The sequence below is a fragment of the Orbicella faveolata genome, unplaced genomic scaffold (genome assembly GCF_042242905.1).
Source record: "Orbicella faveolata isolate gen_17 unplaced genomic scaffold, um_ofav_v1 contig_14, whole genome shotgun sequence".
In the NCBI taxonomy this organism is placed as follows: domain Eukaryota; kingdom Metazoa; phylum Cnidaria; class Anthozoa; order Scleractinia; family Merulinidae; genus Orbicella; species Orbicella faveolata.
Genome location: NW_028301541.1, coordinates 18,870,001 through 19,080,000, shown reverse-complemented (window position 1 = coordinate 19,080,000; position 210,000 = coordinate 18,870,001). Strand labels below are relative to the sequence as shown.

Genomic DNA, 210,000 nt, shown 5'->3' with positions numbered 1-210,000 from the left:
TGTCTTATGGCCCGCCCTTGGGACGCAGCATTTTGTCTTCCCGGTTCGCCAGCGAATACCATAGGCATCCCTGTGCTTTGGACAGACCGTCATGTGCTGCTGGCATTCTTGGGCTATGAATATCCCTAGATATACAAATTGGTGAGTTTGCATGTATCAATTTCATGATACAAGAAACCACTGTTGCTCCTTCATTAGAAAGAAATGCCACACTTCTACTTACCTGCATGGGCTAGTAAAAGTTTACTTTCGCTATTGACGCTTTCAACATCCGTCAAAATGTTACAAAATTTTAAGTGTGCTTTCACATCACGATCACAATTTTTTAAATCAACAAAGTGAACTACATTTGGGTTTTCTGGACTTGGACCACACGTTCCACCAACAAGAGACGCAAAACTGCAAAACGCCATTATAACACAGGAAGCTATAAACAAGGAAGTCCCGTGCTTTAATTGAAACGCTTGCGGGAATGACGCCTTGTATGCACGTGCCTCAGTATCATCAGAGTTATTGAAAGGAATGATTGTGATGTTCTTTAAAAAAAGAGTAGTGTTTTGGTGGCAATGTAAAATGGAGCTTCTGTGAAACCAAACAATAAATGCTGTTGTGATCAATAATCCCACTTAGCTGTTTTTATTGCTTGCAAATTGAACTACAGTTTAAGTTGCGTGACATTGTTTACAAGTTCAATGGCTATTTTTGTGTTTTATCTGTGCCAGTATCTTATACTGTAGACCGAGCTCGAGAGAGCCACGGAAATCAAGCCAGTATAAGCCGTGAATAACTTTTGAAGGTGGATTTCAACTATAAAACAACGATTTAACACTTTCTGGAAGAATCTTGAAATTAAAATGATTGTTTAATACGTAAGCGTGTTTGCTGGTGTTAATTATATTGACAACTCGAAACACGCGGTTTGAGTGTCACTTAACCATTGATTTTCCTTATTTCTTTATTATTTGGAACTACGAAGGTTAACTAATTGAAGAAAACAATACAAACGACAAATTAATCCCAGAATTAGTCCATCGAAACGTACCTGGAGTACCACTTTTAGAAATATGCCGAGTAGTCATTCTATAAATAGACTTTTTGTTTTCGTAAATTATGCAAATAAGTCATCACCTACCTTAAAAAACTTTTGTGTTTGCTAGCGCGCGTTCAGACTGCCCAGATTTTTTATTTCAAATATCGATAGAAGAAGGCCAAAGGTTTATCTCAATATTAATTTCGACTCGATATCGGGCATACCAAGATGCGTTTTAAGCTCGTAAAAATATGCAACTTTTTCCGTTTCCATAGGAGCTTGAAAAGGCAATGCTTTGACAGTCGACGGAACCCTTCAAAATACTTGAAAAAATTAAATTTTCCTATCATTAGATAGAAGAAAGATGAAGCTCTTATGCTAAGTTTATCGCGTGTTCTAGAATTGTAAATGGTTTCATTGCGAATACCGAGAACTTTGTCAATTTTCCCGATATTTTTTGCATATTTAATGAGGTAAAAAGGTGTATTTTCGTTTTTTGCGAATTTCTTGAAGACGTTAAATTCTTAGAAAATCGGAATAAGATTTTCGCAAATAGTTCCCTGAAAGCGTTCTTGAGGCAAAGTTTCAGGGTTTTCGATTTTTCGAATCTGGCCAGCGATTCTCGATATTAAGAGTCAGTGACTCTTAATACTGTCAATGCTCTAAATGCATTTCCTAGTTGGTTTTATTTTATTCACAAATAAAACATATTTATAGTTCCTCGCGAGTTTTTGAAATTTTGGCAAACATACTGTTGAAACAAGACAATATAAAATACCCGTTTAGAATAGCCGCCATAAACGTCCGTTATCCTTTCGACGTTTCAAGTGGATTTCACCAAATTATTTTCATTCAGGTAATTTTAGAGGATAGAGAATAATTTCCCAAGAATTACTTGCTTTAATAGTGGGCTTTCCCTTGAACTTGTCGGTGCGCAAAATTGTAAATTAAATATTAGCGGCGAGGTTCTTCTACAATTGTTAGGCTACGGTGTTTTTAAGAGATTTCATTATGCCTGGTGGGCTCCATTTCAACCGCCGCTCTCTCGTCTGGTCACTGGTATTAAGCCCAGATCCCTCGCCGCGGCTTAAAATTACTACGCACTCTGAGAAAAATATTATTTTCGCATAATCAAAGCAAAAGATATATCGGCAGAAAGCGTGTCTTGTACTCTTTTCATATTTTAAAGGGTGGTGTGAATCTACTTATTACCGAAAAATTCAGAACAGCAGAAACGGGGAAAGTGAGGTTCATTGAAAACGAAATAGCGCTCAATTTGCCTGGAGTGAGAAGACAGACTGAGCCAGTGAAACATAGTGGACGTCAAAGTCACAATCTTATTGGTAAAGAACATAGTGAAAAACAACCTTTTATAAGATCCCTAGTATAGTTTCGCCAAGCTTGATTTTATACATGTAGCAACAACTGACTGCAAATGATTTCAGTCAATGAGTGATAACAATTAAAATCACAACTGTTTGAATAAGAAAATAAACCGCTCGCGTCGAAAACGATTTACGAAAAAATGACAAATTTTGAATTGCTGATAATTTTCTTAATAACCGTTTCCAAAAAAAATGTCATTAAAAAGGAATTATCGAAAATTGTATCGAGATATTTTGAAAAATAAGAACCCCTAAACTTCCGGCGCATCTAAACCAAAAACGATGAGAGCACGTCTGTAGAATGCATTACGGAAATTATATTTTACTATGCTCACACTGGCATCCTTCTTGTTAACAAAAAATAGTTTCCACTTTTTAAACTACATTGGCAAAGCATTTTCTTGCTGATTATTAAATAAACTTGAATCTTCCATGGGGATACCAAACACTCTCCTCATAACGTCAGCCTCGGCCTAAGGCACCCCCTCTTCATGATGTTAACCTCCGCCCGTGCCACGCCAGCCGTCTAAAACACCCCCTCCTCATGACGTCACCTGAACAAAAAAGACTTCTTTAAACATGAACGCTTGAGTTTTTTACTTATTTTGGTACCATGTCACGCGGGGATTGCAGCGACACCCTCTTGAATATGCAATCTGAATGGTCGAGAGCCTGTCACGTGATTTTTTTTGCTGTTAGGAGGCGCCCCCTCCTCAGCCGCTCCCCCTCAATTCTGAGGCACCCTTTCCTCTCCATGACCTCACGTCACGTATCTTTCTCGACCTATATAAATCTCCCACAAAACCATCCATCTATTTATCTGGTGCTGTATCGGAACAGATCACGTCGCAGAAGAACCCACTTTTTCGACTATGAATACGCATAAAAAGGTAGGTCAAACTTGTCAAGACAGGATGCGCTCCCGCGCCCAGGAATCATAACCCTGTCTCTCCAGACCTCACATTCTCCTGTCATTTAAATTCATCGGCATTGTATATGAATCGGACCGAGTTTTTCCCTTCATTGTGGTATTTTCTATTTTCAGACACTAAAATCCCTGGCCGGCAAAATAACTCTAAACGAACTACCACACCCTCAGGAGGGCGTCATGTTCATAATCCTACGAAAGCAGTTCCCCCACACAGAAGTTCGACATGACCTGTTCGACTGCTGGCCCTACGAACGCATTTTCGTTACCACTTCAGGGTTCCACAGGGAGTTAACACCCGAGGCACGGCGGAAAAATCGCGGCTATACACAGTAGATTTCGGTTCGTCTTTCGGCCTTTCCACTTTCAAAATGGCGAACGACGAATCAAAAACGAACAAGTCATTGTCATGGCTCTTGGCAACATTTCTCTCGCTCAAGGCATTGATAAATAACTCGGCTACTTTTGGGCAATCACCCGTGCAGATGTTTTGACTGTGATCGAGAGGATCGAAACGGTGTTTTCAGTTTTATCAGGCGATAACGACAGCTCCTCCGAGAGGAAACTTTCAGCTTTTCCAAAGTCACCCGAGGAACCGGTCTTCCTTTTCGTAAGATCGTTTTCCTTTTCGTAAGGTTTTGAACCGCAATTTCTTGTAGCTTGTTTAATTTTACGGAACATATGAAATATTAATTTTTTTTTTTTTTTTTGTTTGGTGCTGATAAAAATTTTTAAATGCTATTGGTTCATGGACTTCTGTATCGTTGCCTGAAGAATGAAAAGTGGAGGACGAATTCGTAGGTAGTACAATTTTTTTTTTGCCGTTTCAGTGCATGCCATGTACTGCCATCAGCTGAAAACCTGTAGTAAGCTTAAAGAGGTTAATATGGCCTTGTAGAAAGTTGTATTGTACATGTTATACAGCTTGAAGGATAAAATAAATTGCTCTTTGTTTATCTTAGCCCTTGTTTAATATTTTAAGACTTATGCCACTTCGCACTTATTACCATTCTTGTTCCTTGGCTACGCAGCTTTCCCCGCAGCTGCGGGCTTCGTTATTGCAAACATTTCTCCAGTTTTGCGAACGAAAAAAAGCAATCCGTTAAAAGAGGTTCTTGTTCTACTAGTGGGGGAACGTTCGTTTATGTGGAGGCTTGTAGGTACATCGGAATTCGGTCAGTGTAAAACGCAGACTATGGACTGCAGACTGAACACGGAGTGTAAAATACACACTGCAGACATTGTTACGACTGAATCGTGTTTCATCGAGAGCTAACCTTAAACAGGCAATCTGAAGAATATATTCAACCCCGGGGCAGATACAGAGAAGGGGTTTCGAGCCGGTTACGGACTGCCAAAGGCGGTCCCCTGCAGAGGAACCGGTGGCATTCTCCCCTAAAAAATTTTGAAATCGTGGTCCTTGGAAATGAGATTTCCGTTATTCTGAGGCTAAGTTAGCATATTATGCTTTATTATTATTATTATTATTATTATTATTATTATTATTATTATTATTATTATTTTAATTTTGGGGGTTCGACCGAACCAGCCAAATCCTCCTAGGTCCTTCCCAGCTAGCCCGACTTATATTCAGTCTAACCCTAGAGCTATTCAGGTTAAACCAGGGTGCAGACTCTCACTTTTTTTAGCCTGAATAAGGTTGGTCTGTTTACTGTTGACACACGGTAACACTATAAAAAGTCTACAATCTGCATTTTACCCCCAGTCTGCATTTTAACACCTGGCCTGCAGTCTAAAGTCAAATATAGTATGCCTTTTTACAAAAAGCACCATTGTGAGAAAACACATGAAAACTGCATCATCCCTCCTCCCCCAACAGAAAGTTTAAGTCTTGTTCCAAGCAAATACTGCATGCCATCTCTCCTAGACACTTTTAAGGAGGAGGTTCAGTAGCCTACACCGCAACAAAATTCTACTGTTTCATATTGTGTTATTAATGGATTGGGCAAAAATTCGGTGTTTGGTCACAAATTACATAATAGTGATTTTCTTAATCAACTTAATAGCAGTGATATTTCCATAATGTCAGAAATCTGGGGCTCGGATGTGAATGAATTGCCCGGTTTTGACATAACTGCACTTAGTGCACCCAGAAAACTCAACACGAAGAGATCTGGTAGATTTTCTGGTGGGATTTTAGTAGTTGTGAAAAAATTCCTCACGCCCCATTTCTCACTTGTCAAACTGACCCCTGAGTATATATGGCTAAAAATAACTAAAAACATTCTTCAGTTAGACAAAGATATTTTATTTTGTTCATGTTACATTCCTCCAAAACACTCTCCTTATTTTAATCCGGATACACTTTTAAATTTAGAAAATGACATCAATCTTTTCAAAAGAAATAGTTATATAGTTCTAGCGGGTGATTTCAATGCTCGCACGGGAATAGAAAATGATTTCATCAGCAACGACAATTATAAATTTGTACCAGGGAGTGACTCCCCTTTACCAACTGTGGTAACGCCCAGGAAAAGTTTTGATAATAATGTAAAGATCTAGGAAAACATCTCCTAGAAATGTGTAAATCTTTAGATTTAAGAATATTGAATGGAAGATGCAAGGGTGACTCGCTCGGAAAAATTACTTTTCACGGAAATCAAGGTTTCAGTACGGTTGATTATATAGTTGTTAGTCATGAAATTCTGCACCTTTTCCAAACGTTTGTTGTTCGAGAACCATCACCTTTTTTCAGACCATTGCCAGCTACTAAGTCGGATAAAAATTGACTCATTATTGTTAAATAACAAAGATACAAGTAACGAAGGTGAATTCTTCAACCTTCATAGACAATTTAAGTGGACAGAAGATTCTAAAGACTCATTCACTTCTGCGCAACAATCCGATGTAATTAACAAGTTGATTCATGACTTTGAAATTTTAAACTTTGATCATGTAAGAGACGTTAACGAAATAGTAGATAAATTCATAAAAATATTAGAAACTGCTGCCAAACATTCGTTACCATTGGTAAAAGTGAACGAGAACTCCGAAAAAAGGCACTCTCAAATTTGTTTTGATAGTGACTGCAGTAATGTAAGAAAACTTTTAAGCCGCCTTTCACATAAAACCCATAAAAATCCTTTCCACGAGCAATCTCGACTAAAATATCTGTCTGTAAGAAGACAGTGCAAACAGTTATTACGACATAAAAAACTCAAATATCGGGATAACAAAATTGATGAACTCATTAAAACTAGAACCTCAACCGAGTTTTGGACCAATTTAAGATCTTTATCGACTCAGAAGAAAGCTTCACCTGACTCGAATGTTCCTTTGCGCAAGCTATACAATCATTTTCAACAATTACATTCGGCACCAAATGCCGATAATCTCTGTGAGAAGCAAGATGAAATAATCAAAGAGTTAAAAGACAGAGAAACAATCCTGTCACAATTTGCTGACCTAGATCTACCTTTTTCTGAGGATGAAGTTAAACATTCTATAAAAATGCTCAAAAATAAGAAAACTGCTGGTCTTGACCGAATAAGGAGTAAAATGTTAAAATGTGGAATTCCTTATCTGACTACCTCTTTAACAAAATTATTTAATTTCCTACTCAATAAAGGAATCTATCCAGATAATTGGTCTACTGGACTAATAAGTCCTATTTTCAAATCAGGGGATAAGTCTAATCCATCGAATTATAGAGGCATTTGTGTCACTAGCTATTTGGGAAAGTTATTCTCGGCTGTCTTAAAAGATTACTCACCTATCTTAAAAATCAAAATTTATTACATTCCTCTCAAATTGGTTTCCTTAACGGTTTCAGAAACGACTACATCTTTTCCCTAAGAACACTAATTGACAAACATGTAAAACATACAAACAAAGGCAAATTATTTTGCTGCTTCATAGATTTTCAAAAAGCATTTGACTCTATCCGGCATAATGGGTTATTACACAAGTTATGATACAATAAAATAGGAGGACAGTTTTATCGTTTAATCACTGGTACGTATTCAAAAACTAAATGCGCTATAAAAAACGGAAACAAAAGAAGCTCCTTCTTTAATTACAACAGAGGAGTGCGACAAGGATGTATTCTTTCACCATTGCTATTTAATTTATATCTAGATGAATTTCCACGCATACTAGAATCCTCAACTGGTACAGATCCAATTATTTTTACCAAATGGGTCTCCTCTCAATTGTTTATTTTATGCAGATGATCTCATATTAATATCAAGCAGTGCTGCTGGTCTTCAAAACTAACTTAATACCCTGCAAAATTATGGCGAGAAATGGTTTTAAAAAGTAATCTAAAAAAGACGCAAACCCTAATTTTCCAGAAACAAAATCGTAAATCAACATTACATTATACATTAGGCCATCTTCGCTCCTAAAGGGGAGCATAGGGCGTCAACCATGGATCTCCACCTAACTCTATTACTGGCAGTTCGCTTTGCCTCTATCCACGTGAACTTATTCTTGGCGAGCTCAGCTATCACACTTCGCCTCCAGGATTGCTTTGGTCGACCTCTTCTTCTAGACCCCTGAGGGTTCCACTCGAGAGCGCAACGGGTGTTATTATTCTCAGGCTTCCGTAGCGTATGCCCGATCCATTTCCATTTTCTTCTCATAAAGCTTTCTTCTATACGTATTTGTTGTGTCCTTTCCCATAGTTCTTCATTTGAAATGACCTCTGGTCAGCGGATGTTCAGGATCTTCCTTAAACACTTGTTGACAAAGGTTTGCAATTTCTTGGTCAGTAGTTTCGTTAGCGTTAATTCTGGCTGTAATAATGCTATCATCAATCGGTTCCCATTCCATCAAGCACTTTTTCGCGTGCCCTGATAACACGATACCGACCCCTCTCTCATGGACATCATCTTTGTTCCCTTTCCCCGAGTATATGAAAAGCTCGCCTGTTACCAACTCAGTTTCCCCGAATTGGTTCCACCTAGCTTCGCTGACTCCCAAGATTTCCAGTCTATAACGTCTCATCTCTGCGGCCAGGTGAGCTACCTTTCCAGACTCGTATAGAGTTCGCACATTCCATTGTCCTATCCAGGTTCTGAATTTCGGAGAGAACAACTTCATCCGCGGGCTTCGCTTTATTCTCGTTCTCACCTTATGGTCATAATTCGGTTTTAACGATCCCTGCTCGATCTCTACTGGTAATAGAGACCCGGCAAAGTTTTCCATAGTTTCGGTTTCAGTAACCAAATTTTCCTTCTTTCTAAATGGAACTCCAATTGCCAAGGCTTCACAGTACACCTACCTTGGAGTTACTTTTAGCACTAATGAAAGCTTCTCAAATTCTAAAAAGGCTTTAGTTGAGAAGGCTAAAAGATCTATTTTCGCATCCAAACGTTATCTTGATTTCAATAAACTTCCTATCAATATGTGTAATAAACTATTTGATACTCTATTTCAACCCATACTTTTATACGGATCCGAAATCTGGGGAGCATATGATAGCATAAACCTCAAAAAATGGGAAAAGGACCCTGTGGAAAGACTTCATACACAGTTTTACAAACATTACCTCGGCCGGGCCTCAACAGAAGAGCACCAAATATTGTTGCTCGAAACGAAACAGGACGGTTGTCATTAAAATTTAATATTCCTCCAAGAATTATTAAATTTTGGCTACATCTTGTCTCTCTCCCAGAAGATAGCTTTGCCAAACAATGCCTCAATATTTCCAATCAACTGGCAAATGTAGCAAAGTCCTCTTTCATGTTAACAGTCAATGAAATCATCAAAAATTATTTAGATGACCAAAACCATCCGCATAATACAAACACACACAATTACAATGAACAAATCATCAAACATAATTTACAAAAACTAAAATGTCACATCTCAAATGATATGAAAAGACACCAAATGGAGATAATTCGGTCTAACAGAAAGTTGAATTTCTACTCAAGTTTCAAAAGAGATGTAAGCAAATCTGAGTACCTAGAACAAGTAAAGAACCTCAAACATAGACAAGCTTTGGCAAAACTCCGATCTGGTAATCATAATCTTAGAATCGAATCTGGGCGACACTGTACTCCTAAATTACCCAAAACCCTTAGAATTTGTCAATACTGCTGTTCAAACCAAATTGAGAATGAAATGCATTTCTTATTTCATTGTGACCGATACAAATAATATTAGACAACAAGTCACGAATGACATCATCAAGAAATATCCAAAATTTGATTCCTCTAATAACACAGAGAAAACAATATTTCTATTTAACAATGCTGACATTTTTATTTGTAAAAAACTAGATTACTTTACATATGAAGCACTACAAATAAGAGAACTTCGTAACCCTAGAACTTAAAATGAAGAATCTTGTAACTAACTATGTTTATTTTTTCTTTCTGGTTGTTGTTGTAATTTGTTTCGTTTTTTGAATTTTTATTTAGTGATTCTGTATTTAGGTAACACCATCTATATGGGAATACCAATAAATTGTTGTTGTTGTTGTTGATAAAATCCATACCATTGCAGACCCTGCCACCAATAATTTTTTACTCCCCCCCCCCCCCCCCCCCCCACTTCCAACTATCCTAAAGGGTTACCACCTCATGGCGGAGGCATGGTTTTTGTATCCCTGACCCTATGGGCTATGTCAGCTGGAGTCTTGCAATTCTGCTAGGATGAAGGATATGGACCAGACAAATTGTGATCACCTGGCCCTCCAGGTTGGGTGTTTGGCTGAGGGCTGATAGCCCACTCCTGTAAAAAATAAGAGTATAGCAGATACAGAAGACATTCAAATCTCTATCAACATCAGTAAAGTAACAAGGGCTCATATCATAGCATGATGATGCATTTGCAGGGTTCATACAGGTCATGGAAAACCCGGCAGGTCATGGAATTTATTATTCAATTTCCAGGCCTGGAAAGTCATGGAATTTAACTGAGGATCAAGGAAAGTCGTGGTAAAGCAATATACTTTCAGCAAAAATGAAAAGGCGAGACGATGAAAAACTGAAAAAATAGCAGACAAGTCGGAAACACTTTAATTTCAGCAGAAATAGACACAAGCAGGCATTTTATCCAGGTTAATGTTTCGAACACGTGACTTAATTTGGCCCCGTGACTAAAGTTGTCACGCGAGCTTTGAAATCACCCGAACACGTAGCAAGAGAACAAGACACGTAGCAAGAGTCAATGACGTTGCATCCCAAAATTTCCATTGGGTCTCTTTGATTTATTTTTCTTTCCTACTTGCTGTTTTAATAAACGATGCAGTCAAAATTTTTTTTTTTCAATTATCCAGCTTTTATTTGTCCTCTTGTTTCAACAAGTTTCTTTTGTTAATTGCCCACATTTACCCATTTAATTAGCCACCTTTACTCTTTACTCGCGTGTATTGAATAGCTTCAAAAGCCCTTATTTTACCAGCTAATCGTTTTGTTACTAAGTTAAGGCTGTGATTCCATCGAGGAGACATCATTACCGCCATCATTTGCTGGAAAAAGAAAAGAGAACTTGTAATTATCCAGGGTTATACACCAACGTGATGTAACTCTACCTAACCAAGGATCCACGTTATGTTGGAATTAATTCACTGGCGTCCTAATGCGCATAACAAACAATTTGCGTGGCAACATGAGCACGAGGCTATTAGAAATTCAGCCCTATTTTCACTTTTTCGTGACTTGTTGAATACGTTTTCTACGCCAACTGGGCGAAAGGTAACCGATCATCTTAAAAGCATTATGTATTTTTATTTTTTTCATGAGGATGCTTCCAAGTGGGGATCATTGTATCCTAGTGACGGTACGTTGATCAGTGAGCGGTGTAGATCACCAAAATTTAACAGTTTCTTGTGAATCATATAAATTGATTCTTGGGTCCATATACATTTAATACGTTTTTTAATGTTACAACAAAAATGGCAACGTAGTTAATTAAAGGTTGTCTCGTGCCACTTTTTGGTTTTGCAATATATTTTATTACACTCGAGGGTGGGGGTGCGGAGAGCTTTGTAAAGTATTTAGCAAACGTTTTGGGTCGCCGATGCACACCATTCCAACCGAAAAAAAAAAGAGTATAAAAAAAGAGAGCGAAAATTTTACTGACGATTTATAATTACATCAACGTCAGTGCTAACTAGATATATTTACTAAACTCAGACCTAATCCACGGTAGCAACACCCAGCGCCGCATGGAAACATTGGAATGTGACACGGCGACATAGATCTCTCGCCAACATCCTTACGGGCTGTAAACAAGAAAAGATTGTTCGTTTGTAAGCCATCAAGGTGTCGATCCCACACACAGACTAAGAATTGTATTTCGTTGAATTGCCATGTCCAACTAATCAGTTAAAGAAAGAAATGATAAATACTAACAGTCGTCATCATCAATAGATTATGAAGGAACACTCACGCGAGTCAGGTCGCCTGGCGTACACTTCCAAGGGGTTCTTCCTCTTGTTTTTTGGGATTCCTCCTTGTACGGCAAGGGTCCCCAAAATAACCAACATAAGGACCAAACAAAACTTCGCCCCCATAGCTTTCTTTATTACAACAGCAGAACTGGACTTAGGTAAGAAAAACAAATTGAGAAAATTTTTATGATTTGATCCCTGGGAATCAAAACCGTACCGGAGAACATTTGGTTTTTGATGTCCTACCTTTCCTTGGAGCTTGCGACGACGGATCCGAGCGAAGTATCGCAGTGATATTATTTCATCTAGATCAAAACTGACGAAGACTGCAGGCCGGCGCTCTTATTTATTCCTTGTAGATAGTTCACGTGTAATTCAGGCGTTTCCGTGAGGCCAGCGCCTTTTGCATAATGAATGACAGTGCGCACTAACAGCATTCCTGAATGGTTTCATTGACTACCAAACAATTTACTGTCAGGCGCGCTAATATCTTCCTGTCTCCCTCGGGTCTCGTGCATATTTTAAGTTACATCTCTTAACAGAAAAGACCTTACTAAATTCCCACGTCAATATTTCAATTGTTTTCTTATATATTTTTATTTGACAGAATATCCTTCTTCTGAAAACTGCCAATTGTAACAAAGATTTCGCATGGTGAAAATCGTCTTTATTAATAATTTTAAGACAGTGAACGCTAATTGGATCGCCGTGCGTAATTGTCTTAACAATATTGATTATTTTATCCTGAGAGGGTTCTCGAAATGTTTAAATTAGTTTTGAACAGGTTTCGACATCTACATTTTAATTATTTTAGGTTGGAAACAACTTTAAATCGTAGGAAAGAAAATAAAAAGCAGGTCGAAAGCTGACTGCTATGAGACGCGCGTATTAAATTTACTTTTAAGACCGTCGGTAATATAAAAAAAGACAAGCTATTCTCCATTGAACGCTGATTTCAATGATAGCAGTAAAGTTGGCCTTCGCGGACATGTCCATGTCGATGCATATCGAGTTTTCTTCAATTCCAACCGAAAGAATGTTTATTACTCCAGATGCATATGCAGCAGACAGCTAAAGCTTTGGGAGGAAATCAAGGGCTTAAGTTGAGGACGAAAATACCTGCTCAGAAAAAAAATAAACGATCGGTTAGCGGGGGAAGGAATTGGTATGATGTTTTCATTTCAGTCTATCATATTTCAAATCATGGCCAGGAATAAAACAAATTGTAAAAATCGGCCTCTTCGCTACGGTTCAATGCTAAAATTTCTCTTAAAATTAAGATTGGAAGGAGGGAAGAGAGAAGTGAGAAGTGTGTTTTGAAATTTCTCCGGTTTGAAAAGCGTATTCGAAAAAGCTCCGTTTTCGTAACGGATTAGTTGTGGACAATAGGCCCTTACGGGGTTTTACTGTAGAAATAAGGCTGCGCTTTCAAATTTCTCCGGCTTAGTGTGAACGGGGCCTCATTTGACAAAAATTTTTGAACATTGTCTGTTTAGTTTTTACGAGCCGACGACCAAAGCTTTGTTAGTCAAAGCAATTACCATATTAAAAGCAACGTATTTTTAAATGGCTGGTTTTCGAGAAAATAAAATCACTATCTTGGATTTGTTTCCTTACTGATAACTGCGTTGAGCGAAAGCGAACGAGCATAGAGCATCTACGTAACATTAGATTGCAAAACAGTCGTATTTTTTGCGAATGCTGGCGACGATCAATATTCGAACGAAAGGTCTGAAGCGGATGTAAAAATGGCGAGGGAGAATGGGGAGAGACGCTAAAAAATTTTCTTTGCTTACACGCCCTACGAGCGTGTGAGGTTCGCGTGCTTCACACGCGGGGATCGCTCTTACGGCGCTTCGCGCCTTCCGAAAACGTCCAAAAACGACTGTTTTGCAGTCTAACGTAACATAGAGCATCTACAGTAACATCTACGGCTTTAATTTCCTGTGACGTTTTCAGAATTATAAAACTAAACATGATGATCGCTGAAAGCTGTTCTAGTTGTTCTCGGAATCAAAATAAACCCCCATCGATCAGTGGCGCTTAGTGTAAATCGCAACAGATTTATATCAAGCTAGATGTTTGTTCTAGCAGTAAAGAAATGTTCATATTGAAATTGTTCGCTTTGATGTGTAAGTCCAGGTTTACCCAAACCCTGGATAATCGCTCAGGAGATTTGAGTAGTTAGATGTAAAACACATTTAAATCACCTGTTGTCCCATGCGAAGAACTGAGACGCATGTGCCGATTAGCGGAGAATATGCGACTGGTAAAAATCGCTTCTTACTTACGCCGTTTTAAGAGGCACAACGTTTAATATCCATTGGTTCAAGCTAACAGTTAAATATTAAGTACGCATTTAAAACCGCTTCTACTAAACGGAGAGCAAGCTTGGTTTCAAAGGCGAGGACAAACTAGTCTTCTTTGCGTTTTGCTTCGTTTCTGATAAGAAACTTGATTGCTTCCTTTTATTCCAGTTTACTCTCCCTGACCCAAAACCTTCAAACAAAACGTATTTAGAAATAGTGGGATAACAGAAAATAACGACGGTTGCTATGAAATGAAGCGGGCACTAACCTTTGCATAATTACCTTTGGAAGATAAGCATGTTAAAAATGCTTATTAGCTTGTTTTTACTGCCAAAGCTTTGTGTTACGAGATTCCTATCCCCAGGACCTTTTTTATTGATAATGGAGAAAGTTTAGTCACAGCTCACGTAGGGCTACTCACGATAAATTGTTAAAATTGATGTTATTTAAAATATTGTGAGTTCAAACTCTGAAAAGTACAGACCAGCTTAAGGTGGCCGAACACAGTTTTCGTGCGTGCTTTTGCTGATGCAATTCAGCGCGCGCACAAGGATTGAAAAACAAACATGCCTTCAATAGAGCGATCATTTTATTTACTCACCACCCACACTATATGCGCTATTTTTCTCCATTATTGAACGCAGTGTATTGATGCCTTTAGTCTTATATTACAAAGCTATGTTAGAAAAGGTAACGACGCAAAGAACCCAGCAATTCTCAGCTTTTTCTTTGTTACCGAAAGAACCCAGTTAAATGCAGCGCATGCGCAGTTGCTCGAAAAATTGAGACCGATTGCTTTTGCAGAAACTTGCCGATTTCTAACGATCCAGTCGATAGAATTTCAAGAAATTTGACAAAAAAATAATTCAGAAACCACGCGAATGATCTATCGCAAAAAATCTGAATTTTGACATAGGGAATTTTTAATAATACAGAACATGCAGTGAAAACGATTTACGGCGAATTACGAAAGTCGCCTATGTCAAAATTTTATTAGAACAGTGTTGACAGAAGGGATTTAATGTCAATTCATAGTGGGCAAATGATGAAAAAAATCTAACGACTGAATTTTTTTTAAATAAATGAAAACCATTTTTTAAGCCTTGTTTTTAACCAGCCCCGTTGCCATGGCAAAAGCACTCACCTTAGCCAAAATGTGAGAATAAACCCTTCTGTGGTTAACCTTGACTCTTGCAAAAAACGGGCGCCAAAGCATAAATAGCTTTAAAGTAATGGTGAATTAGGCAGAGGCTCTTGAAAACTGTGTTCGGCCACCTTAACTTCCCTTGTGCGAAACATAAACGAAGTGAAGAAAACATTTAACTGTTAACATTACTAATTATTCAGGAATTGGTCATGACTGAATATTGAATATTTTATAGAAAAGGCGCAATACAAATAATAAATGTTATTGTTATTGAATTGTTAATAATTTTCTTAAAACCTGTTTACAAAGGCACTGTTTTAGAAAATTTCCAACATTAAGCTGTATTGAATTATTTCAGAAAGAAAGCTACTTTTTATCATCTTGAGTAGTAATAAGAAGATCATGTTATTAGAGGACAGAGGATAATTTCCCAAGAATTACTTGCTTTGATAGTGGACTTTTACTTGAACTTATCTGTGCGCAAAATTATAAATTAGATATTGGGGCGAGGTTCTTCTACAATTGTTAGGCTCGATTTCAGCCGCCGCTCTCTCGTCTGGTCACTGGTATTAAGCCCAGATCCCTCGCCGCGGCTTAAAATTACTACGCACTCTGAAAAACATATTATTTTCGTGTAATCAAAGCAAAAGATATACCGACAGAAAGCGCCTCTTGTACTCTTTTCATATTTTAAAGGGTGGTGTGAATCTACTTATTACCGAAAAATTCAGAACAGCAGAAACGGGGAAAGTGAGGTTCATTGAAAACGAAATAGCGCTCAATTTGCCTGGAGTGAGAAGACAGACTGAGCCAGTGAAACATAGTGGACGTCAAAGTCACAATCTTATTGGTAAAGAACATAGTGAAAAACAACCTTTTATAAGATCCATAGTATAGTTTCGCCAAGCTTGATTTTATACATGTAGCAACAACCGACTAATCAGCTTTCTAATTGTGACCAACTGAAATAACTGAATTCTAGTGTACTTAATGATTATATATTTTTTATTGTTTCCTTTTTCTGTCAGGTGGTGGCAAGAATGACCAGGACGGCAGCGAGTGATCGCATGAGAAATAAAATATGTCATGACCTCGGCGGACAGTTTTAGTGCATGTGCCAAGTTGTATATAGATTAAATCGATGGTCGACTTTTGTTCATCATCTGCCCAAAACACTACCTCGGCAGAAATACAAAACGGAAAATTTTTAATTTTGGTTAAATATCTACTTTTTTTCTACAATAAGCCATTTTTTTCTCCTTCAAATATATGTTATATATATTATCCATCCACATATCGCGCGAAACGAGTAAAAATATACAGCGATATTGTACAGTTATTTGTACAGTAGAAAACCTGTTTGCCGGACAGTTCGGCGCGCACAAGAAAAATTGTCACACTCTCCCTCTTTCCCTGATAAATTTACTGACTAACAGCAGTTGGATAATAAGTCTCTTATTAGATGTTTTGTTGTGTAGTATCGCTGTATATTTTTACTCGTTGTTTGCATTTTGACTTGCCCTACGGGCTCGTCAAATTACAGCACAACTCGTAAAAATATACGATGCTACACACCAAAACATCTAATAAGATATATGCATTTTTAACGAACGACTTGAAACTTCGTCGGAGTTTAGGACTCAAATAACTGCTTATTAATAAACTAGAAAAACCTTAATAAATAAAGCAATTTTTAATATCGGTCTTTCAGATAATGATAGCCATCGTGCTGAATCTTCGCCGCGAATGCAGTACCAAACCTCGGGGGTCGGGGGGGGGGGGGTAACTCCCTTATTAGAAGGACGGGGGTGTTCATCGAACCTTTTAGGGGTTAAAATAGTGGGTTTGGTATCTCTTAGGGTATTCAGCCTCAAAGGTCCACAGCGAGAGCTTTTGCGGTACCTTTGAGGGCATTGAGCTGAAATAAAGTCAGTGTCAGTTCAGGTGTTGTTTTAGAATTGGTACAAATTAGGGGTGAAAAAAATTTGAAGCCACGCCCAGATAACAAGACCTTGCTTTCTCTTAGGGATCTTTTCGAAATTTCTGTTGAGCACTCCTGCTCTGGGAGACCCCCCTCGCGGTACCAAGCCGAGGTGTAGCTGAAGAAAACAAATAAGTCCCGTTACTTGCACTCTTTGGTATCATGTTATTGCAGTTTCGTGTTCGCTCAGCTTGATTTCGAGTGACGTGTTTGTTCTATACTCTACTATTAAGTTTGTTCCACTAACCCTCCCACCCCGGGTAATTTCAACTGTTGTCACGAGGGTGGTAAAGAGGTCTGCGAAGGATATCACTGGTTGTTGTTGCCTTATACAGTGATCCGAAGTTTTCGAACCTTCTACTTTAATTTTGCAACCAATGTCTTTGTCTGCTCTCCCGTCAAAATTTTTCTCGATTTTCCGAACCATCCCATATTTCGAACTAATTTTCGTGCCCCTAGGTGCTTCTAAAATAGTTTTTGAGATAAATAGACTATAACCTTCATTTGGCTAAAAGTCTGCAGTAATACTTGTCTACAAATATAGTCTATTCAGAGAAGTAAACTGTTTTACCAAAGCGAAGTCAGGCGCGGGTTTGGTCGCATCACGTGACTTACTAAGAACACTTACGGGCGAGAAAACAAAGGAACATTAATGGACTCTAACTTCTACATTACGAAGGTTTTCAAAATTGCGATAACTTTCTCCGTAGCAAAAGTGCACGCTTAAATTTACGATTATAGGGTCGACAGCTTTTAAGTACTTTCTATTATATATATATTCCATGATTATATTTTGGTTAACGTTTTATAATGTGGTTGAATGAACAACTAACAACCACCTTAAGATTTTGCGGGTTGTCTCTATGATGTTTTGAGTCTCTGTCACAAGTCAACCACCAGTTGATGTCACCGTAAATGCAAATTTCAAATCTCCATTGAGTCTCTTTTTTGTCGAATATTCCTGTCAAGAGATTAACATTGCTAAGGAGAGACCCTGTACCAAGCTCGCGCCAATCATAATATTCCAAAGTTTCAAAGATGATTGAATATCCAAAATCCACGCATGGCAGTCGACACTTGTGATATTTTAAACAAACCTTGTAAGTATTTCACTGTAAATCGATGATTTTTTTTTTTTCATTTGAATAACTTTATCTCGCTCTCCAATCTCATACGGCTTTGATGTTTTGTAAATTAAAGTTTCGCTAGGATCCTTTCGGACGAGGAAGAATGAAATTCTTGATGACTACCATTAATACGAGTTAGCTGGTGTAAGGGCACTAGAGCAGGTCCTAGAGTGATGATCTGGTGAATTTTCACAACGTATTTTTGCGGACTGATCACTGATCACCGAGGTATGCGGTAAGCCATATTTTATACTTATTTCATCTTTCACCATGAATATGTACAAATGGTTATATACTTTCCTTTCCTATCTTCTCTTTAACAAAGGCATTGCCCTGAATAGATACTACACTCAAGATCGATGTTGTTTATAATTCCTTCGCTTAGTTGCCTCACTGGTAGAATACATCAGTGTGACACGCTATTTACTATAAAGTGCTTAAGAGAAGCTTATTTTAAGAGGTTGGTTTTATCTCGATCTCAATCAGTGCGAGCAGTCGTTAGGAAATGTTTACAATACGGTTTAAGCATTAGAGCACTTTTTCCGTGTTCACATAGCCTCATCTAAACACGAGGTAGGTTCGGATCGAGAATTCGAGACAGTTTGCGTCTGGGGTTTCATAACCTCGAGAATTTTCCCAGCCTCCCAAGTGCTTGTCTGAGGCTATAGTTAAACACGGAAAAAACTACTCTATTGCTATTATAAAATATTTCACAAAAATGCGTGCAATCTAAAACGGCACAACCGTGTTTACATACTCTTATCTAAACACACCTATCGACCAATGGGAGAGCTCCTAATATCTCACGTATATTGTAACGTGATACAGTAGCCGATGCTGCGATAATGATGTTTACATTCAGACTGAGAGAAAATACGGTAATAAGAGTCTAGACCACTCACTATCTACAACAGGATAGATAGTGAGTAGCGTAGCCAATAAGAAAACGATATTTAATTTGTGATAGAACACCTACCTAGTAGATTTATACTAAAACTTTAAGTCTGCTAGCGTTGTATCACGATTACCGTTCTCTGATTGGTTACGCTACTCACTATATTGTTGTATATAGTGAGTAGTCTTCGACCTCATCAACTATCACGTGATAGAAATCTCGAGCTCGTAACCTAATTCTTAAGTAGAAGCATTATTGGCAAAGTTTGGGAAAACTGGAAAAAAAGGTGAAACACTCGTTTGCAGCTCGTATTCCGACAGCAATTTCTAAGATATCGCAAATAATGTTTTATATACAGCATTTACATCGTAATCGCATTGTTTTGTTATTTCAGATCTTTGAAGAAGGAATTGCAGTAGTCGATAGATTATGAAATTTCGATGAAACTTATTTTCATATTTGTGCTGGTGGAGTTCTGCATATTTTTGCAAGCCCAGAAAGGTACATACGTTTCTGACAGTAATCTGCGAAAGGGCTAACTCGCACATTCAGAAATTTAAGGTAGGAACGTTTGAAACTAAATAGATCTGGACTTTTGAGTCCCAGAGACTTGCGTTGGGTGGCCAAACGGACTCGCAAGTTTCCTCGCAAGTTTACGCAAGTTGCAAAAAAAAAAACCAAATAATCAGACATAAGGCAGACATATCCTATATTTCATTAGCTGATAGTTTGCTATAAAAACGAATGGATGTCACTCAACTTGCGTTGACTTGGGTTGGGTGACCAAGCAGTGAAAAACTTACGTCGACTTGCATGCAAATTGATCCCGACCAAAGTGAGCGCAAGTCATCACAAGTCAACGCAAGAACACACAAAGCCTTTCCAAACGGAGTCGCAAGTAGACCCATGTTTTCAACTTGCGTCTACTTGCGAATTCGTTTGGCCAGGGCTTAGGGAAAAGAAAATTGGTTTAAAACCTGGTAGTGAAATCGATAAATCGGGGGTAGAATTATGGTGTTTGACTGAGGGGAAGAAAACGACTTCGAGTTCTGAGAGGTTCGAAAACTCGAGGGTTTAACAAATCGACCGAAAAGGTTTCTGTACGCGAAATTAAGAACGTGTTCTAACAGTTTCATTTTCGTTCTTGCAGTTTATGATTACCTAGGTTGTTGGCAAAACCATGGTAACAGTTTTCTCCCGGAGATACCATTGTTGCATCCAAAAGATCACGAGGCTTCACTATTGCGTCGATGCGCAAATGCTGCCCTTTTGAGTGGTATCCCTGTGTTTGGAATAAGGAATAACTCGGTGTGTGTTGGTAGCGTTCATGCAGCGCTGATCTACATGCGACATGGACCTTCGACCGCGTGTTATAATGGCACCCGAAGCCCAAACGTAATGGACGTGTATGGCTTGGACGGTATGAACATTTCAGAGTAAACGGCTTCATAAAGTGGTTTTCAACTGAGTGTTGTAAAACCAAACCCAAACCAGTTCCTTATCAATTAGACTACCCAACAAATCTCAAACCGTGGTAAAACCAAACCCAAAACAAAAGTAATTGCCTGATTACTTTCAACACTCAATCATGAATAGCCCCTCAAAAATTTCCGTTGATATCACATCAAAATAAAAAGACTCTGTCAACAGCTGCATTTAAGGTGGCTCCCTATAGTTTTACGATCCCGCGAGCGCTGAGAAGGAAAACGTCAGTGTTTTTCGATATTTTATTACGTCAACATGAGCACGAAAAGCAAAACTGACAGTGAAATTTCTCGCGTTTCCTTCGGTGAAATTCCGTAAAATTTGGCAGATTGGTAGTAAATATTTTACTTTAGTCGGAGCTCGTTTTTCAGGGAAATCCATGAGACCAGATTTTTTGCAGCGGCAAAAGACATAAATTTGAAAATATTAAAAAAACTACCTTTACAACCCTACTTTCCTCGTATTTAAAATTCGTATCCCGCTGGAAGCGATGTGATGAAAAAATTTTGGAAGATTTCACCGAAGGGAATTCATGAAAATCACAAATAAAGCCATAAAAACAGTAAAAAACACAGTTGTTTGGGCATTTATAATTTAAGACTAGATCCCAAAATTTTAACCGAGATGATAGCAAAACACTATTTAATCATTGCTTATTACATGTAATAAGTTTGAGAGGACTAGGTGTGAAAGCGAATGCAAAAACAGCATTCAAAACATAGCACTTGCGCGCGCAACGCCATAAATGATTAACCTATGGAGCCACCTCAAGCTGAATATCCACATTGAAAAGATATTATGAAAGACTTTATTTAATGAGGGTGACCCGTGACAGTAACTTAAGTTACTGATAAACTTGGGGTCCTCAGCTTAAAATCCCGCATCTCTTTTCAAACTTTGCCCTAAGCCAATTTGCTGGGCTTGGTGACCATGCCAGCTTAGTGTGTTGGGCAAGGCACATTATTCTAAACCAGGCTTCTCTCCATCATCCGCCCAGGAGTATGTCAAATATTTTCTGACCTCTTGCATATTCTCAAGCTTGTTTCGTAATGATTGATTTAGACCGATACAGTCCAAGACCATTGCCAAGTATACACTCGGGTTAACCCTATGCTAGTTATCGTTCGATATCGAGATTAGATTTCCTTTCACACTTGCGATGCAAATATTTAAAATTACAGCAATAATGAAAACGTCATTTTCTTCTTTAAGGTGCATCTGGTGACAATCTTCTGTCTCAGACAGAAGAGCAAGAGAAGAGAAATTTCATTAACGATTTATACAGCTCTTCATACGGAGATCGTGTAACTAATAACATCATGGCTGCATTGAACAATGCACTTGTTCAAAATGGGGCAATGCCGAGAAATGCTGCGAGACACCCTTTGGTGAAAACTGGCCGCGTGAGCCCGCTTATGTTACAACCTCTCTTCAAGGAAATTGACGAACTGGACTACGGAGGTAAGAAATTGTCTTCTTCTCGTGTAAGTATACAATGAGATGGAAACATAATTGAATTATCTCCCCCCCCCCCCCCCCCTGTTTGCATTTCTGACAATCCTAGTTCTAAGTTAAGAATTTGAAGTAATATCACAAACATATCAGGTTTGTTTCAAATCTACCGATCAGTTTTTCTCGCATGTGACTGGCCTAAGCATGTCACGTGACCTTACCACTGACCTGGGGAATATCCGATGATATTAAGTTGAATAAGAAAATTTTCTGGCGTTATAACGTGGGATTTCAAGTATAATTGTAAAATATGTAACTTCTACCGTAACCCAAACTTGCAATTAGCCAATCACAAGCCGAAGCCACTGCCACTGTATCTTGCGATAGCAAGTCACTAACCTAATATCGCCGGATTTTTGGCAAGGTTAATACCTCGTTGGTTTAGCCATTGATATTTTACCTCGAAATGCGTCCCGTCAAGATAAAAGCCATGGCTCGACCAAACCCACCTACTGTAATAAACCGCCAAAGCGTGCTGAAATATTTACAGTCCAACCCCTGTTAAGCGGGCACCTGTTAAACGGAGACCCCTATTAGGCGGCCAGTAATCAAAGTCCCGATGAGTGCTTTTCTATGATTTTTACCTCTATTAGATGCCATCGCCTTGTGAGCGGGCACTATCCATTTCCCAGAGGGTGGCCTTTTAATAGGGGTTGAACTGTAATAAAGGCGCGATTAGTTTAAAAAATTGCCTCGTTTATGACGAACATTTGTCATTTTCAGTTTACAGACCTCCGACGAGTGGCATCAACATTTTAACCAATCCTGGCTTTGAACAGCCACTCGTGAATGATCCAGTGAAAGGATGGAGCTGCCAAGGGGAGACTGATGATCCGCGGGGAGGGGTTATCGCTCGGTATACCCGTCATCAAGCAAAGGAGGGACAGCATAGTGGTATTTGCTTGGCGCGTCTCTCTGAATGGGCAGGTCCCGGGCAGTACATAGGTAAAGTCCCGTGCGGGGAACCGTGATTAATTCTATCAAGAAGCTCCTTTTTTGACTAGAATCATTCTATAAGTAAGGAATATTACAGCACGGGAAACAAATGTATAAATATTTCTAATGTAAAAATGATAATGCCTTGGGCTATCCATTAAAAATGAATTTAAAAAATAATAAAAAACTTTATTTAAGTATAAGAAATACTGCAAAGGTCGATCAGACAACGTAAGAGGAGGTGAATACAATATTTTTGCAGTACCAAAAGTTTTATTTAAGTATTAAATGTATTTAGCACTGTTGTGCTAATTGGGGATACTGTAAATAAAAATATATATTTATATATATATTTCAGCAAGAACATAAACTATTAAGCATCCCAACTTGTGGGAGGCTGACAAGTTGGCTATTTACACAACGCAGTCGGGAAGTTGAACTCGGGACTAGCGAGAACAAATTCAGATAGCGGTAAGGTGGAGGATTTGAACTAGGGACCTCCAGTATCTTCAAACGATAGTTTGGATTGATCTAGTCCAAGAGAGAATAAAGAGTAAGAGAGTTACTTTGCCATAAAGGAATTATACTCAAGGTGATCCCTTTCAGGCTATTTTTAGACATGGTACCCAGGTCTTTCGTGGATAATGTTACCACGCTTGATGCGAAATGTTTTCGTGGAGGACGAAATACGCGTAAAGTGGCATGGGCTGCTACCTGAGCAAAGTCTATATCTAAGGGTTGGCTAATTCTAGACCATGCTGAGATGTCTGAAACCGGGAATAATTGCGTTCGACGAAGTGGAACGCAAACCTAATTTTGACTTGTGGCTTTTCAGAGTTGGTCTCCCTGTGCACGGTTCTAGGCTGAAAAAAAACACATTCCTGTAAGGACACCAAAATGGCCACCCCGCTTGATTTTTGCAGGGGCATGTCACGGCCGGTAAACTGGTACCGTTTAATGCTAAGACATGTGATAAGACATGTGGCGAACATGTGAGTATGTGAGCAGGCCATGTGAGCTCGTCTTTCCGATGGATCTTTTTTTGACTTCTTTCCATTCAGTCGCCGTACGCCTCGCTATTATGTGCTCTCAGCGTTAGATTTTGGCGAATTTAAACACTTCGACGGCAGCATTTATCGCAATCTGAGGGAATTGTCCGTGTTTGTTAACACAACTTGGCTTTGGGATGATAGCCGTGGGAACAGCTACATTTTGATTGCATTTGTTGATTAGTTCCAGTCTTTATCCGGTCGAAATTTCATTGTTTGGAATCGGTGGAAAAGTACTCGGAAGGCAAGATCCATAAGACTACTTTATTCATCAGGGGAAATACTCGAATAAGTCGCGAAACGAGCACGCGACTGCAAATGCTAGCTTAGAATAATGTACGTAATTTAAATATTCTATGAAACTTGAGAGACTAAACTGGCAGCGTCACGCAACGTATTAACAAATCGTGACCTCTTCACTAGCGTGGACTTTGACACTATGTATATCTGACTGTAAAACCTCGGTTGCTGCTGAAAAATGTTGCTTTTAGCAATAGACAAAGGTTAAAAGTCAGCTAGTGAAATCATTTATTTACGATATAATATTATATATTAAAGTGAGAGCGTCGAACGCACTCTCATAATTTCTGATTACTACTAGTCTAAAAATATTTGAGACGGATTACCTTGGCAATAAGGCCTATCCTTGCATACGGCTGGCGCGCCTGAAATTTAAATTGACCAATCAGGATTCAGCATGCGGGAAAAACTTTACTGTCCTGAATTCAATGTAAGTTAACAGAAAAGACTTTGAAATCGGGCAACTCAATGGAGATGGCATTAAATATTCACGAAAAGGGAATTTACAATTTCCAAAACCATATCAGAATGTAAGAAGTGAAAAATATGAAACGTTTTGTGCCTCGAAGCTTCTAATTTCGCGCCAAAAATGGGTCACCGGCAACTCACTCGTCGTTCGTTAAGTGTCGCCAGGTAGGATAATAGTTGTCTTATTTTGAACAAAATGTGCTGTTCCTCGTCAAATTAAACCCGGAATTCTCAAGTTAACTATTAGAAGAGGCCAAAGCAACTTTAGCATTGTCTTTATTTTTGTTGGCTGCAAAGAAAAAGGCTATTATCGTGTCGTTTCAGTAGGACAGCTCAGTTTTGACTGCCGCTCGTACAGCTGGCGCGGCCGCCGTATGCAAGGTTGTGAGTAATTGACTCCCTTGACCTTTTTCTTCCCTTGTCTAATCTGAGCTGGGGTCAAAAAATTGTAGGTAGTGAAGAACATTGACTTCGAAAATTGCATCACCGATACCGAATAAATCCAAGCAATTCCAAGATTCTTCATCACATAACCGATGAGCAATCAATTTGTTTTTGACACAGGGAGCCGAGTTCTGTCAGGTCGCGTGTACAATTTTATGGGATGGACGAAGCTTATCGATCGCAAAAGGACTGGAGATGTTCACAGTCTTGAACTTTGGATACGATTCAAGAAAAGAGGAGAAAAGGCACAGAAAAAGAAAAGACTTGCTCGCAGGACAAAATATTCTCAAGGTAGGTGGAAGATTTGAATAGAAAATATGGCAGCTTTGGTTCAGATCTTCTACTAAATTGTCAAAAATAAGATATTATTATTTATGGTAAAAGTTAAAGTGAGCATTGTCCAAAGAGCGTTCATATTACCAGCTCGGGTCGTTAATAACTGAAGATACTTACCATTTATGCAACGCTTTCAATATACAATGGAACATTCCTCGAGTCACTTGGTATACATACAAGCCTTTAGGTGATATTCCATGGCATACCATGCCATAGAAAATAGAGTGACCAACATACAACATACGCGCGGCGCATGATGGGAATATTGGGTGTAACACCATAGAATATACAACGGCTTTTCTGTATTCTGATTGGCTGTATTTTCTATGGTATAGTATAAATGGTGGTAACCTCAGCTTTAACGTTCTCTCAAGGTTTAATCATATTGTTATTCTTGAATTTTGATTTCATCGGCGCAATTGTAAATAACAATAGACGGTTCAGCCAAGAAAGATCAAGAAATAGGTTACGTTCTTGAGATACCGATACAACAAAACGAGTAACAGAAACAATATTAGTGGTGTTTCCTGTCTTCATTAAATTCTGGGGTTTCCCTGGCAGATGAAAATAACGCGTTTCTAACCAAGAGCTGCAAACTTTTTTGATAGCTGGAAAGTGGACTGAAATTTAAATTAATATCAGAGAAGTCGCTGAAAATTTAGCTGATATCTGATATTCTAGCATCCCCTCCCAGATCCTACTCATTTTTCCTTTCATTCTTTTTGTATCGAGTCATGTGTAACATTTGAAAATTGATTTCTCCAGACTTTGGCTGGGTTCGTTGGCACACGGCGTTTGAAATGCCAGTGGCGAGGTCTGGGTTCCAGTACATGTTCATCTATTTCAAAGGTCCTAAACCAACAGTTGACATTGAACTGGATGATTTCTATCTTGGAGAAGTCCTACAAAGACCTGACTGGAAAGAGAACACTGATGTACTTATCAATAAGTACAGAAAAAGAAATGCGCGATTAAGGTTTGAGAGAATGTTACATTAATTGGGTTTGATCAAGAGTGGATGAAGGGTTAAATAGTTAAAGAAGAAGGCTACTCGAAAGAAACGTATATTTTTTGTCATCGCTAATAAAAATCTCGCACTAAGTTTAGCCACTCACCGAAGATTCGGCCTCTAAAGTGCAGGTTTTCCTTATGAAATTTGTCTCCAAAGAAGCTCAAAATTATTTGAACAATATTCAACAGCCAAGGTGGCATTTACGTGACGTCATTCCGTCCAAAAGATTTTGTCCAAATATGGCTTCCGACAAGCCTTTTAACTACCACTCTGGGTTGTGGCTGCTCTTGAGCTGTGTTATTTTGAGCCAAACATACTCCAAACTCCGAAAATGATAGTAGTGATGATAGTAAAGTGGATAATCCCTTGGAAAAATACCCTTGCTTACCTTGTGAAGGATGCAAAGTCAGTTGCCGGATTTTCTCCTCCCGCCAATTTCGAGTCGGACGGAATGACGTCACATAAACACAGTTTGGCTGCCAAGTACAGTTTAGAAATCGTGGCCTCCGAAGTCGAATTTTGGGCTTCTTTCGAGACAAATTTCTTCAAGATAGCAGGCACTTTAGAGGCTGAAATTTCGGTGAGTGGAAAAACTGAATGTTCACTTGCTATAGGTGACCTTCCCTCTTAATTAATGCTCCATAAAAGAGTCATCCCTCTCAAGTTATTTATAAATATCTTATCAGTGCTAGTGTTATAAACACGCACTTTCCGTTTTCTGAGAGGTTGAAAATGAGTATAAATCAGCTTGGGCTGTCCATGTGAGCAAATTCTTCTTCACAGGATTGGCTATTTCTAGACCCAGCTGGGATTTCTAAGGCCGGAATAAGGCTAAAAATAACTTAAGAGGGATTACCTTAGGAATAAATGTTACATGAGGGATTGCCTTTGTTACCCTTCATCCACTCTTGGTTTGATGAATTGGTGGAGCAGATCTATTCCAATGCCATTTCCACTAAATTCTTCCTTCAAGTTGCTGTTTTGTTGTGTTAGCATTATTCCACATGCACTGAATTCAGATCACACTGAGAGACTTAATATGAAGTCCTGCTACTAACACGTTTAGGTACATTTCCTCCATAACCGTAAAATTTCGATTTGATGTTACACAATGGCGCACAATGACAGGCAAGCCGTTGTACAGTATTTTTTTGTGACACACCTTCGTATTCTTGGCTTTATTTTACGAAAGAAATACACCAGAGCTGCTTGTTGTTTGCATAGCCTGATGAAACACCTAACAAAATAAGTTTCTATCGAGTAAGAATTTTGGAAGTACACAAGAAACATTTGAGATTTATAAGTAGAGACTACGATTTTATATTCAAATGGCTGCGCTCTAAAAAGTGACAGCGAGTTTACAGAGGAACGAAGTATCGATCAAATTGAAGTTACTAAGTACAGTTTTTGAAATATTTAATGTTGAGCTTAACGTTTTACTTTTGTATGTCCAGAGTGAACATGAAAGGCTCGCGGTACACAGAGGATATTCTGGCCAATTTAAAAATGACAGTAAGTGATACAAACATTGTTGTTATATAGTTGTTATATTGTTGTTACAGCTTCCAACTCAAATGCGTTTTCCGATTGGACGAGAGCGTGTCACGCGTCGTTGGTCAAAACCTGCTAAGTCGAACAAAACTCACTAACTCCCCAGGGAAAAAACAACTTGAACTTTCGACTCATGCTCGTGCAGATCGTGCTCATCGAAACCGCGGCAATTTGTGAGCCAGCCTGCGTCAAGCAAACGATTTCTTCGCAGTTTTTTTTTTTTTTTTCCATTTTTGAGTTGGGAGGTATAACAAAACACTTCTCCTTGGGGAACATTGAGGGTTTCGGGGAAACAAAACTCACTGTTTCCCTTAAGGCCAGTCATTAAATGAGTATTGTTTTATTAGCCAAGCAGAGCAGCATACTTTAGATCACTATATATTCCTAACAATGGCCTTTAGTTTTTCTGCTCAGTAAGCTGCTTGCGTCAAATGTAATCACAACAGAAATGTCGAGAATTGGGTGTCTTTAAACTGAAATGTTACTTTATCACTATTTTTTCTCACTTACAAAAAAGCTTGTCGTGGCACATTGTTTCAATGTCTGTCAGCAAACGTAAGTATTTACAGTACAGTTGTTTTGCATTTCCCTCCGAATGCAAAGATTTAAGTTGATTAATCAAACTGCTTTCATGTGAATGGCCGCGTGGCCTAATGGATAAGGCGTCCGACTTCGAATCGGAAGATTGAGGGTTAGAGTCCCTTCGTGGTCGTTTTTTTTTTTTTTTCGTCATTAAACAAACTAAATGCTCAGCAGGAAAACATTTTCAGAGACTTTTGGAGGAACTTCTTAGTGTAACCTCCTGAGAGTATCCTATGTCAGTTTAGAAGAGCCAAATACTTTCAAAACTCATTTTGGTTTTTTACTTGACCAATTTCCTGACGTTGCTGATTCTATAAAATTGCCCTGATCTCGACAAATTTACGGCTAGACTCACGAGCGTAAACACTGGTTTTCAGAATCTTAAGGAAAAGGTCAGACTGAGTGATGTCTATCTTGCTATCGAGGCTCGCTTTTCTTAATGAACATAACTATATTGGTTCACTGTTGATAGAAGGATAATGAACGTTCTCCTACCTTGTTGTTGTAACGCATGTAAACCTCAGGCCCAGGGGGGGGGGGGGGGGTTGCTTTTGGAATTTCTGGGTGAGGATGTGCCGCTGGGACACTGGGACCCTGGAACCCTAAGCCTATACCAGAGCTAGTTCAGCTAAATTTTGCTACCCTATACTAGACTAAACTCCCCAAATAATCCCATCTATCGACACTGTTGAGGCTGATTTGCGTAAAGTAAACTTGCCGATTTGACTTTTTTATATTTGTGAGTGGCAATTCCTGGTTTCCTTAGTCTAGATAAAATCTTCAACCAACTAGTCGGTTTTGTGAAAAATTATGCTCTATTCCAGACCCAAACACTGTGATTTATGTACCCTATCCTAGAGTAAACTGCTTGAAAACCATACCCTTCACAGCGGCACATACCTATATAGCCCATATATGGCAGTGCCCCCCCCCCCCCTCCCCCCGACCTCAGGTAAGTAAAGATATACTGCTGCATCACTGCCCATAATTCCTTTCGGAATTGTTTAGAACCTGTTCGCTTTTACGAGTTTGTGCGACAACCTTTGTCGAAAAATCTGTTCACGTGCTCTTGAAATGAATGATAGCTGCGGAAACGTCGAAAACGGTGTCTTTAAAATGAAATGTTACCTTATCACTATTTTTTTCCCTTACCAAAAAAGCTTGTTGTGTTACGTTGTTCAATGTCTGTCAGCAAACATGAATATTTACAATACAATTGCTTTAATTTTTCCCCGAATGCAAAGCATTAAAGATCTTTTCCTTCATGTAACTGGCCGCGTGGCCTAATGGATAAGGCGTCCGACTTCGGATCGGAAGATTGAGGGTTCGAGTCCCTTCGTGGTCGCTTTCTTTTTCGTCATTAAACAAACTAAATGCCCTGCAGTCAGATATTTTCACGAATTTTTGGCGGAAATTCCTGTAATTTAACCTGTTGAGATTATCCTTCAAACGGAGGCCATGTTGGTGTACCGAACCAATTCTAGCTGTGGGAGTTGATCTCTCTTCTTATATAAACGTTCTCTTGTTTCAGTAAATTTGTTTGTGTGCTAACCACGTGAGCGAAAACGCTCTATCACCGCATGTTTTTGACATTGGAAAAATGCATTATGAAACTAAACCTGTGATCTCAAATACACTAACTGCCCGGTAGTAAACGCTGGCTCGGAGAACTTTATTTTAAAAAAAGATCAGGCTTCAAGTGATGTCTATCTTGCTATCGAGGTAACGTTTGCATTTCTTAACGAACATAAAATATTGGCAGGAGGTTTGGATAAGCTTTTCCGTCGAAATTCTGCCTTCTTTTTGGAAGGGCCGGGGCGCAATTTTATTGGAAGGAAGACAATAATCGTTATATTATTTCAGTTTGTCTCAGTTGGTGTCATAAATATAATGTAAATTAAGTTTCAAAGACAGCTTTATGTAGCTAAATTAAACACAAACGAATCAAAAGTTTCTTTTGGTTTACAAAGCAATGCCCCAAGGCTGAAGAGCATAGGTGGCAAGATGCAAGGCATTAAAGATCTTTGCGTTCACGTGACTGGCCGCGTGGCCTAATGGATAAGGCGTCCGACTTCGGATCGGAAGATCGAGGGTTCGAGTCCCTTCGTGGTCGCTTTCTTTTTCGCCATAAACAAAGTAAATGGCGGACCGGCAGTCATATATTTTTACGAATTTTTTGGCGAAAATTCTTATAAGGTATGGGTCGCTCTTGGGAAATCTTTGCCAGAATTTGTTCACTTTGCGGTGGAAATCTGTCATCGCGCGCCTTTGCCTAGTGCGACCGCAGGTTTTTCGCTTTAGCAAAAACTTTGCGAATCGGCAAAAAATCAAAGACGCCGTAGTGCTTGGGTGGGGCAGGCAGATTTTCGAAAAGTCGAGCCAAACAATGGGAATCACAGCGGTAACTGTCAACGCTTGCCAGCGTAACATGAAAAACGATACGCGCGGGAAGTTCAGTTCTAGTTCGCGGTCTTTCATCATGAACGGACGAGGCTATTATTGTAATCCCGCACAATTTCAAGGTTTTCAAGGTTTTTACGGCGATAGCATGGAATGCCCGCAGTATGTTCCCGTCTACCATTATATGACTAGAAGGGGAACGCAACCGAGCACCTCACATGCGAGCATTGCGCAGGAAAACACTCTACCGGACAGGTCCATGCAAGCAAGCGCTTCACAAGCGTCGTCGTCTTCGTCTTCCCAATCGTCTCCTGATCATGAACCCGTTGATACTGGAAAACGATCTTATGAAAGATGGTCAGATAACGAAGAAAAAAGGCCAATCAACCTGTGGACCGAGAATTTCGATCGCATCAACAGCAGTCAAGCCCGCAAAGCTTTGGATGACATCGCCAAGCAAATAAATTTGAAATTTGGTACTGACAACTATCTCCCACTAGTGCGACCCTCCGTTTCTGTCTAAATGTTTTCCTTTCCGGTTGCGGTTTCAAATTTTTGTCTTTTTTTAACCGGCAAAGATGAAAACTTTTTCCAAGTGCGACCCACACCTTATATCACCTTTTGTCTTTTGGTGTCATAACTAATATGCAAATGATTTTTGAAAGACAGCTATCGAGTTCAATTAGACATAAACGAATCAAAAGGTTCTGTTCGTATACAAGGCATCGCTATAAGGTTGATCTCAAAAGCCGCCTGTTTGGTACAGACGTGCGCAGCAATACCGAGAGGTATACGTATTGCATGTAATAGTGGTTCACCGTTGAAAGAGGCAATATTTGCAAAAAAAGTTATTTAATTTATCCAAGATGCAAAGCATTAAAGATTTTTGCCTTCGTGTGACTGGCCGCGTGGCCTAATGGATAAGGCGTCCGACTTCGGATCGGAAGATTGAGGGTTCGAGTCCCTTCGTGGTCGCTTTCTTTTTCGTTATTAAACAAACTAACTGACCTGCATGGAGATATTTTCACGAATTTTTGGCGGAAATTCCTGTAATTTAACCTGTTGAGATTGTCCTATGTATGTTTGGAAAAGCAAAGCGATTCCGAAAAAAGACATTTTGATGTTTTATCTGACGGATTTCCTGACGTTGAGCATATCCTCTCGACAAATTTACGACTAGACTCACACGCAGTCAGAAAAAACAGCGCGTTTTCACATGACGTCACGGCACGGTTCCAAAAATATCAAGCGGAGGCCATGTTGGTGTACCGAACCAATTCTAGCTGTGGGAGTTGATCTCTCTCCTTATGTAAACACTTTCTTTTGTTTCAATAAATTTGCTTGTGTGCTAACCACGTAAGCTAAAACGCTCTATCACCGCATGTTTTCGACATTAGGAAAATTCATTATGAAACTGAACCTGTGATCTCAAATACACTAACTGCCCCGCAGTCAACGCTTGTTCGGAGAACTTTATTTTAAAAAAAGATCAGGCTTCAAGTGATGTCTATCTTGCTATCGAGGAAACGTTCGCATTTCTTAACGAACATAAAATACTCCCAGGAGGTTTCGATGAGCTTTTCCGTCAAAATTTGAGCTCTTTTTGGAAGAGCCGGGGCGCAATTTTATTGGAAGGAAGACAATAATCGTTATATTATTTCAATTTGTCTCAGTTGGTGTCATAAATATTATGTAAATTAATTTTGAGAGATAGCTTTATATAGCTAAATCAAACACAAACGAATCAAACGTTTCTGTTGGTTTACAAAGCAATGCCCTAAGGCTGAAGGGCATGGGTGGCCAAAGCTTGTCCTGCAAAGAAAATGGCCACTTAAACTGACCAAAAGGCCTCTTTCTGCGACCCACCCCACCCTTCTGGGGCTAGGCCCTGAGGACCCCGCTTGGAATCAGCTGGTAGCCATAGACCTGGTTTGTCTCCCCCAACCCTCCTTGCAGGCAGGCAGGCGGGAAAGTTTTTCCCCAAATTCGACACGGTTTTCATAAACTCAACATAAATATTTAACGGAAATTGTTTTAATTTACCCGAAATGCCAGGCATTAAAGATCTTCGCCTTCCTGTGACTGGCCGCGTGGCCTAATGGATAAGGCGTCCGACTTCGGATCGGAAGATTGAGTCGAGTCCCTTCGTGGTCGCTTTCTTTTTCGCCATAAAACAAAGTAAATGCCCGGCAGTCACATATTTTCACGAAGTTTTTGACGAAAATTCTCATAATATAACCTTTTGTTTTTTTGGAGTCATAACTATTATGTAAATGATTTTTGAAAGATAGCTATCGAGTTAAAATTGAACATGAACGAATCAAAAAGTTCTGTTGGTTTACAAAGCATCGTTATAAGGTTGACCTCAAAAGCCGCGTGTTCGGTACAGACGTGGGCAGCAATACCGAGAGGTATACGTATTGTGGGTAATACTGGTTCACCGTTAATATAAGAAGACTACATGTTTCCTTTCTAGTTGTTGTAACAGTATTAACCTCAAGTTAGTAACAATATACCGTCTGTATCACTACCCATAATTCCTTTCGTAAGTGTTTCGCACTGTATGCTTTTTATTACGCTTTTGTGAGACAAACTTTGTCGGAAAAGCCGTTTACCTGCTTTTGAACTGAATGATTGCTGCCGAAATGCCGAGGACGAGGTCTTTAAAATGTCATGTTGCCTGATCACTAAACCAAAAAAAGCTTGAGCAAACATAAATGTTTACTAGAGAATGGTTAGAAGTTTCCCCCGAATGCAAAGCATTAAAGATCTCTGCTTTCATGTGACTGGCCGCGTGGCCTAATGGATAAGGCGTCCGACTTCGGATCGGAAGATTGAGGTTCGAATCCCTTCGTGGTCGCTTTCTTTTTTCGCCATAAAACAAACCAAATGCCCGGCAGTCAGATATTTTTACGAATTTTTTGCGGAAATTCTTATAGTATAACCAGGAGCCATAATCGGGGACGGAGACCGAAAGTCTTGGGATCCGCGCGCACCTATGATATGGGACAATTTTTCTATTTTAGAACAAATTGCGCCATGCTGACGTCATATATCCGCGCGGATCCACGCACATGTCGGGGGCTCTCGCGTGGATGTTGTCACGTTGCCTGATCAAATGATGAGAGTTGCGAGATTCTCTTGCAGATTTTTCACAGCGATGGCAAGGAATAAGGCAGGGAATAAGAACCAGAGTTCTTATATGTAGTTTTACGCTCTGAGCTAATGGAAAAGGTGAGTTTTCAGGGTCGAAAACAAGACTTCAATTTCGCGCTGTGAATGAAGATTTTGCGTTTGTTCTGTAAAGAAGTTATGTAAGAAAACTTTACCCTGGTATCGAGATAATTTGTGAATTTTCCAAACAATGCTTAGTCATAACCAAACCCTGATAATTTCTTATTGTTTCTGTTTATTTGGCGAGTTTGCAAAAGTTTTTGAAAGGAAAGTCTGACGCGTACATTAAGTAGCTCATTTGCATAGTGCAGTGTGCGCACGTTCAAATCCGAGTCGGTGTTTTCAATTGTCAAGAAATATTGACAAAGATTTCTTTCGTTGTCTTTTGTGCTGAGATGCTACAGCAATTTTCACCAACGCCAAAAGGCTACTAACATCATGTGTGTTTCTTTAACATAGTGAAATTTTACACTGCGAAAATAAAATAGACAAGGAGTTTTGATAACTCAACCAACGAAATCGAAATCGTTATTCGAGTTGATTAGGCCCGGTTCATACGTCGCATTTCTGCCGTGTCGAATTCAATTCAACGAATTAAATTCGACAGAAATTCGACGTCTGAATCGGCTGCCGCATTTCTACCGCACGTTCGACTGGTCTTGTCGCATTATCCGACAGAAATGCGACACCGATTCAGACGTCGAATTTCTGCCGTGTCGAATCTAATGCATACATTATGTTAATGTTTGAGCATGCGTAAATGAGTTCCCGCCAAAGAAAAAGAAGAAACTTGGCCATTCTCGACCCAGTGCAACCTGAACATATTGCAACACATACTGCTCCGTTGTCAGCCTTCTCCTTCTCGTTCCTTTAGCGGACAATTTTTAGCAAAATTTAAGTCCTTTTGCGCTCAGTATTTTCGTCCGCCATATTGAATAGTCTACGTTTAAAACGTTTTCCGCTGACCGACATACCCGACAGTATAAATTCTGAATTAAGTGTGACACAAGTGCGACGTATGAATCCACAGTCGCATTTCTGGCGCACTTAATTGAATTGAATTCGGCACGGCAGAAATGCGACGTATGAACTGGGCCTTAAAGAAAGCGTCATTGTTGCTGATTATTTCCGTTGTATTCACATATTTTCAGCTAAACTTTTAATATTTTCTCAAACATTTATCAACCTTAAACATATTTAAAAATTAGACTGATATTATATGAGTTCGATCCATGTTTTCACACGAAAGTGCGGGAGTCCAATTCGTCATGTTTTACTGACTGTACAAAACACGCATCGGCGGGCGCTCTTATTCATCGACAACCAACAATTTATTGGATTTTTACACGAACAAAACTGAGCAGCATCTACAGACATAAACTTTATTGTCACTTATTGGGCCTTGATAAAACAAGCGTTGCTTACAATTTAGGCGAAACTCAAACTTGCAATTATTTTTTTTTTTTTTACTTTCCGGTCGAGATAGGCTCTCAGGCTGGCGAAATCCTCGCAAGCGTGTGGTAAGAGGAGGGAAACTTTGAAGTCCTGAAACGCTGCTATATCCAAATATATCCAACTAGTTTTTTGCTGTGTCACGGAAAAGCTGTTAATCATCAACATATGGGAAACTTAGAGTGGAGTAATGTGGAGCTCTTGTAAAAGAAGTGAGCGGAACACAACTTGGTCAGTGATATAAAGCGGGACATAACTTAGTTCGACACTGTCTTACTTCACCCAAACTGGAGCAGCTTACGACGAAAATACTGAAGTAAAATTCCAACAGACATGAAGGTATTGAGTTGTGGGCCAAAAGCATCAAACATTCCGGGAATTTCGGAAGCCATCAGTTTCCCCGCGCCACATCCGCAAAAATCCTCGCAGCATGTACGCGCGTGTACCGCACATGATGGCGCAATTTGTTCGAAAAATAGAAAAATTGTCCCATATCATAGGGACAGCCCCAATACTAGAAATGGCGCGCACTTACGGTCTCCGTCCCCGATTATGGCTCCTGGTATAACCTTTTGAGAGTATTCTATGTTTGTTTGGAAAAGCCAAACAATTCCAAAAGTCATTTTCGTTTTTTACTTGACCAATTCCCTGAGGTTGCTCATTCGACCCATAAAATTGCCATGTTCTGCACAAATTTAAGGCTAGACTCACGCGCGTAAACGCTTTCTTTTGTTTCAATAGATTTGCACGTGCCAGCCACGTGAGTAAAAGCGCTTTATCATTGCATGTTTTTGAGGAAAAACTTAATTATGAACCTCAACTTACTATATGGTCTAAACACACTTAATGACCAGCAGCCATGCAACGCTGGTTCTCAGAATTTTAAGGAAAAGGTCGAATTGAGTGATGTTTATCTTGCTATCGAGGCTCTCTTTTCTTAACGAACATAAAATACTCCTTGGAGGTTTAAATAAGCTTTTCCGTCGAAATTCTGCCTCCTTATTGGAAGGGCCGCGGAGCTAATTGGAAGGAGGGCAATAATCGTTATAGTATTTCAGTTTGTCTCAGTTGGTGTCATAACTGATATGTAAATAAATTTTGAAAGATAACTTTATCTACCAGAATTAAACATAAACCAATCAAAAGTTTCTGTTGCCAGTTTACAAAGCATCGCTATAAGGTTGATCTCAAAACCGTATAGGCGTGCGCGCAGCAATACCGAGAGGTATTTAAGGTAATAGTAGTTCACTGTTGATAGAAGGAGACAGCACGTTCTCTTTCTTGTTGTTGTAACACTGTCAACCTCAAGTAAGTAACCATATCGGCTACTCTATCACTGCCCATAATTCCTTTCGATATTTTTTCGCACTGTATGCTTTTAATTACGACGGTTTTGTGCGACAAACGTTACCGAAAAAGCTGTTCGCGTGATTTTAAATTGAATGATTGCTGCGGAAATGTCGAGAACAGTGTCTTTAAAATGCAATGTTACCTTATTACTAAACCAAAAAAGCTTGAGCAAACATAAATATTTACAAGAGAATTGTTAGAATTTTTCCCCGAATGCAAAGCAATAAATTCTTTGCCTTCATGTGACTGGCCGCGTGGCCTAATGGATAAGGCATCCGACTTCGGATCGGAAGATTGAGGGTTTGAGTCCCTTCGTGGTCGCTTTCTTTTTCGTTATTAAATAAACTAAATGCCCTGAAGGCAGATAATTTTACGAATTTTTGACGGAAATTCCTGTAATTTAAGCTCTTGAGATTATCCTATATATGTTTGGAAAAGCCAAGCGATTTCGAAAAAAGACATTTTTATATTTTATTGTACATACAGCGAGAATTTTAGGCAATAAACCTTGCAAATAGAATTCTATATGTGCTATATTTCTACATGTGAAAAAAGCGATACGTCCAATCAGCTTCGAGTATAGCGTTCTTCCCATGTGAAAATATAACCAATCACCGTTCAGATTGAATCACTTAGCCAATCAGAGTTAAGCACTCAAATGGCTTCCGAGAAGCGCGGTCTTGAAATCAGCGCCCGCTTGAAGTTTGTGTTTTGAGAACATGGTTTCGGCTTCCCGTTTTAATTCACTTTCGGAAAAACAGCAGCGGAATATATCCAACATCTTGAGCGCTAGAACTTCAGTTTGAGAATCAATGGCCATTTAAGAAACGGCAGTCAAGGCTGGTTCGGTGATGTCTATCTCACTATCGAGGTAACGTTCGCATTTCTTAACGAACATAAAATGTTCCCACGAGATTTGGATTACTAGCCTTTTCCGTCGAAATTATGCCTTCTTTTCGGAAAGGCCGGTGTGCAACTTTATTGGAAGGAAGACAATAATCGTTATATTACTTCGATTTATCTCAGTTGGTGTCATAAATATTATGTAAATGATTTTTCAAAGACAGCTTTATATAGCTGAATTAAACACGATTGAATAAAAAGTTTCTGTCGGTTTACAAAACAATGCCCTAAGGCTGAAGGGCATGGCTGGCCAAAGCTTGTCCTGCAAAGAAAATTGCCAGTTTAACTGACCAAAAGGCCTCTCTCTGCGACCCACCCCACCCTCCTGGGGCTATGCCCTGAGGAACCAGATTGGCCGGAATCAGCTGGTAGCCATAGACTTGGCCTGTCTGCCGCAACCCTCCTTCACGGAAGACCTTCCTTTCCCCCCCCCCCCCCCCCTCCCTCCCCCCTTAACCACCCCAGGCTTTCAAGCCCAGTATAAGCCTGCCTGCATGCAGGAGGGAAAGTTTTGCCCCAAATTTGACACGGTTTTCATACATTCAGATATCAATATTTACAAGAACATTTATTTAATTTATCCAAGATGCAATCATTAAAGGTCTTTAATTTGTCTTCGTGTGACTGGCTGCGTGGCCTAATGGATAAGGCGTCCGACTTCGGATCGGAAGATTGAGGGTTCGAGTCCCTTCGTGGTCGCTTTCCTTTTTGCCATAAAACAAACTAAATACCCTGCAGTCAGGTATTTTTACGAATTTGCGATGGAAATTCTTCTCATGTAACCTTTTGAGAGTATTCTGTGTTTCTTTGGAAAAGCCAAACAATTCCAAAAGTCATTTTGGTTTTGCACTTGACCAATTTCCTGATCTTGCTGATTCTATAAAATTGCCATGTTCTTGACAAATTTCAGGCTAGACTCACGTGCGTAAACACTTTCTTTGGTTTCAATCAATTTGCATATGCCAGCCATGTGAGTAAAGACTCTATCATTGCATCTTTTTGACGAAAAATTCATTATGAAACTCAACTTACTCGAAAATAATGTACTAAATGACCAACAGCCATGAAACGATAGTTCTCAGAATTTTAAAGAAACAAAGGGTCAGACTGAGTGATGTCTATCTTGCTATCGAGGCTCGCTTTTGTTAACGAACATAAAATACTCTTTGAAGGTTTGAATAAGCTTTTCCGTCAAATTTCTGCCTCCCTATTCAAAGGGCTGGGCGCAATTTTATTGGAAGGAAGCCATTTATCGTTAGAGTATTTCAATTTGTCTTTTGGTATAATAACTATTATGTAAATGATTTTTGAAAGACATCTATCGAGTTGAATTCAATATAAAGGAATCAAAAGTTTCTGTCGGTTTACAAAGTATCGTTATAAGGTTGATCTCAAAAGCGAACAGATATGTGCAGCAATACCGAAAGGTATTGTGGGTAACAGTGGTTCACCGTTGATAGGAGACAGCACGTTCTCCTTTCTTGTTGTTGTAACGCATATGAACCTCAGCTAAGTAAAGCTATACCACTGTATCACTGCCCATAACTAATTTCGCAATTGCTTCGTACATGTACGCTTTTATGCCAACCTTTGTGAAAAAAAGTTGTCCACATGGTTTTGAATTAAATGATAGCTGCGGAAATGTCGAGAACGGTGTCTTTAAAATGAAATGTTACTTTATGACTACTTTTTCTCATTTACCAGAAAAGCTCCTCGTGTTACATTGTTCAATGTCTGTCAGCAAACATAAATATTTGCCCGTGAATTGTTTTAACTTTCCCCCGAATGCAAAGCAATAAATTCTTTGCCTTCACGGGATTGGCCGCGTGGCCTAATGGATAAGGCGTCCGACTTCGGATCGGAAGATTGAGGGTTCGAGTCCCTTCGTGGTCGCTTTCTTTTTCATTATTAAACAAACTAAATGCCCTCCAGTCAGATATTTTCACGAATTTTTAGCGGAAATTCCTGTAATTTAACCTCTTGAGATTTTCCGATGTACGTTTGGAAAAAGCAAACGATTCCGAAAAAGACATTTTTATATTGTACCTGACGGATTTCCTGACGTTGGGCATATTATGAAATCGCTACTCGAAAAATTTGTGACTAGACTCAAGTGAAGTCAAAAACTATAATATAAACGCATGTTTTTGACATTTGAAAAATTCCATATATAATTTTACTTATATATGGCGTAAAATACACTGAATCCCCAGCAGTCAAGGCTGGTTCTGTGATGTCTATCTCACTATCGAGGTAACGTTTGCATTTCTTAACGAACGTAAAATATGGCCAGGAGGTTTGGATAAGCTTTTCCGTCGAAATTATGCCTTCTTTTCGGAAAGACCGGTGCGCAATTTTATTGGGAGGAAGGCAATAATCGTTATATTATTTCCATTTGTCTCAGTTGGTGCCATAAATATTATGTAAATGAATTTTCAAAGACAGCTTTATATAGCTAAATTAAACACAAACGAATCAAAACGTTCTGTTGGTTTACATAGCAATGCCCTAAAGCTGAAGGGCTTAGGTGGCCAAAGCTTGTCCTGCAGAGAAAATTGCCAGTTTAACTGGCCAAAAGGCCTCTCTCTGCGAATCACCCCACCCTCCTGGGGCTAAACCCTGGGGACCCAGATTGGAATCAGCTGGTAGCCATAGACCTGGCCTGTCTGCGGCAACCCTCCTTGACGGAACCTCCCCCCCCCCCCCCCCCTCCCACAACCACCCCACGCTTTGAAGTGCACCAAAGGCCTACCTCCATGCAGGAGGGAAAGTTTTGCCCAAAATTTGACACGGTTTTCATAAATTCGGACATAAATGTTTACAAAAAAATTTACTTAATTTATCCAAGATGCAAGTCATTAAAGATCTTTGCCTTCATGTGACTTGCCGGGTGGCTTAATCGATAAGGCGTCCGACTTCGGATCGGAAGATTGAAGGTTCGAGTCCCTTCGTGGTCGCTTTCTTTTTTGCCATAAACAAAGTAAATGCCCGGTAGTCTGATATTCACACGAATCTTTTGGCGAAAATTCTTATAATATAACCTTTTGTCTTTTGGTGTCATAACTATTATGTAAATGATTTTTGAAGACAGCTATCGAGTTCAATTAAACATAAACGAATCAAAAGGTTCTGTTCGTATACACGGCATCGTTATAAGGTTGATCTCAAAAGCAGCCCAGGGTTTGGTACAGACGCGCGCAGCAATACCGGGAGGTATTCGTATTGTAGGTAATGGTGGTTCACCGTTTATAGAAGCAATATTTGCAAGAAAATTTATTTAATTTATCCAAGATGCAAGTCATTAAAGATCTTTGCTTTCATGTGACTGGCTGCGTGGCCTAATGGATAAGGCGTCCGACTTCGGATCGGAAGATTGAGGGTTCGAGTCCCTTCGTGGTCGCTTTCCTTTATGCCATAAAACAAACTAAATACCCTGCAGTCAGACAATTTCACGAATTTGCGATGGAAATTCTTCTAATGTAACCTTTTGAGAGTATTCTGTGTTTCTTTGGAAAAGCCAAACAATTCCAAAAGTCATTTTGGTTTTTTACCTGACCAATTTCCTGACCTTGCTGATTTTATAAAATTGCCATGTTCTCGACAAATTTCAGGCTAGACTCGTGCGCGTAAACACTTTCTTTTGTTTCAATCAATTTGCATGTGCCAAGCTTCTGAGTAAAGACTCTATCATTGCATCTTTTTGACGAAAAATTCATTATGAAACTCAACTTACTTTATATTTTGGTCGAAAATAATGTACTAAATGACCAACAGCCATGCAACGCTGGTTCTCAGAATTTTAAAGAAAGGGTCAGACTGAGTGATGTTTACCTTGCTATCGATGCTCGCTTTTTTTAAAGAACGTAAAATACTCCTTGAAGGTTTGAATAAGCTTTTCCGTCAAATTTCTGCCTCCCTATTTAAAGGGCTGGGCGCAATTTTATTGGAAGAGGGCCATGATCGTTATAGTATTTCAATTTGTCTTTTGGTATAATAACTATTATGTAAAATGATTTTTGAAAGACATCTATCGAGTTGAATTAAACATAAAGGAATCAAACGTTTCTGTCGGTTTACAAAGTATCGTTATAAGGTTGATCTCAAAAGCGAACAGATATGTGCAGCAATACCGAAAGGTATTGTGGGTAACAGTGGTTCACCGTTGATAGGAGACAGCACGTTCTCCTTTCTTGTTGTTGTAACGCATATGAACCTCAGCTAAGTAAAGCTATACCACTGTATCACTGCCCATAACTAATTTCGCAATTGCTTCGTACATGTACGCTTTTATGCCAACCTTTGTGAAAAAAAGTTGTCCACATGGTTTTGAATTAAATGATAGCTGCGGAAATGTCGAGAACGGTGTCTTTAAAATGAAATGTTACTTTATGACTACTTTTTCTCACTTACCAGAAAAGCTCTTCGTGTTAGATTGTTCAATGTCTGTCAGCAAACATAAATATTTGCCCGCGAATTGTTTTAACTTTCCCCCGAATGCAAAGCAATAAATTCTTTGCCTTCACGGGATTGGCCGCGTGGCCTAATGGATAAGGCGTCCGACTTCGGATCGGAAGATTGAGGGTTCGAGTCCCTTCGTGGTCGCTTTCTTTTTCGTTATTAAACAAACTAAATGCCCTCCAGTCAGATATTTTCACGAATTTTTAGCGGAAATTCCTGTAATTTAACCTCTTGGGATTATCCTGTGTACGTTTGCAAAAAGCAAACGATTCCGAAAAAGACATTTTTATATTGTACCTGACGGATTTCCTGACGTTGGGCATATTATGAAATCGCTACTCGAAAAATTTGTGACTAGACTCAAGTGAAGTCAAAAACTATAATGTAAACGCATGTTTTTGACATTTGAAAAATTCCATATATAATTTTACATATATATGGTGTAAAATACACTGAATCCCCAGCAGTCAAGGCTGGTTCTGTGATGTCTATCTCGCTATCGAGGTAACGTTTGCATTTCTTAACGAACGTAAAATATGGCCAGGAGGTTTGGATAAGCTTTTCCGTCGAAATTATGCCTTCTTTTCGGATAGGCCGGTGTGCAATTTTATTGGAAGGAAGACAATAATCGTTATATTACTTCAATTTATCTCAGTTGGTGTCATAGATATTGTGTAAATGAATTTTCAAAGACAGCTTTATATAGCTGAATTAAACACAATTGAAGAAAAAGTTTGTTGGTTTACAAAACAGTACCCTAAAGCTGAAGGGCTTAGGTGGCCAAAGCTTGTCTTGCAAAGAAAATTGCTAGTTTAACTGACCAAAAAGCCTCTCTCTGCGAATCACCCCACCCTCCTGGGGCTAAACTCTGGGGACCCAGATTGGAATCAGCTGGTAGCCATAGACCTGGCCTGTCTGCGGCAACCCTCCTTGACGGAACCTCCCCCCCCCCCCCCTCCCACAACCACCCCACGCTTTGAAGTGCACCAAAGGCCTACCTCCATGCAGGAGGGAAAGTTTTGCCCAAAATTTGACACGGTTTTCATAAATTCGGACATTACTGTTTACAAAAAAATTTATTTAATTTATCCAAGATGCAAGTCATTAAAGATCTTTGCCTTCATGTGACTTGCCGGGTGGCTTAATCGATAAGGCGTCCGACTTCGGATCGGAAGATTGAGGGTTCGAGTCCCTTCGTGGTCGCTTTCTTTTTTGCCATAAACAAAGTAAATGCCCGGTAGTCTGATATTCACACGAATCTTTTGGCGAAAATTCTTATAATATAACCTTTTGTCTTTTGGTGTCATAACTATTATGTAAATGATTTTTGAAGACAGCTATCGAGTTCAATTAAACATAAACGAATCAAAAGGTTCTGTTCGTATACACGGCATCGTTATAAGGTTGATCTCAAAAGCAGCCCAGGGTTTGGTACAGACGCGCGCAGCAATACCGGGAGGTATTCGTATTGTAGGTAATGGTGGTTCACCGTTTACAGAAACAATATTTGCAAGAAAATTTATTTAATTTATCCAAGATGCAGGTCATTAAAGATCTTTGCTTTCATGTGACTGGCTGCGTGGCCTAATGGATAAGGCGTCCGACTTCGGATCGGAAGATTGAGGGTTCGAGTCCCTTCGTGGTCGCTTTCCTTTTTGTCATAAAACAAACTAAATACCCTGCAGTCAGATAATTTCACGAATTTGCGATGGAAATTCTTCTAATGTAACCTTTTGAGAGTATTCTGTGTTTGTTTGGAAAAGCTAAACAATTCCAAAAGTCATTTTCGGTTTTGCACTTGACCAATTTCCTGACCTTGCTGATTTTATAAAATTGCCATGTTCTCTTGGCCGAGACGAAACGCCGCGTCAGACTTTCCCCCAAATGCAAAGCAATAAATTCTATGCCTTCATGTGACTGGCCGCGTGGCCTAATGGATAAGGCGTCCGACTTCGGATCGGAAGATTGAGGGTTCGAGTCCCTTCGTGGTCGCTTTCTTTTTCATCATTAAACAAACTAAATGCCCTCCAGTCAGATATTTTCACGAATTTTTAGCGGAAATTCCTGTAATTTAACCTCTTGAAATTATCCTATATATGTTTGGAAAAGTCAAGCGATTCCGAAAAAAGACATTTTGATGTTTTATCTGACAGATTTCCTGACGTTGAGCATATTATGAAATTGCCATCGTCTTGACAAATTTACGACTAGAGTCACACGCAGTCAGAAACTGCAGAGCGTTTTCACATGACGTCAGGGCATAGTTCCAAAAATATCAAACGGAGGCCATGTTGGTGTACCGAACTAATTCTAGCTGTGGGAGTTGATCTCTCTCCTTATAAACACTTTCTTTTGTTTCAATAAATAATTTGCTTGTGTGCTAGCCACGTGAGCGAAAACGCTCTATCACCGCATGTTTCCGACATCAGAAAAATTCATTATGAAACTGAACCTGTGGTCTCAAATACACTAACTGCCCCGCAGTCAGCACTGGTTCGGAGAACTTTATTTTAAAAAAAGATCAGGCTTCAAGTGATGTCTATCTTGCTATCTTGGTACCGTTCGCGTTTCTTTACGAACATAAAATATTTCTAGGAGGTTTGGATTTTCCGTCGAAATTCTGCCTTCTTTTTGAATGGGCCGGGGCGCAATTTTATTGGAAGGAAGACAATAATCGTTATGTTATTTCAGTTTGTCTCAGTTGGTGTCATAAACATTATGTAAATGATTTTTCAAAGACAGCTATATATAGCTGAATTAAACACAAGCGAATCAAAAGTTTCTGTTGATTTACAAAGCAATGCCCTAAGGCTGAAGGGCATGGGTGGCCAAAGCTTGCCCTGCAAAGAAAATGGCCAGTTTAACTGACCAAAAGGCCTCTCTTTGCGACCGACCCAGCTCTTCTGGGGCTAGGCCCTGGGGACCCCGCTTGGAATCAGCTGCTAGCTATAGACCTGGATTGTCTGCCCCAACCCTCCTTGTAGGCAGGCAGGCGGGAACGTTTTGCCCCAAATTTGACACGGTTTTCATAAATTAAGACAGAAATATTTACAAGAAAATTGTTTTAACTTGCCCGAAATGCGAGGCATTAAAGATCTTTTGCCTTCATGCGACTGGCCGCGTGGCCTAATGGATAAGGCGTCCGACTTCGGATCGGAAGATTGAGGGTTCGAATCCCTTCGTGGTCGTTTTATTTTTCGCCATAAAAAAGTAAATGCCCGGTAGTCAGATATTTTCACGAATTTTTAGGCAAAAATTCTTATAATATAACCTTTTATCTTCTGGTATCATAACTATTATGTAAATGATTTTTGAAAGACAGCTGTTGAGTTCAATTGAACATAAACGAATTAAAGGGTTCTGTTGGTTTACAAAGCATCGTTATAAGGTTGATCTCAAAAGCCGCCTGTACGGTTCAGACGTGCGCAGCAATACCGAGAGGTATTCTGGGTAATAGTGGTTTACCGTTGATACAAGGGGACTACACGTTCTCTTTCTTGTTGTTGTAACACTGTTAATCTCAAGTTAATAACAATATACTACTGTATCACTCCCCATAATTCCTTTCGTAATTGTTTCGCACTGTGTGCTTTTAATTACGCTTTTGTGCGATAAACTTTGTCGGGAAAACTGTTTACCTGCTTTTGAATTGAATGATTGCTGCGGAAATGCCGAGAACGATGTCTTTAAAAAGTCATGTTGCCTTATCACCATACCAAAAAAACCTTGAGGAATCATAAATATTTACAAGAGAATGGTTAGAACTTTCCTTCGAATGCAAAGCATTAAAGATCTCTGTCTTTACGTGACTGGCCGCGTGGCCTAATGGATAAGGCGTCCGACTTCGAATCGGAAGATTGAGGGCTCGAATCCCTTCGTGGTCGCTTTCTTTTGTTGCCATAAAACAAACTAAATATACGGCAGTCAGATATTTTTACGAATTTTTGGCGGAAATTTTTATAATATAACCTTTTGAGAGTATTCTATGTTTGTTTGGAAAAGCCAAACAATTCCAAAAGTCATTTTGGTCTTTTACCTGACCAATTTCCTGAGGTTGCTGATTCGACCCATAAAATTGCCATGTTCTCGACATATTTAAGGCTAGACTCACGCGCGTAAACGCTTTCTTTTGTTTCAATAGATTTGCATGTGCCAGCCACGTGAGTAAAAACGCTTTATCATTGCATGTGTTTGACGAAAAATTCGTTATCAAGCTCAACTTACTGTATGGTCTAAACACACTTAATGGCAAGCAGCCATGCAACGCTGGTTCTCAGAATTTTAAGGAAAAGGTCGAATTGAGTGATGTTTATCTTGTTATCGACGCTCGCTTTTCTTAACGAACATAAAATACTTCTTGGAGGTTTAAATAAGCTTTTCTGTCGAAATTCTGCCTCCTTATTGGAAAGGCCGCGGATCTAATTGGAAGGAGGGCAGTAATCGTTATAGTATTTCAGTTTGTCTCAGTTGGTGTCATAACTGATATGTAAAGGAATTTTCAAAGATAACTTTACATACCAGAATTAAACATAAACCAATCAAAACTTTCTTTTGCCAGTTTACAAAGCATCGCTATAAGGTTGGGGCGCAGCAATACCGAAAGGTATTGTAGGTAATAGTGGTTCACCGCTAATAGAAGGAGACAGTACGTTCTCTTTCTTGTTGTTGTAACCTCAAGTTAGTAACAGTATACTACTGTATCACTGCCCATAATTACTTTCGGAATGGTTTCGCACTGTATGCTTTTACGCTTTTGTGCGACAAACTTTGTCGGAAAAGCTATTTACCTGGTTTTGAAATGAATGATAGCGGCTAAAGTTTCGAAAACGGTGTCTTTAAAATGACATGTCACCTTATCACTATTTTTTCTCATTTACCTAAAAGCTTGTAGTGTTACATTGTTCGATGTCTGTCAGCAAACACAAATATTTACAAGACAATTGTTTTAATTTTACCCCGATTGCAAAGCAATAAAGATCTTCGCCTTCATGTGACTGGCCGCGTGGCCTAATGGATAAGGCGTCCGACTTCGGATCGGAAGATTGAGGGTTCGAATCCCTTCGTGGTCGCTTTCTTTTTCGCCATAAAACAAAATTAATACCCGGCATTTTTGGCTGAAATTCTTATAATATAACCTTTTGAGATTATCCTATGTCTGTTTGGAGAAGCCAAGCGATTCCAAAACTCCATTTGGTTTTCTACTTGACGAATTTACTGAGGTTGAGGATTTTTTAAAACTGCCATCGTCTCGACAAATTTACGACTAGAATCACGTGCGGTCAGAATCTACAGAGCGTTTTCACATGACGTCACAACACGGTTCCAAAACAATCAAACGGCGGCCACATTAGCATACCAGACCAATCCTGCGGAAGTTTTAGAACTCCTTTTTTATGGCAACACTTTCTTTGGTTTCAATAAATTTCCATGTGTGCTGGCCGGGTGAGTGAACTCACGTTTTCGACATTTGGAAAATTCATTATGAACGTCAACCTATGGTCTCAAATACACTAAATGCCCGGCAGAATATACTATATACTTCTGCCCAGAATATCTTTCGGCGCTGTCGCGTATTCTTCAGTTTTAAGGTTTTACGAGGCAACCTTTCTCAAAAAAACTCGGTTGTGACGTGCTTTTGAATTACAGCTCTGGTTATTGCTCACTGAATTCATTTTCATTGCAGGTAAGGCAAAAATCTCACCTCTTTGCATTTGGAGCTGCTGTTAACAGCAATCTACTTCTAAGAAAGCCTGAATATCGCGATTTCTACCTGAAGAACTTCCAGTGGGCTGTGCTAGAGAGTGCGCTGAAATGGTGTAACATTGAACCCACTCCAGTAAGTTATGAAATATCGATTTATTTTAGAAACGTTTGGTTATGGTCTTTTTTCATTTCTTAATCTTGAGACGATCATACGTTACTCTCCATTCTGTATGTGATGTATTAAGCCATGCGCTCGGTACAATATCAGCCTGAGGGCTGGGCTGGTCACCACATCTAAAAATAACTCGAGAGGGTTTATCTCAGAAACAAAGCCTATATGGGGAAACTCTGTTACCCTTCTTCCGCTCTTCACGAGATTTTGAACGAGTCCGGGGGAGTTAAAGGGGGAAAATGGCTTTAAAATGTTTCGAGAAGCTAAATTTACCTTCTGGTCCTCTAAGTTGCGCTTCTGCGCTAAATTTATTTAGAATGAATATGGTGAAGTTTGCGTCGGAACAAGTAGTACATAGGGGCGCAGTTTATCCCGGTTTCTGTAGCATCACATTTATCCCCAGATGGCCGTGGCATGCTAGTCAATCGCAGGGTTACCCCTCAAAGCGTTAAATTTGCTGGTACCCGTTTATACACCTGGGTAGAGAGAGGCACTGTGAGAGTAAAGTGTCTTGCCTAAGACTCCACGATGACCCCATCCAGGGCTCGAGCCCGGGCTTATTGATCCGCAGGCCACCTCGCCTCTGCCTTATTGAGCAAAAGACATATCTTTTTTCAAAAGAGCATTTACCCTGTCATCCCTTCATCCCAGAACTTTCAGTCTTTCAAACAACGTTTATAAAGCACCTTCTAACACATACACAATATGTAACTGACGCGCCGTTTGCGTTTTGAACTCATTGTAGGTACGTTTCACTTCAGGGCCATATCAATTACGACACAGCAGACAAGGTGGTAGATTTTCTACAAATACACAAGTAAGCCCTCTCCTTCATTACTCAATGCAAAGATCAGACTTTACGTTAACCAAATAGGCTATTTCTGAGTCACCTTTTGCCTCTGTTTCAAAATGATTCCCCGTGATTTGCATGAAAATGAACCTGTATGTGGAACACATTTTCAGTTCATATGAATGGTTTCGCACGGAGATTCGCTTTGACACAGAGACAAAAGGCAACTCGGACATGACCTATTGCACGCCCATCCTAGCTAACAGATGCATTCGATTCAAGGATAGGGGGTCGAAAATTCAGTATCTTCTTCGTGTTGTCTTGCCCAATTTTTTTCTGGGGGGGGGGGGGGGGGAAGGCGGGGCGGCTGATGACGTTGGGATGTTTCTTCCAGATGGTTTTGATGATAAAGTTTCATTTTGTTGTATTTATCGTGAGTTGAGAACACGTATATTCTGTTGTGAGGGGCTAATAAAAGTGTAGTGTACTCAAAGATAACGAGGGTACCATAGCTACAAAAGCTAGTGTTATACAAATAACTCGTTTTTCTCGTCTTTTAGTTATAGCGCTCATTAATTCTAAGAAATTTATCATTGTCTTGCAGCAAGCTGATCCGCGGCCATTGTGTTTTCTGGGCAGTTGACACAGAAGTTCCTGATTGGGTTAAGAATATTCCAAACTACGAACTCAAAGCAAAACTAAGAGAAAGATTGAAAAATCTACTCGGAAGATATCGAGGACGGTTAGTTTACATTTATCAACTATTTTGTTGTTGTTGTTGTTGTTGTTGTTGTTGTTGTTTTTGTTGATAATGATAATGATGATGATGATGATGACGACGATTATGACATTGCCTAGGTGGTTTCGTTAATGATGTTCTGTTACTGTTGTTTGTGATAATTATGTTACTGTTGTTAGTGACCGGTGGTATTTTTGATGACCAAATGATGATGATGATGATCATCATCATCATCATCATCATGGTTATGTTGTTCTGTTGTTGTTTTTGTTCAAACAATCGACCAACTCAATCGCTCTTTGTTGCCCACTTTTTCTGCAACGAGATGCTCTAGTCAGTTTCCCTCTTGCCTCCGCTCTGCGGACAGTTCAAATGTATACTTTAAAAATAATATACAAACAAATTTTTAGCGTGCCGTTTTCCGGAAAGCACGTCAATTACTCCTAAACAATGCATAAAGTTGAAATTAAGTCAGTTGCATGTATAATATTAACAGGTAATCAGATTATTTTATCCTGCCCTTTCGAATGAATAGGCACTCCTAAATCTTTCAAAGACTATGAAATCATGCTAATTTCTTTAGTCTCTGAAAATTTTACATGTGCTTATTTATTCCAAATTGCACTGGAAATCAATTGATTTTCAGTTGTGTGTATATTTTTTTTGTTCAGCTTTATGCAGTGGGATATCAACAATGAAATGTTACACGGATCATTTTTTGCGGATCGTGAAGGCGTCGCCATTCGTGACTGGATGTATCAGGCAGCGGCCCAAGCAGACCCGGATGTTGACTTGTTTATCAATGATTTCGATATTGTAGAAAACGGACAACTAACTCAGGTGAACATATATACTAATATCATGGGAAGACGAAGGGTAGACTTGTCACAAGTCGACCTTCGCTTCATCCTTAGCTTAATTGTCACCCAAAACCAACACGTCAGGGAAGTATTATTGGAAGGGACTTTAGAAAGTCTAGATAAGGAGTAAGAGAGTTAATCTCCCTTATAGGCCTTCTTCTCAAGGTGATCCCTGTGGTACTATTTTTAGATGTGGTATCGAGTTCTCGAGTTCTCGAGTTCTCGAGTTCACGGTTACGTGGACGCCTTCGTGGAGGATGAAAATGTGTTAAGGCGCTTGCGCTGTTCACGTGATTAAAGTTGGGGTCATAGCAAAGTCCACCTCACCGCCTGGGATTTCTGAAGCCCGGAGTGTTCTAAAAATAACTTGAGAGGTATTACCTTGGGAATAACGCCTAAATAGGGGATTAACTCCTTTACTCTTCATCTACTCTTTAACAATTATTCCAGGAGCGCGTGTTGGATTTGAGAAGGTAGATAGCCAACGAATCGCGTAGCGCCTAGTGGGCTATAATCATCTCATATCCAACAAGCGCGAGTGGAATAATTGTTTTATTGTAAACGTCCCCAAAATATAGAAAACTAAACTAAAAAAAAAATAAAAACGTCCTAAGAAATCACGCGTAGGCTTATCGGATTTGTAGAGCATGGTATAATGGCCCAAAACCCATGATGGCTAAGCCAATGAAAACTCTCGAATTGCATTACCCAATGATCCAGTTTTTAATAATGATTAAGATATATTTCAGATATTATCGCTAAGCTACAGTACAAGTGATTTTGCTCAGTGAGCGCTGGATAATTTTAACCACCAACCGTTATTGCTTTTCAGTTATCTACATTGAATTCTCTGAAGATACCCGATCACTGACAAGTTATGTTTTTCTCCTCTAGGCATTTCTCGAGGAAGCTAAGGATTTGCTGTTACGAGGCATTCCACTGGACGGGATCGGAGTTCAAGGCCACTTCACTGGTCACGTGAATCCAACGCTACTCCAGGTGATCATAAGAGCATCTGGAAAAGGCCAGTTCTTGGAACAAGCCCAAGACCAGGCAAAAAAGTAGCTGACAGCTAGTTCAAGCCCGACTTACTCGTTGGGTGGGAGGGTGGGTCGCTAGCCTCTTCGCTTTCGCGGCCTCGAGCAGAGTGATGGGGTGGATAACGTGTAAATTATTTTATACTGTCACTTGCATAATCCCCAGGATATCAATACGATGAGTTTGAATAATGTTTACAACAGTTCCTTGGAATTGTGTTAATCTCTCAATGCTTTATTTTGGATTTTTTTACTTTTTTGTGGTCTTTATAGTATCGTTTGAAAATGCTCAGCGACATCAAGATTCCTCTTTGGCTGACGGAAGTCGATGTTCTTGAGCAGGACCTCGTGAAACGAGCAGATAACCTTGAAACTGTCATGCGATCTGCATTCAGCACTCCAAGCGTACAAGGACTGATTCTGTGGAGTTTCTGGAACTATAGTTCTTGGCGAGGACCCTACACTTCTCTTGTTGATGGTAACGATTGGGAGGTAAGAAAAAATTGCAGCATATGTGTAACTCAACATTTATTGGGAGAGGTTGAGCAAAATATGGTGCTTTGCCAGTGGCGAGCAGATCAATTATTTCCAGAAGTTGAAGGCTGACGCAAATAATTGCTCTGTGAGACACTGACAAATCACAATATTTTGCAATAACTGAGTGCAATAACTGTTTTACCATTTGATCACCAAGTTTGTTTTCATACTTAAATAAGTCTCTGACTGTTCAAGGAAGCGATCTACCATTATTCGCAAAAGAGCGTGGTTACAATTACACATGAGCTGAATATTATTTGCAGCAAAGCACATGTAGACAGAATTACGCACTAGCAGACCATTATTTGTGACCAGTTATTTGCAGGTCACGTGGTGGACTCTCGACCAATAAAAAAGGATGAAAATGCATCTAATGATAGCAGTTATTGTTTTGTTAAATTCGGCGTGTTTACAGTGATGTAAAAATGCGTAAAAAGAGTTTTACCTCCATTTTGTTTGAACCTTACGTCCAGAGTTAAAAATCTTCTTTGCGCGCATTATTAGATTACGATGAACTGAACACGAATGCTACACGGACATGGTTTGATAACACGGCTTTGCTGGTTATAGATATTATAATTTTTGATGTTCGTCTCAATGATTTGAGTGAAGGGGACGTTGGCTGCCGGGGAAAATGTAGGACACACATTTGTGAATTGGTAGAATTTGTTTCGTATGAAGACATGATTGATTATCGCAGTTATATACACAACATAAGCAGTTGTTACAAGGTAAAGTAAACAGAAGCAAAGTTTTCAGGTCAATTTTGTTGGTAATTACCCTGTTGCCAGCTAAATTTATCAATTCCAGTCCCCGTGTAACATCCTTCATCCTTATTGGCTCATTTGTAATCTCTCTCATTGTAACGTCCAGATTAATTCCGCTGGTCTACGTTATCGCAGCCTTTTGAAGCAGTGGACTACGCATGTCACATTAACACCGTCCTTCGTTATCCAATCCGACGCCTATTTTGACGTACGTGGTTTCTATGGAGACTATGACGTGATTCTACAGCTGCCTAACGGCATAAACAGCACGCACTCCTTTACATTAGATCCAGGAAATGGCCCACTTAACATTGAAATCAATTTGCCAGGTATTTGTTCCTTTAAATCAACCCATTTATAAGATCGCATGAAATGGACACATTTAGATTAGAACTAGGCTGTCTTGTAGTCCATGCAGTGCTGAACATTCGCTCAACCCCGTATCTTCCCGGCTGGGACATAAGGCTGTTACGACGTTAGTCCTCGGCCTTTTCAGCCTCCGCCCAGACCAAGCCAGGCTCTTTGAGGCTAGTGGTCGGCAAGTTTTGCCTTTCTGGGAAACTTTTGAGTAAGATATAGGTTTAGGGCAGATATCAAGCACGAAAAAGCCAACGATTTCATAGAAAACTTCAATTTGTGCGAATTTCTTGAATGTTTATCAACCTTTTGAGGTTTATCGTTCGGCAAGACGTAAAATGAACCATGTGTTTTGTTCCGTTAGACTTAATCTGAGTATCCATAAATTTCCCACATATTTGCGAGCAACTCTTTAAAGCTAAGTTTCAAGCTATTATTCTTGACTGATGTTAGAAATTATTATGAAGAACGAAAATGAAAGCTTTTAATTAACGTTTGTACAAAAATATCAAGAAATTTAGGAGCAACGGTTTGGATTTTGGGCAATGTTTTAGCCACTTTTTGGCATTCTGATGAGCAACCTTCCAGCATTTTACGAGCACAATCGGGAGAGACGCAGTCACAGCAGTTGTCCGCCAGGTTGTCTTTGACCATCCTCTGCACCGCTTGCCTTGAGGGGTCCACTTGAGGGCAACATGTAGTACTGAAGCAGGAACGTAAAGCTTAATCAAACAAGTATTCGGCGCTCATATGCAACACGCTTGTTTCATAGGAGATGATTTTCTCCAAATCTGCACTAACCCGCCTGGTGACGTGGTCATTCACCACACTGAACGCAGACTTAAGCATATGGCATACAATCAACGCATAAAAGTATCACAAAACCAAAATCAAGCTAGAACCTGAGCGGAGTAACGCAAAACCATAGAAACTAATGCACTAATTATATTCGACACTCAAGTGAAAACCGCTTCCTCGACAAATGCAGTCTTTAGAGTTATTTCATTTTCCTTATTTCTCTGAAAATAACAAAAGCCATCACGCTCCAACACTTTCAGAAAATCTTTTTTGAATTTTAAATTGGAAACCAATTGTGGATTTGGAGTAAAAATGAAAAAAAAAAATGCTTAAACGGCTGAACATCAGTTGGATCCACAAGGAGCAAAGTACAGCATAGTTTCAAGGGCCCAACATAGGTTTGGCGGGATGCAAGGCCGAGAGTAAAATCTGAAGGCAGGTTGCGGGATGACAAGAATGTTAATGACGAGATGCGGAATAAAAATACTTCTGGGGAGCGGAATTTTCTCATTTAAAATTGACGGTGGGATTCGGAATGAAAAGCATCCCGCGAGATGGCGGGATTGACCCAAAGTTAGTGGCGGAATGCGGGATTGAAGAAAAAGCTATGTTCGACCCTCTTAGTTGTCCTTAGTTTTCTTAAGGTAACCTTTTTTAAGTGTGCCGCTGGCGACCTTAAATTTCTTGAGTGCCTTAAAACAATATATTTCTACGTTTACTTTAAAGGTTCTCCTACCGTCACGGAAAACAGTCAGTTTGCCGCTCCCAAACGCCCGAAAATTCCACCATTAAAGGCAAAAACGCCAAAAGTTCTACTCGGTGAAATGCAGCAAGATGCTGAAGATGACGGGCAAGACACCGACAATGAGTTTCCAGAATCCGACGAAATGAATCAAACCGGATTTTCAGGTGAAAAAAAGTCAATCAATTAACATCTACATGTACTGAGGCAGCGTGGCCGAGTGGTTAGGGCGCCGGATTTGAAATTCGGAGGTCAGGGGTTCAAGCTCCGCTCTGATTACTTTATAGCTGGGGATGTTTCTCGGTAGACCCCAGTTCAACTCTTCGGTCATGCTGGTATATAGCCAACTGGTCTGCCTCCCGCCAGTTGGGATTTTTAAGCCTATTAATTGTGTTTAGTTAAAATATTTGTTTCTTTCAGTTTAAGCGGCATGCCTGTGAACTAGCTAGCTGTTACTAAACGCATTTACCACTATAAGCAACAACATTTTGAATGTTTTTTTTTTTTTTTTCAACTACGCTCACCCGTTCGTTCGATTTTTCAGTCTCGATGTCTCTTTCTATGACATTTTTTTAACTGCAATCAAAAGTACAATTGGTCAAGTTAACCGTTTTCATTTACTGGTGCTTTCGTCTAGAGAGAATTAACAATCCCTTTCTCGCTAGCTGTTACTTGTTTCCTCGGCTTCAAACAGTTTCATAAACACAGTCAACGAAAAAATATATGCTGGAATATGTTATCACTTTTAATCTCTTCTTTTGTTGAACAAACGACAAAACGCTTGCTAGTGACAAGCAAGTAAGAAAAAGCTTAACTTTTAACTAAGCAAAGTTATCAGGTAGAACTCTTGCTTTGGCTTTCACCCTGCTAGCCCTTTGTGGGTTACCTTAAAATACTATTACAGCCGGACAGTTAAAAAAGAACCGAAAAACCTATTTACTACGTACTTCCCTGGGTATTATCCTTTCTCTGACATCACCGCAAAGTGTAAGCTTTCCCTTTCTTCCCCAGTCCCACCCATCAGGAGGGATTTTGCTAAGGGTGTTTGACGTTTTTCTTCAGACCACTGTACTTGTACTATTTCAAAAAATCGCATTTTTCAAAACAGTGACTTTACGTAACTTGAATTAAATTACTTAAGTGAAGCGACTTTCTGTTAATTAGCAACAGCGAATTTAAGGTTTCTCTGTACCCCCATATAACCCCCATTCCTTCCCACGCATGCGCAATACTGTGATAAATTAATCAACCATGGTTTTATATACACATAGGAAGTAACATTTTCTTCCCAATACGTTTTTGTCTATTTACCACAGATTCTTTTACGTCTTCAAGTGGGACGTTTGTCGGTTGTTATGACAATACAAACCCACTCAGACAGCTCAAGTATAGATATGAAGGACACCCCGCCATGACACCGGATATTTGTGTTGACCATTGCGCCTCCAAAAGCTTCTCCTTTGCTGGTCTACTGATGGCGTCTGAATGTTTTTGTGGAGCTTACTTTAATGACGATTCGAAGGTCAAGGACGAGGAGTGCAAGCTACCATGTCAAGGAGATCGTCAACGAAGTTGCGGTGGACAGAAATATATTGCCATTTATTCCACAGCTTGAATTAGTTGGGAAATCAAGTAATGACAAAAGAAAATAGGAACAATTTCACGCGTGTTTTGTCAGAATTCTAAAAACTTTCCAAGCTTTTAGGCGAGTGAAATTATCAGAATTCTGACAAAACGCAATTGCAAATGAAATTATTTCTTAATTTCACACGCACCATTTGAATACTTGTTTATTGTATCGAGAAATTTCGCGCCAAACGTTGCCATGGCAATTTTGTAAGTTCACATGTGAAATTAGAAATTAACGCTGAAATTTCGTGCCAAAAGTAAGGACTAATTTGTCACCTATGTTATTAATCTACTCGATTGGCAACTGTGACGTCAAATAGTCCACTTCCGGTACAAATGATGCTGGAAGCTTGTACAAATGTCCCTCGACTTCTTAGAAGAAGTCAACATGATCATAAGAACCCAGTACGTCAATTACATTTGCTGACGAAAAACTAAAAAGCTTGTACATTTCCTGAGCATTTATCCAGACATTTTAGCCCATTTTTGACTGCTCTAAAAATGGCCATTTTTGACATGATTATGTTAAAAACGACCAGCTTATGTTATATGCAACCAATTTTGTTATGCTATATGTAATTTTAAAGCTAAATTTTTGAGGGTTTGGGTGGGATTAACTAAGCTGACAATTGGTGAAAATGCTGACTGTTAGCTGCCGGAAATGTTTCGTTTGTTTTTTTGTTTTTGATTTTTTTTTTTCTTTTTAACTAACTGCTGAGATTTCACATCATAACAGCTTACTGCATGGTAGCTGAGGAATGGTACCTTATCCTCCATTTTGGTGGAATAACCGCTGACACATATGCACATGTACATACCTCACTCTTTCACTGACAAAACAGCAAATCCTGGGAGAAAACTGAGTTCGTTTTAAGTACACTTATTCTACTTATTATAGCCTGTTACGCTGAAAACAAACATTACACGTTTGTCGGATTCAATACGGCAATATTTCCATCTGGAGACTATGTTACCACAATAGGTGTGAGTAGTAGGTACTTGTGGCTACTGGACCACTGTAAGGACAGAACTAAACTTCAATAAGCTTATGTACCGCACTGTTCCATTTAAGGTGGATTATAACCACTAGCCAGGTTTTTTAATTATTTTTCAAAAACTATTTAAAAATGTAAATAAATTATTGTTACAATATTAACATTGCATTACATTACATGCATCTTATTCCTAAGTAGAGTAATTGATTTATTAGATGTCTCTGCATGGGCTATTGATAAATAAACAATTAACTTGTCTTTTGCTAAACAATTAATGGTCATTGCCTTGGGAAATCCCGCAACGCACAATTCAAATACATCGCTATAGGACCCTTAAGAACCTTAAGATGCTATCTTCACCATCATTTGTCACTCGATCGTGGTCGACATCTTTTTCGTCGCCTGATGTTTGTGTAAGTTGTTGACCAGGACATAAATCCCCGCAATATATTCTAGAATGTTTCCTTTATGAAATTCAGGAAAAGCTGTGCTTTCATCATGTTTATACCCATTCCAAAATGTGTACCATCAATACTCCGAACACCGCGAGTCAAATTAAAAGTATCAAACACTGGAATACCAAATGCTGAGAGATATTTCTCCATGTCTAAGTTAAAACTTGCTATTCGGTCGTTATGGGATGGAATATTGTAATATGTATCCTTAAGGCTTCCGTGGGCGTGCACTGAAATCAATAATATATACGGCCATATTGAGCCAGAAGATTTCTTAATTTCTAGTACAGGTTCTATAATATACTTTTGCACTTTCTCTGCGTTTAAATCTATATGAAGTCCCACCCCGATAGCAATGATTGTTTTCTCTTTGTTAAGATTTTGACGAACGGTTGCCAAAATATCTGGTGCTTTGTCCATGTTATAGTACTCTTTGAAATAGATATCAAATTTGTTTTGTCCTCTACAAAATGATCTTTGGGTATCCAAAGGAATACTTGTCACTGTTTTTGTGTGACATGAGGTGGATCCGCCATCGACAAATTGCATAACACCCTCGCAGTTCTCTATCCCATGATCCACGTGATGATCACGGGTTAAGTTGAGGCTTCCTCGTTGGTGATCGTTTGTAAATAAAATCATCAATGCATTGAAGAGGTGTCTAACTAAAGAGTCACCTATCAAAACCAATCTTGAGATCCTGTCCGACATGAGCCTGCAAGCTTCTTCACTGCTGAAATTGGTAAATTTGCAGCCATTAAGTATCGGAATCCAGTCAAACAGCTCGGCTGAAATTTCTTTCCTGAAGTCAGTGCATTGATCGCAGTTACAGTGGTCTCGGTCGATTCCGCACGACCTCGTCACGTGATTGCAGCAAGGCGCCGATCCGTTTATGTCACAGAGGGCGGGAAGTTGATAACCAAACCGAGGTGAATGTAGAAAAAACGGCGCGCCGCCACATCGCAAGTCGCTCCTGTGTAGTATTATCGGTATCCCACGTTTTTTTCGAATCTGAACCTCTGTAAGACTTTGCTGAATTTCATCAACTGAAGTAAGGTTTCGACGTTTGATCCATTTAGCATTTCTCATCAGATTTAATACATTGTGGCATTTGCCTGATCGATTGCTGTTTCCCCTGTATTTGTACAACAGTCGATTTGCATCGGTAAATCGTATATAATGATATTGCACATCGAGAGAACAGCTTTTCCAGTAAAATATCACGGCTAAAAGGCTTAAAATGATAGCTGTGGAAACAATTATCCTCATATAGTCTTTCAGCGCTGTTTGGAAACAAAATAAAAAGAGACTTCAGTCTTATAAAATGTAATGGAAGTTTCTTTTTTAAGCACCTTTTTGTACATCAATGCATCAAAATGTCTACTAACGGGCAGATATCCAAAACCTGCCGGCAATATGTAGCATGACGTTTTCTCTTACGACCTTTAATCTAAAACATTTTTCCTCTCAGTCATAGCTTCTTGCAAGAGAAGATGAAGAACAAGAGAGTTAATCCCCCATACAGAGTCGTTATTTTCTAACGGCAATCCCTCTAACGTTATTTATTTCAGATCACTCCCGGTTTTGGAAATTCTAAGGAAGGTTTAGAAATAGCCAATCATAGCTGCGATGAAAGTTTTAATAATGCAGAAAGCCTAAGCGGCTTATTATACACAAAGTTTCATCCGCTAGGGAAACATTTACACTCTACGCTTGGTTACATCATCGGCGGAAGGACTTGGTACGATCTCTAAAAATAACTTGAGAGGAACTTCCCAGGGAATGCCTCGTTATGGGGATTAATTCTGTTACTCTTCATCCTCTCTTGCTTTCTCAATATTATAAGCATTTAAACTAAAACATGTAACAGACAGCTCGTATCTGACAATTCAGGGTCAGTTTTCCCATTCAGTCGCCCTTAGTCTTTCAAGCTGTAAGGAACTTAACGATTTTAAGCGTATAAAACAAATTACGTGTACCCACTACGTTTCATTGTCCAAACTTGATTCCATTTCGTGGCCATGGAAAGGAAGTGTCCTTGAGCTTATTTAGCATCTGATGAAAATTCATGCACCAGTCGCCTTTGTTCACTCCTGAAGAATTATCAACCAGTCAGAAATTCAATATTGAATTAAAAGCTCGTTAACATTTTGTGTTTTGACTTACGGTGGTATTTTGTTCATAAAATGTCACATTGCTGCTAGAGTTCTCTCGAGCTAGATAATTACACTCTCCCTCTGAAAGGACAACAAGAGATAAGGCTATACAAACATATACCATTTTTACCAGGAGTTAGAGATACTTTACACGAAGAACCTGTTGAGCAACTCATGGCCAAGAAGTTGCTTTCAATGCAGTGTTTGGTCTCTCGTGGTCTATCAATTACGAACATATTTATCTTTAAATCAAATCGAATTCTTATATTTACCTGAGTAAATTGTCAGCAATATTCCCTACCACGTACCAGATCATTTGTCAAGGAATCGTCAAACATCACTGGTTTAACAACGCTATATGGCCACGCGCTGTTGTAAACGGATGTCTATTGTTGTCCAACGCAACCTGCTTATCATAAAGCCAGACCACATCGCGTCTAAAATGCAAAAAGTAACATCAAGAATTGGTTCACCCTGCGCATCATCGTTTGTACGCTGAAATCCCTTTGTTCTGAGTAAGCGACAATCAAGCCTTAATCCATGTTAGCTGTCGAGAAAGAATAAAAATGTAGAATTTAACCTGCCATCAGACCTTTTGCGGGTGTTTTGGTGTTAAGAGCACAAAGCATTCTGCTATTGTCCCAAGAAGTGCATTCTTGCGTATTAAAATTCTGGCAATTGGCTGTGTAGGAAATAAAGAGAAGGCATGGAGGCGTAACAGGGAAGGGGGAGGCTTGTATAAGTATCTTCATCCAAAAGGCTTTTTGAAAAGAGGGAGGCTTAGACACCGTCCACACTGCGCCCAAGAAATTTGAAAACGCGGTTTTATTTCTACGGTTCAGCCGATTGACCACACTAACTAACGGAGCATTTCGAAAATGCTCTTCAAACCGGAGGAATTTGCAAACGCCGGCCTTTCGTTTTCGTGTGCGCGGAAAACAATGAAAAAAACGGAGCTTTTCCAAAACGATTGTATGACGCTTATCATGTGATTTCCCTGACCGAGTTTTCCTCAAGCTCAAATCCAAACTGACCGGTGATTGTCGAATTTTAAATTCCTCGGGGGAGTGGGGACGAAAACATATTTGATAAGTTACGTTTTCAGAGTGAAAACACCGTTTTCCAATTTCTCCTGCAAAGTGTGGACAGCGCCTTACTCTAGAAGGGCATCAGTTCAAAGAGAATTTCCAGTAGCTTACACGCATGTAGCCTGCACGCAGAATAGTGTAAAACAAAGTTCATAGTGGACGGCTACACGCAGGCTTTTTTTATTTTAGTGCTAATCAAACAGAGCGGATTGAATGAGGTCGGGCAACCATTACTCTGTTCTATCCAGTAAACCTTAAAATGAGTTTGCATTAAAACAGAAAAAAACAGAATGTCAAAATAATGTCAATCCTTCCTCTCCAAATCATGTCACATCATGCGTTCCTCTTCTTATGGGAAAGGAACGCGTGACGAGTCAAAAGAACGTCTGCGACGATAACTTTTCGGGGTAGGAATAAACCAAATTAACATTATATACATTTAATTTTGCGTCTTAGAGCGGATGTCATAATCGACTTCGCTAATGTTCCTCTGCTTTGTGACCAGAATATGAATTGTCGGAATAATTCCAGGAACCAATTTTGCACAGGTTCCAAACACAAAAATTATTCACTCATATTCCTTCTCAAATACTAATGAAATTTAAATATCTCGCACTTATTACAATGAGAAGACGAACCAATCAAACGAATGCATTTAATTAGCCGTGCGGTGCGTGGTCGCAAAACGTGTGCAAATTTGAATTGCTAATTACACATCGCTGAAACTTTGCTGCGTCGGGTTCCTTGGTCGTACATCTACCATTCTATTCAAAATTCAACCCACGGAAATTTAACTTGGCTCTTCGCCACTTCTGTGAACAAGAACCAAGCTTTCATTTTGGACTGTCCTTTCGTTTGGAGCCGTTACGAAACACAAACACTTCCACGAAAAGTTAATTCACTTCAAGCAAACCTTGCATGGACGTGCCTCGAATAAAACGTTCTTTACGTCTTGACAAGGTAAGAACTGTACACAAAACGGCGGGTCTAAACTACAGGTCGCATTCAACAGATCAGGGTACAGGTCACTGTGCTACAGATTAATAAACAGCACCAAGATTCAGTGTCCTAGCCCTAATTAGCCCTAGCACTCGGCGGAAATGTTGTTTTAGATCGAGAGCAAACTTTTGGCATAGTTATTCATCAGTAGAGTAGGGATTTCTATTGTTAACCTGTGGAATGTGACCTGTATTTTAGACCCGGCTTACACAAAACCAGTGTATTTAATAAGGGTAACTTGGTCTTTTTCTCCTTCGAACGTTGTCCATGAACAGTTAGTAAACATTTCGAAACAATTAGCACTCCATAAATATCAGTTAAGCCTTGTCCACTCAGCAATGAACGTCGACATTTGGAGCTTCTGACAAGGGGGTTAATTCATTCGACCAACCGTGATTGGAAACTTATTGAGTTTCTGTGTGAAGTTTGTTTTCGTTCCAGTTTTGCATTGTGCGTTCATTGCGTTTACTTGTTTCAACGCAACGAAATGACATGTTCCAAGTATCAGCAAGGCGAGCTTAATAATTGCAGAAGGCCGAATGCTCACGTATCATGAACAAAATACGTAAATCGCGACTTACACGATTGCCTAGAGAGGGTTTTTATTGGAGAGTGGAGGGAATTGTAACTTGATAATCAGGTCTTCTTTCAGTAATCCCCATTAGACCACAAATATAAAATCAGATCTTTAAATTTCTATTTTATATTTCTTCAGGGACAAATGAAGAACACAGTATTGGATGGAAAGATCGAAGAATTGGAGGAAAAGATGGCGTTAACCGGATGATGAAAATTATGGGTAGATTTGATTGCTTTGTTTAGTTCAATGCAGTGGAGTAGTTAAAATAGTGTCAACAACAACAACAACAACAACCTTTACTTTCCTTCATTTTAAAATTGCATGTTATTTGGCCGCGGATGGCGAGTGTTAATCTAGGCGGACCATTATCGCTTATGCATATAACTAGATTAAATAAATAACAATAAGTGTCTGGAAGGGCGTGCTGATATCCAAGTTATCGGTTAAAATTTTAACCACATTGTATAGTGACGCAGTTGCGTGAATTTTATCATGATCATGATCAGAGACCAATGTCGCCAGGAAGTTCACAATACATTTAGTACTTCCGGCTGTCTGAGGAAGAACAATGACTATGTGATTATTTACAAGAAAGACAAAGCAAGCTAGTTTAGCCGTGCTTTAATAAAGCCTCATGATTGTTTTTTTCTGTAGGATAAAATTTGTTAATCGGCTAAGGGTTTTGAAATTTTGAGATCGTCTTTGTTAACATTTAACACAATTTTGAGAGCTGAAGTAATCTGTATGCGGCTTATACACTTTTCGTGAAAACTTCTGAGACGCCTTTTGAATTTTGAAGGCGCGTATTTGAAATGCGTAGATGCGTTTCTCTTTGTTTTGCTGACACAATTCTAAAACCTGTAACTAGGCCTGCTTGAAATTTGTAGACGTCGTTTTGAAAATCTGTTGTCATCATTTCGAAGTTGGTAGAAGTCTTTGCGAAATATTGCAGTCGCCCTCTGGAATTTTAGGCGTGGGTTTTAAACTTTATTCGTGGATTTTCGAGTAAGCTTTGTAGAAGCCTGATTGAAATTTTGACTTCGCCTATTTGTGCTCTTGTTAAAAAGAAAAAAACATGTGCGGATACCTTTTTTGGAAATTTTTGCATGTACCGCCTTTTAGAAACTTGAAGATGCCTTTTGATGCAGAGCTATTCACATTTTGTGAGCTACCTTTTGAAATTGAAAGTTGCCCTTTCTGAAAAAATGATGTTAATTAAGGTCTTTTTAAACGGATGGTTAACAAGGAAGTAAGGGAACTGCCTTTTAAACAAATATCGGCTTTTCGAAAACCGAGTGAAATAAAGTTGAGCGATTCAGAAAGAAAAATGGGGCGCCTGGCTCAAGCAGTAACATTGTCTTATTAGCTCTTTCTGAAACATGCAAACGTTCTTCGTGCTTGTTTCCAAATCGTGATTAGAGTATAGCTTCACGGAAGGAAATATTTGATTTTCTAATAATTAGCAATTCATTTACTTGCTTGTGATATCGCTTTTGATATTTAACGAAAAATTAATCGGGTGCCGTCTTGTTAGGATTATGTATGTACTAAAAGACTGATTCGTGGCTGTGCGGAAATTGTCGACCTTTGGTTCAGATAAGATTGATGTCTTCTAATATAAACACTATTTCGAGCTTTACAAATGGTGGATTTATGAAAAATTTTTTAGACCTCTTTTGAAATGTTTCAGACGATGCTTTGAAATTTAACTGTGAATTATCTCTGTTCCTTGACAGTTTTATAAATGAAAAATTTATATTGATGACTCCTTTATCAACAAAAAAATGATTTATTCACATGACCAGCATCAGAAATCTTAAAGGTTATAGAGCAGGGGAAAAGAAACGTTTGAATTAGAGCTTTGTACTGTTTTTCAAAATCAAGTCTTTACAACATGAAGAGTATAAAATGAGAAGCGAGAAGTAACGAATGTCACTTTATTTGTTACCTCTGAAACTGGCACAATAATATTCGTTTTCTATGACAGCTCAGAGACATTGTTATCCAGGAAATTATAAATTTTTATGCTCTTTATTTGCTAACCGAAGAACTAAATTGATTCACCAAATTTCTCTAACTGTCCATTGATATGGACACCTGTCAAAATAATTTGTCTGAAGGAGTGAAAAAGAACTGCATCTTAGATGGCGTGTCTTAAAAAGTCTTGTAAAATTTTGTGCTTTTACACCCGTGTCGCACAAAACTTTTTCAATTCATCGGGCTCAAATTCCTTGGGCCAGTTAATCTTGCTGTTCCATTTCAATATTAAGAACTTATGTTTTTGTAGCTCCATCAGAAACTGTATCGCTTATGCTAATAACGCAAATATTGTAAACAAAGATTCTCCTATACGTCCTTGTTCGTAATTTACCGATTTACCAATTGGTTGAGATCTATGCGGTGATAGCTGATTAAGCCCATAATTGCAGATTGTTTATAGCTGTTTATGATTTAGTTTTACGACCATATTACTGTTCAGCATCTTACTAACTAGGAAACCTAAAGAGAACACCAATAAAATGGACTTAAAATTTCTCGCAGTTATCTGGATGTGTTTCATTGATGTGTCTATTCTATCCTACAAAAGATAGCGTTTAATTCCGCCAAAATTAAAACACGAAAAAAAAATCGCATGTTGTTGTTTTGCATGTCAGAAAGAATGTGCGAAAAAGTGTAATAATGAATTCAAGGCTATTGTTCTGCTTATCAAACCGTTTGTTTAGCGATATTTTTGTTCTTTTAATTTTTAGGCGGAAATAAAGGTAATTTTTGTAACGTTTTTGTCCAGAAGCGAACTTTTATTTGAATATTGCTCTACCAAAATACTAAAGAACTGAACGAATGGGAATGCGAAGTGACAAAAAGTAGGATTTATTTTTATAAATATTTTAATTTGTACTGTCCCACCTTAGGCACGTGAACTCGATGTGCTACTAGTATCAACAACTGATGCGGTGAGAAGAAAAACAAAAACCAAAAAAAATACTCGAATTCTGCTTGTGTAAAAGGCGGAAAAATTTATCAGAAAGAATTCAAATTGAACTCATGAAAATTCTCTTCGTTTAGTATTTACCAGAAGTCTTGTAGCTAATTTTCTTGCCTTGTAAGTTATACCTTGTAAGTTATACCTTTTTTTAAAAATTCAAAATAATTTACATATTACGGCCGACAAGGCTGCGCTATTTTTCGTTCGGTCAGATTCGCTCAGTTTTTCGCGCTAATCTAGTGCTTTCTAATTCGAAATTAAGATATATCTTGTAGCAAAATGTGACATTAGGGATGCAAATTTCCTCGGGGAAGGAGAGCGCGTTTTGAAATAGTAAATCATTAAGTCTGCACGAACATCGAAATGTTCACTTTATTATATTTAGAAAGTAGTCGTCAACAGTAAACAAGCACAACTCGGAAATGGAAATTATTATTTTGTCTGACAGTGTGGAATTGTTTTGATGTTTTCTACATTTCACACCATCGCTAGAGTTCTGTTATGACCTTAATTAAAGGGAAGCCAAAGCACAAGCACAAGAATAAGCATAATCATCAGCATAGTAAAAATTCTTTTTTTACCCTTGATTGTAGCTTTGAATGTTCATGTTTTCTCTTTCGCGTAGCTAAACCGCTTTTTGTACAACTTCTATGATGTAGCCTACGCGTTCTAATCACTCTAATCATTCTTTGTTTATTTCTTTCAGAGTGCTTGGGTTTCTCTTCAGCGCCATCAAGCCAGAATTAATCGAAGACGGACAAGCAAAGACAAACTATTAATATTTCCGAAAGGTAGTTAAATTAGTTGAAACCCGCTGTCGCTAGGAAGAATTTGCTAATTCCTCATCAGACTGTTGAAAATTACGCTTTGAGAGAATTTCTGCAAGATTAAATGCAAACTACAGAGAACTTCCTGTAAGAATTTTATTTGGACAAAAACTTCAGACGAATAAATACTAAGCTTTTTTAACAGTTGTAGTTTATCGATTGCTAAGTCTGAGATAATTTTTTTTTTCGGCCAAGTTCTTTCACTTGATAAACTAGGTTTAAAAATTTTCAATTTTCCCGCCAAAAGACTTAGAAAAAATACGGGCGCTTAAAATACGCATGCGCCAATTTTTTAAAAAAATTACTTCTTACTAACATCTGTTTAGAAATTTTTAATTTTCCCGCCGAAAGACTTAGAAAAAATACGGGCGCTTAAAATACGCATGCGCCATTTTTTTTTTAAAAAAGATATAAACTACTTAGTTATCACTTACACTTAACTCTAGCCAATAAATGCAACATCTTATTCAGGTGTGCATTTCTTTTGTAATCTTTATTAAGTCAATAAAATATTTCAAACAGTGAATTACTCGCAACAAGTGTTTTATTTCAAATGTTTTATTCATCTTTAATTTTTTACTTACAATAATTAATTATTTTATTGAAATTAAATTAAATTAATTACAAAGGTGTGACCAAAAAAATTTGCCCTATATATACTAAGACTTTTGGCGGGAAAATTGGAAAAGATTTGCACAGCGTTTCCCCTGACAACTTTTTTGACAAAAATTTTAAGGGGGTAACCCCTTCAATTTTTCCTGCCAAAAAAATTCAACATATACCATCTTGAACACAAACTAACGGGAAAAATTGATTCCAAACATAGGAGTTTTTTGTCCATAAAACTAAGATTTTGAATCCAATAGATGTCTGTTTGTGTTGAAGATGGTATATTCCATGATGATATCTGGTTAAATAGCCTGCCGTAAAACGACAAGCAGCTAGAAAACTATTTACAAAAGTGAGAAGAGCAAGTTAAAATTTCCGCAAATGAAATGTTTATGGATAACACTGAGAGGATGAAAACATTTCTAAATCGAAATATTTAAGAAAGTCTGTACATATAGCCGGGTAACTTGCGCCCCAACTATATGAACTCTCTTAACTATAGCGATTCCAAAATGTCGCCATCCTCTCAATGTTGTGCAAAAACATTGTAGATGTTTTAAGTTGCTCGTCACATTTCGGTAAATAAATTTCCAGCGGCCCCTCATTCACAGCTAAACTATTTAACGTGATATCATCATCCAATTTATTTCAAGAAGATAGCAAAGGCATGCCATGAACCCAATTACTCATACGAGATGAAATTTAATAACACTTCAATGTAGTCTTAGTGTTTAGTATCTTTTAGAACTTCCGTCACTTTTAACCGAGATAAAAAGTCAAAACCCGACAAATTATAGGCCAATTTAAAGAAAACCCGTTCATGGCTTGCTTCTTTATCTTCTAGAAATTACTTCCAGCGAGGTATTAAAGGTTAATGTCTCGTTATCAAGCTTCAAAATGTATAGCTTCTCTTAGATTCTTGTAGTAAAACTTTGTCATATGCGAACAAAAGTAATAGCACGTTAGAAGAATCAGACAATCGAATAAATATAAACATCCTTGAAAAGCAATAGACCCAATAGCAAATGTTCAAAAAATTGTCCGTAGAAAACGATCGCCATATCATTTTAGAAGAATCACACAATCGAAACTACATAATGGCTCACAATTTTTTGTTCATGACAAACGATAGCGATAACATTTTCAACGAATCAGAGCATTGGAGCTAAGTCTTCAAAATCAAAGATGTGATAGTAAATGCTTTTATTGAAAATAGCTGTCAGTTGCGGACGAAAGCAATAACATCTTTGAATAATCAAACAGTTGCAGCTACATTTTTGAAAAGGAGCAAATCTAGAAATTAGATCTCGAATTAAAAATGTTCGGCAGACCAAATGATAGCTTTAGAATAGTCACAAAATTGAAGCCACTTTAAAGCTTAAAATACAAATGACAGTCGGGAAAATTTGGAAAATCAGACAATTAGACCTACATTTTTGAAAAGCAGTTTTGAAAACAATTGCTTGACAACAGACAGAATTTGCCTCGCTGGAAGTTAAGCAAGAGGATATATTTGGTTTCTGAAGGATTTTCAAGTCCCCTTCCGAAGAAACAATTTAAACCAATCGTTTTCCGTACGGAAATGTATAAAAGAATATCTTCCCGTAACCTACCCACTACCTTCAAAACACCAAGATCAATCCAGAAACCCAATATCCTCTTCTAGAATCATTTATTTCAAGGTGGCTCTGCATGCCCAGTGCACACTGAACTGGAATATTAAAAAATTCAACAAAAGAAATGTTTGCGCGTGTTACTATGGTGCATAAAACCGCCAGAAAAGTACGAATGAAACATCAAAGGAAACGTTCAATAATACGCTGTGATCATGTCAACAAAATGTTTCAAATATTCAGGATTTAACTTGAATGAGGTTGCTAACAAATTCAAGTTTACTAAGAAATCATTAACGGTTCTGGAATAAGTCAAAGTGTTTCGAAATTTCAATTGACGTAGAAAGAAACGATAAAAATCGTTTGAGAGTTGTACTACATGAGCACCTTTAATTAACTTCAAGTTGCATGATTTTCAGACACGTTTGGTCTTTAATAAATTTTGAGCAATAAAATTGCTCTTTTAACATACACATTTCATATCATAAACGAATGAGAACACGCTACTTTTGTAGAAGCTCGGTGACCTTTATGAACAAAAAAGAGAAATTTTGAAATGTTTTCGTGTATTTGACTGTAAATGGAGTAATCGATCTAGAGACTTTTTAATTTCATATCTGAAAATTTTAAAATTTGAAAAGTAGAAAAGATCTTTAACAACGGTGTTTGATAACTAAACCGAGTACGATAAGCTTGCAAAGTTAAACAATATCCACGAACAGATATTTACTTTTGTTTTTGTGCAAGGGCACTCTCCAACAGACAATTCACGTAATAAATTGAAACTGGACCTTTGTAAAATGTCACTGCGTAGTGCGATTTTGGAGAACAAGGCCAATTAAAATGTTCAACGCTGAAATGTTTGCCCAGTTTATATTCTCACAGAATTTGCTATGACTGACATGATCAGAGTAACCAGTAGGCCAATTGTTATCACGGTTTGATTTCAACATGCAGAGCCACCTCACAATATTCTGTAAAGGTCATCTCTTAGTAACCTGTTTTCAAACGTAGGAGAGTTGAGCGAATGTTCTTACGCCAATTTGAAAAAAAAATTGTCGACTTTGACAAGATACGTTTAGTAAAGCATGCGAATGCCAACCGATAAACTTAAATTCAATCAAGTTGATGATCGCTCGATCAAAGAAATAAAACTCTCCACAATTTGAAAACATGTACTAAATGATAACTCGAAAGTGGTTGAAACCTTTCCGGCAAAAATGGCAGAGATAGTTAGCATTCACTATAGAATTGAAATGTTTTTCGTGCTGAAATGTCACTCAAATGCAAGTATTTCAGTCAAGAAAAAAAACAAACAATTTTAACAACCAAACTGATTTTAGACTATAAAATTTTGAACTCGAATATGTCTTCCCTATTTGCTAAACTGCCATTTCTTATCGGAAAGATTTCAATTTAACGAAAGTCTCAAATGATATTTCTTAACTTTGTCTTCATCATCCCTGCTTAAATCCCGAATCTGCTTGAATCTCCTCGCGGTTTCCTGACTTTCCTGTCTTCAGGCGTTTACTCTCTGAAATTAGAATGGATAAAAATTCGGTGAGGAAAAACTCCAAGTCGGGAAACAAACGAGTAAAGGAGAAGTAAAAGAATTCACAATGAACTGTTAAACACGAGTGTGCGCTGGACAAGTAAAAGACAACTTTTGACCGACAAACGTCGTCATTTTCATGAAGAAACCCAAACTCTCATTGAAATAACCCGTTATGAACTTGAAAGATCTCGAATGATTCCTAAACTAGCTTCTTCCGTAAGTTTTTCTCCTTTACTAAAAGAATGAGGTCGTTCTAAGTTCAACACGAAACGTAAACAGAGTCTGTCAAGCGCGCGTGGTAGGACTTGGCGACGGTATTTCTGATAGATATATCACTTACAAAGTTAGAGTGCAAAGAAGTTGATACTAACCATTGACAGAAATGGGTGTCAATCGACTGTCCTTCCCCAAACGTGGTCGCCATTTCTTCTTCAAAGTAAGAATTTGCTTCTCGTGTAGAAGGGAACAGTACACATCTTATTCAGACAGGAAACATTTCAAAATGACAAACAACCACTCCACGTCAGCAATATTCATCATGAATATGGAAAATACGATTAGACCAATCAGCTAACAAATACCTCACAATCTTGACGACAACACGCTTTGCACGCTTTGCACTGAAAACGTTCTGCATTTTCTTTGTTTGTGTGGAGATCACGTGAGCCGGTATGAGTCAAATATACACAATAGCTAGGCCATTTAATAGATATAATTCATATCTTTACAGTTTTAAGTCGTATATCCCTCATTCCGACGAGCATTTTCCCCGCTATTAATTAGGTCGTGAATTTAAGTTGCCTTTCGTTCTCAACGTGGCCTTCCCAAAGCATTGCGCACTGTCTGTTTTCCCGTGTCTTCTTATGGGTTATACTCATTTTCCCCCTTTCAAGTTCCTTTTATTTTGTGTTCCCCTGAGGTCCCGTTTTAGCGTTCCGTTTTTTGTATTGTCAATGTGCGTCGGATTTTGGTCCCTTTTGTGTTTCCTTCTGTGTTCCCTTTGAGGACCCTTTAATGTTCCTTTTTAACGAGTGATAGCGCAGTAGTTAGAATGAGTTATAGCAGTTAATTGGGAAAGAAATAATTCACTCGCTCTGTCAGTTGGTCGATCTTTCGAGGTCCTAAAATTTACTTTTTGGTGGTAATTTCGCGTGAGGGGCCACATCTGCCAGACCATTGTGAACAAAATGGCTACTAAAGCGATGAACTTATATTAGACGTTTAAAAAAAGCTACCCAATTAAAAACTATTTAGTATAAAACAAAGATGGGTGTATAATTCGATCCATCGACCGGTTTGACAGTTTCACGTTTGAAACCATTGCTAACCATCTGTCAGTAGCTCTAAGGAAAAAAAAACAGTGCCAAACCAGTATTCGAACCCGGCGACCTCATCCCGCCAACTTCAGATCAGCAAGCGGGAACCTTACCTTTTTCCCAACGTGCCACTTATAAATTTGTCATGCAAAAAAAGTCTATAAATTCATCACAGTTAGGAATAAACTGCGATGCTGATTCCTTGATGACTCAATGCGAGGTAAAATGATTTGCAACGCGAGCTTCCATTGAGCGATTACGGATTCAAATGGAAATTGTTTTCTTCGGGAAATCACTCACTTTGCCAATCAAATGAATTGTTTTATTGGTCACGTTATCTATTCATGGATATTTTTTTCAATGCTGGGCAGGTTGTTCTTTCCCACTCTCCGACGAGGTCAGGAAATCGCTTGGCGCGTATTCGTAAAAGTCACGTGACAAAGCGCATGGTTTGTAGCTCTAAAACCGTTTAGCGATTCCCCATTTTGGTCAATTCAGGGCCTGCTTTCATGCGAGCAATTTCGATCCTCTGATTCAAGAATCTTTTTAGCGCAATGAAGGAATGAAGATGTTTGAAATAACTCAAGTCACTCGACTCGCCAGGGTAATTTTAAAGGCGAGAAGACGTAAAATAAAATGTGGTTTTAGTCTCATATGATAGAAATTAAATTTATTATTGATAATTCTTTACCAATCTGTGTACATATACATAAAACAATCAGTTTTTTTGTTAGACCTCATTACCTTATTGCCTTAATAGTAACGAGTCTTCCACCTAAATAAGCATTATGATTGTTTGTTAATTTTTGATTGCTGTAAAATTTATGCTGCCACGCAATCTTAAATATCTTCAAAAATTTTTTGAGAGGGCAAATTAATACGGGGGCGTTTGTAAATTTCGCAGTTATACAAAAATAAATAATAGCATGATTATTCTTTTCAATTGCAAATCAAGCTTGAACTGAGCCGCAAAACACGGCTATAAAAGAATTTCAAATTTGCTAACCATTTTTCATTTCACTGAAATGCAATCTAATCCCTGCAAGATAACGAGTTTTTGGTTGATCTTGGCTGGGTTGACCTGGGGCGCTTTCCATGACACTAAAAAATTAAGGAACTTTCAAAACAGGTGCAAATGGCATGGAAATTCACTGGGAGGTTTCCGGAACATCGGAGAATTGTTAAATTCCGAAATACCAGCCATTCAACCGAAAAAGGCTTGACATTCTGGGAGCAAAATCAAATCGAACTGAAATTCTCGGGATGAAATTTAAGAAAATTTCGGTATACCTTAAGGGTTTTTGACCTTAAAATTTCGGAAAATACTGTTCAATATCGCCGTTGCAAATTAAATGTCCGGAAATTCGAACCGCGATTTTTTGTTACATGCAAAGCGCCCTTTGTGATGATGAAGATAAAAGTAACTATTTACAGAAGCATGATAGCAGAATAATTTACATTTTAAAAGTAACAAGGTTCGTGTCATAGCAAGAATTGCAATGCGATGGACACCGGAGGGCAAGTGTCGAGGAGGAAGCCCAAAAAAACATGGTGCAGAACGGTTGAGAAGGAGTTGAATGAATTCAAGTACAACTGGAGCACCATTGAAAAACTGGCTAAGGATAGGCAGGGGTGGCGTGATTTCGTTGCTGCCCTATCCGCCACACCTGGCATGGTGGCAATAAGTAAGTAGTAAAGTTCGTACCATAACGAAGAACTCTCTTGCCTCGTTTCTGCTGAAAGGCCTGGTCACTAAGAACAGAACTGTAAAAAAGCGAATGTTACGTTCTATGTTAACTTCCATCTTAATTGTCAAGCGAAGACAAAAATTCGACTTGCCGTTAAATTCTGTCTACATAACTCCGTTTCGTTAATCCTATAATATGATTTCAGACCTATTCACTCCACCCATAGCCAGTCATAAGTGCTAGTAAAAAATAACTTTGTATCGCTCATACGAAATACACACATGTAATTAAAGCTCAAAACTTTTTACGTTGCATTGACAGCTTCTTCAGTAAAATATTAATTCAAAGCCAGACCCGCAGGTCATACAAATAAATAACTTATCAGATTTCCCTACTTTCACCATACTAAGACAAGTAGATCTTAAAAGAGGTTCCTCGCTCTCGCTGCTAACGTCATTCACAAACGTTTTCCCTTAGTGTTCGGTTAAATTCCTTTGAATTAAAAACCAAACAACCCTGATTTTTGCTTCTTTTCTTCTCCATTCTTTCCGTCTCGAGAACTAACTCCTTCCACGCGAGTCAACTGATTCAGTTCCTTCAACAACTCAGCCTGATCTCTTAACATGTTGTACATTTTATCCGCTCTGAAAGAAAAAAAATAATTCATACCTAAAATGATGATTATTGTTCGTGAGCGGTGACGCAGAATTCTTAGGAAAGCAAGCGTGGCCAATCGGCCAGAAACACCCCTAAAAACGGTAAAGCGGTCGACACTAAACTCTCTAATATTAGGCTCTCCAAACAAACTGCAACTCGTACACTCAATTATAAAGAAATGGAAAAAGGAAAAGTTTCAAAGCTTGGAATATCGTTCAAATTACAAAAGCTTGAAGTCTTCTGGGACACTTGTTGTTCCCTCCCTCCCTCCCCCAACCTCGGGCTAAATAGGAGTTTAATCGTTAAGTAAACAAAAGCGCAAGATCTAGCCTTTGATCGAGTCATGCGGATCTCTTGCTCCCTCTGAATAGATTTACTCTCTATTCTCGTGTTAAAACTTTCGCATGCAATAGTAAACTTATCTAGTATAGAAAGGCAGTCATTTAAACAAAAGAAGATCTAATTTTACGCAAAAATTCTGTTCGGGTTAAGAGAAAAACATACGCAATGAACGTACAAAAAGAAATGCCTATAGATGGTTTCTTGTCTAATTAGCACTGGCAAAGGGCTGGCTAGAAGCGAGTAAGTCTGCACCAACCAATTCCTCTGTTGTAACCGAGGGTACCACCTCACTATTCTTTAAGTCCCGCCAATCTAATACCCAGGATCTCACTACGTTTGACCGTAGGAAGTGTTCACGATAAGGTCCCGCCATCTTTTCATGTAACTGGGAGACGCTTATCAATATACAGGGACTCATTTTCGCAGGATAAGGGAACCCACTGAAACCTAACCTAGGGTAACTCCTGAAATAACCCAAACTAATGAACTTATGCTAGTGCTGACATTTTACACCAACCTTTTTTCCTGTTGTTCCAGCCTTGCAAGGATTTGTACCATGCCGGGTGACAGTTCTTCGGATTCTTCCACCTCAGTGGACTCTGGTTTGCCAAACGACACAAGAGCATCCACGAGCTACAGAACAATCAAAATGTTTCATTTAACGCACAAGCTCAAACATTGCAAACTTTGATCAGTTTTTTTTTATTACAACAATTAAAAACTATATAAAACTTCCGGTGAGGTGCGGCGGCCTAATGGTTAGTGAGCTGGACATCGCACCGAGCGGTCTGGGTTCAAGCCCTGGCTGGGGTCACTGCTACGTGTTCATGCGAACCCTAATCGGTTCCGCCGAATTTAATGTCGTGAGTAACCTTGCGATGAACTAGCATCCCATCCAGGGGGAAGTAGAAATACTCCTAGTCACTTCATGCTACTCAAACTGGAGATTAGCACTACCCTGATTAGTCACTTCTGACCCTAGGGTGGAGGGTGGGGGGGGGGGGGGGCGTTAAGCCTTTCGTTATATTTTGTTTACAGAAATAAGTTTGCAATCGAAATTTTATGCACATTGACTATCCATTAATTACATAATCGCAATGCTTCTATTGGCTAATTGTATGAGCACACCTAACCACCTTTTGTATTTTACCAGGTTTTGTGCAGGGTCAACACCCAAAATAGCCAACAAAAACATACAACAAAGAACTTTGCCAGGTTTCATAACCATTTCCCTCTATTAACTATGGGATAATATTGTTGACACTTTTAGTGATAAGGGATGACTGTGCTCTAAATTACAGGGATAAACAATAGCTCAACAAACCGAACCCACTCACACCCCTTCTGGCAAGGCCTTGCTCTATCAGCAGTTGGACAATAAAAATAGGTCGGGGTATATGCTTGTTTTATAGCTGTCGACACACTCGATCGAGATATTACACACCACTTTTCAACAGCACTTAGCAAAAATATTATGTTTCGCACTTGTACAGTAGAATGCCGATTCTCGAACTTCTAAGGGAAACGAAAATTGCTTTTAAAAAATCGGGTAGTTCGAAAAATCGGGGGTAAAATTAGTGTTTGACTAGGCGGAGAGAAGTGACTTTTGGTTCGAGTTATCGGGAGGGTTCGAAAAAATCGAGCGTCCGTGAAATCGGGATTCCACTGATAAAAGGATTTATACCGTAAATCCTCTATTAAGCCCCCCAGGGGGCTTATTTCTTTTTAAGCCTTTTTGAGGGGGGAGGGGGGTGTTTATGAGAGAGGGGGACTTATTTAAACACACAGCCAGAAGATGGTATTAATTCTCCATAAAGAACTAGAACGCAAAGTGGAAAGTTCAAGCACATGAAGTTGGAGGTCAAGCACTTTTGAAGGGGAGGGGGCCTGATGAGAAAGGGGGGCTTATTTAAACACACAGCTAGAAGATGGTACCAATTCTCCATAAAGAACTAGAACGCAAAGTGAAAAGTTCAAGCACATGAAGTTGGAGGTCATGCAGTCGAAGATCAAAAACAACTTCAAACTTTCAGCACGTGAATAAACCATACCGGATCAGTCCATATGAAGTGTTACAGTCGTGATTACACTACAGATACAGTCTATCGTTTACTAACTCGACTGTGTGGAATAAGGGGGGAGGAGAGGGGGCTTAAAGAAGAGGAAGGACTTAATAACTTTCTTCCTTGGAAAAAGGGGGGCTTATTAGAGTTGAGAGGGGGGGAGCTTAACATAGGATTTACGGTAACTTACCTTTGTTCTGATCGATTTGGGGCCGTTTGGGCACTCAGAGTAACTGTGCACTTGAAGACGCTTAAGAATAAATAGTGGTAGAGAATTCTCAATATCCAAGAGTAACTGAACCTAAAAAACAAAACAAGAGAAATTCATTGTTTTATAATTGCTTGCTTTAGTTTTGTATTCTTTTTTTGTGTTGTTGTTGTTGTTGTTGGTGGTGGTGGTGGTGGTGGTGGTGGTGGTGGTGGTGGTTTTTCTGTCTTGTTGTGATGTAAAAGTAGCAAGCATGGATAGCGTAATTGAAAAGTCCGTATTGAGTTCAGAGCGTTTTTCACTTGAGCGTAGAAAAATAGTTGATTGTGCATTACTGCGCTATACAATTGGCTTAAAAAATTCGCGCAACTTTTTCATCCTATCAGAAGTAAAACCAAAACCAATCGTAACTCGCTCGCGCAGTTTTCTCGCGTTCGCGTCAGCTACATGAATCTGCTTAAAGTTTTGATGGTTCACTAGATTGTCCATGTGATTTTGACTGGCTAAAGTGGTAACTTTGAATTAAACTTGATGTTATCTACGAAGAACATTTGTCACGAATGACATTTATAATTTGCAGTCTCGATTTTGGCGCCCATTGTGTTGGTGTATAAACATTGCATGGGTTGCTTTCCATTTAACCAAACAATTCCCGTAATTTTGAAACGGGAGCAAATGGTACGAACGATTTCTTGGAAAATTTTTGGAAAATCCGAAAATTGTAAAATTTTCTGCATGCAAACCATTCAACCGAAAATTCCAGAAATTCCGGGCTTAAAGTCAAATAGAACCGGACTTCTTAGTGAGAAATTTTTGTAAATTTTGGTTGTATCTCGCGAGGTTCTCCTCTTTTACGAAAATTGTGGAAAATGCTGTTCCATTTGCAACTGAGAATTTCAGGAAATTTCCGAAAGTTTCCGAAAGTTTTGGTCGAATGGAAAGCGCCCCGTGTCCCGCAGGATTACCTGTAATACGTAGCGGTCCATCAGAGCATTCTGCTGGATTTTGTCGATATCACCAACAGCGAGACCAACCTAAAATAATGATGTAAGGATGATAGCAATAACTTTATTATTGTGTCAATCATCCTAGCTTACTACAGTACAACGGTCTACGTTTGCTAACTGGGAACACCTAACTAACCTATCCTAATAAGAAATCCAAGACCCTAATCGTAGAAAATTATATTGTAAAATAAGTATTACATTAGACTAAATAAAACTACGGTTAAAAAGGCTATAGAATTAGTCTGACGCGAAGCTATACGACAAAAACGTGTGATTTATTACAACTACGACGTAGTTGTATAGCACTTAAACACTCCTTATCTGAACAGTTTAAAATTATTATAAGTCGATGGTAATTATCTTAACCCAAAGGCATCAAAGTATTAGAAGAAACCGTTAGTCCTGAAGGGAGACAAGTAAAGTTCAATGAATCGACGAAGCAGATTATGAACATACCAGCATATTCATCATAATAATTGGCATTCCGAGAACAAGGACAACAAACAAAATGTTGGTGAGGGCTGGAAAAGGCAATTCATCCCAAGGAAAGAAATCTTCGTGGTAGTTCAATTCTCCCAGCGTCATCACGTACATAGTCATCAGAACATATGAAAAGTTACTGAAGTGTTCCTACAAACAAGAAAGTCGCCACACTTAGCACATAACATGACTATTATGCAACGGTGGACAAACGTCCTTAGAACACTGATGTAATACAAAGAATTATCTGAACTTTGAAAAAACACTTCTATCTTTTGAAATATGCATTGATGCTGTCACACTCAAAATAGTGTTTGACCACATTTCCGTTTTGGAAACTAAACGACTCGACTAAGGCCTTGACCTACTGTTACTCGTTTAATTCCAAGGTTTCGCCGTTCCACCGCATCCTGGAGGTGTCCACCTTACCATGGTGTCCGTTTTAAGAGAGTTGGTAGTATAATGCATTTTAAACTGAAGTACTGTTACTCATTTTGTCATGCACCTAAGTCAGCTATAAGAGAACTTACATGATCCATAATCATATAAAACGTCGTTCCAAATGCCATAATAAACAGCATCCACAAGAGCAGAACCTTAAAGGAATGAATGGAATAAAGTAAATTCAATTATTTCGAAGCAGTCTTATTGTGAAACCCTTCTCGTAGATTTCTCTGCCTATCAGTATGTCTAACTGTAAGTCTGTGAATCTGCGTGATGGTTTTTTATGTGTCTGTCTGTCTGTTTGCCTGTCTAACTGACTATCTGTCCGTTTTTATTGTCTAATTTTTCTGTCTTGGTCTGTCTGTTTTTTCCGTATACTACGATATCTGTCTAACTGTCTGTCTACATGTCTGTCTGTCAGTCTGTCTGCCTGTCTAGATCCGCCTTTCTAGATCTGCCTGTCTAGATCTGTTTGTCTAGATCTGCCTGTCTAGACTTGTCTTTCTGTTTTTCTGTCAGTCTGTCTGTCTGTCTGTCTGTCTGTCTGCCTGTCTAGATCTATCTGTCTAGATCTGTCCCTCTAGATCTACCTGTCTGCCTGTTTGCTTGTCTGTCCGTTTGCCCATATCTGTACAGTTTCCTCACCTTGACAAGTGTGACAAACATGGTAGTCAGCATAATCACGTATTGGCCGTAGGATGACAACCTGAATAAGAAGATGAAAGAAAATTCATGAGTCATGACCATGAAAGATCAGTCATTAGGAACTAAGTCTAAATGCGTTCACTGATTAACTGTTTAGCTAAAATGCCAGAATTCTCGCACTCGGCTCCAACAATGTGCTTTAACTTCCATGAATGTCTGAATAAATTTCACCCAGCAATACCACGATTCTTCCTAGCACCCATCCATGACAAACAGGTGTACTGGGGTGGTCTGGGTGGACCAACATGTTCTTGGAGCTGACTGTATTTGAAATGTGTTAAAATTTGAAGGGTGATTTGGAAAAGTCTTCACTTCCCTTTCCTCCCACAACGCAAGCGTTTCAGCTAATCTTGGTGAAGGTCAAAAATGGCCATCCATCATTTTGTAATTGAAATCCATGTTTAGGATTTTCATAAAGATCCGTCTATGCTCGCAACCCAAGGACGGCACAAAATACACAGTAACATACTTGTGGGATAAAGGAAGTTGGATACCCAAAAGGATACCCAAAAGTTACCAAAATATCCACAACCTACCTTCTGAAGTAAAGTATGAGGTTCATCCAACCAAAGAATAGCGCAATAGCGCCCACCTCCGTTTTATAACCTTTCTTGCAGTCACATATTGGTATGACGTAAACAAAGGATGCGATGTAACATAACCACTCCACGTAATTTAAGAAGATGAGCACGTATGCCATACGCTGGAAGAAAAATGGCGTTTATTAGAAACGCGATTAAAAACAAAATGCATGTCACAAAACAATGACTAGATCATAAGAACCCTAAAAAAAGTTCATCTTGTGCAACAGCACCAAAGAAATTTATTTCAGCAACTAATTAATCACTAAATAACAAAGACAGGGGCACCAGGCAGTACACATCCAGCCGAGCCAAGGTATGGTGGAAGACCTTGCATCTTTGACGCCTTAAAACTCCACAGCACATTGCCAGAAAATGGTTCGTACTACGCTCCAACTAACAGAACGCCAACGAGAGGCTACCAAGTAAGATATCTTGGCAGCTCTTGCACTGTCGAAACGGATAATGGTGATTAAATAAATAAAATGAAATCTTGGCAGCTCTTGCAGTACGGGGTCTCCTCAAGGGCGTGCTCGCAGGCTACTGACCCATAATAAGACGAAACTTTACTAATCATTAAAGTTATTAACAAAGAAGGTTTACCTTGCGTATCAGTGAAAAAATATGCTTGATCATTAGAATGGAAACCGCAATTAAAACAACAGCGCTCATAAGCTGGGTTGCCTAAAAATAAATCAAAATATTAATACATGTAACTCCGATATATCGTAGGCATTTGACTACGTCCTGGATTTCGTACAGATTTTATTTATCAAAGTTAGTTGCACTAAACAGGGGTATCCAAATCTAGAAACAGATATAGATTCCCATTGGTCAAAAGTATTCCTGTCCAATCGTCCTATTCTCTAGATCTTGATATAGGCGGCTTGAGATAAATTTTGAAGACTTAAATGTTGCGAAAGAAAAACAATATGAGATTTTCACCGTGGTTTATTAAATCCAGTTTTCTAATACACGAACGTGTATAACCTGAAAAGGTAATTTTGGTGGCAGAATAATTAGGAGTACCTACCAGATCTGAATTGGTACACGTTTCCTGAGAAAAAAAATATACACAATTAATAGGGCTATTTTATTCAGTATAGAGGCTTAAATAACAATATGATGTCACAATTTTGTAGCTTCACAAGTTGCTGGAAAACTTGCCAAGTATAACGGAATATAACACGCCTTGGGATAAACATGGCTTGGTGCATTTTCGTTCCAAGACGCGCTGCATTGGAAGACTGCTTTAATAACAAGTAACTACAAATAATAACATTAAATCGTTTGTCTAGAGTAATGATGATGATGATGATGATAATGATAACAACAATAATAATGACATTGTTTTTGTATATTTTTCCTCCGACAAATCCTAAAGCTTGGTTTTCCAGCGAATCACACGTCTGTAAGCTTTACAGTATCTGAAAACACCATTATTGCTACTACAAAATAGTCTACACGACCGACTGTGAATTTCTCTACCACCCCTCCCCCAACCGCCAGCTCATGATCTTTCACTTTCTCGCACGTCAATCAAACGTCCGCTAAAAAGAATAATGGAATATGAATACCTCGTAACCAGACTCAGTAGAATTGTCCTTAATGCACAAAGTGTCTTCGTTCGTATGTCCATACACAGCCAAATATGTCAATGGAATCAAAAACGCGAAATATGACAAAAGATTCACAGCAAACGTCAGCCAACCAAATTTCTTCCTGTGAGAAAACAAGTCATGTTAAAATGTCGCACAACAATTTTGCAGGTTTCTAAGAAAAGTTTAAAAAGCTGCAAAAGGTGGCCAGGACAAAAAGTGCGGCGATGAAACTGCTCTAGCGCGCCATGTTGAATGGTATTGATGTTTAACCCGGCAATGTAGAACCAAGCTAGCTCTGGAGTCAAAGCAGGACAAATTTTCTTTGTTCCGTGACCATGCGGTCGCATGTTGTAAAATAAGAAAATATCGGGTAAACAAAGCCACTGCGATATATATTTTCCAACAGATAATAATTTACACTCAATATACATTCTTACCATTTCATATTTAATAATGTGAAACTGACAGGATGAGTCAGACAGCTCTCGCGTCGGTAACTTGCCATTGTCTTTAAAGATAAGAAACAAAAACACCAATTTAGAATTTCCTCCCCCCGGAGCCAAGAGAGGATGACGGGTTAGAAAGTTAATCCCCCATATAGGCCTAATTCTCGAGGTAAGCCAGCTGGGCTTTTACAAGTATGAAGAGTCACTTGCCCAACAAAATGAAACAAAGAGACAGAGAAGGAAGCTCTGAAGGCATGGAGACAGACCAACGTCAGACTACACCTGCACCCAGTGCGGGAGAGACTGTAACTCGCCAATCGGCCTGACAAGTCACACTCGACGCAGCACTAGTGCTAGTGTTAAAGCCAGAACTATCACCCAGAGCGCGTATCCATAATCTCGCGAGAATGACGGATGCCTATTATTATTAAGCCAACTGAGTTAATTTTTAGACATGCTACCCAGTTTTTCCGCGGATAATGTTACCATGCATATGAGTTTGGGTGGATATTTTCGTGGAGGGTGAAAATGCATTTAAAGCCACCTGAGCAGCATGCGTGTAAATTAAAGCTGCCAGCTGCTTAGCCACCGAGCTCAGGGAGGCTCGTGGGAACGATGCCACACAACTGATTTCGTTTCTATTGCTCAAGAAGGGCTGTTTGTCACTAGCCATAAGCACAAACAGAATATGAACACGCAGTAGGATGTTGAGAATTAGCGCCATTTGTTAGGGAAATTCAACAAAAATCTATTTTTTACAAGAATTCAAGAATTATGTGCCAGTGTAAAGAAAAAGCTCGAGGCTACTGTAGACCTTCGCTGGTGTTCTTAGCTAAAAAAAATCGTTTCTCTCCAATTTTATTTGATTATAGGAAACAATATCAGTCAGTACTGGTTCCAGTTACTTGGAGCATAGTCAGGAATTTTTCGTTTTTCGACATCGATCTGCAGTGCTCGCACTGTTAATTTACCAATGCGATATATATACAATAGCCTGCATTTGGCGCTAAAATATGCTCGGATATTTGTCCGCGGACATTATCTGCCCCGAGAAGCGAAACGTTTTCCGAGAGCGTAGCTCTCAGAAAACTGTGAGCTTCGAGGAACAGATAATGTCTAAGGACAAATATCCGAGCATATTTTCGCGCCAATTGGAGGCTATTGTCTTTATTATCCTTCAAATCTTTTTCGCAACACGCGCAGTTTTGAAAATTGGGGAATATTTTCTAATACTTCCCAGTTTTAGCTGGGGAATATTCGATCACGTGACGCGTTTAGACCAATCGCGCGCGAGCGAAAATATTTGATGGATTATAACCTACAGTATTGATCGCGCCCGACAAATCGGGCCGATGAGACGGTACGCGCAATATACTTAGTATTTTAAATTATATATTTACCTCAATAAGTTGCAGCGACTTTTTGTCAGCTTTAAGAGGTTCTCCAGGATGCTGGCCTTGAACTAAATTCAGGTCGTATTTTATCTGGAAAATATTTGTCACGATTTTTAAAGGAGTCAAACTAGTAATAAAATTTTAAAAGAATAGACCTTCTTACCGATGCGGCAGCCATTTTGATATACATTGATTTGAGAGACACTGTGGGATGTTCAGGGACCGAATTAGTATGTAGTTGCCCCTTAAGCGTCCCATAATACCTATCTGAAACAGTGGCATTCAAAATGGCTGCCGTATCGGTAAAAAGGTCTATGCAATCGCTTTTTTGTAAGATATTTCTGTTTTCTTCTTAATTTTGGCAAGAGAATCGCTTAAACATTTTGTTGTTGGATGTATATGTTATTCAGATTCGAGCAAAATTAGTAAAAATTTCAGGATGCTATATAAAGAAATAGTGATTTTCCATCTAACTCTATTTATTCACTATGCTTTGTCAAGTAAAAGGTCTTAGTTTACAGAGTTATATATTTGACTAAATGAGCCTACCATAAAGTTCTCAGAATCTCGGTCTCCTTTCTCTTCCATGCACTGATCCAAGAAGAACTATGAGAGAGACGTTTTAACGAATTTTTCAAAAGAGCAGCGTGAACGATTGAAGTTCAGTCCCTGAACTCTCCCTGAGGGGTGTAACCCAAGCGAGAAAAAAGAGAGACTCTCCCTTCTGGCGCCTGAGTTTCAAGAATTTAGGGACTGGACTACAGCCCACGTGGTCGAGTTCAGCTCCCGGGCTGGGTTAAAACAAATGTCCATACACGTGGTAGAATGGAAAGGTATGCTGTTAACGGCAAACGGCAAAAATAAACTCGTTTCCGTCTTTTGTCAGTTTTTTTTTTTTCTTTTTTTTTTGTACAGTAGAGTGAAAATATTTGTATTTGTGGTGAATAGCAGCAGAGGTTTTTCATTTATGTGCAAGTTAAAATACTTTAAAAAGTTGTCCTTCAGTAGCGTCAAATAGACGATTCGACTGAAGCCTTACTGCTTGGATTTAAAAGAACAACTGTAGCTCAAGGCCTCAGTTGAATCGTCTATTTGTGTTTGTGATGAATAGTAGGGGACGCTTTTCTGTTTTTGTGTGATTTATTTAAAGAACAGAACACAGAATCAGAGGTAATTTTTGCAGTTTGTCGTTTGTCGTAAGCGTTATTCTTGACCTCTCTTATAAAAGAAAACCTGAAGCTTGATTGTCACATCTTCCAGCGTTACGTCACTTACCACAGCTACTTCCGGCATCTTTCGAACCAAGGTTTGCATCACGGGTACCAACCCCGTTGAGCATTGGGACAAAACCTCCTGCCACCTGAAATTAATGTTATAAAAGAGAATCGCCCGACATGTATGACGAATCTATCCTAGTTTAGAAAATAAAGGTTCTTGTCCAGCAATAAACCACAATGACACCGCCATGGCTCCAATCTGGAGCTCTCAACTCGAGCCAAGTCCACTGTTCGTTTTACAAGCAGTATTCGACCCCGTCTAGGGCACGTTACCAGGCTACAATTTGTGAGCAGTTGTGGGATTACTAAACATATCAACAATAGTGGCCAAAGGTCCTTAGGACATTTGACAAACTACCAGCTGGTGGGGCATTATTTTGTGGAAAGTGTAAAGTCATAATTCAATTTTCCGAGCCCTGCAGTGTCCCAAGACTCTAGGATTGTAGTTCTACTTGCCAAGAATATTTTTCCGATGATGATGTGCGGTGAAGCATGGTGATCTAATGGCTTCCGCACTGGACTCGGGATAGGGAGGGCCGAGTTCGACCCCTGGTTCCCGGGGTCACTACATTCTTGTCTAGGGAAAGACAATTTACCCTCAGAACTGGAACATAATGCCCACTTCCATCCACGTATATAAATGGGTACTGTCGAATTTTTAAAATACTGGGGGCTAGTCCTGCAATGGATTAGCATCCGAATCAGAGAGGGAAGAAACACTGCTAGTCGCTAAATGGTACCAAAACAGTGATAAGTTCCGGCAAGAAGCGACACTTTCATTAGACGGGGATTTAACTTTAACCAATAGCCGTGAAGATTAATTTCGTAAAAGGCCAAAGAAGAAAGTAGATTTTAATACTGACCTTTCGTGTTTTGCTATAACTGTTGCAACTTCTCTGAATTCTGAAGCAACAGCAATGTCCAAAATATTTTTATTGTTTCCATTCATTTGAACAAGAGCTCTGGGATGTGACAGAAAATATTTCACCACGGCTGCGTGACCATTGATTGCTGCCAGGTGCATGGCTGTGTTCTGCAGAAAAAATAAAGTAAAATATCTTTTAACATCTAGATAACGTTTTCCTATTGAGCTCTATCTGATCAATGTCTTCATCTTTTGAGATGTCAATTTTTTTTTTATTATGTTGAAGGCGTATTTCTGAGATAGCACATGTTTAACATATTTCATTTCAATAGACCATATTCGTATTTTCGGTATCAGACTAGAACTAGTTTGAAGTGGGGGCTCATGCCGCTTTAACCTCAGTCGCAAGCTAGTTCCAGTCCATTACCGAGAATACGAATATGGTCTATTAAGAGAGTCAATGTAATTTAAGTTTTGTTAACTACAATCCATCTTAATCCCTTTCATTCGCCGCCATCTTAATTTCTCTGCGAATGTTGTTCACCGACTATTTGGTGTTTGTTTTTTTTTCTATCTTGGTAAACTATAATTTCCAGGCTTCCTTTAATTTGATGCAAAACATAGCAATTCATCGGGCATAGTCCTTATTACATGAAAAGTCACCCGCCAGAAAGCCTTTTGGTAAATTCGAAGATTGTCAAGACGTCAGACGGCACGTGTTTTTGGAAGGGGTTGTTACCAAATATCGCAGAGGTTATTTTTGAGATCTAGCATTTTGATGCAATATCCATAACAAAATTCCAACAATAGACTCTTGTTTAGTGCTAAATTTGAAGAGCTTTAGAACTGTCGTATTAGGGTCGTCCTCGCCCAGAACTTTCGTGGTTTGACACCTTGACAACCTGGCAGAATATGTTTAACCCTAATTTCATAATCTTGCAGCAAGTAATTCTTTTCCACGAAAAGCACGAATCCATTTGGATCACAGATATTTTTTCCTTTGGATTTTTGCAATGATAGTAGACAGTCATGACGGAGGTTTGATTATTTCAAAATGGCTGCTTCATTTGTTAATTCGTCTGTATTCCTTTACAGCAATTTTTAAGACTATAGTGATCTGGACGATCTGGACTGATTTGCGAATCACGCCTAACAACTTTGAAGGTATATATGGGTCTGCAAGGGATTAAAAAAATCAATAATTTTAGCTATTGTGTTTAGAGAATAGTCCATTCAAACGATTTTACCTTGTTTTTGTCTAAATCGTTAACACACTCCTCGTTCTTGTTTACGATTACTTCACAACAAGGCAACGACCCTTTAATGGCAGCTAAATGAAGTGGTGTACGTTCATTTTGATCTCTGGAAAAAAAAAAAAAAGAAAAAAGTCAACTTCCTCTTACATCCAGATGTCTCTGATAGTCAGGCCATAACAAAAGATTACCCGAATGTACCGCTTATGACCACGATTAGGCTGTTCAAAGCCGAGAATGGCAGAGTTGGAGAGGAAACATCTCGCGTGGAATGAGGCAAAGTGCACTGCACAAAATAGGGTTAGGTGGCGCGCTCTAGTTGAGGACCTATGTTCCATTAGAAACGAAGAGGAATAAGTAAGTAAGTAATTTATGGCCTGACCAAAAATTCGAAACCTATTTATGACCTGATCCTTAAATCAATGTTTCAGACCTGCGTTACAATTAGTTCCCTAGTTCAGACCAATGTTAACTTACCGTAAACATACTTTGTGAAGAGCTTTTGTTGATGGTCTCATCAATATATAATGATGAAAATGTAGCTTCTTCTTGGAAACATACCCATGTCAAGACTAGAGTGCGAAAACAATACCCTATTTATGACCAAAATGGCCAAATTCGATGCCTCATTCATGACTAAAACGGCTGAAAAACCATACCCTTTGGGGCCGCACATACCTATATAGCCCATATAAGAGAGTACCCCCTGGCGCTGAGTACATCGCAACTCTTACATTTACCCAAAAACGTACGGTAATATGTCAGATGGCGGTATTCTGTTGGCACCTTTCCTTTTCTTTTCTTAGTAGATAACTAAATTTGTTTTTTGTGGAAACATTTTCTTTTGGCAGCAACCCACTCGTCTTGACAGTGTTTGTCTCTTGCCTGAACTCGCTTTACTGACCGGTCAACAAGGGATCGATCAGAATTTGGCACTAACCGTATTGACAGAATTTAGCTAAATTTATCTGAATGAAACAAATTTGGCTCTCACAAGAACGGGCAGGTACTCAAAACACTGCTGACCATTGTGGCCAAGGCTCTTAAGTGTTTTAGCAAGCGTTATGTTTACCTGTCTATCGTCGCACCCATTCTAAGTAGTGCCTCAGTTGCGTGGTCGTGTCCTCCCGCACAGGCAAAGTGTAGCGCTGTCCTACCGCGATTGTTTCTCAAATTGATTATTTTCGCGTTTTGATTGTCCATAAGAGCTTCCACGATGTCTGTCCTTCCGTATCTGTCGAAGAAAACAGTAGAATGTTGAGATACTTCCAATTTGCACATTCAATTTCAGGTAAGTTCCATTATCATGGAGAGCCGTTTTCTTTAATGATTCAATTGGAAGCTTAAACGTTTTAGATACCATATAGACTTTGTTCAACAACAACAACAACAAGGAAAACAGGTCATCGCATGTTAGCCGAACACAGAACGTTGCGTACGATACGAACGAGCCAAAAATTATCTTTGAAATAATCTTCTTCGCTCGATGCAGCTCAAAACAGGTGATGAATGCGCCAAGAAGCCAAGCGAATTGCAAGCTTAGACCTTCCATCTCCACTTTCGGATTTCCTGCCCAACTCGGTGTGTGCATTAAGGCCGGACAGTCGAGATGCTTTTCTATGAAAATGCGCAATCAGTACTTTTAACAATCCTTAAAAGTGAGGAAAATATCCAAAGGCTTTTGTTCTTGGGCCATCGTAGTTTAACGAGGAATAAAACACAAATAGCGGTGATAAACATATTAAACTTACGCATTTTAATAACTTGACGTTTCGTATGCTACGCAACATCCATATTCCACTTTTGAAAATGTATGTTGCGTAGCATACGAAACGTCAAGTTATTAAAATGCGTAAGTTTAATATGTTTATCACCGCTATTTGTGTTTTATTCCTCGTGAAAATATCTAACCTTGATGCCACGTGAATTGGTGTGTCCATACTGTTTGATAATACACTTGAAGAAGCTCTGTTTTTGGCTACGAACAACTGAATATTCTGTGACAAACAAAATAATGTTAAAAAAATAAAGAAAAAATATTGCTATAACATTCAATTAACAGAATTGTTGAAACTGCTTTTTATATTATACATTGCGTTACATGTACTTCAATTCCCGGACGTGTATCCATTTAGTAAGTAACTGTCCTTAGCGTCAAGTTTAAAGCTGTAATGACCCTTATTAAATTCGAGCCCGAGGACATGTTTAGGAAAAATTCCATGACGGGTGGTATGATGGGGAAAAGAGAGAATGGAAGAAGTGGATAGCAGACCTTGTTTCCCATCGTCCCCCGTGTCGAGTAAAGTTCTCATAATCAGAAGATGACTCAGTCAAAGTTTAGCGGGGTGACTTCTTTCGTGAAACTGTGGCGTTGTGTCCCGATCGATCCACTGCTCGCCGCTTACTTTGTTCCTTAAATAATCGCGTGCTCATCTAAGAATCCCAGAGGAGGAGAAGTAGATACTAGGTTTTTTAAAGTTCTTTCTTGCATACATGGTTTGAATTAAAACAACAAGTCAAGTCTGATCTTTACGCATTTAGCACCCCCGTCAGGATGAAAAAATCACCCGCTTCAAATGACGGTGTGTCAGAATTGTCATTTCGCAGTTTAAATTTGTCGCAGTTTCTCGTTAGACGTAAAGAATAATTCAGATCATGCAATTAACAAAATTCGTGGTTCAATCAACAATTCAAATATGAACCTTCAGATCCCCTGTCTTGGCCGCATAGTGAACTGGAGAAAACCCATCATTGTCTTTCTCAGTGATGAGTGCAGCAGCTGTTGGGCTCTGGTTACAGGAAAAAATGAGGAAAACATGTTGTTCAGAGCAGTAACATAGAACATTCTTTGTCGTAAACGAGAAGGTGTTCAGGTAGAGATCAGTCATAGAATAAAAACACGGTTAGGAAAATACTGTGGAGTTGTCGAAACTGAACAAGACGGATTCTGATTTTGAACGGTTTGTGATAACTTCTTGCTATATTGCGGCCATTGTAATAACAGTATTACATTTGTGGTTGAAGTTTAATGCAAACCTCATGAGGGTTTATTGCGCTCTATTACTATGTTTCAAGAAAGAAAACGCTTTCAGTCGGAGAAGTTTGGAAATTTGCAGCCACTGTTAATAAAAAAATTCGCTGAGCATTAAAAAACCCTCCTTTACCATTTGGAACTGCCGAGGTCTCAACTTCATTTCTGTCACTCGGACATGGCAAAGTGTACATTCTTTGTCGATCATTACTACTATCACCATGACAACTCACCTGCAGCAAAGCTTCCATGGATTTGTGATCCCCTACTGCTGCATGAACCACTGATTTAAGCGTCACGTCTCGGATGGTCACGTCAGCACCGCGCTGCATAAGAAGCTTAACCATCGCGCCCGCACCATACTTTGCCGCCCTGAACAACGGCGAGCTGCGCTCATCATCCTTAGGATCCAGGACCGCTCCCTAGATTGATAAAATGATTTTGTTTCGTGGAATTATAGTAATAATAATGACTTTATTAGATAACACAATTACTGGTAAAACTAGTAGTTCTCATTGTGGTCCTTAAAATCTACCAAACAAATGCAATAACAAATTCAAATAGAAAAATACAAAGAAAAAATACAATTGAAAATTTATTAAAAATTTCTATTAATAACATAGTTGTCAATTCCAAAAGTCCAATCTTTGTCATCAACGTTGCGTTGATGACAATTAGAGGTAGATCGTTTTAGACAAAAGAATGCCAGTAAAAAAATACTGAAATGGGGAAAAGGCATCTTCGTTAGTTACGTTGTTTTATCATTGCGTTTTCTATAGGGCTTTTTTCAAAGTATTTTGCTTGTGATGGCATAATGAAGCGAGCACATGCAGCCCATATGGACACAACCCCTTAAGCGATTACTTTGCCCATTATTACATTATACGCCAAAAATAGGTAGCTGCAACTCCAAGTCCGAGCTGTTCGAAAGGTGAATAACGCTATCCACCGTATAAACCACTATCCAGTGAATAGCGCGATTTGTTTTGTTAACACTTATCCACTGGATAGCGATTTATCCAGTGGATAGCGTTGTAAAGCCTTTGAATGGCTGCGGCCTGACCTACACTGTTATCTGCGCCACCTTTTTATTATCTCTGCATGCAGAGTAATACCTACATTTTCCAACAGGAACTCGACAACGTGAGTGTGATTTTTGCCTGCAGCCATATGAAGCGGTGTCCGCCCTCTGCAGTCAACAAGTGTTATTCTACAGATTGCTGGGTCTTTACTGGTCAAGAACTGTACTATCGGCATAGATCCTTGTTCACAAGCCATGTGGAATGCTGTCACTTTGTCTGCTCTCTGTTGAATACACACAACACCTAGGCTTATTAGAAAGCTACAAAGTATGCTTTCAAATTTGGGAAATGATTGCTTGTATCTAAGGTCATTTACCCGTGTTTTGGGTTTAGTACCCCAGTTCCAAAGGATTTCTCTTTCCTATTAATTTTCAAATAAATTTGACGCACGTAAAGCTTTCTTACGTCACGAAAAGTAAGAAGAACGAAAACCTCTGTGACCAGGCTGGGGTACACGTTATTTTATGCAAAAAAACATTTTCAAATTAATCTAGTTTAACTAACTAAACAACGCTTCAGCTTAGCAAGCAAGCTTTACATGCTTCTTCTCATGTCGCCTTTGGACAGTTATTCACCGGTCAATAAAGCACTACACAAAATTTTTAATTCACTGGGAAATATTGTGGATGTTTTAACTTGAGAATGTACTTTACCCTTGGTTGTCTTATACGAACTCCATACTGTGCGCATATCTCCACCACCTGAAACAAGAAATGCAAGGATCGAGGCTACCACAATTTCTTCGTGAGATAAAGAAAGAGCAGGTCAACCCGAATGCTCTATAATCGGTGAATTCACTCTCCGTATAAAAAAAATCACTTTATTTAAGTGTCGAAGAGTTTAGCACTGCTGTACTAATTGTGGACTTTGCAATAAGCAAACAGACATTGTAAATTAACAGAAACTTAGGCTTCGCTTTCACAATAGAAGGGCATTCTGTCCCTGATCCTATAGGGGAATCCTTGTTTACAATATTTGCCTCATTAGCATAAGCAATTCAGTTTCTGATGGAGCCACAAATAAATCAGTTCTGAATATTGAAAGTACGTAGTACGATTAACTCTGCAAACAAATATGAGCCTGATGTATTGAATACTTTTTGTGCAACACGGGTTTAAAAACTCAAAATTTTACAACGAATGTATGAGCTCATTAGCGCTTTTGCCACCCAGAAATTTTGCAGGTTTTGAAAGACAATATCGCCTTAAATATTACACTCAAAGAGTTAAAAATTTCACCATGCATTAAGTTTCGCTAGCTCTTTAGCTGCCTGGAGTCAATTCACATCTGACAAGTTTCCTTCTGTACGCAAAGCCGTATGCAAATGAGCAAAAATGCAAACGATGGTGTCAGAATGAATCCCCCTATATTGTGGTCAGGTTGGCGTTTTACCAGTTTACGTTTTACGGATGTAAACTCCAAATTGTGGAGTAATTGAATACGTTTTTAGGTTAAACAATGGGCAATAGTACCTTTAAAAGAGCTTCGTCACAGTTTGTGCATCTTTACAAGTTTAGCCTAATTTTTTCAAGTTCGTCGTTTGTAATCCGTGTTAATTGTCTCTACTCTTAACCATCCTTGTTCTTTTATGGTTCATTTTTATCGTGGGTGTTTTCGTAGTAAACTACATGTATACTATTTTCAGGTTTCCTTGATCTTAAAGGTAATTTCGTACATGGCCAAAATAACCCAAAACTCCGCGACTGAGCTCCTTTAAGGGAAACTGTTGGCAATCATGTACCTTTTGAATGCTATGTGGAGTGGGTTGAAAGGAAAAGACTGTAGCCTTCTTATATATATATTTTTTTGAGTCAACGTTAATCGTTGCAAGTTTGGTGAAATGGAATTCAAACATCCTGGCTTACCCCCAACACGCCGCTGTTCACAGCCAGGTGAAGAAGAGAGCTGCCATCAATATCGACATTGTACATAAATTCCTCCACGGAACCTGCCTTTTCTTTTGCTATTATAAGCAATCAAATAATAAATAGTTAATGACTGACTGCAAGGGCATTTTGCAGTGTTATCAAGAAATCCATGCGAATTAACGTTCAAGTTGGGTTTGCAGGAAAACTTACCAGTCTGTAGCAGATATTGAGCCGACTTCTTTGCTCCTCTTTCCATTGCTCGACCCACAGGTGTCATTTGTTCGATATCCATTGGTGATAAAGTGGCACCGTTCTCTACCTGCATGAGCAGTTACCAAACAAAACAATTGTAGCTAAATACTATAACGTCCAAACTAGCACCGACACAAGTTCAGTGTAAACATTTTAATTTGATGCATGTTTGTACGGTTTTATAATTTATGCCCTAACTTGTAGTTGTTAGCATTAAAATGCCAATGCAAGCCCTTGGACACTGGCTTCCTCTCCACTCTCAGCGGAAACCTACGTTAACATGTTTCATATGTTCAGGATTGAAACCATGTGGTAATGTCCATCGTGCCCAGAATAGACAGTGTCGATCTTGATTTACACAATATAATTAATGTACCGCCCTTTTCGTTCATTGCTTGAATGTATTTATTTAACTGAAGATGCTTATAACGCAGTCAAGGCAAGAAATTGGGGGGGGGGGGGGGGGGCGGGAAGTACCTCGTTAGGATTTAGCCACTGTCGAATGGTACCTAGAAACTCGCACCTCTCGGAAATTTGTGATCCGATCTCGAAATCATTGAGGCCTTTATTAGGAGTTGAGAAGTTTCGTTTTTGGGGGTTTCTGTGCATTATTCGGGCTAAAAATCGATCTTGGATTTCCAAACAAGGGTCTCGGCCTAAAAGGGCAGCATTAGTTAACACTAGTCTACAGTCTGCAGTCCACAGACCACGTTCCGCACTGACCGCGAGCAGTACATACAATTCCTATTTGATTGCCGGCTGGCTTACCAAAATCTTGCAGATGTCAGCATTGTCCATCTCGGCAGCAAGATGCAGAGGAGTGGCCGAGTTACGTCCCAAGGCATTGATGTCGCACTTACCTTGCTGGATAAGAGTCTGAGTGGAGAAGGCAAATAAAGCGAGTATGACTTTTATTATCTTATTATTCCCTGAACGGTATCGACATGTGATTGGCAGGCCTGAAATCCTGGTTTTTGTCCATTTCACTCCTACTCCTATGTTTGGGCTAAATTAAAATCAATCTTGAATGCCACAAATGTAATTAGACAGTATACCTAATGTAATGGTTCAGCTTTTGGGAAACGTTTCTTTTGCAACACATTTAAAGCTAAATTAAAAGGGATAAGCAGCCCTCCCTTTCTCCCAGACCCTTCCCATTCTCAATGTTTTCTTCAACCATAACTTCTGCATTGTATTGGTAACAGTCAGAAACGGTATTCAAATGGTGAGGCAGTCAACGTGTGAAATTATTTATTTGTGGCATTTCCCAGGGGCGCAATGGCCGCATGGTCACTTAGCTTGTATGCAGACTTAACTATTCCCCAGGGCACAAAAGAGTTATCTGCACTAAACTGGCGATTTAAATGAACCATCCTACTCCAAGATTGTAGCAGAAGGTGTAAAGTGCTGTTAGAAGGTCTACCCACCTGTACCAGTCTTTCACTTCCAACTCGGATGGCTGTGTGTATAACGGAGTCGCCTGCATCATCAGTAATGGTGACGTCAGCACCGCTTTCCAACAATTTGTTTACGATACTGTACTGACTGGAGAGGATGGCTGTGTGAAGAGGTGTCTTACCAGAGTTGTCTTGGCGGTTGATATCTATAAAGAACGCATGTGAAAAATAAAGCGCCACGAGTAAGTACCAAGTCAGATATCAAGACATTTTATCATTTTGCAACATCAGAATTATCTACGCATAATAAGAAAACCTTGGAAAACTGAATAAGTTAGTTAAGAGAAAAACATGTTAGGAAACAAAGTGAAAATGAGGGGCAAAGCTGCTTAAATAAGGATGGCCAAGAATGGAACCGAGAAAGGGGCAAAACTACTTCTTAAGTTTAAAAATAATAAGGTTGAAGATGGCGGCTTATTAACGGACGCGGATAAATAAGCTTATAAGCACGCTCTATAAATGTCTGCCATACCCGACGATTGGAGGCGCGGTGGCCTCATGGTTAGTGCTCTCGCACCCAGATCGAGGGGTACCGGTTCGAGCCCTGGCCGGGTGTTGTGTTCTTGGGCAAGACACTTTACTCTCACAATGCCTCTCTCCACCCAGGTGTATAAATGAGTACCGGCAAATTTAATGCTGGGGATAACCCTGCGATGGACTAGCATCCCATCCAAAGTGGAATAGAAATACTCCTAGTCCCTTCATGCTGCTGAAACCGGAGATAAGCGCCGACCCGATGGGTCACTTGACCCGTATGCATACTTTACCCTTTTTATACCAGACGCTCACCATTTCCTCTAGTAATAAATTTGTCGGCTTCTTCTTGGTTTCCGGAAAGAATGAGTTGATGTAGTTTGTCTGATTTAGAGCTTTTCTATAGTGCAAAAAAAAAAAAAGTAAAATTCAAACCTCTGCTATTTTACGTCGACATAAGTTTCATGCACACAAGAAGTCTTAGTCGATAGGTTTTGCTCATTTAATTTATCGCATGAGGTTGGCGGTCTTAGTCTTGTCATCTATCCCCAAAAGTAGATGGGTCTACCTTGAGTAAACTTGGTATAACCACTGACTTTACTAGCCGTGTAAGATCAAGCCCGTATGAGAAGGTGTGCTCCCCGATATGGGCTATATGTGCATGTTCGGCCCCAAAGGGTATGTTATTTTTTAGCCGTTTTAGTCAGAAATAGGATATCGATTTTGGCCATTTTGGTCTCAAATAGGGAATGGTTTTTGCACTCTAGTCTTGAAGAAGGTATGCTTTTTTAAAAAAGCTATCCTAGCTGATGAAAGCATATAAACATTGCCTTTAGCATTGGCCTGAACAAAGGAACTAATCATAAAGCAGGCCTAGAAGAGTGTATTGATCTAAGGGTCAGGTGTTAAATAGGGTATCGAATTTTGGTCAGGTCATAGATTTGGTAGGGAAAATCACACGTTTTGGTCTTAAGAAGGGTAAAGATTTTGGGATGCGGGCCGCACACCCTAATCCAATTTTTCTGGGAGTCCCCACCCCCTCACCCCCCGAGTAGGTAGGTGGGAAATATTGTTTTAATCTTGCGCAGGAATGATCTCCATTTACGATTTCCTCATTTAACTTACAACAGACTCGTCTCGATCCTGACCCTCCTCTTCGTCCTCAGGTCGTAATGTAATCGATCCCATTGACATTGTGCTAGCAGCACGTGATAACTTCCGATGTCTTGTTCGATCGACAGCGCCCTTGTTAAACACAACTAACGGGTGTTCGTCCCCCGGGGCCTCCTGAAACTGAACTTGCTTCCTCGGGCTCGCCATCTGGAATTCTTAGCTCAGTTCTTTGTGTGTTTTCAGCATTCAAACAGGAATTCTGAAAAACAACAGAGAGTTTTCTTTTATTGAGTAAAGCAAAAAATTCAATCGAAGCAGGGTAATGACAGTAGTAGCAAATAACTCTCCAATAAGCATTTTTTTTTTTCATTCTTTTTTGCTTCTACAATTATGTATCTATCATTATTGATTTTATGGCAAGCTTTAACCTTTGGTTAAGTCAGTAATAAGCGTTAAAGGGGGTCTATTACCTCAAGCATTTCTGCTTTTTTATAGACTCTACATCACTTTTGATTTTAAAGCCTGTTTGTACGAATATTGAAGATATATTAAATATAAAAGTGATGGAAGTAATAAAGTTGAAGTTTAAATTAGCTCTCTAATTTCCAAAAGCCCTTGATAGCACGAACGATATGAAAAGTTTTGGCTTTTCTCGATGAAAAAGAAGGAAACTTGGAAAGTCTGGTAGCCAACGGTTAAATGTGTTCATTTGAAATTTTTAAAAGTAGTTCTTACTTAGCTATACATTCTTTTTCTGTTTCGTCTTATTTTTCTTGTCATTTTGTTATAAATTTGTCTTGTAGCCAGAGATGGCAGTAGGGGAAGAGTGGAAAAGTGCCTCATTTTTTCAATACTCTATCAGCGTTGTGTTGTTTCCAAAAGCCCTCAGCTCTATTTAAAATCGTGTGAAGAGGAAACTAGATCATAGCAAAGAGTGTAAGGGGAACGTCTAGCTTTTGTTTACGGTGGTCCAGATCAGAGTACTGAGGTCATCTTATGCATGGTGCTAGAAACACAAGAATTATTCTTACTCTGTCAAAAGATCATTCGCCAACAACAGTCCTTCTCAAGACCATTCTCCGTACACTTATTGGAAAATAGATTCTCTTTCTCTTAAATCTTTTGCTTATTGTATGACTTGGTCTAACATGCGATACTGGTAAACACGTCTCTCAAAGAGACAAGCTAAATTCAGATCAGAGCTCAGATCTAATTTGAATGTTAACAGCTGTTTATCTTGCTCCAATTGTGACGTTTTTTTATCCGTGTGTGTAAAATAAACCCCGAAAATGCGGCCATAGGCTAAGCATGAATTTTCAAGTGCGTAAACTGACCGCTGCATCACTCGAGGTTATTGACTTCGCTTTTCTACATCGTGCGGATGGAGTGTTTCTCAGCAATATCTACTAAGTGCATAGATGTTGCAAACAGCATTCATGACTGCGAGAGTGATGCTCACAAGATCGTTACTTACCGGGCACTAGGAATATTGCATTGGAAATTCCAAAACTTCCCTGTTGCTCCGATTCTATTCGCTTTGCTCGCAAATGGGAAAGCGATGATTGATTTTTGGCTTAAAATACATAAAATTGAAAGTTCGAGCTAAAATCTTGTAGTGTCTGCTAAAACAGAGTTAGACTACTCCGACATTGAAAACCTCAAGCCCCCTAGTCGTATTCCGGGGGAAGAACTCTGTGAATATTTGGGTAGGGGTGTGCGCTGGGACACTGAAACCGTTATTCTATACAAGACCACGATCAGCTTGATTTTGCAACCCTATTCTAGGCTAGGCACCAGAAATCCCTACCCAATTCCTAATTTTCCATGCAGAAATTTTATCACTATCGTAGTCTAACAGACGCCAACAAAACCAATATCTCACAAAGTCACTTCCAAGTTTCAGTATCTTTTGCAGGCTGGGATCCCCTGGTATAAAACCCCATTTTAGACTAAATTATTTATCCACTTAACACTTTGCTGGTAACTTATATCCTATGCTAGATCAAACAGTCTGATTTCTATGCCCTATCCCATACTAAACTGCCTGAAAACCATACCCTTCACAACTGCACATACCCATATAGCTTATAGTGGGAGTACTCCCCCCCCCCCCCCATCCCCTGTGGTCATTTTATTCAATTATAGACCGCATAGGCAATATCAGTGAATTCCATCAGTGCAGTCAGGTAAACTAATGCCCTGAATTCGGGTTAAGCTCAAAAAAGTCAACTGCTCGTTATGTATATAGCTTTTGTTATTTTTGAGCTATTTTTGTTGTCATGGCAAGGAAAAGGCTAGAAGATGAGAGGAGGGCTCGGAAAATCTCGATCATCAGTCTCTATCCACGTTGTCTATGTATGCGCGGAGATTTTTTAAACCTCTACAATTGTACGTCATATTGAATATCCTCTGCTGAATGAAATTATTGTTTTTCTTTTCTGTCGACATGGAAATCAAACAACGCAAACATTTTTGGATATCGATGTTTTATCTGTGTCAACATACATTGTTTGGGCATTTTAAACTTAACTGAATAATGGTCAGGGATCTGTGCCAAGATTCCATTCGTCTGTAAAGATGAGGCCCCTTCCACACTAAGTCGGTGGAATTTAAAAACGCAACAATCAACGGCTATTTTACATTTGCGTTCGAGAAAAACTCGCTCGGGGAACTCAAATGATAATCGTAACTACGTTGATTTCAAAAAGCTCCGTTTTCAGAATGTTTTCCGTCCACGCGAAAACGAAAAACCGGCGTTTTCAAATTCCTTTGGTTTGAAGAGCGTTTTCGAAAAGCTCCGTTTTTGTGACGCATTAATGTGGTCGGTAGGCCAAAGTGTCGAAATAAAGCTGCGTTTTCAAATTTCTCCTGCATACTGTGGACGCTGCCTCAGAAATTCAGTAAGTGTCGGACTTCAAGTTGTAGGAATAGTATATTAACACGTTATTTGCATTTGTGGAATGTTCAATTCATTATTCATTCAGGCTCAAGGGCGCCGCAATAAAGACCTTTGAAAACGATACAGTTCATCACAAATGGTTGAATGCTTATTTTATAAGCAAAAGGCTGTGAGAATGAGAGACAGGCATCATGCTGGAACTACTCGTACAAAATTATACATTAGTCAAGTCAAACTTTCAACAATAGTTTCATACATCTCTCTGAAAAGAAGATTCAAAATGGTGTGCTAATTATGGACTAAAACGACCTTGCGTGCATGCCTCAGGAAATAGATTTTTGCACGCACATTGTTAATAAAAACATGCTGATAGTTACTATTTTTAAATCAAATGAAAAACAATTGTTGAGCATGTTTGAGTATTTCGGTTCTTTTTTATTTTAAAACTGGAATAGTAACCATCACTCCTTAGCGCGAAACAGAATTTCGTATTACGAAGGGATATAATTGAATTGAGAGCTTTTGCCAAATAGCACCTTAAAATGTCGTAATTAACCTGCATGCTTCGCAGGCCATTAAACTTGACCGCCGTTTTACAGAATAGCTAGAAGTAAAGCATAAAAGTGAATGATTTTATGCAATACTGTACATGAATGACGCTGGTATTTATGTATTGTATCCAAGCATCATTACAAGAGTAACAATTTTAAGTGATTACTCCAATCTGTAGAATATTAGGTGGTCTTCGAATCATCTGATGTCCTAATGACGTGCATTTTCCTTGATGCAAACAATCTAATCATTTTACTGTTCCAGGTAGAATTGCCGTAATTTGTTGATTTCCTGCCATGCTTTGTAGAAGTATTCTAGTATTAAGAAAACTTGTGCACGCGGTCTCAACACTCGGTTTTCCTTCGTTCTTTGTTTAAAGACCGCTACACACAATGATAAGCCCATCAATCGCCCCTTGTATTGTCATGTATCATTACATATTTGGCGTGAAACTTTGATTTTCAGTCTACACAGATAACGGTTCATGTTTAAACTAGGATAATTGTTAACAAAAAGATCAGACGACACAAACCAAATTGCTAAACATTTAACTTCTCCAAGTCATGACATTTTATGCACAACTTCCACTGTGACGCAACTAACAAAGATTAGATGTTGTTACCTCCGCACTAGATCGCCCTTTAAATGAGTTTACTTGCCTTTTTGAGTTAATATCCGTTTCGGAAAACACCGCCACAAACAGACAGATAAAACTTTTAGCCCCAACTTTTGCAGCATTGCTGATGCAGCTTCATTTCAATAAAGGGGTCTTTAGCAAAACAATAGGTGATTCGCATGGCGACCTCATTTGAATACAACATCCAGAATATATCACTTTTTCTTTTTCTTATGCTAATTGGGACAATTGGTTCTTATTCCCCAGAGCGACTTCAAAATTTAAATACGAAAGGGAAAACGAAATTAATTGTGGTCGTGCAAGTCTGCTATTTAAAGTGTGTTTCTGTCGAGGAACCATCGGCTGATTGTTGCTCCGAGGAAATTTGATGTTCTTTAAAAGAAATATTTGCCCGAGATGCGAAGATTCCAGAGCAAATATGTTAGTTTTAATTAAGAACATCAAATTTCCAAGAGGCAACTATCAGACCGATAGTTCCGAGACATTAACACTCTATTGTCTTTACTGTTCACCGCCGTCAATTTTCTTCCGGACGCCAGTTTAAAAATAGGTCTGCAATGCGTACTTTTGGGCTTATGGTTACTTTTATTCATTAGGTTGAAGTGCTGTAGTCTTACCAGTAGGAAATTACTAGAAAGGTAAAAGTACAATAATAAATGAGATTCGTGCTCGGAACGTGCTTGAGCCTGCTGTTTTAACTACCCAGCACTTCCGCACGAACCGATTTAGTCAATATTTTCTCCACAAGTAGTATAGTTGTTAGTGAGGCGGAGAGGAGAAGATAACTCTAGTGGCTTGAGAGCGAAGGCTATGAGTTCAACTCTTAGTGAGACCGGCAGCTTTTACCTTTCCGATGCACTGTGTTGAATTAATAGCTGTAATGCCTCACAATTACTTCATTATTACAGGGGGATTCAGTCAGGGAATCGGAAGTCAGATGGAAGGTTCGGCGGTTCGAATCCTGGTGTGGGCAGTTCTTTCTTCTTCTTCTTCTTCTTCTTCTTCTTCTTCTTCTTCTTCTTCTTCTTCTTCTTCTTCTTCTTCTTCTTCTCCGAGCAACTAAGGGATGGATTGTGTTTATAAAAATAGGTACCCAGTGGGTAAATGAGTCTACGGTGCACGGAGTTATTACGCAATTGGATTGTCTAAGGAAAATCCAATATCTTACTCCTAAATCCAAAACGGATTTTGCGTTTGTTTTCTAAACCGATTAATGCAAGATCTCTCGGATCATGGTGTGTCAAAGGAACCGAAAAAACCACTCTGGGCAAGGATTCTTCAGTTCCGTGGATGCACCATGATCCGAGTGAACTTGGATTGATCTGTTTAGTGAAGAAACGCAAAATCCGTTTTCGGATTCTTTCGGATTTAAGAATCCAATCTTGGATTTTCTTAAAGAAACGCACCCTAGAATAAGCAATGGTTTTCGCTTTTTTGCCACCAATAAAACTTAGAGTAAGCCCTCACTTGCTAGAAAAAGACTCATCTTTGCATCATGCAAACTATCTGTAATGTAGACTATTTTTCCAGCAATGCATTTACACGTGATTTAAAAAAATAAATTTGTCTTTCTTTGTCGACCTTGTGATTTCTTTTTCAGTATTACGTTTAACCCGGTTATTATATCAACATTAATGTATTATTAACATAATGTTAACTTAGCTTATTACTTAAATATACATTATTATATCTATAAAACAGTTTGTTCAAGGGACAACTACCATGCTTATATAAAGTTATGATCTATGAGAGGCCTTTTTATAAAAAAAAAATGGCGCGCATGAGATTGGTCAAAAGTCTTGATTGCAAGAACCTGTGAATCTAATCAATAGCAGAACACAGCAATCTAGCCCACTCGTCTACGAAGCAAACACCCATTTTGTCAAAAACCAAGTGCTGCTTATACGAGCTCGAGAGGTTTAGCTGCATACGTGCAACTGAGTCACGTACCAATGGCGGACACAAAGGGGTGCGGGAGTTTAGAGTGAAGGTTGGTCTTTGGGCGCTTTTTTGGCACCTTTAATTTGGGCCTTATACACATTGTGTGGAGAAAAGGGGACACCGAAGACCCCAATTTTTCAACCCCCTAGGTCTCCCACACTATTTAAAAACGCTACTAGAAGTTAAAATAACGTTAAGTTGGTAGCACGAAATTAAACAAATTGGAATCTTTCGCATGTCGCTTACAAAAGGTGACTTCACTACGCGAAACGCCAAAACCTACCTTTCCAAATTCGCGCGACTACAAACTGATACACGCCGCGCACCCCTGATATTCTGAGATATTCAAGACGCCTGACTCAAAATGCGCACAGAATATCGTACTTGAATCCAGCTTTTTTTTACCGAACGTAAAAGAGCTACGTCACGGTTTACGCATCATTTTAGCCTTTATTTTTCAAGTTCGTCGTTTGTAATCCACGTCAATCTTCTCCATCCTTAACCATCCTTGTTCCTTTATGGTTAATAAGCATCTCTTCGGTGTTTTTCTATCTTAGTAAAGTATTAATTTCAGGTTTCCTTCAAGTTAAAGGTAATTTTTTGTACCTTGCCATAATACCGTGACTGAGCGTCTTTAAGTTGTACAACCATGAGGTGCACATCTAGTGTACATCTCTAAATACTCCAGGTGTACCTCACGTATTGATTATTCTAGGATTATGTGGCGTCATCATTGCATAATTGAATCAAAATTACCGTACTTTAAGATATTTTCCCTTTCGCGTAGTGCTGGCTAAAATAGAGAGCTTAAGCAAACCACGACGGCAACGGCAACGAAAGCGTCGCCAAACATAGGTTTAATGAGAAGAGCAACGGCTCTGCACGTGCGTTATAAATCTTTGCACATTTCGTAGCCGTCCTCTGCAAAACACCAATGTGAAATGACCAAGTTCTGTGTACTTTGGAGAACTTAGGCCACGACAGCAAATTTCTTGTATTTCTTTTTGGAGTTGATCGCTGGCATTACATATTTAGTTTGAGCAGGTTTTCAGACCAACTGGCATACTGAACAGATTCGGATAGTTAGGAAATTCGAAGGTAAAATGTAAATTCATTTTTTTGTACTCATCGTCCCTGGCGTCGTCGTCGTCGTCATTGCTTAAGGCCCTTATTAATATTAATATGTTTGTCGCGAACGCCGGCGAGGAAGTTATGGGAATCCGAATAAACTCCTCATGCTTGACTCCTTGGGTACTTCATCTTTTTCCCTTTGATTTTGTTCCTGTTTTCTACGACTTATTTCCTTTATCATCGCCGTTTGTTCCTTGAGGACATCAAACATTTTCTGCATCCTGCAAAAGAGATTCACGATTAGGAGTCTATTTACGTTATTGCCATTGATTTGCGTCCCAACAGCCAGCTCGGTTGTTGGGGTACCAGATAGGAATAACAGTCACGTGATATCCCGTTGAGTGTTAGTTATGAGAAATCATGAGAACCAACCAGCGAGGTTAGAAGGCAGATCTGATTAAGGTAAAAGCAAGCTCACTTAAGATATTCGTCCTTTTTTTCCCGTGCACTCTCCCCCTCCATCGCTTTCCAACTGGTTATTGTTGTTTATTTAATTTTATATTCTGTATCGTTAGTCGTTATGTTCAATTTGAATTATCTGTTTCGGTAGTTTGCTCAGCCCCACTAGCCTTTGTGCTGTAAACACTGCTGACGGTAAATAAAGGTATTATCTATTTTATTTCTTTATATTTATTTCGTAGTTTGAGGCGTTTCCTTTGCTTAAATTCTGCTAAAGATGTCAATCTGTTTAAAGTTATCCCTATGTTGTTTTGACTCTGTAGTGTCGAACAGCAAAAATAAGCCACAAAAGGCAGTCACGAAGGCGAATGACAACAGTACACACAGTACACGTTTCAACACTTCTCTTCCCGCGCTCACACTCTCCCGGATGTATACTTTGACATGTACGACCGCTGTCCTAATATACTACATTCCCTCTCTTTCTTCGCGTAGATAGTTAACCTCGAAAAACAGAAACATTACAAACTTCCAGTTTGTTTATACATTGTAAAAGTTCAGTTCAAATCCAAATGTTCAAGACAAAAGTCACACTAGGCATAAACATAGCCTTTGCAGTTCAGTTCATAAAACAACGTTTCAATGTCACTCGTGCAATAACAGCGAACAATAATATGACAATGCAAATGTCTCTAGTTTTAGTACAGAACATAGTCACTCAGAGCCTTCGGACGGTTCGTAATTCTGCCGGATCTCCTCACAGGCTGCTCAGCTGTAGGTACAGCAGAAGGTACATCTTCTGGTGGTGATTCAGCGGTCGGTACTTGATCCTCTGCCATAGGTGGCGTCTCAAATGGCTTAGGTTCAGTCCGTGGTTCAGCATCCTGTAGCTGCGTTTCCTGTTCTTTTGGATCTGGCATATTGAAGGGCTTAATATGCTGAAGATTGCGTTTGTACTGAACACCTTGTGGTGATCGCAACACCACCTGGTCCCCATAACGAGATATCACCTGATATGGTTCCTTCTCATAACAGGGTGACAGCTTATTTTCTTTCTTCTTCTCAAGCAGAACACTGTCCCCCTCTCTCACATTTCGGTCTCTGGCGTGGAACCTCTTGTCAACATAGTCCTTGTTAAACTGCTTTCTCTGGGTGTCCCGATCACGGACGGCTTGGTCGCTTACTTCTACTTCCTCCTCTTCAACATTGACTAGCTCAGGCATTTTAGTTGTCAGCCTTCTTCTAAACAGTAACTCGGCAGGACTCTTTCCTGTAGTTGAATGTGGCGTGGACCTGTACGCCAAAAGAAACCTGTTTAGCTCCTCTCTCCAATTCTTTCCTTCTGCATGGGCTGCTCTCATGGACTTTAGAAGCGACCTGTTCTGCCTCTCTACTTCGCCATTAGCTCTTGGCCATAGAGGTGTCGTGTAACGGTGTTCAATCCCCATTTCATTCAGATAATCTTCTATCTCTTTAGACACAAGATTTGAGCCATTGTCGGTACGCAGACCTTTAGGTAGTCCATGTCTTGCAAATTGGGCATCCAAGCAATGAATGATGGTTTTGCTGGAGGTTGTTCGGATAACATCAACTTCCATCCACCGGCTGTAATAATCAACGAGAACTAACAAGTGTTCTCCAGAAGGTAACGGACCCATTAGATCCACAGCTACTTCTTCCCATGGCTGGTTGGGTAATGGTGTTGACTTCAATGGTGGGGGTGGAACGTTCTTGGTAACCATCTGGCACCTGTAACACTCTGCACATCTTCTCTCGGCATCACGATCCATAGCAGGCCACCAGACCTTTGTTCTAAGTCTCTCCTTTGTCTTTACGACTCCCTGGTGCCCCTCGTGTGCCAAACTGACAACTCTCTTGCGAAGTTCTTGGGGTATAACAATTCTTGTTCCCCGTAGAATCACATGACCGATAAAAGTCAACTCATTGCGCACTGCCAAATACTGCTTTGGAGCATTGTCCCATTTTCCTTCGATGAGGCAATTCCTGACTGCTTGCAACTCTGAGTCTTGGGCTGAGACTCGTTCAATCTCATTGATTCTCAATGCAACAGGGACAGCATGTAGAGCTATCATGCGTATGTATCCATCATCCTCCAGGGACTGATCCGAAGCAGGTATCTTAGTCAGTCGGGAAAGGGCATCTGCGATGTTTTTTCGTGAAGGCACATAACAAACTTGATAGTTGTATGGTTGTAAACGCAGAACCCAGCGCTCTATTCTGGCTGAAGGTTTAGACTTCCTCGAGTAGATGACTTTAAGTGCTTCGTGGTCTGTCACCAGATCAAACTGTGGGAGCCCGTACAAGTAGAGGGGGAAGCGTTCACACGCCCAGACTAAGGCTAGTGCTTCCTTCTCTGTCTGACTATAACGACGCTCCACTTGACTCAAACTACGACTGGCATAACAGACGGCACGACTTTCCCCATTCTTTTCTTGCACCAGCACAGCGCCAAGGCCAACTGGACTTGCGTCAGCAATAACACGGGTGGGGATGTCCTTATCGAAGTAAGCTAGGACTGGTGCACTTGCAACTTGACTCTTCAATCTCTGAAATGACTGCTCCTGCTCCTCGCCCCACACGAACGGTTCTCCTTTTCTTGCAAGTTTTCTGAGGGGATCAGCAGTGGTAGCAAAATCAGGTATAAACCTAGCACTAAATCCAACGAGTCCTAAGAAGCTACGGACTTCGGAAGGTGTCTGAGGCTGACTTGCTTCTGCAATGGCTCTGACTTTTTCCTCAGTTGGGCCAACTCCATGCTTGCTAAGCAAAAGACCCATGAATACCACTTTAGTCATTCGGAAGGTGCACTTCTCAGCATTCAAAGTCAGCTGCTTCTCACTAAGGCGTTGCAACACACTTTGTAAGTTCTTATCATGTTCCTCAGTATCTCGACCATGAACGATAAGATCATCTGCTATGTTTGCCACTCCTTGTGGACCTGCCATTGACTGGGTGATGATATGCTGGTACTTCTCTGGTGCGGCACTTACACCAAAACTCAAACGCTTGTAGCGGAATATACCATCATGGGTGGCAAAAGCAGTGATATCCCTTGACTCAGGATCCAACTCGATTTGGTGAAAACCCCACCTTAAATCTAACTTCGAGAAAACACCACTCCCATTAAGGCTTTCAAGGACTTCATCTATGGTTGGTATGGGCAGTCTTTCCCGGATAATGGCCTCGTTGGCTCTCCGCATATCGACACATAACCTTATGTCCCCTGACGGTTTAGGAGCGACAACCACTGGGCTTACCCACACCGTAGGCCCCTCGACTTTCTCAATTATGTCCTTGTCAAGGAGTTCATTAACCTTGGCGGTTACTTTGTCCTTTACAGAAAAAGGTACTCGTCGCATTTTCTGAACGACTGGAGTTACACTGGGATCAACGTGTAGCTTCAACTGATAATCTTTAAGCTTTCCAATTCCCTGGAACACCTGGGGTATTTTGCTTTGAGTTCTCCCACAAAGGTATCATCTACAGTGTTACAGTCTGCTGTCCCGAGAGTTCCCGTGGGGTCCACACGAAGGATTCCAAGATCTGTGGCAGTCGAATATCCTAACAAACAACGCCCGGATTCAACAATAATGAAATTTGCCACAACCTTTGCTTTCGATACGGAAACTTCTGACTGAAACTGGCCTTCAACTCCAAGCTCTCGACCCCCATAAGCATACAATCTCTTCGTGCAAGGTTTTAATTCAATCTTGAGCCCCTGATACTTCAGTTCCTGCAGTGTATCTTTACTGATAAGGTTACTTGCAGAACCTGAATCAATTAACACATCTCTGCTGATTCCACCAATCTTCACTGAGATCACTGGCTCAGCGGAATTTGACATAGCACATGTCTGTTCCTCTATAGTAAAAGCAAATGTGTCATCCTCACCTGATTGATTACAACGATCCTCAACTTGATTGGCCTGTCTCCCCTTACCATGGCGCTGCTGTCTGCCTCCCCGTGGTTGGGTGGTGCCTTGTTTTCCAGAGTTAAAGTTCCTTCCCCCTTTGCAACAGCTAGCATAATGACCATATTTACCACACTTGCTGCACTTGCGACCTCGGGCTGGACAACTTTTACTCTGAGCAAAGTGACCTTCTTTACCACAGTTGAAACAAACACTTTTTCCTTTGGTTCCACGCCCAGGACTTTCTTCAACTGCATTAGCGCCTGCTCCAGGTTCTTGGCTTGGCGTGACCATTTGACTTGCCTGCTCGCGTGAGGCTTTCCACTTTCGAACTTTATCCATTGCAGCTTCCAGAGTAATGTTATTGACTTCCAATAGCTTCTTCTTTAGCTCAACATCAGGCAACTTTTCAATCAATTGGTCCCGCAAATTTTCCTCCAAAGTTGTACCAAAATTACAATGACGAGCTTGTTTACGTAAACGAACCATGAACTTGTCAGCGGTCTCTCCCTTTGTCGGCGTAAGTTGACGAAAGACATGACGCTCGTACGGTACATTTTCCTCGGCTCGGAAATGAGCATCCAACTTTCGCAGACACACCACATACTCATTATCCTGGTCAACATTCAGTGGTCCAGGATCTGGAAGATCTTCGTAAATATCTTGTACTTCCATACCCGCTAAATGAAGTAACTGAGCCTTTTTCCGAGAAGGATTCGTGATTCCCTTGCCATCGGTGTAATACTGATACGATCGTTTCCACTGTCGCCATCGTTCTGCGACCTGAGAGGAAGAACCTGTTAAATCTAAAGGCGGAAGCGCTCTTTCTACTGAATTCGACATCCTCGTCGCCAATTTGTAGTGTCGAACAGCAAAAATAAGCCACAAAAGGCAGCCACGAAGGCGAATGACAACAGTACACACAGTACACGTTTCAACACTTCTCTTCCCGCGCTCACACTCTCCCGGATGTATACTTTGACATGTACGACCGCTGTCCTAATATACTACAGACTCCTAGTCTCGAAGTGCATTTCATGCAACTTTTTGTCCAGATCTGTCTAACAAAGTTGTTTGTACTTGCACTTTTCTACCAAAGACAGGTTCAGGCTGTTAGTAGCATATCTACCGTCGTCGTCACCTGAAGAAGGCTGATCTCTTTTATACATATTACGTTGTGTCCGCCTTGCATTAGTCTTTGACTTATCATCGTTTTACTTTTCGAGTTTGGTTGATTAGATCTCCTGTGAGATCCAACGTTCAATCAAGCAGTACATAAGTAAGTAAAACCTTTATTGAAGTGTATATGTGTTTAGCCTAGATAGAGTAATTGGTGACACTAGTAAAATAGCAACACTAATAGACATACGGTACTTATAATAACTTATAACATTCGTCCACGGCTTGGCAGTTTATTTGGTTTCTAATTACAAGCCCTAACTAGAAAATGCGGCTCAGGAGATTGAGCATTAAACAATCCCAGGGGGGGGGGGCATTCAGTAGCAGTGGGGTACGGATGAGGCTACTTATTAAGACCCCCAAAAGTTTCAAATGGGCTAAAAACGAGACCACGAAAAGAACAATAATCCATGACGTTTGCCGCCCCATCCCCCCGCCCCCACTGCCAAAAACAAAGTCCCGTAAAGGGATGAGTACCCTGTGTGGCGGTTTTAGCCTAAAATTTGATGTTATTTCAAGTCTTCAGGCTCCAAAAGGAAATTCGCCGCAAATTCAGAAAAAGTCTGGTAGCGAATATTTGAAACTCTGGTAGATAAGCGATTTACACCACCCCCTCATTATTGCTCCTGAGTACATACTCTCCCCCCCCCCCCCCCCCCCAGGTTAAATATCCCTTTGGGTATCGAAGTGATCCGTGCGTTTCAGAGAACATAACAGGAGTAAGCTCCTCGAGGTTCCACGGTGGACTTAGTAAATCTTATTAGGTAAGATGAGTCACTTACTTAGAGTCTTGTTTCTCTATTCTGTCCAGGACATTCAACATCTCTGGTGACATTTCATTGCTTAGTTCGTCAACACTGACTGCGGGCTTATCAAACCCAACGATGTTATCGATCAGCTAAAAACAGTTTTAAAAAGTACTTTCAGCAAGCTGTTTACAATCGGCATAGTAGAGGGAATGGTTAAGAAGCACGGTAAACATCAAAGAAGCAAACAAACAGCATAAGATTTATGTTGGAAGGTTCTTGACCCAGCACATCTTTTTGTTTTACGCTCATTGATCAAGCGTGAATTACATAATCGTAATGCTTCTATTGGTTAGTTGCATGAGCATACATAACCACCTTTTGTATTTTGGCAGGTGTTGTGCAGGGTCAACCACCAAAATAGCCAACTAGCCAACAAAAACATACAACAAAGAACTATGCCAAGTTTCATTACCATTCCCTCTATTAGCTTTCAAAGGACGCACAAGTGACTGAGAGTCTAGATGGGGTATCCCTGATAGCTACATCAGCTGATAACTTTTAGGTCAGAAATGAGGCGTTTTTTAACCTGAAAATTGTCCAAGTTTTGACTGTGAGCTGAGAAATGAGACATGAGACACGCAAAATCTACCGATAGCTCAGAAATGGGATAGAATTTATCAGATACCTCAACTTGAAGAGAAAACAACAAAAACGTCATTGATAACAGAGATTCCAGCAACCCCCCCCCCCCCCCCACCTCCAATCCCCCAAATCCAAATCTGCATAGATGAACTCGCCAACCTTTCGTAGGAAAAAAGATGGCGGTTGTACATTTTACAACAATACCAGGAGAGCCTAACACAGCCAATTAGGCACAAGGAAAGCTATATTTTTTGCAATATTTGTCCCTGTACTAGCGACAGTCGTCATTGTGTGAACTAGTTTTGAATATTTTAGAACTTTTCTGTATGTTTTTATGAGCGTTGTTAAGGTTTTCTTGCGCTAAGAATTTTGGGTAAATGTACCAGTCGCCATCTTTTTTCTTACGGGTAGATTCCAGACCCCTCGAGCATTTTGAGTGACGTAATGCACAACGCCAACGACCAAAGAATTACAACACGTCGTTTTATTTCTTTCTAGCTATAAGTTCTTTTTTGTATTATGGAACATTTACCAGTCGTTCTTTATATAATAAGGAGACGTTCACAGCTCTGAAAACTAACTCTCCTGTAAACTAAACACTGACCTTTTGTTTGAGCGTCTTAGGGTGGTTCGGAAACTCCGTGTGGGAATAAACCTGTACTCGTTTCATAACATATGCTGGAAGAGAGTTTTCGATGTCCACGAGCAGCCGGACCTAAGGAGAAGATTATCAAAATAAGCAATATGTCAACTTCAGCGCTGGCATCGCACATCATTACAGGGGAATCTTTGTTTACTATATTTGCCTCATTAGGATAAGCAATTTATATCTAGTTTCTGATCATTGTCACTCAATTCAAGATGGCGTCTTGCGGGATAGTGAGGTAAGCCCGGAGGAAAGACTTTCATACGAAAAGGTTGGCGGCGCTCGTCGTCTCGCTTAGGTGTATAAATCGATGATTCTGGTCTCACTCAGAGTATTGATGACGAAACGCCACTATTTTCAGCTGTCAAAAAATATCTTTTAGGGTGCACTCGAAGAAATAATAATGAAAAACACTCTTATTTCTGTTTTTAGGCTTGATTTTCGCTGGTCCCTCGAGTCTGGCCTACTATCACGGGCTCCGTTCCTGAACAGTGGCTGGTAATCAAGTCTATTCCGTTTTAAGTGGTGTCTTTTAGGAGTCAAATAAAGTTCGAACCACACCTAGATTGGTCTCCTTTAGGGGTTTAATTCAAATTTTTCGACGAGCATCTCCGACCTTTTCATAGCGGAGTTATACCCCGGGATTAGTTCTTTAGTTACCTGCAGTACATAACGATCCATAAGCGCATTCTCTTGGATTTTGTCAATGTCTCCGACAGCCAGACCAACCTAAAAGTTTGCAAAAAGAAATCTTTAATTCGTTCCGTTTTGTTTTGGAGATCTGGCTCAAGCTTTGAACCGCCATTGTAGTCTCTTGTTTGTGGGCTTTGAAACTTATTTGAGCATTATTACTGCAAACGCAAATTCAGTTTTGCAACTTTCGGGATTCATTCTGTTTACATGTTGCTGTTTCTCAGTTTTAACTTTGAAAAATGTGAAACTCTACAAAAAAATCTGCCGTAGAGAAAAGAACACTTTACGCAAAAGGATTTGGCAATTGCTGAATTTCCGAAAGGCGAACTGTTTAGCTAAGAATCCTGGAAATTCTGGAAGCAAAATCAAAAGAAACGAGAAATCCGGGTAAGAAATTTTCGAAATTTGAGTATCGTCCTTTTTTCCTGGCATACCATAAATATTCTATAAAGATGCCTTTCCGTTATTTTTAATTTATTCATTTGACAAAGATGCCATGAAGTCGTCGAAACGTCATGTTGCGTTACTTTCGTTAATTTTCTTGCTTAAATTCTGTAAAATTTTATTTCATTCCTCACTGGAAATTTCCAGAAATTCAAACCGGAGTCTTGGTTCTAATGGAAAACGAGCATTACAAAAGTCAATGAAACCCTTGATTATTATTCTTTAATTATGAAGTGTTCCTTTCCTTACCAGCATGTTCATCATAATAATAGGCATTCCAAGAACGAGCACGATAAACAGAATATTAGTGAGCGTAGCAAAGGCAAGTTTTTCCCATGGAAGGAAGTTGTCATGGTAGTTCATTTCTCCGAGAGTCATCACAAACATCGTCATCATCGAATTGCCGAGAGTATCGAACGGAGCCTGTGGGAAAATAGATCAAGAAAGCTAAAAAAATTTCCAGTTACATATTTGTTAATTTAATGCATAACTGCTTTAGCATACACGAGGTACCAAGAAGCCAGGTAACATGTATTTGTTTGTTTGTTTGTTGTTGTTCTTTTAAGTTGTTTTCTTGCATTTGTTTAAGCTTTCGTTAACTGCCTGTCTAACTGTCGTAGCTTTTGCTACCGTAAAAGGTACCGTAGGATTGGCTGTTGGGAATAAGCTTTTTTGGGAAAATTTACAAGATTTGATAAGAGAAAAGTTTAGAATTTTATGACTGGTTTTTAGACTTTTAGAACTAGGTGCGATTTTTCAGGCTTGGAACTGTACTGTTTTGAATGGATGTGCTATTTTTTTAAGGTAATTTTCCACTCTACTTTTCATTGTGTTTAAGTCATAAATTAAGGGTGCACTGTTCTGTTGCATAGCAACAAACTTGACCCACTTTTTACCATCAATTGCATTTATCTTAAAAACTAAGCCGGTGACCCCATATGTTTTTATAAAATCTTTTGACACACAGAAGAAGAAAAAAGGAAAAATTATAAAAAATTCTGTGGAATACGTAGATTTTGCTTAAATTTAAAAACATGGAAATTTCCAAGTTGAAAAATTGCACTCCGCAGTTTTTTTTACAATTTCGCAAATACATTTCGCTTTTGCTGTTGAATAATTTTTTGCATGAAAAAAGTAGGGTCACCGGATCAGTTTTTGAAATATTAGCTTCGTGGATAAGGAATTTTTCACGCGCGTTCTACGCGTAATTAAAATCTCGACTTTGCAAGTTCGCACTTTGCGGACGCGTGAAGGCGGTCCGCTGCTCACTAAAGCCCGCAATTCCACGCGAATAAACGCGAATACCCGCGAATCGTGTTTTCTTTTTCGCTTTTGTAGTTAGCAGCATAAGCAGTAGAAGAAGAGTACCATAAATGCCTGAAGGTGAGACTGGCACAGTGAAAGAACGAAGGAAACTTGAAGAGTGGTTTTTTCCTGCTGTTGTTTAGATTGATGGCCGGCGGGATTGATCGCAACATCAACATCACAACTTTCCTTTACGTTCCAGCACAGCGGTTTAAAAGAATTTTTTTTCTTTGAGATTGCCTGAAGGATGGATGCTTTCGAAGGTAAAAATAAGCAATATTGCAAACACTAAACTTAGCGGAAACACAGTTCTATGAAGTAGGCCTCGCGCCGCCATGTTTGTTGTGAGTTTTGCAAACTTTAAATCCCGCAAGCTATCTTGCGACCCTCAGGTGATCGCGTGATGCCTCGTGCTGAAGTGCGCGTTAGAGCCCAGGCTTCTCAAGAAAATATTACTGTTTTAATCCACTTTAACGTAGGTGGTCTCAACGTAAGCCACCTCAAGGTTCTTTCCATTTAGAAGGTAATCACTTTGTACAGCGGTTTTTATGGTTGACAAGTCACATGACTGGTCTCGAGGATTAAATAACTCTTGAACTTTATAGAGCTTTACCCAGTAGCATGCAAAATAGTTTTCTAAAAGAGTCATCTTTGAAATGAAAAAAGGGCTACTTTTTTCTTCACGTACATAGTTTACAGACTGTAAGCTAGCGCTGAAGTTTGTCATAACATAGATCAACTTACCTCTTTCATCAACATTACAAACGTTGTCCCAAATGCCATGATGAACAACATCCAAAGAAGCAAAACCTAAGACGAAGACATGTAACAATATTGATACTCAGTGCTCGCGTTTAGGCGCAAATCGTGTATATATGAACTCTCGTAAGACGCGCAAACACAGGTCCCGTCGCGTCCTTGGAAAGCACAGACCTAAGTTTAACTTGAATGAAATAAAATAGCAGAACAAAATATGTGAGAAAAAATAAGTGACCAAATTGCCCGAGCACAATCTTACCATAAAGGCCTTAACCTTAATCCAAGAAAAGGAAAGTGAGTGATTGAAGACACTGGTTAATAAACGTGAAGAAACATATGAAGGATTCAACATGGCGGACAAATTAGATCGGTTTCAGAGCTTCTGTCATGTCTCTCTCTATCATGTGAGGGTTACGAAATAAAAACGTTCGGATGAAAAATAGCGCCAGAAAGGACTTCTTTTCTCAAAAATTCAATTTATAACAACGCTTAAACATTGTGCAGGACCTCTAACATTTTTAAGCTGAGGGGCCCAGGACACTTTTTTTCTGGGAACGCTGCTGCTGATCTCACAAACTTTGAGGATAAATAATGATGGTGGTGAGTTATTTGGGCTTTTGGATTTCATTTCTTTCTCATTCCATGTCGGGGGCGGACCTAGGGGGGAGGGTGTAGGGGTGCGCACCCCCTTCCCACTGAGATGAAGCCTTCTTCTTCGTATTCGCTTTTAATTTTTTTTTTTTTTTACCTCACCAGTCAGTTACGCCATTCCTTAGTGGTGTACCCCCTCCTAAGAAAATCCTGGGTCCGCCCCTGCATGTTAAGTGGATCAGGTCATTGCAACGGTAGATATGGTCTTGTATAGCATTCCGGCTCTTTCCACGACTTATACTTTGATGGATCAATATTACCATATGATCCTTCCGTAATGGTATCACACAGGTGCTCAATCATTGGTAAACAAGTTGTGGTCATGAGTTTTATATAGCAGGCTACCATAACAACAGTTCACCTGTTAGAAACATTAGCTTTAAGTGCGTATGACTCGAAAACGAGCTCAGCGATCCCCATTTTCTACTATCGAGTTATGATAAGCATGATAAGGTGCAACTTTTTGCAAATTTTTGCAAATTTTAAAAACAGTTTAAAAGGAATTCTTAACAGAAATTATGAACGACAAAGTTGAAAAAATGCGAACAATTAGTGTTCATAATCTTTGCTTCAGGTTAAATAGTTGTTAACACGAATACGGAAAATTTTAAGTTAAATTTAGTCACTGTCTTTGGTGTAGCTTTGCAAATAGTCCTTTACATAATGATAGATCCAACAAACCTTTACGAGTGTAACAAACATTGTGGATAACATGATGACGTATTGACCGTAAGATGACAACCTGGAAACGAAACAAAGTGCAAATCGTTTACTTTGCCTTGCTCTCAGGACCTGACAATGTTATGGGGCGTGGTGTATTCTTTACACGGCTGACTATCGAAAGTTCTCGCTCCTACATTCCATATGGAGCGTTTCTACTCACGTGGCCAGCACACATGTAAATTAATTGAAACAAAAGAAAGGTTCACATAAGAAAATAATTCAATTCACACAGGAGTGGTTTGGGACCCCAACATGGCCGCTGTTTTATTGTTTTGAGACACCGATATGGCTACCGTGACGTCACGTGAAAATTGTTTAAAAATATACATCCACAATACATATAGATTGGATTAACCATGTACGGAACAAAACAGAACAAACACAATATTTTTGGGGAAAGTACGGGCTTACAAGGGCAGAAGTGGATTACGATTCGTCAAATTTAATTTAATTTTTATCAAAGGATGTCAAAAAATCAAGTTTCTTCTATTGAGATGGCAACACGTATTAAGACACGAATTATTGCTGCTTTAAATTAAATGGACAGTAACTCTTTAAAACTGACATAAATAAAAAATTAACACAAAAATAAATACGTTTCATTTTAAAAAAGAAAGAACCAGAGGACAGGTCCGCACAGTATTAAAGAAAATTGATTGTTTGCTTTGGCAAGAGAAGTTAGCAGGAGTAACTATTAAAAAAGAAAAAAAACGCAATTTTGAACACCCACAAAAAAATAAATTATAAAACTTGCCTTCTAAAGTACAAGATAAGATTCATCCAGCCAAAGAACAAAGCAACAGCGCCTACTTCATTCTTATACCCAGCTTTGCAATCACACGGAGGTAATACATAAATTAATGACGCTATGTAACAAATCCATTCGAGGAAGTTACTCGCATCCTCCAAGTACGAAAGTCGCTATGAAAGATCAAATAAACATTTATTACTTTAACACTAGAGGATAAAAGGAAGATCTAAAGGTAAAATCTAGATAGGAGCCAAATGGCCGATCAGGCCGGAGCTTATCCCGGTTTCTGTAGCATGAAGCGACTAGGAGTATTTCTACTCCCTCCTGGATGGGATGCTAATCCGCCGCTGGGTTACCCCCAGCATTAAATTCGCCGGTACTCATTTATACACCTGGGTGGAGAGAGGCACTGTGACAGTTAAGAGTCTTGCCCAAGAACACAACACATTGTCCCCGGACAGGGCTCGAACCCGGACCGCTCGATGCGGAGTCGAGCTCATCAACTATGAAACCACTTGGAGGAGGACCGCAGAGGCAACACTTCAGGCCCTAAACCTTGACTGGAAGCAAGCCACACGGCTTGCAAAGGACCGACACAGATGAAGGAGTCTTGTTGATGCCCTGTGCGCCAGTTGGCGTCCAAACGATGGATGATGACATTTACTCTGGGTACTTTCTACCTCTTATTATTGTCAAGTAATTTTGTCATTTTGATATCCAGTTTAAGCGTTAATAATCAACAAAGTTTAAAGTATGTTGTCAATGTACTGCTAATGGCCTAAGACGCGCCTGCAGGAAATAACGGTAGTTGTATTTATCATGTTGGATTGGATATTTGTTTTGATGAATACAACCACCATGATTCCCTATTTTCAATTAGCACTTTTTATTTTCATATTTCTCAGAACATCAGTAAGTTTTTAAAAATGTATTTTTTGAAGAATTAGGTAATGTGACTTTTTATTCTCCAGCTTCTCAGCTGGCTGGAATCCCAAATCCTCGAATCTGATCGGCTAATCGTGCGCGCGCTCCCCAGCAGTCAATTTCCCATCCGGACCCCGAGTACAGACCACCGCGAACACAGATTAAACATTTTTGTGTTAACTCATCAATTTCAAAATTCTCTCACATTCTCAATATTGAATTCAGTGGATTAAAACTTCGTGATTATAGAAATTGCGACCAATTCTTCCATTTAAGTAACCATAACACAGCACTGAACATAACTGATATTATAACAGATATTTAACTCGTTGTTTTGTCAGGGTAATTATAAGGGTTTTATAACTTAGCTGATAACTCACCTGGTGAAACAGAGAAATAACTTCCTTCAAAAGATGAGCTGCAGCCGTGATCAACACGAAATAGTTAAACACCTGAACAAGCTATGAAAGAAGAAGGGCAAGGGCAATCAGGAAATAAGAAGATTATTCCAGTTACATAACTAGAAATTGAACAGTCAATAAGTAACCCATGCTACGGTCTACGAAATTATCTCTCCAATTTAAGGATATGATAAATTCATACCGATTGTGCCAGTTGGTAACCATAGCAAGAGTTACCACACAACTAGAAAAGCTTGTTTAAAAAATACAACTTTGGACGACTCATTTAAAACCATTTATTATTAGCATTTCTATATTTCTTTAAAAACCATAGCATGTGAATAACATTCGTTATTTCCTTTCTGGTGTGACGTGTTCATCGAGTGATTTCCAGCAAAGGTTTCCTCAATTAAGTTCATTGTTATCTGTTTCTGTCTGTAAGCATTACGAACAACATATTTATTTGAGAGTGTATGATTGCACTTATTACTAGGGAGGCACAAGGAGTGCATATTACAATATTAAAACTCATTAGAAACACAAAAGAGAAATTGTGCAATATCCTATCTAATTCTATCCTTTCTGAATTCTTCTTAATTCTATAAGCATTACGAACCACAAATCATGAGGGTATAGGAATGAACTTATTACTAGGGTTACACAAGGAGAGCATTTCGCAACATTAAAAACTCATTACAACATTGCAACATTAAAACTCATTACAAACACTCCTAAGAAATTTGATAGCATCTTCCACGATTTAACAAACACAAGAATGAAATTGTCTAATATCTTTTCTTATTCTTACCACGTTAGATAATGTACACGAATAGTCATCTTTATCCTGAAAAATAAATTTACAAAATGCTGTTAAGACAACCTTTTGGTGTTTTAAAACCAAAGGTTAACTGATTTTCTCAAACTCAGTAGTTTAGATATCGGATCGAAATTAGCATAGATTTTTTTTACGATTTTATTACTTTTTAAGTTATAGCCTCGATTAAGAAGATGTATCAAACACTACTACATTTCAAGGCTACCCAAAATGAACTCCGTTGCGCGATGTATTTCCAGCTCTCTTCTCGATGTTTGGAAACGGGGTTAAGCATGGCCTCACGTGTTCCATACATTACATATATTTAATTTTCCTACTTCTGTGAACAATTTTACAACTTCTTAATACAGTAAACGTTTGAAATTACCCTTCGGTAGTATGTTAGGTGATTAAACGCACGATACGACTAAAGCCTTGAGCTTCTGTCTTTCTTTTAATTCCAAGCTTTCACCGATCTACGGCAACGTCAGGGAATCATCGTCGTTCCCTGACGATGCCGCACATCAGCGAAAGCTTGGAATTCAAAGAAATTCAGTAGCTTAAGGCCTCAATCGAATCGTCCCTTCATACAGTTTCTTTACTCCGCGAAGGTTTATAGCTTGAAGAAGAAGGAATCATCGCCTACCTCGTTTGGATTGGACGAGTTAAATCCACACAACGTGTCCTCATTAGCACGCGCATAAACGGCTAATGTTGTCAGCGGTGTAATGAACAGGAAGTATGCTAACAGGTTGATTCCAAATGTTATCCAACCGAACTTCTTCCTGAAAATACACAGACTGGACTTGTTGCAACTGCGACGTAAATCGTGTTGTAGAAATTCTGTTACTTCACAAGGCTAAACTTTAACTTATAATTATACCAGTATTTAACCAGAGACAAAGCGTTGGTACAGAGCTTTACTGTATACTCTACACAATAAAAAAATTGTACAATAATTCACATATGTTTTTGGTGTTGGAGGTGGTCATAAACAGTAGTGTTGTTTTTGTATTTGTGTTATATTTGTTATTGTTTTTATTTTGTTGCTGTTGTTGTTGCTAATGCTGTTGTTGCTTTGTGTGATTGTTGTTTTTGCTATTGCTATTGTTATTGCAATTGCTGGTGTTATCATTGGTGTTGTATCTGTTGCTGTTGTTGTTGTTATTGTTCGTTGCTGTTTTTGTTATTGCTACTGTTGCTGCTGTCGTTTTACCTGTTGCTGCTAATGGTGATAGTGTTGTTGTTGCTGTTTTTTTATGTTTTCGATTTTGCTGTTGTTGTTGTTATTATTATTGTTGTTGTTTTTGTTGTTGTTGTTGTTGTTGTTTTCGCTGTTATATTGTTGATGGTGGTGCTGGTAGTGGAGAGGTCGTCGGCTGGAGAAATCAATGAAAACACAGGCTTTCTCGTCATCAAGCTAGTTAGCAGAAGACGAACACTATTTCAATACGTTCAATCTTACCATTTAGTGTTTAACAAATGAAAGCTAATGGGGTGTGTCAGGCATCTTTCCCGTCGATGAATAGCCATGGTCTGAAATTAAAAGGGAAAAAATCAAGTAACAGATCATGAGTGATTTAAGCAATAGAGCATTTTTTCCGTGTTTGCATAGCTTCATCTAAACAAGAGCGGGATTGGGAGAATTATACACGAGACGCAGTCAAAGGTTTGCATACTTTTTGATAATGGCTTTTATTGCAGTTGAGTCTGCGGTCAAATATTCTTTTGTTAAAAAGGGCATAGAAACAAGGCGAGAGGGTCAATACGATGCAGAATTGACCCTATCGCCTCGTCTGTGTGTCAAACCGCTGATAACTGCGATAACAGCTATTCTCCTAACCCCTAACACACCTATCAACCAATGAGAGGATGCATACTACCTTAAGTATTTTATAAAAAAAAAAACAAACAAACAATAACAATCGTTATATCATTATAGTAAGGTTAATACAAACATTTTAATGTTTATATTAGCCTTGCTACAATGAGACTTAAAAGTCTATTAGCCGAACTATTTGTTCTCCCGACTGACAATCTGGCAATGAGGAGAACGATTTATTAATATTACTATTATTACTAGATTTGGTCATAAGAGGTTCCAACACAAACTAGCCAATGTATCCTATAATGTTTGGCTCGCTCTAATCAAAAAGTTATCTTATCTATCCTTGAGCTATCTATAAATGTTTCATACCTAGCTCTTCCTCCTTCGTTCTGAAACTCTCTTAAAGGAATTAGCGTAAATGTTGTCTTGACTGGAGAGAAGGAGTCAAATCTGCGATAACTTTAGCTTGCTGACTTTTTTCACGTGAAAGGAAATAGTAAGAAGACCTCTGCACCCAGGTTACAATAAATCTAAACTTGCAAAAAACGCGCGAGTGTAGCTTGTGTCCAGGACCCACAGAATAGTGTGTGTACCCACAGGAGAGTGGGTGATCACACAGCCAACCAGAGTGCCGCAAGCCTTTTTCCAACGGTCTGCAGTTTAAAGACCTCTTACCGACTCTCTTACCTCTATTAACGCCAGTGAGTTAACCTTCGGTGGATCGTCTTTTTTGACATTTGTCTTCCTGGTGCTTATCACTTTGACGTCATCCTTGGGTGTGTCCTACAAAATTATATATTAATTTATCGTGACTGTATTCAGTCTCACTTGCAACTTTCAACGACTGGTATATACAGTTGTAATGAACTAACCCAAGTAAAATAAAAAAATGTCCCAGAAGTCGCAAAAAATCCATAAATTTCATATTATTATACAAAAGCATTCCAACGTCATATTACTATTTCAACGTTTTTACCTTTTCTCCAGTATCCGTGGTTCTTTTTCGTGTTCTTGTCTCTGGTTCTATGTATTCCCCTTGAATCAGGCCAAGATCATAGGTGACCTAAGAAAACAATAAGAGTAAACATTATGGAGTTATTTCTTTTAATACTTTGATAGCTCCAGGACCTTTTGAAAAAATCCAAGTCAAGGGTTTGATGGAAAGGAATATTTCAACTAATTATCTGAGGATGTCAGATTCTGTTTTCAACTTCGCAAAACAATGCATAATTATACTTAGTTTACTTATCTAGTTCAAATTTTGGTCTAAGTTTCTGAGTCTTGCTCTTCCTTTTTATACTGGAAGAAGCATCAGTTAATAAATATGGGTTATTGACCAAGCGTGAGGTCCACGTGGCTGGATATTGGCCAAGTTCTTTTTTCTTTGCGTGTTCACGGAGCCGAGGTCCAAAAAAACTCGCAAAAAAAAAGAACGAGGCCAACATCCGACCTTCTGGACCGAACAAGCTTGGTCAACAAAGGATTTATCATAAGGCTTTCGGGGAAAGTTTTCTTACGGGACACATCGGTTAGTTTCGAGCGAGCAAGATGGTACCATTAGTTCGTATAGTGTGATCGTCCGGGTGAGTGTACTTCTGAAAAGAATTGCTGTTGGTGACTTACGTTTCGACAACCTGAGCGGAAGTCATCTTCAGAGTCAAGTAAATAGTGTTTGTCAGTCGATGATGTTATAAGTCTGGTCCGTTGAACGTGATTGGTCAGTATAGCCATGATGGTATTGGCTGAAAGACTCGTGTAAAGTTTGTCATCAGTCATTGGTGGGTTTCCATCCGTCTATTGTTAGTCAAATAGGTCGGTTTTTGGTCCGTGTATTGTTAAGTCAGTCTGTTAGAAGTCCATTTGTCGGTTTCGTTTCTGTTATGGATAAGTCGTTTGTAAGGCGCCGGTAGTTGTTGACATCTGTTAAGAGGCGTTTGTTCTAGGTTAGTGTACCAGCTTTCCAGAGTCAGCGGTAGAAAATAGTTTGTACTGTAGATTAAGCACTGAGCAGAGTCCCTATCAATGTTGTGGTTTGTCAGTTGATGATGTACAGCAATGTGATTGTTGGCATCACCATTTCTCGTGGCTCGTTTGTGTTCAGTCAGTCTCGTGTTAAGGTTTCTGCCAGTCTCACCAATGTAGGAAGCCTGAAAGTCGGAGCATTTGATCTTGTAAACTGCTCCCTGTCTGTCGTTAGGTTCGTCTCTGTCTTTCACGTTGGTCAGTAAGTGTCGTAACGTAGTTGTAGGTTTGTGGGCTACACGAATGTTGTAGGGCTGTAGGATCCTTGAGATGGTCTCAGAAGTGCCCTTAATGTAAGATATAGCCACTGTAGTAACAGGTGTAGGGTTCCTGTTCGTAGCGTCAGCTTCAGTAGGTCGGTAAATGTTTCGTCTAATAAAGTCAGCGTTGTAGTTGTTTTTGTGAAAAACACGTTCAAGGTATCTGTTTTCGTCACGTAAGCTGTCCGGTGTGTCACAAACTAGTTGCGCTCGTCTCGTCTAAGTCTTTATAGTCGTGGCTATAGCACCATGTTGCCCGTTCGGGTAGCCGATCACAACACAGGATTTGATTCATCTTGCCCGCTCACGGAGCAAGCCATATGATAAAGCACGTTTCAACCATGGAGCACATAAACCGTCGGATTTACCTTGTAGTTCTCACTCTGCGGATCTCCAGTTTCGGTTACAAGCTGATCCAGGAACCGCTGCAAAAGAGAACAAAATTACTCCTGGATTCAGAAATCTCAGGAGGATCTAGAAATAGACAATTCTGTGACGCGACTTTTAGGCGCCGTCCACTCTACGCCGCAGGAATTTGTAAACGGAGGTTTTACTCTGAAAACGCATCAAATGTTTTCCGTCCAAACTACGCCCGAGGAATCTAAAAACGCAGCAATCATCGGTCATTTTGGATTTGTGTTCGAGGAAATCTCGGGCGGGGGAATGTCATGCGTATCGTAACCCAATCGTTTTCGAAAAGCTTCGTTTTCAAAATTTTTCCGTCCACACGAAAACGAAAACCCGGCGTTTTCATATTTCTCCGGTTTGAGGAAGCTCCGTTTTCGTGACGGATTAGTTTGGACCTAATCGTAGAAATAAAGCTGCGTTTCCAAATTCCTCCGGAGTACTGTGGGCGGGGCCTTAACCATACAGACAGTCGAAGCGGCCCTAGACGCATTTCCAACCTCCAAGAAATCATTCACGTAACGCACGTGCCAACTCTATCCGCGGAAGACCTGGGTACCATATCTAAAAATAACTTGAGAGGGATAATCTTAGGACACTTAAGGAGATCCACTCTCTTACTCTTCATCCTCTCTTGTGCATTGCATTATGATACTTTATTATATCTCTCAGTTGGTACGCGCGCTGTGATTGGTCAATTTAGCGGGCAGTACTCTACTGTACGGCCCGCCACAATTTAAAGTTGTTTTTGTTTCCAAAATGCTTCGTGATTCATGGCCAAGTGTTCTTAACTTTTATAGCAAGGAAAAGTAAAAGTTTAGAACTTTCTTTCTATTATTTGAAATTGTGTATTTGAACGTGCTAACGACTTAACAACGATTTTAAGTTAACTCATTTTGCTTTCGATGTGCTTCAGAAATTTGAAGCAGAAATCGTTTCAGAACCTGTCAGACACACAATAGAGATATAATAAATATCTTAATGACCTCGTCTTCTCGGTCTCGTTTTCTTCTCCTTCGATTAATGGCCCGCGCGCTTCGCACTAAGGCCATAAATCGAAGAAGAAAAAACTCAGTCCGTAACGTAGTTACAGTACGGACCTCGATCTCGGTTAGTAAGAGGTATTTATCAACTCAACTCAACAACAGTTTTTGTCTAGTCACAGCCTCGGATATCACAGTCGGGCAAACCTTAACTCCGTCACACTTAAATATAAGTGATTTTTAAATTTTCAGCACTTACCACTAATGCATCGGGCATAATTTCTACCAGTTTTTGTAGCATTGGCACCACACCTGTGGTACAAGTCGTCAGAACCTCTTTCCATCTGTTTTTAAGGAAGACAGCATAATTAATGCTGATATCATAATTAAACGAGATCAGGCGGAAATTAAAAGTAGTAAACCCTCCCTCCCTCCCGGGGTTAAGGGTACCCACTCCGTCCCAAGGTTCTCTCCTTATCTTTTTGTATATCTACCTTTTGACGAAACCTACCATGCAAAAAAAAAAAACCCTGTTCGCAACCCTAGAATAGGCACACTGTGAGCAATAGAATGATTAATACAACAACAAGAAAAATAGACCATTTAACAGTTGTCTACTTAGTGACCTGGTCTTTGAATGGCAGTGAGGCTGGAGGTGGCCTATTCTTTAAATTCTAGAAAGACCTCTCCGTTGTTGGCCACTTAAAATTTGCTTCGGTGTTTTACATCTTGGCAAACGACCACGCTTTTGTTTATCAAGCAACAACAACAACCAACCATTTTATTTTCCCAGATTTACAAGAAACGAAAAAACAGCATTTAAACAATTAATCAGGCAAAAAAAAAAATAAAACTACTCAGAATAGAAAGAAAATTCAACAAGCTGAGTAGATAGGACAAAAAATAGTATTGTGCTCTAACGCTCTAACTAACCTATAGCAGGGCTGGGATTTAATATGATGTTCTGTAACGATCTTTCTCATTAATTTTTGCATTTTTTTTTTTTAATTTTAACATTATTTTGTATCCGACATCCAGGTAGTGAATATATTACCTTTCATTCTCTGCAATCGCCATGACAACGTCACTCTTCTTTTCCTTAACAGCCGCGTCCAGGATGTTCTCGTTGTTATTGTTCAGCGTGATTTCCGCTTCACCAATAGATAAAAGTAGCTTCACGACAGAAGCGTGACCATTGATAGCTGCTAGATGTAACGCTGTATTCTGTGAACAGACCACGCTAAAGTGTAACGCAATATGATTTAACCTCGTAAACTCTTATAAACTTTACTGCGCAGCCACAAAAAGGAACGTGCATTTGAGCCCAGTGGCCCATCAGTTCCGTAGCATGAAGCGACTGGGAGTATTTCTTCCTCCGCCCCTTCTTTACCCCATCGGAGGGTCAACTCCCCCCAGTAGTAAATTCGTCGGGAACCATTTAATCAAGTGAATTTGTTACCTTGTTTCTGTCCAGCATGTTAACACAGTCCTTGAATTTCTGCAGAATTGCCTCGCAGCATCTCGTGGATCCTTTAGTCGCAGCCAAATGAAGGGGAGAGCGATCATTTCGATCTCTATAAAGAAAACAATGGCAATTCAGCTTAAACGCAATGGTTAAGAATGTGGAGCTCAGATCTATTTCCTCAGTAAAACCGTAGGTTTAACGACGAGACGAGTTTCTCTAGTTCTCTGAGGTTCCGTCCGCATTACGCCGGAAGAATTTGAAAACCGAGGTTTATTTCTAAGGTTAGGCCTACCGTCCGGACTAATCCGTCACGAAAACGGAGCTTTTCGAAAACGCTCTTCAGTCCCGGAGGAATTTGAAAACGCCGGTTTTTCGTTCTCTGGTGGATGGAAAACATTTTGGAAACGGAGCTTTTTGAAAACGGTGGCGTCACGATAATCATGTGAATTCCATGATCGAGTTTTCCTCAAACACAAATTCTTAATGACATGTAATTGTTGTGTTTTCAAATTCCTCCGGCGTAGTGTGGACAAGGCCTGGATGTACGCACATGCATTGTGCACATGACGCACGTGCATTGCCTCATATTAGAGAACTTAATTAAGCAATGACGACGGCGATTCCGAGGACCACGCCTAGCAAAAAAAAAAAAGAATTTACATTTTATCTTGGTCTCAGAACTTGCTCAGGCTAAATATGTAACGCCAGCGTTCAATTCCAAATGAAAAAACGAAAACTTAGAAGCCGTCGTTCGCGTTCTCCAAAATACACAATACTTAGTCATTTCACGTTGTTTTTTTTTTTTGTCGAGGACGGCAAAGAAATGTACAAAGAGTTGTAACGCACGTGCACAGCCATTGTTTTGCTCATTAAACCTTTTGTTTGGTGACGTTCTTGTTGCCGCTGATTTGCAAATGAAAGAACACACTTGGCAAAAGCATCAAACCAAACATTTGACGACTTTTAGGTTTAGCTTATAGCTGGTTTTCACATGATGTCACTAAAATTCAAACTACAAAACTATTGATCTTCCTGAGATTTTACTTTAATGATATATAAGAGCAGCTGAAAACTAATATTCATACAAATTTTCGCTCCGAATGGGTTCTTGGTTTTGTGATACAGTAAGCTTAAACTTCTAAGGTTTTGCGTGACGCGGCATTTACATGACAGCCCAGAGAGCTGTCATGATGGTTAAAAAAGTGACTTACCTCGGGGAACTTGGCTATCTGAACAGTTCATGTCTGACAAAAAGTATTATTTTAATGTTTTAGATTTTCTCGAGGGATAAATTCACACTTTTGTAGCAAAACTCGGTGACAGATGTTTCTGTTGGTTTCCGGCCGCCATGGTGGTGCCCATACGGATGGGCACCAGCATGGCGTCTCAATACAAATCTCTGTAAATTTGGGTAAAAAATTTCTCCGCATATCTCGCATAAGGCAAATTGCTGTGACCAGAATTTTGGCGAGAGTCTTTGGATATTTACCTTCTTTCATTTCCCAGATTCTGGACTTTATCTATTGACCGGTTTTGTTTTTTATTTTGACCTATTTTGAATTGCGTGACACTAAAAACCAGCAATATTTCCGTTAATTAAATGTTCTGTTTAGTTGTCATTTGTGGCCATTGACACTATATTGTCGTAACTAATGTTTTCCATCCACGCTAAGCCGAAAAAATTTGGAAAACGCAGCAATCACCAGTTATTTTGGATCTGTGTTTAAGGAAAACTCAAGCAGGGAAATCACATGATTATTGCGATGTCATCATTTTCGTAAAGCTCCGTTTTCAACATGTTTTCCGTCAACATTAAAACGCAAAGCCGGCTTTTTAAATTCCTCCGGTTTGAAGAGCGTTTTTGAAAAGCTCTGTTTTCGTGACGGATTAGTGTAGACGGTTGGCCTAACCGTAGCAATAAAGCTGCGTTTTCAAATTTCTTTGTTGTACTGTGGACGGCGTCTGATTTCCCTTGTCATCGTTATCATTGTTTTCCAAACAAGGAAATCAATCATATAAAAACACACGAGTACCTCTCCACAGTTGCTCCTAGCTTCAGAAGTGCTTCAGTCGAGAGATCGTGTCCTTCCGAACATGCGTAGTGCAGTGCAGTTTTTCCCTGGCTGTTCTGTAGGTTCAAGATTCGAGCGTTCTGTCGATCCATGAGCTTATCAATTGCCTCCGTCCAACCGTACCTAACACATAAAAATATATGAGAATGAGATAAGTCTATAATAATAATAATAATAATAATAATAATAATAATAATAATAACAATAATAATAACAATAATAATAGTGATAATAATGATGATGATGATAATGATAATATTTGATATTTCTATAGCGCAGATTAACACATGTATCTAACCGAATTCGCAAAAACATGCCCGCATTGACTCAAAGACAGTCCCAGCGGCCAGAAGTCCTCTGACCACCCCCCTGGCTAGGAGATTGGTCCCTCACGCATGCACGTGGCATGGACCACTCCAGCAGGGTGCCATGTCAACACACAAACCTCAAACAAGGTCAAAAAACTGAGTAAAATACCCAGAAACACGGTCAATATCAAGCTTATTTAACACTGAAAACTCAAGGTCTAGCTAGTTGGAGGTGTCAGTACAAGACACCCTCCCCTCCCCCCTGCTTTAGACAGCTGGCCGCCAGCAAGCCACCAGCAGATAGGCCAGTCATTGGGCCATGTGCCCAGCCTAGCCTTGACGGAGTTTTTACGAATTCGCTGATATATATGATCAAATGCGATTTACAATAACATATACAAATCTTAAAAAATAAAATTAAAATACACTTAGTAAAAATATTCAACCTATATCCCAATAAAGACAGGATAAATTACAGAATGTTAAAAACTACCTCTGCTACTTAATTAAAATAACCTTATCTAATTATAAGAACTATTAAAACTATGAAAAACCCTATCTAATTAAAATTTCTAATTAAAAGCTAAACTAAAAGGCTGAGTCTTCAGTAAGGCTCTAAATTTGTGAAAATTGTTCTCACTACGTACGTGATGGGGGAAGCTGTTGCAAAGTTTGGGTGTTGCACACATATAAGCACGATCACCAAGTGTTATCACGGTCATGTTTTATCGGGTCCACCGATTTCAACTACAACTGATTTTAGTTGATTTGGTCAATAATTAAAAGAAATTAGTATTCTTTAAACTGTTTTGGATTTTGAAGCGATTGATAACTGTCTGGCTGTGTTCTGGTTGCCTCTGAAATCTTCACTTCAGCTGCTAGTATAAGAGCATAATTTTAACACGGTCAATTGCCAATCATTATAGAGGAAAAACCACACTAACACAATAAAAACGTAGTGTTGAGGTCACTGGCATCAAAGCTAAAGGTCTCAAACCAAGCTTTTCAACGGTTAAGGTTATTAAAGAATGCTGCCAAATTAAATAAACGTTTCCCTTTTTGAGCTGAAAAACACCTCTCTGTTTAGAAGTTTTAAAATGGTGTTCTAAAAGCTCTGTAACGGCTGTATGAACTTGTACTCAGTAAAAGCTTATTTTCATTTATTTTCTCGTCAAGATTTCTGCTTTGAAACTTCAAAATTTTGCTCCAGCCTTTTCACGTCTTCGTCTTTTCTAGAAATATCTCAAACAAGAGAGACCGTCTTTCATCACAGTTTCAAACACTGACAAGAGAGTAAGTACGATACGCAGCGAATAATTTTATTTATTTTGTTTTCATGTGTTTGGAAATGTGAAGAAACGCTCTCGTATCCGATATATCTTCTCACACGAAACTAATTCTGAGAAGTAAACGGCGAACTAAAACGGTAAAAATCCATATTAGTTAAAATCAGGTAGTCACATCACCATCACTGTATGATTTCTCTTATTTTAGGTTGGTAAAATATTGTTACCTGGCAGCCACGTGTATGGGCGTGTCCAAGGAATCTGACGTCACAGTTGCAGCTGTCTTGTTTTTGGTTACGAAAAGTTCCAAGTCCTACAAAGATAAGTAAGGTCCAACATCAGATGATCCTTGACAATTTTTGCTCGCGCGATTGGTCTAAATACCTTTCGCGGAATTTCGCCTGGTAATATGATAAGCCCCAGAGCTGTAGGCTGCGTTAACAAATATCAGAATTGAACGGGATACCTGTTTTATTTCTCAACAAATTGTCTTCAAAGCGTATTTTCATAGCAGGCTGTGCTAATGCAGCAATTTGCAAAATGTTGCAAGAACCTTAGCACACTGTGGGTATATCGCAAGATAACTGTTACGCAGCGTGACAGATAGCTGGAACTTCCTAAGCATATCAGGGGATCGTGAAAATTTGTTGAATAGTGGAGGAATGTTGAATCTTTCAGCTAATTTCCAGCCCAAGGATTTGGGTTTGCCTTTGGCCAGTTTTTTTTTTTTTTTTTTCGTTCTAAAAATAATTTGAATTGAATAAATTTAAGTGGATGTTGTGAACAGATGAAGAGATTTTGTTATGGCGAAGGAACTACTTCCACGTCTGACAAGTTACCCAAGATCCTCCTCAAAGACCGTGACGTTTGCAGACGGTCAAGGGTCTTGAAACACAGCTATAGTAAGATGAAAATGAGAAGCCTCAGTTGAGATGCCTCAGTTTTGCGTGCGTCCGCACGCAAAATTGTCACACTCTCCCTCTTTCATTGATAAATTTATAGATTACAGCAGTTGGATAACAAATCTCCGCCAGTAGGCTGGTTGTCCAGCGGCACTCCGCTGTAGTCGGTCGGTCAGCGGCGTTCATTGTTGTATAAAAGCCCGCGCGATCAGCCTTCATTCGTCCGCCATCTTGGTTGTATCTAGTTCTCGTTACGGGGAGATTTCGCTTGCATTAAAGATAAAGCTTACAGTTCGTCGGGGCCTAGTGTGTGTCCATTTAGACTACTGGCGTGGTGGCAGCGATAAAGATTCGAACCGTCACGTTCCCGTCAGATCCAACGCACTTTATCGACAGATTCGTCGGGATTCCCGAGCAGCCAAGAGTCGGTTGTCGATATCATTTTGTTCCGTAAGCTGCGATGTCTTCTAACAGAGCCCCCAAGCAGTGGTGCCTCTCAAAGAACGAAACTTTAACCTCCTTCGAGAGTTGGAAACAAAATCTTCTCTACACCTTGTCTCTGGACGCCAATTTCGCGCCATTTTTGGGCGAAGGGTCGTCGTGGCTGAAAAAGACTAGGGCGAGCCCGTTACGCGGTTACACTGATGATGGGGAGTCGGTTCCAGCTGCTCGAAGGCGAACTGCTACCCAAAAGGTAAACATGCTCGAACTCATGCTAGGCCAGATTGCAAATTATTGCCCAATTATCTCTCGTAATACGATTGTCAAGAATTCTACTTGTATTGGGGACATATGGCAGACAATTAGACTTCATTTCGGATTCCAGACTACTGGGGGTCACTTTTTAGACCTGGATGACATTCATTTGAACCTCGATGAGCGCCCAGAAGATCTTTTCCAGCGTCTTATGGCTTTTGTGGAGGACAGTTTAATTAAACCTCACACCCTGCTCCACCACGGATCTGTTCTTGAGGAGGAAGAGGAATTGTCACCGACGTTAGAGAATTTTGTTATTTTAATGTGGCTGAGATTGATTAACCCTGCTTTACCTAAACTTGTTAAACAACGATATGGAACTGAACTTCGGTCTCGTACTTTGGCGTCCTTAAAGCCTGAGATCTCCCAGGCGCTGGACTCACTCCTTGACGAAATCCGTTCTGCCGAAGACACAAAAGTCATGCGTACAGGAGCCTCATTTGCCACTCAGAAGTCCTCTTTTCGGAGGGGTACACCGACCTACAGTAAGTCGTCTGCGAGGTTCCCGGGACGCTCCTCTCAAAAGGCGAAAGAATGCCCCCCCTGTAAACAAGCTGGCCGCGCTTCTCACAGCCACTTTTTAAGCGAATGTGGGTTCCTTCCTGAACAGGACCGTTTGTACCTTCTGAAAGCTCGTCAGATTGTTTCAATCCTGGATGACGACAGCGTTGAGGTAGACCTTTTGTCAAGTAATGTTGACCCGCCGCGTCATCAGAATCTGGTTGAGCAGAGTGATCCATTTACGTCTGATGCATCCAGGAGGGTCCTCGTACGTCAGTCCCCGTACATTGACACGTTTTTCGGCCATCATCGGGCTAGAGTCATCATTGACAGCGGCGCCACAGGTAACATGATCAGGCTCTCCGCTGTACAGAGGCTCGGTGCAGGGATCTGGCACAGTTCACAGTCAGCTCATCAAGCGGATGGCTCCTCTCCTTTGAAAGTCCTGGGGGAAACTCGCCTGAGCCTCACCCGTGGAAGTCATTCGTTTCAATTTGAAGGTCTTGTTGTGGAGAATCTGGACGTAGATGTCTTGGCTGGTACTCCCTTCATGGAAGCGAATGACATAACCATTCGTCCTGCCAAACGCCAGGTCATCCTCGGGGATGGTACCATCTTCACCTACGGATCTGTCAGCCATCCTCCGACTCACAATGCTGTCCGCCGTGCACAAGTGCTGCGTGCACCCCCTTCTTCTACCACTGTTTGGCCTGGCGACTTTATAGAAATAGTTCTCCCGGAAGATTCCCTACCTGATGCTGAGTACGCTCTAGAGCCTCGATTTGACGCCACTAACGCCCGTTCGGTCAAAGTCGTCGACATGTGGCCGCCTCCCTGTCTCATCACAAGCGTCGCTGGTAGAGTGCGTATTCCTAACCTCTCAGATAGGCCTTATGTCCTGAAACGAAATGAACACTTTTGCCAGGTCAACCCTGTCTTCTGTCCGTCTACTCAAGATCAGTCTTCCAACCCAGTTGACAACCTTCCGTACCACAAGGTGTGTTCAGTCCCAGTTTCAGAGTCAAAGTACTCCCAGGGCGTGGCACTAGACCCCGACAACCTCCTCCCTCCAGACATCACAACCAAGTTCCGTAACCTTTTGGTCCAGTACGACTCCGTCTTTGATCCAGCAATTACCGGCTACAATGGCGCCTTTGGTCCCCTTCAGGCAAAAGTAAATATGGGCCCAGTAGAACCTCCTCAGCGTAAAGGTCGCCTCCCCCTGTACGGTCGCGATAAACTTGTCGAGCTCCAGCAGAAGTTCGATGAATTGGAAAATCTTGGCGTGTTCCGTCGCCCCGAAGACGTTGATGTTTCTGTCGAGTATCTTAACCCGTCGTTCCTGGTCAAAAAGTCGTCGGGTGGCTTTCGTCTCGTCACTGACTTCGCAGACGTAGGTCGTTATAGCAAACCCCAGCCCTCCCTGCTCCCGGACGTGGATTCTACCCTACGCTGCATAGCCCAGTGGAGACACATCATCGTCTCAGACCTAACCAGAGCCTTCTATCAGATCCCTCTCGCCCGTGAGTCCATGAAGTACTGCGGAGTCGCTACCCCATTCCGGGGCGTACGCGTCTATGCCCGGTCGGCCATGGGTATACCTGGCTCGGAAACCGCACTTGAAGAGCTCATGTGTCGCGTCTTGGGTGACCTCCTCCAGGCTGGTATCGTAGCCAAGATAGCAGATGATCTGTATTGTGGGGGCAACAGCCCAGACGAGTTGCTCCGAAATTGGTCTTCTGTCCTCCAAGCTCTCCATAAAGCTAGCCTACGCCTTTCGGCGTCGAAGACCATCATCAACCCCAAAACTACTTCCATCTTGGGTTGGACTTGGTCCCAAGGCACTCTTCGCGCCAGCCCTCATCGCGTCTCAACACTGTCCTCCTGCAGTCCTCCCAATAAAGTTGGCGGCATGAAGTCCTTTATCGGTGCGGTCAAGGTCCTTGCTCGTGTTGTTCCACATTGTTCTGCTCTATTGGCCCCCCTTGACGAGGCTGTAGCCGGGAAACAGTCCCAGGATGACATTGTCTGGTCCGAACATCTTACTGAAGCCTTCAAGTCTGCTCAAGCTGCCGTGGCGTCTAGCCAAACAATTACTCTCTCTGACCAGTTATGGATCGTGACCGACGCTGCTGTCAAGAGACCCGGCATCGCCGCCACTCTCTACATCTCGCGGGGTGACAAGCTAGCCCTCGCTGGTTTCTTTAGTGCAAAGTTGCGTAGTCACCAATTATCCTGGTTACCGTGCGAAGTGGAAGCACTTGCGATTGGTGTTGCAACAAAACACTTTAGCCCCTACTTAATACAATCTAAACACAAGGCCTGCGTGCTCACCGACAGTAAGCCTTGTGTCCAGGCCTTCGAGAAAATGTGTAGGGGAGAGTTTTCCGCTAGTCCGCGAGTGTCGACTTATTTGTCAACTGTCAGCCGCTTCCAAGCCAACGTGAGGCATGTTGCCGGTGCTGCGATCCTACCTTCTGACTTTGCAAGCCGCAATGCACCGGACTGCTTTGATCCTTCTTGTCAGGTGTGCAAATTCATCACCCAAGCTGAGGAATCTGTCGTCCGACACCTATCTGCCCAGGACGTCCTATCTGGTCAGAAGAACCTCCCTTTCACAAGTCGAAAAACTTGGTTGTCTATCCAATCTGAGTGCGCGGACTTACGTCGAACGCATGCCCACCTAATACAAGGGACTCGTCCGTCCAAGAAGCTTACTAACATTAAGGACGTGAAAAGGTACTTGTCTGTCGCCTCTATCTCCAGTGATGGCCTCTTAGTCGTGAAAAAGACTGAGCCTTTGGCTCCTTCGCGTGATTGTATCGTAGTGCCCAGACAGGTCTTAGATGGTTTACTAACCGCCCTACACCTCAGGTTGTCTCATCCATCGTGTCTCCAGCTTAAGAAAGTTGTCAGCCGCTACTTTTACGCCCTTGACCTAGACAAGGCCATAGAGCGCGTTTCTCTTGGTTGCCATCCTTGCGCTGCACTTCGCCACGTCCCCCACGCTGTTATAGAACAGTCAACTTCCGATCCTCCAGCAGCAGTGGGTGTCTCCTTCGCAGCCGATATCCTGAAGCAGTCTCGCCAACTTATTTTGGTGCTCCGAGAGTGCGTTACCTCCTATACTTCGACCCTCCTCGTGGTAGACGAGAAGCATGGGACCTTACGCGATGGGTTAATCCAATTATGCGTCGGCCTGCGACCCCTTGATGGGCCTAACGCTGTCATTCGGTGTGACCCAGCGCCCGCCTTCAGAGCTCTCGTGAATGACCAAGTCCTATTGCAACACAAGATTAGCCTTGAGATAGGTCGCGTGAAGAATCAGAACAAGAACCCTGTCGCTGAAAAAGCAATCCAAGAGTTGGAACACGAACTCCAGCGGCTGCAACCGGAAGGTGGCCCTGTCTCTCCTAGGACTCTGTCCGTAGCCACTGCCCACCTGAACTCAAGAATCCGCTGCCACGGCCTATCCTCTAGAGAAATGTGGACTCAGAGAGATCAGTTTACCAACTCTCAGATTCCCCTAACAGATCAGGCGCTAATACGCGAGCAGCATCTACAAAGACTGGTAAACCATCCCCACAGTGAAACGTCAAAAGCCCCGCGTAGTGACTTGCGCAGCTCTCCTTCAATAACTGTTGGTGACTTAGTTTACCTCTACTGCGATCGTAATAAGTCCCAAAGTCGTGACCGATACCTCGTTGTCTTAGTGGACGGTGAGTGGTGCAATGTTCGCAAGTTTGTTGGGTCACAGCTACGAAACGTTTCGTACCGTGTGAAGAAGAATGAGTGCTATAAGGTCGCTCCCATCCGAGTACACACGCCCTGGCGCCCCAGTGAAGAAGAGTCCAGCGACTGCGATCTTGACATCGGTGTCGACCAGAGCCCTCCTATTGATGATCGAGGACTTCCTAACGACGAGGAACCTTCCCTAGAAAGCCCCCCGTTACCTCCACCTGCCCAGGGATCCCCATCGAGTTATCGTCCCCACCTTCCGCTTTTGTCCCGGCAGAAGATGTCCCGAGATACGGTGAGGATAGCCAACCCGGTTCGCCGGATGACGTCGAGGTTATACCTGCCCCCTCTCCAAGTGTTAGCCCTGCAGTGAACAAACGTCCAACTCGGCAACGGCGTCTCCCGCAACGTCTTCAGGACTATGTAGTAGAGTTGAAGTAGCCCGGTCGATCCTAATCCTTTAGCCGTAGCCGGACAATTCTAGACATTTAGCTGTCTCTCAGCATTTGTTTAGTTTTTTTTTTTTTTTTTCCTCTTATCTGGTCCGAGACTTTAAGACTGCTCTTCATACAGTACATTTCTCGTACATAACCTGTGTGTGTATTTCATACCGACTTATCGCCTAGTGTTTCTTTATTTGCATGCTTATTTGTTTAAGAAGGAAAAAAAAGAAGCCACGCCAGTAGGCTGGTTGTCCAGCGGCACTCCGCTGTAGTCGGTCGGTCAGCGGCGTTCATTGTTGTATAAAAGCCCGCGCGATCAGCCTTCATTCGTCCGCCATCTTGGTTGTATCTAGTTCTCGTTACGGGGAGATTTCGCTTGCATTAAAGATAAAGCTTACAGTTCGTCGGGGCCTAGTGTGTGTCCATTTAGACTACTGGCGCTCTTATAAGATGTTTTTGTGTGTAGTATCGCATTGTATTTTTACTCGTTGTTTGTATTTTTACTTGCCCTAGCAGGGCTCGTCAAAATACGGCACAACTCGAAAAAATATACAGCGATACTACACACCAAGACATCTAATAAGAAACATACGTGTAACGCTTTCGAGTAGTATACATTTTACTGGTATACACATGAGGATTTAGGCAAGTGTGTATACCAAGAAAATACAGGTGGCAAGAGGGATATTTCATGGTATATTACGAGAGAGCATTGCATAACTATTTTATACCATGCCATAGGAAAAACAGGGGCCAGCACAATCAATGCGACATAGGCGCGGCGCAAGATGGGAAGGTTGGTTGTAATATTGTCAAATGTACAACGGCTTTGTTTCCTATAATTTGATTGGCTGTATTTTCTATGGCATGATATACAAGACAATATTCCTTAGGTTTTGAATTTCTTCACTCTCGTCACAAATCTGTTTTTAACATTTCTTGATGCTGAAAGGAGAAACAAGAGTTTTATCAATCGCCTTGTTAAGGAAAGCCAGGCATTTCTCCATACCTTGATGTCTCCTTTCTTGGCCGCATAGTGGACAGCGGAGAAACCTCTTACATCTTTCTCAGTAATGAGAGACATAACTGCTGGACTCTACAATTTAAATAATTGAAAACAGAACTCGGTGAAGAGGCGTTCATTCTCTCATGTAAAAGAGTGCTGTAATCTTACGCAAAAGAAATCCGTCATGCGCTTATTAGTTACGGCCCTATATTCCCTGAGATTACAAATTGGCACACATCTTCATAAATTTGTGAATATTTGAGGGATGTTTATGAGTTTTTGCCACAAAAATTGTCTTGAAAAAATCTAGTCATTAAAAAAACACATTGACCCTCTCCTATCTAGGGCATGGCTGACCACTCCAACAAGTTTCCAAGACCTGCTAAATAAGCTATAGTTTAGGGTTATGCCTATGATAATTGAGAGTTGATGCGTGTTGCAAGTTTCTCAGTTTCACATTTTAAAGCAATTTCTCTCAAAATGACTACCTCCGTCATAGCTCAATTCTTAGAAAAGCTCAGCACTAGCTTTCAAATGGTATATTGTACATACGCAGATAGTCTGTTTGCTGATTGGAGAAAACTGTCGTTCGCCATAGGGGGTAATGTTTTTCTGTCGTTCATTCCCTCGAGCCTCCAAGCTAAGTTGGAATTCCAGTGTATGGAAATTTGCCTTTTTGATGGAAATATTCTTTATGTTTTAGAATTGAGAGGTATCTTTGAAGTGTACAATAAATTCAATTTAAATTTATGTTCTCGTAATGAATGGATAACGCTAACTTCTGCATCAATTATAGTGAGGTGGCTACTAGATAAAGGTTTTTATGCAATTATTCCTTGGATAGCGTTATCCACCGTTTGAACAATGAGAGTCTTACTAAACTAAACTAAACTAAACTAAACTAAACTAAACACATTGATTTTTGTCCTTTCTAAATATGGGTTATTGACCAAGTGTGAGGTCAAGATGGCTGGATATTGGCCAAGTTCATTTTTTGCGAGTTTATGGACCGAGACGGAGTCGAGGTCCATAAACTCGCAAAAAAAGAACGAGGCCAATATCCAGCCATCTTGAACGAACAAGCTTGGTCAATAAAGGATTCATTATATGGCTTTCGGGGAAATTTTTCTTGCGGGACACGGCGGGTAGTCCCGAGCGGGCAAGATAGCTCCATCTTGTCCGCTCGGGTAGCCAATCACAGCGCAGGATTTGATTCATCTTGCCCGCTCGCGGAGCTAGCCATATAGTAACACCTCTTATTACATGACTAGCTCCGTGAGCGGGCAAGATGAACCGAATATCGCGCTGTGATTGGCTACCCGAGCGGGCAAGATGGAGCTATCTTGCCCGCTCGGGATAAGGGCTTTGTCCCGCAAGGAAAATTCATCCGAGGCGAAAGCCGGTTTACCAAAATTTTCTTTCTTAGTTTTTCCCTGAAAAATCTTTTCCGTGACAGTTAAAGATTTCCTGTGGTTTGTGTATCGATGGAGCTGGAAAACGAGAAAACTGAATGCGTCAACGAGAAAGAAAACAAAGAAAACAAAAATGTTGACGAGTTTCATGAATTTATTTTGCAACAAAAACCGGCAAACACAAAACTAAAAACACAAAGTGACATGAAGGTATGGAAGCGGTTTTGTTTACAAGAAAACGAGAATAGGGAACTGTGTGACATACCTCAGGAAGAACTGAATTTGCTGTTGTGCAAATTTTTCAAAACCGCAAAGAAATTGGACGGCACAGAGTACGAGCCTGTCAGTTTGACGTCCTTTCAACGTAGTCTCCAACGCGCCTTGAACGAAAGAGGTTCAAATGTAAATATTATTGACGGAGGCAACTTCAAACTCTCCAGAGAAGTGTTAAGTGCCAAGCGCCGTCAGCTTGTTGTGGAACATGGCAAGGGGAACAGACCACAAGCTGCCCGTGAGCTGACCGAGGCCGAGGAAGACAAGCTTTTCGAGTGTGGTGAATTTGGGACCTCCAATCCGACAGCCTTGCAGCGTACCTTGTGGTGGATAATTGCCCTTCACTTTGGGTTCAGAGCTCGAGACGAAAGCCGCCGATTAAAGTGGGGAGACGTCACTTTGGAGAAAGACCCAGAAACGGAGAATGAGATTCTTGTGTGGAGATATGAGCGAGGGTCCAAAACACGTCAAGGCCAAGACAAGCCATACAGTGTTCGTGCTTTCCACCCTACTGCGCAAGCAACCGGCAACGAGCGTTGCCCGGTTAAATTCTTCAAAGAATTTGCTCGCCGTCGTCCTTTGGAGATGAACAAGCCAGATTCCTCCTTTTACCTCGCAGTCAAACATCAGCGAAAACCAGATGACGACGTGTGGTATATGTGAAGTCCGCTTGGTAAAAACGAAATCGGCAAATTTCTCCCCACCGCTGCGAAAAATGCTGGTTTACAGGACAGAGTAACCAACCACTCGGTGAGAAAGACCTGCATTTCACGTCTCCTCGATGCAGACGTCCCAGATAATTTTGTGGCACAGTTAAGTGGCCATCGGAGTCTGAAAAGTCTCGACGCTTACAAATCGGCCTCGCATGAACATCAACGGCGAATGTCCCTTGCGCTGAGCCGCTCCAGCAGCAACCAGCTTTCTAACATCTCCACTCGCACAGAAACCACAACTCGTCCCACCACTTCTGTTACCAGTGTTGAGTCTGCCACCTTTAATCCAGTCCAGATGGGATCGGGTTTTTTCTCAGGAGCAACGATTGGAAGCTTTAACAACTGTACTTTCAACATCCAGCTTACGTCGGGGCAGCTTTGCACCACAGAGCCAAGCGACAGTTCTTCGAAGCGCCCAAGGATCGGCGAAAGCGACGGCCAGATGAAATGAACTGTCTTACTCTAATGGTTTAACATTCTTTGGAGCTTAAGTGCTGAAAATTTAAGCCATTTTAGACATTTTTGAGGTAAAAAAAACTTTTCGAATTTGCCTCGAGCGGTTTCGTACATTCGTTTATTCTGATTCAGCAGTTAGACATTTACTCGTCAAAAATGTAAACCAATCAAATGATTGTATTTCTGCATTCAGCCAATTAGGATAAAGGAGAACGCGCCATTGATTTTTGCATGTAACGGGCTTCCTTTTCAGTCCTTGAAAATAAACACGTACACGGATCATTTTTTGGTGTTTTATCCCATATAATAAATCCTTTATTGACCAAGCTTGTTCGGTCAAGATGGCTGGATATTGGCCTCGTTCTTTTTTTGCGTGTTTATGGACCTCGACTTCGTCTCGGTCCATAAAAACGCAAAAAAAAGAACTTGGCCAATATCCAGCCATCTTGACCTCACGCTTGGTCAATAACCCATATATATTCTTCGTAAACATTTAAGGCTACACCTTGTTAACTCTTCGCCTTGTTTGGGTTTACCTGTAGAAGTACCTCCATTGCATTGGGATGGCCCACAGCTGCGTGTAACACAGACCGGAGTTCAATGTCCCGGATGGTGACGTCAGCACCGCGTTCCATTAGCAGTTTCAACACATCAACAGCGCCATTCTCGGCAGCCATGAATAAAGGAGTTCGTCTCTCGTCAGATTTTGGATCCACAAATGCCTCCTGTGTGGAAATGAATTAGCGTAGCTTTGATTTCTTGAAATTCTTAGTTATGTCATTTATATCTTGGATTGCATGTATTACGTACCTAAAGCCCTTTCCAAACGGGGAATGTTTTGCGACCAAACACGATCAAACATTGCTTGGTGACCAAATATTTTGATGTTGTACTAAGTGGCCGGACGGTATCAAACATGTTTGATCACCGTCCAAACTAGCAAAATGTGTTATAATCTTTGATCAAATGTTTGACGTCGTTCGAATCAAACACGATCAAACACTGTGTCCAAACGGGGAAATGTTTGGTCGCCAAACAGTGTTTGATTGTGTTTGATGGCCAAACATTTTTCGTTTGGACGAGGCTTTAAATGCATGAACAATGTCATCTTGACATGAAATTGGCAACAAGAAGACAAAATAAACATAGACTAAAGTATTTGAAACACTTGCCAAAACAAAGGCTCTCATACAAATACTTTGCATTTGGACTCGAAGAACAGGTATCAGATACAAAAGTTGTACTAAGTTCCCCACCCTAGTTGAATTTGAACTCTTTAGGGATAAGGACTGTTTGTGCAATATTTCTGAGAGTTCAACATTGACAAAGGGAATGGGAGGGTCAGAAGAGGTTGAAATTTGGTAACCAGGACAATAATTGTACATAGGCTTGAATACCCGGGACCTGCAGAGCTAATGGAAAACTAACTTGATGATGTTCGTTTTGGAAACATAGAGATGTCTAACAATCTTACTAATTAAAATAGTTCTTTCCCTCCATTTTTAAACGTTTTATCAGCAAAAATTAACTAAAGATAAATCATAATGCATGTCCGAAATGAGATCGCTTCTATACTCGACTGATATTGTAAAGCAAAGAGTGAAATTTTCGCATGAAAGTGCACACTTATCGATTTAGTAATACAGTTGGATCCCCCTGATTCGAACTCGGTTATTTCGAATCCACCGTTATTTCGAACCCAAAAGCATTTTCCTGATTGGATTTGCCCTTCAATCATTTGATATCAGCTATTTCGAACAATTTCTCGTTTCCCCTGAGAGTTCGAAAGAGCGGGATTCAACTGTAAACACGAGAGAAAGTGTTTTATCACACTTCATCACCAAGAAGAAAGTTGATTATACCGAGACTGGACTGACCTTTTCAAGGAGAAAGCTAACCAAATGTACGTGATTTCGTTTAGCTGCCATATGGAGCGGTGTCTTGCCTTTGCAGTCAACAAGAGTTATCCTACAGACCGCTGGATCTTTACCGACCAAATATTGAACTATCAGCATAGCACCCTGTTCACAAGCCATGTGGAATGCTGTTTGCCTGTCAAGTACCTGGGGAATGATCAACAAAAAACATCACATTGAAATTTAACTCGGCCAAAAGATATGTCCTTCCAATGATCCATTTTTTTTGTTGTTGTTGTTGTTGTCTTTTTCCTTTTTTGGCCTAGTAATGCTTTTGAGTGATCTTATGAAACCCATGAAATAATACAATCGACGATTAGTTACCATTTGATCATGACAATAAGGCCATTAAGTGTTTCTTGTCTAGGTCAAGTGTTAACTTAACTGACTGCCAAGAAAGAGGTCAAGTCGTGGAAGGGGATCTTGAAAATTGCAGCTTCTCGTAAATCGTTCCTAAAATTAACCTTGCCTGTTCCTTTTCGGTCATTTTGCCTTTTTTGACACTTTTCTGTTTTTTTTTTTCTTTTAGATTTGAATTATAAAGCACACAGGCAATTTAAAAGTCAATGAACCAATCAAATTTCGGAATAATTTCATGTAGCTGACTCCAAGCGCGCGAAAACGTGCGCGAGTGCGTTACCAATTCGTTTGGTTTTGTCGCTGAATGGAAGAAAAAGTGGCGCGAATTTTTAAGTTAATCATGTAGCGTGCAATGCAAAACCAATTACTTTTCGATACTCAAGTGAAAACCACTCTGTTCCAGTGAAGTAAATTTATCACGAGTTTTAAAATGAATCAAATCGCATTTGTCTTTACAAAGCAATCAGTTGTCGTCAGACAAACAGGTGTCGAAACCATTCCCTTGATGTGCTGTCTAATTCTCAAGGGCAATAATCAAAGAAGTATAAGGAGTTAGGTAAGGAGATTTTAAGTTTCGATGAGCTTAGAATTCAAGGTGATAAAAAGGGTTGACTCCGGCCCCTTACCCTGGGTTGCCTTATCCGCACTCCATATTCAATGCACAGTTCAACAACCTGAAAAAGAAATCACTGTAAGGTATTTATTGTTTTATCACTACACTGAGGAAGGATTAAATAAACTTATAAGAGAAATATTTATAACATATACGATAATTAGCTGATTGAGGAAGACTAGGTGAAGTTTTAAGTTGCAGTTTTTGATACCTGGAAGCTTCTACCGAGAAATTTAAAAGAAGTTTATAATCAAGATACATAGCGAGGCTCAGTTGTGACTTGTTTTCAACTACGACATTTTAGCGTTAAGTGTCCTGCGGCGCACAACGAGGACAAGTAAATCAGTACATTTTGAAAGTCTGGCTAATATGTGAATTTTCCGAAATTTTATTTCTTCTACCTGATCTCTGCAAGTGAATATATGAAAGACATACCTGATCTCTGTTGCGTTAGCGCTGTGTTACGTTAATGTGTGTTAACCTGTTTCGGTAATCTGTGCTGAGTTGCCATTTGTTTTCAACGTTACTCTGTGTTGGGTTGCGTTGTGTTGGAGGTGTTAAGTTACCTTCTAATGCGTTATGTACGTCATCATACGTTACCGGTTGCGTTGTGTTTGTTGTGTTATGTTGTGCTACGTTTTGTTGAGCTGCATTGCAGTCTGTTACGTTAGTAATGGTAATAAGACTGAGTGGCGTCCAATTCGGTCTGAAATCTTACAAGTGATAACAAAATCGGACGACCGCGCAGCGGGAGTCCGATTTGTTTATTACGAGTATGATTACAGACCGAATTGGACGACACGAAGTCTTATTATGAATTAATCATAAAAATTATAATTTCCGAGAAAAGAAGAATAGCCAAGTTATGAAAGAAAGGGAAAATTTGCATTAAAAGACTGACAAAGGAGGCGTAAATTGTTTAATATTGCTCTGAAATTGAGATTGGTTGATTTCAACTACGACTTTGAATGCGATTGGTTGATTTAAGCTACAACTTTGAATGTGATTGGCTTATTGAACCGTCCGATAACAAACTGTCCCATAACAACTTGGCAAGTAAATTTGTGGAAAATAGGAGTTTTTTAAACCAATCACAATCGAGGAAATTGTAATTTTTATGATTACGTTGTGTTACTTTGCATTGGGTTGTATTGTGTTATATTACAACTTTGGCGCTATTTTGTTTAGGGAGTTGAACATAGGATATCAGAGGGCCCATGCTCACCCCAAGTACACCGCTGTTCACAGCCAGATGAAGAAGACTGCTGCCATCAACATCCACGTCATATAGGAAGTCCTCAACTGTTCCTTGCCTTTCGGCTGCAATAAAACAGTGTGGTTATCGAGTTATCCAATACGATATCAGCTTCCATTTTATAACTGAAACATGAATAAATTTACAGTAAAACATTCAGTGCATACCTTGTTTTAATAGGAATTCCGCTGACTTCCTTGCGCCTCTCTCCATAGCGTGAGCCAGCGGTGTCATGTGATCATCGTCTACACTTTTTAGATCTCCTCGATTTTCGATCTAAATAATGATAAAAAAAAATTCAGGAAAAATGAATAATCCTTTTTTATGTGCTGTCGGATCTTTTAAACAAAAATATATTCGAATCCAAGAAATTTTAAAAGCTCAGTACTTAAATTCGTTTCCCGGGCTTTTCCCCTAAATTATGGAAGGGTCGAGAAAAGGAAAAAGCCCTGGAAACAAGTTTGCTAAGCGGTTAGAGCGCCTGACCGGTATGCGGGAGGTCACGAGTTAGAATCCGTACGGGACTCATCAGAATTTTTCTTTCTTTGTTCCTAGACTACCGATAGTCCCTCTTTCGCTTAGTACGCGAAATCCTGGGAGCGAGAAGCACGCAAGGATTTCGCTCGGTCATGTTTTCCTCGTAGTTTTCCTTCGGGTCACGCAACACAGACTAAGCGAAAGAGGGACTACTCGAAGTATCCTTTGTCCCGCGTTAGCCATCAACGTGTTGCATATTTCGTCCTTCGAGGCAAAAGCTGAGGTTCGCACTAAATGATGCGGAACTCAAACAAATAAATCAAAAAATTGGTAAATGGCATTCTCATAAGAAAATTCTTACCAGTATTTGACAAATTTCCTCGTTATCCATTTCAGCCGCAAGGTGTAGGGGCGTGTACGAGTTACGACCAACCGCGTTCGCGTCTGAATGCCCATGCTGGAGTAGGGTCTGAAAAATATATAATGATAAAAACAAAGTGCTTTGTTTACGTTGTTTTAATGATGGCAGAAACGTTCTCTTGAAAATGACAATTCGGGATGCCACTACAATAAATAAATATGATAAGACGACATCCTAGTTCAGTTTGGAAATAATTGAATTCAGGAAAGTTCTTCAGATTGCGAAACTGGTACTTCACCCGAGGTTTTGTTTAATTATGGCAGTCACTGGAACTTTCTTCATCCAGTCGTTATTGCCAAATTGGAATAGGAAGTTGTAACAACATAAGTAAGTATCTAAAGCCCCGTTTCTCTGTCAGTTGCCAGTTATTGAAACTAGATGTTTTCACGGAGAAATCTGTCAATAATAACATGAGTCAAACTTGGCAAGAATTGCAGCGTTAAAATATTTCGCAATCCAATGTCAAATATTTAAAGTAAAAATTAGTTGAACTGGTATACTCTAAGTCGAGTTCAAAATCAAAGATAACGAGCAAATCTATTTTCATCTGGAAGGATGTTTTTGTCTTAAATAATTATTCATTCTAAGCCTAGTTCACACTAGCGACTGACATGAATAAAACGGCATGAGAAGGCCGTTATGTCGTTATGGTTTACAGTGTGAACATCCTACATAACAGCAACATAACGACATGAAGATAACTAGGTGATGGGAAAAAACTTCATCTTTTCCCTATGTGTTGATGTCGGTGTTCACATTACCTACACAAGTGATTACGTCGTCATGTAGTGAGTGTGAACCAGGCCTTAGTTTCCAACTGATATGACTCCTGACACTTACCAGCACCAGTTTCTCGCTTCCAACACGAATAGCAGTGTGGAGTGCAGTGTCACCCGCGTCATCCTTTATGGTGACGTCAGCGCCACACTCCAGAAGTCTGTCGACAATTCTGAGCTGTTTTGAGAGGATGGCGGTGTGAAGAGGAGTTTTACCTGATTTGTCTCCATTATTAACCCCTGGAAAAAAAGCGTTGACTTCATTGGCGAACTCCGGTTTCTGGAGTATTAAGCGACTAAAAGTTATTGTTATTACCCCTGGATAGGGTGCCAGTCCAAGCACGAATTCTATCTCCCCTACGCCCTCCCCCCTTCCCCCCCCCCCCCCCCGCTCTTCTCCCCCTCCTCCTTCCATTCCGTAATCATTTTACCAGGATTTTTGCTTCAGCAAATATCAGTAAACATTCTTATTTTTCACCTTGAACGAAGTTCTGGGTCAATGCAAGTTTTCCCCATCCCCCTTGTTGCCTAAAAAAATAACAGGTAATCATTCAAACCCCCGGGAAGGGGAGGCAAGAGGTACTGTGACAGTAGAATAGTGTGCTCATGCGTGAACACACTAGCAAAAGGCTTACCAAGGCATGAACCAGGGCCTTTCAATCATTCGGAATCCGGACAGCTCACAAGTCTGCACGTACCGTCTAAGCTCTGATAGCCCTCGCTTCTTTTGGACAACACCAATAATTGCCGTTAAAGCTAATCAAAAATATGTCAGCCTTAATGTACCACGTATATAGAAGAGGATTACAATATTCAAAAAATATCTGTACCTCCACCCTTGGATAACAATTTTTCCACCTCCTCCACTTCTCCATTCAATATTAGCTGATGAAGTTTTGTCGACTTTTGACCAACCAGTTTTTCCTGGAAAACAAACAGCTTTAAATCAGCCAAGCATGCTATCTAGGAGATCTGTAGCAAAATTTTCGTTTAAGAACTGATTTTTATTGTATTACTTGCATGGGGTTATGTTCAGTAGAAAGGCAGTGAAATAAAAAGTTTTAAATCAGCCAAGCATGCTATCATGGAGAGCTGTAGCAAAATTTTCGTTTATGAACTCATTTTTATCGCCTTACTTGGATAAGTCTAGCATAGGAATCCAGCAGTATTTATTCGATCTTTGCAAGTCAGAACTATCAAAATGTTAAATGAAAATATGAACGAGGAATAAAAATGTGCATTGATATTACATACAAATATATCTAATAGGAGATTTATTTTCTAATAGCTTCCTTTCCGTTTGTGATGTGATTTGTGTTGTATACGCTAAGAACTGACTGGAATTATGCAACTAAAAGACTAAACTTTACATTTCAATCGGTTTTCTATTGTAAAACTTCTTGTGTCTCATAAGAGATTCATTATCAAATGTTTTTCTTTGCCAATTAAAAAGAAAACCGTTTGAAATGTGTTTTGTGTTGCGTACGCTTAGAACTAACTGGAAGTATACAACTATAAGACTAAACTTCATTTTCAAACGGTTTTCTTTAGCAAAACGTATCTTGTAACAACTGTTCTCGTTCCACCCACTATTCTTGAATGGAGCGAGACAAAAAGATCTAAATGCCAAGATCGAAATTCAGGATTTTTCAAGAGGGGGGAGGGGGTGATTGCTGGTACCTTAGGGTTGTAGAATCAATTGGGCATTTTCCAAAAATGTTGGAATTTGAGATTAGGAACCTAATTGAACACCGTTTCACTAGAACTACCAGCAATGCCACAAAGTAGAAATAAAATGACGTACCTGTCCAGAGAGTTTGCCTTTATTTCAGCCATAACATTCACAACCCTTTTCTAACTTGTTATGCTTTACTTCTCCTGAAAGGGAGGCCATACACTCAATCCACCCCATCACCTCCCTCTGAAATCATCTTACCTTTGCAGCGTCTTGAGCCTGCTCTTCATCTTTACTGGGATCCATAGAGACGGTACTGAAGATACGAGACCGTTTTCGATCAACGGGTTTGTCTTTTTTTCTTCTATCATCTTTGGCTCCTTCATTGACAAATACAAGAGGTATTTGGCCAGTGTCTGCTATCTCTTGTTCGCCTTTCTTGTCTTCCTTTTTTCCCATTGCTTAAGAAACTCACTGTGAGCTCTAGAGAAGGCCTAGGTTTCTTGCAAGCCCTGACAGGTCAAAGTCTATGGAGAATATCAGAAATTTGAAAAGGAGATGAGAAATTTTATATGCATCTCCAAACAACCATATGCAATACACATATTTGTCACAGAAACTGCGGTTTTTCACAAGGATTTCCAGTCCTGCTGAGAAAAGCCGTCATTGTACGTGATAATTTGACTATGATAGCAATCTTCAGTAATGTTAGGAAATTTTCTAAAAATGTTCCGGAACGTTCGTGTTGTCTTCAGACAGCGTTTTGAGAATCTTCGAAATTTCATCCGAAAGTGCCGAAAATCTTCGGAAAGTCGTCATAAATGTCGTTATTCAGTTAGTACGTTTATATAATAAACAAAATATTCATGGTTGCTTGTAGTTATTGTATTCCTCTTCTTGAGTTCAACTTTATATCGAGCTGAACAATTGAAGAGAAATTCCTTTCCACGCGCGCCCAGGGTTTACTCTCAATTTTTGTTTTACATCATAGGATCACATAATCACCCTTAACTTTCCTTTAAAAAAGGGTGGAGCGGATGTGGATAGACCACTTGTCTAACTCAAGCTAGCATAGAGACTGTTAAATTCAGTTTTATGTTACTATTTGGATAGCCTTGATCATATCCCGAAGATTTCGAAATTTCTCGAAGATTGTACGAAGGTCATACGAACATTCCGGGTACGGAAGCTGTTTACAATTTCAATTTTGAATGTTTAAATATATGCTCATAAGTTTCAAAATACTACATCTTAAGGAAAGCAATGAACACACCAAACTACAAACTTTCTCATTTTTGACTTTTACAAGTCAAAAGAACAGCTTTCTAGCTAAAGAAAGAGAGAATAGGTCAGATTTCACTTTACAGTTGAATGACGTCAGATGAAACTTTGTAGGCTACAAAGTGTCACCGCGGAAGACTTAACTCTGAAACTCGCGAAACACTGCATGCAAAAAACAAAAACAGCAACATCATAGAAAGCAGATTAAACAATTTACCACTTTGGTCGTTTTATTCTTTTTCATCGGAGTAAAATGACAACGCTTGGAAACATTTCATCGCAACGGTAGAAGTACTATAAACAATTCAAGTGTCGGTCGTAATGGACACAAACATTTATTATGACTTAATATATTGGTCTTCGGTGTCTTTATGTGAAACTACACTTCGTCTTAAATTTTGGTTCATTCAAACAAAACGACGTATGTATGCCTTAGTTTGTTCATAATGGCATGAACTTCGCAATCTTTTATTTACTCCCAGTTCCTAGCCAAAGAGCGGAAACATGACAACAGTTCTAGAAAAATCGATAAATACTTTGAACAAACTAAGAGTCGATTGTACTTACTTGCTATAAATCATAGTTTTAGATCGTAATTCCAAGCGTTTGGAAGAGTAAAACAGAACATATTGCAGTCTCCTTGGTTTTCGTTCGTGCCATAGAATGTTGTACACTTGACTGATTTACAAAACGTTTTCAGCTCGAAACATTGATTGTTTTCAGAAAACAAAGCATTTTGACACCACTTATTGTATAGGCTTAGTATACGTAAGTGGAAATTAATAGCAAGGGCCATTTTGAATGACAAAGGCGCTTATAACTTATTTTCGTAACATCTTTACTAATTTTCTGTTCCAAATTCAAAGTAAAAAACTTAATATTTGGTATATACATTTCACCGATAAAAGTAAAATATAAAACTTTAAGGTAATAAGCTGTTAACAATCTGTTTCATCATCTGATGATGATGATCAAACAGATCGAAAACGTTTAGACTAGATTAGTTTAGTTTAGATAATTTTAACAGCTTTTTACCTTAAAGTTTTATATTTTAATATTTGGTGCTACCTAGAATTTTGTAAAGTTACCTGGAGGTATCTATTTTTAACTTATTTTAGATTATGTCTTTCTTAAAATTATGACACTCGCTGGAAAGAAGATGATCCACAATTGCAAGTAATCGGTAAACATTCGTAAAAAAAATTCACCTAGAGTCATGTGGACGGATGTGGCCAGTGGTGTTTATTCGTCTGTCAACTTTAGTATGCTAATAAAATCTTGCTCGATTGCCTGCCGAAAAGACCTCCACGGTAGTAAACTTTTAATCATCAAAAATCCGCTACCCAACTTAGAATGAGAACATAAAGAATGAGACTTATTTTCATCAGCAATAAAGCAAGACTGAAATAGTATTTCATATTTTCAACATTACAGCTAGGAATGTGGTAGACAAATTTCATACGGTCTGCGACGTCTGCCTACCAATGCAGCGAACGGGCCAATGCATGGCGTCAATTTGAAGAGGATACTTATAAACGGTTTACGTAACAGGAAATTAAACTGCGTGGTCATTCCGTGATATATAAAAAATTTAAGACAAAAACGATTAAGATAAGGAACACTTTTTAACAATAGAAAGTTTAAAAAAAAAGAGATAAGAGAATGATAAGGCGTGAACGATTTCTAATGTCCAATGCTTGTTCGTGTAAAATGCAAATATACAATTACCGCAGAAAATAGCTAACCAACGAGTTTTTGAGGGAGTCTAAGTGTCTAACTCTCTAGAAGTTAAAAAAAAAAAAAAGTTTCGTCAAGTTATGTTTACCTGCATTTGGTAAAGAGAACTTAGCAATTTCGTCGATTCAGTTGGATTAATAAGAGATTCAACTAACATTTAACGGCGTAATACAAAAGCGTGAATACCTCTAAAACGAAAGAAAATATTCCAAAAAGCAAAACGCCATTTTTCTTTACTTTGAAAAGCCTTTCAAATAAGCAGGAATTATTTTTTTACTTCATGGGCACTTTAAGGTAGGTTTTTGTAGTTAAGCCGAAAAGACTTGGCTGGTTTCGACTCCCACGTGATACTATAAAGCTCTTATTAGGAGTATTAATTTTACGTATTGTGCATGCAGTTATGCGTTGAAAACTGATAACTCACGGTTAGGAAATTTGCATACTAATCATACATGAATGTTTAGCCAGTTTCTCGTTTCCACCACACAAACAAAACCGTCTTATATTTTTCTTTATAAGAAAATATTTTTTAAAAATATCGAGTCTGAAACTTGGGAAACTTTAAGAATATTTCAAAAATAACTCGAAGCTGAGATTTATTAATTCAATTTTGCGTGTTGAAAATTTGTAAATACAATACACTAAATTACATTTATATGTTTTTAACTAATCTGTATAAAATTTTTCTTTTCTCTAAACAGCAAAACCAGCCAAAAATGTAGAAAAAAAGAAAACAGCACTAGCCGTGTGTTCGAAGTTAATAACATTTCTGCAAGAAGTTATGTACCTCACATCAAGCTTTAATGCGTGCACACTGGCCCCAAAATTACTTTACACCATCCAGACACCAAATACACTCTTAAACAGAAATGTCATACGCTATAATCTAAGAATATTCACAAGAATAATTTAAGCCTAAAATCGGCAGAAAAATTTTAATAATCAGTTTCGAGCGGAAAAATTATATTCTTATAAAACAAAAGATTTTAATTGACGACAAAAACCATCTCTGAAGGACTTAATATCATGCAATCCTGGGAAGTTTACTCAGACAACCAACAGATTCCTCTGTCATTCTTCTATTGTGATTAGCTAAGCCGGTCTGTTCACAGCTTTGTATAAAGTCATAGTAAAGTTATAAAAAAAAGTCACTTAGAGAATTCATGGGATTAACTTACATACCGACTGATTGAATAATAAAATTTTTCAGTTCAACATTGTAAAAGGTATGCATGACAAGAACTCGAGGAGACAACTATATCTTCAGGAAATGTTTTTTTCGGTGAGTACTATATTTGAATTGGAACTCAGAAATTGGAGTCTCTTTGCCTTGATGCAGTAAGGTAAAGGTCAAGTCTGCATATGAACCTGGTGGCCCATCAGGCCGGAGCTTATCCCGGTTCCTGTAGCATGAAGCGACTAGGAGTATTTCTACTCCCCCCTGGATGGGATGCTAGTCCATCACAGGGCTACCCCCAGCGTTAAGTCCACCGCTATCCATTTTTAGTATCAATCTACTAGCGTTTTATCATGAATGCCGTTTTCTAATTGGCTACGCTACTCACCATCTATTCTGCGATGGACAGTGAGTAGCGTAGCATTGTGCCCTTGTTAACAAAATGACGGCCGCTTCTTGGCGTTTTCGAAGAGTCTGTGAAGAGGATTTAGATTAAGTTTTGAACGACTACTAGATTTATACTAAAACAATTAGATTATTCGCTCTTGATTTCTATCGCGCGATAGTTGACGAGGGCACATAAAAATCTCGAGCTCATAATCTAATTGTTTAATACACCTGGGTGGAGAGAGGTACTGTGAGAGCAAAGTGTCTTGCCAGGGCTCGAACCCGGACCGCTTGATCCGGAGACGAGCGCACTAACCATGTGGCCACCACGCAGGGCTAACACTCAAAACGTCCACTTCGTAAACTCGCCAGGGGGAACTCCCATATGAAAAGGCCGGGGATACTCATCGTCTCCCTTAGGGGCATAAAACAAGGATTCTGGTCTCACTTGGTCTCACTTCATAACGAAACGCCACTATTTTTAGCTGCCAAAGTATCTTTTAGGGTGCATTCGAAGAAATAATTATAAAGAAAACGCTCTTATTCCTGTGTATAGGCCAGATTTCCTCCTGTATCTCGAGTCCCGTCTATTAGCGCGGGCTCCTTTCTTGAACAGCGGCTGGTAGTCGAGCCTATTCCATTTTAAGTGCTATCTTTTAAGGCTGATTTTCACTAGCGACGCAGTCGGAGTCGTGACAACTTACGACCTAGTGAAAATCGAAAATCGGAGTCGTAAGCGGAGTCATAAGCTCGACGGAATCGTAGTCGGAAGAATCAGAACGTTTCCATTTCTTACGACTCCGTTGCTAATGATCTAGTGAAAACTAGATTGTCGGAGTCGGAAGCAGAAACAGAAGAACTAACTAATCACAAGGCCCGGAATCGAGCATTGTGATTGGTTTAATCTTCCGCTTCTGCTTCCGACCCCAACAATCTAGTTTTCACTAGATCGTAAGCGACGAAGTCATAAGCGGAATGGGCGTTCTGCTTCCGACTCCGTCAGTTTGATTTTCACTAGATCGCATCACTCTGCACTTCTGATTACGGGCGTCCCCGACCTTTTCACGAGGGAGTTCTCCCCCCCCCCCCCCCCCCAAAAAAAAAAACCGGAAATTTACTCCTTTACTCCGTTAACAACTTCAAGTTGATAAATTGCTTTCAGAGTCGGCTTGCCTACGCAAGGGCGCAGCCCAACAGTTTCTTTAGAAACTACTAACTGTGTTCAAGTGGTTGGAACAAGAAGTTCAGATATTTCTGTTAGGAAGAAGGAACAGATCGAAACAAATTTGCCATTAACTAGAAAATTATTTCAGAAATGATGGTTGTTTGGCTACTTCGTTGTCACGATAGTCCCAGATGTATTCTGACAAATTGGCGCGTTGCGCACCTTAAGATTTCAAATTAAATAGAAGTTGATAGACCACGTAGTTGATGCATTAAATTTTCTGGCCTGTTTCTATTTCCAAAGAAGCTCGATATCTATAAATAAATCGCGTTGCTCTGCCTAACCATACGTTTAGCTCGAGTAAGGCACCAGTTATTAGTCTGTTTTCTGTTTCATCTTAATGGCGATGACAACACGTTATAAACGAATACTTAATGGCGCTCAATCACAGTATTTTGAGTTATTTTGTCCGCGTATAAAATTACCTTTAAATTGAAGGAAGCCAAATATAGTAGTTTAGTAAGATGGAAAAACACCAGAGAGCTAATAATAAACCATAAAGAAACAAGGATGGTTAAGGATGGAGAAGATTGACACGGATTACTGACGACGAAGTTAAAGAATTCATGCTAAACTTTCAAGATGTGCAAACTGTGACGTAGCTCTTTTTAAAACAAGTTCTAATTCTCGGTTTGATATTTCATCACTAGGTAGATTTTTTTTCCTTTTCATTGGCCGAGAGTCCATCACGTGACCTGAAAATAATGGTCTGCTCATGCGTAACACCGTCTAAATGTGTTTTGCCGCAAATAATATTTTACTAGGTCATGCCTAAATGTAAACACGCTCTTATGTATGGAACTGAAGGCTGATGGCTTCGATCTTGAGCTGTCAGAGTGATTTAAATGTAAAAAAACACTTGGTAGTTAAATCAGAAGATTATTAATTGAACCCGGTTATCGCAAACTATCGTGATTTGTCAGTGCGCACAACTAAATTATTATCCTTGGCCTTCGGCTTCGGGAAATAATCAGTGATTTGCTCGCCACTGACAAATCATGATATTTGGCTCAACCTGCTCCAATCGTTATTAATTATTTTCTATAACAGATTTTTCTGTTTAGGGTATTCCTTAATTCGGCGTATACTCAATGCTTGAAGAAGGGTCGGCGAATCTAATGGAATGTACTTCTGGCAAACAGAAGCAATGATTTTCCTGTTTTGAAATAACGTTTGCTGAGTCACTTGTAAGTAATGCTTCTTACACCATGGTGTCACCTTGATTTAGTATGAGCACTACAGTTCCCGCTCGCCCTAAGTAAAAGACGCTGAAAAACCGAGCAAACGAAATAACACAATGTAAATTTTTACCTAAATCTGATTACAAGAGGAACAAGCCGATGGGTTAGTAACGTCTCAGAAATAATAGCTGTACATGAACCGGCAGAACGGTGTCTGTTTCATGAATACCCAGGCTGCTGTGTAGTTTCCACAGTGGCCGATTAATAAAGCTTACTAACGAATGAGAAATCTGTTACTGCTGCAAACAAAACTACAAATTCCCTTATAGGGACTCATTACAGCCCATCTCTGATCGAATGTTTGTTTTGCTCTCCCAATCAGACAATCAGTCGACAGTCAGTCTGCTGGCAGAAAGTGGTTTCGCGTGAAACACTTTGACAAGGCCATTTCTGTCATTTTTCGTAGTGATATACGAAATTAAAACTTTGATTCATCGCGGGGTTTAATGTTGAAATCCATAAACATGAATTTGGGGTTGCCTGCGGTGATTTAAATCGAGCGATCGAACGTGTAACTTCTCTCGTTCGACAAGTTTTAAAAGTAATTATTCTACTCCAGTTTATAGACAACTAAAATTTGTTAATGTGTCTTTTTAACTTACCTTCAAATCTTCTATTTGTAGCCTAAATCTACCCTCCTGAGACCTTGGTTTCCCCGGCTCAAGATGATGACAATCTTAGTTAGAGACAGTACGTCTTAATTAATTCAGTAGATTAAAAAATTCACACAGTGACTTTGTTCTTACAACTAAATAATTAGTGATTCGTCTAGCTTGCTAATTATATACTAAAGAAATTTTTATTCGGAAACTTCCAACCGCCCGAGGGGATGCTCCCTAATGTGGACTATATTGGTATGTGTGGCCCCAAAGAGTATGATTTTTTAGCCGTTTTGATCAGAAATAGGTATCGATTTTGGCCATTTTAGTCCCAATTTTGCACTCTACTCTTAAATTGGGTATGTTTTACTTTTTTTTAGAAGAAGCTACTTTTTTCATCATTATGATAAAAAGCCCTTCAAAATATATGCCTTTAGCATTGGTCTGAACTAAGCAAGTATTTATACGGGTAGGTCTGACGCAGAGTGAATCTACAACTGGGCCTTTAAAAACTTGGTCCAAATCCTCTTCACAGACACTTCGAAAACACAAAGAAGCGGCCACCATTTGACTAACAACAGCTCACTGCTAGGCTGCTCACTATCTACAACAGAATAGATAGTGAGTAGCGTAGCCAAATAAGAGAACGGCATTCGTAATGGTGGTCACGGTATAACCGTATGAACTAGAGTGGCGCTGTTATGAGCGTGCCTCAAGACTTCTTACTCCAACGTAAACATAGCTAAAAATAGTGTTCTCATTTTTTTTTAATAATATTCTGGTGTACTCAAGCTATTGAAGGGTATTAGCATAGGTTCTCAAGCACAGAGGTTTCATCTGAAATTGAAAAACTCTGGCAAGCATTTTCAAGTTCTGCCCTTGTGTTTTTGAACAGCCGCTTCAAACTAATTAAAATTTGGTCTCTGTCTCTCATTTATTCACTTAATTTCTCGACCTTGCTGTTCTAACCATCTTAAAGGACTATTCATACGTTATGCTTTGTCCTAATTTTAGCACTGCTCTGGCTTTGAAATAGCCTTGATAATGCCCTTTAAAGCCTCTGAAATCATGACTCTTTGAAAAGAAATTAGCGTGAACTCTAGGTAGGAAGAAAAAATATAACTGGATTAACGGTCGACGGGCAAATATAATGGAACTCGGTTAATACATCGACAAGTTATTTTTAAGATTTACATAGCCTCGAGCGGAAAAGGTCGATTCGCTCCTGGGTTTGATCATTTTTGCGTTCCATTGATGAAATGTTTGGGCAAGTTTGGCTCTTCGAGGTTTCTCACAAAATCTACAAACTTGATTGGAACAGTTAGATTGGCACCAGGCTTTCGCCCAATCCGAATTCCGGCTGAGCTGCTTTCACTTGTGAGCTCCAGATTTCAATAAGGCGCGAGGAATCGTTCTCCCCCGCAGCTTTTAATTAATAAGACTCTAATAAGTCCAAGGCTTAATCTTCTGAAACAACTATGGTCTTTGATGAGCGCGCTAATTGTTTTGTCTTGGATCCGTATACGGCTGAGCTCCAAAATCTTGGTCCGTTCACATGATCAGCTTTTAGATTATATAGTCCGCTCAACTTACAGACTTTAATCATGGTTGGGCGAGTGATTGACAAAAATTATTATTTTCATTCACTGAAATTGATAGAGAAATAGACAAGCTTTACTTGGGGCTATCTGGTTGGGAGCTAACACTCACTTTGGGGCTAGCATGATCAATTTAGGGGGCTAAACGACCGGATTGCCGTCCAGTTATATACACGAAAACAGTCTAGTTAGCGTTATTAACGTTATTAATTAATTTCTTAGTGGTCAAACCAAAGACTTAATTTATTTAAGCCGACTCGTGATGGAAAGAAGGTGCAGCACTCTTTGAATTCATACACCCCTCAGTATTCCAAGGAAATTGGCTTCGGATGGTCGTTTCACGAAGTGCGCAAGTGGTGGTTAACTATAGAGAAACGGCCTTGTAGACTATTTTTCATCCGAGTTTTAGTCTTGTATTTTAATGTGTTCTTTTCACACTCGGTAGCTGTATAATCATCGCATTCCTTCTGTGAAGATTTACCGTTATGGTAACGAGACACACCAACTGAAAAAACTTTCTCAAGCGAGATCCCAATAGGATAAAAGGGGAGGGGAAAGGAGTTAAATATCCCGTATCCATTAATTTCAATTGCAAAAACTGACGATTTTCCTATACCTTATATCCCATTTTATCTGATCTAAATATCCCATTAATTTTCCCCCAAATATCCTGTATCCCGTTTATTTTTTTTTACCTAAATATCTCGTATCGTGAAGTCCCCCAAAAGGGCCTCTCCAGTCCCTCGCGGTTGTAGACAGTCCTGATGCTTGCGTGCTACATCCTTTCACTCCCGGGTTTTTATTTGTTTACTGTTCCTTCACTTCACGCGGAATATAAGAAATAAACCGCGCTTGTATTAAGCTGGCTTGGGTTTTGAGCGCTGTTGACATTTTTTCTCGTTCCGAGCTCGGTTTTCGCAACTCAACTCGTTGTCGAGACTAACTCCAGAGGAATAGACTGCAAAACAGTCGTTTTTGGATGTTTTGGAAGGCGCGAAGCGCCGTAAGCGCGATCCTCGCGTGTGAAGCGTCTCTCCCCATTCTCCCTCGCGGTTTTTACATTCGCCTCAGACCTTTCGTTCGAATATTGACCGTCGCCGCAGTCGCAAAAAATACGAGAGGAAGGATTGTCATCAGTTTGTGAGACGAATTTATTCTATTGGGCGGTTAGCTCACTTATATTAAGAAAGCTATTTTTTTAGTTTAATTCTTCTGATTTCTGGAACCGGCCAGCTAGTTCGTAGGCTCGATTATCAGACCCTGCTCGAGAAAGGAGCCCGTAGACCAGACTCAAGTGAGCGGCGGAAATCGAGCGTAATTAGTTCGTCGTTCAAGAGGCACGAAAGAAGATAGTTCGTCTTGACGTCTAATCCTTGTTTTAACAGATCTTATACTGAGGCACAGTTACGAGGGTCCAACTTAAGGCTTAATCCCGCCATCCCGCGGGATGTTTCTCCCGATTACAGTCCTCCGTGATTTTCTTTTGTTTCATCCCGCATCCTGACGACTATTTTGAAACTATCCCGCATTCCAGCTGTCAACTTGAGCAAATCACGCTCCTGTAGAATAATTTTTGTTCTGTATCTCGCCATGGAAATTTGTCATCCCGCATCCCGCCCCCATTTTGACTGTCATCCCACATCCCGCCAAACCTATGTAACTTTCTCAAGTTCGTCAAGACCTGGAACCATATGATACGGCTCCTATCCAGACGGGATATGAATCTCTAGGATAAAAACCTCCAACACCTTTTTTTCAGACTTGTCCAAAACTGGCCTTTCAAGGATGAAAAGATGTACTGAACAAACAGAGAAAAACACGGTCGACAACAACAGAGAGTGGACTGAAACGAGCGTTTTCCGCAATGAGCCCGCGATCTTTCATCGATTGGTATAAATTGCTGTGCGGTGTGACGTCAAGCATCCCATAATATATTGACTGTTCTTCTCGTTCGGTCGTCATGTCTTGGCTGCCTCGCATGGCGAACGACAGGGCGGTAGACTTTCTTGCTTGGATACTCCATGCAGCACTCCCCTCAAGAGATTAAAACCATCCTAGACCGTGTAGTAGACGCTGATGGAAATGTGAGTCAATTTTGAGCGTGTTTCATCCATTCATTGCCTGGGAATTAACACTTTTTTTCCTCCTCTTGATCGGTCAGGTTTTGGACATGCCGGCGGTTCTCGAGGCAGTGACGATTTTGGAGCGCCTTCCCATCACGAAAGAGGCCCTTGAGGTGAAATTTCGAGTCTTTTTAATTCTTGAGGGCATCTTAATTCTGTTAATATCATTACAGCCCTTGAGCAATATTTTTTATGGTTGTAAAAGAGTGGATGAAAACGACGGGGTCGTGAAATGCGTGTGAAGGATTCTAGGGAAGCTGAGGTGATTTCAGGTCACGATTCACATTTTCAGTTTACTCGGAACTTAGTATGAACGTTATCTTTCCGCAGCATTACTTAATACTATGTTCTGATATTTTTGCTGTTTTGGATTCTTTTCTGTCAAGTGATGGTACAAAACTTTGATCGTTTGAAAAGTGCAACTGTTCGCTGCGAGAACACACCGTGTCATCTTCTTGGGTTAACAAATTTCCTCGATTTTGCCTTGTGAATTATTGTAAGTAAAGTAGAAATACCTTCATGCTGATTAGGTCTGACAGATCACAACTTTCAAGCAAAGAGTTTTTACTAGAGCTTTTTCCGGGCGGTTTCTTGTAACAAAAGCGAAATTTACATTGTCGAAATGTACTTGGTAGAGTTTACTACGGTTGACCTTCTAGTAACCTTTGTTTTTACAATTGGTTCTGAGAAATATGAAAAGGATTATTTTTATGAAAGAAGGTTGTTTCAAAAGTTTCGACTCAGTCGCATCATTTCTATAATTGAACGAGTCGATTCTTTTCTTGGAAACCAAAGTTAATTCGAATTCACTCGGAATGTATAATTACCGCATACAAGTCGATTTCATGCACATTGAGATCGCACATCTGGCTTAGCAAGTTCATTCATAAGGGTGCTAAGAAAGCTCCGGTCTATAAAATACATTCGTTTTAACGTCGTCTTGTACACCTTCCCACTAAGCTAATTTGGAGGTTCTTCGAATAATTTTCAATTCGTGGAAAGCCATGAGTTAGTATTCACCGATACAGAATTTCACGGCCGCTATTCTCAAGGTACCAGCCGTGGCTTTATTTCTTGGATTTTTCCACATGTTGTTTATCATCGCCTTAGTTGTTTGCTATATTCATGGTGCTCCAAACCTGTTGCTAGTCGTGTAAGTGGAATGACTATCATTGTTTTTTGCGTCTCTATCATGATAAAAGGCAACCTTTGATGCGATTAAGTGTTCTTGTATATTTACCATGAGTTCTGTTATGCCATGTTTTCACAAGAGCTATACTCAAATGTAATCTAGTGTGCTAATGTAAAGTGACTTTTTTTTAGTTTTCTCCATCAAAAAATCAACTCGAAATCTGAGTTCATTACACCATTGCAGGATTGCTGCAAGCAAAGACCACGTTCTACTTCCTGATCTCGGTAACGTGTACTTTGCTGGGTTATTCTTCCAATTCCTTTGAAAAGATTGCAAAATCAGCTGCCTACTATAACAAATAAATCTGCTAACTTGTGCAATATACAGTAATATTACTTAAGATTGCTACTTTTTAGTGGCAAGTTTGGGATACTACTGAAATTCTTTGGGCAATATCAACTTACGGTAGTTCAAGTAGGCATTGAATTCCCTGAGTTCAGTTTTGTATATAACTGTATATATGAATCCAGACTTTGTGCTAATTGAAAGATGCGCTCTCTCAACAGAAAACACGATTGGGAAAGACTATCAATCTTCTTCGAAAGAAAACAACCAATGAGGAATTAGCCAAGAGGGCCAAAGGACTCGTTAAGAAATGGCAAAAGTTAGTGATCAATCACCTTGAGACATTGCGTAATGCGGATTCTCCGATCAATGGGAGCGGAGTATCGTCACCGCAGATTAATGGGACTATCAGGGATACAGAGAAGCCTGCCTCTCCGTCTGTGGACAGGGCAGGCAAATCGAAAATCCTTGAAGGGAAAAAGAGGGGCGTCAAAAGGAAACGTAACAGTTGTTCAAGCTCTGAAAATTCACCTGTTGTATTCTTAAAGTCGGATGATTCTGAAAGTCATCCGGGAACTCCTAATTCTGGCCAGGACACAGGCCTCGGTAGTCAGAAAAGTAACACTTGTTCATTATCACAGACGTCGCAAACAGAGCCTTTTCAGGATAAAGGATATTTCTCGTCAGTGTCTCAGTCTCGATCGCAGACATCACAGAGTGGAGATAAGGAAAATTTATCGTCATCAACTCAAACAACAGACTTACAGAGCCCTGAAGATAACAGTGTTTTTTCGGTGGACTCTGGAATTGGTTCACAGCCAAGTGTTACAAAATTAGACGAATTAAATATTGAAAGCCAAGCAGTTGCTCAAGATTTGGAATTGAACAGTACATTACAAGATAAGACAGAAATTGATTCTGTTTCATGCATGTCACAGGATTCTCATGAAAATCTACCAGACACCAGATGGCAGTCATCTTCACCGAATGAAGAAGTGCCTAGTGAATCAAACAATGCCTCTAAGGTTGCTAATAATTTGCCTGATGTTGACACAACAGAGGCGACTGCTGCACAAGAATTACCTGTAGAACAGGAATCGCCAACGTCACCCATGACCAAAGAATTAGTTTTAGATGTAAATGCCCAAGCAAATGGTGTAACAGGCCGATTTGGTGGTGACGGCATGTGGTATGACTGGACTGAAGTTATGCCTTCAAGTGATGGTGCTTTACAAGTCTTGCCTTACGTGATCCTTGAGTAAAATTGTTAATAACAGCTTCGTCAATGCCTTTAGTTGTGTTTGCAACACATCGCAGAAAAGATACAAGTTGTATAAGCAATTGCTTACAGTATGAGTACATCTAGGATGTTATTTTCTTTGTTAAATTAATAAATTAACATCACTTAGTGTGTGTTTGAGTTGTGTCAGTTTTGCTACTGCTCTGTTAATCTTGAGATTAGTTCACTATTAATATTTTATACTTGAAGGGATTACTTGTCAGCAACTCGCAAAAAATGTTGAGACTGTTCCAAAACAGTGAACTCCATTAAGACCTTCTTTTTCTTTGCCTTATGAATTGAATGATCTCATTAGTAAAAATTTAAAGGTTAGTTTGGTAACTTTGGAGATGCGATAAACTCATTGTAACTGCACTGTCCAGTAGCTTTTAAATTTGAGAGGAAACTGTTTGAATATGAACAAGTTATTTCTGTTGGAAATACTTTCTTTTTTCAGCTGAGTCACCAAACATCCCTACCAGTGATTTTAGGATTGAAGTTTTGATTGTATGCACATTTTGAGCTGCTTCCTTTCAAACTATGATATTGGTTTCTTTACTAGGCGAACATGTATTACATAAACAGTGATACCAGCAAAGATTGGCTTAGATCAGTCCTTACAATTTAAAGGTTCACTGACTGGTAAATCTTAGACTCTGCAAGATTGTAAAACTTGTATGTTTTATGCATTGCCAAGACTTTCTTTGCCTGTTGAAAGAAATTGAGACAATGAGACCACATCATGAACAAGAAAACTAAGAGGGCAAGACCCTTGGAATTTGGCTAAAATATTTAGTGAGATGCAAATTCTTAAAAGGACCACTGATTACCTCAAAGGATCTTGGTGGTGGAAGTGCACATGCCCTCATGGCACTTTTCCTACATCCCTGGGTTGTTCAAAGCCTGATTAAGCTAACCCAGGATTAGCAAGAATTTTGATTCATGTTTTGGTGAGGTTTTCTGTTTTTACGGTTTGTTCTTCTGTATTGAGTTTGAATAATCTCAAACTACACCAAACATAAGCAGTGAAAAACATTTTCATTCAAGAGACATTTCTACTTAAATTAACTTTTAATCCTGAGTTAGCTTTAACCAGCTTTTAAACAACCTGACCCAGTAGTTTAACATGAACAGTTCTTTCCAGTAAGTTGCAGTTTTCTGCCAAGTGTAATCAAGGCGTGAGTATTGTCTTGCAGTTTTGACCCAATGACAAGTTGCTGAAATGTTTCAATTTTTGTGTTGTCACTTCCCTGCTGATGTCAGGAAATATATAATTTTTTTATTCTTAATTTGCTCAACCAGGCAATTCTCTTAATTAGCTCAGCCAGGCAATTCCCCCCCCTGAACACTTGCGTAAACTTCATGTGCTGAGGTGGTTTGTTGTCGACAATTTGTTATCTAATTTGCAAGTACAGTTGAAATTCTGAACCTTTGACCGATTACTGTGGAAAAGGATTTCTTTGGGAGTTATTTTGTGCAACTGACTTACAAGGCACCTGCAATCACTCCATTGAACTGAAGAAGATGGTTATTGCATACAGATGTTCCATGAATAGGTGCAGAAAAGATCCACACCCACACCAAGGGTGGGCATTGGAAATTCTGGGGGGGTGGGTGGTCTCAATAGCCAAATTTTCTAAAGGGAAAGCATGAAGTTTAACTGGAAATTCCAGGGGGAGAGGGAGGGAGATACAAACCAAATGACCATTGGTGGAGGTATTGATATTATTTTTGCTGGAACCACACAGTAGCTGTCAGTAAATGATACCAAAAGGTATTGGCACTCTAGGTTAATAAATGATTGTGTGGAAAAGCAATTCACTCGTCACAGTTTCCATGTTGAAGATTTACTTTTTCTGTGTTGATACTGTTATGTATTAAAAAGTGCATAGGAATACATTTGAAAACAGATGTTGAGGTATCAAGTAAAGATGTTTACATTAAAAATGTTTAAAATAATAAAGATCATTGTTGCATTTAAATGGTGTTCTTTTTCTTTCAACAATGGAAGTGGTCTGAAGATCATCCTGAATTATGATAGGAGTAAACACTACATCCTTTCAAAAAAGCAATCAAAGGATTGTAATGCTATTTGGAATAGAATAATGTAGATTTTTGCCTTCATTGTTTCTTGAGCTTTGAGAACCTCTCTGGCTCTGATACCACCCAAGCTCCCGTTGAGTTATGCAAGACCAGCTCCTCGCATAATAGTGTGGGATGGGGTTGCACAATTAAACCAGGAAGCAAAGAGAGCTTGAATTGCACACGAGGTAGAAAAATAACAACACTGCCAGGAAGTGACAGGAACTGGGAGGGAAAACATTTTTTTGCAACGTTGCATAAGATTTTGTAATTATTTTATAAATATATATATATAAAAAGCAATCAAGCCTTTTTACCTCCCCCATCTCCATTGGCGGACAATGTAGCGGGGGGAGGGGGGTACTCCCTTATATAGGCTATATAGGTATGTGTGGCCCCAAAGGGCATGGTTTTTCAGCCATTTCTGTCATAAATTATAGGGTATTGATTTTGCACTCTAGTCTTAAATTGGGTATGTTTTTTTACAAGAAGCTACTTTTTCATCATTATCGATAAGGCCATCAACATAACCCATTAACAACTGTGCCAGCCGCAATGGTCATAAGTAGGGAATCCAATTTTTTTGTCAGATCATAAATAGGGTAGGGAAAATAGCAGATTTTGGTCATAAATAGGGAAAGGCTTTTGCGAAGCAGGCTGCACACCCCCACCCAATTTTTCTGGGAATACCTGCCCCCCCCCCCCCCCCCCCCCACTCTGCCACGCAATGTAGCTTGGTGACCATTTTAACCTTGTAAAATGGCAAACCTGCGCAAAATATTAAAACACATACAACAACAACACCCCAGCTCTTAGTCTCCCGGCAAACACTTATAGACTTGTAATGTGTTTCAACTCCAAGAATGCTCAAGTGTGTGGGAAGGGGAGGGAGGAGGAGGGGGGGGGGGGGGGGGGGGGAGAAGGAGAAGGTTATGAAAGGGCATAGGAAGCTTGGCCCACTCCTATGAATTGTTCTTGTTGAAAGAGTGTACAGACCAAAGGGCTGAAAAAATTTTGCACTTCCCCCTTGTTTTGTCATAACTTTAGTTACCTTTCACTACCACATTCCCACTGTTTCTTTTGTTTCTGGATATGCCACAGACCTTGCAGCTTTTTCGTTACCCTGCAGTATAACAATGCCTCAGTTTTTGGTTCTTTTCCCGCATTTAAAACGTCACCCTGTCACTAAGGCTTGATTTAGGTGGCACGCTGCTAGCTGGAGTGAGAGGATTTCACTTAATCATTCACACTTGATCAAAACACCACAGTACCAGAACTAAGAAAATCCTTCCCTCAGTCTGGAATTGTTATACAGAACTTTACGTTTTATTTCTCAACGTCCACAGTTTTGCAGTTTTTAACCTGGAAAACAAAGACAGAACTCTACTGACAAAATATGGTAACATTTTATACAACAGAAGCCAATGGTTCTGACAGATAACATAAAAAATTCATGACATTTCTTGTACCAGTCTAATACTTAATGAAACATTGAACAAAATCTAAATGTCAGGGTTTCCAGATTGAAGTAACACTACCTTAAGAGTTTTACAAAAAATGTAAGTTTCAGGGGCAAAAGGAATCTCAAGTACACCTTCATGAGACTATTAGTCCAAACAGCAATTTAGTGTCTCGAGTATACCTGGAATTATTTGTTCGTAATAATTATCAAAATAAACAATTTTAGCTTACATGTAATAAATTGTGACTGTGCCTTTGTACATTTATTATTTTCTTACCATATGTTTGATTCTACAATCTCAAACTCATTAACAATTATTTTATCAAGTTTAAACAAAGGAAATCAAGACCGTAATGGTGCTGGGAAATCTGATCTAACTTGACATAGGCTTTTTCAATTTTATTTCTCTGTTTTCTCCTTATAAGTAGTTTTAGTTTTGATTGAGAAGATATATCAAACACTCTTGAAAGACAGTATTTGACCACGTTTCCAGATACCTCATAGTCTGTCAAAAACACTCTGCAGTGTGTCATGTTTTCAATTCTCTTCTTGGCATTTGAAAAATTGTTTAACAACATTTCTTTTACTAACAGACCATATTCATATTCTCAGAACTGGAATGAAACTAGCTTGCAACTGAGGCTAACGTGGGAGTCTTTTCAAATGCAAATGACATTAAATCTCTTTTTAATGATATTCTCCTGCGTGAGCCTCTATTACAAGCTAGTTCAAGTCCAATACCAGGTATAAGAATATGGTCTGTTAAGCCAGTTTTTTTTTTTATGTGGCATAAAATTTTTGTTAAAAGGTGAAAATTGTTGTTGTAAAGTTTTCTGCAATAAGGTCGTAACTAAAGGTTAGTTAATTAACACTGTTATCTGGTTATGATCACCTCAATGTACTTACAACATTATTTTATCAGCTAACATTGGTTTTCACTGACAATTCAGCATCTTGATACAAAGCTATCAAAATTATTTCATATATTTCTGAAATCAGTGTTCCACATAAGTGAGGGGTCTCAGGTAAAAAAAAAAACTGACAAGATCAGCTACATCACCCGACAAATTAATCCAAAATTTATAATGATGTGGTGGGGGCAGTGGGAATTGACCCACTGGAATTCCTTATTGATACCCTGCCTTGAAAACTTATCTGGAACCCTGTACAGAAGCGGACCAAAGGGGGAGGGTGCAGGGGTGCCCAAACCCCAGGAGATGAAGCCTCCTTCTTTGTATTGGCTTTTAAAATTTGTTCACCCGACCAGTCAGTTATGCCATTCCTTAGTGGTGCACCCCCTCCTAAGAAAAATCCTGGATCCGCCCCTGCTGTGTGAAAGTTCTTTCTCTGTCAGCTGCAACGAACTTGTCTTCAAACAGACTGTAAGTAACAAATTTGTAAATTTTTAGACTGAAGGGCTGGATACAATTAAGGATTAAATGTGATTACAGTGGAACCCTCCCAGTTAATATGGTCACCTCCTTATTACGGCCACTTTTTATTGTCCCAGTGAAACACCCATATATTTTCTTTGCAGCCACCCCGTTAATAAAGCCACTTGAACCAGTTATGTTATGCACAGTTATCTTTCCAGTATTAAAATATTGTATGAACTGATTGAAGTTTCAATTTTTTAAAATTATACTTGCATTCCAGATGCTTATTAGAGAACAGATGTTTAGAGCAATCATGATAATTATCTGTTAAGACATCACTCAATTTAGACCAGTCGTGAAATTTGATCCCACCCGGTTAATGCTTCCACCCCGTTGATACCGCCGAATTTTCATGTCCTGCTGGTGACCGTATTAATGGGGTGTCACTGTAATAGCAGTGCACTGCAATTCTGTGTACATTTGTACATTTTAGGACATTTCTTGTTGTGCGGATACTAATGCAGTATAAGGTCTTAAACTCAAACCTGAACACCAAGAACTTCTTTAAGTTCACAACAGCCATTATTTTATAATAATAATAATAATAAAGAAAAGGATTATTACTTTTTATACTTGTACACAGTATTTGGTTTGATATTAAAGATGATTACCAGTCTGTACTGTGCACTCTGGAGAGTTTGTTTGCGTTTTTTGTTTTGTTTCAGGTAAGAAATCACAAAATATTTTGCAACTACTTACATGAAGTAAATTCAAAGTTTCAAACCAACTGCCATTATGGATGCACAGCAGTCAAAGCTTTATGCTTCGTTCTTCCTCAGATCACTCGATGAAACAACTTCACAGCTGAAAAAATCAATGAAGCTGATGGAAAAAGAATTTGAAAGGCCTCAACGACAAGGTATGTGGTTCATAACGAAAAACATTGATTTGCATTCCATCGATTGAGCTGTTTATAATGTTTATAAACTTTAGGGTGCTGAGACTGTGCAGTACGGACTGGAAATCATCTTTAAGTCCCACTAAGTAAGTGAATTACATATAGTGTAATAATTATAAACAACTGGAAATATCACCCAGTAAAATCTTTCATGATGAACTCCAAATTCTTCTTGAGGTGCATGGCCAGATGGTGCTTGGAGTCTTGTGTCTAGCTGCTGAAATAAAGATCCATTCTTAAAATCATCAGACTCCCACTCTATCAATTTTTAGTATAAATCTACTAGCGTTCTATCACGAATGTCGCTTTCCGATTGGCTACGCTACTCGCTATCTATTCTGTGATAGATAGTGAGTAGTGTAGCAGTGTACCTTTGTTAACAAAATGACGGCCACTTCTTGGTGTTTCTGAAGTGTCTGATGAGGAGGATTTAGATAAAGTTTTAAATGACTAGTAGATTTATACTAAAACAATTAGATTATTTGCTCTCTATTTCTATGCATGATAGTTGACGAGTGCACCGTTGTCAACTATCACATGATAGAAATCCAGAGCGAATAATCTTATTGTTTACTGGAAATTAATTTCTAGTTGCTAGTTCTCTATTTTTTTCTAGTTGCCTGTCCTTGTAACAATTTACAATATTATTCCACTAAGCTTTTAAGTCTCTTAAACTTTACTTAAGCCTATAGTAATTTTGAAACCACATGACTTATTATAGGAATTATGACATTCTCTTTGAACTTTTTCTTCATTTTTCTATTCACTTTTTGTAATAAATAATTATCACTTGTCAGTTGTTTGTAAGGTCTGTCAGTTACCAACTCAGAAGCTAATTAAAAGCTACTTTCAATAGACTAAATCGATATATTAAAATCCAGCCTAAAACAATAGACCTCAGTACGAGGCTCTGGGGAATAACTACAGAGTTTGTGGGGTTTATTCCCTGGAGCCTCGTGCTGAGGTTTATTGTTTTAGGCTGAATTTTAATATATTGAAATTGGTCTATTGGTCCCTGACCACATCTTAATTTTGTTTTAGTTGTACATTTTTGCCTTTTTTTTTTTCCATTTTCATATATTCCTCGTTGATATTGTTAGTAATTTTGTTAAAATCATGTACACACTGCAGGCCTATGATGAGTTATTATTGCCAATAATTAATTTACGCACCACTGATAATCTTAGGCAAAAGAGTCAGCTTCATCTGATGCTACCAGGCTCTGCAGAAAAAATTAAAAAAATTAAAATTATTTAAAAAAAAAATATTTGCCAAAACTGAAAGCTGCCCAAGAAATAGAATTTTTAGGGGAACAACAATGAAATTGTAAGGGAGTTTTAAAGCTGAGAGCTCTATGTTACTCTAACAAGCATGTCTAGGTCATTTTTCCTACAGTGTCTTGAAACATGGGATTTTGAGCACATGGAAGAAAATCAGACAACAAAAACTGTAGGTGAGAGTTTTACAAGAGTGCAAACAAGGCTGATTTTTCATATAAACTAATGTGCATGAGAAAAATACTAAGTAAACATAATAATAATAATGATAATGATAACGATAATGATAATGATAAAAAAAAAATAATGGTAATGATAAAATTGGAAAAAATTAGCTCAGTAGGAAGTTGTTTGATGCAGGTAGCAAAATTAATCATTCCCTAAAATCCTATGTGTGCTAGATGACTTTTTTCGTAAAGTATATTAAATAAATTTTGACAACAAAGCTACTTAGAGTAACATAATTTTTCAGTCACAAACCTCATTGAGAGTCAAAGCTTTTCCTGCCTGAGGCTTTCTCGGACTATCACCAAATGGATCCTCACTCAATACTCCTTTGTCGGCAAAAGGATCACTTATATCGCTGAAAGGATTGTCTGAAGAAAATGCCGCAAAGGAATCGGACAAGTCATTTTTAAATGGATCTCCACTGCCGAATACGCCATTGCCTTTTGCTGGTGTAAAGGCTGCAAATAAATCCTGATTTCCGAATGCAGATGGGAACAGTTCAGAGGGTGGATTTGTGGCTGCAAAAGGATCCAAATTATCACTTTTGGAAGTGTCACTTGCAGACTTTTGGGGGAAATCAAAGTTTGTGAAAAAATCGTCACTGAATGGGTCAGAGAAGTCCTTGGTTTTCTCTTCTGCAGATGTTTTCTGTGAGTTTGGCCAAGATGCTGCCCAATCAGAATTCCCACCTTCTGCAACACCTTTGCTATTGTCAAACTTCTGATCGAAAAAGTCCACACCAAATGGAGCAGGAACTGCTACAGTCTCATTTGATGAAACGTTCGCTGAATTTTCATTCAAATCTACTCTTGGTGGCAAAGCAGGAGGAGGTTTCTTTGCACTTCCTTTCTTTCCTTGACGAGGAGAGTTTGATGACGGTGATCCTGTTGATGTCTGTGAACCAGCAGGGGACATTCCAGTTGAAATTGTCGAGCTTGAGCTTGATGGCCTGGCTGGCAGGGGAGGGGCTGCTGCTACAGGGCGTGGTGGCAGGGGAGGAGGGACAGTGGGAGAAATGGGACGTTCTGAAAAGGTTGGTTTTGAATCCTGAATCACAAGCTCTGAAGGTGCTATGTCTGGATTTTCTTCCGTTTTTCTTTCATCCACAGCCTTTGAGATGGGGCTTTGTTCTTCCAAATGAGTTACGATTTCATCCATTTCTTTTACTTTAGTTTCCTTTTCAAGCTCACCAGATGGCAATTCACCTGATAATTCCTTTGCAAATACAGTATCCTCATTTGCATTGTGAACAGAACTTTCCTTGGTTTCTTCAAGGTCAATCTTCCCAGAGGTAGATGGCGGCACAGGAAAGCTCACTGTCAATTCTTCAAATGGATCCTTGGACAAAGCAGGAGGATCAGGAGACACCCCAGTATTCTGGGCCTCTGTAGTACTTTCTTCAAACTGCGAAGATGACAGAGGTGTAAATACTCTGTCATCAGGCAACTGAGGCTCATCAGCTGTCTGGGTTTTCTCCTCAGGTTTACTAGGCATGTCATTTAATTGAGGATTGCTGGGTTCAGTGGACTGTGAAATCGGCTGTGCACCATGCTTAGACACACTTGACACTTCGTTAGAAGACTCCACAGTTGATGTTGGAGCAAATGCATCACCAAAAGCTGAAGAGTCAAACTGCGAGTTGTTGCTGTCTCCAGCCATCTCACCAAAGGCATCATCCCAAGAGAAGGCATCTGGCCCTTGACTGGAAGACTCTTTATCAGTTGTGGCAGCTCCACCAAAAGCATCATCCCATGAAACTGATGCCGAAGACTTGGGACCAGTTGCAGAAGTTTCAACATCTTCTGAAGTGAAACTTTCTGTCCAGGAAAACTGACTCTCTGATGTAACAACACTCTGTGTTGCTCCTGGTTGGCTTGCAGCTTTTGTCTCTTCAAATGTATTGTCCCATGCAAAGCTCACAGCTGAATTTTCAACAGACTGAGGCAACCCCTTGGCTTCAACAGTTTTCGCATCTTTACTACCTTCTTGGGTGCGATCCTTTTCGAGAGTAGAGATATCTTTTGGTGGGCAAAACTGCTCTGAGCCAAATGCTGTTTCAAAACTGGTTTCTGAAACAAAACCTTCTGCACTCTCAAAGGTATTGGCTTTTGCTTTAGCATCAAATGAAGAAGCAAACGGATCATCTGAAGGTTCATCTTTTCTTCTGCCATTCTCAACACCTTTCTCCTCAAGATCACTGAATGAGGCATCAAAAGCTGCAAAAGAGGTGGTAAAGAAGCTCTCACTAGCACCTGGGTCTGTTCTTTCATCTACACTTGTAGTGACATCAGATGGTGCAAAGGGATCTGAACTACTTTCAAAGCCTGTTGATGTCTCTGAAACTGGTGGTGCTTTAAATGTGCCTTCCACATTGGCATCACCCTGAGGAGAAAATGCAGTCGATATATCTCCTTGGTTTCCATTCTCCGATGCCTGCTCATTGTCTTGTTCGGCTTTGCCACCCAAGGAAGAGCCTGTGGCATTATTGTCATCAAAGGCAGTAGCAAATTCTGCTTGAAATCCTTCCGCAGTAGCTGTCTGATTTAACAGAGAGCTGCTCCTTGAATGGCCGCTCCTTGTGTCTTGAGAATGAGTTTCTGATGACCCTGACGAGACTGAACCACTTCTAACCACTGACATATCAGCTGATGCCACAGACACAGTGTCTGCTGCTCCTGATTCACCAGGTGCACAATCAAAGACAGAAGGACTGAAGAATGCCATATCATTACTGCTGCTTTCATGGGTGGCGAATGGAACCTCTATTGATGCCTGCGACACTTGATCAGGATCCTAAAAGGACAAAAACATAATGCAATGGTACAATGTGTCACAGGGTGGTGGCCTCATGGTTAGTGCACTCGCCTCTGAATTGAGTGACCTACAGTTGGTTCAAACCCTGGCCAGGGTCATTGCGTTGTGTTCTTGGGCAAGACACTTAACTCTCACTGTGACAGTATCTCTCTTGACCCAGGTGTACAAATGCGTACCGACAAAGTTAATGCTGGGGGCTTATCCTGCAATGAACTAGCATCCTGTCCAAGGGAAGGGATAGAAATACTCCTAGTCGCTTTATGCTACTGACACCAGAGATAAGCGCCGGCCTGACAGGCCACTTGGTTATTATGAAGACTTTGCCTTTACCTACAATATATTACATCTCTTTCAAAAATACAGCAAGTAACCCAGATCTCCATGCTTTTTTAGGGCATATAAACTTTGCAGTGCTGCATGCTATATATCATAACCACAGGACATAGTTTTGATCATTTTTTTGCCAACTTTTTAACACGTTTCTGACAGCTTCTGCATGAGTTGGGCAATAGAAGTGCAAGAAAGTCTGTGAAAGACTGAATTGTCAAGTTTCAAGTTCACCCTCTGACAGCTGTCAACTTTGCCCTCTGCACTTTTTGGATTGTTTGATAAACTGAAATTAAAGCCACCAAAACCTTGCAGAAAACATTGGTAAACAACTGTGAAGAATTAATCAGTACCAACTGAAGATAATTTGAAAAAAATTGACAAGTGACAGTGATATGACATGCAGCTAGATACAAAACATAGTGAAAAATGGACCCCACTTTAATGGCCTCACTTACTCTACCTCCAAATATTTGGTTCAGTTATGCTGTTGGTTCATGAAGGTCTTTCTTGGCAAGATAACTTGCTAAAGGACTGACAGATAGAGTGCATCCCAGAGTTTATTAAACAAAGTGACTAAGAACTGCCTACTTCCTGCGCCAGTCTGCTTCAAATTTTCCTCTAGGTCATTTTACCTCAAAGCCTGGTCAATAAATGCAATAAGCAACTACCTCTCTGCATGCATTGCACACCTATAATGCTAGCTGATAAAATATTTCAAGTAACGCACCTTATCCATGGAAGATGGACTTAAAAGGTTAGATGAATTTGACACATGTGCTTGTGTTGTCTTCTCTCCAACCTTCATATTAAAAAAAAAGCATTACAAAATTAATCATCAAATAAAATTAAAAAAAAAAAAAAAATAATAACGCTATTTAGAGAGGAAGCCACATCAGCCTTAGATGGTTTTCAAGCAGGTCCTCTATCCTGGTTGAACTGGAATTTGGAGATGTTGGTTTTTATGGAGCGAGGAAGACTGGAGAACCCGGAGAAAAACCCTCAGAGCAAGGCAAGAACCAACAACAAACTCAACCCACATATGACACCAGGCTGAAATCGAACCCGGGCCACGTTGGTGGGAGGCACGCGCTCTCACCACTGTGCCATCCCTGCTTCCCAAATTTTGAAATCCAATGAATCCCCTGGGAGTCACTTAGTGTTAAATGGAGTACAGGCCATTAATACCATAACCGTTAAATCTATTGTTTAAGAATCCTTGGCAATTTTTGCAATGAACATGATTTCACATGAATTTAAATTAAATGAACTTACATGGAATTGAGGACCAGAATGGGTAACCAGAAACATATTTGGTTAAATTGATGTTTCAATTAGGATAATAAAGCAGACTATGGGTAGTGGTGTTTCCGCAAAATGATCGAGAACTACATTTTATAATTGTTTTCATATCGAGCCTGACATAACACCGTGACTAAAGACATATATTAAGCATTTTACTACACCTCTATGAACTTGCTTTATTAGTAATTTATCACACAATCTAGTAAGTTCAGAGGGCCAGTGACTAAACTCAACCAATCAGATTGTTTCACTGCCAGTTTAGTATTCTTTAAATATTGGACCAGGCACTGTCCTGAATGATCCTGTAATATCGCTCTTGAAGATTTTCAGGTAGTTTCAATCACGTAATAAATCTCTTATTAACCAAGCTTGCTCGGGACAGTACTGGGAAAATATCAGCCCTTAGAGTCTTTCTTGTACATCCGAGTGCAGCAAGGTCCATACTTCCAAGACCTCAGGCTGAAACTCTTCCAGTATAAACCTCTCACTTGGTTAACGATATATGTACAGTATCGTTTCCTATAGGATTCTACACTGTTCACAGCCTCTCTATATTCACACACACAAAAGAAAAAGCGAGCGAAACAAGCGCAAGACACACGGGGGTGGAGAGTGGGGTTTGTGAGCAAAGCAAGCAAGAAGAATTTCCATAAGGCTTTACATGGTACAATGTGAGTTGTAGAGATGTGATGCAATGACTGTGCCCTAATGTACTTGTATGTAGCAGTAAATCAAGAAAGGCTGTGCTTTGTGCTAGAACGTCAAATCAGTTTTAATTAACAACACATTACGAATTATTATGTACCACATATTAATGCACTGCTATGGCTTAAAATACCTCAGAATCTTTGTTGTTTTCTCCCAGTAGTGGTGGAAGGGCAGCCTGAACAGGCAGATTCTTTGGAACCTAATTGGACAAGCGCACACAAAAACAATAAAATGACTCATTTTGATCTCACTTAATTCATGTACTAGTCATTAAATACTGTATGGATGTAATGACGTCAACTGGGACCTCCTAACTAAGTTACTCAACACTTAATATCAACCAATCACACCAAAACAAATTTCAGCAGAAAGTTGAGCATCAAAGACATTTGATGATCCACAGTAACTCTTGATAGATGTAGACATCACAGTACTTTGCATGCAGTAGAGCATGTTTTCCTTCGTTACATAGTCTTGTCTAAACACGAGGGAGGTTTGGGGAATTTGTGACAGTTGTAAAAACTGGAGACACAGTTGAGGGTTTGTATATTAACTTTTGAGAATTCTCCCAACCCTCCAAGTGTTTAGATGAGGCTATGTAAGCATGGAAAAAGTGTTCTTTACTATTGCTTTTATGAAATATTTCTCAAAAAATGTGCGAATCTAAAACATCACAATCGTGTTGACATATTCTCATCTAAACACACTTATCGACCAATGAGAGTGTGCATAGTAGCTCAGTTATTTTATAAGCTCTCAGATTCAAAATTGCTTACTTCATAATGTGGGTCTTGTTTTGTCGTAGGTGTCACCGGTTCAGCATAGTGCTGATCTTGTGGACTTGCTGCGGCATTTCTGTTGTTACCATTTTTATATGGTACCTAAAATAAGGAAATGTACAATTAATGTTATCCATGAATTTAAATGTTCCAATTATAAAGTTGGTGTTTGTGATATTTAAATTATTTCAGTAGTTTTCAAGTCAATATTTAAGTCTTTTGTTTTGAATACAGGGTTTTTAGTTTCTGCTAGATCTAAGGAATTATAATTTCTTGTGCTCGGCAATGCTTTTTTTTTCAAAAGCATGAGAAGCAAATGTGATATCATTGTGCAATTGAAGCGTTGCACAGAATAAGGCCCCAAGTGACTGTTGATATACAGTAATGTCAACTACCCTTTTGTTTAACAAGGGGATACAAGGCATTCATTCATTCATTCTGTTTATTTTGCCTTTTTACTTAATGTACAGTATTCATAAATGTTTTAATGCCAGGCGAGGTGACCTCTAGAAACCATCAGGCTTTTAGTTGAGGCCACCTTGTATGTAACAATACGCAACAGTGTGCGGCTTTGACAGTTCAGTAATTATTTTACTAAAAACTCTTGCAGTTTTTTCTTAAAATTGGGAAAACTTGACAATGAAGTGATTGTAACAGGAAAGGAATTCCAGATCTTTGGATCTTAGTAAAGAATTGTGAATTTTTTTAGATTAGTCCGGCAATGATGTACACAACAATTATTGGCTGTTCTGGTGCTATAGCCATGAATTCAACTGTTTGTAAAAAACAAGTTGAAAAACAATGGAGGAAACAGGTTGCTATGATACTAGTACATAAATTTAGCTATATGAAACCTGTTGATTTGATAAATGTCTAAAATTCCTAATTTGGAGAATAAAGGAGCAGAATGTGCTCTATAATCTGAATTGGTAATAGCTTGCACAGCCTGTTTTTGCAAACAATAAATGTGGAAATTTTGGAAGGAGAGTCTTACAGTTTATCAGTAGTCACTTAGGGCTTTTTCCAGGCACCCCTTGACTCGGAAGGTTTCAAAATACAGCACTGTTAAGCATAAATTATTTAGAGAGCTTTATGAAAGTGCTTCTAATCACTTATAATTTATAATAGTATGCTGGCCTAACATGAGTGGTGGAGGCGTGGTTGCCACATGGTTAGTGCACTCGATTCGAGTTTGAGCAGTCAGGGTTCGAGTCCTGGTTGGGTACATTGTGTTGTGTTCTTGGGCAAGACTCTTTCCTCTCACATTGCCTCTCTCCACCCAGGTGTATAAATGGGTACCAGAAAATTTAATGCTGGGGGCTAACCCTGTGATGGACTAGCATCCCATCCATGGGGGAGTAGAATTATTCCTAGTTGCTTCATGCCACAGAAACTGGGATAAGCTCAGGTCTGATGGGCCCCTTGGTTCGTATGCAGACTTTATAATTAATCTAATACAAACAGTTCTAACAAGAAATCTGTTTTCTTGGTAGACTCAACATTGAGTTCTCAGACTGACAATGGAGTCGTTTTTTGAGACTTCAATCAAGATTAAGAGCAATGGCAAACATACCTCATAAATACCATCTGACCCCTGTGGGCTTGGACCTAGAAAATGTTCAAAGAGCAATAAGAAAGTTATATGAAGGCACATTGCCGGATATGAATCATTCTTGATGTGTTGCAGCACTTTTCTTGCAAATAGATACTAAAAATGATATTGAAACTCATGGAGCAATTGGCAACAAGCTGCCAAAAAATTAACTGAGCTATAAATCATGGGCAACAATCAAACCAGGGAATGATGGTTAACGAAGCATCTTGTCCACCCAATGGCATCTTCAAAGGTTTGAGAATATTGAGGTATTAGTTTCTAAAAAAAGCATGTTGGACTGTTGGACTGCCATGGCGGGCAAGTCAACAATTTTTTTTATAAATGACCTTGTTCTTTACTCCAACAAAGGGCTTATGCTAAAAATGCAACCTTAGCAAACTCGCTATAACAGTTTTAAAATTTTCTTGGATTTGTGCTTTTGGTCCCAAATTCAACTCCTACATGCTTTGTAAATAGCCAACTGGTCAGCCTCCTGCCAGTTGGGATTTTAACAAGTTTCTGTTTAATTTACAATACTTGTTTGCATATTTTCAGTGTCCGTAATTAGTACAGTAGTGCTTAACACTTTGACACTAAGTAAACATAAAGTGATTTATTTAATATTTACTTTTATCTGTTCATAGAATGATACAATTGCTTTTAGTTCTAAAATCCAAACTTCAACACCACAAGGTTAAGGTTGGATCATTTCTCCTTTCAAACCTTGCTAATTTAGCAAGGGCAAGTCTAAGAAAAAGCCTCACCTCCATTTTAGTCAAGGTAAAAATATTTAGACAGGAAGTGACATCAGCCTTAGATGGTTTTCATGTGGGTCAGTTCTATCCTGGTTGAATTTTTGTCAAAGGTTCCCCCTCCCTTCCCAAGGAAAATGGGGATCTGTAGAATTTGTCAACATTTAATTCTGTATTATGTTTGGACTTGTGAAAAAAACCAGGGTTACAAAAAGAAATTAATACAAGGTTGCAGGAAATATATTATTATTTACCGTTTGACACCTGAGCTGAATTGGGAACCTTCTTCACTAATCCAGCCTGTTGGCGAAGTTGAAATACAACTTGAAAAAGATCATACAGGGTCCCAGTGACAACTCCAGCCTGTGCAAGAATCAACAACAAAATTATACTCTGAACCCCAGATCAAGCTGTAGAAGCATGGTGACCTAATGGTTAGTACGCTAGAATCTGGGTCAAGTGATCTGGGTATGAGCCCTGGCCAGGATCATTGCTCTGTTTTCTTGGGCAAGACATTTTACTCTAACAGTGCCTCTCTCCAGCCAGGTGTATAAATGGGTACTCTGTCAGTGAATTTAATCCTGGGGGGTAACCTTGCAATGGACTGGCATCCCATAAAGGGAGGGAGTAGAAATACTTGGAGATATGCGGGGATAAGATCCAGCTGTGTGGACCAATGACATGAGGTAGACTTAACATTTTAAGTAGGATAAACTATACTCTAAGTCAGTCTTAGCTGTAGTTACCGTGTTGAAGTTTTGGAGACAACTCTTTCCCTTTCCACCCAGGTGAATAAATGGGTGCTGGAAAACTGCTAGGGATAGCTTGGGGAAGGCATACATGAAGTAATAAACTGTATGCTTAGCAATATATTGATTATAGGATGACTTTCAAAGAAAAGGTTTGTTTCACATTTTCTGCAAGTCTTAAGAGGCTATAAAAGAAAAAACAAAACATTTAGGGTTACAGTGTATCTTTAGAGGTGTCTCACGCCTATCAGATGTACAGTAGTGCATGCAAACCAGTCAGATCTTCCTGACTAAATGCTAAGATCATTTTGGTGCAGATCATATCTGACCATAGTGTAAGATTGGTTGGACAGTGCAACAAAATTTGGTCAGACAATGTTTGATTACTGCTGTTTCAAGCATTGCTCCACTAGTTAAGGATTGAGCACTCAAAACTTAGAAAAACCTGGTATCCAGTACAAGCTACTTGGAGTTAATCACTCACAAACACAAAAAGCTTTCATTACTTACAGGTTTTTCTGACTTGATAGCAAACAGCTTGTGTCCAGTGGAGCAAGGTTGGCTGCAAACATACCCAAAGATTTTCTTGTCTTCTGGATCATGTGTTATGAATGATATTTTATTGATAGGATGTTCATGTTGTGCTTTCTGCAATAGAAAATTAAAAACATGGATTAAAACACATCTGTTTTTACAACAAGTTTTAAAATTAGATGAGAGGGTAGCCAAGGGGGGCTGCCCCATTTCATGCACAAATTTTAACACAATTCATGTGTCATACCTACTTTAAGGTACTTTTAATGATGATTTATTCATACATTCAGGAATAACTTCTGTCTTTTCGCTGCTTTACACGCATCATACACTACATGTAATTTTCACTCTCATGGTGAGTCATGCACAAACCCTTTGCCACAGTCAGGACAGAATAGGAGAGATTAGGGCTTGTTTTAATATTTCAAGATTAATTTGTTCCTGCTATAACTAACACTAAATTTTCCCCCCTGGGACTAATGCCACTATTGGTGAAGAGAAAATTTAAATGTTCAGGAAAAAAATGGCCATACAAAAAAACAGAAATAAGGTGGTGGAAAACAATGGACGTATTAATACATTGTGTACTTAGAAACTCTATCAGTTTGATAAAAATAAAGACAATTCTATTTAAGTACATTTGTATGCAGCACACTCACCTGACTTTTTTCATCTACTATCCTGATGCCTTTTAAAGTGACAATTAGCACAATCTTCTGCTTATGTTCCCCACTTTCTTTATTTAACTTTATTGCATGGACCTAGATTGCAAAACATAATGTTTTATAAACTTGCCTCTATGATTACATCAGTTGTATATCTTTTTTAATCACATAAAATGTTGGCAAAGTTGTATACATTTAAGTTTCAGAAAAGATTGATAGTATAATATTTGAGAGGCGGCAAGTGCTTCACAGACAGACAGACAGACAGACAGACAGACAGACAGACAGACAGACATACATATACATACATATACTTTATTTACTCTTGAATTTTAGGTAGCCAAAATTAGCTAATGTCTTTGAGAACATAAATAGATGGACAAAAGAAAGACACACATGCCAAATAAATAGACAGGCAATCAAATGGCAGACAGCCACACAGACAGAGAAAACAGTTTGTGGATAATGTGGTTTGCATTATTGGTGGTGAGATGAGTGCAGTGGGAATGATTTTGTGTGTTGGGTGGGGAAGGAGGGGGGGCGGGGGGAAGAACCTTTAAAATTACTTACGGCAGCCCAGAAGGGTCACCTACCATTTTTATTTTTTTAATGTTTGTTTCAATTTTTGTTTTCGTTTTTGTTTTTTGTCTTTTGATGTTTGTTTTCATTTTTATTTTGTTAATTTCTGTGTTTGTTTTTGTTTTTAATTTTTGTTTCCGTTTTTGTTTCTTAAATATTTGTTTTTGTTTTTGTCATTTTTTTTTTTCTATTAAAAAAAAAGAAATAAAAACGGAAACAATATTTTAAAACAAAAACAAAATTAACAAAACAAAAACGAAAACAAAAAACAAAAAAAACAAAAATGGAAACAAAAATAAAAACAAAAACAAAAACGAAAACAAAATTGCAAAAGGCCAAAACAAAGTCAGTGAGTGTAGACCATCATGCTTTGCTCGCAGTATCCATGGCATTTACCGTTGTGTGATCTTTTGGCCATCAAGCATAGTCACGCATCGGTTACTATAAACTCTACGGCCATTTCATTGCTTGTCTACTTGTCTTGGGACAAGAATATAGTAAGTACAAAGGTCCCAAAGATTTCAAGTAAAGTCAAGGATATTTCTTCATCACCTTCCTTAACTTGTAAAAAGGTGTTAAGAGGTCATTGTATAAATAAAAGCATATCATTTTCAGAGCTCTCAAACCTCGCGCAAACGAATGTAATCTTAAGCTCTCACAATGAACTAATTATTGCATGCGCGCCTTCAGAGCTTGCAAGACTTGCCTCATTTGTTTTGAAAGTCTGGCTACGGCCCTAAACTTCTACTGGCTTCAAAAGCAGCGAAGAAATTATTTTCACATTCTATGATGATCGTTTCGTTGTTTGCGTGTTCTGTGTCTTATTTCTATTTTATTGTTTGACGTTCTCGTGTTTGAGTGTGATAGAAACTTGACAGATGCAAACACATTGCATGTGAGCACCTTTTGGTGAAGGAGAAAATATTGGAAGGGACCCATACCTTACTTAGGCCGCCAACCGGTTAGCTCAGCTGGTAGAGCATTGGACTACCGTGCGGGAGGTCTCGGGTTCAAGCCCCAGACCGGACCAACACTCAGGGTCTTAAAATAATTGAGGAGAATATGCTGCCTTTGCAATGACATCTGCAAATGGTTAGATATTCTAGTCTTCTCGGATAAGGACGATAAACCGTAGGCCCCGTCTCCTGCATCTTCACTGTTATGGTCAACAGGGGATGTTAAAGAACCCACACACTCATCATAAAGAGCAGGGCACAAAGTTCCCAGTGTTGTGGTCTGGTCTTTGCCCATTGTGCTGTTGAAATGCTCGGAGACATTAGCTGTTAAAGCTACTCTACAATCCGAGGGTAAATAAAGTATACCACTACTACTACTATTACTTAGGCCACTGAGGGGGGACATGAGCATTTGTCACGATATTTGTCTTAGTCCTCAGAATTTCCCTTTCGGTACCCCACACATGAGTGGCAAGACAAGTCCCAAAACAAGTAGACAAGCAATGAAATGGCCATAGAGTTTATAGTAACCGATGTGTGACTACGCTTGACGGCCAAAAGATCACACAACGGTCATGTCATGGATACTGCCAGCAAAGCATGATGGTCTACACTCACTGATTTTGTTTTCGTTTTTGTTTCCATTTTTGTTTTTTGTTTTTTAATTTTTGTTTTTGTTTTTGTTTTGTTAATTTTTGTTTTTGTTTCTAATTTTAGTATGCGTTTTTATTTTGCGTTTCTGTTTTGTTTGAACAGAAAAAAAAGGTGACAATGAAAAACAAAAACAAAAACAAAACAAAAACAAAAATTTAAGAAACAAAAACGGAAACAGAAATTAAAAACAAAAACAAACACAAAAATTAACAAAACAAAAATCAGAAGACATAAAACAAAAACGGAAACAAAAATTAAAAAAAAAACAAAAACGAAAATGAAAACAAAAATTAAAACAAACATTAAAAAAATAAAAATGGTAGGTGACCCTTCTGGGCTGCCGTAATTACTTCTCTGTAGTGAATGATGGTAGGCAAAATCAATAACTTTAGATTCCTATTGTAGGTTATTTCACAAGCAAACTGAAGTGAACAATTCTTCCCCCTGACTCAACAAACACTCTTGTTTTAATTCTATTTATGGACAAACGACAAAGGCAGACAGTATATAAAGCTGCAGGTTACTTGTTTATATGGAGCCCAGGTCTCAAATTACTATATATATCATGTTTACTAACTATGATTAGAACAGTTAGTGTACCTTTAATTTCTTGATTGCCTCCGCGCACATGGCATCGCCTCTCGCGCTGCTGACATCTGCTGACCCTACAAGCTGTCGAGAAGAGAAAGAGAGAAAGCATAATAACTTGGTCAATCGTTGAAAATTCACCACCGCATAATTTGGGTAGTGTTTTTATTGCACTAATTGTTTTATCCCAGATCTGTTTATTATTGTACAAAATATCCCACCAGAGGAGGTAAGCGAGACACCACGCTTCCACGAAATATCAAATTTATGGATAATGGGGGCTCAATTTCACGTTTTTGTGGCATGCAAATCAAGCAAAATCAAATACGAGGCAAATTATAATAGACTCGAACCTTGCACTTGAACTTCACTCCTTCTCCTCGAAAGCGATGGTCATTTATAAGAACTTCTTTTCCTACGCAGCATGAACAAAATAACACCAACAATCAGCTGTTAAATGGTCAATTGTATCAAAAAGATTACACGTACCATTCATGGAAAGAGACAATGGACAACAGAAATCAATTAAGCACTTGAAATCGACTTGCATCGGGCAGGACTGAAATGTCATTCTTAAGAGAATGATTTTATAAATGAGGTGGAAAATGCTTGTAAAATGAACTATTAGAAAATTATTTTTCACATGAAGGCTTGTTTTTCACATCTCTGAGCAACGTAGTTGAAAGGAAGAAAGAAGAGACCCTTTTACCTTTAGCTGCCGCCTTCGCCTTCGGCGCGGCTTTCTTGCTTTTGCCTTTGGCAAGCTTCTCTCCAGAGGACATGATTGCAAAACCGTTTCGTTTAACGCTCCAACGTCAAAAAAACCTACATCACTTGGCTGGAATCTACTGGAACATGCTTATTTTAAAATCTTTCCAGTGAATAACGAAAGAAATCGGCCGAAAAATGGTCAATAGCATCATATCATTCACGGTCGGCCATTTCCAAGCGGTTGCAGTGGTTTTCAGATGTCACTGTGGGGAGAGGGTACAGAAAATTACCGCGAAAAACGAATTACAACTCAAAATCAATTTTAAAATTGGCAGTCAATGTCAGTGGTAGGATATAATGATTTAGAGAGAAAATTTTGATTCAGAAGGAGGCAAAAACTGAAAGCTTTAAATATTCTTAAATAAGAAAATCAATATTTCTCAATGTTTTCTCACCCCACACCCTCCCCCACACCCTAAAGTTATTTTGCGCCAACTGTACAGTTGGTATTTGTGAGCGGTATTCCCAAAAAATTCAAGATGGCGACTGGCGGGAAGGTTGATATTTCTCAACTTCGCAATCTTGTTCGTCAATACATAGACATGCATTTGTACAAAACAGCTTTGTTTTGGGCAGACAAAGCCGTTTCGTTGTCCAGTGGTGACATCCAAGATGTGTACTGGTTTGCACAGGCTCTGTTTCTGACCGGGCAATTCCAAAGAGCTGCCCATGTATTGAAAAGTCGAGGCGTTGTTCAAACGACTCCAGCATGCCGCTACTTGGCCGCCAAGTGTCATGCAGAATGCAAACAGTGGCAAGAGGCGAAAGAAATTCTGGAAATGGAACAGAAAGAGTCGGGAGACAAGGATCTTCCCGCAGAGGTGTGTTTTGTCGGCAGCACCAAGAAACTAGAAAGTGCAGTTTGTTTATTGAAAGGAGTTGTGTACGAGGCGATGGATAACCGCGCTTTGGCTACAGATTGTTACAAGGATGCCCTCAGGAACGACGTGCACTGTTTTGAAGCGTTTGATCTGCTTGTCTCTCATCACATGCTGACGGACAAGGAAGAGAGGGAGCTGTTGGTTTCTCTTCCTTTCTCCGAGCAATGTATGCCTGAAGAAGTTGATTTGTTGAAATTTTTGTATGAGAGCAAGATGAAGAAGTACTGCAAACCAGTCGACCCCAAGCTTCCTCCTGGTTTAGAAAGCCTCAACGATAACCTGGATATTGTTGCTGGAATGGCAGAGCGGCACTTCTACAACTGTAGTTATCATCTTTCACATAAGATGACATCAGCTGTTCTATCTTCAGATCCATACCACGAGGCTTGTCTACCCATTCATATTACATGCCTGGTGGAGTTGAAGAAAACAAATGAGCTGTTTTCATTGGGTCATAAGCTAGTTGATAACTATCCACACAAGGCAGTGGCCTGGTATGCCGTTGGTTGTTATTACTACGTCATTGAAAAGTATGAACAAGCGCGGAGGTATTTCAGTAAAGCGACAAGTTTGGAACGAGTTTATGGCCCAGCGTGGCTTGCATTTGGTCATGCCTTTGCTGCAGAGGGAGAGCATGACCAAGCAATGACGGCATACTTCACAGCATCCAAACTGATGCCTCGGTGCCACTTGCCGCTCCTCTACATTGGCCTAGAGTATGGAAAAACCAACAATGCTAAATTGGCTGAAAGGTTTTTTGTGCAGGCCTTAGTTCTCTCACCAGACGACCCTTTTGTGAAGCAAGAAATGGGCATGATTGCTTTCCAAAATGGAGATTACATGCAGGCTGAAAAGTATTTCAAGGAAGCCCTCCAGAAAGCACAGATCACAAGTGGAGAAGTCCTTTCGGAAACATGGGAAACCCTGCTTAGTAATCTTGGCCATGCTTGCCGTAAACTGGGAAGATACCAGGAAGCACTGCGGTACCACAAACAGGCTCTTGTTCTTGTTCCAAACAAAGCATCCACCTTCTCAGCTCTCGGGTTTGTAAACAGCCTCCTTGGAAACCATCACGAAGCCATAGGCTACTTCCATAAGGCCTTGGGCATTCAGCGAGAGGACACATTCAGTGTCCACATGCTTGGCGAAACTCTTGAGCAGCTTACCCTGGAGGTCTACACAGAGGTAAAAGAGGACAATGACACAAGCATGGAAATGGATGAGAGATCGGATGAAGAAAGCGACTGAACCAGAGTAGACCCTTTTTTATGAGAACTACAGAGAACAAGCACACACAGGTCACAAAAAATTTGATGACGTAAACATCATATTGTACATTAACAAGTTACAAGGCTTCTTTGGTTCTATGCATTTTCATAAAATGTTGATCACCTAATAAAATTATAGTTGTTGGATCCAGATAGCTCAGAAAATTTAATGTAGAGCAGAGGTTAGCTGAAAGGCTCAGAAGTCTTGGATCCTTGCATCAAAATAACAAAATACTATAATCAAAAATTGCAACTATACATGTAGAATAAAAACTTCACATGAAAGGAAAGAAATTTACTCTTGAAGGTTACAACTGAAGATAGAAAAGGGCACAGAGAGAATTATTGGCCCCTTTGACATAAAATTCTTAGAGAAATAAACTTTTTACCAGGAAAGAAGCTCACTATTTGGTATAATCTGACAACTGCCAATGTTTGCCAAGAATGTTTGCTCACAAAAAATCACCATGGAAATGAGTTGACTTGTACAAGCTTAGGGGTGAGAAGATTGGACAGGAAAAGCATATTATAAGGTCTTAGGATACCCACCAAGAGCAGGAAGTTCACTTTAAATTGACCAAAATCCAACTATAATAACTGTTTTGTGTAACCTGTGTAATGGAGGCAAGCATTTTGTGAGATACCCCAATTATTGATAAGGATGAATGATAATTTGTTGTCATTTGTTGGCCCAGAGCTTCTTTTCAACCAGCCCACAAGCCTAGCCTGAAAGGTCAATCATCTCTTACCCTCAGCTTCATCCCTGGGCAAGACACTCTTGCCTGGAGATAAGTCTGCAAGCGGTAGAATGACTGACATTTCAGGCTACTCACTAGCCATGGAAGCATGCATCAGCTTGTGGAACTGTTTCTTATCGGATTGCATCTGTGAGGCTTGAGAAGTCCCACCAGTGGAGAGTCAATTAAGTTATTGTATTGTATTATTGTATTGTAAAATGAAATGGCAAATAAATAGTACATTATACCAGTATTTATACCATGGCATAGAACATACAGCCAATCAGAATACAGGAAAGTATTGTATATTCGCAACAATATTACACCCAACCTTGCAATCATGTGCTGCCATTTCTTTACCCAAGTAACTTATGAAGCCATCTTAAAAAGTGGTCAAAATCAGCGCTGCTACCTGCTGTCAAATGAGTCTCTTCTGAGCTATAATAGTTTATTACAAGTCTCCTTAATTCAGAACAAGAAGTTTTCAAGTTTTGTATGGACACATCAAATTAGTACTGTATAATGCTGCTTTTAAAGTCTCCAACTGAATGGCCCTTGCACCTGTCACTAGAGACATGAAAGACAAATACACGAGAGTCCAACACAATCCCATTCTAAAACAGTTAATTTAAGATTTAAAATACCACTATAAAACACACCCCTAACCGCAATGTACCCTCTCCTTCCATTTATGAGCCCACTTGAAACCTAATATGAAGACTATGTTGTATGTGCACAGACCTTATAAACAGCATGTTATGGCCTGTCAGATGTTCATTATTTATTCCCATTTTGCCGCATACAAAGTATCAAACCTCAAAATTATAGTTTAAGGAAAACAAAAATGAGGTACTAAATCAAGAGCACAACTAGGATGGCCAAGAATGGGGATTAATAATCTCCAGCAGGATTTCTCTAAACATTTTGATTTAAAACTTGGTAATCAAGAAAAGCATGGCTTCAAAATCATTATTCTAAATTACCTTCAGTAGTCAACAGAGATTGGAGTTTACTATTATTATTTCATTTACAGTGTAACTTTCGAGTCAAGACAACGTCATTAAAGATCCTGTAAATAGGCACTCGAGTCAGTGATTCACACTAGCTCTAGATTTACAATCACCAGAGAACATGTTCCATAAAGAGACACTGAGATACATTCTCTAACGTCCCATATTACATAATTATGAAGTAAAATAATACATGGCTTTCCTTGTGTTCAGTCTATTTCCCAAGAGAAAAATCAGAGATTTGCAACAAAGAACAAGACACAGATGACGTTGCCCTACAAAGATTTATTCCGTGTTTATACTCGGTTGGAACAACCATTTGAGTACAGTTCAATATGTGGATCACTGATAAACGACACTGACTATGATTTTTCAGGGGTAAAATTTCAGGCATCTTCTACCTATTGAATAACGGTAACCAAAGTAAACATTTTACCCAGATTAGCAAAACAGCCAATAGAGAGGGCAGTTATCATTTATAATTATAATAATCTATTTATATAATTCTTTTTCTCATTGTTTTCCATTGATGGAAGACTGGCAATAAGAGAATTAAACAAAGGGTACAAACATTTCCGATGGCTCATAACAACTGGTATGTTTAGACTACCGGTACCTTAATACATACGTGACCTTCTAACAAAAATTCCCAGAAACTTCTCAGAATTTTTGGTCAAATGGTAAACATCCTATCAGAGGGTTAAGTGTAATATTATGATGAAATAAATGCCTGTTAACTTCGCCTAGGATTAACTGCATGCTCTTTTGCATGGTTCATTTTATATTCCTAACAATTCTTCGGCAATGTGCAGTCTTCATTTCTTGCATGGCATTTTCCAGCTCAGAGGTGAGGTGAAGAAGGTTTACAGGATCAGTTTGAAGAACGTCCGCACTTTTCTTTTCTCCTTCCTTGGTATGAAGCCTCATAATAATCACAGGATTTGTTTGATGCTGGAGTGATCTGCTGGCCAGCTCCACATCGAATCTCCACTCGAGATCGTGATAATGAGGTGTTCCAAAGCTCATTTCTCCCAACATGTTCCTAATTTCTTTTCGATTTTCCAAGTACATCTTCAGCAATGCCCCAATTACTTCTTCGGAGAAACCGAGCGTCATGACGGAGTCCTGAAAGTCAATTTCGCCAATCATCAAACGGGAGCTCTCTGTTAAGACATGTTGCAAGCCGCTAATCCCATTTTTGACCGTGTTGACTTCAACGCCAAGCTTCTGGGCGGCCGCCTGGAAGATTTTGGGATTAGAAGAGCCTTTTAGAATAGAATCCAGGGAAATTCGAGCAAACTCGAGGACTACATCGAATTCCAATGATGTCAGGAACTTTAAGTGCTCCTTTTGCTGTTCTGAAAGAATAAGGAGCATGTTTTTATAGCGAACATGAAAGAAGAACACTGATCAACTGGATGGAAGATAAAGTAAAGACATTACTGGAACCGAAAGCGACGGCTTAGCAGCCGAGCTTTCAATCCATCATGGCGGACGGAATGCAAAATTCTGGCTTTACACTTTTCTGAGGCGATGGATGCCATTAACGCACTATCAGGAGCACTAGAAAACTTATCACTCGAAGCGAGAGAACTTTATCTCAGCTCAGAGGTTCCAAAGCTTGAAATACCTCCCAGTCCCTTGGAATTTTTAAGAGATTGGGTAAACCCAAATGTTCCTGTAATCATCAAGAACGCGTTCAATCATTGGTCAGCGCTTGAAAAATGGAATGACGATTATTTGAGAGAGAAAATCGGTCACAGGAGAATAACTGTTGCTGTGACACCAAACGGGTACGCTGATGCAGTGGTAGGAAATAAATTTGTCATGCCAGAGGAACGGGAAATTAAGTTTTCCACGTTTTTGGACATCCTCGAGGGAAACGTCAAGGAGGAAGGGATATTTTACGTTCAGAAACAAAACTCGAACTTAACAGAGGAGTTTCAAGAATTGTGCGCGGATGCAGCTTCTGACGTATCTTGGGCAACTGAAGCATTTGGTAAACATCCAGATGCCGTGAACTTTTGGATGGGAGATGAAAGAGCCATCACCTCGTTACACAAAGATCATTACGAAAACCTGTATTGCGTGATCTCGGGCAAGAAAGTCTTCACATTGTTACCACCGAGTGATCTCCCATTGATTCCTTATGAACTCTACACACCAGCAAGGTTTAGAACCACGGAGAGTGGAGATTTTGAAATTGTTGATGAAATTGTCGAACACCTCACAGAACTCTCACCAGCGCCCAAAGTTCCTTGGATAGCTGTTGATCCGTTAAATCCAGATCTTAAAACATATCCAAAATATGCGAAAGCCAACCCTGTTTCTTGCACAGTGCAGGCAGGAGAGATGCTATATTTGCCTTCTCTTTGGTTTCATCACGTTCAGCAATCCCATGGGTGTATTGCCATTAATTTTTGGTATGACATGGAATATGACATCAAGTACAACTATTTTAAATTTGTCGAGACGGTGACAGACCTTGTCACCAAGCACTCAGAGAAAGAGTGATTAATTTAAATAATAAAGGTGGTGGCTGACTTGTAAGGATCATGAGACTGGAGTATGGGTAACGCCTCCTTCACTTACCTGGGTACTATTTCTTACTTAGTCCTAGTCGGAAAAATTACCAAAAAAACCCTGACCAAACACCTGACTGGGCAAGGGAATTTTTTTCAACCCTCTTCTTTGCACAATGATATTAAGTACTAGAAACAAACCAAAATTCCCAACCAGTTGGAGTAATTCTACCCTCAGTTGAGGGTGGTAAAGGGGGATGACCAAAGTAAGCCAAAGGAACCCTTGGGTACCCCCTGACCTTTTTCCTCACTCCCAGGCCTTCCTTTTAAACCTTTAACCAACCTACATGTCCAGCGTGGAAGGAGTACTCCTAACTTGCGTATGGCTGGAAGGGCCAAAAAAGAACAGTATCCTCGACTAGAGAGCCTGTTCACAGGCTGGGGTACTTGGACCAATTTCTGCTGGGTATGTGCCACTGGCCTGTCAGAGCCCCTACCCCATTATAGTCTAGTCTGTGACCAGTTAGACTCAATCTTAGTCACTTTTGGGCAAAGTAATTTCTGCAATCCCAACTTAGGTCGCTTTCTGTTTATGCGTCTACCTTAGAAAAAGCTGAACGTAGAACAGCAATTATAACTTTTTGACTGCAAATCTTTAAATCCCTACTCAACAGAATTTTGTTACCCCCTAAATCCCAAAATGTGCAACCCTGTTCCAGCAACTATTGAAAATGCAAAGCCATTACAGTCAATCCCCAGTTCCATGTGTGTTAATAATCTCTGCACACGAGTGGCATTAGTTTGGTATTAGTTTGTCTCCCCAGTTAATATCAATTTAAGGGGTGCCCAAACATACTCTCGATGTGATGTCACTCAATCTCTCCTTGTGATTCACAAGTTAATAAGATGTAATATCGAAGGAGAATGAACTCCCTTTTCAGTGTTTGAAAATGTGGTCAAACATGGTCTTCCATGTTGATATATTACCTCAAAACTTTTTTCCAGCAGGTTCTAGAATGATTAGACGCAGAGTCAATGAAGTATTTGATTGATTGTTAGACTGGCAACTGTGTGCCGTTTGAACAAGCTACTTCGGGTACTGGCTGTCAGTTAAAAATATAATATTGTTACCAATGTGACACAACTTTTTAATCAATTAAATACAGAAGCCCACCATAAAAAAGTATAAGCGTGTTATGAAGTTGTTTATTTTTTTTTATTAAACATGAAATTAAATTAGTGCTAGTATCTAAACCAAGATGAGACAAGCAATGACGAACAATGATGATGAGGCCTTCTCTCACAAGAGAAAATAAAATAACTATTCAAAGAGTAGACAGCATATTGCGATAGTTTACCAAAACAGCATTTCAATGTTTTCACAAGTTAAGCTTTAAAAGAGGCTAAAAATGCATCTCATGAGAAAAGGCCTCGGCTTTCTAGCAACAAGGGTACACATTATGAGGTGCTGTGTACATTATAGAGTTCTCTTCTTTCATTAAAAATGCCTAGTTGCATGTGATTCAATTAAAGCTCGTCCTTTGCTGTTGTTGTTTCCTCTTCCTCTTCTTCAGTTGCAGTCTCTGGAGTGTCTGGTTCTTCACTACCCTCTTCTGGTTTCTCTTCAGTTTCTTTGCCTTCCTCTTCTGTTTCTTTGCTTTCTTCCTCCTATAACAGTAGCAACAACACACTAATAACTATGGTTGAACTTTCAACTGATAATAGAACTAATTGGATTATACACATGAAGTATATCAACCGCTATGTTTAGCTACCTTCCAAAAACGTCTCAATTCCTCATCTTTGGGATTCAGTTTTTATCTGGCTACAGGGCATGACCTGATGCTCTTTTGTAGAGGTGACACTTGCACTGATGAAGTCTAGTCACTTTAGAGTTTTGCTTGAAGAAAACTCAGGCAGGCAAGTCACATGATTGTCACAACATCATTGTTTTAGAAAAGCTCTGTTTTCCGTCTACACTGAAACACTAAGCCGGTGTTCTCAAATTTCTCTGGTTTTAAGAGAGTTTTTGAAAAGCCCTGTTTTCGTGACTAATTACAGTGGGCAGAGGCCTAAATGTAGAAATAAAGGTGGATTTTCAAATTTCTCCGAGTAGCAAGGACAAGGCCTTAAAACAAGGAAATTGAATCTGCACCCACCTCTTCCTCCTCTTCTTCCTCTTCCTCGTCCTCCTCCTCAGCTTTCTTTTTGTCTTCTTCTTCCTTCGCCTTCTTCTCTTCTTCTTCTCTTTCTTTACGTTCCTTTTCATCCTGTTCATCCTTCATTTTCTTTTCACCTTCCTTAGTCTTCTCAAAGGTTTCCTTAGCAAATGTTTCAGCGTACTCAACAGAATCTGTTACAAGAATGTTGTCAAAAATAGTTCCTGATTTGACCTGAAAAAAGACAAAAAACAAACCTACATTATGATCAAAGATGGCAGCAAAATAATAGTCTGCAGTCAGTCAAAGCTACTCCATGCAAAAGAAACCAAAACTAATCCAAGGCTGTTTTAATTAACAGCATATACTGTTGCGGCTTTATTTCTCCATTTACTCCTTAGTTTTTGTCTGATTGGGAAAATACTTATAGCAAGTCTTTGCATCTCTTATCTCAACCACTGCAGCTTACCTGCCAAAGATCAAAACCAATGGCTCCAATGTCATCATACTTGTAAAGTTTGTCGTCTAGTTGATACTCAGGATTGTCAATTTCTGGGTGAACCCACTCTCCTTTGTAGTTAGGGTTGTCAATTTGCTTGGGTTTCCATTCTCCCTAAGAGAAGTAAAACACACAAAAAAGAATGCTGTTAAAAAAGATTAATTAAACGCAATTTGTACAACAAGAGGGTAAATTAAAGTTCATGCAAACGCAAAGATATCAGCTGCATTGATGTTGTTGGCAAATGTTCACACAACCAGAGAAATAAATTATTTCAAAGGCCTCAAGCCTAAAAATAGTAATCACTACCCAAACTTTACCAAGTTCAGATCACCATAGTTACCAGTCAGTTACTAAACCATGTGAACAGCATAGATTAATGGTCCATTAAAACTGACAGACTTAAACTTGCTTAGATTAATCAGAGAATCTTACGTGAACCACATGCTGTATAAGGACTGACAGACAATCAAAAAGTGGTGAAAATCAAGATTTAACAGTAGAAGTACTAGCAAGAACAGACACCCAACTAGCAAGAGGCAAATAAAACATCTTGCTTACAGGTTTCTCCACCAACCTTGTAGTCAGGGTTATCAATCATGGGAGGCTCCCATTCACCATCAATCTCGTCATCCCAGTCATCAGGCTTTTTGGCATCAGGGTCAGGGATGTTCTGAGGTTTGTCCCAGTCCTGCAGAGTTGAAACAAGAAGTCAAAAACAAATGATTTTATGGAAAGCTTTTGGTTGCAAATTCAAGGTCTTTGCAGATAAGAACAAACTTGGTTGCTGGTTGAGTTGATCAAATGGCATTTTGCCAAAAAACACAAGATTTGTGACTTAGTCATATCTCTGCCACCAGATTTCAAGAGCAACTTTTAGAAAATGCAAAATGAAATGTTATGATTGCTATAAGTAGTGCAGGGTGCAAAGAAACCAATTTTTTACCTTGCCCTTCTAGTAAGCTATAACTACATAACATATAATGTGCTAGCCTGAAAAATGTTCTTGCCAGCCCTCCAAAATTTTATCTCTTACAGTCAGTACAGTCTTCTGTGATTCGTATTGCCTCAAATATTTTCCTAAGAAAACAACTCCCTTGTCCATTGCACCAAGTGCCTGATGGCAAAATAAAATTCACTAGCCCTGGGCTATCAGACATAAGATAAACTTATATTTATTATATACCTCTGGTTTGGAGTCTTCTGGATCATCAATCTTTGGCTTATCATCCCAATCCTCAGGTTTCTTAGCTTCTGGATCTTTAATTTTCTTTGGTGGCAAGAAATCCCAGTCTGATTCAAGATCACCACTCTCAACCTTAGAGCCATCAATACGCACCTCATAAGTGTTATCAGGCTTCACAATGAGTGTGTAGAGATGTGTAAATTCATCGTCCTGAGAGAAAAAAAAAATGTTGCAGTTTCTGTTAGTATGTTACATGAGCATGAAGTGGCCGGGAACATTGCTGATCTTTTTAGGGCATGTACAAAGAACACTGGACTAATGGCCAGAGAGATGGACTCCCAATTAAGTCAGCGTTCAAGCCCTGCCAGGGGTCATTGCTTTGTGTTTTTTGGGCAAGACAGTTTAATCTCAGAGTGCCTCTCTTTACCCAGGTGTATAAATGGGTACCCGTGAATACAAAGCTGGGGGAGGGTGAACATGACCCTGTGATGGACTAGTATCCCATCCAGGGGAGGGGGGAAGAGCAGAATTACTCCTAGCCATTTTATGCTATGGAAATCAGACTAAGCTCTGGCTATATGGACCATTTAGCCAGATGCAGACTCAACTTTACCCTGAAGGGTATTCTAGTCCATCACATGTTAACCTTGAGCATTTTGCCATATTTATCTAACAGGAAGCTGGTACCTAATTACACTCTTGAGTGTATTGAGGCACTACAGGGGTAAAATGTTCTGCCTAAGATCTAAGTTTAAAACGATTGCCTCAATTGATTCCAGAAATTCAGTCTCTGATTAAGCGAAAACAAGTTCAACTCTGGAGAGTGGAAGGCCATGGTGTGAACCTTTCATGTGTAATTTCAAAACGTTTAGACAAAGGCCATCTTGCTTTGCACAAAATTCCTGTAAATTTACAATATATCTCATTAACTTTGAAAGGGTAAGAGATCTTGCCTATTTTTATGTTTTTCTCATTCACCTTTGTTGAATTCTCTTACCTTGCATCTGATATCTTTCTTAGTAAGCAGGTTCTTTCCTTTATAGTTGAAGATAACATGCACTTTCTTGGTACCAGGTCCACAGATATCAGGGCCTAAAGAAGAGCAAGATTGCATATCAAATGAGCATAAAGTTACATGTATTCAAGGCAACTGATTGAACGACTTTACAAGAATCTGAATTCTGTAGAGATAATTTTGTATCACCTACCAAACATGATGTGATATGGAGTATCGCCATGAATGTTTTTCTGGTCGACTTTACTATCATAAACCTGGAAATTTAATGGAAAAATAAGAACAATGCCTTCAGGTTTTAGTTAAGGTAAAGCAGATTTAGATACAGCAAGATTTGAAATGTTGCTTAGCTGTTCATCTAGCATTCAGTTGAAGACAAAATAACACAATGTTCTTTACAAAACAATGGAAGCGAGATTTGGGATGAAATTATACCTGACAAGGACTTACCTTAACGTAACCACCGCCGCAGTCGATGTTCTGTTCATGTTTTACTTGAAACTGAATAACAAGAGTCTTGTCCTCGTTCGAGAAAGGTTCTTCGAATTTAGCAGAAATGCCGTAGAACTTCGCATCTTGGCTGGTCTGAATACCTGTTGAAATAACATTTTGTTTGCTAAATCATTTGCCCGGTGAGAGACTACTGTTTCAAGTTATTTTCGCCAAATTTAATCTAACAGCTTTGCAGCTGAACAACTCAAAAATTACAATTTTCAGTCACAATTTCTGATCTTTTTTTTTTACTACAATATTATGTCTAAAGCAGAATAAAATCTTACCTTTGTCTAGGTTGGCATCGCCGTAAAATTTTCCAGCAGTCCACACGAATTTTCCACTGTCACTTCCCTTGAAAGTAGATTCAATCCATCTATCTTGGTAACTCTGCTCTGGAAGTTTAAATCAGAATGATAGAAAATGAGCTTGCTGTGGGAAATGAAATTGACAAAATTGTGCATTACATTACAGTGATTTAAACTATTTCCCACCTTCAAATTTCTCAACGAAGTAGATTGTCGGGTCCTGTGCTAATGTGCAAGAGACTAGAGCTAGGAAAACTAAACGGCAAAGCGCCATAATTTACAAAACACGAACTACAACAGATACACCTCCAGAAAGCCTTCGAATGAAACTTCTTCGCTGTGACAAGCAACCATGTGAGTGAATACGATTTCACCGGCCTTCTGCGTGGTGTACTGTGATTGGTGCAAATATACCACGTGACGAAAGCGAACCAATGAAAACGCACCACACGTCTGGATGTCCGTGACTTGTTATCGCTTCCGCGAACATTGAAAGCCGCACCAAGGACTTAGGGAGTCAAGGGACTGTGGAGTTAGACTTTCACTCAAGTTCATTAAAATTCTACAGTAAATACAATAGGATCGTCGGTGCGAAATAAAATTGTAACGAATTCAAGAAAAAAAGATAATACTTGGAAATTGTTAAACAAAAAGCACACTTTCAGGATAATGATTGTATTGCCACAATTACTTGTTCCCAAAGAGTAAACCACCCAGATTTGTTTTCACGTTGAACACTGAGGGCTCTCACTTCTTATCGGGTCTTTATTCAAGCGGGAGACATGTTGAATCGATCGCTGAACCTGTTTTATTATTAAATATGCAGAAACGAATTCTCGGCCCCAGACCTCGCAGGAGCTACTGATCACCGGTTAAAAATGGCCGCAACGACAACACATAGACGAGTGAAAAGAAAAGCCGGCCTTAGACATGTTAAAGGTAAAGTCTTATCGTAGGGGACTCCCCTCGCCCTAAAAAAAAAACAAAACAAAACAAAACAAAACCTCGTAAACCTTCCCCTCCCCGTTTTCCTAAGAAAAACGTTCAAATGGAAACATGTAAAATAGTATTTACAAGGACATCAAATTGTATTATATATTCATAATATTTACAATCGATTTGGCCTTGTGGTGTTGGCTGGGCACTTATTTAAAGGACACCTAATCGAATTGTTACAGTATGCCGCACATTCCTCAATGATTAAACTGGTACAACAGGTTTAATTAATTGTCCTGGGTCAATGCCAGTCAGTCGTCTTGACCGTGAAGGCCTGGGAAAAAGCCGTACAGGAACCGGTTCCTGTACGGCTTTCTCCCAGGCCTTCACGGTCAATTGACTTCAGTGACGTATCCGAGAAGAATTTCGCCTCGACTACTTGACCCGAAAACGATTGACCGAGGCGAAATATCGAGGACAAGGAACTACAATGTAGGCAAAGATGCAACTAAGCACAGAGTATGACCCTGATTTGTCACACTACGTAATTAGTCTTACCAAAAAATGAAACATCTTTCACTGACAAGTGATTTTTCTTGCGCTTATTCATTGTAAACAAGTTTTGGTGATAGAATGGACACCATGCGGAAGGAAACACCAGCAGGAAAGTTGAAACATCCTTGGCTCAACACCGTTATCTGCAGGTCGTGTCATACAACGTCTGCTGAGAAAAGTTGCGTGACGCTACCGACTACGAAAAGTACAGAAGTAACAAAAAACCACAAACATCAAAAATAATAATTTATTATCACTCCCAGAATTGAACCTTTGCTATGCTTGACCTAACAGGTATCAAACACAAGGCAAGGAGATCTTTCATTAGAAAAAACCTTGCATGACACAGTAGCACAAAATGACCATAGCTTCTAATGCCAATGAATACTGAAGTATTAATTTCTCACCTAATCTTTACGCAATAAAGTTAAATTGCCCAAGCAAGCGATATCTATAAACTATTTTATCCCCATCTTTTAGGTCTCGAACATTAATACAACAGCTAGAAGGTTAGGCTCAATTTGTTTTGTTCCTCAGGGGGAAGGGGTGGGGACTGGACGTCGAGCCTACAGTGTTATAGGGTTGCATCATTTTTTTTTTCTGGTGATTTACAAAAACTAATTCAAATCAAAATATATCTTAAAATAGTAGTCTATTAACGTAATTAACAAAGGGAACGGCGATTATAAAGATTGGAAAAGATCGCGAAGGATTCGAACAATTACTAATTGATAATAGCCTGTGTAAATCCGCCGCTCGCCTCAAAAAAATTGGGGAGAAAGACCTCTGACGCCAATTCTTTGGCGGGGAGGGGCGGATGTACACAGGCTAATTGATAACTCTTGCCTATTTTACTTACAAGTAAGGAAACGTTAAACTCTACTCTGCCTTCCGAGTAAATATAGAGTTGGTAGGGAGGATATTTTATTAAACTTTCGAGAAGTAATTTCCGGACAACGCGCCTAACGAACTTACAAGTTACCGAGACAATTTTCTTGAAATAAAAAGTATTTATCAATAAAAATAAATCTTAATATATAAATGATTTCTACACAATAGCGCAAAGAAAAATAAATTACAATAACAAGTTTATACTACAAGGAACTTCCCATCGGGAACTAAGAAATTCCCCAGGAAACAAGGAACTTCCCTTGTTACCCCACCCTGGACAAGCCTTCTTCGCTTGGACCAAGATTGCACGGAACACAAAGCTTCAAGTGAAATTTCTACTAGTTCCTCCCCACAAAACTCCCCAGGGGGAATTTAAGGGTTGTATCGAGTTCGGGATTATGAACCTGTAGCGTGTTCTCGTGATAATGCCGCACTAAATCAACCAACGTTGGATACGTGGTGTAATTCACCGCGAAACCAAAGCAGCCTTCCGGACCTCGCTTTACTTCAATGTGCTTCACACAACCTCTGTGCCTAAAGAAAAAATTAAACGTTACGGTAAAGTCAGAGCACGGCAGCCGAGAACTTAATTAAGCGAAAAAGCAGTCAGTTTGTCTTCGACTGTCTTGAAAATAATGTTTGCACCTCCTTTAAAGGAGCCCAGTCACGAAAATAACAGTTAAATAAGATAGAAAAACACCAGAGATAATGATTAACCATAAAGGAACAAGAATGGGTAAGGATGAAGAAGATTAATACGGATTATAAAAAACGAATTTGAAAAATCGAGGCTAAACTTTTAAATATGCACAAACCGTGACTGAGTTCCTTTAAGAATTAATTTGAAAGATCACTTCTTTCTAAGAACACAAGGAACAATGATTTATCAGTGAAACTACCTAAAGTTCGCCTTGAATTTGGGAAGAAGAGCTTTCACTATCAAGGAGCCAAGATTTCTAATGAGCTACCAATCGAATTTAGATCCATAACTTCAAGACAAGTTTCTATTTCACAAATGCTTATAATAAGTGAACATTTTTACCAATTTTGTAATTTAACCTTTTTTTGCCATATTTTCACCATAGTTTTGTTTTTTCACAGGACCCCTTTGATAACAGTATTTATACACTGATGGGCCACCCTGTTAAAATATTTGTGATAATTATTTTTATCATCATTATTATTGTTATTATTGTTGTTATTATTATCATTATTATTATTATTATCATTATTATTATCATTATTAGAGGCACACCAGGTCGTTCAATTTTCGACATCAGTCTTATCCCACTCTTCACGTGTGTACTTGTATTTATGTCAAGTAAGCATAAGCATGAGCGAAAGTCCGCCATCTTATTTTAACTTAAATTATCCATTCTGCGCATGCCTACGTATTTATGCTTGTGTTGCGGGCCTCCTCACTACCATTATGCTTATGCTTGTGCTTGTGCTTACGTAGTAGTGAAAACCAGGCAAATTACAATAAACTTACTTGAGGGCGACAGCCCATTCCCCGGGCCGCCGATTACTTTCTCTGATCATGAAAGTACCGTCGACTTTGTCTTTCAAGAGCGCTTCAGCCTCAGTCCTACAAACCATGACAACAAAAAACATATGACCAAATTCATAGGTCCCATGTTCCGTAGACCAACGTACCCAAATTCGCAATAAACCAAGCAGAAACCGTGTTTACTGATATCAAGTCACTGACCTGATATAGCTACGATATCATGCTCACTTGACCGAAAAATAAGTACGGTAAATACCTAATCGTGCCGTTTTTGGTACGCTTCGGTGCCATATCAGGCTTGTTTCGTCTCACCATGGATATTTTGGTTCGACTTAGTCTCATAAAAATACGAACCACGGCTCGGAACCATGGCTCGACCAAACTCACCTGATATGCCACCGAAGCGTACCAAAAAGGTATGATTAGGTATAAATATTAGCCAAACAAATCTCGAGAAATAGTCAAGGACAAAAAAATTCACACAGATGAAGAGCTTACAGCTCAAATTGTCAAAGCTCTCCGAACAAACTCTCTGTAACATAAAGTAATTGTTAATAAATGTAGAACACTCATGACTCGTTGTGCGATTTGGGGATAACAGAACTTAATCGTTGCAGTACACTACCTGTCAAGTATCCCAAGTAGCCACTGCGGTTCAGAGAGGTCTATATCAGGCCTATAACAAAGAATAAGAACAAAATATTAAATCAACATTATATATAGAGGATATTACATAGCGGCGCGAAGATATAAATTATATTATAACATAACTAAAGCAAAGCGCGCGCTCTGATTGGTTAATTTAGCGTCTATTATTTGCCCATGGGTGTACGCTGCTGACGTGTGTGCTAATGTTCACAAAGCAAATCTTTTGACAGACATTGTTTCCAAAGTAATGGCCGACGTCCTTCTCCCAGAAATGCGAAACTGTCTTCACAGTTGTGTGAAGATGAAACTTTATCGATTTACTAGTGTGCAGTCGGTTGTCATGAATGAATTTTCGCGCGCTTGTTTTCTCTTGTCATGTAAGACTACCCGAACATTTTTTTGTGATGTAGCTCAATAAAAGGACTTCTGTTGTTCCTATGTCTCAATGTTATGTTATAAAACAAACGGTAAACGCCATAGCGTGCACTATTGAGTTATGGATGCACTTGGGAGGTTTGCTAAGCACTCAAGAAGCTAGAGTCGCACTCGGCTATCGCCTCGTACGACTCTTACGCTTCTTTCGTGCTTAGCAACCTCCCGCGTGCATCCATAACTCAATAGTACACACTATGGCGTTTACCATTTGTTAATTTTACGAACAAGTGTAGCGAGTAAAGCAGTTATTGCTTTTAACACGAGAAAATAAAATTCATATCTTCAAGCCTGACAATGGCATCAACTGATAAAGAGTGGTTATAATGACCTATCAAAATCTCAGTCACGGAAAGTGCTGGAAACTGGTTTGTGCTATCTTACGGTTACAGTATACCTTCGGGTCGGCAATTTTCTTCAAATTTGGATTTTTGAGTCAAAATAGTGGTCGAAGAATAATCTCTAATTTCTGAAAAAAAAATTGAAAAAGGCTAAATATTGGCGGAGAAATGGCGGTTTTACGTTTTCACCGGAAGTAAAAGTTTACCTCTTGATTGACAGCCCTGTGGCGCGTATGCAATCAACCGAGACGATTTTCGCGGGAATTACCTATATGGATGTCACGAATTGACTGCAGTTGATCAGCATTGTTGTTCTGACTACCCAGCATTTTTGGTATTAGGCGTGTCTCTATTATGTTATAAGTAAACATAGACCACGTTTAAACCATGGACCAGTTCGAAAAAGCGAAAACAGCGAAGAACGAATGAAAATACATCAACGAGTGAAGAAGCGAAAGTTCGCCACGCGGATGAAGCTATAGTTATCGTATAAGGCGGACAAATATTCGTGGTAAGAGAAAAGAAAGGTTCTGTAAAAATTTCGGAACTTGACAGCAATAACAGGGATGCTGACAGAGACTCTCCTGATGAGTCCGATATCGACGAATCGTCGGACTCATTGAGACCATTTGAAATATTATCCATGCACAGTTGCCCACACACAGTTGCTCTCCGCGCTTTCTTGTGTTTGTTTCCTTCGCTCAGCCACTCTAGCGTTCGTATCCGTTTTCAGTCTTCCCCATTGTGCCAGACCAGCTTCAGGAAAAACTGAGCTACAGAAAAATTATCTCTCTGCCTTCGGTTCCTTGAGCGCATTGCGAAACACAAGAGTTTTTTAGAGATTCGCGCGTAAATTTCACCAGGAGATTAACGGTAGTAAACTTTCCCTGCCCTGATTGGCTTAGTTATCTGAGAACCCAGTTGAAGGCGTTTGTGGGCGGAATTTGTTTGCGAAGCAGAAAATTTTTCTTAGCGCTGTTTTCTCGAATAAATTTTTTCACTTGAAGCAGACACTTTAAAGAGTTATAACTCAAAGGGAATTTGTTCAATTGCTCTTAAATTTGGACAGTGGCTAGTTTAACGTATAAACTACAAAAGCGTGTCTGGGAATTGTTAATTTCGAAATACTTTTTCTTCGAGAGCGATTTTTGTACGATCACTCCACATTTTTTTAATCCTATTTCGAAAATGTTCTGTAACTTTTTACTGCAATTGAATATGCCAAAACGCAGACACGTTTTTTAAGCGCTTTGGGCCCTGAAACCGAGGAAAAAATTAAATTGGCGAAAAACGAAATTCGCTTTGACTTGTAGCTTTCGAAAGGTGATTCGGGCGCTCGCATTTAGTGGTCGTGAAAAATTCGACAATTCATTTTCTTTCAAAATTCTTGGTATAGTTTGATAGCCAGCTCCATAAGCTTTAATTTGATATAGGGGTTTAGGTATCTACAGCTTAAACTACACGCGCTACATCGCTTGCGCGCGAGACACCCCTGAAGGTATACTGTAACCTTAAGATAAGACCATCCTATGAAGGATACGAGGTCGTACATTCTCATCACCTGCGAATTTGATGTTGATTGGCAAGAGTAAAGAGAAATAAAACAATGATCGAAAAATGTTGAGTAAATCTTACACATCATAGATGTCCTCTTGGGAGTTGCCGTTTTGTAAACCATCCTGCTCAAAAGCACTGTTTATAAAAGGTGAATTTAAATTAGTACTAAGCAGTGAGAGCAAAAGGGTACAAAGAAGTAAGGGTAATCTTAGGGCCTACAGTATGGGGCCAAGTAAAATACAAGACAACTGTGACCGTGAACAAAACACAATTATTGTTTACTAATGACTGACGAACTGAAAAATAGAAACGTTTCAGTTACGTAATTTATGCACAGTGTTTGAGCTCAAACAAGAGACTGTGCACGATCGCGGACCTTCCAACATAAATCTCGGCTTCTTTGTTTGCTCCTTTGATGTTTGCCGGGCTTCATAACCACTATAAACTATGGGAAGATAGGAAAATGGAAGGAAAGAGAATAGAAGGGAAGAGAGGAAATGACAATATGTAACTAACTGGTAAGAAGTAAAACAAGCCAAGGTGGTACTTACTTCCGAATTCGTTCAGTTCCTCTGTAAGGAGAACAAAGAAACAACACAGAGTCAAAATAAATTGCGGTTTGGCTGCGAGACCCGAACAAGTTAGTGAACGCACAGTGACATGCATCGTGTAGGTGGGGGAGGGGTGGGAGGGAGGGGGAGGAGCAGAGGGGAGTGGGGAACTCCTCTCAAGATATTTGAAAGAGTGGAGTCCGTGGAGAAGGGGAGTTTTTTTCAAGTTCTAAATAGCGTTTGTATAAATAGATTCGGAGACTGTTTTCACACAAACTTGCCCACAACAAGAGTAAGAATAAACCATGAAATGTGACTACCGGAGAAGCAGGAGCGAAGAGGGGTTCTAGAGAAGGTTTTAATGGAGAGGGGTGGGACAGGAGGGCTACCTAACGGAGCTTTAAGAGTATGATAATATTGAATGGGAAATAGTGCATATAGAGCTTCACTCACTCTTCGCCGATTTTTTCCTTTACTTTCTCTATTTCCATTCCCTTGTCTGTTGTGAGAACCCTGTAGACAGAAAAACAAACATGAACGGGTTAAAATCAGTAAAACAGTAACCATCGTCTTCCGAGCTGAACCTTACCTTGCAATTATTTCACAAATAAAGAAGCCTGAGCCGTGATTGCACTGTGATCAAACACGAGGGGCATTTGAGTAAAAGAGAGAAACGCAGAAATCACGAGCCGCAAGCGAGTGTTTTCTTCATTTCCCTCATGTTCTCAAATGTCCGGAGGGTTTTGTCATTGTGAAATACACCGCTTAGGCTTCTTCATTTGCTTTATGATATAGATTTTACACGACGCGAGTACAAACAACAAAGCACACAGATCGACAAACTGACGCAATTTAATACAACTTAAGTGCTACATGCCTCGTCTTCAAAACTTTTTGCTGCTTAGCGGAGAACTCCATCACAAATTTCTTCAAGGAAAAAAAATTGTTTTTCGCCATTTCTAACAAAAAAGTTGACTAGAGGTAATGTGGCGAAAAACAATAAAACACGCTTTTTCTCTGTTTTATACTCTGATAAAATGTGGGTTCTTGACCAATCAGAGCGCGCGCAGGGTCCTATCTATATTATACAGGAAAATAATAAATTAAATTAAAACTGTTTCTTAATCAATTAACGATAGTTTGGAGAATTTTTCAAGCTTCACAACCAGTACTATTTTACTGCTGAAAATGCCATAAATTTCCGATAATTTCTTTCCTAGTCCCCCGATAATAAGCCCCTCAACTCTCAAAGAAAGTTGTAATTTCTTACACCTCGTTCCCGGGACTCTCGTCTCTCTGCTTCCTAGAAGAAGAAAGATCCTGGGAGCGAAATTGTAACTTATTACTACTTCTCATTGCAGACCTTGCTTTGTATTGTAGTACATTTAATGACGGTAACACGTATTATTTTTCTATTTGATATCGTGTTTCGAGTGTTCTACTACACCAAATTCATTTGTGCAACTAAACAATTTTTTCAGACGCAACGTCCCTCCCAAATACAGTGGAACTCCGCATTGCGGCCATCTCGTTATTAAGGCCACTTTATTCTGGACTGAAGAAAAGCTCAGCCAGATTTTTGTGGCCCTTTGTTGACAGGATTAACGGGGTCCACTGTGTAATATACAAACCCAAACATTATTAAGGCATGGGTTTTATCCCACAAAGACCTTCAACAATTAACTCATATCAGTCGAAAGCGTATTGTCAGAATTGTACGATTTTCCAGTGATACAACAAAATAAATAACGAATAAATCGGAATTTGCAGTGGTACATTCCACGGAAAGGCTCTTCTTCCACTGTTTCCAAATCGAATTGGACTTTAGAAGTGCTGGTTTTTCATTTTGTGGAGGAAGAAAAAGCGAAGAACACGAAGAAAAAGCCTCGGAGCAAGGATGAGCGCCAACAACAAACTCAACCTTCTTATGACGCCGAGTCCGGGACTCGAACCTGCGCCACAATGGTGGGGAGTTGAAGGGGGGGGGGGGGGGGGGAGAGTTCCCTCGCCACTGTGTCATCCCTGTCCCCAACTCCCGCCACCCTTCCCGCGGGGATGGCGCAGGGATGTCCCAATATTTCATTTTTCGAGTATTAATACTTACAGATAGTATTGTTGTTTGCTTCTCTGTAGCTTTATAATCTCTGGCTTGATGCTGTTCATGCGCTTGTTTAGAACACGGGTCTTCTCAGTCATGTTGGCAATTTCTTTTTCAAGAGTAACCAGGATACCTTTTGCCTCTTGCTTTTTGTGCTTTAATAACTCGTAGTTTTGACGAAGTCTGTAATTAAATAAATTGAAAAGAGCAGTCAAACAGTAGCAATTTTTCTGTACACGTAGAAAAAAAAGACTGTTTATTTTTTTTCCCAGAGGGCGCCTTAACGAATCCTGTAATCTGATTGGTTCTTAGCGCCGTCAGAATTTTCCCATCTATGCCCACGGTCACGGTAACGCGCGTGTTAAAAACGACAGGAAAAATAAGTAAGTTATTTACCGGGTCAGGGTTAATTCGTGTATTGAAAAACTGTGACCTCGGGCTTGAAAATGCTGCCCTCGGCCTACGACCTCAAGCAGTATTTTCAAGACTTCGATTACAGTTTTTCACTATACACACCTCCCAGCGGGCAAAGATCATATATGAGCGATGGTAAAGATCTTCACGAACGTTTGGCATCTTTTGCTAACACTAAATTCAAAATGTGGTACCATAAATAATGATTTGATTTAGTTCATTCGTTCCAATAAGAGCTACTTGTAATAAGCGACATTCACAAACAAGAATTCGACAAAACAGAATTGCATGTGTACTCACATTGCTCTGTTTTGAGGAGGAGCTTCCTTTTGATACGACTCGTGCAGAATAATTTGGTCATCGATCATTTTAACAATTTCACGGTGGGCATCAAGTTCTTCGTGATAGTCTGTTATTTCCTGAAAATGAAAATACGCCCTACATTTCAGACCATTTTTAACCTGCATTACAAATTGTGTGCAGCTACACCTCGTAAGTGCCACTACAGTATTTGCACGATAGAACGGTTTTCCCTTCACTGTCGAAAGTTACTCGCTTTCGATTAAGTCTTGCATTATTACGTTACACGATTGGCTTAAAATCCCAAACCACTTTGTCATCCAATTACCTTATTCTCACTAAATTTCGCGAGTATATTCATGCAATTTCGCGAAAAGTCAAACGCCATCTTTCGCGAGTATTAAATTTCGCGATTTTGAGAGGAAATTAAAATTGACGTGTATTATATTTCGCTTTTTTTGTCTATTCTTTAATATGCAGCTTTGGCCTCAGAACTGTGACAACATGATCAATATGATCGTCATCGTGAACAATAGCAAACATAACGAAGCATAAGGCACGGTATTCCACATATTAAAGACAATTACAAAGAACCAACACATGGAAAGTTTGACTGCACAAGCGAGATTTTGAAGAACTTAGCGGTAGAGGACAGTTCTGACAGCGAGAGTGATGCAGTGGAAGATAACTGATGGACAAAATCAAACAAAAACACTCCCAAACATGAAGCTGAGACATGCTGGAATAACAGTAATAAAACAACAGCTCGCGCTTGTTTTCCTGCTCTTTGCGTCAGCGACATGTATTTGTCTTTGAGTTTTGATTGGTTCACTGGATTGCCTATGTCCTTTGTGATTGGCTAGAAAGATTACTTTGGTTTTGGTTACACGACACTCAATTGTAAACCGCTCTACACATCTACTGCTCTCTGTTTCGGTCAAAACTTCAACTAAATCGCAGATGGCCCGCTTCTACTGTTGTAAGTTTCATTGATAATTCATTACACTGTACGCTTCTACGGCTCTACATTTCAGTCGATTTCAGTCATAATCTAATCTGCATTATAACTGTACATTTTGCAGTTCTACCTTTACGTCATGACTTTATCTGCATTAAAAAACTGTACACGCTACACCGAAGGCAAGGTGACTGGAAGTAACACATCAAACACAAGAACAATTGAAAAGCGTCAGTCACGTAATCTTCTGTGAACAGGAGTGTACTCCTGCAGGACACCTGTCATAAATGAACTCAGTTAAATGACCTTGCTCTCCACGAGTTCTCGTAGCTCAGTGGATAGAGGGCCCGCCTGGTGTTCGGGAGGTCATGGGTTCGATTCCTGTCGGGGACTCAGAATTTTTCTTTGTCCCACGCTCGTGTCATGTTGATTAATTCACCTTTACAGGAGTGTACTCCGTGACAAGGAATTCTTGAGCCGATTGCGTGACCTACACAAAAACACGTCACCAACCTGCTCTGACTGGACAACCTCGTTGTGGATTTTGTCATAGTCGTTTGATTTTTCCATGAACTCAACATGTACTTTTTTCAGTCTTTCTACTAGATGATCAATATTATTTCTAGGGCCTTGGCCAGGTTCTTCATCATCCTAGAAAAAAGAAAGTCACGGCACGTTACTACACAGTCACGCCAAGTTACTACACAGTCACGCCAGGCTACCACACAGTCACGTTGAGTTATTTTGGCCACGTACGAAATTACCTTTAAATCGAAGGAAACCTAAAAATAAAAGTTTCCTAAGCTAGAAAAACACCAATGAGATAACAATAAACCATAAAGAAACAAGGATGGTTAAGGATGAAGAAAATTAACACGGATTACAAACGACGAACTTGAAATATTTAGGTTAAACTTTTCAAGATCAGCAAACCGTGACGTAGCTCCTCATTAACGGGGTTTTCTTTTACGAAAATGTATGGGCGTTTCGCCAGGTCAAAAGTGGCCGTAATAAAGGGGTGACCGTATTAACATGGTGACTGTTTTGAACTTTGCGAACTCTGAAATCACCCCTCTCGCCTTAGTATGAGTTTTTGTCCGCGCGCGTAACTTCAGGTGATTTTAATTAGCCAATCGTGGCTCAGAATGTGCTCGCGTGTACATTTGAACTTCGCTGACGTAATTTTGCAGATTTTCATCTTTGTTGTATTTTTCTTACCGTGTTTAAGATTTTAGGCCAGCCTTGCCGCTGTTTTTGGAGTTTTGAGTCTAGCTTATTCACCGTTTTTAGCCATTGTGATTCGTCGCTTATTGTATGTTCCGGATTACGTGGCTGGTTCATTAAATAGTTCGTTTATTTGGAGTTTGAGCCTACAACTCACTGAATACAATTCCCAACAGTGACCGTAAGGTGGGGTTCAATTGTAATTGTGTTTACCTGATCATATTTCTGGAGTGGAGTTGAAAGTTTTACGTCCAACTTCGGATTGTAAGATGCCAGCGATCTTTTCTCGTAATAGTTGATGAGATCAACCACAGATGGAAATGTGAGCGGTTCTGAAAACCCGTAGTAGCCATCTCTGTGCAGAATACGGATCAGTTTGTTCAACCCTCCTTTCCTAAAATCACACAGAAATTAGCTGTTAATTTGTTTTATTATCAATACGAAACGAGATGCCGAGGTTTATCGATCACAAGCTTTCGACGCTATCACAGCGTCTTTCTCAAGTAAATATGGCGGGAATCTATTTGTCACGTGAGCTTGGGATGACCAAGTCACGTGCCAAAACATCCCCGTATAGGGCCGGAAAGTTCAAATCCACGGTCTCGATTGAGCGTCGGGCACAGGCACAGAATTTGGGGGGGGGGGGGGGGGTTGGGGGGAAAGTACCACGTTCTACATAGTCTTGAAACAACGAATGGTACGAAATGAGTTGAACAATGAACTCAATATACCTCAAGGTCAGTGTATACTCTCCCGGAAACCGTCGCGAGTCCCGAACGATAAATACTCCGTCTTCCTGATCTTTTAATCTCTCACTGACTGTTTCTCTGAAATGAAAGAAAACAGAGGTATCAGAGATATATAACTTATTAACCAAGCGCGACGGCCGTACTTGGAGAATATCAGCCCTAACTCTAATCCGTACAAAAACGACCGAGGGCCGATATCCTTTCAGTACGGGCCTCGCATTTGGTTAATAAGTGATTTATTACAAAACTGAGACTACCCCAAAAACTTCAAGACTGACCTCGCGGGATCATTCGGGACAGTGCCCGGTCCGATACTTCGAGAATATTGGACCAGCAATGGAGCAATCTGATTGGTTGATTTTAGATATTGGCACTCTGAACTAACTTAGTTGTGTAATCAATCAACTTGAAACCCCAAGATCAGTTTAAGAAAACCATTAGAAATCTCACTTGTTTATTTCACCCCAATACCAGGGGCAATCCTGCAATCTCTTGGCGGACCTCTCCTCTGCCGGGGTGCCCAAAGAAGGTGGTCGTGCTGATCTAGGGGGCACTGCAAATTAAAAGCAATTATAAATCAATTGTTTCGTTTTAAATGTCAATCTGGGATTAAGAATTAATGTCAATTTGGAAAGAGGGTAAGAAACAACAAGAAAGACATTCAACCTCATATGACGATCAATGAACAGTTTTGTGATTGCAGTTTACGACAGCATTGATGACTTCAATATACTACGGTTATAAGCCCTCGCCGCACCGTAAGGGGTTTCGAAGGGGGATACAGGGGTTAGCCGGGTTTTGAAGAGCTGTAGCCTCGCTAACCGTCCCCTAAGCTAAGGGACACTTTTATCGCATCTTCAATTTCTGTGTATTTTATATCTCCTATTAAATAACTGCTAAGCTAAGCTCGCTCTCATTGGTCGATAGGTGTGTTCAGATGAAAGTAAGTAAACGCGGTTGTGACATTTTAGATTCGCGCATATTTTTGAGAAATATTTTATGAAAGCAATAGAGCGCTTTTTCCGTGTTTAAATAGCCTAATCTAAACACTTGGGGGGAGGGGGATTGGGTGAATTGGGTTTGCATAACTGTCTCGAATTCTGGGGACCCTCCTCGCGTTTAGATGAGGTTATTTACACACGATAAAAGTGCTCTATTGCTTAAAAAACCGACGGAAAGGGCCAACTTTCACTCACTGCCTTCGAATGTCACCTGTAGAAGATTCCCGAGTTTTCATTTGCTTAAGATGAACATAGGTATCAGCATGACCGGGTAATTGCGAGCTTTACAAAGATAAGACGCGTTCAAAACTACTTTATATTTCACCTACGAGCTTGCAAGTGCTTCAACCAAATGTTGCTCTTTTGCGCAAAAAGGCAAGCGAGCCAACGAAAAAAATAAAAATTGTAAGTAAGGGCTTAGCCCAGGGCTCGAAATTAACGTTCGCAAACTCGCAAAATGCAAGTGATTTTGATAATCTGCTAGTGAGAAAAATATCCACTAGCAAACGTTTGCGAGTTAGAATCATCCATGTCTCCCAAAAACCTGGAAAGAATTTGCTAGTGGTCTCACCAGTTAGCTAGTGAAAAAATCATACTAGCAAAACTTTGCACGTGGACTAAAAAGTTAACTTCGAGTCCTGGGCTTACGAGCGTATAGGCCAGCTGCCCCACGGCTGATAACTGAGAAACCTTATATCCGGAGGACTTGTAAGGAAACCGACAAAAAGAATGCATGTAAATGAACCGACACGAAGCGAATTTAAGACATGATGAGTCGAGGTATTACTTTGAATAAAGACTTTCTGATTACAGGCTTTTAACTACACTCTCTTTGCAAACTCATCTATTGGAATTTCTATTCAAAGTACACTTCTCTTTGACAAGCTGGAAATTATAAAGCGTGTAGTACCCGGATGGTTTTTTTGGCCTGCAGTCACGGCACTGGCTTTTAAGAAATATTTTCGCTTTCTCGTGTTATATTCTTAACCAAATAGGAGATGGTGTCTCTACGTTTTGTGTGAAAATAATGCAGTTTTGAGGCCTAGAAAACTGCATTATTAACTGGGCATTATCAACTGTATTGCACTATAAACAACAACATTTGAACATGTCTTTTTTTGTACCTGGGGGCGTCACCTCTCTTGTCCACTCTCCATTGGTTATGAGAAAGTCAATAATTCCTACTGTGATGTCATGGTCCTCAACCAGTTTCCTGCAAAGAAGTGTCGAAATGATCTTAGTGACAAAAAACAACAACTATTTAAAAAATAGAAAACATGTACCGTGTTTCTATCGAGTTATAGAAACACGAGCGGAGAACTCGAAAAAGCTGTGGAAACACTCGTCTGCGGCTTGTGTTCCCATAGCATTCCTCGTTCTCCCAAACTTTCGCGAGTGTTTCTATAACTCGATAGAAACACGGAGAACATGTTTTCTATTTCTTTAAGAAAACACTGCGGCGAAAAAGAGGAAAACAACTTGTTAACTTTGAATATCAAAATGTAAATTCTCTTTGCCTGCACCACCATTACGTCGACAACTCGTGCTAGTTGTGTTTCCATCGAGTTATAGAAACACGATTTTTAACCAATCAGCGCGCGTATTTTCTTAGTACTGTTTTCCAAACATTAATAGAAAATACCAGTTTGTGCGTTAAACGCCACAGAACTTTAAAAGCATTTACAGTAAAAAGTTTTCAGGGACACTTCCACCAGTTTTCTATTTGACAACGACAACCTCTGCTACATCGATCAATCTAAGGCATTTCAACGTGCCATGCTGAGCAAGCAAAAGCAGTTACCAAAA

At 39.6% G+C, this 210,000-nt stretch overlaps 13 protein-coding genes, 1 long non-coding RNA gene, 14 other non-coding genes and 2 pseudogenes across 34 annotated transcripts in view; 21 read left to right on the top strand and 9 right to left on the bottom strand.

The window, feature by feature from the left end:
- Positions 1 to 10,570: 10,570 nt before the first annotated feature.
- LOC149114402 (uncharacterized) lies at positions 10,571 to 12,110 on the bottom strand. 2 transcript variants are annotated; one of them, XM_089286867.1, is made up of 4 exons: positions 11,955 to 12,110; positions 11,708 to 11,861; positions 11,454 to 11,540; positions 10,571 to 10,784 (listed from the first exon to the last, which is right to left on the bottom strand). In XM_089286867.1, the coding sequence occupies exons 2-4, from the start codon at positions 11,829 to 11,831 to the stop codon at positions 10,738 to 10,740; spliced, it is 258 nt and encodes an 85-aa protein (XP_089142993.1). In that variant the 5' UTR covers positions 11,832 to 11,861; positions 11,955 to 12,110; the 3' UTR covers positions 10,571 to 10,737. The 2 variants fall into 2 exon arrangements, with proteins under 2 accessions (XP_089142993.1, XP_089142994.1); XM_089286868.1 differs by having other exon boundaries at positions 11,708 to 11,856; positions 11,955 to 12,053.
- A 5,920-nt stretch (positions 12,111 to 18,030) lies between these two features.
- Positions 18,031 to 57,976, top strand: LOC110064540 (uncharacterized). The gene is made up of 18 exons (XM_089286866.1): positions 18,031 to 18,245; positions 18,346 to 18,500; positions 19,562 to 19,668; positions 20,318 to 20,587; positions 21,865 to 22,113; positions 22,888 to 23,109; positions 25,482 to 25,652; positions 26,463 to 26,673; positions 28,164 to 28,221; positions 48,263 to 48,415; positions 49,216 to 49,271; positions 49,849 to 49,986; positions 50,655 to 50,823; positions 51,738 to 51,842; positions 52,154 to 52,372; positions 53,291 to 53,513; positions 55,066 to 55,248; positions 56,398 to 57,976. Exons 3-18 carry the CDS (start codon positions 19,608 to 19,610, stop codon positions 56,694 to 56,696), a joined length of 2,787 nt encoding a protein of 928 aa, XP_089142992.1. The 5' UTR covers positions 18,031 to 18,245; positions 18,346 to 18,500; positions 19,562 to 19,607; the 3' UTR covers positions 56,697 to 57,976.
- Trnar-ucg (transfer RNA arginine (anticodon UCG)) lies at positions 28,900 to 28,972 on the top strand. Its single transcript has one exon. It is a non-coding gene; the product is annotated as a tRNA-Arg (tRNA).
- Trnar-ucg (transfer RNA arginine (anticodon UCG)) lies at positions 30,115 to 30,187 on the top strand. The gene has a single exon. It is a non-coding gene; the product is annotated as a tRNA-Arg (tRNA).
- Positions 30,883 to 30,955, top strand: Trnar-ucg (transfer RNA arginine (anticodon UCG)). Its single transcript has one exon. It is a non-coding gene; the product is annotated as a tRNA-Arg (tRNA).
- On the top strand, positions 32,145 to 32,217 carry Trnar-ucg (transfer RNA arginine (anticodon UCG)). Its single transcript has one exon. It is a non-coding gene; the product is annotated as a tRNA-Arg (tRNA).
- Trnar-ucg (transfer RNA arginine (anticodon UCG)) lies at positions 37,467 to 37,539 on the top strand. Its single transcript has one exon. It is a non-coding gene; the product is annotated as a tRNA-Arg (tRNA).
- Positions 38,748 to 38,820, top strand: Trnar-ucg (transfer RNA arginine (anticodon UCG)). The gene has a single exon. It is a non-coding gene; the product is annotated as a tRNA-Arg (tRNA).
- Trnar-ucg (transfer RNA arginine (anticodon UCG)) lies at positions 39,942 to 40,014 on the top strand. Its single transcript has one exon. It is a non-coding gene; the product is annotated as a tRNA-Arg (tRNA).
- Positions 41,449 to 41,521, top strand: Trnar-ucg (transfer RNA arginine (anticodon UCG)). The gene has a single exon. It is a non-coding gene; the product is annotated as a tRNA-Arg (tRNA).
- Positions 42,651 to 42,723, top strand: Trnar-ucg (transfer RNA arginine (anticodon UCG)). Its single transcript has one exon. It is a non-coding gene; the product is annotated as a tRNA-Arg (tRNA).
- Positions 44,153 to 44,225, top strand: Trnar-ucg (transfer RNA arginine (anticodon UCG)). The gene has a single exon. It is a non-coding gene; the product is annotated as a tRNA-Arg (tRNA).
- Positions 44,499 to 44,571, top strand: Trnar-ucg (transfer RNA arginine (anticodon UCG)). Its single transcript has one exon. It is a non-coding gene; the product is annotated as a tRNA-Arg (tRNA).
- Trnar-ucg (transfer RNA arginine (anticodon UCG)) lies at positions 45,695 to 45,767 on the top strand. The gene has a single exon. It is a non-coding gene; the product is annotated as a tRNA-Arg (tRNA).
- Trnar-ucg (transfer RNA arginine (anticodon UCG)) lies at positions 46,391 to 46,463 on the top strand. Its single transcript has one exon. It is a non-coding gene; the product is annotated as a tRNA-Arg (tRNA).
- On the top strand, positions 47,576 to 47,648 carry Trnar-ucg (transfer RNA arginine (anticodon UCG)). The gene has a single exon. It is a non-coding gene; the product is annotated as a tRNA-Arg (tRNA).
- On the bottom strand, positions 57,784 to 59,471 carry LOC110064485 (uncharacterized). Its single transcript, XM_020771538.2, has one exon. It carries the CDS (start codon positions 59,427 to 59,429, stop codon positions 58,158 to 58,160), a length of 1,272 nt encoding a protein of 423 aa, XP_020627197.1. The 5' UTR covers positions 59,430 to 59,471; the 3' UTR covers positions 57,784 to 58,157.
- A 2,650-nt stretch (positions 59,472 to 62,121) lies between these two features.
- Positions 62,122 to 67,318, top strand: LOC149114390 (uncharacterized). The gene is made up of 3 exons (XR_016206456.1): positions 62,122 to 62,364; positions 63,119 to 63,202; positions 66,676 to 67,318. It is a non-coding gene; the product is annotated as an uncharacterized LOC149114390 (long non-coding RNA).
- Positions 67,319 to 72,544: 5,226 nt separating this feature from the next.
- On the bottom strand, positions 72,545 to 101,668 carry LOC110064527 (transient receptor potential cation channel subfamily A member 1-like). Its single transcript, XM_089286864.1, has 30 exons — positions 100,288 to 101,668; positions 96,190 to 96,436; positions 95,380 to 95,464; positions 94,561 to 94,736; positions 93,902 to 94,009; positions 93,092 to 93,200; positions 92,879 to 92,976; positions 91,667 to 91,714; positions 91,051 to 91,236; positions 90,165 to 90,353; positions 89,603 to 89,689; positions 88,812 to 88,897; positions 87,973 to 88,134; positions 86,895 to 87,009; positions 85,646 to 85,815; positions 84,781 to 84,865; positions 84,055 to 84,111; positions 83,512 to 83,595; positions 82,103 to 82,173; positions 81,642 to 81,786; positions 81,098 to 81,121; positions 80,668 to 80,748; positions 80,020 to 80,186; positions 79,424 to 79,484; positions 78,865 to 78,930; positions 78,311 to 78,484; positions 77,813 to 77,881; positions 76,830 to 76,940; positions 75,094 to 75,209; positions 72,545 to 74,221 (listed from the first exon to the last, which is right to left on the bottom strand). Exons 2-30 carry the CDS (start codon positions 96,382 to 96,384, stop codon positions 74,077 to 74,079), a joined length of 3,270 nt encoding a protein of 1,089 aa, XP_089142990.1. The 5' UTR covers positions 96,385 to 96,436; positions 100,288 to 101,668; the 3' UTR covers positions 72,545 to 74,076.
- Positions 101,669 to 101,752: 84 nt separating this feature from the next.
- On the bottom strand, positions 101,753 to 154,497 carry LOC110064541 (transient receptor potential cation channel subfamily A member 1-like). 2 transcript variants are annotated; one of them, XM_089286862.1, is made up of 31 exons: positions 154,321 to 154,497; positions 146,932 to 147,197; positions 145,826 to 145,919; positions 145,060 to 145,235; positions 144,160 to 144,267; positions 143,489 to 143,597; positions 143,292 to 143,386; positions 142,080 to 142,127; positions 141,055 to 141,240; positions 139,714 to 139,902; positions 136,327 to 136,413; positions 129,205 to 129,290; positions 127,345 to 127,506; positions 125,306 to 125,420; positions 124,901 to 125,070; positions 124,106 to 124,190; positions 122,827 to 122,883; positions 121,153 to 121,239; positions 120,864 to 120,959; positions 119,814 to 119,884; positions 118,995 to 119,133; positions 118,343 to 118,378; positions 117,514 to 117,594; positions 116,213 to 116,379; positions 115,417 to 115,477; positions 114,070 to 114,135; positions 112,270 to 112,443; positions 111,544 to 111,612; positions 110,842 to 110,952; positions 109,629 to 109,744; positions 101,753 to 103,558 (listed from the first exon to the last, which is right to left on the bottom strand). In XM_089286862.1, the coding sequence occupies exons 2-31, from the start codon at positions 147,127 to 147,129 to the stop codon at positions 103,417 to 103,419; spliced, it is 3,381 nt and encodes a 1,126-aa protein (XP_089142988.1). In that variant the 5' UTR covers positions 147,130 to 147,197; positions 154,321 to 154,497; the 3' UTR covers positions 101,753 to 103,416. The 2 variants fall into 2 exon arrangements, with proteins under 2 accessions (XP_089142988.1, XP_089142989.1); XM_089286863.1 differs by lacking the exon at positions 154,321 to 154,497 and adding an exon at positions 148,519 to 148,689.
- Positions 107,158 to 109,455, bottom strand: LOC149114389 (uncharacterized). Its single transcript, XM_089286865.1, is given in 2 exon segments — positions 107,158 to 108,609; positions 108,611 to 109,455. Coding segments are annotated over 2 exon segments (1,548 nt in total). The 5' UTR covers positions 108,707 to 109,455.
- LOC149114388 (uncharacterized) lies at positions 130,330 to 135,719 on the top strand (annotated as a pseudogene).
- LOC149114387 (uncharacterized protein KIAA1958-like) lies at positions 137,630 to 139,563 on the top strand (annotated as a pseudogene).
- Positions 154,498 to 157,836: 3,339 nt separating the features above from the next.
- Positions 157,837 to 160,928, top strand: LOC110064524 (uncharacterized). The gene is made up of 3 exons (XM_020771587.2): positions 157,837 to 157,999; positions 158,077 to 158,151; positions 159,737 to 160,928. The coding sequence occupies exons 1-3, from the start codon at positions 157,937 to 157,939 to the stop codon at positions 160,775 to 160,777; spliced, it is 1,179 nt and encodes a 392-aa protein (XP_020627246.1). The 5' UTR covers positions 157,837 to 157,936; the 3' UTR covers positions 160,778 to 160,928.
- A 3,252-nt stretch (positions 160,929 to 164,180) lies between these two features.
- Positions 164,181 to 182,269, bottom strand: LOC110064486 (uncharacterized). Of its 2 annotated transcripts, none has more exons than XM_020771539.2 (13): positions 181,891 to 182,269; positions 181,535 to 181,596; positions 181,194 to 181,265; positions 178,399 to 178,500; positions 177,716 to 177,853; positions 176,711 to 176,819; positions 175,684 to 175,718; positions 174,108 to 174,212; positions 173,462 to 173,530; positions 172,049 to 172,120; positions 168,430 to 170,970; positions 167,845 to 167,894; positions 164,181 to 166,889 (listed from the first exon to the last, which is right to left on the bottom strand). In XM_020771539.2, the coding sequence occupies exons 1-12, from the start codon at positions 181,961 to 181,963 to the stop codon at positions 167,856 to 167,858; spliced, it is 3,417 nt and encodes a 1,138-aa protein (XP_020627198.2). In that variant the 5' UTR covers positions 181,964 to 182,269; the 3' UTR covers positions 164,181 to 166,889; positions 167,845 to 167,855. The 2 variants fall into 2 exon arrangements, with proteins under 2 accessions (XP_020627198.2, XP_020627199.2); XM_020771540.2 differs by having other exon boundaries at positions 164,181 to 166,886.
- Positions 182,270 to 182,410: 141 nt separating this feature from the next.
- On the top strand, positions 182,411 to 185,091 carry LOC110064488 (cell division cycle protein 16 homolog). Its single transcript, XM_020771543.2, has one exon. It carries the CDS (start codon positions 182,432 to 182,434, stop codon positions 184,079 to 184,081), a length of 1,650 nt encoding a protein of 549 aa, XP_020627202.2. The 5' UTR covers positions 182,411 to 182,431; the 3' UTR covers positions 184,082 to 185,091.
- A 1,022-nt stretch (positions 185,092 to 186,113) lies between these two features.
- LOC110064493 (COMM domain-containing protein 2-like) lies at positions 186,114 to 187,225 on the bottom strand. The gene has a single exon (XM_020771546.2). It carries the CDS (start codon positions 187,223 to 187,225, stop codon positions 186,623 to 186,625), a length of 603 nt encoding a protein of 200 aa, XP_020627205.2. The 3' UTR covers positions 186,114 to 186,622.
- Positions 187,226 to 187,313: 88 nt separating this feature from the next.
- On the top strand, positions 187,314 to 188,407 carry LOC110064489 (bifunctional peptidase and (3S)-lysyl hydroxylase Jmjd7-like). Its single transcript, XM_020771544.2, has one exon. The coding sequence runs from the start codon at positions 187,382 to 187,384 to the stop codon at positions 188,360 to 188,362; it is 981 nt and encodes a 326-aa protein (XP_020627203.2). The 5' UTR covers positions 187,314 to 187,381; the 3' UTR covers positions 188,363 to 188,407.
- Positions 188,408 to 189,556: 1,149 nt separating this feature from the next.
- On the bottom strand, positions 189,557 to 194,396 carry LOC110064494 (calreticulin-like). Its single transcript, XM_020771547.2, has 10 exons — positions 194,216 to 194,396; positions 194,009 to 194,116; positions 193,680 to 193,822; positions 193,423 to 193,486; positions 193,212 to 193,306; positions 192,215 to 192,424; positions 191,606 to 191,719; positions 190,999 to 191,142; positions 190,530 to 190,763; positions 189,557 to 190,038 (listed from the first exon to the last, which is right to left on the bottom strand). The coding sequence occupies exons 1-10, from the start codon at positions 194,301 to 194,303 to the stop codon at positions 189,898 to 189,900; spliced, it is 1,341 nt and encodes a 446-aa protein (XP_020627206.1). The 5' UTR covers positions 194,304 to 194,396; the 3' UTR covers positions 189,557 to 189,897.
- A 1,357-nt stretch (positions 194,397 to 195,753) lies between these two features.
- LOC110064487 (phosphatidylinositol 3-kinase regulatory subunit alpha-like) overlaps positions 195,754 to 210,000 on the bottom strand; it is a 29,240-nt gene continuing 14,993 nt past the window's right edge. Inside the window, exons 12-24 of one of the 4 annotated variants that reach the window (XM_020771541.2) lie at positions 209,319 to 209,407; positions 207,644 to 207,746; positions 207,176 to 207,271; positions 206,658 to 206,838; positions 205,734 to 205,871; positions 204,263 to 204,381; positions 203,555 to 203,731; positions 201,904 to 201,963; positions 201,451 to 201,483; positions 200,978 to 201,034; positions 198,547 to 198,597; positions 197,904 to 197,999; positions 195,754 to 196,945 (exon numbers count right to left, since the gene is read on the bottom strand). In XM_020771541.2, coding sequence (XP_020627200.2) covers positions 196,750 to 196,945; positions 197,904 to 197,999; positions 198,547 to 198,597; positions 200,978 to 201,034; positions 201,451 to 201,483; positions 201,904 to 201,963; positions 203,555 to 203,731; positions 204,263 to 204,381; positions 205,734 to 205,871; positions 206,658 to 206,838; positions 207,176 to 207,271; positions 207,644 to 207,746; positions 209,319 to 209,407 — 1,396 coding nt within the window. In that variant the 3' untranslated portion in view covers positions 195,754 to 196,749. The remainder of the gene's footprint in view (positions 196,946 to 197,903; positions 198,000 to 198,546; positions 198,598 to 200,977; positions 201,035 to 201,450; positions 201,484 to 201,903; positions 201,964 to 203,554; positions 203,732 to 204,262; positions 204,382 to 205,733; positions 205,872 to 206,657; positions 206,839 to 207,175; positions 207,272 to 207,643; positions 207,747 to 209,318; positions 209,408 to 210,000) is intronic. The other 3 variants (XM_020771542.2, XM_089286857.1, XM_089286858.1) reach the window with 3 other exon arrangements.

Bases quoted from the DNA above. Each gene is read 5' to 3' on its own strand.
- LOC110064485 (XM_020771538.2), bottom strand. From the start codon at position 59,429: ATGAGGATAATTGTTTCCACAGCTATCATTTTAAGCCTTTTAGCCGTG.
- LOC110064541 (XM_089286862.1), bottom strand. From the start codon at position 147,129: ATGGGAAAAAAGGAAGACAAGAAAGGCGAACAAGAGATAGCAGACACT. The intron at 121,240-122,826 runs GTAAATCCGACG...TTGTTTTCTTAG, and splicing joins CGCAGAGTGAGAACTACAAG to GTCACCTATGATCTTGGCCT. The intron at 111,613-112,269 runs GTAAGGAAAGGA...GCAAACTTTTAG, and splicing joins TTATTATGATGAACATGCTG to GTTGGTCTGGCTGTCGGAGA.
- LOC110064527 (XM_089286864.1), bottom strand. From the start codon at position 96,384: ATGGCGAGCCCGAGGAAGCAAGTTCAGTTTCAGGAGGCCCCGGGGGAC. The intron at 84,866-85,645 runs GTCAGTATTAAA...CATTAATTTCAG, and splicing joins GTTATAGCAAAACACGAAAG to GTGGCAGGAGGTTTTGTCCC. The intron at 76,941-77,812 runs GTAATCCTGCGG...TTTGTTTTTTAG, and splicing joins TGGACCGCTACGTATTACAG to GTTCAGTTACTCTTGGATAT.
- LOC110064493 (XM_020771546.2), bottom strand. From the start codon at position 187,225: ATGCTCCTTATTCTTTCAGAACAGCAAAAGGAGCACTTAAAGTTCCTG.
- LOC110064489 (XM_020771544.2), top strand. From the start codon at position 187,382: ATGGATGCCATTAACGCACTATCAGGAGCACTAGAAAACTTATCACTC.
- LOC110064524 (XM_020771587.2), top strand. From the start codon at position 157,937: ATGCAGCACTCCCCTCAAGAGATTAAAACCATCCTAGACCGTGTAGTA. The intron at 158,000-158,076 runs GTGAGTCAATTT...TTGATCGGTCAG, and splicing joins TAGTAGACGCTGATGGAAAT to GTTTTGGACATGCCGGCGGT. The intron at 158,152-159,736 runs GTGAAATTTCGA...CTCTCTCAACAG, and splicing joins TCACGAAAGAGGCCCTTGAG to AAAACACGATTGGGAAAGAC.
- LOC110064488 (XM_020771543.2), top strand. From the start codon at position 182,432: ATGGCGACTGGCGGGAAGGTTGATATTTCTCAACTTCGCAATCTTGTT.
- LOC110064486 (XM_020771539.2), bottom strand. From the start codon at position 181,963: ATGTCCTCTGGAGAGAAGCTTGCCAAAGGCAAAAGCAAGAAAGCCGCG. The intron at 181,266-181,534 runs GTTCGAGTCTAT...TCTTCTCGACAG, and splicing joins GAGTGAAGTTCAAGTGCAAG to CTTGTAGGGTCAGCAGATGT. The intron at 178,501-181,193 runs GTACACTAACTG...TTTGCAATCTAG, and splicing joins AGGCAATCAAGAAATTAAAG to GTCCATGCAATAAAGTTAAA.
- LOC110064540 (XM_089286866.1), top strand. From the start codon at position 19,608: ATGAAACTTATTTTCATATTTGTGCTGGTGGAGTTCTGCATATTTTTG. The intron at 49,987-50,654 runs GTTAGTTTACAT...TTTTTTGTTCAG, and splicing joins CTCGGAAGATATCGAGGACG to CTTTATGCAGTGGGATATCA. The intron at 55,249-56,397 runs GTGAAAAAAAGT...TATTTACCACAG, and splicing joins GAATCAAACCGGATTTTCAG to ATTCTTTTACGTCTTCAAGT.
- LOC149114402 (XM_089286867.1), bottom strand. From the start codon at position 11,831: ATGGGGGCGAAGTTTTGTTTGGTCCTTATGTTGGTTATTTTGGGGACC. The intron at 11,541-11,707 runs GTGAGTGTTCCT...TCTTGTTTACAG, and splicing joins CGCCAGGCGACCTGACTCGC to CCCGTAAGGATGTTGGCGAG. The intron at 10,785-11,453 runs GTCTGAGTTTAG...TTCTTTTTCCAG, and splicing joins GTGTTGCTACCGTGGATTAG to CAAATGATGGCGGTAATGAT.
- LOC110064494 (XM_020771547.2), bottom strand. From the start codon at position 194,303: ATGGCGCTTTGCCGTTTAGTTTTCCTAGCTCTAGTCTCTTGCACATTA. The intron at 193,823-194,008 runs GTAAGATTTTAT...TTATTTCAACAG, and splicing joins CGATGCCAACCTAGACAAAG to GTATTCAGACCAGCCAAGAT. The intron at 191,720-192,214 runs GTATATAATAAA...TCAACTCTGCAG, and splicing joins CAGAAGACTCCAAACCAGAG to GACTGGGACAAACCTCAGAA.